We start from the raw sequence: 287664 nt of genomic DNA on the forward strand, positions 1-287664 counted from the left end.
GGACAGAAAATATGAATTTTTTAAAAAGTAGCCAGATGTGGTAGTGCACACTCAGCCTGTATAGAGAAAGCTTGCCTCAAAAAACTAAAATGAAACAGCCAGGTGTGGTGGCTCACACCTGTAATCCTAGCTACTCAAGAAGCTGAGATCTGAGGATCACAGTTCAAACCCAGCTTGGGCATGAAAGTCCCCTGAGACTAATCTCCAGTTAACCACCAAGAAACCGGAAGTGGCGCTGTGGCTCAAAGTGTACTAGCCTTGAGTTGAAGTGCACAGGGACAGTGCCTATACCCTGAGTTCAAGCCCCATGACATCCTCCCCCCCCCCCCCCCCGCAAAAAAAAAGGCAACAAACAAAAACAACCCAAGGTTTGGGTATATAGCTTAGAAGCAGAGTACTTGGCCTGTATGTGCAAAGGTCTAGGATCAGTCTGCAACCACACACACAACTACACATACACTGAGCATAATTTTCTTGTTCCAGCCAGCCAAAGAAAAGGCTATATATAATGTGACTTTGTATTAGTCATGCATTATAAATTGGCATTGTTTATTTGAATAAAGCTGTGTTATTTTTGGCTAAGAACATAACTTTATCATCATATCAGCTGAAATTAGATACATATGTAGTTTGATAAGTATGAGTCACAAGTAGATACATTAAGGTAAAGAATCTCATTTTAGAATTGTTCTAAAAATATACAGTATCTGAATCAAATGTGTCTCATGAACTAAGCATTGCTGAAGGCATGTTTTATTTTCATGGATATCCATAAATTTAATTATCCATTCACTTTAGTATATATACTCATTATGGAAAAAGGTCATGATAATCTTTGAATTATTAGACAGTTTAGCTTGGGTCTTGTTTAAGACTCTGAATTTCATTGAAGTCCCAATTAAGTTAAAATTTCTAATTTTCAAAATACTGTCATTGGAATTACCCCTGTGGAAGGCTAACCCAGTTTTTAAGTGATAATATTTATGTTTCATGAGGGGGAAAAGTGAAAACAAACCAAAAATATACAAGACATTTTTCTTAAAACAAGTTATTAAGCTAAGCCAAAGTATAGGATTACCTGTTAATTTATAGGCTCAAATAACTCAGTTTTGAAGGCCACCTTATTTGAGTTAAAGATAATAAAATACATTTGTTTCTATGATAACTAGTTAGACATGAAGCTTTGTAAGGGAATAAATGAATTTTATTGAAAATTCAGCTTGGAGAAACTTAGCATTTATAACTGCTGTTCTGTTCCTGAGAGTTTCTTTTGTAACAACCTTCAGTCCTTTGGTGGTAGAATACATGACTTTAGGAAATCTTGTTGAGATGAAGCAGATGTTGGGCTTTCTGCTTGGAGCGTGGGGCTCCTTTTGGTGTTCCAGCCCCTGTCACCTGCTTGACCGTCACTGCATGCCAGTAGTTGTAGAGCAGCTCCCTGCACAGTGCTGGTCACCCTTCAGCTTCCTCACTGCCTTTCTCCTTCCTCACCAGCTATGTCTAGGAGCAGCAGGTGGTGCTTGTTTCTTGTAGACACTTGCATGAAGAAGCCTTGCTTTCTAGAATATGCTAATAGAGATACTGGGGGTGGGAGTAGGGAGGGAAGGAACAATTTTTAAGTGTGTTTATCTTGAAAATTTGCTATTATCTAATATTACCTGATATTTTGAGGTCATCATGTTGCTGTTTTTAAGGGGAATCTATTGCATTCTCAAAATTGAGATTTTTAAAGTAGGCTTGAATTTTTAAAAACATACTTTTTTATTAAAGAACTTATTAACATTGATTTTTACATCATATTTCAAATGATATGTTTACCAAACAAGTATCCAAGAAGGGAATCTCCATATACAATCACAGTCACTTAGTAAAAGCATATTTTTAAGAATTGAAGTTTTTCTTCTAGAAAATGATTCTGTTACTGATATTTGTTTAGGAATGAGTCATTAAATCTTAAAAAATGACCTTCTGACCTTTATAGTCAAGAAATAATACATAATGGGATTTTAAGATAAACAATGCATCTTGAGTTACATAATTATTCATCATTTGTTACCTGCTGTGAGAGAGGGAAAGTAAGAGTAGTAGTTTCTTTCTTGCAGAACTTATGTGTTAGCTTCCTACCTCCAGCTCTGCTATTTTAAATACTCTGTGTGTTCTTGTTCTTACACTACAATTTAGACATTTGCCAAGAATGACATACATGCTAGGCTATGCAATATTTTTTTAATGACTTTCATATAACTTTTTATTTTTTCTGCCTTTTAGATGATAACTGGGTTAGGAAAACCTATCTGAAAGGGCTAAGGAACATAACTTACTTACATAGTTTCTTCTACCCTTACCCAAACCCAAAGCTATACTCTGTGGAGAAGACTCCAACATTGTAAAACTGAATCTCTCATTACATCTATCACATTGCTCTCACCTAATTTACATTTTACATTTGGTATTCTCTGAGATACATACTCTCCAATCCTTAATCTGTGTTGTTTGCTGTTTTTCCACTGTCCACTCCAGTAGATAGCAGAAAAACCTGTTGACCAAAGTTTAGCTTATTGTCTTGTCACAGTAATGGAAAAACCCATCTTAATAGGGAGTTAGGATATTTGGATGCTGTGGGAGTCTGGTCTTTGAGGCAGACTTTGCACTATGGGAACTACTGGGTATTATCTTGGGTATTGATTAATTCCCTTAGGAGCCCTAAGACAGCAGCTGTTGTAATGTTGAATATACACATTGGATTTATATATGCATCATCCTTCCCCCCAAAAGTTCAGGTATGGTTTATAGGACTGTTGACTCTCAGTTCTTTTGAAGATTTGGTTAGGATTCCCCTCTCAAATCATTGTGGAATGGTGCTCTTTGTGGCATAATTATTTCTTCTAGGAAAATTGATCTTTGTAAGCATTTTATCTAATGAAGTCCATTTTGCTAAACCTTTTTTTCTTATGAAATTATATTTCATGTAACTTTCTAATTTATTTGCATAGAAATGTGAAGTTGGTTTTTTTTTAACTTTTTTGAATCTACAAATGGTAATACAAGGAAGTTACAGTTTAACTTGTCCATATTTGTATACAGTGCATCTTGGAAAATAGTTTCTTATGGGCATTAAGTTTTCTCTGTTTCATATGCTATTTCCTTCCTGTCATTTCTTATTTTGAGATTTGTGTTTACATTAAGTTATGTAGCTGTGTCTGTCACCTTTCTGTCACTGACCAAAAACAGAGATAACAGAGGAGGAAGCATTTATGTGGGCTCTTGGTGGCCAGAGAACAAAAGGAAAAGGAGGGGAAGAGGTAACTTTTGGGGCAAGTCTCCTGAAACCTAACTCCTCCAATGTTGTCTCACCCTGTAAAGTTTACACCACCTTATACCTATGATACTGTCAGATGAGGAATCTGCCCATTGAGAGGGCAGAGCTGTGGTGATCTGATTATCTTCCAAAAGCCTCCCCACTAGACTTGGATGCATCTGGGATTGGTCGTTCACCTCATGAACCTTTGTGCTACATTGCAAATTTTAACATTGGTAATTTGTCTGCAAATGGTTTTTGATTTGTTATATTTTTTTTTCTTTCATTGGTTCCTGCCTGTTAATTATTTCCTTGGGCTTTCTTTGGTTTACGTTTCACTTTTCTAGATTTTAAGTTAGAAATTTAATTTATTCATTTTAGTTGATTGTGTAAGTTCCCTCCCTCCCTCCCTCCCTCCTTCCTTCCCTCCCTCCCTCCTTCCTTCCCTCCCTCCCTCCCTCCCTCTCTCCTTCCTTCCTTCCATCCTTCCTTTCTTTTTGTCAGTTTTGGGCTTGGGTGCTGTATGCCTAAGCTCTTCTGGTCAGAGCTCTACTACTTTGAGCCACAACACCACTTCAGGGTTTCTGGTAGTTAATTGGAGATAAGAATCTCATGACTTTAGTGCTCAGGGGGCTGGCTTTGAAGGTGATCCTCAGATCTCAGCCTCCTGAATAGTTTTGAGTGTGTGGTTTTTGCACAGTATATTTAGGTCCTGCTTTGAATTAAGTAAAAATTATTTTCCTTTCATAGATAAATTAAACATATTTCTTGATATAACCGGAAAGTTCAGTTACATCTTTATTTTATGTAATTATTGTTTGATACAATAAATCTATTTTAATATATGTTTTCTTTGCTATTTTAAAAAATTATTTAGGAAGCATTGTGTTTTGTTCTGTTAATTACCTTTTTTTGTTGTTGTTGGTTATGGGACTTGAACTCTGGGCCTGGGTGTTGTCCCTGAGTGCTTCAGCTCAAGGCTACCACCCTACCCCTTGAGCCACACCACCACTTTCCATTTTCTGGTGGTTAATTAGAGAAAAGAGTCTCCCAGACTTTAGTACCCTGGCTGGCTTTGACCATGATCCTCAGATGTCAGCCTCCTAAGTAGCTAGGATTACATGCCTGAACTTTTTGTTTTTGAGGTACTAGGATTTGAGTTTCAGACCTGTGTTCTTGGCTTGCTTGTCACACAGGTGCTCTACCACTTGAGTCATACCTCATGCTTTTTGCTGGTTATTTTAGAGATGGAGTTTTGCTAACTTTTTATCTGTCTGGCTGATCTTGAACTAAGATCCTCTATATCTCTGCCTCCCGAGTATCTAGAATTGAAGATGTGAGCCATCAATACCAACTGGTTAATGAGTGTTTATACGCAATAATCTTTCATATTTGTGACACAGATTGTCTGTGAGTCTTTCCCGTCTCCCTTCTAATTCTTATTCCTAGTTTTTTTTTTGTTTGTACTTTGTCTGAACATTTAGGGGTGTGTGTGTGTGTGTGTGTGTGTGTGTGTGTGTGTGTGTGTGTGTGTGCGCGCGTGCGTGCGCGCGTGTGTGCATGTATGTGCGTGGTGTTTCTAGGCTTGCTGGCTTTGGGACTACTATTCTCATATCTCAGCCTCTTGAGTAGTTAAGTTTATAGGTATGGGCCATCAGCACCCAGACAGAACATATAGTTTTGCTTTTTTTTTCTTTCTTTCTCTTTTTTTTTTGGGGGGGGGGGGTCAGTTGAGACCTAGTCACATGACCCCTGGAAGCACTTCTGAACTGGTTAGAGGAGAAAACAAAGAACTCCTAGTGTGGGAAGGATGCATGTTTCTGCTAGCTCAAAGATACATCATTTCACTAATCTTTTCTTCTGTCTAATCTCCTGGTCTCTACCAGTGTATGAGCCCGCATGCGCGTGCGCGCGCGCGCGCGCGCACGCGCGCGCGCAGACACACACACACACACACACACACACACACACACACTCACACACTAATTTTAAAAATTTGAGGTTCTAGTTACCAAAGCTTATAAATTGTATATGTTTAGGATATTAGTAGTGGTAGTGACCTTTATTCTTTGGTCCTTTGGTTTTTCTTACCTTTTGTATATTCTAGCTTTTAAAAAACCCTTGACTGGATATATGAATCTGTAATAGTAACCTTAACTGGGTATAGTAAAAAATCTATGGTAGTAAGTTAATTTATAAAAAGAATTAGTACCTTTTTGTATAAATCAGAAGAAATATGAAATATGACCCTTGGGTTCCATCCTAGGTCTTTCATGTGACCATTTTCTTCCCTTTTCACATGTGATTCTTGGTTACATTTTCAGAGACTATTGAACCTCATTGGTCCTGTCCAGCATCGTCACGTACCTGTCTTCTGTTTATATTAAAGAGACAGCAGAGTTTTCTTTAGTTTCTATTATTTCAACAAATCTCTAACTGTAACGTGAATGAATTTTTAAATTTTTATTTAAGTTTTTGGCATCAGTACTGGGCCACAAACGCATAGCCTTGTTCTCTTGCTTAGCTTTTGCTCTCAAAGTTGGTGATTTACCACTTGAGCTAAGCCTCCACTTCTGGCTTTTTTGCTGGTTAATGGAGGTAAGAGTGTCTTGGATTTTTTTTTTTTTTCTTTTGCCTGCACTCCCTTCAAATGAAAACCTCAGATTTCAACCTTCTGAGTAAGCAGGATTACAGGCAGGAGTGCTTGGCTTATTTTTTATATTTTAACAGCTATACTTCTCACATCTGAAGCTCAGTTTTAATTATATTACTATCATGGAGTTATTTGATATTAAAATCTGTTTCAATTATTACAGACATCACAGCGATATTCTTCAGTTGATGAACAAGCAAAGCTTCATAAAACTTTGTCTCAAGGAGAGATTACAAAATTGGCAGTGAGACAGAAGACTTCTGATTCAGATATAAGGTATGAAGTATGCATAGAATTAATGGGGGTAACAGCTTTGCTTGAAAATGCGCTGAAATTCATATCATTGTTGCACTGTTCACAATAGCCAAGCTATGAGATCATCCCAGATGCCCCACTACAGATGAATGGATACAAAAAATGTAGTATGGGGCCGGGAGTTTGTCCTAGTGGTAGAGTGCTTGCCTAGCATGCATGAAGACCTGGGTTCGATTCCTTGGTGCCACATACTTAGAAAAAGCCAGAAGTGGTGCTGAGGCTCAAGTGGTAGAGCTCTAGCCTTGAGAAAAATCCAAGGACAGTGCTCAGGCCCTGAGCTTAAACTCAAGACTGGCAAAAAAAAAAAAAAATGTAGTACATGTATACAATGGAATTCTACATAGCCAACAGACAAGGTAAAATAATGGCATTTGCTGGGAAGTGAATGAAAGTAGAGCAAATCATGTTGAGCGAGATAAGTCAAGAGCACAGGAAAAAAAGGTACATGCATGGGCTCCTTGATATATGGATATTAGATCCAAATAGTACAAGAGTGATGACTCAATATTCAGGTACCCAAGGTCATTCACATGGTCTTAGAGATGCAAATATAACTACATAGGCATAAAAATCTATGTGGGGGGGCCAGGAGTTTGGCCTAGTGATAGAGTGCTTGTCTGGCATGCAGGAAGATGCAGGTTCGAGTTCTTGGTACCACATACATAGAAAAAAAGCCAGGAGTGGTGCTAAGGCTCAAGTGGCAGAGCTCTATCTTTGAGAAAGTCCAAGGACAGTGCTCAGGCCCTGAGCTCAAGCCCAGGACTGGCAAGAAAAAAAAAAAAAAAAAAAATATATATATATATATATATATATATATATATATAATGTTACATATCAATATGTATGATATACAAACTCTCAGCTTAATTTTTTTTTTTTTTTTTTTTTTTTGCCAGTCCTGGGCTTGAGCTCAGGGCCTGAGCACTGTCCTTGGACTTTCTCAAGGCTAGAGCTCTACCACTTGAGCCTCAGCACCACTTCCGGCTTTTTTCTATGTATGTGGTACCGAGGAATCAAACCCGGGTCTTCATGCATGCCAGGCAAGCACTTTAACCACTAGGCCAAACTCCCAGCCCCTCTCAGCTTAATTTTAATTATGTTCTAAAATTTATGTTCCAGTGTTTGCATATAGAGGTTCCCTTCTTGAATACTTGTTAAACATGATACTTGTAAAAAGTCAGTGTTAATAAAATCTTTTTTAAAAAAAATGGGCTGAACTTAAATACTGAATCTTGTAATTAAGTTCATTTCCTGATTTATCAAGACATAGTTACCAGTTATACACACAGAGATAGACACAGATAACTCAAGGTATATACAGCAAACTGTATTACCCTCTGAATATGTCAAGATGATTTCCAGGACCTTTCTGAGTCATATGACTTGTGATCCTTTGTTGCGAAAGAAGAGCAGTTATACCAGATGAGAGTAAAACATGTTTGAGTGTTGTAGAGAAAGACTTTCAGAAAATAATTCTGCTTTTTAAGAGATCTTGTGGTAATGATTATTTTTTAAATGCATATCCTTTGATGTACTATATAAGTACTTTCAGAGAAAGACTTTCAGAAAATTTTGTTGTTTCATGATTTTGTGCTGGTACTGGGGCTTGAACTCACTAATGTCAAAACAATAAAAGGAAATATTTTAAATAATTATAGGTATGTAATCCTATAAGGACATGCTCATCTTTAAAGACTAGAAATTAATGACAGAAAGGTATGGTTCTTAGAATGGATAATAGTTAAATCTTTTAAAACACTTCTTTCTTTGTTAGGTGTTAAATCCAAGATACATGAGAGATAAGAAGGCTGAGGGTTTGGGATCCTCTCTTTCCACTGCTTTGTACTTTTGTTTTAGCAAACCATTTAACTTCTTTGGTTTCTTTTTTTTCCTTTCTGTATTCAAGATGAGGAACTGGCTCAATAGGAGAGTACTTGCCTCGCATGCAGGAGGTCAGGGGTTGAATCCATAGTCCTGAAAAAAAAAGAGGAATTACCTTCTTGGTGAGGGATTAAATGTAGAACTGAAAGCTAACTATGATTAAATTTAAATGTGATGGTTAAATAGATCACTGTGCATGAAGAGTATACAAATCTTAAGATAATAAGGATTGCTGGGACATGCTGCTTTTATCTTTTTTTTGTTTGTTTTTAAAGACCTCAGAGAGCTAAGATGAGATTCTGGGCCAAAGGAAAACAAGGAGAGAAAAAGACTACTAGAGTAAAACCTGCCACCCAGTCAGAGGCTTCAGCACTCTTTGTCAGCTCAGAAGTAATTCCAGCTCATCAGTTCACAGATGGTAAAAATAGACTAAGGGCGGAACTTGTCTTTGTCATTTCTGTTTACTCTTTTGAAAGTTGGCTATTTTTTTTTTAGCACTTATAATCATAATACTGTTGGACTTTTTTTGGTCAGACATGGGGTTTGAACTCTGGGCTTGGGTCTTGTGTCTGAGCTTTAGCTCAATGCTAACACTCTGCCACTTGAGCCACAGAGCCACTTCATGGTTAATTGGAGATAGGAATCTCACAGACTTTAAAAGCGCCCGTGCTGGTGTTGCACTGCAAACCTCAGATCTCAGCCTCCTGAGTAGCTAGGATTATAGGCCTGAGCCACTAGCACCCGGCACTGTTGGACTTTTTAATGAGATCAGACCAAGATTGGTAAAAGCTTCCTTAGTAATTAATAAGTAATGCTACATTGTAACTTTATGCTCCTAAAATTCCTTGGCATAATATAATAGAGCATCAACCCCTTCAAGAGTGATTGTGAATCTTAAGACAACTTTAGAACTGTGAAAAATAGCCATCATTGATTTAAATAATATGTATTATTAGTAATAATTCAGAACATCAAGTCATATTTCAGCACTTTGTATATGCAGTACTGTGTGCTAATTGTATTAGTATGGATTAACTCATTTTATCCTGACAAGTTTTTCTTGGATCAGTATCATTATTCTAATTTATATATAAGAATACTGTGGGGCCAGGAGTTTGGCCTATTAGGAGAACGCTTGCGTAGCATGCACGAAGACCCGGGTTTGATTCCTCAGTACCATATACATAGAAAAATCCAGAAGTGGTTCAGGAGTGTGGCCTAGTAGTATAGTCCTTGCCTAGCATGCATGAAGTTCTGGGTTCCATTCTCCAGTACCACATACACAGAAAAAGCCGGAAGTGGTGGTGCTGTGGCTCAAGCATTAGAGCGCTTGCCTTGAGAAAGCCCAAGAACAGTGCTCAGGTCCTGAGTTCAAGCCCCAGGACTGGCAAAAAAAAAAAAAAAGGCAGAAGTAGTGCTGTGGCTCAAATGGTAGAGTGCTAGCATTGAGCAAAAGAAATTCAGGAATAGTGCTCAGGCCCTGAGTTCAAGGCCCAGGACTGGCAACAACAAAAACAAAAAACAACCTCAAGCAAAAGTAAGCCTGATGTTACCTAACACCTTGACATGTTTCCAGCTGTCACCAGATATTACCACTGATAGTCATGTTGCAGCCCATAATGGAAAAAAATAGTAATTTTCGAACTCCACTGCTCCTTGGACTTATATTGGTTGATAATTGTTAAAACACACAGCACAGCTACACTTCTCTCCCCTCCACATGTTAGGAATCATTAAAAAGTGGTTATTCTTGGGCCGGGAGTTTGGCCTAGTGGTAGAGTGTTTGCCTAGCATGCACGAAGACCCAGATTTGATTCCTCGGTACCACATACATAGAAAAAGCCAGAAATGGTGCTGTGGCTCAATTGGCAGAGAGCTAGCCTTGAGGTAAATGCCCAAGGACAGTGCTCAGGCCCTGAGTTCAAGCCCCAGAACTGGCAAAAAAAAAAAAAAAAAAAAGAAAGAAAGAATGTTTAATCGATTTTCTTGAACAGTTAAGAAGACATAAATGTCACTTTGCTTTTCCCATAATTGCATGTTTACTAAAAGAACTTAAGCACATGGACATGATTGATTTTTTTTTTAGTAGCTACATTCTTTGGATACTCTGTCTTGAATTGTAGAATTAGCTCAGCATCATCCAACACCACCTCTGAGTCCAGAACTGCCTGCTAGTTGCCGGAAGGAATTCAAAGAGAACAAAGAGCCATCCCCAAAGGCAAAGCGCAAGCGCGGTGTGAAGATAAGCAGTGTGGCTGTGGATTCTGTGCACTGGCAAAATGACTCCATCCAAATTATAGCAAGTGCCAGTGATTTAAAAAGCATGGATGAATTTCTTCTGAAAAAGGTACACTTTGCCTGCTGAGCTATATCTCTGAGCAGCTTTGAATATAGAATGTTTGCCCATAATGGGATATACCTTTCTAGAGATGATAGTGGCATGTGCTTCAGAAACCTAGATGGTTTGTTCTCTTTCAGAAAGTTGAGGTGATAGGATGTGCATTTGTCAGACTAGATATGCAAGATTTTTTTTTTTTCTTGCTAGCTCTGGGACTTGAACTCAGGGCCTGAGCATTTTCCTTGGGCATTCTCAAGGCTAGAGCTCTACCATTTGAGCATCAGCATCACTTCCGGCTTTTTCTATGTATGTGGTACCAAGGAATCAAACCCGAGCCTTTGTGCATGCTAGGCAAGCACTCTACCAATAGGCCATGTTCCCTGCCTAGATGGACAAGATTTAACATTTATTAGGCTTTACTGTTGACTTAATTTTCTTATAATTATCCCATTACATTTCATAAACTTGTCTTTGCATGCTTGTAGTTGTTTTTCTAGCAATAGAATTGTAGAATCATACAGTGTTAGGCCATGTAAGTCATTGAGGAGTGATAATGTCAGCTGGCTTATACTTCAGAACAGTTAATGGCACAACACTTTTATTCTATCACATTTGCCTCCCTCAAATTAGTTGATTATGACCATTTCTTTTTATGATCCCCAGATGAATGACTTAGATAATGAGGACAGCAAAAAGGATACACTAGTGGATGTTGTGTTTAAAAAAGCCCTAAAAGAATTTCGACAGAATATCTTCAGCTTTTATTCATCTGCATTGGCGGTAAGTTAGACCATGTTGGGAAACACTGTAGTTCAGCATATGAATAATCTGATAATGTTCTTGAAGATAATGCAGGAGCCATATACAGTGAGAAAATTTCCCAGTTTCCTGATTTTGTTCTATAGGTAATTACGGAAAAATATATTGAGATCTCAGATCTCAGATTAATAATGTCCCTAAATTTCCTTGGAGTCTCCCCCCGCCCCATTTATTTTTCTTATCTTAAGATGGTGGAATATTCTAGGTGTGATTTTTGTTTTGCCCACTATAGTATTTGACTTCTAAAAATCCTTTCAGCTACAAATATGGAAAGCATTGTACATTCTTTCCCCATGGACTTAAGCACTATATGGTTACTGATTTCTGTGTATCAATGTGTATCATTTTCAAACTTATTCTATACTTTTGCATGACAGTTGTCATATTTTCAAAAATTTATTTTTGATGCTATAGTATACAGTAGTACTTTGGTGTATTAAATCAGTATTTTTAAACTGTCCCATCCTTTTTTTTTTTTTTTTTGCCAGTCCTGGGGCTTTAACTCAGAGCCTAGGCACTGTCCTTGGATACTTTTTGCTCAAGGCTAGTGCTCTGCCACCATTTTAGCTACAGTGCCACTTCCGGCATTTTCTGTGTATGTGGTTCTGGGGAATCAAACCCAAGACTCTACCACTAGGCCTGACATATACGATTTTTTATTTATTTATTTATTTTTTTGCCCGGCGTGGGCTTGAGCTCAGGGCCTGAGCATTGTCCTTGGATTTTCTCAAGGCAAGAACTTTACCACTTGAGCCTCAGCACCACTTCTGGCTTTTTTCTATGAATGTGGTACCGAGGAATCAAACCCGGGTCTTTGTGCATGCTAGGCAAGCACTCTACCACTAGGCCTGACTCTCAGCCCTATCATATACTTTTTATAAAATAATAACTTATAACTGGGTCTTTTCTTTTACTTAGCACATAGTCTTTAATTCATAATGAAAAGAAGTCAGGAAAATTTTATAGGTTCTATTCTTTTTTTGCCAGTAATGGAGCTTGAACTCACTGTCCTTGAGAAAGGTCAAGGACAGTGCTCTACCAGTAAGCCAAGTGCCAGCCTTTTATTGTACTTTTTACACTTTCTTCAGCATAACAGATTTTTAGTGTAACAGGAAATGTAATAAGCTTATACTTGTACTTCCTAGTTTGGAAATCAGGGATGTTGTATGCTTTAGTGCACTGAATCACAGAAGAAAAGAAAATATGCTTAGTAGTGGTTTTCCAACGCTGTATCCAAAAAGTCCAATCTCTAAATATGATGAGAGCAAAATAAAATTTAAGTATATATATTTTTAGTCACTTAGAATCTCTTCTTTAGCTGGGCATGGTGGCTCACACCTGTAATCCTAGCTACTCTGGAGGCTGAGATCTGAGGATGGCGGTTCAAAGCCAGTCCAGGCAGTAAAGTTGTGAGACTCTTATCTCCACTTAACCACCAGAAAACCGGAAGTGGCACTGTGGTTCAAGGGCTAGGGTGGTAGCCTTAAGCTGAAGAGCTCAGGGACAATGCGCAAGCCCAGAGTTCAATCCCCATGACTGACAAAAAAAAGAAAAAAGAAAAATCGGGGCCGGGAGTTTGGCCTAGTGGTTGAGTACTTGCCTAGCATGCACGAAGACCCAGGACTAACAAAAAAAAAAAAAAAAAAATCAAATCTCTTCTTTATAATGCTTCTAGATTTCATTTAAATAAAAAAGGAGTTCCATTTAGATTTGTTTGCAATATGCATGTTACTGTTCTTTAGAAAATTAGACAAAAGTCTATGTAAAAAAATTTTTTTTTTTTTTTGCCAGTCCTGGGCTTGAGCTCAGGGCCTGAGCACTGTCCTTGGACTTTCTCAAGGCTAGAGCTCTACCACTTGAGCCTCAGCACCACTTCCGGCTTTTTGTATGTATGTGGTACCAAGGAATTGAACCCGGGTTTTCGTGCATGCTAGACAAGCACTTTAACCACTAGGCCAAACTCCCGGCCCCGTAAAAATTCTTTTAATTTCTGAATAGAACTGCCTAAGAAAGGCTCATTTATGAAATTAGTAATTCAAAGAGTGCATACAATCTTTAGAAGTAAATAAAATTCTAATTCCAGTTCTCAGGACATGCCCACTTACTGCATTGTTTAAGCTGTTATGTCTTTAATGCTGCTGAGGTTTTATTCTGCTTTCATTCCATACTGCTGTGACCTCCTGGACATGTTCCTTATGAAAAAGGTCAAGGCCTTGACCTTTATTGTAACAGTTACCAAAGTTTTATCACCTAGAATCATTTCATAAAACCTTACGATTCTTCTTTTATTTCTTATTAGATGGATGATGGGAAAAGCATACGATACAAAGACCTCTATGCCCTCTTTGAGCAGATTCTGGAAAAGACCATGAGGCTTGAGCAGCGTGATTGGAGTGAATCTCCAGTGAGAGTTTGGGTCAACACTTTTAAGGTGTTTTTAGATGAATACATGAATGAATTCAAGACTGCAGATAGCACAACCACGAAGGTACATATGATATGTCTTATTTCTAAAGGGATTTTTTCATGAGCTCTCTATGAGAGTCTGTTTAGGACATCTTGTGTTTAAGAAAAACATTTCAGAAAACTTGTGCATCTGGAGACAGGAGTTTGGCCTAGAGATAGAATGAATGTTTGCCTAGCATGCACCATGACCTGGGTTCGATTTCTCAGTACCACATACTTAGAAAAGCTGTGGTGCTGTGGCTCAAGTGGTAGAGCTTTAGCCTTGAGAAAGCCCAAGGACAGTGCTCAGGCCCTGAGTTCAGTCCCCAGGACTGGCAAAAACAAAAAACAAACAAAAAACAAAACCAAACTTATGCATTTAGCATTACTTAGCATCCTCCACACTCTATTCTTTGTAGTAAATTTGTCAGACATTCATACCTCTGCAATGAGTTTAAAATGACTGTTAATACATATTGTTGGGCCCTCAAGATTGTATTCTCAGTTTTAATAGAGATCAATCAGTACCCTTGTTCCTTTTTGGATAAATAATGGTTAAAAGATGTTAGTCATCTCCGGGTGCAGTGGCTCATGCCTGCAATCCTAGCTACTCAGGAGGCTAAGATCTGAGGATCTCAGTTCAGAGTCAGCCTGGACACTAAAGTCCATGAGACTCTGATCTCTAACCTCCAAAAAACCCGGAAGTGGTGCTGTGGCTCAAGTGGTAGGATATTAGCCTTGAGCTGAAGAGCTCAGGGACAACACCTAGGCCCAGAATTCAAGCCCCATGATCGACAAGAAAGTGGGTCATTATTTGATCTGATTGCCTTTATGTTAGGACCATAAATTCTAATTCCCCTTGAGTGAGTTTGTAAGAAAAGCTATACTTCAGGAAGTATAACAACTTTGTTGTTGATAACAACTTTGATTTTTCCAAGTGCCTTTGAGCTAGAGTCATGCTGTTTGATATTTAATTCTGGCTTTATAGTTCTACCAAACAAATGATTACTAAGAGATCCTTGTTTCAACTTGGTCAAGTCCCCAGTCGGTGAACAGTGAGGCTTCTGCTCACACCAGGAGGATTTTGTGTGGATTTGTTTTCAGATATTCTAGTTTATACGAATGCAGGTTTACAGCCATCTTAAATCATTTTCTAAGAAGAAATAAATCCTTGACAATTTGTTATACATCTGTCTAAGTCTTTATTTTATATGGTTGATGATTCTTTCTGGGTTTAAAGGGGGAGGTTTAGATTGTTCTGTACTGTGGTTGGAAAAGAGCTTTTCTATTTTCCAAATGCTGCTTTTGTGTTTAGTTCTATCATAAAACTGGTATACAGTTTTCTAGAGCTATTTAGTTAATAAAATAATGGTGTGGCTTCTTGACAGAACTGAGGTTTAGAACAACCAGCAGTATATTCTGCCATTCTGTGTTTCTCAGTAGTACTGCACAGTTCTTGAGGAATATTTATTACTTATGAACAAATAGCTCTTGACATTTGCAATGAAGTGAAATGTTACATTAATCTTTATCTCAGTTTCTGTATTTCTTCCTGTCTCCTGCCAGGTGGCAAAAACAGAAAGAAAGAAAAGAAGGAAAAAAGAAACAGATTTAGTAAGTTAACATTTTTTATATTGTTTTTTAAGAAGTAATATAAAGGGAGAACCATAGTAGCTTAAGGCATATATATCTGTAGACACTTTTGTTGTTGTTGTTGTTGATTGTGGGGCTTGAGCTCTGGGCCTGGGCGCTATCCCTGAGCTCTTCAGCTCTTCAAGGCTACTGTGAGCCACAGTGCCACTTCCAGTTTTTTTGGTGGTTAGTTGGAGATGAGTCTCATGGACTTTAGTGTCCAGGCTGGCTTTGAACCTTTATCTTCAGATCTCAGCCTACTGAGTAGCTAGGATTACAGGCATGAGTCACTGTGCTGTGCTGTAGACACATTTTAACAATAGGTTTATAAGATATGTAGAGGAGCCACATGTAAGTAGCTCACACCTGTAATCCTAGCTACTCAGGTGGCTAAGATCTGAGGATCATAGTTCAAAGCCTGTCTGGGCAGGAAACTCCATGAGACTCCTATCTCCCCCAGAAACCTGAAAGTACTGTTGTGGCTCAAAGTGGTAGAGTGAAAAGCTCAGAGACAGTGCCCAGGCCCTGAGTTCAAGCCTCCTGACCAAAAAAAAAAAAAAAAAAGAGGAAAGATATGTAGAGGATACTCCACAAATTTTTACAGAAATTTTGAATGATATGCTCTGAATTCAGCGACAAGACTTTTCATTGTTGCCTTCCTAAAATGGCAGAAAATGTTTTCTCATAATGATGCAACTATGATCTTTTTTTCAGATAGGTCTACTGTTCTATATAGTTTTTCTGAATAGTTCATGAAAATGCGATCATATAATATGTAGAATATTTCTGACGTTCATCCATGCTATTATTAGTTAGCCTTTTCTTAATGCTGATGATGTCAGATTCAAACCCTGGCACTTACATAAGGAAATATTCTACCACTCAGCTATACTCCTAGCCACATGCCTATAATCCCAGCTTCTCAAGAAACTCATGTCCAGATGGGGGGAGGATTTGTAGTTTGAAGCCAGTCCTGACAAAAAGTTAGAGTTTCCACCTTAATCAGAAAATTCATGGTTGAGAGCCCCTGTCTTTGCAGGTACATGTTTCCAACTGACTTGCATTCTGCAATAGTTAAGGACAGAGGAGAATGGAGAATATGGTATCTTTTGTTAAGCCAGACATTAAATCGATTTTCAGAAAAATGTTGAATATTGTCCTTTTTGTCACTAGTGTTTTGGCTTTAGTTGTCATTCATCTGGATATGGTGGAATGTGATTGTAGTTCCAGTACTCACAATGCTAAAGAAGGTGGATCATAAGTTTTTGGCCAGCCTCGGCCACACACTTTAAGACCTTGTCTCAAAAATGCACAAATCTGTCCTGGTTCTGGTGGCTCATACCTATAATCCCAGCTAGGCAGAAGGCTGAGATCTGAGGCTGTCTGTTCAAGACCAGTCTGAACAGATAAATCTGAGAAACTATCTCCAGCTAACCAGCAAAAAGCTGGATGTGGAATATGACTCAAGTGGTAGAGTGTCAGCTGTGATCAGAAAAGTGAAGGGAAAGCACAAAGGTCCTACGTTCAAGCCCCAGTAATGCCCCCCTCCCAAAAAAAAGACCAACTATTTTATATCTCAGAGGATAATTGTCCTCCTAGAATAGTGAAATTTCTTTTGCTTAACCATATTAGGGCATAATTTACTATATTGCCTTTATAAACCTTTAAATTTTTTTAATGCAGGTAGAAGAACACAATGGCCACATCTTTAAGGCCACCCAATATAGCATTCCTACATACTGTGAATACTGTTCTTCCTTAATATGGATTATGGACCGAGCCTCTGTTTGCAAATGTAAGTGTTCTTCTGTTATCTTTAACAAGAAAGAGTAAATTCATGCTGCTTGATTCTTGCCTACTTCCAGAATCTACTCTTCTTTACCTCATCTTCCCTATCACAACTTTCATTATCCTATAGTCTTCTTCATAGTAATCTGAGCATTCAGAGATAGTAAATACTTGTTCAGTATTCTAAAATACTGTCCAATAGTTTCCTTTACTTCTGGGGGTCTTTGACAGCAATGCATTCTTTACTCATAGAAATGATATTTAATAGGTGTAGCTGGCATTTTAGCAGGTTGTTGAGCACTGAACATTCATTTGTCAATCAAACCACATAGATAAATATCATGTTGGCATTTGGAGATGAGGGTAAGTACACGTGATTTTGAAAGAGAAAGCTTCTCATTGATATTGACTGGAAATATTTGGGCATGTTATTTCAACTTCATTCCCCCCACAGAACAGTTTAAACTCCTTTTTAGTTGCTAGGAGCACAAGTTTATGTGACATGATAGTAGTCTTAGATCTAAAGAAAAATCTTGTATCGGAAATGAAGTTGTACACTTGAAAAAAGTTGTCATTGACTTGCAGACTATAAAGCTTCCTTCTTAACCTGTTTTTCAGTATGTAAGTATGCCTGTCACAAGAAGTGCTGTCTGAAAACCACAGCCAAGTGCTCCAAAAAGGTGAGAAGCTCTCACTCAAAGAACCTCAGGTCAGCTGGGTATGGTGGCTCATGCCTTTAATCCTAGATACTCTAGAGGCTGAGATCTGAGGATCAAGGTTCAAAGCCAGCCTGCCACAAAAGGATCTGAGACTCTTATCTCCAATTAATCTCTAGAAAATAGGAAGTGGGGCTTGGCTTAAGGGTAGGGTGGTAGTTCCATAAAATCCCTTAACTGTTGTTTGCATTGCTGAAGTTAGTGTTAAAAATGTAGTAAAAGCATATACAACTGAGGCTGGGAGTTTGGCCTAGTGGTAGAGTGCTTACCTAGCATGCATGAAGACCAGGGTTTGATTCCTTGGTGCCACATACATAGAAAAAGCTGGAAGTGGTGCTGTGGCTCAAGTGGTAGAGCTCTGTCCAAGGACAGTGCTCAGGCCCTGAGTTCAAGCCCCACGACTGGAGAAAGAAGGAAGGAAGGAAGGAAAGAAAGAAAAAGAGAGAGAGAGAAAGAAAGATTGATTTTGAAGAAAAAGGATACAGCATAGAAAGGTAGTATGGATATACATATATATTAAGCCATGAGGCATAATAGTGAAAGGCTCATTTCATTGTTTGTCTGTTAAAGAGGTACAGAAACTAACCATTTAATAAACCTCTGGTAGTGTAGTTTTAATACTTGATAGGAAAAAATTCAGTAAGGATGAAAATTACATGGTTCATATTGAGCCCTGCATCCTTTAATTGCTGAGTATACAATTGAACATGGGCCCATCTGTGTAATCTTTGCCTTTGGTTATAAAATCAGTTTTTAGTTCACTTTGTGTGAAGTTTCATCTTTGAAACACCAAAACATCCTTAGGCTTCAGGAATTACTTGAAAACCCTAAATCCTGTACAAGTGAGTAGATTACTGGTTTTACTCCATCTGAATTAACTAGCACATAGCTGGGCTTAGCTCACATGTTAGAACACCTGCAATGCATAAACAAGAGTGTAAGGCACTGAGTTCAAGTCCCAGAATCAGCTTACAAAAAAGTAAAATTTCTTATGATGCCCACACAAAGTTCATCTTTGCTTGAAGAGGTTTTTGAGGAAAGAAAAATAATAAGCCCATGATTATTTTCTACTCATTTTCTTTGTTTGGATGCCTGGATTGAAAAAAAGCATCTCAGTTACTCTTATTTAACTATAATTTCCTTTTCCTCCCAATTTTAATAATAGTTTTTTTAAAGAGTTGGTTAAGCATGTTTTTAAAGATGTTTGAATACATTTAGAAACAAGCATTATATTCTGTTTAGTATGATCCAGAGCTGTCTTCTCGACAATTTGGGGTTGAGCTGTCCCGTCTGACTAGTGAGGACCGAACTGTTCCTTTAGTAGTGGAAAAGCTTATAAACTACATTGAAATGCATGGACTTTATACAGAAGGTATTTACCGAAAATCTGGTTCTACTAATAAAATCAAGGAGCTTCGACATGGTCTAGATACAGGTAAGACACTGCCTTCCAAATATGACCAGATATTGTATTTGAGAATGTCATTTTAGACTCTTAAATTACATATTGATTGTTACTTAGAGCCAGAAGAATACAGTTCTTTCTGTGGTCTTTTTGTGTCTTTCTAGAGAAAGACTTTAGATATTTAATTTGTTTAATACATACTGAATGTATCACTTGTATAAGACATTTGGTACTGAAAGCTAATATATATATTATATATACGTATATATAATATATATATTGTGTGTGTGTGTGTGTGTGTGTGTGTGTGTGTGTGTGTGTGTGTTGGGGGTGGTAATCCTGGGGCTTGAACTCAGGGCCTGAGCACTGTTCTTGGGCTCGTAAGGATAGTGCTCTACCATTTGAGCCACAGCACCATTCCAGCTTTTTTTTTATGTGTGTGGTACCAAGGAATTGAACCTGGGTCTTAGTGCATGCTAGGCAACACTCTACCACTAGGGCAAACTCCTGCCTCCCTCTTTCTCTTTTTTTTTGTCGGTTGTGGGACTTGAACTCTGGGCCTGAGTGCTTGTCTGTCCTTGAGCTCTTCAGCTCAAGGCTATTGAACCCACCCCTTGAACCACAGTGCCACTTCCAGTTTTCTGGTTGTTAATTGGAGATAAGAGTCTCATGGACTTATGGACTTTTGTGTCTGGGCTGGTTTTGAAATGTGATTCCCCAGATCTCAGCCTCCTGAGTAGCTAGGATTACAGGTGTGAGCCACCATGTCTGGCTTTTTATCACAATAAATACTTTTATGAAACCAATAGATCTTATAATTTGTGAAGAAGAAAATTTAAGTCCAGAGAAATGTAATAATGGACTGCTATTGCTGTGCCCAGTTAAATTATTTTATAAGTTTCACAACAGTCCTATGAAAAGAACCTGGAGCTTAGAGAAGATCTTGTCTAACTACTCATCCCCAATAGGTGACAAGTCAGAATTTGTACTGTAACCTTGAGTCCATAATCTAAGGTGGTTAAAAGTTAATTATTTGAATCTTTTTTTTGTACATGTTGACCTTTTCTGTGTTTTCTCAAATAGATGCTGAAAGTGTGAATCTAGATGACTATAATATACATGTCATTGCAAGTGTATTCAAACAGTGGCTACGTGATTTGCCCAATCCACTCATGACTTTTGAACTTTATGAAGAATTTCTTAGAGCTATGGGTAAGCAAGGTTTCATGGGTTTCTTGAGAAGGAAATGCCATCTTTAGCATCCATTACTAGACCACCCTCTAGTCATTCGGCCCTTATAAACCCTGAGATAAATTCTTGACACTCAATATAAAACAGCCAGTATACTGTCACTTATTTATATGTTGACTTTATTTTGTTTTGAGAGAGAGTGTAACTGAGTAGCCAAGGCAAATGTTGACTTTTTTTTTTTTTTTTACAGTACCGGTATTTGAACTCAGGGCCTTGTGCTTACTGGGCAGGTCCTCTACCACTTGAGCTGTACCTTCAGCCCATTTTTGTTTTCATTGTTTTTCCAATAGGGAAATAGGCCAGCGTGGGTTGTGGTCTTCGTACTTACATTTCCCACATAGCTTGGACGACAGGTTCATGCCATTGCAGCTATCTTTTTTTGTGGGTTGAGATGGGGGTCTTGCCCCTCCACATCTTAATGCCCCAAGAAACTAGGGTTTTAGACCTGAGCCTGGGTCACTAGGACCAGCTTCAGATGTTGACTGCTTATGGGCTGAAAAGGTAGTATTCTAAAAGTTTTATTTGTTGCCTCTTACAAAGAAATCGAAAGACAAAGGTTAAAAAGCAGATGAGAAGGAGATTTAAGGATAAGCTGACAGTTGTTTTAGTTGGGAATCTAGGTGGGAACTGTGTAAAGCTGGCTGTCTGCCAGCTTTGGTGTTTGGTTTCTCATTGCTCCAAGTGTGTAAAACATTGGTGAAGGCCTGCCTAGAAGTTTTTAGGACCTTAGATTTCTAAACTCATGTGGCAGTTGACTAATTTTAAGGAGAAATCAATCTGCTACATAGTTGGAAAACAAGAGCATCTCTGTTCTCTGCTGCAATTAAAACCCAGGACACACCTTGTGAGTACAAGGAGCCAAGTGGTGACCTACTATTTACCAGATACCACAGCCTCTCCTAGATTCTGTACCCAGCCCTCCTCCTAGGAGGGAGGATGAGACAAAATAGTACCAACAAGAGGGCATTTGGTCTTGATTGTACTCTTACTTTTTGTAGGCCTTCAAGAGAGGAAGGAAACAATTCGTGGTGTGTACTCTGTAATTGACCAGCTCTCCAGAACTCATCTCAATACACTGGAGCGCCTCATTTTTCATCTAGTTAGGTAACTTCAAGACTTCTTCAAAAGAAGAAGTTTACTTGGTAAAAAGTTGGTACCTTATCTGGAGCACTGGCCTAGCATGCATCAGGCCTTGGGTTTAATCCCTAGAACTGTGCCCAAAAGGCCCTCCAAAACCTCCAGCTAAGATGGACTGCCTAGCAGCTGCTTCTCTGATCTCTGAGTAGCAGCTCCATCCTCCCAGAGAGGCACTGTGTGGCTTAGTCTCACACATCTGCCCTAATTTGGCAGTTAGGCATCTGTTTACATAACCTGATTTGTGGTAGGGAGGTTAACATAGACTAAAGGGATATAGACTCCTCCTGGTATAGACATGTCAGTGACAAAAGCTCAGAAGGAAGGTGTGTGTGTGTGTGTGTAAATGTCAGCGACAAAAGCTCAAAAGGAAGCGTGTGTGTGTGTGTGTGTGTGTGTGCGCGCGCGCGCCAGTCCAGGGGCTTGAATCTAGGGACTGGACACTGTATCTGAGGCTCAAATGGTAGAGCAGGAGCTTCTGGCTTTTTTAATAGTTTATTGGAGATGAGTCCTACAAATTTCCTGTTCAGGCTGGCTTTGAACTGCAATTCTCAGATCTTAGCTTCCTGAGGATTACAGGGGAAGCTCTCCTTCAGTGCGTGAAACATAGTGGAAGTACCTTTCCCAGAGGCTGGGGAACGGCTTTGGAGAAAGTCTCGTTGTCATCTTTTTTTTTTTTTTTTTTTTTTTGCCGGTCCTGGGTTTGAGCTCAGGGCCTGAGCACTGTCCTTGGACTTTCTCAAGGCTAGAGCTCTACCACTTGAGCCTCAGCATCACTTCCGGCTTTTTTCTATGTATGTGGTACCGAGGAATCGAACCCGGGTCTTCATGCATGCTAGGCAAGCACTTTAACCACTAGGCCAAACTCCCGGCCCCTCTCATTGTCATCTTTACACTGATACAGTGCCTAGTGTCATTTCTCTCATCTCTTCTATTTGCTTTTCCCTTTTTCACTTGTTCTTGTTTTATTCTGTTACTTAGGATCGCTCTACAGGAAGACACTAACCGAATGTCTGCTAATGCTCTGGCTATTGTATTTGCCCCCTGCATTCTCCGCTGTCCTGACACCACTGACCCACTACAAAGTGTCCAAGACATCAGCAAGACTACCACGTAAGCCCCTCAGACCATGTGATTTTAATTAATATCTCATGAGAATAGTTGAAAGCATTGTGCTTCAGTGATCTACTGAACACCAAAGAACATTTTGCTTTCTACAGGAATCATTCCATTTATGCAAACTTCAGCAGGTTTGGGGAAAAGAGGGAGATGTAACTTGCTAATCTTTTGTTAAATGGCTAATGAGAGAAAAGGTCTACCATGTAAGGGCTGATGTCATCAGGACCATAGGGACTTGAGCTGGTATAGTCACTTATCCACACATCATGCAACAAGTGGTATCCTAAGCTCAGGTGTGCTTAAAAAGATTGTTAGACATTGCTGGATACTATTATGCTAAGGATGTTTTAAATTCATTTAAGCGGATCATTAGTTTTAAAGGAAGGGTCTTTGGGTTTTTAAGGTAGGGTCTCACTGTATAGTGTAGACTGGCCTCAAACTTGTCATCCTCCTGCCTCCTAAATGCTGGGATTTCAGGTAGCACACCATGACCAGTCGAGTCATATATCCCATTTTATCAACTTAATGTGATCTTACAATTCTGAATCCCTTTAATTGAAATATTTGGGGATGACCTTTTTTCTTTTTGTAATGTCCCTAAGCTCATCGGAGGGGTGTCGATTTTCCATCCTCCAACCTCTTCAACAGTTGAAAAATAGTCTATGGATGCCACAGCTGGTTTATTTTTTTCTCTTAACACTTCTTTTTTTTTTTTTCCTTTGCCAGTCCTGGGCTTAATCTCAGGGCCTGAGCACTGTCCTTGGACTTTCTCAAGGCTAGAGCTCTACCACCTGTGCCCCTACACCACTTCTGGCTTTTTTCTATGTATGTGGTACCGAGGAATCGAACCCAGGTCTTCATGCATGCTAGGCAAGCACTTTAACCACTAGGCCAAATTCCCGGCCCCTGCTTTTAACACTTTTATCTTTTTTCTTGTTTTAGCTGTGTGGAGCTGATTGTTGTGGAACAAATGAATAAATATAAAGCTCGCCTCAAGGACATCAGTAGCCTGGAATTTGCTGAGAATAAGGCAAAGACCAGACTTTCACTGATTCGTAGATCAATGGTAAGATGCACAGCATGGAATCATAGGGCAAAATGGGAGCTTTCCTGAGATTTTTAAGTGTGTAATGTAACTGAGGATTATTCTCAAAATCTTTTTCAGAAGGTACAAATTAGGGTGCTGTGGATACCTGATATTTGATATATTAGTCATTTTAGTTATATGTACTGAATATATATATGATTAACAGTGCAGGATTTTTTTAAGTATTTGGATGAGATGTTGATGGTAATAATCGGCCCTGTTTGCTCTTCCTGTCCTTTCTATGAAACTTAATCTTATGCTAACTTTTGTCTCTACTTCTTTTCTTCATCTGTTCCTACCTTCAACCATGTCATTTTGGGTGGCCCTACCAATATTCCTGGGAATAGAGAATTTAATCATTTGTGACTGAGTTTGAATTAAAACATTTAATTCTAAAGAAAGAGATAAACCCAACATGAATCCATTATAATCTGTAGGACCTGTATCTAAATGTTAATATTGCTTGTTTGTCACCCAACACAAACTGTAGTGGTAAGTACTCATTTGAAGTACTCTGAAAATCTCAGAGGAAGCAGACTTCCTTCCCCATTGTTACCCCCCTTTTTTAGGGGCCACACAGGGTTTCCTTCACATCCGCATAGTTTGTTCTTAGACAAGCACTGATGTAACCCTGGCTCTTTCTTCCTTTACTGTTTCAGCTGCCTTGCACAGAATAAGTGCTGCACCAAGTCTGTTGGCCAAGTTAGTGAAAGATCTTCTTTAAAACACCAAACATAAACATATTATTATAGGCTAGTGTCTAAATCTTTTCCCCAGAAATTGAATACAGTGTTTGCTTAAAAGTAAAATTTGGGCCTGGAGGTATAGCTAGCTGTCAGTTGTTGAGTGCTTGCCTCCCAAGTGTAAGACCCTGGGTTCCATCGCTGGTACCACAGAAGTGAAAAATAAAAGTGAGACTTTTCATGATATTTCAGGAGTTCAGTGCTGACTTGCTTAATTTAGTAACATCTAGACAAAAAAAAAGGACAAGCCATTCACCAAAGCTTCCTCTCAAAGTAAATGGGCAAGCTGTGCTTTCTGGCCAGTGCAAAGAACATGGATATAATGCTGTCCACTGAAAGACCAGACCTTCTCTTTTGATGGGGAAATGACGTGTACTTTCTAACCTGCTTTCCTTTTCATGTCCTTCCTAATCCAGAAACCTGTACTAATTGCAGTTAGATTTATGAGCATTACCCGCAGTTCAGTCTCGGTATGTATTGATATTACAATGTGTTGCAGCCACTGTACATGATTGTCTCATTCATCCAGAGTGTTCTGCTCTGTCTGTCACTCATGCCTGTCCACCCTCCATGTTCAACCTGAGTTCAGGTCCAGCTCTGACCAACCTTCATTGCTTTTCTCTTAGTCTCTTTCTTTAGCTTCTTCATTTTACTTCCTCCGTTGTGTGTAGTTGAACATTGTTTATCTAAAATATACTATTTTTCCAACCTTCAGATATTTCTTCTTTTGAGTTCTTCTTGAATCATTAAAAGGGAAAAGTTGAAAACATTGAGGTATCAAGTTCTTTGCTCTGACCTGTGTTCCTAGAAATCTCCTTTACTTTGTGACTTGAAATACTTGTTTATATTCTTAGCATTCTTGACATCAACATAGAAATGCAAGGTTCTTTTCTGCTTATTTGTCAGACAAAATAAGAGTGAACAAAGACAAGATGGGTTCTAGACTCAAGGGCCATATTACAAAGAGTTCACAGCAAGCTGCCTCCTCGGTGCCACTCTTTCATTCCATTGTTACATCAGACTCATTGAGGTATGAATACACATCAGCTTCGATTTCTATCTGGTAATCATCTCTCAAGCTTCCCTTTCTACCTGGACTTCATCTCCTTATGGCATGTTTTTACTACATCCTAACTTGCACGCGTGCTGCCTCATTCTAGTATTTAAGTCGTAAATGCTTAGTTTGCTTCCATTATAATTTCACAGGTTTAAACAGTGTTCTTCTTCCTTCTTCCAGGATAGGTTAGACTTTAATCTGGGGCTTAAAAATTGAGTAGGGAGGTAGTTTCTGTTGGCCTCACTGTTCTGCCTTCCTTTTTTGACCTTCTCTAACCTTGGTGCTGAGACTGGGCAGAGCGATGGGGAAGCATTCGGCATGCCCTCCTTGGTGAGGTGGCAGTCCCAGCTCATAATCAGTGACCTCAGTGACCTCAGTGATGAGGCTTCCCTGATGGCTCCCCCCTCCAGCATATCTGTAGATACTGCAAGTCCTTTTCCAGTTCGCTCTGCCAGTGGCTCACTTTTTACAGCATTTCTGTGGAGTCAGCGAGTACCTTTCCAGTTCACTCCTTTGATGGCTCACTTCTGTGGCTAGTCCCTTTTTAGTTTGAGCTATGTCTTGTAGCTGAACCCTGACTGATGGCAGTGACACCCTGTGGAAAACTGTTAAAACTCCCAGAGCAGTTACAAATTATCAAAAATTGTAGTTTGCTTTGATATTTGTTTGAAATCTTGAGATTTTGACTATAGATAAGTGTAGTCATTTGTTTAGCTTGGAGTATTTTTTCATACAAATTCAAAGAAGGCACAGCACATGCCCGTGTCTAAATAATTAGACTTTGGAAGTTATTCTAGGGATTGTTTCATGAATAAAGTAGCTAATTCATTCAGCTGGTAAGTCAGGCAGTTGTATGATTAACTCTCACCATACACAGAAATGTTTTTGTGTCTTATAATGTTTTTGTAAAACCTAGTGAACTTGGCATTTTAAACTCTGAATACATGGTGGGAAGGAATGTGATAACTGCTAGTATAGTTTGGTACCATTGCCTTGATTAATGAAGTGGTACCAACAGAGGTTTTTATACCCACAAGTGCTTTAAATAATTAGTACAAATGTTAGTAAGTGGAAAAGGCAAACGTTAGTGTAGTATCATTATAAAATAGTGTTCTATCACAGCCTTTGAAATGGTCTTGGCGACATGCCTATTAGAACCTGTGAATAAACTTGTAGAAAATTGTCTACCATACACACAATGCTGCTAGCTTACTGCACTATTACAGGAATGTTTGCAGAAGATGCCTGCAAACATGTACTGGTTATTAAAGTCCCTACCCTCATTACCTGGTGAATCATAACTACAGACATTAGAATATGATTTTGGACCAGCCTAGATGCATAATTGTAATGTTATTCAAATGAACCAGTCTTCCAGAAAAAAACAAGAGGGAAAGGACCTCCCGTTATAGGAAAGCATACTTGTCAGGAAGTTGTCTGTTAATCAGTTCAACAGTAGTCTTTCACCTTGAGGTAAAATTTGTTAGGAAACCAGTGAAATTTGTGCCTTGAGCTAGTTCTGTGGAATTCTGTCTAAATGATATCTAGTTCCTTTCACCATGTGGGCCTCTCCCCAGGGCTATTGAGCCCTAGAAGAAAACGAGGCAAAACTCCACACATTGTCTTTTATTCCCCAGCTTCAATCCATAAACAGTCCTCAACTACATATACGTTCGTTCTTTCTTTTCTTTTCCTTCCTTCCTTCCTTCCTTCCTTCCTTCCTTCCTTCCTTCCTTCCTTCCTTCCTTCCTTCCTTCCTTCCTTCCTTTCTTCCTTCCTTTCTTTCTTTCTTTCTTTCTTTGTTTCCTTTTTTTGTGGGTCATGGGGCTAGAACTCGGTCTGGGCTATCCCTGAGCTCTTAGCTCAAGGCTACCGCCTACCTTTGAGCCAAGCCCCACTTTCCATTTTCTAGAGGTTAGTTGGAGATAAGAGTCTCAGGTCCTTTTGTGCCCAGCTGGCTTTAAACCTTGATCCTCAGATCTCAGCCTCCTGAGTTAGCAAGGATTACAGGCATGAGCCACTGTGCCAGCTTACTTTCTTTCTTTTTTTTTTTTTTTGGCCAGTCCTGGGCTTGGGCTCAGGGCCTGAGCACTGTCCTTGGACTTTCTCAAGGCTAGAGCTCTACCACTTGAGCCTCAGCACCATTTCCAGCTTTTTTTGTATGTATGTGGTACCAAGGAATCGAACCCGGGTCTTCGTGCATGCTAGGCAAGCACTTTAACCACTAGGCCAAACTCCTGGCCCCCAGCTTACTTTCTTTAACCTTCATAAAGTGTCATGTCTCCCTCGTGAGGACTGCATCTGTCTTTTTCTGCACATCCATCAGGTTGGTTAAAGGGGTGCCAACCATTCTGCTGCATCATCGTCAGGCTTTCTAACTTTGATTCTCTACTGAATTCCTGTGACCATCTGTCATGCTTTGCCATTTCTTTTTGTATCCGTTTCCCATTGGGAGCTTTATAGCATTTTCAAAAGTTGCTAAGACTTTCCTCAGTAGGCTTTAATCATTCTAGCATATCTTCTATTCATCTGTATTCTTACCACCTTAAGCCTTAAAAAACACAAAAAAAGTTAGGATGCTTCCAACAGGGAGTCTCCATCAGATCCCTCACATTAAAGCACCTGTCTCCCACACTAGCCTTGCAGAATTCAGGTCTAAAGCTAAGGAAGGTTCTTACCCTGCAGCCTAGGTGGGCCTTAAACTCGTGCCTCAGCCCTCTGAGTGCTGAGATTACAGATCTGTACTACCATGCCTGGCTCTTAGGAATTTTATGTATGTCTAAATATAAACTCAGTACACGCTCTAAGAAAATTATAGACAGACTTCCTTAGACTACTTTAGACCAAGGATGACTCATCTTTTGAGTTGGTGACTGAAAGCATATCCCCAAAGGAAGAAGGGAGAAAGGATGTGATAGTTCTGTGTACCAAATAAATACATACTGTGGGTTGAATCTTAAGGGGTGAGCTGAACTAATTTATTGGAGAAATAATCTGCTGACACAAAGTCCCACAAGGTTTAATTTGGGGGGGTGGGATAATACAGCTCTTAATTGCTAAAAACATGGATATGTAACTGGACAGAAGAAAGACCTAAGGTCAAACCTAGGGCTCTTTTGTACATAAACCAAAACATATTCAGAGAATTTGAATGAAAATAAACATGTATATCAAGAAGTTAGAAATATGGGTCAAGTCAGGCACAATGATAAATACTTGTACTTCTAGCTACTTGGGAGGCAGACTAGTATAGTAGATTGTTAGCTAAGAAAAAAATGTCAGCCAGGTGCTGGCGGCTCATGCCTGTAATCCTAGCTACTCAGGAGGCTAAGATCTGAGGATTGTGATTCGAAGCCAGCCAGGTCAGAAAGTCTGTGAGACTCTGGTTTCTAGTTAGTCACAGAAAAAGCCTGAAGTGGAGCTGTGGCTCACAAGTGGTAGATCCCTAGCCATGAGTCAAAGGATCTCCTGGACAGCACCCAGGCCCGAGTTAAAGCTTCAGGGCCAGCAAAAAAAGAAAAGAAAAAAGGTCAAAGATTCAAAGTCACAAAAAAGGAAGAAATGAAACAGCAGGGAAAGTTAGGAATCATAGGAGAGACTAAGTTAGCTATTGTATAACAGAGTACCCAACATTTAATGACGTAAAAGTTTAAGTGGGGCTGTAGAATTTGCTTTCAAGATGGCCTGTTCACATGCTGATGGCAGGATGCCTTGCTTCCGCGCCACACGGGCCCCTCCCTATGGTAAACCAGCCTCCAAATGTTGCAGCTTTTCTCAGAGCATGTGATCAGGGGGGAGAAAGCCGTGAAACTCTCCATTATTCCCTGCCTCAAAAGTCACACACTGTCATGTGAACAATACCACACAGGTCATCTCGATCTGTGTGAGGGGACACAAGGACACGAGTGCCAGGAAGTGAGCGTAACCGGGAGGCAGCTTAGAGAGTGCTGTGCAACCTGAAGTGCCTTGAGAAATGGGAAAATTAATTTTCCAAAATTGCTTCCAGAAGAGAATATAAATGGACCAATTACTAGAAAAGAGATTGGGAAGTGAACTAACAGCTTCCTTCTGTGAAAACCCACGATCCTCGTTATTGTTCAGGGAAGAACAATAAAGGATGACTGCATGTTTAATATAGACATTGAATCTACAGAGGCAGAACTATAAATAGGTGCAGAGAGCTGATTGTGAAGTCATAAAGTACATAAATGCAGAACTCCCTCATGGCTGGACATTAATCTGAAAATCTAAAGTTAAAATGCCAGCAAACAGAAGTCTGTAGAAAGACTTTACTGATGTGTTTTAAGCTGGGAATTGGAGGGTTGTTGCACCTGGGATGTTTATTACCACTGCACTCCCTGTTAGTTGTCATTATAGCTATAGAGCTTTGATATATAAGTACTTGTTCACTTTTTTTTTTTTTTTTGCCTGTCCTGGGCTTGAGCTCAGGGCCTGAGCCCTGTCCTTGGACTTTCTCAAGGCTAGAGCTCTACCACTTGAGCCTCAGCATCACTTCCGGCTTTTTTCTATGTATGTGGTACCGAGGAATTGAACCCGGGTCTTTGTGCATGCTAGGCAAGCACTCTACCACTAGACCAAACTCCCGGCCCCATTCACTTTTTTTTTTTCTGTTGGTCATGGGACTTGAACTCTGGGCCTGGGTGTTGTAGTGCCTGGGCTGGCTTTGGACCGATGTCCTCAGATCACAGCCTCCTGAGTAGCTAAGTTTATAGGCGTGAGACACTGTGACTGGCTCACTTTCACTTTTTTTTTGTTTTTCCAGTTGTGGGCTTGAGCTCAGGGCCTGAGCACTGTCCTTGGACTTTCTCAAGGCTAGAACTCTACCACGTGAGCCTCAGCACCACTTCTGGCTTTTTGCTATGTATGTGGTACGGAGAAATTGAACCCGGGTCTTTGTGCATGCTAGGCAAGCACTCTACCACTAGGCCAAACTCCCAGCCCTCACTTTCACTTTTTATAAAGAGTCTTATAGGATTACACCTGATCTAGCATTGTGGGTGTTGTTTTCTGATTAAAAGCAGGAAAAAGTAAGAATACACTCTATCTAGCTTTTATTTGACATTGTCCATGAGACTCTTACCTCCAAGGACAGCACTCAGGCCCTGAGTTCAAGACCTGGGACTGGCAAGAATAAAAAAAAAAAAAGAGCATATATTCGGTTAGGAGGATTATTGGCCGTTTTCATCTGTAAACATATCCTGATGACTTCACTCCCTCTATCACAGTCTCTCATCTTACTCTCCCAGCTTAAAACAGTCTCAACACGTTTGTTGTATTTTTCATACATGTAAATAAACCACGTGAACCATACCCAGTGAAAATATTTTGTGTGTGTGCGTTTGTGCTCATGTTCTGTATGTGTTTTGTGAGATTGTATTGAATATATAATTGCTTTCTAGAGAACTGACGTACTTAATAATGCTGATTTTCCCACTGATAAACATCTCTTTCCAGTCACGTAGGTCATCAAAGTGTTTTATAGTTTTGAGACCCTGCATAACTTTGAGTTACCACGAGAAGTTTTACACTTAATCACCCATACATTTGAGCTGAAGATCTGATACTTCACTATTCCATGCTTTTTATTTTGTCCTTCCTCAGTGTGTTCCTTTCTTCTGGCCTTTTCTTTGGCAACTATTGTGCACTCCATTTTCCTATGTTAGACGTTTTCCCTTTTCATGTTCTTTAGCAGTTAAACTAAAAGTCACTGCAACTGCATCCTGAGTGTGGAACTTAACCAAGTCTGTTAATTGCTACATCTAATAAGTCGTTTTCCCAGATGTGCCAAGGTTTGGCATTGGGTGGCATGTGACTTAATTGGGCTGTGGCTGTGTGCTGTGCTTGTCTATGTTCACAGTCCCATGTCACCATTCTCTGTGCAGTCAGTATTAGTTTTAGACTTGCATATTTGCTTTTTTCACTTCTTTTATTTCTCCTTTCAACCCTTTTCTCATGGAGTCATTCTCTCTCTGCCCTCTTAAGTATGTTCTCTAGCACACTGTCTTGGAGCCTTTATTCTAGAAGGTTGTTTTAGCTAAGAATAGAATTTAAAGTTGAGCTGAAGGGGGGAGAGAGACGGTGTGTGTGTGTGTGTGTGTGTGTGTGTGTGTGTCTGTCTGTCTGTGTCTGTCTGTCTGTCTGTCTGTCTGTCTGTCTGTCTGTCTGTGTCTGTGTCTGTGTTTCAATACCGGCCTAAAAAGCACAAGACCAATAATTCAAATCCCAGTACCATCAAAATAATAACAGAGTTGTAGGTTATACAGAGAAGAATGCAGTCACTTTTCCCTTTCATCTACTTGAAAATGTCATCCTATTTCTATTGAGCTTTGACTCTAATAGGTGCTTTTTGTTTGTGGGTCCTTTGTTTTTTTCAGAGTGCTTTTGAATTTTCTCTTACGTTGGGGTTTCAGCAGCTGTGTCTTATGATAGGCTTCTTAAACTTAAACTAGACATTAATTCCTTTTAGAAATGTGCTACTGTATGTCTCATCAGTGTCTCCTTCCCTCACCCAGTGTTCCATTTAGACTGTGTCTTTATTTTGTTGTGTTTACACTTTTACTTTTTATGAATTTTGCCAATTGTTTGTTCCCAATCTGTCTGGATTTTTCTTCTGAACTGTGAGTTCAAGTATGTCTTCATGTCTTTTTCAGCATGGTTGTCATAAGTGTCTGACAGCACAATATCATAATATCTGGAGTCACTGTGGGGTTTTGTTTTCTGGTTGCCTTTTGGTTTTTGGATTTTTTTTTTAGTTCTCATGTACATTGGAGGCTTGGGATAGTTCTTTCCGCCAAAGAATGATTTCATTTTCTGACAGCTCCTGAGGCACTAACAACACTGCAGTGAATTTAGCTTTAGGAATCCCAGTTTTCTAGACTAGTCAGATGACTTAAGCCAGGCAGCAGTGTCTATAAAAGCTATGAGAATTTTAGTTATCCTTCAACCTAGAGTATAAATCTTGGGATCTCAGAGTTAGACATTAAGATGTCATCATACTTCTTCACCCCAGAGGTTGGCAAAATTTTAAGGACCAGAGAGTACATATTTTAGTCTTTGTAGGCCATAGAATCAGTGCTGTACAGAAGCAGCCATAGACAGGCAAGTTCATGCTGTCTGTATTCCATTGCAGTAGGGGAGTTTGGACTCAGGGCCTCACACTTGCTTGGCTTGTTTGCTCACTTGAGACATGCCTCCAACCCTGCTTATCTGCTAGCTATTTTGGAGATGGAGTCTACTGGACTTTTCTGCCCAAGCTGGCCTCAAATTCCAATACTCTGGATCTTATCCTCTGGAGTAATTAGGATTACAGGCATGAGGGATAATATTACAACTGCTAATAAAGTTTCATGTATAAAAATACACACAAGGCTAGATTCAGCTGATGGACCGTAGTTCCTCAGCTCCAGCTTTAGTCTGTCAGAAGCTCTGCTCTTCCAAGGTGCAGAGGAGCTAAGTGCTAGGCAAGCCCCTCCTGGTTCACCTGAGTTGTTTTCTTAGCTCTGGTCTCTAGGATAGAAACATGGTAAGAAAAATCTCTCCCTAGCACTTTGTGATAGGGCTTTTTGTTTTCTTTTTTTACAATGTTGAAGTTCAGGACATGGTGCGGTAGTTGTCCCAGAAGTTTATGTTAGGCGGTTAAAGTAACGGTGCGCTTGCCGTCAGAACGTCCTCCATGCTGCTCACGGCTGAGTGGGGTGCCCACTTGCTGCCGGTGGCTATCAAGCACTTGAGATGTGGCCGGTAAACTGCTGATCATAACCTGACATCCTAACTAGCTTTAAGGAGCCGTTGGCGGCTATTCAGATGGAGTAGATGTAGCTTGTTCTCACACGGCCACAGTGGCTGCCCATCAGTGCTCCTGGAAGGAGTCTTCACTAGCTGTGCTGGATGTAACTCTCCCTCGGTCTCCCAGGTCCTGTCACTCCCGTCGTTCCAAACCTGTGACCGAGGTACTGCGTCACTGTCGGTGGATGACAGAAGACTGAGGCCTCTGCCCATTTACTGTCTCACATGACTCATTCTCTGCAGGGCAAAGGGCGGATCCGCCGTGGAAACTACCCCAGTCCATCCTCGCCTGTGCTAGTCCGGTTGCCTCCCATGTCGGATGTCCCAGAGGAGACCTTGACGAGCGAGGCGACCATGGAGACCGATGTCAATGTCACGGAGCAGCAGCAGGCCGCTATGCAGCAGGAGGAGAGAGTGCTGACGGAGCAGATAGAGAGCCTCCAGAAAGAGAAGTGAGTGTCGGGCAAGGAGAGATTGTCAGCATCTCCTCAGTGTCAGGCACTGTGTGAGGTGATCCGGGGAGATAGAGGTGGCAGGGACAAGTACGACATGAAAGTGATCATCTTGGAAGGAAGTGCCACCAGCTGAGCCACAGGGTCATTGCTGGGGAGGGGCAGGGGGAAGGGAAAAGGAGGGCAGTGCTCACAGACACCTCAGTGCAGGACCAGCACCAGTAAGACTTGATGAATAAGGAAGAACTTCCAGGCTAAAACAAAGCCCTTTTCCAGAATGGGCCTTACTCACAATCCCTTGCAGAGCAGTTATCACCTAGAGATCAGTGTGGCTGTGCCCAGCACTAGGATACTGGGTGTCAGATCAGCAATGAATGAGAATCTTTGTCCTCTCTCCTGTCCTTTGGGACCTGTGACATTGTGGTTCTCCCTCAAGTGGGTGTGGATAGTTACTAGTGGACACTGCTGAGTGTGAAGGGATCTTTGTTCATGAAGCTCAGGCTCAGGTCTGAAAGCTCATGAGGGAATATGGGACTGGTGAGTTATTCTACAATTGAAGCTAGCTAAACACAGCAGATCTGCTAAGGCAGAGGTGGGGTGTAAACCAGCTAGTGGTCTGAAAGTGAGGTAAAAGTGATCTGTAAACAGGACTTAGCTCTACCCTGGCAAGCATGGTGTTGGGAGATATTGAAGGATTTATAGGAAAGACCTTAGCAGAAAAAGGAGAATGCATGTGCGAAGACTCCGAGACAGTTCTGCCTGTCACAGCGAGCTCCTTGAGACTGCCCTTAGAGAGATAGTCTGTGGATCTCAATCCAAGTAGAGCAGAAGTGAGGCTGACGGGTCTCACATGGAGGGGACTTAACTAAGAGAAGAGGAGGATTGAGTGGATAAGGAAGTATGGGTAAAGAGCCAAGTTTTGGGTTCGAGCTAGCTTATTTCAGTAATGACTAGCTGCAGGATCTGCTCATTATGGCAATTTCTGCTTAAAATTTCTTATATTGCAAAAAATGTTATAGGCATAAAGGAACTTTGGGTTAGGGCTTTCAAGGGAGTTGTTGAAAGATACTAATTGAAACAGATTAAAGTGTTAGGATATGGTGAGAAAAACAAGATTAGTGACTCCAGGGCAGGCATAGCCAAGAAAGAGGAATAGAAAGCTCTACAGATAGAGATGAGTAAGCCATAGAGACCGGGGAAGGCAGGCGCTTTCTTTCCCGCTAGTCCTGATTCTTGGAAAATAGATCATCTATTTAATCTCTTTTGTTTTTTGGATAGGGAAACTGAGATCCAGAGTACTTTGTACATTGTGATACATTAAGCAGTTTAGACCTTAAACTCCTGATTGTGGTCCAGAGCTCATTCTACCAATATCACATCTTCTGCATCTCCCCTCCTCGTAGATTTGCTGTCTGTCGTCTTGTCCTTTAGTTCATGTGGTTTTAGTGGTCACTATGGCTTTGGCTCCTGTAAGTCCTTGTGACCGCCCTGGAAGGGACAGTAAGAAATGGGAATATCTTTGTGACTGTGATTCTTCACTTTCCGAAAGGACTTTCTCCCTGTTGCCTTCCATGCGAGTCCCCTCTCTTGCTGATGGTCTATTGACTGTATCCTCCAGGGAAGAGCTAACATTTGAGATGCTCATACTGGAGCCCCGAGCCTCTGATGATGAAACCCTAGAGTCTGAGGCCTCCATTGGAACTGCTGATAGCTCGGAGAACCTAAACGTGGAATGTGAAGGTGGCATCTCTGAGAGATCGGGTAAGTGATCCTGGTAGGCCAAAGCTGCCAGACCTGTTCAGCAGAGAAGGAATGACAATGCCTAGGCTGAGCTAAGCTAGGTGTCCTCACTTGCCTGACACGAGGCGACAGGGGCCTGAGTCTCTAGTCTTTGTGGAACTCCACATCAGACAAGTGTAAGGTGGTAGATGATTTCATGTTTTCTCTTCTTTACCAAGGGAAACACCATCAGTCCAAGACATGCCCATTTCCTAAAGGTGGGAGACAACTCATTGCATATTCTGACAGTTCAAAATGACAGTTACTGTTGTAGGACTTTGCTGGCCACATAGTCTCCCTCCAGTCTTCCTTGGGTGTTAAATGCAGAACTGGACAAACTGTTCTTTGAGTCAGTGGCCAAGCACAGGATAGCCGAGCCTGCACCTCCAATCTTAGCCTCCTCAAGTTTTGCTGGGCAACAGTGGTACCTCCATTACACGATGCTGTGTCAGAGGGAGTGTCACATTCCACTGTGGTTTTTGTTTCTGTATTAGAGAGAAGCTTAGTTCCAAGCTCCCAGAAGGCCATGGGCAAGTCTCGAAGACAGCTGAGAAAGCAGCAGGACTCCCTGGAGTTGGTGGGCTCCTCCACCTCTGCTGGTCCACCCAGCACTGCATCGTCTCATGGCACCCGAAAACGATTCCAGATTTATTCTAAGTCTCCATTCTACCGAGCAGCCTCAGCTGGTGAGGAGGGACCCCTGGGCCAGACCAAACCTCTGGAAGACAGGCCCCAGTTTATCAGCAGAGGAACATTCAACCCTGAAAAGGGCAAACAAAAACTAAAGAATGTGAAAAGCTCACCCCAGAAAACCAAAGAGAACCCAGAGGGGACAGTCCTTCCTGGTCGAAGGAAGAATATGGATCCAGACTCCAGTTCAGCCCAGCAGCTCACCCTCGGTGGCAGTAATGAGTTTATGGTCTGAGCTGACACACGTGTGTCCCTTATGGACTTACAAAAAAAACAAATACATCTCGTCCCGGAGCCTCTTCTGTCCTATCGCAGCAGTGGCCCTGTTTCCTCAGCACAGGGCTAGGACCTGTGTGCTGACCTCCCTGGCCTCCCGCAGAAGAGGAAAGGCCGCCTCGAAGCCTGCTGGGGTGGTGCCAGCTGTGCCTTGGCTGCTCTGATTGAATGAAGAGTTCACTAAACCAGGCCCCTTCTGGGGGCCCTGGGCGCTTTGAGGGTTTTGTGAGCAGTGGTTGCCTGTCTCCCAGCCCCCTTCCCTCCCTGGAGGAGGTGCTGGACGGGAGGGGCGGAGCCCTGGGGTCCTGAGGAAGCGTAACCACGAAAGCTAAAACTTTTGGGGTTATTTTACCATAGTTAGGAGCTGGTGTACTATACAGTCTTTTTTCCAAGGATTTATACAGATAAAGCCCTTTATTTTAAAATTTTTGAAGAGCACTCCACGTTGTATTCTGGGGAAAGTAAAACACGCTGCTTCCATGAAGCCGTTGGAGCCTGTCTTCAGTGCCTGGTAATGCCATGGAGAAGAGATGGCTGGTACTAGCTATGATCAGCTCTGGGGTAGCTCCTGGTTAGGTTCTGCCAAATCCATCCCACGAGCGCATGTTTCAGTAGCCACGTTGTCCACTATCCCTGATCCTAGTGTCAGCTCCTAGTTCTGTTGTCTGTGTTTTAATAGCACAGAGAGTTCAGGGGTCCCTACGTGGTTGTGTGAACTCAACCAACAGGCCACTGCAGAGATACCACACCACTCCAGAACAATCCACGCCACACTGCATGAATAAGTGTTACAGAAAGCTGCCAAGTGTTTTTTTTTTGTTTGTTTTTTTTTTGTTTTGTTTTTAGTATGACCCATCTAACTTTTTATCTTTTCCTCAAACCATCAGTATTAAATAGATGAAAAAAATTGAGGACTACTTGAAGCTATTTGTTAATAGACTGGTTACTGAAGTTTACTGTAAATATGTATATACAGAATGCCTATTCTAACCTGTGCTTCCCTCCTTCCCATGGAGTTTCTTCATGCAGATCGGGGGCCACTGGACAGGGGTAGACGTGACCACATTCTTCATCCCCCGTGGTCTCATATACCCATTACTGGAAGCCTCCTAGCATTTGTGGGATTAGAAATCGGTTTTTGCTATTTATAATGTATATAAAACAAAACATCCTTTCTTGAGATAAGTATGTGAAAATGTTTACTTTTAAAGTTACTAAAAACATCTTTTCTAACCATCACACGCACTGTTCTGAAGAAGAGGCTTTACCACCTGTAACCAGAAGTTTGGTGGTTCTCTCATTGCTTTGGAGCTCTATGTGAAGGTGGAGTGCCTCCTCCCACTGCCCCACGTCAGACCCATGTGTCATCCCACTGGAGTCATCCTGCTGGAGCCGGATATGGAGGAGTCTGCCCTGTCCTGGTTTAGGCTGAGAAGGGAGCCAGGCTGAGGAAGCTCTGAGAAGCTGTATAGTGACGGAAGTCAGTGAGTCTGCCTCCTTGTGCATGCTGTCCCGAGGAGTGGCAGCAGTAGCAGGCATTCAGGATGGCCCAGGTGGGGCGCTGCTTCCACTCCATCATGCACTGTGTGTCCGGTGTGCCAGGGAGGGCAGCGTGCTGCCTGCTAGGTGTATCTGCCACCACCGCCTGCTCAAGAGGTTAGAGGCCTTAGAAACTGAAGACACCCTCAATGAAAATTTCCCTTTGTCCAGACTTCGTCCAGATCGGGGAACAACACATCCTGACACATGGTCCCATCCAAGTCTTTGTGCTGGTTTTTGTTGTGTCTTTCAGTTTGGGGACTTGGGAAGATACATTTGGAACAGTTAAGGATTTGCTACGTACATAGGTCACTTTCTACAAGCTAGGTGATTGGATGTTAAGAGCCTTTATAATTTTTCTCAGGGACCTAAAACCTGAATTTGGATAAAATTAAATAAATGATTGTCTTGGTTGCTAGATTCGTGGATTCCTAGTCAGTTAACATGTCAGGATGGGGTGGGGAGGGTCCCCACGATTGTAAGAGTCTCTGAAAGTGTTCTCAGGCCCACAGGCCTGGCTGGGCCTGACACAGAGATGAAGCCACAGAACTGTTGGTTCAAATGCTCTGCTTCCATCTCTTCCTGTGAGCACAGTGACCACCACCATGCTTGCTCACGGTCCAGGCCTCCCTTCCTGCCCTTCAGCTTTGCCCTTCCTACTACTACTTTGCTCTTGGTCTCAGAAATCTCTACCCAGCTGCCTGGGGCCACACAGTTGAAGCCTGGGCTCCAGTTGGTCCTGTAGTCCTGTCATATAACTCCCAGTGCCCAGCAGAGCCAGGTTTTCTCTTCTCTGTATCTCTGTGACTAGATGCATGTCATGGGAATGTAATAAGGCAGAGAAATAAAATTTCATTCTCCATCTCAGATTGAGGCAGAATATCAGCAAATACAGGCTGGATTCAGGGACACAATGTAACATTTTGTACCTCCTGCCATTTACATTATTGGCTACTATGGGCGTTTTACATTGTTGTTATACAAATGACGTACAGAGGGATTACAGTTATGTAAGTCAGGTAAAGAGTACATTTTGTTTTGGATGATGCCACCCTAGGTTTCTTAAATCACAAAGAGAGGTGTGACCTTTCCTTTGTGAGCCTCAGAGAGGAGACACTGAGGGGGCAGGATACCAGAGCCCCCAGTTCTCATGCTTTGGAAACCTGCTTTCATGTTGCTAGGGGAAGTGGTCAAGGTCAGGGACAAGATCACAGAGTGCAGAGGGGGCCCACCTCATTGCCTGTGGGCTGTATGCTTCATTGCACTGAACAGATGTACGTACCTTTTACAAGCACTTTGCTGAAGGACAAGGGATCCACAGGATGTGTTCAAAGCTGAGTCTTCATTTTAAAGGGACATTCCTAATGGCTTCTTAATCCACTTTCTTTTCCCCCTTGGTGTAGAGCTAGACATGGAGTCTGTGTTTTGTACTGGGGAGTTTGTGCTGCACACACATACATGATGACGCCTCGAGCACCATGTTGGCCTTGCTCTCTGCGGAGGCCCTGGAAGGGTGCCTCTAGAATACTTGTGACCCATTTCCTCTGGCTCCAATGCCACATTGGATCTGGTGTTAAGGGGTTAAAGGCAAAATGATGGTTGTGGAGATTGGTTTGTTTTAGGTCTTGTTCATGTTTTGGTTCAGACCTTTCACAGAGGCCCTACCAGTGAGACTGTCAGCTTGTCTTCTGTCTGTCCGTCCATCAGCCCTTATAATGCCTATTTGTCAGCTTTCTTAGGTCATATAAAAGGTGCACTTCTTGAACCAAGCATTTGTATTTATGATGGGAAAGATGTGGGCTACAGATTAGTATTGTTATTTTAATGGATATAAAGTATTTATAAGTATGCTGAGTGTAAATTTTGAAAAGCCTGTATTATACAAGGACGTATCCCGTGAATTATAATACCATTTTACTGTTTGATAGGATAATTCTTTAAGAGGGAACTACTTACATTCCTGATGCAATCAAGAGGCACTTTGTAATTTCGGGGGGGGGGGCATCTGTATAAAGTGCAGTTGTGTCACTCAGAATATGCACTATACAGCCAGCCACACAAGAAAGAGCAGCTTGATGAACAAATTGCCCCACGGCTCATTAAAGAACGCTTCCAGCTCTATGTGTTTGTTGTTGTTGTTGTTTTGTTTGTTTTGTTAGTTTTTTACCATCCTGGCTCTAACCCTTAACTTTCAACCCAAAGAACAACATTGATTTTTTTGTTATACAGATGAGTTTAAAGGCAAGAACCCGGACCCAAATTGAGAGAGCACAGAAGTCGTAGTTACTAGCACTCAAGCTGAATTCAAATGAAGGTGAGGTTTGCTGTGTTGGTTTTTCTGTAGTGAGTGCCAACTTGCGATGGAGGCAGTGTGGTAGAGGATCAAGATGTCTGCACTTGATCCCCACGAAGAAAATCATAAATACCATGTCAACAAGCCTTGAACCTGAAGGGTAGATGCACAGGAAAAGCAGAAAGGAATTGAATGAGATCAGTATGGTAAGCTGTCAAACTACAAAGGTGAATGAGAGGAAGAAAATTAAAAAGTGACAAGCTTATCCTAATCTTTCAATGATACCTTGAGTGTAAATGGATTAATTTCCGTATTTAAAAGATACATAGTGTCTGAGGGCTATGAGTTTGGCCTAGTAGTAGAGTGCTTGCCTAGCATGCACGAAGTCCTGGGTTCAATTCCTCAGTACCACCAGAAAAATAAAGGATTGTTGAGTATATTTTGAAAAAAAGCATATGCTAATAAATTGGAAAACTCAGAAGAAATACAACCTATTTCTGCATACGTAAAAAATACTAAAACATAAACCAAGTGCATATGCATGTGTTTGTATAACTTTATATTTTTTCATCTTTTTTAATTGTATAATTTCTAAAATCTGAAGACCAATAATCAATGATATTGAGTGAGTAAAAAAAAAAAATGTTTGCCAGTAAAGAAAAGCCAAGGACAGTTGAATTTTACCAAACCATTGCTAGTACCCAAACCTGACAAGGAAAGTCCAGCATGTTCCTGATAAACATGCATGCAAAAATCCTAAAAAATACCAGCAAATCAAACTCAACAGCACATTTTTTTAAAAATCACATGTCAGAATCCAGTTGATTTCATTCCAGGAGTCTAAGTAGGTTTCAACATATGAATTAACAAAAAAAGAATAGGTCATGCCAACACAATGAGAGTTAACACCAAAAGTATTTGATAAATTCCATATCCCTTTATTATAAAAGCCTGAACAAATGATGCAGAGAAAGATCGCAACTCAACACAATAAAGGTTATATATAGCAGTTCTACAGCCAGTGTCATGGAATGGGGAGAAAGTATTTCAGAACAAGAAATGAGATGGAAGTGAGTTCTCACATAGCTCTTAATCACTACAGTACTAGAAGTGTTGGCCAGGATAGTTGGGCAGAAGAAATAAAACTCAACTAGGCAAAGAAGATGTAAATTCCCCAATTATGAAGGGTATTTCTTTTATTTTCCCCTTTCCTCCCCCCCATCCCATCTGGGATATTTCTATTCATAGAAAAACTTCACACGAAAAAAGGCTATTGAGCTGGGAATGGTGGCTCACATCTGTAATCCTCGCTACTCAGGAGGCTGAGATCTGAGGATTTGTGGTTCAAAGCCAGCCCAGGTACTAAAGAACCTGAGACTCTTACCTCCAGTTAACCACTAGAAAATGAGAAGTGGGGCTGTGGCTCCTGGGATAGGGTGCTGAAGAGCTCAGGGACAGCGCCCAGGCAGAGTTCAAGCCCCATGAACAACAACAAAAGTTATTGGAACTGAAAAGTTAATTTGGCAAAGTATCAGGATACAAGAACATTTTCCATCATGAAAGCCATCCCATTTTCACTACCTATGAAACAGTTAAAAAATATTTCATGTGAACGTAATATGAATCATCTGGGATATCAGAAAAGGAAGACATCAAGATGAAAATTACAAAACACTTGAAGAAAGCAATACATACCAAAACCGCCCATGGATCAAAAGAACATTGTTAAAATGTCCATACTACCCAAATCAATCTTCTGAGTCAAAATACCATAGCCATTTATTTTTCTTAGTCCTGGGGCTTGAACTCGGGGCTTGGGCACTGCCTTTGGACTCTACCACTTGAGCCACAGGACCACTTCTATCTTTTTCTGTGTATGTGGTGCCAAGGAATCAAACCCAGGACTTCATGCATGCTAGGCAAGCACTTTATCACTAGGCCAACTCCTGGCCTACCATTGCCATTCTTCACAAAACCAGGAGAGACAATCCTAAATTTGGATTTATCTTTCTAATCTCTGGGACTTTCTAGTCTCCTGGACTTTTCTGCCAAGGCTCACTTCAAATCTCCATCCTTAGATCTCAGCATCCTGAGTTGCTGGGATTACAGCCATGAGCACCAACTCTTGACTTCTACTAGTTTTTGAACATGTCACAGAGCAGCTTCTCCATGGGCGTATTCCCGATGGTCTTTCGGAAGAAGAGGAGCTCGACGCGCTCAGAGGTGATAAACCTCAATGATGGGAGCAGGAGGAGCAATTTCCCAAACCTGAGCAGGAGAGATGAAGTCCATTTGACTCACAGCCAGCTCTGGGCACAGAGTCTTCCCAGGACAAGTCAGAGGAGGAGGGAGGGGGAAAGGAGGAGCCTAAGGCCTGCGGGGGGCGGGGGGGGAGAGGAAATTCAGGGAGGACCTAGACCAGTACTGTGGTGTTGCAGTAGCTACTCAAGAAGCTGAGATCTGAGGATCAAAGTTCAAAGCCAGCTAGGCCAGAAAGGTCTGTGAGACTTACCTCCAATTGATCAGCAAAAAAAAAAAGGGGGAGCTGTGACTCAAGAAGCTAAGAGAGGCCCTGAGTTCAAGCCCCAGGACTGGCAAATGCATACATGCATACATGCATACACATATAGGTATGTATGTACATATACACATACACACAACCACTTGCTAAAGCAGAATCGCAGGGAGGGGAGGAGGGAAAAGCGGTGGGGGGGGGGGGTTCTATCTAGCCCTGTATGCGATTCCCTCTTCCCAAAGGCTCCAGGGCCCCCCTCGGCCTTCCCCCTTTGGTGAGACTTCAAGGCCCCCAACAAGCAGATGCCAGGGTGCCTTTCCAGCATAATCTACCACCTTGGTCTGAACTTTGGAAACCAGGATCCTGTATCAGAGAGTTCTGCTGGCCTCTGCTGGCCTCTCTTCCTGTGTGCATGAGGTTTTCTCTTCTTGCCGACTCTGCCCTTCTTCCCAGTTCTTATTGAGTCTCTGGCTCCTTCAGATCCAAGCTGCACCCCTACCCCCACCCCAGCACAGTGCTGGGGCACCCAGGGAAGGCAGCAGCTCTGTGCTTTGGGCCCTTCCTCTGGAGCTTGGCCCTGGGCCTGGCTCAGAGCTTCTGGACAGGTGCTGGGTGAATAGAACCCCTCATCTTGTCTGGGAGCTCAGGGGTGGGAGGTGGAAGGGTGGAGGGGGCCTCTGTCACCTCACGGGCTGGCTGGGGTGACACGCCTTGCTGTGCTGGCTCAGCATCACCTGGGACTGGTCCTGCAAGGCCTCCACCTGCTCTGGATCCTTCAGGCCTCGGGTCTCTGCAGAAAGGCGGCCATGAGCACGCTGCCTCCCCACAGAGGAGCCCAGGATGGACCCTGGGGGACGGAGTGGCCTCTGCTTTGACATCTGCACCCTGGGGCAGTTGCAGGGAGGGGCAGAGGGAAGTCCTGGAATTCCCTTACTGCTCCCCTTTCTGGAAGGTTCCATGGGAGACTCAGTACCTGGTTTCTGGAAGGTTCCATGAGAGACTGTACCTGGCTTGAAGAGGACCAGGGCCTTCATGCAGGCAAACTCTGTGGGGTCCACAGCCAGGGCCCGGAAGCGGGCGATGGTCTCTTGCAGGAACCGCATCTCCGCACCCGCCAATGCCAGCCCGCTCTGAGAGCCACTGGCCCCAGGGACCTCGGGTGGGGCCAGCAGCGGGCAGCTGTCCAGGGGCAGGGACCACTGAATGGCCCCCAGGAGGAAGAGCTCGCTCCACGCCTCTTCCAGCAGGATCACCTGTCCTCCACGAGGGACAGGTGTCAGGGGTGGGCGTGTGTCACGGGGAGCACAAGCTCTGCCCACCCAGGCTCTGCCATCTGCCACCATCGGGCTCCAGATGCCCTGTCAGCTCGATCCTGGGCATGCAGGAAGGTGGAGAGGCCTCGGGTAGTGGGCAGTGGACTGTGCCCGAGCCCCAAGCCTGCCTGAGCCCCTCCAGAGCAGCCTAGAGCTCCCCTGCCTGGCATTCAGCCCCGAGGTCCCCCTGGCCTCCGCTCTGAGGGGACCTGGCCTGGATTTAGTCTTGGGGCCGCCAAGGAGGACCCAGGAAAACACAGACAGGCTGCCTATCTCCTGCCACCCCCCTTCCACACACACACACACGCCAAGTCCCCATCTCGGCTGGGTGGGCCCCGCTGTCCTCTGGCCACCCTGGGTTTACCTGGTCGCGGAAGGGCAGATGCGAAAACACCGGCAGACTCTTGGCCCACTTGACAGCCATGAAGAGCAGGCGAGCGGAGGCCTCGTGCATGCCGCCCAGGCCGCAGGGGGAGGAGTGGAGCTCGGGGTCGTGGGTGGTGACGTCGATGTTCTCCTCAGCTAGGGAGGAGGAGGTGACGGTGGCCCCGTGCCCGGGGGCTCCCTCCCCCCACCTCGGGACCCTCCCAGCCCCGCACTTGCCATCCTCGGGCTCCAGCTTGGCGCAGGTCTCCGCGGTGACCAGGCCGGCCAGGAAGCGCTGGCCCCGCGGGCTGGGCCCCGACAGGGTCGGGGAGTCCTCCGGAGGCCCGGGCCGGGGGTCAGCGCCGTCCAGGGCCTGGGCCAGGCTGCGCGGCTGGCGCTCGTTCTGCACGGCTGGGGAGGGCAGGGGGAGGGGGTGAGGGTGGGGTGGAGGGGGAGGGCGTGGCGAGGGCACCGCCCGCTCTCCCCGCCCCCTCGCCCCGCCCCTGCTCACCGTCCTGGTTCATGCCCGCCTGCAGGCACTTCTTCAGCCGGCAGGCCTGGCACTGGTTGCGGTGGGCCTTGTCCACCGGGCACATGCCCGCCCCCACCTGACACCTGCAGGATGGGCAGATCCCGGCTCAGGGCCCGCCCCGCCTGACACCGCGGGGAGGGGGGAGGGGGAGGGGGTCTGGGATCAGGGCCCGCCCCCGCCTGACACCCGCGGGGATAGGGGGATCCACCTGTACACGAGCCTCCGCCGCACACTCCTCTTGAAGAAGCCGCTGCAGCCATTGCAAGCATAGATGCCGTAGTGCTTCCCGCTGCTGCTGTCCCCGCACACGCGGCACTGGAGCAGGGGCCCGGCGCCTGGGGGCGGGGCGGGGCGGGCGGGGCCATAGTGGGTAGGCGTGGCAACGGCGCGGGGCGGGGCATGATGGGCGGGCGGGCGGGGCCCAGCCGAGGCGAGGAGGTGGCGCGGGAGGATGGTGGGCGTGGCAACGGCGAGGGGCGGGGCCTTGATGTGGCAGCGTGGCTATGAAGGGGCGTGGCGTGTGTGGGCGTGGCTCTGTGACGTCGTCACGAAGTGGGCGGGGCAATGGCGTCCCCTTCTCCGCTCTTGTACTTACCGCACCCCTCCTGTCACTCTGTCACTCTGGGGACTCTGGACTCGCCCTGCGTCCACCTCCCCAACCCGCCCCTCCCCGTGAGGGTCTCAGGCCCTCTCCGCTGCCCGCCCAGCCTCCAGGGCACTGCCCCTGTTTCCATCCGCACCTTCCCCCCAAACCCCGTCCTCAGCCCTCAGGTCGGCTCTGCTCTCCACCGCGAGGGGGGCCCAGCTCAGCCCCTGGGCCAAGGCTAAGAGGTTCCCCTCTTGCTCCCTGCCAGCTCTGCTGTGTGTCCTTTCTCCAGGGCACAAACCCATTTCCAGGGCCAGCCACACCTTCCCTCTCCCCCCCAGACCCCACCCCAGGGCCGGCCACACCTGCCCTCCTCCCCTCCAGAACCCCCTCCGGCTGGTCACTCCTGCCCATCTCCCCCTCCCACCTTCCCAGAGCCAGTATTGCCAGCCTCTCCAGCTCTCTCGTGCCATACCTGCCGGGTCCTCCTCTAGGCTCCAGTTCCCCGGGGACTCCTTCCTGGAGCCCTGCGCCGCGGTGGCTGCGGTGGAGCTCATGGCTGCTGGCCTGGTTGTGCACGTGGGAGGCTGCTGATTGCTGCCTCGGTTTACCTCGGTCTTTCTCCTCTCTGCCTCTCCTCTGAGTCTGGAGCTTCTGGACCCCCTGCAGTCTCAGCCTCTGCTCCCCATCCGTTATAATCCTATTAATCTTTACTGTCTCCCAGGATGGATCAGCGAGCCACACCTTCCCAGGCCCCAGCCCTGCTGTCCCCACCAAGCTTCTGGGCCCCCCAGGCCCCAGGCCCAGTGCCCTCAGCGGCTGGTCACGCAATCTCCCCTTCCCCCCGTTGTGGTTCCCTCCCCCAGGACTTCAGTGTGCGTGAGGAGTAACATATGTTTGCACGTGCATGCACATTCGTCCTTACACATAGGAAGTCCATCTTGAGTCCTGTGCTGCCCTCACCCCATCTCTTCATACAGGACCCCATGGGAGAGCTGGCAGATGCCTGTGGGGTGGCGTCCAGTGTGGAGGTCCAGGCTAGCCTCCTGCCACCAGAGGGCCTTCTTCTCTGCCAGAGAGTCTTCTCCAGGCCCAGGCCCGAGGGCAGGGCCAGAGTCCCTCAAGTTCTGTGAACTCCTCTGGGCAGGTGCTCAGAACAAAGTAGCTGTGAAGTGGATGATTAAAATCCATGCTGGCTCCTCCTGGGGCTTAGCCAGGATAGGAGGAAGAGAGGGCGCTGACCCATCCTCAGCAGGCAGGGCCTTCCAGCTTGGAAGGCACGTGAAGTTTCTGGAAGGATCATGGCGTTGAGGGGTTAACCCTTGCTGTGACAGAGAAGCACTGCGGGGTTTGGAAAAGTCAGCTGTGGGCTTTGTGGACACTTTCTGGAGCCTCCAAGGTGGAGCCCCAGAGTCGAGGCCTCTGTCCCTCCTGTTTCTTGGGGTCTCCAGGAGCTGCCAAAGCCAAGGGCACCTTGAAGAAGGAGGTGAAGCTCTGTCCTTGTTCCCAGCTCATGAGTCCAAAGCGTACCCCAGGATCCAGCGGACAGCTTGGGGACAGTGGACACAGAGCCACAGAGGGAAACTGAGGCATTTTTCTCTGAGATCCTAGCAAGTGCTTCTGTTCTTCCTGGCCCCGTTGTCTTCCTGTCTAGCCACAGGCAGCTGCTTGTCCAGTAATGGTGGGGATGGAGGCTGACAAAGTGCCTTTGGCCTCCAAATGTCAGCTCTATTTCCTTTGGCTTGAGCAGCTGGAGGGCAGCGCTGGGGACCGTGTGGGGACGGCGTGGGGAGGGAGGTAATGTGAGCTGTGTGGGCAGAGGGGCGTGGAGGGAACATCAAGATTTTCCTAGAGGAAAGGGGTTCAGCTCCAAGAGCAGCTACAGAGAGACCAGAGGACAGGGAGGGGGTGAAGCCAAAGGTGGGTATGAGTCACACCTGGTGGGAATGGAATGGAAGACCTCACTCCAGGTCCTCCCCCGCACCCCGTCCCTTCCCCTGAAGATGGAAGTTTCTAGAAGTAGGCAAGACTTGAGCTTGGCTGAGGATTTATTCCACTGGAAGTCTCAAACCTGCATTTCCTCCTGTTCTGTAGAGGCTCTGGATCACAGGACGACTGCAAAACCCATCTCACTGATCTGACCCAACCCCTCAGGTGCCCAGCCCTGGGGAGGAGCCAGAGCCTCGCAGAGCTTGAGGGTTGGGGTTGGGGGGAGGGTGTCCCCCTCAATCTGTGATTGCCAGCTGCTGGGGCAGACACCAAAGGATTATTCAGCTCAAAGCCTCAAATGTGCTGACAAAGCCACCAGAGGCCACCTTGCCACTAGTACAGTTATCCCCCTAGGGGACAGGTCAGCAACTTCTCCTGGGGGGCCTCCGGGGTGGGGGTGGGACAAGAAGGTGATTGCTGATACAGGCTGGCCTCCTTCTAAGTGCCCCACAGAACAAGCCTCCCCCTAGGCCTAGGGAAGCCCTAGGGTCTGGAAAGGCCCTGTCATCAAGCTAGCTGGCCCTGCACTTCAGTTTGGGACAAGTCCTGTTCTCAGCACTGGGTCCCTTGCTAGATCTGCACTCAATCCCCCTCCAGTCACCTCTTCTGCTTTAGTTGTTTTTTCAAATAGTGCGGCGCCCGGCACCCCTGACCAGCAGGGAAGAACGGACACCACACGAGGATCCTTCTCGATCACGCTTTATTAATGAAGAGCAACTCGTTTGAAGGGAAGGCTTGAAGCAGAGGGGCGCGGGGCAGGGAAGTGCAGCTGCTTATATACAATCAAAGAACGCGGGACTTTTTCCATTGGCTGCTGTGCCGCTAAGGTCTTTTTAAAACTCGGGATTGGTCAGGCCTCTGACGTCATACGCGCAGACGTCATACGCGCAGACGCAGCGGAGCGAGCAAAGGCTCTGCACTCACACACCCACTAAGGGGAACTAAGAAATTTGTATACAATGAGCGAGGCAGGGGACAGGCGCCGTCTTGGCTGCTCCGGCTCCCCACATCTCCCCCTTTCTGTTTTAACGCAGCAGGCCAACATACCTGTTGTGAAGAGAGTAGAGGTGCTGTCCTCCAAAGTAAAACTTGAGGTCCTACTCTAGAGGAGTGACCCAGGCGACCAACCCTGGATCCCTCCCCTCCAGGTCCTCTTTTCCCTTTGTGGAGATGGGCTAGGGGCGCAGACCCATATGCTGACGCACATGCTCTCCCTGACCTGTTAGGGTCAGGAGTGGTACTTTGTCCATCATTTCACAACTCTTGGCTGCCTATACTCCTATTCCTCGTGCAATAGACTAAGGTCTCGAGGGTGCAAAGGCAGTACAGGGCAGTTTTAGTTGGCCTTTAAAGCTGCAAGCCAAATTTTGGGGGAGTGTCCGTGCTCCAAGGCAGTGAGTGCATGAACAAGCATTGCTCTCTCTCTCTTATTGCGAGACCTCATTCAGCAGAGCAACCAAAGGCTAAAGACACAAAACCCAAAACAAACTGCAACAAACATTCACAGGAACTGGAACAAATGTAGGCAACGGCTCCAGCATTGACTCAATTTACACTCTATGGCAGAACAATTTAAAATAATCAGAGCGACCCAATTTTTGAGAAACCAGCCTAACACAGAAGGACAGATTTTTTTTTTGACAGGGTAAGGCATAGGGAACCTTGCAGTCCTAGGGAAGTTGCAAGGAAGAATTGGTGGCACAAAGGGGAAAATGGAAGAAGCATTAGTCACAGGCATTGGTAATGGAAAGGTCTTCATCACTGCCCACATCGTCCTTTCTTTGTTGCTTTTTCCCTTCTGTCTCTTCATCCAAAGTCGTGGCAGCAGAAGAATTATTAACAGGATTATTCCCAGGATTTTGTTTCGCATCATCCTCTTTAGGCGTTTGATTTTCCTCCAATATCCTTACGAGGCGCTGCGGTACCCAATGGGGGGATTCCTGTCCCTGTGGAAAAACACAAACAGCTCCCCTGGATCTCTGAATTACAGGATCCGGTCCATACCATTTGTTATCGATAACATTTTTCCACATTACTTTTTGTGTGGGTGGTATTGCCATTTTTCCAGCATGCCGATCAGCAGCTGATTGTCCATTGTCATCCACTGTTACATAATTTAAGGTAAACAGTGCAATGGCCAGCCTTTCTCTGGGGGAGGCATCTCGGCCTATTCCCTCCTTTTGTTTAAATAAAAGTTGTTTAAGTGTTCTATTGGCGCGTTCCACAATTCCCTGACCCTGGGGATTGTAAGGAAGGCCAGTAGAATGAACTACCTGCATTTGAGTGCAAAAAGAGCGAAATCCGGCAGAGGCATAAGCAGGGCCATTATCTGTTTTCAATTTTAATGGTTTTCCCCATGCTGCCCATGCTTCCAAGCAATGAACTTTAACATTGGACACCCTTTCCCCTGTAAGGGCCGTGGCATGCAATATGCCAGAGAAAGTGTCCACAGAAACATGAACATATTTTGTCCTGCCAAACTCAGGCACATGAGTAACATCCATTTGCCATAAGGCATTAGAGCAAAGGCCTCTAGGATTAACTCCAATTATGAAAGAGGGATGATATACTACACAAGATTGACAAGCTTTAACAATTTCTCTAGCCTGTTGGCGTGAAATGGAAAACTTATAACGAAGGGTTTTTGCAGAAACATGATAAAGTTGATGAAAATCTCGTGCTAATTGAACAGAATTATGGGAAAGGCCCACCAGGGCTCTGGCAGTCAAATCCACTAAGGCATTTGCCTCTGACATGGGACCAGGCAAGCCAGTATGTGCCCGAATATGACCAATGAAAAAAGGATTTTTCCTTTGTAAAATTAAACTCTGAAGTTGGGATAATATATTTGAAACTGTACTGCTACCTTTTATGGAGGCTGCGACTTCCAGGGATGCCACTGCATTAACTACATATTGTGAATCAGAATATAGGTTAAAAGGCTCAGAAAATTTCCTGAATACTTCTAAGACTGTTAGACATTCAACTACTTGTGGAGTTTCTGGTTGAAAATTTAAAGTTACTGGCTCTTTTCCTTGAACTACATAGGCACCTCGGCCTGTTTTTGACCCATCTGTAAATATAATTAGGGCATTACTCAGAGGCAGTTTTTTTGTAACTTTGGGGAAATACACCCAATCTTCACGCACAAAATTCAGCAGTGGATGTTTGGGATAATGATTGTCAATTATATTTGGAAAGGAGCACACCAAAACTGCCCACCAGTCAACAGAGGCAGCCAATACTTGTACTTGTTGCCGGGTATAAGGAATAATTAATTTGTCAGGAAATTTTGCAAAGTGAGTCAAACACGCCTTGCAACCTGTAAGAGCTAATAAAGCAACTAATTCTGGAAAATACTGAATAGTTTTTAAGCCATAAGAATTTCCATGCAACCATAACAATGGGCCTTCTTGCCATAATACTCCTGTAGGATAATTTTTTGTTTTAAATATGCACAATAAGATTGGCGCTGATGGATTTACACGCAAGAGTTGTGCATTTTCTATGGCCTGTTCAAGACGCTGAATGGAACTCTTAGCCTGAACAGTCAATTTTCTAGGTGAAGTAACATCCGGATCTCCCTCCAATAAGGAAAAGAGGGGCAACAATTCAGAGCGAGGGACATTAAGAAAATTTCGGACCCAATTTACGTCCCCCATTAATTTTTGAAAATCATGAAGGGTATGCAAATGCTTCGTTTTTAATACCACCTTTTGAGGTGTCACAGCTATGGGAGAAATTATGGAACCTAAAAACTGAACCTTTTCTGAAAATTGCACCTTTAATCTCCACTTGCCTGAGACCTTTTTAATAACAAAAATAGGGGTATTCCATGGAGAAACAGAAGGCTCCACATGTCCAAACCTTAGTTGTTCCTGTACCAATTGAGTTATAGCCTCCAATTTTTCTTGGGACAGGGGCCACTGAGGCACCCACACCGCTTTATTTGTTAACCAGGGTATGGGTGTTGGACTGGCAGAGGCTAAACTTTCAGTGACCCCCAAGAAAAACCCAAACCTTGCTTATCTCTATTGACTACTGGCTCCACAGGGGCATGCCGGCCCTGTAAATATTTTCCTAACCCACCAGTAGGGACAAAGCCCTGATTTTTCAATATAGTCTGTGCCGTTGAAGAATAATCAGTAGTTAGAATTAAACCCATTTGCTGTTGGATATCCCGGCCCCACAAATTAACTGGGACCTGGAGGACAAACGGCTGAAATTTTCCTTTTTGACCCTCCTTTGTGGACCAGGTCAAGTTTCGGCACCAGTTGCGGCGCCCGGCACCCCTGACCAGCAGGGAAGAACGGACACCACACGAGGATCCTTCTCGATCACGCTTTATTAATGAAGAGCAACTCGTTTGAAGGGAAGGCTTGAAGCAGAGGGGCGCGGGGCAGGGAAGTGCAGCTGCTTATATACAATCAAAGAACGCGGGACTTTTTCCATTGGCTGCTGTGCTGCTAAGGTCTTTTTAAAACCCGGGATTGGTCAGGCCTCTGACGTCATACGCGCAGACGTCATACGCGCAGACGCAGCGGAGCGAGCAAAGGCTCTGCACTCACACACCCACTAAGGGGAACTAAGAAATTTGTATACAATGAGCGAGGCAGGGGACAGGCGCCGTCTTGGCTGCTCCGGCTCCCCACAAAATAGGGCCTGTTTTTGCCCAGGTTGGCTTCAGAGTGCTATCCTCTGCCTCCCTGTGCCTCCCCTGCAGCTGGGATTACAGGTGTGCACTGCCACACAGGGGATTTCTCTAAAGTGCTGGATTGTCTCCACTGTGGTGCTCAGTGCAGGGGAGCCTGTCCCATGGTGAATTCAATGGGAATGTAATCACACAGCTGCCCCTGCAGCGATTTTTAGCAAAGCACCTGTCTGCAAGCAGCTGCCTAAATTGCATTTTTCCTGCAGTGGGCACTGGCAGCCTCCCCGCAATAGGAAACCAAGTACAAAACAGCGGCTCCAGCTTGCCTCCACGCCCCAGATTTCTGGCTGGAGATCACAGGATACCTTTCTCCTTGGCTGGATGGACTGAATCAATGGCTGCTTTTTCTAGAGCAAAGAAGACAGATACCAGGAGGAATGTTCTCAACAAAAAGCCTCTTTCTTCTCTTTGAGATAACATTTAGAAATGATCAGATGTTGTGCCCAGTCCTGGACTCGGTGGACTCTCCTCTAAAGGCCTGAGCCATCCCACAGGGCCGGCAGACACCAAGTAACCCGTCCTGGGCCACTCTTCATTTGTAGAATGTGAGAAGGCTGGCAAAGGATCAGGATGGTTCCTGGGTTCCTCCACCCCCACCTCTTCCTCCTCCACCTCCTCCTACACCTCCTCCTCCTCTGCCTTCCAAGAGAAGGCTTTCTCAATACCCACGATTGCCAGCGGAGTGTGCTAAAGACACCACAGCAGAATACTCACCACAAGCCACTAAGCCAGTGGCCCATGACTGTAATTCTAAGTACCCTGGAGGCTGATATTTGGGGATGATTCAAGGCCAGCCAGTTCAAGAGACCCTTTTCTCCAGTTAACCAGCAAAAATCTAGGTGTGGAGGTATGGCTCAAGTGGTAGAGCACCAACCTTGAGAAAAATAAGCAAGAATAAGAGGCCCTGAGTTCAAGCCCCAGGAGCAGCACAAACCACCACCAAATTCTCAATGCAAGCTGGAATTTTCCTGTTTGGGAGCAGCTACCGCAAGGCCTCTCCGCCCCTGATAGCTGGAACCTGGTAGAGTCTCTCTTCTCTGGATGGCAGCTGAATCCGCGGGGGGTAAAACCACCACCAACAGGGAATCACACACTTGCAATTCCCAGCATGTCCACCAGAGGGTGGCACCATGCCACCCGAATATCTAGACTCCATTTCCCACTTGCAGCACTCATGCGGGATCTGAACTCGCCTGGGGCACGTTATCATCCCACGCTGGCAACTCCACACAGAGGATCCAAATGCTTAGAGATGACATCTAGCAAAGTGACTAATATGAGAACCGAAGTGAAGCTCATCTCAAGCCATGACCATGCCTGCTGTGGGTAGCCTTGGTTCAGGTGTGTGTGTGTGTGTGTGTGTGTGTGTGTGTGTGTGTGTGTGTGCGTGCACACCTGTGCATGTGCATGCCCTGTGCTCCCTGGCCCTCCACCATCTGAAAATGTGCCTCCCCAAAGCACCGGGGCCCAGAGGAGGGAAAGAGGGAGCATGTTCCTGATCTCCACCCATTTATTGGGGAGTTACTGGCATGAGCCACTGCTCCTGGCCCCAGGTCCTCATTGTTGACAATGGAGCCACCTGGGGGAACAGATCTGCTTTGTGAACGCCCAGCCTTGCCTGGGGGAGGCTCGAACACCTGGAGGGCTGAACAGATCTAGAAAATATTGCAAAAATAGTTTTCCTCCTCCTATTCCCTATAACTTTTTTTTTGGGGGGGGTCAGTCATGGGGTTTGAACGCTAGGCCTGGGGGCTGTCCCTGAGCTCTTCAGCTCAAGGCTATCACCCTACCCCTTGAGCCACAGTGCCACTTCCGGTTTTCTGGTGGTTCATTGGAGATAAGAGTCACGGACGTTAGTGCCCCGGCTGGTCTTGAACCTCAATCCTCAGATCTCAGCCTCCTGAGTAGCTAGGATGACAGGTGTGAGCCCCACACCCTGTTATACCTGTAACGTTTCACCTTCGTGCAGACAACACAGCAGACTGAACGCCATGGGGACCAGAGAGCACACATACAGGTGAACGAAGCAGATTTATTGCATTTTTACAATAAAAATAAATTAGTCATACACAAAAATAGTTGTCATTTTTACTGAAAACAGATCGTATTTACCCACAATCCACCTCACCTCCCCACCTTTATGAAATAATTTAACGCTACCAAGGAGGAGACATGGAGGCTGCCAGGCCGGGCCAGGCCGGGCCAGTGGTGTTGGTAGAGGGAATACACTGCCCTGTCCTCTCAGCCCTCCCGATGCATCCAGCTGGCCTGTGCCCACTACCAGCTGGGACAAGGGGGAGGAGGAAGAAGAGGATGGAGAGGGTTTGGAGGAGGAAGCTGGTGGCAGGGCCTTGTCCACAGGTGTGGGGACGAGGGAGCCAACAGGATGAGGCCATACAAGATTTAAGACAGGAAGGGTGGCCCTGAGAGGAGAGGCGTGGGTTCGAATCCACCATCAACCTGCCAGGGAGCAGACCTAGCACAGAACCCTCCCTGCCCCCTCCACAAACAAACCAGTAAGTCAGAACAAAGCAAATCCTCGGTCAGGCTGGCGGGTTGGAGGGGGCTGTGGCCAATTTAAGTGCAGTGAGGCCTGGGGCTCAGTGTCGGGAAGGTTCCACCTTCTTGTGGTCACTTTGGTCCCTCAGGGTCCATCTCTCAACCCATGAAGGGTGGGTAGAGGAGGAGGAAGTCTAGACCCTGGGAAAGACAGGGAGACACGGGTGCCGTGTGGGGTACAGTGGCTTCCCGGGCTCCCCCGAGCTGCTTTCAGGAAGAGAAACGTTATGTGGGCCCTGTGGCTCCCCTGTCTCCTGGGACGGCTCTCTTGAGGACGGGCTTTGGTGAGCTCTGCACTGGCCAACTGGCCTTGGCTCTGTCAGGAGGGAAAGCGGAAACATGCCTAAAGTACCAGGAGCAGAGAACTGTGGACTTGATCTGGTGCCAGCCGTTTCCTCCGTCCACCTTCCCCCTGTCGTGGTCCAGGCCTCCGTGTCCGTGTCCGTATCCGTGGAGGACGGGTAACGCTCCATCTTTGTCCTGAGCCCCTGCCCCAGGGAGCCATGTTCAGTGCCATGCACACAGCACCCTGGCCACGCGGGACGCTCTAGAAAGCCGGGGTGGTGGCTTTGTCGGTGCCAGGCCTGTGGTTTCCTGAGGGCTGTGGTACGGCCCTGCCTGCCAGGCCGCGTTCTCTGCGCCCGGGGGAGCCAGCCCGGCGGGCCACGCGGGTGCAGGAAGCACAGCAGGCGCCCTGGTAGTACTGGTAGATGCACAGCCGAGCCTGCACCACCACGTTGCAGTTGAAGTACTTGTCCTGGCAGCTGGCGTCTGCAGGGAGGAGATGGAGAAGATCCTCAGGCCTGTGTGTGTGTGTGTGTGTGTGTGTGTGTGTGTGTGTGTGTGTGTGCGCGTGTGTGCTCCATCCTGGCCCAGAGCCATTCAAATGGGGAGGGGGTGACTCAGGGAAGGGAGAAGCCCACCCCACTGCCCATCTCCTGCAGGTAACAGACCTCTCTCCCCCTCCCCCACCACCCCAAGCTGGGCTTGAACTCGGGGCCTCCCATTCTCCCTTAGCTTGTCAATCACAGCTGGTGCTCTACTACTTGAGCCACACAGCTCCACTTCTGGCTTTTTTGCTGGTTATTTTGAGATGAGGAGCTCACAAATTTGTCTGCTTGTACTGGTTTTGAACCTCTATCCTCTGACCTCAGCCTCCTGAGGATGCTCTCTCCCTCTCTCACTCTCACTCTCTCTCTCTCTCTCTCTTTCCCTTCCATCCTCCCTCCCTTCCTCTCTAGTTCGGGGCTTGAACTCTGGGCCTGGGTGCTGTCCTTGAGCTCCTTGTTCAAGGCTGGCACTCTATCACTCTGAGCCACAGCGCCACTTCCTGTTTCCTGGTGGTTCATTGGAGATAACGGTGCCACAGACTTTCCTGCTCTGATTGGCTTTGAACTGCGATCCTCTGATCTCAGCCTCCTGTGTAGCTAGGATGGCAGGCTTGAGCTACCAGTACCTGGCTTCCCAATCTTCTTTCCTATCATAAGCGAAGTTTTTCTAAGTAGTTTTGTTGATCAGTCTTGCCAAATTGCCCCAGATTCTCTCTCTGAACTCAGGCTGACTGCGTCTGCTCCTTGTAGAATGTTGCATGTTGTTACTTGTTTTTTCTGCCATGTTGTGTTTTTGGCTGAGCCAGTGACCACATGATTACCTCAGGAGTATGGACATTCCATCACACGTGGGCCTGGGGCCTGGCATTCAAGTCCCCGCTGGCAACTGCTTTTCCTATTTCCTGACTATTTCCTAAATTAGGTACATTTTTGCAATAATGATTCATGAAACCCTGTATACATCATAGAGCTAAATCTTTGTTGTTTGCTGGGCTGCAAAACAGCCTCTCCAGTTCTGTGGCTTTTCTTCTCCCTTTGTTTAGGGTGGTGTTTGTAGGCAGAAATTACATATTCTAGTGTAATGGATCTTGTAACATCTCCCTTTGTAGTCAGAATTTTTGTGTTTCATTTAAGAAATTCTTCCTTACTTGGAAAAAAATCTCTTGTCATCTGTTTTATAAGTTTTTGTCATATTTGTTTCTTAGAGGTAGTGGAGATTGAACTCAGGCTTCAAGCTTAATAAGCACTCTACTGCTTGAGCCGGACATCCAGTCCTTTGGCTTTTGGTTTGTTTGTTTCACCTAGGGTCTCATGCTTTTGCCTCGCCAACTCTGGACCATAGTCCTCCTACTCCTTCCTGCTTTTTAAGTTTTGTTTAGTTAAGTTATTACGTTTATTTAAGTTTTATTACACATACGTGCCACCATGGCGTTTGCGGTGACAGTACAATTTTGAGCCCTATCAAAGGAAATCAAATATTCTATTTTGTTAATTGTATCATTTACCCTTTAACTGAATTTTATATAACTGGTGGCTAACCACTTTCCCCTCCCCTTGAAAAGATATCACAGACAAATGTCAATAACCTATAGTGGCAGAAAAAGAAGAAGAAGAAGAAAAAAAAACCCTCTCATAGCCTATCGTATTACTTGGCAACCTTTGGCAGGCGGGCGGCCTTCAGCAGGTGTGAACGGGTTATGATAGTTTGCTCCCCGTTTTGATCATGGATCTCAAGGACCTGGAAAGTTCTACAGTCTGTAATGAATCCTGACCACACGCCAGGGACAAGCAGGCAACTTTGTGTACACGCGGGTTTGCACACCCCTGGGGTGTCACCCAGCAGCTCTCAGCTCCACTCACCCACTTCTGGCAGGCAGTCCTGAGGGTTACAAGACTCCCGCTCTTCCGGCTTCAGGTGGGGGTCGCAGAGGTCACTGAGGGTCATGTCATCTGACAGACAGCGGACTTCCCGGACCCGGAAGCCACCCTGGCAGGTCTTGGAACACTGGAGACACCGAGGGAAGAGGTTAGATGGGGGGGGTGGAGAGGTGCTGGCTATCTCAACTCTCTCCAAGGAGGAGGCAGAGCTGCGGCCAGAAGGGCCACACCGCCATCAACAGCTCCCACTCTCCAGGGCGGCCCCGTCCCATCTCCACTGCCCCTCGTGCTGGGAAGGGAACCAAGATTCTTTCTTCCATCTCCAGCCAAGCATCCTTCAATTCCTACCATGACACCACGACCCCTAAAATGAACTCTAGGCCTGGGCGCTGTCCCTGAGCTCTTGGGTTCAAGGCTAGCACTCTACCATTTGAACGAGAATCTGCCGGGGCTGGCTTTGAACCCCGATCCTCTGATCTTAGCCTCCTGAGTAGCTAGGATGACAGGCGTGAGCCACCCGCGCCTGGCTTTCTCATGAATTTTTGAATCACATTTTTTTCCCCCATCAGTCAATCCAGATGCCGAGACTCAACTGTCACCTAAGCCACGCCCCCAGCCCTGAGACCTGTCACTGTCACACAACTGAGACAGCGCTCCTCTTAGGGGAGCTACTTCCTGAGGACTTCCTACCACACAGAAGCCAAGATTGGCAGTGACTTCCTGGGGTCGACTGCTATCGGGGGTGTGGGCTGCCCTGTGTGCCACGCATGTGGCCTTGGTGTCTGTGGACTGCCAGTGCAGGGGAGGCAGGTGTAGTGTGGCCCTGTCCCGTGGGGCCCGGTGGGTGGGTGGCAGCAGAGGTGCTATGGGAGGCCCTCTGGCGGGGACTCACCACGCTCCACTCCGTGCTGAACCAGGTGGCCCCGCAGGGCTGGCGGCGGCAGGGCTGCTGTCTTGGGGGTGGCTCCAGGGACGAGCACGCGTGGGGATCCAGCACCACAAAGGCGTCCTCATCCTTCCGCACGCAGATCACCTCTCTCTGCTGCACCCCGCTGCCACACTCCACGGAGCACTGGGGTTAGTGATGGGCGGGGACAGATGGGGACAAGGCTGCTGTCACCCCTGGAGGGGGGGAGGAGGGACCTGACCTCGTGCCCTGGGGAGATACTGCAGTGGATCCTGGGCTTTCTGCTCCCTCCACGGGCACCTAGCTCAAGCCACCAAGAGGGTCTATACCATCTCTTTTGTGACCCCCTCACCCCCAGATGACAACCCCCCTAGTCTGCTCTCCCGGCCTCCCCTTCCCTTGGGGTGCTAAGTGGATGGGATTGAGTCCCCGGCCCCCACTCACCTGACTCCAGCTGCCCGCAAACCACTCCACCTTGCCTGTGCAGGGCCCGTGGTCACACGGCGTGGATTCCGCTGGTCGGTTGTTGCCACAGCCTTCCAGAGGCAGGCTGCTCACGTGGCTGGTCATGCAGAGCACAGAGCGCGTGCGTACCCCAGCCCCGCACTCGGCGGAGCACTGTGGGACAGGAAGGGCGAGTGAGAGGCCCGCCATCAATGTCAAGTACAAATGCTGTGTGTGTGTTGGCGGGGGCGGGGGGGGGGGGGGCTTGAACCCAAGGTCCAGGAACTTCCCACTCAAGGCTGACCTGCTGTCTAGCTTTTAAAAATCACCTCCCAAAGCCAGGCACCGGTGGCTCACACCTGTTATCCTAGCTACTCATGAGGCTGAGATCTGAGGATCACGGTTCAAAGCCAGCCTGGGCAGTAAAGTCCGTGACACTCTTATCTCCAAGGAACCAGCAGAAAACCAGAAGTGGTGCTATAGCTCAAAGGTAGGGTGGGTTGCCTTGAGCTGAAGAGCTCAGGGTCAACCCCCAGGTCCAGAGTTCAAGCCCCAGGACTAATTAAAAAAAAAGAATCACCATCAGGGGCTGGGAATTTGGCCTAGTGGTAGAGTGCTTGCCTAGCAAGCCCAAAGACCCGGGTTCGATTCCTCAGTACCATATACATAGAAAAAAGCCAGAAGTGGTGCTGTGACTCAAGTGGTAGAGCTCTAGCCTTGAGAAAACCCAAGGACAGTGCTCAAGCCCAAGCCTAGGACTGGCTAAACAATAACAACAAAAATCACCATCAAATAAAATGTGGGGGCCTTTGTCCTAGTCATCTTTGGTTAGTTCAGTCCACAGGCTGACGCCCGGGAGTGCCAGGGCACAGAGGGCGAACACTACCCCCTACAGGCTGACTTGTGCTGTTTGCATCCTCATTGGACGCTGGAGACGTCCTGCCTTTGTTCTTCTCATTACCATAATCATCTACACATGCACCCCTGCTAACACAGCTGCCATCTCAGCTTATGCAGGAAGTACAAACAGGCGGCTCACAGTTCCTCAAGGAAAGGCAGATCCAGTGGGTTTGAAGAAAGCACCAAGGCCCACCACTGACTTTGTGTCTGGCTGGGAGGGATGGCGGGCCCTGAGCTCCTGAGGCGACTGGGCCATCCCCCAGGGAAGACTGTGATGGCTGGAAGGCAGGGGCCTGGTAAGGCCTTGGCTGGTCTGTGGAGACCCAGGGGCAGGGGGACACTCACCCTCTCGCTCCACTCGGTGAGGAACCAGCTCCTGGCGCAGGGGCCCGCGTCGCAGTTCTCCACATCGCCTGGCCTCACCTTCATGTTGCACTCCTCATCATCCACCACGTCTCCGAGGTTGCTCACACACCTCACCACGCGTGTCCTCTGCCCTACCCCACAGGGCACGGAGCACTAGGGCGCGCACACACACACACACACACACACTCCCTTCAGTGCCAGGTGGGGTCTGTCTGGAGGCCTGGGGCCCCACAGCACCCCCTCCCCACACATCCCGCCCGGGGGCCCGGGGCGGGAGGAGCGGGAGGAGTGGGGGCCCACCGAGCTCCAGTCGGTCTGGATCTGCCATTCGCTGCAGATCTTGAGCTGGCAGGTGCTGGTGGTCTCGGGCTTCTCCAGGTGCTGGCAGCGGTAGGGCTGCACGGTGAGGCTGTGGTTGGCGTACACCTGGCGACACAGCACCTGGCGGTGCTGCAGGCCCAGGCCACAGGTCTTGCTGCACTCTGACCACTCGCCAATGTCCCAGCTGGCCAGGCACCGGGGCGAGAGTGACAGAGCCTCAGTAAGCAGGGGTGGTGCGTGACGGGCTGCTGAACCCCCTTCTCCCCTGCCTGCCCGCTCCCACTCTCCAAAGAGCCAGCTGGCTGGTTGAGCAGGTACCAGCTCCCATGCCTGCTGGGAACAGGTGGCTTACCAAGCAGCCTGCCCGCCCTCCTACCCTCCCTTTCCTCCTTCTGTCCTCCCTCTGTTCAGTCCTCTCTCCTTTCCTCCTTTGTCCCCTCCCCTCTCCTCTCTTCCTCTCCCCTGTTCTTCTCTCTCCCCCCCCCGCACCCCTCCCCCCGCAGTCTGTTCAAAGATCTGGACAGGTGTAGAAACCGGCTGGTGGCGGCCACGAGGGTCTGGTGTCCATGCAGCCGGAGGCAGCTCCTTACAAGGCGGGGCAGGGGGAGAGGTTGCAGGGCTCCTCGCCCGGGCTGGGCTTCATGCTTGAGTCGCAGTAGCTCTCAGGAGCTTCTTCGTGGGTGCTTCTGTGCACACAGCGGAACACAGGGTGCTGGGACCCTGCAGGGACAGGGGAAGCCATGAAGCCTGGCCAGGGAGGCCGCGAGGGGAAGCCCTGAACCCTGGAAAACCGGAGTACACCAGCTGCCCCCTCCAGTCTTGCATCAGGGCACTGGCAAGAACACCCCCCCCACACACACCGCGCCATCATCCCACAGCTGGGGTCTCTTGGGGACAGGCTTTGGACATGCGCAGAACATGTTTCATAAAGGCGGGTTCTTTAGGGGTTTAAGAGGACAAAAGTGGTCACCAGATGAGATCACAGAGGCCTGGCCTTCCCCTGGAAGTGGGGGTGGGGAGGGGTCCAGCTGAATCTTCTGGGTAGACATGTGCCTGTCCCAGTGGCTAAACTGAAATAAAAATGCCTGCCCAGAAAACTGGCCTGCTATGCCAGGTGTGACGAGGGGATAAGGCTGAGGACAGAAGATTCCAGAACAGCCAGAGAAGCTGCCTTCCCCTCGCCCTTTCTTTTTTTGCCAGTCCTGGGCTTGAGCTCAGGGCCTGAGCACTGTCCTTGGACTTTCTCAAGGCTAGAGCTCTACCACTTGAGCCTCAGCACCACTTCCGACTTTTTTCTATGTATGTGGTACCAAGGAATCGAACCCGGGTTCTTCGTGCATGCTAGGCAAGCCCTCTACCACTAGGGCAAACTCCTGCCCCCTGCCTTCCCTTTTGTAACAGACATTATACCTCCTCTGTCACACTCAGTGGTATTTTGGTCATCTGAGAATAGCGTCTACAAGGCAGGCTTAATTCCTGCTCACTCTGGACACCTCAGTACCTAGCAAAGCTGGGTATTTTACACAAGTCTGTTGAATGAATATGTATCAGAGGTTTAGTACTTTGCCCAAAACAATAACTACATCAAGTTTTTGTATTACACAAACAGTCTGGCTTCCTTGGCTTAATAAGGATTGAACTATATTTTGGATATAAATCCAATTGAGTGGAATTTCTCACTTCTGCCTCCTGTTCTCCAGTGCCCCCTGCTGGCAGCACTTGGACTGACCTAATTTATTTTAAATCTGGTATGGAAAGGAAGATTTGGAGCTGAACAAAACTGAACTGCCTAAAACATTTTTGGCTTTTTAGTTTTACATCGGCACTGCTTTTGACTGAAGAGATAATTTGGCTCCATGGGCACGTTCTTCTTAAATAATGGTTTTGCCTCCTATAGGTATATGGAAGTGCCGCTGTGGCTCATAGTGCTACAGCACTTCCAGTTTTCTGGATGCCCTCTGTGGAGCCCCAGGGACCCCACCAAGTGTCCCCCAGGAAGCAAGCCATAGGCCCCCCAGACACTCCAGGGCAGCCACTGCCACCTGGAATCACCTTTCCCACAGGTGGCCGAGCACTCGGTGACCCCCAGCTGCTTCCAGTTGTAATTCCGGCTCTGCCTTGGCACGCTGTCCCGATGCCTGGCGGGAAAGGGCAGCGCCGACTCGGAGGGGAATGCATCTGGTGCCGCACCCCGCATGACCCCCTTCTCCTCGTCCCCCTCTTCCTCTTCTCCATCTTCCTGGCTCCTCCCCTCCATCTCCGGCAGGCCAGGGAAAGGTTCCCCTAGGATGCCAGGACACACAGAAGCATGTTGAGTGGAAAGGGGAAATGGCATCACCCCAAGAGGTCATTTCCACCGCGTCAGTGTTCAGTGTTTAACATAATAACCAGTTACGTCATTAAGGAGACAGAAACAGTAAGAGCTGGGAGTGGCGGGTGGTTCATGCCTGGAAATCCTCCTAGCTGCTTCAGAGGCTGAGCAGGGGAGGCTTTGACTGAGAGGCCTGGCCAGGCATACGCAATGGTGCAGTGAGATCTTTTTCAGGCATAAAGCAGCAGAGTGTCTGAGCCACTAGGTGAGAGGAAATTTCTAGAGCAACGTTAGGAAATCAGGTACTGAGTGAGAGGTGGAGGGTGGAGGCAGGAGGAGGAGGAGGAGGAGGAGGAGATGAGAGGCTTAAAGGAGAGGTGACTCAGTGGGTGGAGGTAGAAGAGGGTTTTACCTGGTCTCCTGGGAGGTGGTGCCCGTGGGCTGAGGGCATTGGTGCTCAAGATCACATACTCGTAGTGCACGCCCGGGTTGGGCTGTTGGTGTATCATCTAGAACACACAAGTCCGAGTGGTCTGTGGCGCATGCACAAGAGCCATCTTGCACATCCTTGGCATCTGGGTCCAAGGAGCCCTGCGCATGCTCGGGGTGAAGAGTTTGGGGCTGTAATTCCGGTGACGGCCTCACCCCCCAGAGTCTACTGCTCCTTAAAACACGGTGCCCCCTCTCATAAATCTCCATCTCCACTTGGCCACTTCCATTTAGTACATTCTGTGTGTGTGTGTGTGTGTGTGTCCCTGTCCTGGGCGCTGTCCCTGAGTCTTGTGGCTCAAGGCTGACCACTTGAACCACAGCTCCACTTCTGGCTTTTTGGGGTGGGTTAAGTGGAGGATCCCTACAGGGAGCCCATGTGAATACTCGAGGGTGAGACAGCCCTGCAGACCAGCCTCCCCCCACCCCCAGCAGGACAGGCCGGGAGCCTCAGAGTCCTTCAGAGTCCTGGCTTCCTGGCTGGGCTCAGGTCTGCTTCAGGGCCTCCTCCCTGGCTCTCTGGGCCCCACCTGCTTTCATGCATGGGAAACAGGAGGAGCACAAAGACACAGAGTTGGGGACACAGAGACAAGAAAATCCAAGTCTTCTCAGATCACAGGGCAGTGAGCCTGGAGAAGTCAGACTGAATAGTGTCTGGAGCAGTGGCAGCTAAGTGACCAAGGCCACTTGGCTTAGCCTGCCATGGTTCTCTTCCTGTCCGCCCTTGCCCCGAGACCACAAGAAATACTCCTGTGTTAACCAATCAAGTGGCCAGACAAAAAACCTAAACCAACAATAAAAAACCCAACCAAGGGCCAGGAGTTTGGCCTAGTGGTAGAGTGCTTGCCTAGCATGCAAGAAGACCTGGTGCCACATATATAGAAAAAGCTGGAAGTGGTACTGTGGTTCAAATGGTGGAGCTCTAGCATTGAGAAAGCCCAAGGACAGTGCTCAGGTCCTGAGTTAAAGCCTCCCCCCCCAGAAAAAAACACCAACCAACCAACAACAAAACAGCAAACAAGAGCCCCCCCCAAACAAAACAAAACACTCTTTCTAAAAACAAAACAAAGCAAAACAAAAAACAAAAACAAATTAACTCCAACAAGGGTTCCTGAGGAGGAAAGGCACAAGAAGGGCTGTGAAGCTGGAAAAAAAAAATGACTGCAAAGAAAGTGGCTCATGTTTTCATAGTCTGATCACTGCAAGTGTCACATGACCTGCCAGCACGCGCACACATGGGCATGTACACACGTGGAATTGAACCTGGGTCTTCATGCATGCTAGGCAAGCACTCTACCACTAGGCCACATTCCCATCCCAGAGCTCATTCATTTTAGCCACACACCATAGTAAGCTTGTTCGTTTGTTTTTCTGATCATTTCTGTATTTCCTGATCTTTTCAGAAGACTGGGCTCCAGTGGTTTCTTTTCTTTTTTCTTTTTTTGAAAAGGACCCTCCTCTCTAATTCTGGGCAACTTCATATTTTGAACTTAAGTCAATCACAGTTTTGCTTCCTGTGAGGCGGGGAAGTTCTGAGATGTGGCTTGACATTGTTACTCTGAGCTTTACTGACTCATCTGGAATCTTCTGGAACCCCAGTCCTCCATTTGCCTTCATGGAGTTTGAAGAGGGTGGGGAGCTGTAACTGGCATTCGGATTTGCTTCCTCTTGCCATAAAAAGGACACAAGACAAGGGGACTGGTGGTTCACGCCTGTAATCCTAACTACTCAGGGGACTGAGGAATCTGAGGATAGTGGTTCAAAGCCAGCCCAGGCAGAAAAGTCCAGGAGACTCTGATCTCCAATGAACCACCAGAAACTGGAAGTAGAGCTGTGGCTCAAAGTAGTAGAGTGCTAGCCTTGGGCAAAAGAGCTCATAGACAGCACCCAGGCCCTGAGTTCAAGCCTCATGACCAAGAAAATAGGAAAAACAAACAACAGCCCAGCAACGAAAATGTGGGACTGATTAGCACAAACCGCCATGTGCCCGGAGGAAATCTAGTTCATGAACTTGAGGCCAGGTCTTTCAGAGTCAGGAAACTGAGATAAAAATAAGCATCTGGGCTGGGGGCCTGGAATTTGGCCTAGTGGTAGAGTGTTTGCCTAGCATGCACGAAGACCCGATTCATAGCAAAAAAGCTAGAAGTGGTGCTGTGGCTCTAATAGAGTACTAGCCTTGAGAAAGCCCAAGGACAGTGTTCAGGCCCTGAGTTCAAGGCCCAGGAATGGCAAAAAAAAAAAAAAAAAAAAACCAAAAAAAAAAAAACCAAACCAAAAAAACAAGTTTGGCCTAGTGGTTAAAGTGCTTGCCTTGCATGCATGAAGACCCGGGTTCGATTCCTCGGTACCACATATAGAAAAAAGCCGGAAGTGGTGCTGAGGCTCAAGTGATAGAGCTCTAGCCTTGAGAAAGTCCAAGGACAGTGCTCAGGCCCTGAGCTCAAGCCCAGGACTGGAAATAAAAAACAAAAAACAAAAAACAAAACCATCTGGTAGCATTAATGGCTTGTGGGTAGCTTGAGAGGTGAATAAGAAGTGTCAAGAAGTGTCAAGCATGAAACCAAGTGTGGAGGTGGCAGCCCAGACAGGATCTGTGTGAAAGGCTGTGCAGAGCTCCGGCAACAACTTCCTTCTTATTGTCTCTTCCTCCTCGGAAACACCAAGCCGGGCTTCCGAGAACAGTCCAGAAAGATCCCAACTCACGCACGTCTGGGATCTGATCCCAGCTCGCTCGCTCTCTCTCTCTCTCTCTCTCTCTCTCTCTCTCTCTCTCTCTCTCTCTCTCTCTCTCTCTCTCTCTCTCTCTCTCTCACACACACACACACACACACACACACATTCAGGATCTCATCAGAGTGGATCTCAACTCACATAGACATCCAGGATCTCATTGGTGGGACCTTCGGCCAGAAAGGACTCCCCGGCTGTGCTGGAGATCTCGTTTGGCCGCTTGTAGGTGAACATGGTTCCTCCGCCCTCATAGCGCCCGGGCCGGTCAATAGCCCAGTTCCCATTGATGATAGAGCGGCCTGAGCGGCTCCGCAGGGCTGGAGAGGGAAGAGAGGGAGCCCTGGGTTAGTCCAGGTGTGCTGCAGGCCTGGGTCGGTCCAGGTGTGCTGCAGGCCTGGGTCGGTCCAGGTGTGCTGCAGGCCTGGGTCGGTCCAGGTGTGCTGCAGGCCTGGGTCGGTCCAGGTGTGCTGCAGGCCGCTTCCACCTCAGGGAGCTGTCTCCCCTGTAACTGGCTGTTTATCCAACATGGAGCCAGGCCCCTGGGTCACAGTGACCCCATTTTTTTTTTTGATCAGGAGTACACCCCTGAGCTCCTCCAGCCCTGTCTAGTCTCTGTGGGTGTGGACAGACATGGCAGTCATGACAAGGGGCTGCTGGGAGAAAGAGCAACCAGAGGGGAGGCCAGGCGTAGCCGGGGAAATGAATCCACATTTCCTGGCGGGACTAAAGCTGCCTTGTGTCATGTCATCTGCTGACAGGCTGCGTGTGGCCCACGAAGGGGCTCAGATATCTATCTATCTATCTATCTATCTATCTATCTATCTATCTTTTTTTCTTTCTGGTCGGCAGTAGGGCTTAAACTCAGGGTCTGTTGCTGTCATTTGGCTTTTTCTCTCAAGGCTCATATTCTAGTCCTCGAATCTCCACTTCTAGCTTTTTGGTAGTTAGTGAGAGATAAGAGTCTCTCACTTGACTCTTCTGCCTGGGCTGGCTTCTAACATCAATCCTCAGATCCTAGCCTCCTGAATAGCTAGAATTACAGACATGAGCCACAATGCCCGGCTAAGAACTAGATCATAAAGGCTCTAAGAATATGTCCTATACAACACTCTAGTTATTCCCAAACATTGCAAAGTATCATGTGGGAAGAGAGCATGAAATTGGTCTTCTTTGAAAGGCATTTGTTTGGAAAAAATGCTGCATTCTCCAAGCAAAATGTTAGCTAGCTTGGTTAGAAGTTAATTGCAGTATTTATTGCTTAAAGCCAGCCCGGAATTTTGGCTTGAATTCTTACAGGGTTATGACTTAGGGGGGTAGGGTGGGGGTGGAAATTACCTATTCAACTCCGGGCCAGTAAGCTAAATGTTGATCTGATAATTGCTTGTTTTGAAAGAGCCCAAGAGATAAGGAAAAAGGGGGGGGGGGCAAACAAACAAAACAAAACAAAACACTGTGGTTTTCCCAACCCAGGAACATTATTGTGGACATAAAGATGCAGGAATGCTTGTTACTGAGATCACAACTGAAGGAAGAAGCGATTGGCTTTCCAATTAATACTGCCTTTGTTCTTTTGACATCTCTAATATTTACATGCTGGTTTAATTAAGATACTGGTAGGGTGAAGTCCAGTGCAAGCAGAGGAACCATGCATTTTGTATGTGGACTTTGGCTTTACCACCCTGACCTTGTGTTTAAAAGCCAGTGTTAACCCTGGCCCTACCCCAGCCTCCAGACTGACCAGCCTCAGTCCCTGTGGGTCTCTGGACATGGTGGCAGGTTTCTTTTTTTGTCGGTTGTGGGACTTGAACTCTGGGCCTGGGCAGTTTCTGAGCTCTTCAGCTCAAGGCTACTGTCCTACCTCTTGAGCCACAGTGTCACTTCTGGTTTTCTGGTGATTAATTGGAGATAAGAGTCTCTCCGGCTTTGTAGTGCCCAGGCTGGCTTCAAACCTCAGTCCTCAGATCTCAGCCTCCTCAGTAGCTAGAATTACAGTTGTAAACCACTGTGCCTGGCCTTTTTTCTTTTTTCTTTTTTTTAAAGCTGTCTCCTCCTCGATCTCCTTGATACATTGGCTTTCCCCAGGGTTTGGGTCAGGCCTTTGTTTTATCTTCCAACACACAATAACCATTGAGTTTTCAATGTCCACCTCAGGAGACCCCTTCAGGCCATCCATCCTTAGCCAATGACTGGAATTCCACTGTCCAGACCGCCCTCCATGGAAACTCCCATTTCCCCCCAATCTCATGGCTACTTCTCTCTCCCATACCTCTCCAGCACCCAACCCTAGAAAAGGAAAAGAAAAAACAACCTTGACTCAATCCTTGACTCACCCTCTTGCCCTCCCATCTTCCCACCCTCCCATCCTCCCTCCTTCCCTTCCTCCCTCCCATTCTTCCTCCCTCCCATCCTCCCCAGTCTTCGCATGCTAGGCAAGCACTCTGTCACTAGGCCAAACTCCTGGCCCTGTACTTTGTTTTTGAGGTAGGGTTTCACCATCTTTGCCCTGGCCTGGCCTTAAACTAGAGATCTTCCTACTTCTACCTCCCAAATGGCTGGGATTATAGGTATGTTCTGGCAGAAAAAAAACCAGTAACTTCTTAAACTTGCCATTATTTAATGCAAAGTTTTATAAAGCTTAGGAAACTTTGTGTTGAACATCGGCTGAAATGTGTCTCTTGCTGGAGAGGGAGAAACTGAAGGCGCCCCAGGAATTAGAACTCTCTCCACCAAGCCCAGCAACCAGAGGGTCCTCAGGTCTGGGTCCCACAGCTGGCCTGGGTACTGAGCCTCACAAGGGGCAACACCAATTTCCGTTTCCCTCTTCTGTGCGTCTATTCCCCTTTACCCCATCCACTCCTCAGTGTGAGGTGATCTCGGGAAAGGATTAAATTGTGTGGGCTCCTTCCACACTTTGGTTCACCGTGATCTTCCTCTAGGTTCACGTTGGTTTTATCGAGCATTTCCCTCGGGATGTGTATGGCTTTTAGTTTGAGCTAACCACTCATCCATTTTTGTCCCCGGTGTTTGTACTTCTTGGGTCCATGTCTGACATTGACTCAAGGCCAGTGTTAAGGAGCTTCTCTCCCCCACCTATGTTTTCTTCTAGGAATTTTGTGGTTTCACGTCTCCCGTGTCGGTTTTGAGTTCACTTTGCGTTGACTCTTGTGTATGGTAGAAGATAAGGCTCCCATTTCATTCTTTCCCCCTCGCCTGTGAATATTTGACTCTGTTATTCTTTAAGAAGGGAGACAATAATAGACACTAAAGGCTTATGAACACCATTAAATACTGAAATAAAATATTTGCACAAGCCTTGCTCTGAAAGGTGGAGAGAAATAATGGACCCCAGGACATAATCTGAGATGTGAGGCATTTGTATTCCTCAGCTATGAACATTTCAAAATAGCTAACTTTTCTGTTTCCCAAAGAACATATTTCCTAACTGGGGCTTGGCTTAACGCTTGTACAAGAGTCTGTCATTACCAGCGCCGTCTTGAATCCTGTGAGACTGGCTCTGAACGTAAGGAACTGGCAACACGGAGACTACAGACTTCTAGAACATTCTATGCGCACTCATGCTCTAAAGCATTTGTAGTTTTGTGCTCTTGGTCCTACCTTTGTTCTCAACTAAGGAGCTTCATAGCAGTGCTCAAAGGATAACTTTCGACAACTTTCTGAGGAATCCTTCCACCCCTTTCCTCTTCTGCCCTTCTAGGCAGGGCTTGCTCTTCTCTCTGTTTCCAGCTTGGCCCTCATTCCACTGGGTTCCAAATGGCTGCTTGCCCTCTGCCCCCCTCTGCTCTGCCAGCTCTGCAGGTAACACGTGCACACACAACACATGGTACTGTCCCTGAGATAATTTTGCTCTAGGGGTGGCTAGCTCCCTATCACTTTGAGCCTCAGCCTCACTTCCTGTTTGTGGTGGGTCACTGGAGATAAGAATCTTATAGACTTGCCTGCCTGCACTGACTTTAAGCCATGATCCTCAAATCGCAGCCTCTTGAGTAGCTAGGATTACAGGTGTGAGGCAGCGGTGCCTGGTCACAGGTAGTTAATTCTTGAAGTCAGCCTCATGATTGAGGGCTTTCCTGGCTGCTAGGTGCATTCCCTAGCTCTGGGCAGATGCTTCAGGATATTTTCTTTTTTTTTTAATTTGCCAGATAGAAGGTGCATTAATTCACATACATTGATACCCTTTCACATGTCTTGGTCCCCATTACCCTCCCCCCCCTACCCATCTTGGTTTTCCCCCCTTCCCTATCAAATTTCAAATAACCAAATACAAATAAATTCAATATATCAGATAACAAAGTGAGATACTGTAACAATATGAGATACCCAAGGGACAGCAAAGGAGATGAGAGACAACATAGTATATTAAGGACAACAATCATTCATTATATGGCTTTTGTTTCAATATCCTGGAGGTCCTTTCAATTAGCTTCATACTATATGGCCTTATGTATCAAGACTTTGCTCTATTGCAGATCTCTGCTAGTAGAGCCCAAGGTTTCTACTGATCATGACGAATGAGGGAAACCATTGAGCCTAAGTTCCTTTGAGTCTGGCTTACGTCACTTAATATGATTTTTTCTAAGTCTTTCCATTTCCTAACAAATGGGGTGATGTCATTCTTTCTGACAGCAGCATAGAATTCCATTGTGTACAAATACCACAACTTGTTGATCCACTCATCAACTGAGGGACATCTAGGTTGGTTCCATATCTTTGCTATGGTGAATAGTGGTGCAATGAACATTGTTGTGCTGGTGGATTTAGTATGCCCTTGTTTCTGGATGGTTGGGTAAATGCCAAGTAGTGGAATTGCTGGGTCATAGGGGAGCTCTATGGTTAGCCTTTTGAGGCACTGCTACACTGCTTTCCATAGTGGTTGAATGAGTTTGCACTCCCACCAACAGTGTAGTAGTGATCTTCAGGGTATTTTCTATGGTCTGTCGTGGTCCTGGGTCCTTAGAACTCTGGATCCTAATATTTACACTATTTTTCTTAGGACCTTGTAATTGTGAGTTATTTTCTTTTTCACGTTCACTTGTTTGGGCACACATTTCTTACTTGGTTAAAACTGAAATAATACAGTATTATTCCTTCCCGTTGTCTGTGAGGCTACAATTATTTTAATATAAAAAAATTAGTTCCACTCTACAGAAAATGGGATGTGTGTGTGGAAATGAAGTTGCTAGGCAACTTGCTGAACAAATTGGAGGAACATGTTTCATTCTTGGAAAGTTCCACTGTGCTAAAAGAAAATGTCACGACCCCAGTTCATAGTCAAGGACGCCAAGCCTTTATTAAAAGCCATCCGAGACCTCAGAGGCGACTGGTGAAAAGTCACACACATCCAAACCTATACGTTCACAGATTCCACTAAATTCCATAGCCCAAATCTACGTTAAATTATAAAGAAAAAAAAAGCGGGCAGAGAAGACACTTAAACATTTGGAGTTTGCATTTCAAGGTCAAGGTCACTAGAAAGGGCAGCCTTTGGTCACTGGGGACCAAGGGCAATCATGGACAGGTCTGGTGTAACTGACCTTCATCCCAAATGGAGTCTCCACTCTCTCCTCACTGATACACGGGTTTGTTCCAGGGCCTCCTGCCTCTGGCTCAGGGTCTCAGGGTCTTTGTGGCTGGAGGATTAAGGAGATGGACCAGCGGAGGCTCAGATCAGGAGCACACAGGATCAGGTGCACGCTCAGGAAAGGTCCAAGCCAGGATTCCCACCCCAACTCCCCCCTAGGTGGAAGATTCTGTGGTGAGGATGTTTGGTATGGAGGAGGGAGGCCTCCCAGAAGCGTCATGCATGCATCCGCCGGGGTCACCTCTCTCTGTCCTGGGGTAGACCTTGTGGGCCTGACCTTACCCTGGGCTTTCCCGATGCATTGTGGGTAAAGACCTAGGTAGTGAAGGAAACATTAAGTAGCCACAACTCGCCACTTGGGACTTCTCATCCTCACGCTCAGAGCCCCCCTGAGCTCGGGCTGGCCATTCCCTCCCCACTCAGGCTCCTGCCATGTTGATCGAGCCCTGCCTGCCTGCTTCCATCTTCACTCGCCTAGGTCAGAACCTGGCGGGACATGGCTGAGATGTGAAGCCTCAAGCATAGAGCAAAGAGACACAGAGAATTAGAAGACAGGACTGGCCAGAGGAGAGTCCCAGAGTCACCTGAGCATCCCACTTCCATGCTCTAGAATAGTGAATAGCTCCCATCTCACCCACCCAGTCCACTCTTGATTGATTACAAGGCATTCTCCCAGCTCAGAAAGGGCAGCGGGCTTAGCTCAGTCTCCTCTTTAAGTCTGTATTTCTGGGAATATAGAAATGGCTCATGTTTTTCCATCTGCCTCTGCTTTAACCTATTACATGGAATAAATCCTCGCCCAAACCTTGATGTCTCATTGCATGCAGATCTCAGGTTCCTGTGACTATTTGTGGAAAGAGGGGTGCAGAAGGAGCCCCTCGCCCCCTCCTTCCCACCCAATGACAGAAATGTCAAAGTAAATGACTTACAAGGAGGGAAGAAAAAGAAATGTCAGGGTAGTTATTCCAAGATGTTAGCATTTCACTCTCAAAAGTAATGTTTAAAAAAGGTTTTGGGGAGCTCACGGTGGGGGTGGAGGGAGGGGGAGAAAGAATCCTAAAGTTTTTAAAACAGGTAACTTAATAGGAGTGTGTTATTATTAATTATAAAGGTTTTAATTTCCTCTCCCCCCTTCATTATTTCTGCTAATAAGCTTGTTATCTGGGCTCGGACCGATTGTAAAAGTTTGGGAAAGGGTTTTTATGACCTGGAACAACGGTTTTACACGTCCGTGATTTGGTTTTCAGTTTATGAATCAGACACCATGTGGAATCCCTTTACAAATGAAGACACAGCCAGACGTCAGTGACTCATGCCCCTAACCCTAGCTACTCAGGAGGCTGACATCTGGAGGATGGTGGTTTGAGGTCAGTGTTGGCCTTGTATTGTTTTTTTTTTGTGGGGGGGGGAGATGCTCTCCCACTTGAGCCATACCTCCAACCCATTTTTTGCTGGCTATTTTGGAGATGGAGTCTCAGGGGCTTTTCTGTAAAGCTGGCTTCGAACCTTGATCCTCATTTATAGCTCAGCCTCAGTGTACCTCGGCTGAGTGGCTTTCACACAGCGCACAGACACATTGCTGGCCGATGGGCTCTTTTCCACCTTGAATATGACAGAAAGCCTCCAAAACCCACCTGGTACATAGACATTCTAACCATATCATGAGAAAAATGTGAACTGGAGGGCTGGGTGCCAGGAGCCATGCCCAGCAGTACAGCATACTCTATCTACAGCTGTTGTAGCTCAGTACTGGGGGCAGCACAGAAAGGATCGGAGCTGTAGGATAGACTTGACCTAAGCTAAGCACGAAGAACCAGCACTCACCAAACACTCCATTGTGAAGTAAGCGAAATCATTCAGTTAATTAGGGCGGGAATGTGGCTGGGTGTCAAGCAGAGTCTACCTTCTGGTAGACTTGGATCAAATCCACCCCCTGCCCTGATATGGCTCTTTCTTGTCCTCCTTTATTTATTTACTTATTTATTTTTGCCAGTCCTGGGGTTTGAACTCAGAGTCTGGGCATTGTCCTTGAGTTTTCTCCAGGCTAGCGCTCTACTACTTGAGCCACAGCACCACTTCCAACTTTTTCTGTGTATGTGGTAACCAAGGAATCAAACCAGAGCAGAGCTTCATGCATGCTGGACAAGCACTCTACAACTAGGCCACGCTCCTGGCCCCCACGTTTGTGAATTTTGAGATAGGATCTCAATTTTTGTTCAGTCCAACTGGCACCCAACCCTTCTCGTACACATAAATACTTCAATCCTAATCTCTGTCTCCCTCTTCTCTCACCGCTCTGGCCCTGTTCATTTGCTCTCAGTCACCTCAACTTAGGACATCACACTGTTCAAACATTCCAACTTTTTACCCCATCTAGAAAGCTGCTCAACCAATAAAGTTTGCAAATTATAAAGAAACCACAGTACTTCTTGAGTTGGGCGTTGCTATTATTCTTGTTTAACTTTCATAGGCTTAAAAGTAACCCCATCGCTGGTTTATTTTTTAAAAGCATACAGAGCTTCAAAAATTACTGCCAAGCCTGCAACTCTCAGACGATGTAACTTGCTGACGGGTGCTGGATATCCAGAATTATCCATCTGGGCTCGATATGTTTTTATGTTGGATTTCTTACCTTATTTAATGATGTTAGTAAAGTGAACTGGCTAAAAGATGCCAAACATTGATATTTCAGCTAAAATAATTTTACAATATCTCAGTAAGAAAGAAGCCAGGAAGATAAACTGCCAATCATTTTAGTAACATTAGATTGAACTTTTCCCCTCAAATAACAGGATTGTGGAGAGAGGGGGAAAAAAAACCCATTAGATTACAAAAGGAGAATTCATAGTTTCTAACAACAGATTTTGGGGTTCTAAAGTCTCACCCTTCTTATGAAAAAAGGATTTTGCAACCCACCAAATGATCTAAATTTGAAAGCATTTGACTCATGTCCGACACCGAGAATGGCTGCACATTCCGATAGTTCACGCTTACAAGCCTCTGAGACAAGGAAATGTGCCGTCTCCGAAACACCTGCTCCCTCTAGGCCCCAAGTCCTCTCGGGGCTCAGAGCACTCAGCAGTATGGGGAGATGCAGGCGTGACAGTGTCCCCAGTGCCCAAGAAGGACTCCAGCTCACAGCTGGAAAGGCCAGCAATCTAAGACCAGCAGCCTAGGTCTGGATGGCTGAGACTCAGCTACATTGAATTTGAACCATCATTCACCCATAAGCCATGCCCTCTGGTGTACCTGGCTCCTTCTATTGCCTTTGGATTTCTCTCTCTCTTTTTTTTCTTTGTTGTGACAGTTCTAGGCCCTGTCCCTCTGCCTTTTTGATCAAGGTTGGCTCTCTACCACTTGAGTCACAGCTCCACTTCTGGCTTTTTTTTGGGGGGGGGTGTTCATTGGATAAGAGTCCCAAGGACTTCCCTGCCTGGTCTGGCTCTGAACCTGGACCCCCAGGATCTCAGCCTCCTGAGTAGCTAGGCTGACAGGGGTGAAATACTGGTACCTGGGTAGGTATTGAGTTTTAAATATCAATTTTCAGGCATAGCTGTGACTCAAGTGTTAGAAGACTAGCCTAGCATGTGAGGCCCTGAGCTCAAACTCCAGTACTGCCAAAGAATTAGAAAAAATAATAATAAAAGGAGAATGATATCAATTAAAGAACCCAACTTCTTGAACCTTCCTCCGCCATTCCTGTCCATTCTCCCTCTGCCTCCTCACATCTCTTTACGGGGAGAGGGGGCAGTTTTACCTCATGAAGAGTGGACACTGGAAAACTGTTTACAGATTGGGACCAGTGACTGCCAGGGAAAATTCAGTGAGATGACACAAAGCTAACTTGAGGCAGTGTCTGAACACAGCCCGGTCCCACGATACCCAGAAGGCCACAAGGCAGGCTGCTCGTGGAACCGTGAGCTCATGAAGTAGAAAAGGAAGGTGGAAACACTTGGGCTTTTGCGATGAAAAAGAACATGCAAACGCCTTGTGGAGAAACTCAGCTTCCTTGCTGTCTCCTGGATTTGCCAGACGAATGATAACCATTTTCTGCTTTAGTTTGCATTGTCTGCCATCCCTTCCTGTCCTAACCCATAAACCCAAGTGCAATTAGAATGAGCAGTATCTGCCCAGGAAGGAGGGAAGAGCTGTAGAATGTGGAGGTCCTGGCAGCCTGGTCTTCTAGCCCTGATAGCCAGAGATGCAGGCAGTGGTCTCTCACCAGGGCCATTGGTTGCAGCATAGCCAATGGCAGAGAAGGGAACTTGGACCCACCCCCACCCACCTTGTAACATCTTTGCAACTAGATTGTTTGCTTCCCACTCCAGTCCCACCTCCTCCTCCTTGCTGAGTAAGCATGGCAACTTGCATCCTCTCTGAGCCTGTTCTGTATTTATAAAGCAGGGCTGGAAAGAGCTCCTAACATCCTAGGCTAGCATGGATTTTTAGATATGGAAAATATTATGATCATTTTCTAGAGCCAGGCATCTATGGCTCACACCTGTAAATCCTAGCTACGCAGGAGACTGAGATCTGAGAATCAAGATTCAGAGCCAGCCTGGGAGGAAAAAAAATCTGTGGGACTCTTCTTTCCAGCTAGCCAGCAGAAAGGCAGGATATGGAGGTAAGCCTCAAGTGGTAGAGCACCAAGTGGGAGCAGAAAAAGCCAAGTGAGAGTGTGAGGCCTTAGTTCAAGGCTCAGAATCACACTCATATAAACACACACACACACACACACACACACACACACACCCCAAAACAAAACATTGCCTGGCATATACTTCATATTAGATGAGTCACTACCAAAAGTGGATACTGTTTATTAATAGCTTTAAGAAATGGTTCCCTTGTGTCATTTCTTTAACCAGTTTGTACACACGCATAAATTAAACACTGGCCAAAATGTCATGTTTTTAATAACTGCCTTTCAGTGAATGGAATGCAAATAGTCTGGAAATCCAGAAGAAATATTAACCAAGATTTCCCTTTGCAGGAAGATGAGGTAAAAACAGCCTCTCAGGAAGAGGAGAAAAGAGAGAGAAAGCAGTCAAGAATCCAATACAGATCCTACAAAGTGAAGAAGAGTGAAGGGGCAGGCTGGGAGGGATGACTGATCAATATATACTGGATATTGTCTTCATAAACTGCTTTGGTAAAGGGCAACTCCTTTGAACAGTTACTTAAAGAGTAAAAGAAAGACTTTCAGTATTGATGAATGTATGCCTGGAGTGACTGCAGAAGGTTCTAGAAGGTTCTAGAGTGTTCGAATGCCACTGGTACAAATGTTCAAGAGCACCTGACTGCCACGAATGCGAAGGTCACAATGCCAGACGGCTGAAGTGGAAAGGAGGCAGAATGGATTCTGCTCTCGATTTCTAGGGAGTGACAGCATGGAGGGACTGCACCTGTCACCTATGCCTTGTCCCTCAGACCTCCTGGCTCCACCCAGAGCCCCTCCCAGCTGAGCCACACCCGGGCTGACATCCATCAACTTCATAACCGAGGCATTTACAGGAGCAGCAGTGGCTGCTTGAAATGCATAGATAGTAAGAATTTAGTTGTTCTTAGGATTAAAAAAATATTTATTTATTTATTTATTTCTGTTGGTTGTGGGGCTTGAACTCAGGGCCTGGCTGCTGTCCCTGAGCTCTTCAGCTCAAGGCTACTGCTTTACTCCTTGAGCCACAGCCCCACTTCCAGTTTTCTGGTGATTCATTGGAGGTATGAGTCTCATGGACTTTTGTGCCTGGGCTGGCTTTGAACCGGGATCCTCAGATCTCAGCCTCCTGAGTAGCTAGGATGACAGGCGTGAGCCACTGGCGCCAGGCATATATTTTTTTAACTTTCTCCAAGTTTGAAGTCACGGGGCAGGCCAGGTAGCACTTGGTTCCCCAATTCATCGTACATGTCCCAAGTCCCGTTCTCCCCTTCCCCCGCCCAGCTTTTACAGCCCTGGAAGATTCCACCACTGCCAGTGACAGACGGTTTCTCAAGGAAGTCGGCCTCACTTACCCAGGTAGTTGTTACTTTTGTGCATCTCGGTGACATTGATTTTCGTGGCTCCCTGGGGAATCTCCACCACACGGTGGTAGCCCAGGCTGGTGAGGGCATGGTTGAACACGCCGGAGACCACCTGGCAGCCTGTGTTGTCACCCCCGCAGACGCCGCACTTGTCCACGACTTTGTGGGAGCCCAGGTAATCATCACAGCCGACGCTCTGCAGGGGGACAGAAAAGGTGCTTTTGGCACAGTCTGGGGACAGAAAAGGCACCTGTGCCACACAGATCGGGAGCACTTAGGATAGGAGAGGAGTGAGTAGGGACAACCACAGATTGAACGCGACAGAGGTGGGGAAGAGAAGTTTTGCAAATGCCCATTGGATTCTGGGAAAGAGGGAGGGAGGGCTGCTGGCTCCCCCCCACCCCCCAATGCACAGTGAATCGCCCCCTCTGAGTTGGGTCCTGTGTCTTAGGAAATCAAACCAAATGGGCTAAGCTTGGATCTGTGGCTCCACAGAGTCAGGCACCAAGGCTTTTGCTTGGTTGCTGCCAAAGCACCTGCTGGAAGCACAAAGGCACAGCTTCTAAATAACAGAAGGGGCTGGCAGTCAGGCTTGTTCCAGGGGCTCTGCTGTTTATCCTGCCTCCCCCCAAGGAATCACCTTCCCCCTGCCCTTTTTTTCCCTTTATCTTCCTTCTACCCCCACCACACTCTGATTCCAGTAAGGAGAATTCACTTGCGCATTTATCTACAATCCAGCTTCAGAACAGACAGGGAATGATGGCTGTCCATTTCTGGGGCTGTCCCTCCTGCCCGCATGCTGGTGGGAGACATGGGGTCAACAGTATGATGAAATATCAGGGTGACAGAATTTTTTTTCACAGGGTGGTGGCAATACAGAAGGATGCCTGAAATCAGAATGATATTCTAAAACTTGAGACATGTGCTTGCCAACTCCCAGACTGGTCTGGATTTTTAGACCACACCTCAGACCACATGGCTAGCAGACCCTGGATCCAGGCCACTGTGGGTCTGTCCATATGGGGCCTGCAGGTCAAATCCTTGCATTTGATTAACATCCCTCTTCAGTCACGGCACTTGTGCAATATTGCGTCCATATTCGCAAGCCACGCCCACAAATGGTCTCTGGCAGTGAAAGAACAGCATCTCAACGTGTCACTCTCCATCCAATCAGCCCTTCAAAATAACATGCTAGCTATGTATTGCTCCTCCCACATGTATTTCTTGCCCTCTCCTCTTCCCTGGGCACATATTGTTATTTTTAAAAGCAGGAAAAAAAGGCAAATGTGTCTGGTGTGAGATCCACACACCTCTGTCCTGAGTTCTCCAAGGCTAGGAATCAAGGGATTGGTTCCAGCACAGCATTTTCAAGTCTAAGCCCCACAGCAACCTTCTAACTGACTTCAGAAGATGCCTGTGGGTATGGGTGTCTCTGATGGGGAAGGTGTACAGAAAAGTCAGCCATGTTGTCTATTGTTCCTGCTCTTCCTCCGCCAGCTGACCCAATCCCCTCCTCACATTCCAACCTCTGGTCCATCCCTGTTAACCATGGCACAATTGGCACCATACTGAACTCATTATGTTTAAGAAGAAATAAAGACATGCACGAAGCCACATGGTTGTTGTTGATTTTCTTTTTTGCCTGTCCTGGGGTTTGAACTCAGGGTCTGGGTACTGTCTTTGGTCTTTCTCAAGGCTAGAGCTCTACCATTTGAGCCACAGCACCACTTCTGGCTTTTTTTTTTTATGTATATGATACCAAGGAATCGAACCCAGGGCTTCCTGGATGCTAGACAAGCACTTTACCACTAGGCCATGCTCCTGGCCCCATGGCTTTTCATTCTGGAGCTGAAACACAGGGCCTTGTACACGCTAGACAAGGGCTCTGTGAGTTGAGCTATGTCCTAGCCCTCCCGTTGATTTCATTTGCGAGATTAGGGTGTTCCACGAACATTTCCCAGGCTAGCCTCCAACACTCCATCCTCCTGCTGCTGTCTCCTGAGCAGTTGCGATTAGGATTTCAGTATACACTCTCAAAGCCTGGCTTTATACTTCTCTGCCTGGGCTTTGAATCTCAATCCTCTGACCTCAGCCTCCTGAGCAGCTAGGATTACCACAGTGAGCCATGACCCCCTTTCCCCCCGCCCCGGGCCTGGCTGCTGCATTTCTCTATTTAAAGCAGCGGTGGTCTCTCTGTGTCATGGACATGCACTCCTATGTCACTTGGTGGGAACCTCTTGGAATAATGGGGAGAGCAGGGAGCCAGGCAGCCTGGCTGCAGTCCTGGCTCAGTCCCTGCCTTGTTGCCCACTGCTGGATGGCTCCCTGAAAACAGTTCCATGACACTCCAGATCTGCCAGTGCACAATGTGTTCGATTCTCAGTGTCTGGAGCACCTGGGGCCTGAGGGGGACTCACTACCCCAGACGCCATCCATTGGCACAGACACCAGTCATGCTTGGCTTCTTGTAAGTGTTGGAATTTAGACACATCAACAAGCTCTGGAAAACACCAGCTCTTTGTGGCCTGGTCTTCACCGATCTGATTCTGTCTGGCAGCTATTTTTGTGAGTGTGTGTGTGTGTGTGTGTGTGTGCGCGCGCGCGTGCGCCAATACTGAGGCATGAGCTCACAACCTGGGTGCTGTCCTTTAGCTTTTTTTTTTTCTCTCTCAAGGCTGGTGCTCTACCATTTAAGCTATAGCATCACTTTTACTTGTTGATGGTTAACTGGAGATAAGAGTCTCATGGATTTTTTCTGTCCGGGCTGGCTTCTGTCCTCAGATCTCAGCCTCTGGTGTAGCTGGGAATTCTAGGTGTGAACCACTGGGGCCTGCCTGGAGTCCATTCCTTCTTTTTGATTTGGTCATTTGTGGGCTTGAACTCAGGGTCTCGACGCTATCCCTGGGCCTTCTTGTGCTCAAGGCTAGCGCTCTACCACTTGAGCCACAGTGCCCCTGCCAGTTTTTGAGTGGTTAATTGGAGATAAGAGTCTCATTGGGACTTTTTTGCCTGCGCTGGCTTCAAACCTCAATCCTTAGATCTCAGCCTCCTGAGTAGCTAGATTACTGGCTACTAGCGGTGTAAACCACTGCACCTGGCATTTGTTTTTTTTTTTTTTGCAACCTGTCTTAGGAACATTTTACATGTTACCAGCCATCACAGGAGAAATTGTTTCTGAATTACCTCCAATTGTGTGTCAAGACTAACCCAGGTGAAATTTCCTGAGGGAAATGAGCAATCCGATGACATATTGGTGGGTGAATTTCAGTGGGAGAAGGCCTCTGTCCATCAAGGCAGCGGAGGCTGGCTGGTGCCGGGAGTTCAGATGGTGGAGGGTGCGAGGTCCTAATGGGAAGCAGATGTTTTGTTGTGGGCTCATCACAGGGTTACCGCAGCACGGTTGGAACGTGAAAACCATTGCAAGCGGACACCAATTTATGTATAGCTGAGCAATTTCACATGGAGGCCCAAACTTTCACTGATGACAGTTCTGTTGAAAGCACATTCTGCCCATGATAGATCTCCTTGTTCTGTTACAGTTAGGAATTCAGATCAAGACCATGCTTCTCGGGAAACAATTTAGTAATATGTACTGCTCCCAGGACCGGGGTCTTCTAGGAATACATGTAAAGGAAATGCTAAGAACACTAATCACCAATCACCAATAGAACACCAGAAACCGTGCACTGGTGGCTTAGGCCTGTCATCTTAGCTACTCAGGAGGCTGAGATCTGAGGATTGTGGTTAAAAGCCAGGCAGGAAAGTCCATGAGACTCTTATCTCCAATTAGACACATTCTCCTCTGTGTGTTTATTATCTCTGGTGGCTTTGGATGACAACAGTGGAGTCGACAAAGCAGGAAACATTTATATCTGGTCCTTTACTGAAAAAAAAAAAGTTCTAAAGACAGAAACAATAAAAAATCACTCCAGTATAGTTTACAAATGTGGAGAGGACACAGAATTCCATGAGACTGAGACAGAAGCTCAGGGAGGTATACCTCAGTTTACCCTGTTATCACCCACCCTATGCCATCCTCACCTCCTCTGCCCTGTCCCATGTTGACTCTTAGAATATAGAGCAAAACAAAACAAAACAAAACAAAACCAAAAAACAAAAAACCTGTCAGCTTCTACTGAGACATGCTCCAACTGTTTTTCCCCCCCTTTTTCTTGGAAGCAAAGTGGGTACCTCACACAGGAATGCAGAACTCGACTCACTAAAGTGAGAGAAGTACAACTGTCTGGCTGAAAGAATGTCTGTTTGGGGGGTCTAGGGGACCAGGGGACCCCTCTCCTTTCTGCCCTTTCCTCCTGGCCTGCCCTGTGGCTTGCCTCTCCTGGAGGCAGTCCTGTGCATTGTGGGATGGGGGAAGTTACCTTGGTAACCTCCCACCCAGAAGGCTAAACAATGTCCCCTGTGGGTACGGGTGACATAGCCCCAGAAAGCTCAAAGACACCTATAATTCATCAGAAGTACAAAAGCCATATCTATAGACATGGTTAAACCAACGGGCAAATAAAACTTCATTATCTAATTACACATGGTTTCGGGGCTGGCAGCATGGGCTCAAAGTAGAATGCCCACTGTGAGCAAGGAAGCTGAGTTGTGAGGCCCTGAGTTCAAGTCCTGGTACTGGCCAAACCAATCCAATCCAATCCAACAAGAAATAGTTGCTCAGAACTACCATCAAACTAACCAGTAAGCTAGGTTAGGTGGTAAAAAGTGCACAGTGCCTGGTACACAGTAGGCACTTTGATTTGCTGACCAGAACCTCCAAGGCTGGAGAAATTAAGAGGTTGTGGTGGGATTGAATTGGGTTTGGAGTTGCGTTGTTGCTTGAGGACCCTGGTGGATGCCATTTGGGTTCGGGAGGACAGAACTGAAAACAAACAAAAACCCTGAAGTTGGATGTGGTGACTCACGCCTGAAATCCTAGCTATTCAGGAGACCGAGGTCTGAGGGTCGAGGTTCAAAGTCAGTCCAGGCACTAAAGTCCATGAGACTCTTATCTCCAATTAACTACCAGAAAACCGGAAGTGGTGCTGTGGCTCAAGGGTAGGGTGGTAGCTTTGAGCTGAAGAGCTCAGGGACAGTGCCCAGGCCTAGAGTTCAAGACCCATGACCAACAAAACAAAAACAAAACAAAAAACATAACAAAACCCTGATGTGTTGAGTCCTGCCATGCTTCAGGTGTGGACATTTGCTTCATGGAGATGCAATTAAACTAGAACCAGAATTCAGTGGGGAGAAAAGAAACAGCAACAGCCAAATCTGAACTCTTTCATCTGATTTCTTTCTTCCTTTTTGTTAGTTTTCTGTGGTTCTTTCTTCCTTTTTTGAGGGTTTCTGGTGATTTATTGGAGATCAGATTCTCCTCTCCTCTTTCTCTTACAGCCCTGTTCCCACGTGAGGCTTTCTTTACCAGAAGAACAGGAGAGAGAAAGGCTGTGCAGATATTTGGATGAGCTGCTAGGCTGTGAGATGGGGGGTGTTGGGATGAGCAGAAAGAGAAAACGACATGGGGTCTGCAAACTACTCCTATTCATGTTTATTCAAAGAGATCTCCTGCCTACCATTTGGGACGCATATTCAAAAACTCAAGAGTTGTCAACCAAAATGGAATCCAGAAATAAGGTGAACATCAAGGCAGTTATACTGGTTTCCAGATTTCCTATTTGGCACAGCTAAACACTAGACGCTCATAAATGCCTGCATTAATAGCGAAATGGTAATGATCTAATAAAAAATTAGCTCAACAAGACACAAAACACATCAGTGGCATTGACAGTTTTGTTTTATGCACTGGCCTTACCCACACCACTGGAGAAAGTGGACTGTTTCTGCTAAGACACGGGGACTGGAAGGGAGAGATGATTTAGCATGCACTTTTTAAGTGCTTTATTGCCTCTCAACCCCCAGAAGTCTCCCTAAACCCCAGGTGATACTATTCTTTTTTTGTTGTTGTTGGTCATGGGGCTTGAACTCAGGGCCTGGGCACTGTCCCTGAGCTTTTCTGCTCAAGGCTAGCATCCTGCCACTTTGAGCCACAGCATCACTTCCAGTGTTCACTGGAGATAAGAGTCTCTTGAAGTTTCCTGCCTGGGCTGGAAAAGAACCTCGATCTTCAGATCTCAGCATCCTGAGTAGCTAGGATTATTGGTGTAAGCCATACACCTGGCTATTCTTCATTTTACATACAAGAAAACTCACAGGGAGGTGAGGAAAAATAATCCAGGATTAGCATGGTATGGAACACAAATGTAGTCCGGGCCTCTCACCCTCATAACCTGAACTCTGCATGCCAACATTCAGTCCAGCTACAGAACCTGCCAGGCACCCTCTGTCTTGACTTTCTAAGCCATTTCCGTGGATTTTGCTGGTTCATTGGTGACAAAAATCCCTCAGATTTTCTTGCCTGAGCTGGCTTTGAACTGGGATTCTAAGATCTCAGCCTCCTGAGTAGCGAAGATGACAGGTGTGGACCACGGGTGCCTGGAGAATTAACCAGTAAGCAACGAGGACAACCAGATCTGGCAGGGAGTCACAACTGCACCAAGCTCTACAGTGAAGATCTTATGCTTTGTTTAGTAATAAGCTAATAGCACATGTTCAAAATATTTAAACTCTAACATCACCATCTGCCCAGTCACAGTGAAATCTCTTGTGCCTGCATTTCCTTCCAGAATGAACTTGCTATGGCGCCAACTGGTCTTCCATTTCATTTACAGAATATGTTGTTTGAAGAAGAATGGAGAAATGAGAGCCGGCCCTCTCGGTCCTCCCCCCCTCCCCACGGAATGTCATGGTTTAGGCATTTTGGTTCTGCATTGCAAATGGGGCATTTTAATAAGAAAAATGACATTCTATGAACTGAAGTGGAGATGAACCGAGGGGTGGGTTAGAGTGGACACAGAATATACTTCAGTTGGCATTGGTTGAATATGCCTGGGATGATTCTATCACTCATTTATCTTAATCCTTGTAACCCCAGCTACCTAGGAGCTGAGATCTGAGGGTCACAGATCAGAGCTGACTTGGGCAGAAAATTCCATGAAACTTTTCAATTAACCAGTAAAAAAGCCAGATGTGGAGATGTAGCTCAAGCTGTAGAGAGAGTGAAAAATCCAGGTGAGGATGTGAGGCCCTGAGTTCAAGCCTTTGTGTTGGTACCAAAATAAACCAGCTAACTAAAGAAATCCTCAGCCAGAGTCATGTGAGATGTGTCATCACACACACACACGCACACACACACACACACACACACACACACACACACACACACACACACACACACATTTAAGGTACCACCCCAGGACCCCTGCTCCAACAGGCCAGGAGGTGAGATTTTTTTTTTTTGTATTATCTTTAGCATCACACACTGACTTAAAAAAAATGCTTCTAGTTGGGTATCAGTGGCTTACACCTGTAATCCTAGCTACTAAGGAGGCTGAGATCTGAGGATCGAGGTTTGAAGCCAGTACAGGCAGAAAAAGGTTTTGAGATTCTAGTTTGCAAAAAAACTACTCAGAAAAAGCTGGAAATGTCATTGTGGCTCAAATGGTAGAGAGTTAGCTTTGAGCACAAACAGGCTCAAGGACAGCACCCAGGCCCTGAGTTCCAGCCCCAGCACTGACCAAAGAAAATAAATAGAAAGTCCTGCTTCTGGAAATAATTAGTACTTGCTACCACGCAATCTTTACATAGTAAGTTTTCTGATTTGCTTGTTAATTAACCAGGTGAAACCTGGTCATGTTCTCTAACCAACTAGTGTGAGAAAGAGAAGAGAAAAAAAATCCCAATTTTTGGCCGGGAGTTTGGCCTAGTGGTTAAAGTGCTTGCCTAGCATGTATGAAGACCCGGGTTCGATTCCTCAGTACCACATACATAGAAAAAAGCTGGAAGTGGTGCTGAGGCTCAAGTGGTAGAGCTCTAGCCTTGAAAAAGTCCAAGGACAGTGCTCAGGCCCTGAGCTCAAGCCCAGGACTGGGGAAAAAAAAAATCCCAATTTTTTTGCCCTGCTAGCAGAGAATAGCTGTAAATTGATTCCTGTTTTTTTTTTTTTTTCCTTTCAGAGTGAACCAGTGTGCTATCTTCAAAACCATCATCTCACATGATTACTTTTCCGGGGTAGCTTTTAATTTTCTAGAGTGCCTCGAGTAAAGTGTGTGTGTGTGTGTGTGTGTGTGTGTGTGTGTGTGTGGTCCCATCCAATCAGTCTCCCGCTTGGCAGCAAATGTTGATGGTTTTCATGAAAGGCTTCTTTTGTCCCTTTTCAAAAACATTTGTCTGAGAAGCTTTTCATTGGAAACCTGAAGGTCAAGGTAAGTGCCATAGAGACCCAAAGGGTCTCTTGGCTTTTCTCCCAGGTTCAAATTATCTCCTGGACAAATGAACTTCCATATTCCCTGCTGTCAATTACTGCAAGTGACAGCTCCCAGGGCTTCAAGCCTGGCCCTTCATTAGTGTACCCAACACAAATGTGACCAAAGCCTATCTGTGGAAGAGTCATCCAGTGTTGTGAGCACTGGGCCATCTTAATGGGCCGGGGCTTTTGTATGCAGACAATGGGAAGGAGCAGCAGCTGAGCTCAGAGCCATTAGGGCAGTTCATCTGTACTGCTGCCAAGAGGCTCTTGATAAGGAAAGAGAGGTAAACACGGGCGCCGTGCCATTGCCCGATGGCCAGGTGTCTGCAGAACACTTCTGTTGAGCCTCCTCCAGGAACTCCACCCTGGCATGGTGGTGCACCCCATTTTCCAAGACCCTTTCCCCTCAACCTCTGAGGCCAGTGCAGCCCTCTCCCCTGGACCTCTGCTCCTCCTGCCCTTCAGGTCATTTTGCCTCCAATCCAGACCCTGGGCCAGCCAAGACAAGATCCCTCAAACAAAGAGCGGGTGCATGGGGGGGAAGTGGAGTGGAGCTCTGGAGGGGGGCGCAGGAAATGTGGGGCGGCGGGGGGCTCTGTTAAAATGACTGCCTTACACAAAGTCTACCATTTAGGGGATTGGTGGCACGCACAGGTTCACAGGGGACCCAAAAGCATTCTGGCTTTCACCCCCCTCATTCCTTGAATGAGCCCCTGCCCTTCTGGAGAAAGTTCCACACCGAAGTGGTTGGTGTGTTCTTCTGATGGGTAGAAATAAACTTGGCCCTCACTGAGCCCTTAGATGGGAGCAATTAACTGCACCACCATCGCTGACAACACTTGCTGGGAAAACAAAAGCTACATATTGAAAGCATGACAGACAAAAATGTGCAACTCATTTTGGTTCAATTGTCCACACATAAACTGTGGACAGGGATATTTGCCCAGCCGACATTTTGAGTGACTTGAAAACACACACAGACATTTAAACCCCAGCCCAGAGCCCAGTCTGCCCTGTCCTCGCAAAGCCTGATGGGAAGTCACCAGGGCTTCCATAGGGCCAGGGCAGCAGCTTCCAGCCAGATAGTTTTCTGATTTCTATACTCAGCATCACATGACCCTAGAAAAACCTGGAGAGAGATGAGCAAGGTGGCAGAGAAAGACAGATACTTCTGGCCACAGACAGAGAGGATAGGGGCCGGATTCAACATTTCCAGTTTTTAAAAATTGTCCCAAAGAACAGACTTTAGGATTTCTTGATCCACTGCAGTAGTGGCAGAAGAAAGTGGGTTATTACAAGTCTCCACATCAACACTGACAAAATTGCTCTTTACTCGCAGGTAAGGGGGTCCGGGGGTATAGATGGACTTTCTGCATCCCCACACCATAGCCTGCCTGCCTCCCGCCCAGCCCATCTCTGCCTCTGCTTCCTTCTCCAAGGCCTCTGGCCAACTGGTCTACTTTCCTATGCTAAAATCTCCTCCCAAGGCCTCCCCAGCCCACCTCTACCACCTAGGAAAAGAGCATGAGTCTTTTTTTTCTCCCTCAAAGGGTTCAATTTACTACCAAGGAAAACCAAGAGAAAAACCCAGGCCTCTGCAAGGCCTTCCTTTCCCACTTCTTTATTCACCCCCTCCTCGTCTGTTCAAGCCATCCTCCTTGTAAGGCTTTCTCAACCCTGTATATACTATGGCATTTTTGAGGGGACCATTTTTCTCCTAGTCATGGCGTTTGAACTCAGGGCCTCATGCTTCTAGCTAGGTACTCTACTATGTGGGCCAATACAAACAGCCCTGCTTGTATCTTTATTTTTTTCTGACACAGTCTTGCACTTATATCCAGGAGAGCCCTCCTAATTACGATTCTAACGGAGCTATGACAACAGGAATGTGTTATTGTGCCCCTCTTTTACTGGTTGAGCAGGGTCGTGGAAACTCTACCCAGGGCGCCTGAGAAACGTGTGCAGGGATTTCTCCAATGTATGATTGATAGGTTCTGGTATCTTGTGGGCAGAGGCTCCTGGGTGACCCTGAATGCCCTTGCAAATATCTGCAGCACAGACTGACTTTCCAGAGTGCCAGGTGTCATGGGAAGGGGCTGCATGTACCATGGGGCATCTCTAGAGGGCACCCAGGCCAGGAGATGTCTTGTGGGGCCAAGGCCATCAGTTTTGTGAGGCACAGTGGTAGCTACAGGGATGTGTATGTGAGATGCCCATACATTATCAGAGCGGAGACCCCTCCCCAGTCTTGGGGATCCCCAGCAGTCATGTGAGGCACACATACACCTCTTCCATAACAGAAAGAGACAGTGAGACAGAGAGACAGATGGACAGAGAGACAGAGAGAGAGACAGGGAGAGAGTTCTCAAGGGAAGCATGGCAGGAAATAAGATCCTTAAAATTGGGGGTAAAATATAAACAAATGTTTTGGCTGGTTGCAAAGCATAGCGCATTTTCAGAATGTGCTGAGACATGCTCGGGTGGCTCAAATTAGAGATCAAAGGCGGTGTCGTGAGACAGCTGGGAGCTCTATGCCAATCTGCCAGGCCCCCTGTTCCTCTGCACTTAGCTGCTCTGAGTCCACGCCCCCCACCACGCCAAGCTCGCATCTGCTTCCTAACATGGGCTCTTGAGGCTCAAGCACTGATTAAAGGAGAGATTTTCTTTGCGTTCTTTCCAGTCTATTTTCTCTCGTACTGGGGGGAGCGTCACGGTGTAGTTAGATAGCAAGACCAAGATAGTGAGCCAGCTCCCAAACACACATTTGAGGCCTGGAAACATGGAAAATCTCAAGCAATTGCAATTTGGGGCAGGAAGAGGAAAGCTGGCCAAGGAGGCCCCCCTTGGAGCACGCAGAGGGGTCTGGCCCATATGGGCCTGTGGGGGCAAAAGAACCCCTGGGGTCCCAGAACCAAGCAATCACTGCTTGGGTTCTGCTCAGCTTGTGGGCACAGTGCCAGAGGAAGGAAGCTCACTGAGCTAAGCCTGCAGCCCAGGCCTGGCCACTCACCCCTGGAGCTGGGCTGACGTCACCGGCTCAGGCCTGACTCAGAGACCTGGGTCTGTGGCTCACCCCGGTCACCCTAGCTACTCGGGAGGCTGAGATCTGAGGATCTCAGTTCAAAGCCAGCCCAGGCAGGAAAGTTGTCTCTCTCTCTCTCTCTTGAGATGGTGAAGAAGCTCAAGTGGTAGAATACCATCCGTGAGCAAAAGAAAGCAATGTGGGAGTGTAAGGGGCCTGAGTGTAAGGGCATGTCTATGTATGCACATGTGTACGTGTGTACACACACACACACACACACGCATATACATACCTGTAAACAGTGCAGCTTTGCTGTGGGGTACAAGCGGTGCTTATAGTGAAGCTAGGTGTGGGTACAGTGTGGGGGCAGGTGCCCACAGGTGTGGAATGTGGGGTGCAGTGGGAGTGGCAGTGGAATCACAAGTCATCAACAGGGCCAGAAAAAATGGGGGTTCAGGTATCGTCCTGTGATGTTACTGCTTTTGGAGCTGAGCCTCTCCTAGAAGATGCTACAGGCATGAGAGGAGGGAGAATTAAGGCTGGGGGGGGGGCGGTGGCTGGCAGGTGCCTGGAGAGGCTGCTTTTGCTGGGAGCTGGGCTAGGGGAGCACGGAGAGCTAGTGCAGGGGGAGCACCGAGAAGCCAGGGTTGAGGGAGCCACTGCTCCGTGGCCAGTTCAGCACACTCGAGTTCAAGCCTCTGGAACTGCCATTCCCCCACCACACTGCTTATTCATGGCTGGCCTGGCTGGTGACAGATGGGCACAGAGCATTTCAGGAGTGTGGGCCAGGAAGGCCGAAAGCAGACACATCACGACGCTCGTGACAGCTGTTTTGGTTTAGACTCCCGTGCCAGATCGTACGCATGCTCTGTTTATCTTCGCAGTTCACACATCTAGAAGTTTCCAGCTCACTGCCGGCGCTCACCACCACTGCCCACGGTTCTATCACCACCAGCCCGACTCTCATTTCTCAGCCAGGGCCTTGGCAGGTCAGTCAGCCACTGAGGGGCCCAGCTGGGGCTCTCCCCTACCATAGCAGCTGTTTCTCATGCGGGTAAACTGGGATCCCCCACCCCACTCCACATTTATGGGTAGTCAGTGACTCCTGAGTGGTGACCTTTGTGAAGGTCAAGTCTCAGTTTTCAAAGTGAACAGATCCTGGAGGCCCAGAGGGGCAGTGGCCCTGGGGAGCTCATGACAAAGGGAGGGAGGGCCTCAGCCCGCTCCCTCCCCTGGACCTTCCCAAATGGATTACCTTCTAGCAAGAGATACGTGTGCATCAGAATACCTGGACACGTACCCTGGCCCCCAAAGCTCTACTAGTTGAGCTACAGTGCCATTTCTGGCTTTTTGCTAGTTAATTGGTGATAAAAGTCTTGCAGACTTTCCTGCCCAACGCAGGCACCTGTCTGGCTCTCTTGTTGTCTCTCTGTCACAGGAATCCCTGATTAGGCTTTTAACACTTTGATAAAGATAAACAAGCAAACAAACAAACAAAACTTTGGGTCTTTAAAAGGCTATGCACGGGCCGGGAGTTTGGCCTAGTGGTAGAGTGCTTGCCTAGCATGCACGAAGACCGGGGTTCGATTCCTCGGTACCACATACATAGGAAAAAAAAAAAAAAAAGCGCCAGAAGTGGTAGAGCTGTAGCCTTGAGAAAGTCCAAAGACAGTGTTCAGGCCCTGAGCTCAAGGCCAGGACTGGCAAAAAGAAAAAAAAAAAAGGGCTATGCACAGGGCACATGGCTGAGGAAAGTTAACAGTGGGTGATTCTCTCTTCTCCCTTCTAACCATTCCTAATATTCCTCTTTTAGAGCAAAGGGTTCAGCACGGTTAAAAGGTCGAGATCCTACAGCTAGCAATCATAGCAGAAGAATTGCTTTGCTAGATCTTAGTTTATCTCATCTGCAAAATGTCTTCAGCCACAACTAAATCATAGGTAACTTTCCACTGGAGAATCAGGGAGGGCTTCTTGAAGGGGGCGTACCACGATGTAGAAACAGGCCAAGCTGAATTAAATGCAGTGTAAAGAGAGTATTAGCGCTGGATGAAGCTTGGCTATCAGAGCATCATGTGGTCTGGCTGCTTTCCCTCTGCCTCTTACCAGGCAAATGCTCAGCCGGCTCCATTCCTCACGCACACGTCCCAGTTCATTGTACTGCCTCCCCTTCCACTTTTCTTCACCTCCCCTTCCACTTTTCCGCCTTTCCAAGACAGGAGTCCCAACGTTCTCGAGTTTCCTCTGGTTTCACCACTGAGTTGAACAATTTCCCCTGACGTGCACTTTATCAGAACTTTCCAGAAAGGCTGCTATTCTGGGCTCCCCATCCGTCCTTAAGTGCTTAGCACATTATTAAAGTCAACAGAAGAATCGCAGTAAAACAGAGAGAGATGGCTTTAAAACAAAAGGGGGGAAGACAGAGAAAAAGGCAAATGGAGAACATGTTAGTAGAAAAAAAAAACGTGAATCTCACCCCTAAATAACACATGAGGAGGCCATCTGCTGATCTGGATGAGGGCGGGAGTCACTGCTTTCCGGATTTGTGGATTGTGGGAGGGTTTTTGTTGTTATTATTTATTTATTTATTTACTGTAAGTAATTTTCTGAGTAATGTATAAGACTCAATTAGTCACCAGTTCACAGGCCCTTAGGAAGAAGAAGGAGGAGGAGGAGGAGGAGGAGGAGGAGGAGGAGGAGGAGGAGGAGAAGGAGGAGGAGGAGGAGGAGGAGGAAGAGGAGGAGGAGGAGGAGGAGGAGGAGGAGAAGAAGAAGAAGAAGAAGAAGAAGAAGAAGAAGAAGAAGAAGAAAAAGAAAAGAAGAGAAGAAGCCTTCTAGCAGAAAAGTTTTAATCAAGCTTGACAGAAACTATATAACATCTTTAATAGATAATTGCCATTACCCAAAATAGGACTAAACTCATAAATTGCATGATTTCAGCAACGATGAAGCAATAAAACGTTAATAGAAATAGCATTTTGATGAATTCCTTCAGACTCACAAATTCATGGCACATGTGATAAAGTGAGATTTCTACTGTCAATTAGGGAAACTCAAAAATCAAATCCAGCTTTCCTATAAGGGCTTAAGGATAATAATTCCCAGATCTGGGCATGGGGAATTATTTCTAAGCAGCTTCTCTCTAAGTTCAACTCCACCACACCTCTGGGAATCATTTGTGGTATAGTCAGACTCGAAATCATGGTTATGGTCCGGTGAGACTGACTTCAGGTAATGTGCCATGGTCAACAAGAAAGTCTGGGAAATGATGCATCAATCAGTTTACCTGTACTGATTAGCAGAGCCAGACTCCAGTGGCTCATGCTTGGAATCCTAGCTACTTTAGAAGGCAAAGATCCGAGGATCAGAGTTTGAAGCCAGCCCAGACAGAAAAGTCTGAGTCCCTTCTCTCTAACAGACCAGCAAAAAGTCAGCTGTGAAAGTGTGGCTCAAATGGTAGAGTGCCAGCTTTGAGGAAGCAAAGCAAGAGCTGAAGGATTTAGTTCAAGCCTTAGTACAAACAATAAGCAAATAAATAAAATAACCAATGGCTTCTTATTTTTGTATATCAGCACTGCCAGGCCAACTCTCCACTAGATGAGGAAGCACAGGCCATTTCCCCCCCCCCCAAATTTATTTGAACACTCACCACATGACATCCTCACTAATACAGAATTAATCACGGAAACTGACACATACAATAATGCTGCGTTATTCCCATAGAACATCTCCTGTTTCTTCCCCAACTGTTTGATAGTTAACAAAGGAACAAAACAACTAATCCGATCACTACCTTATAATCCACAGATGGTAGTGTTTTTGTGGGTGGCACAGAAGATTGGAGATACTGGATGCTCTTTCCAGGCATGGACGGCAGAGCAGCAGAGTTTGGATCTGGGGCTGGGTTTGCCTGGCCCCACAGTCCAGTTGCTTCCTGCATACCTCACCTCAGAACTTTCAACCTTTGCTTCTCACTGGCTTCTAGGGCAGCCTATGCTTTTCTCAAGAGTGGCCTGTGGCTTTGTGCAGTGGCTCACAGCTGGAGTCCTTTCTACTCAGGAGTTGGGAGGCAAGAGGATCGCAACTTAGAGGCAAACCTGGGCAAAACATCAACAATATCTCCATCTCAAGCAATACGTTGGGTGTGATGGTACACGCCTGCCAGTGGGGAGGCAGCGGGAAGGAGGGCTGGGGGCCAAGGGAGCCTTGATGAAAACATCAAGACCCTATCTGAAAAACAGCTACAGAAAATAGTGAGCTCAAGGGATAGAACTCAGGCATAGCAAGTACAGGACCCTGAGTTCAAATCCCAGCACTATCTGAAACACAAGAGCTGCATATAATTCCAATTGCCAACACCTCTGATAAAGACAGTTGAACAGACAAGAGCAGCACAGAAGTAATACTTAAATTTAAAAAAAACACATTTAAATATCTTCAAACTTAGGTCAGGATTCCTCATCAGATGTTTGAGTTATTTGGAGAAAAACAGGTCTTCCATCCACAGTCTTGCCCGAAATGTCTGGGACCGAGAATGGTTTGGATTTGGGGCTTTTCCCATAGATTTGGGGACTCTCTGCATGTGTGTGTGTGTGTGTGTGTGTGTGTGTGTGTGTGTGTGTGTGTGTGTGTGTGTAAATGAGGAAGCCAGGGGATAGAGCCCAATAGTTGTCATGAGAGTTGTTCACTTAGGACATTATGTTGACGTTAGGGATGTCTCCATCTTTGGATCATTCCACTGAGTTTTGGGGTCCAGGGATGTGCTTCCATCTTTTCCTATTTAATCAAGTGTGGTGGCACCTGTCTGTAATCCCAGTACTCGGGAGGCTGAAGGAAGGTTGTGAATTCGAGCCAGCCTGTGTTGGATTATAGAGCGAGACTCTGCCCCTGCTCTGGAAGCTGGCCCGCTTGCTTCTTTGGTGTGGTGCACTTTGCCAGAAAATCCTCCATGTTGGCATTTGGCTATTAACTCGCTGTCTCTAGAGAATAATTCTGCCTCCACCAGCACCAGGCGGAGAGAGGTTTCATGGTGATTTTCTACAAAAGAACCATTTCCACTGCTTCCTGGCTCTCCATCTTTCTGTGAGCGGCCCCACACTCTGAGTCAGGGTGGAGGCGGCCAGTGAGGACGGCTGTCATTCCGAGGTGTGTGATGATGGTTGGGGCTGTGTGAATTGTCAGCTCCTGCCTGCCGGAGAAGGAACTGCTGAATGGCTCCATTGAGGAAGAAAAGATCAACAGAAACGAAGCAACGGCAGACTCAACTAGAAAACTGTTTTCATAATTCGATTTGGTTTCATGTACCCTTGCTCCCCAAATGTTAGCAATTTAGCTTCCAGAGCTGTTCGTGTGATTAAACAGGCACTAAACCTGGCAGAGGCACGGCTCAGCAAAACTCCTGGGCCAAGAGCCCATTTTATGGACACTGTGTTACCTCCGTGGCTCGAGGCAGTGGTTCCAGATCCCTACGGGCCCAGAGGCAATAACCCCTGCATTTTTTAAGACCAGTTTTACGCCACACCTGCATATCAATTCCCTTATTTGACTTGAGCCTCTTAACCAAAGCCAAATGTTTGGCTACACACTTGATTTCTAGGACTCAACTGATTATTTTAAGACAGCACCTGTAAGACTCAGTGGGTCCCATAAAAGTTCTTTTTTGTCCCCCCCTTAAGTAATGTTAATTGAGTCCTGGGAAAGTTTGAACAAATGTAAATTCCAAGAAGAAGGGACAATAGAAGGAAAGAAAGAAGAAAGAAAAAGGTACAGGCAACAAGAAACTGCAGTGAATATAGAAGTTAAATTTCAGTGACAGTGGAAAACTTCCCAAACTAGTGTCATTTAAGGAAAATAAAACCCAATGATGGTTTAATTTCACGGGTTACCTATTAAGTTTATTCCTGGCTCGCATCTGATTTCATTTAAAAGATAGACAATTGCAATTCAGTGTTCTGGAAATGACCAGAGGAGGGGAATTTGGTGAGCTGAGTTCACTATGTATCCCCAGAGAATCCCCAGTTTCTCCATGATAACCCAGAATAATGACACAGATCCACTCTCTAAGTTACAAATTATTATTTGTAAACTAATTAGAAGTTATTATGGCTTGGCAACCTCCCGGTGATGGGTAGGGAGGGGAACTCTGGTTGTTTAGAGTTCTCTCCCTGGGAGCCTGGGCTACTAAGACACAGTGTGAACCAGCCTGGGAAGGGCTGGAATCCTGGCTCCAGGGAGCTTCCTCCAGTGACCCTGATTCATGATGAGGGGGAGAATCAAGGGTGAGTGGAGATGATGGCCTCTGGTCCACAGCTCTGAGCTCATGAGGAAGCCATCGCTAGAACAGTTATAGGAAAGGACGTTCCTTGCATCTGGACACAGCAGTGCTATGTTCTAGGAATTTCTTATGGATGGAAGGCCCCATTTCTGCTGAAAATCACACATCACAGGCCTCACTTTGTTCCCCCACTTTTGGGGGGGGATGGGAGGGGGGACAAAGCCTTTGGCAGCCCATTCTCCATGTTGTCCTTCTGTCTCTCTTGGGCGCTTGCTCTCTTACTGAGTACTCTCTGGTCTGGCTAGCTCCCCTGGTGCACAGTCCCCTTCTGCATTGTGCAGCCCCAAGTCTGAATTCAGGGTCTAATCCTTGGTCCCCCATGGAGTCATACCTCCCTCCCTCTCTCCTTCCTTCCCTTCTTCCCTTCTCTCTTCTTTCTTCCTTTCTTCGCAATGGTTGTTTTTAAGGAAGTCACGATTCTTCCCTACGGTCCCAGGTCACTCATCCTGTAGAAGTTGTTGAGATGGCAGGCATATGCTACCATACCCAGGTCCTTCCTTTTCTGCCTGGGCTACCATGGCTGCACAACTCAACATGAGGTGGTCAGAGCAACCCATCAAGAGAAGTCTGCTCAGTACCCTGAGCCTAGCAACCAAATCTACAATCGATGTGGCTCTGTCAATTTTTGCGTGGCACCAGCGCTTCTGAACTGAGGGGAGGGCCACACCTGGGTGTTTCCAGATGTGTTTCGGAGTTTAAGACCATCCTTGAATAAGTCTGTCTTAGATTTTTTTTTTTTTAAAAAGCTACCATCAATGTTCACTATCTGTACTTCCTTTGTGGGCCTTTGTCTACCTCTTATTTTATTAATTTACTCATCTACTCACCTATATTTTACTTTTAATCTTTCATCTCTTCAAGTCACTGACTCCAGGGCCCTGTTGCCCTTTTCCCAAAGTGGAGATTCTGTACTTCATGAAACTCTCATTTCCATGTTTGAATACAAGGGAATGTGAACAAGCTGGAGTCCAGTCGCGGGGAGCCAAGGGCTTGCCTTTGCAAAACCCCGACCTCTAAGTGGGTTTGTGTAGAAGGCGGAGAGAATGCCAGCTTCTCTGGGGCTCTTGATTTGGAAGTAGGATGGCGGGGAGGGTGGCAGAGAACGAAGGCAGCCCCAGCCCTGCCAGGACCCTTGTGTGTGACTGCTGCTGGCTGTAAGAACTTGGGGAGTTAGAGGGACCCCACCTTTGGCCTTAGACTGGAATCTGGGGTGGTGGTGGGTCCAGCTACACTTGGGAGGTGACTTTCCTCTCCCTTGTCACTGCTTTAAGAGGAGGAGGAGGGGGGCCCCATGTGTCCTCATACTGGGGCGCCCGTGTTCAAGCATAATGTATTCATCTCCACCCCAAATTTCATTTTCCTTTTGGAACATTGTACGGGGACCGCGACCAACATCAAACCTCTCATTTTGTTCTTGGGCTTGAAGTCATGTCTCCCCAAAACGAAGCATTTCTGGATTTAATTAAGTGTTTTCCGAAGCTCTGGTTCACAGATTGCAAGATTCCAGGCTTTTCTTTCCTGTGAGACGCTGCTTTGTAAGGTAGGAACCACATTTTACCCCCTTTCTCCTCAAAACTCCCCTTCGGGGCTGAGCCCACACCAAAACAAGACCAAACAAAGAAACCTCTAATGCAGGCTTACAACATCAGACCTCCATGGCTAGGACAAAAATGCCTGAACCAAGCAACTTAAGGTGTGTTTTTGGCTAAAAGTTTTGGGAGACTTTAGTTATGGGGAGGCCGGCTCCACTGGGCTGGAGGCGAGGCAGAAAGAAATGGAGGCCATAATGGATGGTATAGGGGAGCAGAGTGTGTCAGCCTGGCACGACGAGGGCATAATGACCCCTCCCCCAACATCACAGTCACCAGCAATGTCCTAGTCACTTCCAAATGCTGTCTTTCCTCTCCTCTGATTGTCCCGTGAGCTGGGCCTAGCCTTGTGTCCTTAAGACAAGACACTACATTTCTTGGGGATGCACATTGTCCTATCACCGTCCTGGGCTCCCCATTTTTTTGTTGTTTGTGGGCCTTGAACTTGAGTTGTGGGTGCTATTCTGAGTTCTTTTGCTCAAAGCTGGCATGCTACTGCTTTGAGCCACATTGCCACTTCTGGTTTGCTGGTGGTTCATTGGCGATAAACGTCTCATGGCCTTTCCTGCCCTGGCTGGCTTTGAACCGTGAGCCACAGATCTCAAGCCTCTTGGGTTGCTAGGATGACAGACACGAGCCACTCACACTGGGCTTGGCCCATGTTTTCTGATCAACATGTTTCTAGGGGGTGCTGTCCCCAAAGCTTTTTTTCCCCCCTTAGTGTACTCTAAAACTCACACCACCATCTTCCAGCCCTGCCTGTGTTTTCTCCTTTGTAGTGTGTTCGGATCCCCCAGCACACCCCCTCCCCCGATTTTGAAGACCACCCTATTTATGAGTGTAGGGGGTGAAACAGGCAGATTCTGGGAGGTCCTGGGAGCTCTCCAGCTGCCTCTTGGAGTCTGTGGCCTTCACATTGCTCTTGCCCTGTCCCAGAAGTCTAAGCGACAGACAAGGAAGGGAAAACAAATTCTCACACCATGCAAAGTGCCTACCCCCAGCTCAGCCGGGCGCCAGCGACAGAAAACAACATGGCTTTGTGGTCTCTGCCCGGGCCACCGCAAGAAGCCATTTAGATGGAGTTTCTTGGAGAAATTTCCTTTGTCTTTTGCTTCTCAGAAGGACCAAGGGAAAGAAAACATAACAACCACAACAGAAATCCCCAAGTGGTGACAGCATATTTGTTCTAGCTAATTTTGAGATAAGGTCATGCTTTTTTTCTTTTTTTGGTCTGGGCCAGCCTAGATTGCAATCCTCTATTTAAGCGGTCTATGTGGCTGAAATGACAGGCACATGACATTGATGCTTAGCTTTTCTTTTCTTTTTCCCTTTTCCTGTTGAGATGTGGTCACAAGAACTTTTTCCTCAGGCTGGCTTTGGACAGCGATCCTCAGGTTGCAGCTTCCTGAGTAGCTAGGATGATAGACTACGCCCACTGCCACTGGCTCACTTCTCTATTCTTATAAGCTCATTTCTGTCTGCTTCTCCAGTCATTCTTCAATTGTTTCCCTGCAATGACCTGAAGCGGAGGGAAACATAAAAGCCTTTTAGGTTTGACTTGAAACATTTCCAGTTGAATGAGATTTTAGCCAAGGCTCTTGACTCAGCAGACTTGTGTTTATTCTGGATTTTTCTTGGTCACACACACACACACACACACACACACACACACACACACACACACACACACACACAGGAGACCTTGTACACGCGTACGGAGGGTGTCCCAACAAGAAAGGGAGACTTGCGATATTTTTCCGGAGAGTCTTCTGCTGTTGCAACCAAAACTTCCGTCTCAGACAAGGCTTGAGGCAACCAGAGGTGACATTTTCAGTAGCTATATTTTTCCACATTTGTTTTTTACGATTCACAAATTTAGAGCCGTTGGAGATGACAGCTTCTTTAGAATTCATTTGGTCTTGGAAACTTCCTTAACAGACTTGGCACTTTTATTGGCCTCAACGTTATTTGACCAAAGCCTTGGCGCAATTAGAGTCATTTATAAAGTCATGGGGTGGGGACTGGGGAGGGACATGGCAGCCTTGGTTGCTGGTGGAAGCAGGGTGGAGCTGCTGGGGAAGGAAACACTCTGCCCATCCAGCCATCCAGGGCTTTCTTTTCCTCTGGTTGGTTTTGCAAATGGCGGAACTTTCGTGGGAACAAAGGCACAGGGTCACCCCACTGGGACTCTGATTGTCGTCTTTCAGATGATGGAGGTTTGCTCTGCAGTGCAATGGGTCTGGGTGTCTGGTGACACTGAGGATTGGACTCTGGGCCTCATACCTGTGAGACAGGCACCCTATCACTTGCAACCTGGGACTGTGTCAACTCTGCAGGCCTTTCTCATCCTTGACTCCCCAACCCTGTTGAACCCCAAAGCTGATGTCTGTCCCCCCGAAGATGCTGATGATGACCTGAGTGCTGTCTCCCCACAGCTACTGTGGAAAAAGTCTCCTTTCTCTGCCCCCCAACCTTGACCAGGAGCTTCCCATACTGGGGTACACTGTGGGGTACACACTGGTGCTTTATGCTGCTGGTGTCTCCGGATCTCCAGGCACGTAACGTGGCCCACAATGGAGGCAGCATTTATTCCTGACTGCACGCGGTGAGTGTAAAATGCTTCTCAGCAGGTTTTACCTGAAGAATGGGAGGACGGCTGGCCTGGGAGTGTGTGCATACCTGAGATGTGGCCGGGACCCCATGTCCAGGGCCCTTGTACCTTGAGCTCCTCCACTGCATCTCTGGGCCTTACAGATTGGCCGAGGTCTAGCCAGAAGAGCAAGGCGCCTGCACCCCCTGAGCCTCAAGTTCAGGAGCAGAGGTATGCCTGACAGGAAGCGGGTTGTGTGCACAAATCAGGACACAAGCAGACGTACCTCTAACTTGAATGAGTAAAAGAAAGGCGCATCCAATCCATCCATCAACACGACCCCGTGCTAACAAGGAACTCTACCACTTGAGCCTCAGCACCACTTCTGGCTTTTTGCTATGTGTGTGGTACCGAGGAATTAAACCTGGGTCTTCGTGCGTGCTAGGCAAGCACTCTACCACTAGGCCAAACTCCCAGCCCTGGGAGGGGGTCTTAAACCAGGTTATTCATAAGGTGACACATACCTTGGTCACTCTCAAAAAAATTTATAGTCCAGTGCCAGTGGCTCACGCCTGGAATCCTAGCTATTCAGGAGGCTGAGATCTGAGGATCATGGTTCACACCAGCCTGGGCAGGAAAGGCCATAGGACATCTACCTCCAGTTAATCACCACAAAGCCAGAGTAATAGAGTTGTGTATGGCTTAAGTGGTGGAGCAGCAGCCACAAACAAACAAACAAACAACAAACAAAAAGGCGAAAGGACAGAACCCTGACCCTGAGTTTAAACCCACTAGTGAAACACACAAACTTTTTTTTTTCTTTCCTTTCCTTTCCTTTCCTTTCCTTTTTGTGGGACTGGGGATTGAACCCAGGGACTTGAGCATGCTAAGCAGGTGCTCTGCCATGGCTCTGGCCCTTTTGCTTCTACTCCGCTTGTAAGATAGGATCTTAGAACTTGTTATGTTCAAGCTGGCCTGTGGATTGAGATTCTCATGTCAGCACTGCCAGAGAGCTAGGATTACAGGTGGGCATCATCAGTTTAGGCTTAAGAAAACAGTTTTTATGAGAGACATAATGAACTTTATGTACTAGGCTATCTCTTTTCTTAAAAGTCTAGTGAACTAAAAGCTGCTTGCTGTGTCAAAAATGAGGTGGGAGCTGAATTTAGGACTGTTCAGTTAGCATTCTGCCAAACTCTGTTCTCAGCCTGGGGATAATGTGATAGGATTCTTTCAGGAGAGTATCTAGAATAATATGGCTTTCTGGAATGCTGCATTATGCAGCTGAAAAGGACAAAGAATGAACTGGTTTATTGTTCAAGGTGTAGTTCTCTAGAGGAGTTGGATTCCCTCACTGGAAACTTCATTATGCAAATACTGTCCTTGGCATGGACATATGATGAATGCAATTATCCACTAGCAGAATACTACAGGTTCTCCAGGGCACAGGAAACAAACCCAGCAGGCCTATCGGATCCTGCCTCAACATACCTTTATGACCAGTTACCTGAGTTCCTGGTTGTATCAGGGAACTCCAATGCAAAGTGCAGGGGCTGGGGATGGAGGAGGGCAGAGGGGATGGGGAGAGGGGATGCCACATAACTAACCCTTACCCCTCTTCCAACTTTAATCTCATTCTGGCCTTTACAATGAATCCTCTAAGACATGTATACTCCATGTCATGTCTCAGTCCTTCAGTTAACTTCATAAAGCTCAGAAGATCTCTATCTAGCCAGTATATATATATATATACATATATACACATACACATATATACATATATATACATATACACATATGTGTACATATATAACTTTCTCACATATGTTATAGATTATGAAATATATATACGATGGACTGGGAGTGTAGCCTAGCAGTAGAGTGCTTGTTTAGCATGCACCAAGCCCTGGGTTCAATTCCTTGGTACCACATACACAGAAAAAGCCAGAAGTGGTGCTGTGGCTCAAAAGGTAGAGCGCTAGCCTTGAGAAAGCCCAAGGACAGTGTCCAGGCCCTGAGCTCAAGCCCCAGGATTGGGAAAAAATGCACATACAATGTAGCAAGCCTTTGAAACCCTTCAAAATATATATTGGTTTCGAAGACTCCACCTGTGCCCTCTAGGCTGGGAGGAAGGAGACAAGAAGCCCTGAGAAAAGCCCATGACACAAAACACCGGCAGGAACTGGAGATACTTGATGCTATAATTTAGAAATAATCTCAATAATGGCTTATCCCACCCCCAAACAAGATGAAAAGTCCAATATTGTTGGAACGACGAGAAAAGAAGCAACTTCAAAGAAAAAGAAGAAAAAACCCTTCTCTAGCAAAGAATTCGGCCCAAAAGAATACAGCAAAATCTAGTTAAATATTTGGGTTTAGGAAATCCTTCCTCTCTGCCTCACCCAGCCCGGATCTCAGCCCCACATCTGTGGCTTCCGTGCTTTGTGGCTGTTGTTTTCTTCCCCCCACCACCTCATGCCACGACTCTTACCACCAGCATTCCACACCCGGAAAGCCGAGTCATCAGGGTCCACACTGCCACTCTGCCACCTCCCACCACTCCTGCAGGCCTCACTTTCCCCCACAAAACATTCATCACACCTTCATACAGGAAGCTGGCAGGGCTCAAAGCCCCTGCCCAGAAGAGGAAAGCAGCAATGTGCTTTCACCATCAATAGAAAATGGTTTCAATCCAAGATCAGATGGGAATCAGAGAGCAACTCACCAACTTAGAACCAAAGCCGCCTTCATGTGATGCTTCCAACGACCTGGACACCTACAGGGGTGAGACACCCCTCCCTCCCTGCCCCCTGAACTCTGGGCCAACCTCTCTGTGCTTTCTGTAAGACAGGCACCCAGTGCACTGACTGGAAGTGCCATGGTGGCTCAAGTGGAACAGCGCTAGCCTTGAGCAAAAGCAGCTCAGGAACAATGCCCAGGCCCCAAGTTCAAGGCCCAGGACTGGAAAAAGAAAAAGACCGAGCCTTTCTGTGAAGTTTGAAACTCACGAATACCATGAATGTTTGCTATTCCATCAACATGCCAGAGGTGCTTAATAATTGCTGAGTGAGTACAGAAAGGGATGGATTGCTGGCGCAGTCAGCGGGCATCTGCCAAGGCCAGGGTCTTGTGGGTGGCAGCTTCTCCTGACTGTGGGCCTTTCCGGCCTCTGGGATCATTTATATACATATACATATATGTACCAGGCACTGGCTGAGTCCACGTGGCAGGCCAGGGACAGAGGGAAACTCAAAGGCATCAATGCAGCGCAGTTTAGCATTCAGTTTCAAAATGAAATCACAGCTAGCTTGGAGGAAATCTATCAGAGTTCATACGGACATTTATTATAGGCTACAATCCTTCAGATTCGTAACTGGTCGCTGCCCTGACAGGGGTGTGTGAATGGAGACCATTGTAGGCGGGGAATTAGATCATCCAATTCCCTAAGGAATAATTCATGTATACCTTGGGTTGGAGGAAATATTTTTACATTGAAGCAGTAATGGTGCATAACTTATTTTACAGGTGCCATTTTTGGGGAGGTGGGGGAAGGGAAAGGAGAGATCTATTGACTAGAACAAAACTAGGCAATTCATAGAACAGAGATGGAAGGTTTGAAGGCCTTGAGGTCCACAGGCTGACTGGCTCTTGAAGCAAAATACTTGCCCAAAAGCCACTTTCTACTTTTTTTTTTCTTGGTTAAAAATAAAGGTTGAGGCGTCCTTTTTAAAAAAATCAATGCAAGTTTCTCTACATCTCTTTCTCACCGGTTTTCTGTTCTCACTGCTGAGGGTACAGCGCCCCAGGTCAGGGTTCCCTCAACTGCATCGTTCAGATTTCACAAGACTGTGTACCTACTGTGTGCCCATGCACCTACTATGTGCCGGGCCTTGAGCTGGCCATCAACCTCGCTCACAATCTTTGTCTGGGAGGCTCAAGTTCTCATCTATTACCTGTCCCTAGAAATCCTCCATTCGCCATGGCTCCCACAGATGCCACCATTGGAATTCCAGGGCTGTAGTCTCTGAGCCTGGCTGCCGTGGTCTGTGACCTTCGCCACAGTGCCAGGTCTTCAGGATGAAGGTCCCCCCACCTCGGTGGGGGGGGGCATCAAAGGCCGCTCAGAATATGTCCCTGAACACAGCCTTACCCAGCGCCCTTCTCCACCCTTTCCTGCCATCCTTCTGTCAATTCAACTAGTACAAAACATTGGGTTCCTGGGAGCCCTCTCCCCTAAAAAGACATACCTTCCAAACTGCAGAGGCCAAGTCAGCGCAGGGACCCTGAGATCACACAGAACACAACTTCCAATGAGCCACTGTGTCCCTGCTCCTGGCCTGGACACCTGAGATACTGAGAATCCAGCGTACTGTGGACACGACACTAACATGAGCAGAGTGAAGCTTGATGGTGTGGGATTCTGTTTTCTTTACCTTGTTTTTCTAACTTGTTCTATGTAGTTCTGTATCTCTTTCTCTCAACCAGGATAAGAACTCACTCTTATAAAAAAGGCAAACAGGCATCTTAGAGGGGAGAGATTAGGACTGGTAAATACAAGAAGCTGGAAAATAATCCATTTTTTTTCTTAAGACACTGAAACAAAGAAAATGTAATGTATAAAAATAAGCTACCAGGGGCCAGGAGTTTGGCCTAGTGGTTAAAGTGCTTGTCTAGCATGCACGAAGATCTGGGTTCGATTCCCCGGTACCACATACATAGAAAAAAGCCAGAAGTGGTGCTGAGGCTCAAGTGGTAGAGCTCTAGCCTTGAGAAAGTCCAAGGACAGTGCTCAGGCCCTGAGCTCAAGCCCAGGACTGGCAAAAAAAAAAAAAGTTAAAAAAAAAAGCCACCAGGGAAGTTTCTAGAAGCTTGGGTAGCTATGGAGACAGCTGACTCTCTCCCTGTTATGGAAGAAGACAGATGGCCACACAGAGGTTCAGTGTCTTAGAGTAGAGAAAGATCTTGAATCAAGGAAGAGCAGTCTGTAGACCACATTCCAAAATCCCTACCAATTTTTTTGTGTGTGCTAGTCCTTGAACTCAGAGCCTGGGTGCTGTCTCTGAGCTTGTTTTGTTCCTGGCTGGTACTCTACCACTTGAACCACAGTTCTGCTTCTGGCTTTCTGTAGTTCCTTGGAGATCAGAGTCTCATAGACTTTCCTGCCTGAGCTGGCTATTTGAACTAGGATCCTCAGATCTCAGCCTCCGGAGTAGCTGGGATTATAGGAGTGAGCTACCAGCTCCTCTATAAATTCTTGCACAAACTTCAGAGGTCAGGATGGGTTAATGGTCAGTGGTGTAAGGATGATTTGAAATGTCAGAACCACACGTTGTGCCTGCCTCTGCCTGCATTATGAGGGGATGGGAAGGAGATGCAGCCCCTGACCAGAATCCATGACACAAACCACACCAGACAGGTCTGAGGAATCAGGATGAGTGGCACTGAGGTAACGGCCCCTCACAGAGGACCACGGTGGAGACACATCTGACCATAGAAGGGTGAGAAAACACTGGGGCTGGAATCTGTTGGCTGATCCTGAATTCAGGAAATGTACAGATGGCCATTCTGACCACATAATCCACAAAGCAGGTATTTTTACTCGCAGCTATTTCAAAACAAGTTAGCATTCTTTATTTGATTAAATCCCTGTAAAGGGAAAACATGTACCACACCCACATTATGAAGTGTTATAGAATAACCATGCCTGAAGGGTGCTGAGATTCAGTACTGAATTTCAGTTGGGAGTCTAAAATAAAGTAAAATTAAACAGCTCACTCATTATTGTCATTAAGAACGAGGTATGATCACAGCAAGTTATTCTTCCTCAACTCATTTTAATTCCCAGGTTTCTGGGGACTAAACTCAGGGGCCATGTGCCCTTCAAGTGTCCTTTCAGCTCCTTGGCTTGCCAACCCCTCTATGTCTCCCTCCGCCCCGCCCCATACCTCCTGGGAAAGCAAGGAATTGAATCTTTTATGTGGCCACAAAGGGCTACTTCTATCTCTCCTTGTCACCCCGCGTTCTGAGCATGTCAGAAGCCAGCGTGTCCAGATGAACCCTTTGCATTTCTTTCATTGCTAATAAATCACCGAAGTGTCACCACTCCCCTATATTTATGTCCTGTGCTCTCTGAGGTTCATTCAAGGCCCGGGAAAGTCCGCCTGTGACTCCTGGGACACCAGCTGCGAGGCTCGGCTGCGGCTGTGGGAGGACAGCAGAAAGCAGCGCTAAGTGGCCTCCCGGTCTTTCCAGCTCTCCTCTGCGTTCTGGGTCATGGGCATTTTCTTCTGCATTTTGCTAAGTGCTAACTGTGAGCTGGGCTGCTGCATTTCTGATAAACACGAGTAGCCGGGTCTAACATGGGCGTTCCCATGGAATCAGATCAACAGGAGTCTAAGTCCTGCCTCTGTTCTTGCCACGGCTGTGGCATGGCGCCACAGCATGGTACTACCACCATGGCATGGCGTGACACCACAGCATGACATATCACCACAGCGTGACATGATGTCCCAGTGTGGCGTGTACAGAATAGCCATCTCTGGTTCTTACCCACTAGAGTCTCTTTTTTTCTGGAGACGCCTCTCTGAGCTAGCCAATCCACAGCTTTATCCTCATGGGTTTGGGAATGAGAGCCAGCTGCTGGAATTTACTGGAACTGCAGGGCCTTTTTGATTTGGTAAAATGTTCCTTAAGTGATGGCACACTATCAGTAGTAATATTAACGATGAATCCCTTTCTTCAGATCGGATTCTCTCTCTTTTTTTTTTTTTGCCAGTCCTGGGCTTGAGCTCAGGGCCTGAGCACTGTCCTTGGACTTTCTCAAGGCTAGAGCTCTACCACTTGAGCCTCAGCACCACTTCTGGCTTTTTTCTCTGGATGTAGTACCAAGGAATCGAACCTGGATCTTCATGCATGCTAGGCAAGCACCCTACCACTAGGCCAAACTCCCGGCCCCAGATGGGATTCTTAAGATTCCAAGGCACTGTTCCAGACAGAGTCACGTACCTGACTCTACCCTGAGTCACACAATAAATACATCACCATGTTTGTATCTGAAAATTCCATGCTCCAGAGCACATGTGGGTTTGGGGAAGAAACAGAAGCATGGGCAGACTTTAACAGCTGTCTGTACCATCTCTCAGCTAAAAAAGTTCAAGACACCTGTCCCCTCCTTCCACTGGCAAACTCCTGCTTTACTCTACTTGCCCTGGACTAAATGTCCTCTTTTCTGTGAAGTGTCCCTGCCCCAGGAGATGCAGCCACGAGGTTGCCCACACGCCAGTCCACACACCTGTGGGATGTTCTTTCTGGGACCCCTCTGCTGTGTCCTGTGATGGGGGTCTCACTGCTGCAATGTCCACTGAGAGCAGAGGAGGCCTTAAGTAGTGGCCTAAGCACGGGTCAGCTATGACTCATCACCAACTGTCATCACTGATGAATTAATCATCAAAATGCTTTATAACTAGAGAGTGCCCTCTGTTGACAACTCTGAAGCATTTGCAGCACATCTTACACATTTCCCTTCTTCCCTTCCCTTTTCCCTTTGTGCCCGTACTGGGGCTTGAACACAGGACCTTGTGCTCTCACTTGGTTACTTTGCTCAAGGCTGGTGCTCTACCAATTGGACCATATCTTGTTGGTTAGTCGGAGACAAGAGTCTCCCAGATTTTTCTGCTCTGGCTGGCTTTGTACCATGATCCACAAACCTCAGCTTGCTGAGTAGGTAGGATGATAGGCGTGAGCCTGACCTGAGAGTGATTTTTACATAGTTCAAATTCCAACTTTCTTTTTTTTCTTTTTCTTTGCTGAGAAAAGCCACCGATTCCCAACCTTATTCTTCATGGATTAGAAGGTTGGTCACTCCATAGGGTTCTAAAGCCTGGTCTTGCTCATTTTCCTTCTTAAGTAGCCTAGATAGGGTCTCATCTTCCTCTCTTCATAGAGTCTTTGCCACAAACCCACTTGGCTAAGGAATCTAGAGGCGTGTTTTGGAGTCTGAAACCATAAACATCCCCATTTTCAGGATCCCTTACTCCTCTTTCTGTTCTCATCGATGCTCCTTCATCCCACATCCTGGCCAGCTCTTCAACACCCATCTTATTCCTCGTCTTTCTCTTCCTGAAAAACTCTTGATTTCAAAACAGCCCTCCCATTTTCAAGACAATGAGATGATGATTTTGGAAGTGACTTAATCTAGCAAAGCAAAAACGAGGTACACCAGTACTGAGATTCAAGCACAGGCCTGTGGGTCTCAAGGCCCCTTGGGGGGTTCTCTCTATGAAAACCCGGGGGGGGGGGCGGTTCACAATTGACATTTGTAGTTTGGAGCTCCATATCAAATTAGGGCGATCTGAATGCTGGAACCTATTTGGGGAATCATTTCATTTTCATGAGTTCTAGAAGAGTCTATGAAATTTAAGAAGATACTCAGATAGGAGAGAGGCATGGTATAATTACACGGAACAATGCACAGATTTTGCACACATCCGCATTTCTAATGCAAATGCAAGAGTATCTTTATAAGCATCCATGGCACACTGACAACAACTGGGCCGCAAAACTGCCTCAGTCCCGCGTGTGAGCTGAAATGACATTGTATCCATCTTGCAAGCATTATCCTCAACTATGCACGCTCAGTGCTCTAGCCAAGAGGGGGAAATTACCATTGTCTCACTATTTCCTTACCTTTCCCAACTTCATCCTTTTCTCACTCTTTTGTTTGCTCCCCAGGCTTGGAAGGCCTTTCTGTAAAGTACAAGTCTAAGCTGAGCACTGCAACCTTTAGCTGAAGAGGTCAGGGACAGTACCCAGACCCAGAGTTCAACACCCAAGACTGACAAAGAAAAAAAAAAAGATTGCTTAAAAAATAGGCCAGGAGGGGCCGGGAGTTTGGCCTAGTGGTAGAGTGCTTGCCTAGCATGCACAAAGACCCGGGTTCAATTCCTCAGTACTACATACATAGATAAAAGCTAGCAGTGGTTCTATGGCTCAAGTGGTAGAGCTCTGGCCTTGAGCTGAAGAGCTCAGGGACAGTTCAAGGCCCAGGACTGGGGTTGGGGAGTGAGAATGGAATATCAAGTCTATGGAACTTCTAAAAAGTCTTTGAATCCCATCTCTGATGCCATTTCTTCCATATAGTTGGTTCTGGGCCCATAAAAGGGTATAATGCATGTGTGTGAGTAACTTCTGTCTTAGTCCTTGCTAATACTCCTCAACAGTGCATCAGGGCCCCCCAATAGTGGTAGGTGACATCGTATGAATTCTACAACACTGGGTACACAACCTAGGACACGAGGCAAACCTGTTGCATTTAACTGGATTGAGGATTATTTTGCTTTGAAGGAAGTCAGGGCTATAAAAAATGGATAAAGATGGGCCAGGAGTTTGGCCTAGTGGTAGAGTGCTTGCCTAGCATGCACGAAGACCTGGGTTCAATTCCCCAGTACCAAATACATAGAAAAAAGCTGGAAGTGGTGCTGAGGCTCAAGTGACAGATCTCTAGCCTTGAGAAAGTCCAAAGGACAGTGCTCAGGCCCTGAGTTCAAACACTGGGACTGACCAAAAAAAAAAAAATAAATAAATAAAAGGATAAAGGGGCAACTACCACCATGTCCTAACACAAACCACTTTACCCTCTACATCAATTACTCATTTTTTTTTCTCTTAAATATGCTGGGTTGAAATCTCAGCATTCCTCCTGTCTATTCCTATTAACTTTCTAAGCCAAAGTCAATAAATTTCTATGACTTGCTGAATCAGCAAACAAAGTCTGCAAGTTAAAAAAATATATATATATATATGTCTTAAAGGAGAAATGCCTAATTGGGTATGCATGCCAATAGCACACGATAATAAAGCAGGAAAGAAAACAACACTGTAGCATTTGTGTTTGGACACAATAATACTTGTATTTGCCAAACAGGTGACTTCCTATTAATGTATCCAGAAGTTCCCTGGAAAGTGATTTTCTCAGTAAGTGCAAAGAAAACTTTGAGCCACTCATCCTGTGCTCATGGCCACCAGTCACTCTTCTCGTGGCACCTGTGCAAAGGGGAAGAGTGGTGGGAGGGCCTGGGGCTTGCACTTTGCGTGTGCACATGGCATCACAACTCCAAAACAAGCTTCACTGGCCTTATCTTGTGTCTCTATACCACAACCACAGAGGCCTAGAAAAATGACTTCTCACTGAAGCAGAAGAATCATGATGGCAGACCCAGGAAAGAGCCTTCTCATACCAAGTGGCGGGAGACATACACACATAACATTTATAAAAGAAGAAAGGGTGTGATCGATCAGCCGATTAAAAAAAAGAAGAACCCATGAGGAATTTTCCAGATGCTAGAAATGGTGTTGGCAAAGGAACCACAATGAAGAAACCACCCGGGACCGATGAATGCAAAGATGGAAAAGCTGGAAACGCAGGAGTCACTGGGGCGGTGAGTGGGAGGGTCAGGACGCAGGACGTGACGGGGGTAGCCCTACCCCAGGCCAGCAAAGGGACTGGGGAAAGATTCCAACACGTCTCCCTCAAATATGGATCAGTGGAGCAGGTGAGAATGAGCAATGACAGGAAAGATCAAAGAATTCCATCTGTCATCGATTTGTTAATGCAAACAGGTCCCTCTGTCCCCCAGAACTCTTCTCAACACACAAGAGAAGGACGGCAGCGAGGAGGAATGGAGGAATGGATAAAGGAAATGTGGCCATGTACATGGGATAGCATTTGGCCATAAAAAGAAAGGATGAATGAACTCTGTCGTTCTGGGAATGGCTGGGAATTGCAGGACATGACTTTAGGTGAGATAAGTCAGGCACAAAGGACAGAGCTCTTTTTTGAGCTCATGAAAGGACAGAGTAGAACAGCGGCTGAGAAGGGTGGAGGGAGGGAGGTGGAGGATGAAAGAAAGGAGTCAGGGAAGAGATGCAGAAAAGACAGCTGACGGACATAGGGGTACCCTTGGTTAGAAGGAATAACTTCCTTTCCTACTGAAAACCAACCCAAAATAGGGCCTGGTGTGATGGTACACACCTGTTACCCCAACTACTCGAAGACAGAGACTGTAGTTCAAGGGTTGTCCAGGCAAAAAGCGAGTGAAACGCCGTCTTACAGATGGAGTGGGACCCAAGCTATGAAAGGGACAAAGGGAAGGGGGGGGGGGTCTCCATCCCAGAACATAGGGCAAAAAGCACACTTAGAGGCCTGGTTCAAGTAGAAGAGCGCCAGGGATGTGGTTTGGGTAGAAGAGTGCTAGGGATTTGTTGGAATTCTTTCAAGGGAGAGTGACTGAGAGGCTGAACATGTGTACATACACGTGTGGAAATGTCACCAGGAACCCACCCCCTACCTTGTACAATGAAAATATGGTAATAAAAACAATCTCAGCCCAAGGTGAAAAACCAAACTCTCCCAAGCACCCTCTTATCCTATACCCACAGCCATGTCCTCATGACGTAGACAATTAAACCTAGCAGATTTCTAACTACTGCTTCCTACCCAGGTCTCCTACAGGCAGGAATATTCAAGTTCAGGACCAAGTTCAGGACAGAAGGTACCACCTCTATCTCCCACCCCTCCCCTGAGCCCCCATGCTCACAAGCCTCTTACAGGAGGCATTCACTCCCAAAGCCTTCGTGGTAGCTGCCTTGACCTTGAGAAGGTCAAACATGCTCTAGTAACCTCAGTGTTCACCAGAGGGACAAAAGCAGCATGGCCAGCGGCCTGTACCAGGTCACTCTGTGTTTGCAGACAGGCATGGGGGCCCCATAGGGCTTTCTCTTCCCCACACCTGCTCTCCACCTGCTGCCCCCCCCTCCCGTGGTCTGGAAGGGCCTCAGGCTCTATTCCCTCTGCAGCCGTAGGTGAACCATTCCCCACCCCTTCCTCTGCACAACAGTTTTAGGAATGTCCCAAGGGAAGACAATTAAAACATGCACACACACTCGCACACGCATGCACACACTCATGCACGCACACATACACACACAATCCGACTGGCAGGCAGAGAAGAAACCTGTAGAAATCTAAGGATGATGTTTATAGGTAAGTTCTGTAAGGAACGGAGCAAGACACGAAAGGAGAATCTTATCAATAAATATGCCACACTCGTCCAAACTCTGTGTCACGGACATTCTTCTCAGGGGGCGTGGGGGCTGCAAGGAAACCGGGGGAACCATTAACTCTTCCAGAAGCATTGGGGCTGTGTGAGTTCGATCCAGCACACAGACAGCACTGACTTCTGGACACACAATCTGGAGGGACTCCCCCCTCATCCCCAGGGTGTTGTGGGCAGGTAACGGAGTTAATAAGAGTAATTGGCATGTGGGTTGAGGGCTGCTGTGATCTGGCAGCCCCAGGGCTCTCCAAGCCCGTGTCTGCCGACAGCCGTGATGGTGGAAATATTTTCCATATGAGTTTTTCCCGCTCACCTGCCTAAGAGCTCCGGGCTGAGTTAGGCTGGTCCATTTGTCATTTTGTCTTTGTAGTGAAAAAAAAAATCACAGGGAAGTTGTTAACTGCAAACAGAGGGTCCCCAGTCTTGACAACTCCCCCCCACTCTCCAATCCAGCACAGTCCACAGGCTCAGAAATCGGTGTAGCACAGGACTCAAGTAATAAGCAGGCAGAAAGACTCCAAAAAATGATCCGATGCTGCCTGGCTGGAAGCTCTGCAACCCACTGGAGGCAGCGATGCCCATAGCCCGGGCTAGGGGGCTAAGGGGTGATCCCACTCTCTGCCAAGACGGAAGGTTAAGGGCATGAGGCTTCCCAGCCGCCTTGGTCCTGTCAGACAAGGCTAACAAAAGCCAAAGGATGAAAAGCAGTCCTGTAGCCTTTTACAAAGAAGGGGTTGCATGGCATCCCTCCCTCCCAGGTTCTGCCTCCATCACCAATGGGCTTCTGGATATCCAGACACCGTGCCAGGAAACACCTGGACTGAGCCGACAAGCTCACACCTGGCCGCACATGTCTCCCTGTCCTGGTCTCCCTAGACATCCCCGGTCCTCCACATCTAAGATAGAAATGGAAGCACAAGTTCATCCAGGCAGCCAAAGAGACAGATGAGGCACAGGACAGTGGGGAGCGGGCTCTGATGTGGGGTGGAGGTTGCCTCTCCGTGGGGAGCCTCCTTCCCTGCCGCCTCTGCACCAGGCCCCACTGGAATCCGACTGGAATCTTCTGCAGGAGAAACCTGCAATGCCCAGGGTGGCAATCGTGTAGACGGTTGTGGAGAACTTCGTGTGTGTCTACATATATTTTGTATTTATATACATATACTATAGATTTAAAAAAGATTAAATATATATATATGCATATAATATACTACATTAAAATATCACCTGTTTACTACAATATCAAATATGTTGAACATATATATTTATATATTACCATCTATCATGCCTATATTTTAAAAGGCCAGTCCCACCTTTAAAAAGCAATTTAAAGCACTCTTGTTTACACACCGTTAACAACCCGTTCCCCGGTCTCCCTCTTGGTAGATAGAGGAGGAAATTCAATGCTGATCAACACAGAACTTCTGACGAGATATTTTATTTGGCTTACCTCTCCCCCAGGCCTCGCTACCACTGCTGTTTGGACGTGCAGCACTGTTAATATCAGGTAGCTGACAAGCATTATTACCCGAGGTTTGCCGCCACCCTCGCCGAGGACTCGGCCTGCCAAGCGCTAACAGCTAGCAGCTGTGATCCGGCCTCGGGATCCCAGTCGGGAGTTTTTCGGGGCCCCGCACTGCTCGGATTCCCGGGGCGCTCGGCTGCCTCACTGGACTCCAGGCGTTCTGGTGCTTCCAGCTCAGCCTCTGCTCTGAGGAAACGGGAAAGCTGATCCCCTCATGTAATAACTTCTCCCGGTGGGGGGAGGGGACGGGCCAGCTGGGAGCTGGGGGGGGGGGTGGCTGCCTTTAACAGAAAACAGAAAGGGGAGGGGCAGCCAGATCAGTGTTAGCTCTGCATCTGGTCTCATTCATGAAAGAGCTCCAAGGTAAGAAAGGGACTCACTGGCAGGGGTCAGCCTGGCCTAGTTAGCGGAGGCCAGCAGGAGGCAGAGTTGTAGAGGGAGTGGATCTTCAAGTCTGAGGTCTAGGGCTGCCAACCTGTGTATCCTGGGACAGGTTGCTAGTTCTTCCCAGGATGTGGTCCAGGGAGGGCTGGGGGCACTGGGTGGGGGATGGGGGAGACTTCAACTCCCTCTCTGCTCTGATTGGCTGGCACTGCATCATCAAGCATGGCCTTGAAGGGAAAAGAAGTCCCCAGGCTGGGGTTGTCTGTACAATGGGATTTCGAGGCTGCTGTGCCGAAGCAAATGGCTTGAGGCATTGTTCCTGGTGCTGTGAGGACTGGAGTCCCAGGTGTGAGGTGGTTCTTGCAGGATGCATGGGAATGCAGTTTCTCCCAGCAGGAAATCTGAGCTTCGTGTGGGTGGGCTCAGAACAGCCATCAACATGGGGCTTGAGGAGACAGAGATTGAGTGCAGGGAAAAGTTCAGAATATGGGCTTGTCCCAACTCCCCAGGTCCTGTCCATCCACTTGACATAGCTTCAGTGACTCAACAGCAGGATTGTGGAGCAAAATGGGTTGAAAACACATCAGATGGATGGGTGGGTGGGTGGATGGATGAGTGACTGAATGGATGGATGGATGGATGGATGGTTGAGTGGGTGGGTGGATGGATGGATGGATGAGTGACTGGATGGATGGATGGGTGGATGGATGGATGGATGGGCAGATGGATGGGTAAATGGGTGGATGGATGGATGGATGGGTAAATACATGTATGTATGTATGTATGGGTTATCCATGAGACTAGCTGGATACACAGATGGCCTGGCCTAGGGCAGTGAGTACTTTCTCTTCAGTTTGACATAAGCAGCAGTACTTCTCGAATGACCATGTGGATAAGGTAGCCTTGGAATGCCCTGATTCCTACAGCTAATCAAGATCTTCAGATCTCAGGCCCTGAACAGGAAGGATTATAAGCTTGAACCACTGGCACCTGGCTAGTTCTGAAATCCTCCCCCCCCCTCTCTCTCTTCCAGGGACTTTTTTTTTTGATCAAGGCTCGTTTGCTACCAACTTGGGCCATAACCCCACATCCAGCTTTTTTATGGGTGATTGGAGATGAGTCTCATGAGCCTTGTTGCCTGGGGTTGGTTTTGAACTGTAATCCTCAGATCTCAGCCTCCTGAGTAGCTAGGTTTACGGGAATGAGCCACCAGCACCCAGTAACTTCTAAAGTCCTGAACAGACATGGTGTTAAACTGAAAACCGCCACTTCTTCCAGCCCCTGGCCACCTCCGGCCTACTTCCCGTCTATGATTTTTGCCTTTTTTCGACTTCCCACATGTGGGCTGGTACACAATTTGTTCTTTTCAAGCTTCATATTTTCATGGTTCAGTGGGCTGCAGCATGTATCAGAAGTTATTCCTTTGAACGCATTCCATAAACTTCCTTCCTAATAAACACATTGTACAAACACGCCACATCTGTGTGCTGCTCGTTCGGTGGCTGTGTGTGTGTGACTCGTTCCCCCAGGCTGTGTACCTTTATCAGTCAGGGTTCATCAAGAGGCGGACCTGACCCCTCTTTCCCATTTATTGCAGAACTCCATGTTTATATATTCTCCGGCTTCTTATAATCTTCTGATGGTTCTCCATTATGGATGAAGTCCAAATTCCTTAATAGAGCTACTGCTTGCAATCCAGTGTCCTTGTTTGTTTATTTTGTTGGTCTTAGGGCTTGAACTCTGGGCCCGGGCACTGTCTCTGAGCTCTTCAGCTGAAAGCTAGAGCTCTACCACTTTGAGCACACTTCCAATTTTTCTTCTGGTTAATTGGAGATAAGGGTCTCATAGACTTTCATGCCCAGACTGGCTTCGAACTGTAATCCTCATATCTCAGCCTCTTGAATAGCTAGGATTACGGGTGTGAGCCACAGGTGCCTGGTTCGTTTCTTATCAAAACTCTCAAGCTCCCGTTGTGAACCAAGGGGCTGCAGGAGCCAGGAAGAGGAATGCTGCATTTCTAGCCATTTCTCTCCATGAAAGATAAGGAGGAAATTTCTGTGGCTCTGGTTTGGGCTCAAAGCTGGTGGCGTGGCTTCTGTGTACAGGAGGGCAGCGCATCATCCAAATGTCTCTGCAAGCAAGGAACGAGGGGGCAGGTTGCCTGGGTCGGAGTCAAAGCAGGAAGGTGCTCGCTCAAAGCACACAGCGGGTTCATTCTAATGTCAGAGCGCCAGAGCACCCCGGAGAATTAATTCTGAGGCTACCACAGAGCTGTGCTTGCACTGACCATACCCTTCATTTCAGAAATTGGTTTGAAGGCAGGACTTCTCAAAATGTGCTCCCTGGAGAACTTGTTAAGGATGCAAACCACTCAGGCTCCATCTTCTGCTTACTGAAGCAGAAACTCCCAGTTCTGGAGCCCATTGATTAGTGCTCTAAGCAATCATGCTATGGCCTATTATGCACATCTGTGCCAGGCAGTTCCCTGTGTGGTGAAACCTTAATTCAACATGTAAGCTTAAGGCAGTAATATATATATATATATATACATATATATATATATGGTATGTATAGATCTTTCTTTTACAAAATGTGATATTAAAACATAGCCTGAAGCTTCAATTCGTAAATCAGCAGCCAGCCTGACCAAGAAGCAAACAGGTAAGTCAATCACCTAAGTAAACACGTAAAAGGATTTGGTGTGCAGATCAAGGAGCCAATTCAGATTGGCAAGGGGAGGGTGGAGAAAGGCTGGGATGTGGCCAACCACTGGGAAAAATTAAATCAGTTCCCTAATTCACCCACCATATGCCAAAGTAAACATCAAGGAGACTAAAGGTTATTATGCAAAGGACCCAGAGTACCAAAGCAGTATAAGAAAATAGATCAACATTTCCATGAACGGCAAAGGATCTGGCTGGATGCAGAGACCCAGTGAAGGCAGACATTACAGAGGAAGGAGATATACTTCTGTGGATATTTTTTTTTTCAAATCCAGCAAGCCAAATGGACCATACCATGAACTTAATAGTCAAATCCCCAGTGGAGAATGGAGAATGTATTTCACGGATTCATTCATGCACAACGTTCCAGACCATCCCGGAACCTGGAACTGTGATCAGCTGAAGTCGCTGCAGTGCCAGTCTTCCTGGAGATTGCTGCTTGATGCAAACGCCGCCACAAACCAACTCCAGCATGCACATGTGAGGGTGTGGTGTGCAAAGCGAGTATGGGTAAGGAGAGAGGAGTCTTGTCCTCATTAGGAGATAGCTCTCCTGACCCGAGGGGGAGCAGGTGTGGCTGAATACAGCCTTAGAGCCCAGCTTGGTTGAAGACAAAAGCAGAGACAAGAAATGATTTTTTTTTTTTGTCCTTGTCCTAATAAGATTCCATTGAAAGGGCAGGGGCGCAGTCATGGGATGAGATTTGCATCTTGCAAAGGCCACTAGGAGAAAGGGTGGGGAAACCCCAGGGGAGGAAGCAGAGAGACGTTGTAGAGACTCAGCTGACTCAAGCAGGAGGGTGGAAATGCAGCAAATCTGAGCAGGGAGAAAAGGCCCGTGTCCTCTGCACAGTTTGTCAAAGTCAAGCTCTCCTGCTAGCTCTGCAGCTGTCAGGGAGTCTTCAGACAAGGATGGGAAGGATGGGGGGCAGCCAGGAGGGGGCTAGCCAGGCAGGAAGGCCGCAATGTGGCTCCAGAACTCCCACAGGTATGCATGTGAGCAACTGGGCTGTGATGTCATGAGACCTGATTTGACTTTGGACCTCCAGAAGTGTATGGTGATAAATTTGTGTTGCTTGAAGCCACTGAGTGAGAGTCAGTTTGTTAAGGCATCGGGCACAAACTTATATACCTAAACATAAGTATTGACAACTTTAACACCCATGACAGAGGTCAGGCACTGGTGGCTCACACTGAATGTAATCCTTGCTATTCAAGAGGCTGAGATCTGAGGATCTAGGTTTGAAACCTGCTCAGGCAGGAAAGGTGTTGAGATTCTTATCTCCAGCTATCCAGCAAAACGTTAGACTTGGAGGCATGGTTCAAGTGGTAGAGTGCCAACCTTGAGCCAAACAACCAAGTGAGGATGTGAGGCTTTGTGTTCCAGCTCCAGCCTGAGTTCAAGCCCCACAACCTAGTGGAAGAGAACTCAAGGTAATTTCATCTCTCAACTGAAGTGATGGTTACTGAGGTTTGGTGACAAAGGCATCAATGACAAAGGGAGAAATGAGGGGACTGAAGACCCCTGTGCTGGTAATAATGCTTTGAGGGGTGTGTAAAGCTAACCCAGAGGAGAGACAAGGAAGGGAAATCATGTCTCCCAAGGGCTTGTATGCAGGAAACACAAGCAATTCCCGCATATTAATAATTGCGTGACAGCTCAATGAAAAAGTGGGCAAACTCGATAGATAATTCTTCTAAACAAACTTGTGTTTTGTTTTTAATTTAATTTGAATCTTATTCAGGCGATGACTGTCTCCTTGGTAACCTACTCAGCCTGAAGGCACCAACAGCCCCATCTAGAGGTGATTTGCTCAAACTGCAGATACCTGGTCCCAGACACCCAGGGAAGAATGAATGCTCAGCAAGAGCTGCTCAGAGTTATTTAGGACACACGGACGGTTGGGGGCTGATGACCTCAGGAGGAGCATTTTCTCCGCGTGAAAGGAGGGCTTCAAAGGTCCCACCATTAGGGTGGAGAAAATATGTCCAGGGAGTTAATGTTAAGGACCCAAACCAGGTCTTTGGTTTTCTTCCAAGTTGTCTCAATCATCTAGCCTCTACCATGAATTAAATGTTAAAGGTAGCTGAGTTTCTGGTTAGAATGGAATGGAGCTGATTACTAAGCAGAAAAGAAAGAAGGAAAGAAAGAAACAAAGAAAGAAAGAAGAAAGAAAGATGGTTTCATCCATATTAATGGATCTGTTAAATATTTCTCATCATTAAAAAAAGATAGCACTGGATACTCTAGAAGAAGAGTTTGAAAAAAATGTGTCTAATAAATCCTACATCACATAATCCTGCCTCTGAGGGCTGGCTGGTGTTAGGGGTTGAGTCTTGGGATTTCTGGCAGATGTCACCGGCCTGGGTCACATCTCTCTCCCTGTCCTGGCTCCCTCTAGGTCAAGAACAACTCTACACTGAACTTTTCTCATTCCTGCTCATTCCAGCACAGTGCTCTTCAGAGTTCAAGGGTCAGGCCCCAAGTTCTTCACCTTTCATTTGGCCATTGAAAACCATCTAAGATGACTTGGATCTTAAATGCATCCAGAAGGCCCATATGATAAAGGTTCATCCACTGGTCTATGGAGCTACTGGAAGGTGGTGTGACCTCTAAGACCTACTAGACCCAGCGGGAGGAAGTTAGGCCATTGGGGGTGTGGCCTTGAGAGGGATACTGGAGACCCCACCCCTTCCTGTGTCTTTTTGTTTCCTAGCCACCTTGGGTAGAGAGGCTCCAGCTGAGATATTCTGCCTCACCACGGGCCTCAAAACCACAAATGCCAATCTAATCACCTTCATAAGGCCCTAATTCATAATACTCCTGCACCCAAGATGACATTTCAATGTAAATCTGAGGGACACCTGGACCACCATCTTTTTTATATGTGCCTCTTACCTTGTGGTGAGGGGCCCCATCTTGTACTTCATTCTGTGCCACACCCAGGCTCTCTGACGAACACTGCCTGTGAATCTATTCCAGGGAGATGCCAAAATAAACTTTCCCTTCAGATCAAAGCCTGGCAGAATACCCGCGGTCCCCTGCTCTCAGTAACGAGTCACCAACTCTACAGACTCGCCTTACTGATGGAAATGAGTCAAATAAAAGACATAGCATCTGTATGAGTGATGCATTAGGCTCCTTTTCACATGGGCAGTCCTTCACTCAGCCCATAAACATGCCCAGAGAGTCAATGCCAGCCTTCCAACAGAGCCTGGAGGAGACTCTTTCAGGAACAAAGAAAAGCAAACACAACTTTGCAAAAAAAAAAAGGAGCCCTTAAGGAAACCTAAGAACTGCACAATAAAGCTGCCTTTCTGTCCACTGGATAGAGCGATGCCTCCTAACAAGACAGAAAAGATCCCGCTTGTGCTAGCCACGGGTGATTTAAGAGAGGAAACACTCAGGGGCTGAAGAGGCCTTGGCGGGGATCTGGGAAGCTGGCTCCAGGCTCCTTGCTCTCTGGGAACTTGTCACACTTTGTGGCCTACAATGAGTCAGAACAAAATGAAGCCTCATGGTGGTGTCATCCTAGCCTAAGAGAGAAAAGTCAGTATAACACTCAAAATACTGGATAATGTATCCAGGAACCCAGAATGGAACTGGACAGCATGTGTTTATTTCCTGGTTTCCACTGATCCAGGGGATGAAATTTCTTAGATCAATGATTGATACCCACACTTTGCCCTGCTGGGCCCCAGGTCCACAGAGACTAGGCAGGGGTAGATTTAGAGGTACATATTTTCAGTGTGTGTCGGGGGGGGGGTGAGAGTAAATCAGAAAACACAACAAGCAATCTTCAAGTGCTTGCATACATTTAATCTTGGCCTTCTTTCTCTGTTTCAGAGTATCTGACTGACACTCTCAAACTCTTCAATTTGGAATAATGAAGTCACAGAGCCCTTGAGCTGAAGAACCTGTGCAATCTACATTTTTCTCATTGCTATTGAGAGAGAAGAAGAAGTAGAAGTAGAAGTAGAAGAAGAAGAAGAAGAAGAAGAAGAAGAAGAAGAAGAAGAAGAGGAAGAAGAAGAGGAGGAGGAGGAGGAGGCAACAGCAGCAATCTTTTCTGTCAAATCCATGTGTCTCTATCTTGCATCCATTTCCTCTTTTGTGTTCGTACTTTCTGGAGTTATTTTGCTTGTTGACTTCAGACTGTAACTTTTCACCAGAGGATTCATTTCTGTGTGTCTCATTTCAACACTGGAGGGTCCTCCTGTGTTTCTGATTCTATTTGTGGGTTTTTTTTTTTTTACCAGTCTTGGGGTCTGAACTGAGGCCCTAGGCACTGTCCTTGGGCTTTCACAAGGCTAGAACATTACCACTTGAGCCACAGCCCCACTTCTGGCTTTTTCTGTGTATGTGGTATCGAGGAATTGAACCCAGGGCTTCGTGCATGCTAGGCAAGCACTCTACCACTAGGCCACGCTCCTGGCCCCTCCCTCCAGGTTTAGTTTTGCTCAAGGCTGGCACTCTACCACTTGAGCCACAGCTCTACCTCTGTCCTTTTGCTCCTTCACTGGAGATAGTCTTATGGACTTTCCTGCCCAGGCTGGCTTCAAACCTTCATCTTCAGTTACTCAGCCTCCTGAGTAACTGGGATTACAGGTCCTGACTGTAGGTGGCAGATCCTTCATCAAAGAAAACCCCAAGCTCTTGGCCACCACCCTGCGGGCCACTGCTGGTCAGGCATCAAGAAGGGCTCCCCGTTAAGGACTATGTGGAAGGCAGCTTGGATTTGGTTCTAAGTGTGGACAGCTGGGCCCCACCCAAGGAAAGCAACCCGCACAGCCACTTCCCGCAAACCCAAGGTGACCTGGGGAAATCCAGGCGCCAAGGCATAATTCATGACTTCCATCACAAGGATGCATGATCGGGAGCCAGCGGCAGCGGTGCCACTGTTTGAGGTTTGGCTTTTTTGTTTTTCTTATTGCAAAGGCCTGACACCCTGCATTTACCAGCCTGACCCTCGGGAGTGGGGACTTGAACTAGCTGAGGATTCATATGAATCCTCAGAGGGCCAGGTAGACCCTGGGAGTCTTCATCCCAGAGAAGGGGACAGGGCTGAGGCAGAGCGAGGTTGGCATTTACTCATGGTGCTACAGCAAGAGTCAATAAATAGCCAGCCCTGAAATCTGGGTGCTCTAGGTTGTGGTCTCTCCCCCCACCTCCCACAGGGCACTGTCCCTGAGTTTTGTGCTTAAGGCTAGTCACAGCTCTACTTCGTGGTTCGCTGGAGATAGGTATCTCATAGACTTTCCTGTACTGGATGGCTTTGAACCAGGATCCTCCAGATTTCAGTCTCCCAAGAAGCTAGGATAACAGGTGTTGAGCCAGGGATTGGTGAATTATATACTTTTCATAGATAGATTGAAGATGGCATGTGAATTGTGTCTGAATAAAGCCATTATAGGACAGTGAATGGGGAGGGGTGTGTGTGTGCAAACAGGTAGGATCAAAGCTCAAATGCCAAGGACGGTTCAGTAAGTTCCTGGACTTGCAACTCCCCAGCTATGTTTTTGTGGTGGAAGTATTTATTTGATGAAGGGAACTTACATAACACTATTTGTCTGTGCTGTCTAATTTAGTACCGCTAGCCGCAGCTGGTCATTCTTAATTTAAGTTCATCCAAACGACCTAAAATGGACTAGTAACTCATCACCACTTGGCATTATCCATCTTTCCAGGGTTTGACAGCCGTCTGTGGCCCCAGTGACAGATAGGTGACAGATGTGACAGTTGGTTCAGTCATTTCCCACCAGGCCCTTCTGCTAGCTATAAAACCGAGAATTAAAAGGATGTTCCCAAAGTTGGGCCCCAGTGGCTCACGGTTGTGATCCCAGCTACTGAATGAGGCTGAGATCCAAGGATCATGGTTGGAAACCCAAACCTGAGCAGGAAAGTTCTTGAGACTCTTATTTCTAACCAACTACCAAAAGGTAGATATGGAGCTGTGGCACAAGTGGTAGAGCACCAGCTAAGAGTGAAAAAGCTCAGGGACAGTGCCCGGTCTCTGAGTTCAAGTCCCAGTACTGGAATGAATTCAAGTACTTTTATGGCTAAATCTGTGTTCGGCCCACACAAGGAAGTAGCACCCAATAAAGCCACACAGGCTCAGTGGTTTGGTCCTGCAGGCATATTTTGGATGTTTTCTCTGTTTAAAGAAGAAACACAAAGAAAGGAGGGAAAGAATTCCAGCATTATTTTTATAATACCGGTGGAAAAATAAATGGCTGCTTAATGTTCTGAGTGGGAAGATGAGGCCCCCGGGGAACGGGAGGAGAGATAGATCAATATTTACCACTAGTTCTTTGCCGATGGTAAATATTAGCTTAAACCCAGGCTTCCTCTGGCTGACGCGCTTTCTGCTCATACCCATACCTGTCTTTTGCTCTTGGAGAGAATATTACTGAGTGGGGCACATTTGAACCACGTCCATTATGGATGTTTTCTGGTCGTCTGTGGGAATTAGTAAAGGCAGGGGTGACAGAAACACTCCATGGGAGGACAGGGCCTGATGCCTGCCCTATAACAGGCCCCAGGAGTAATGCCACAGGGTGGGGTGAGAGAAATTATGAGTCGATTGCTAGAATAGTTGAGAAAACCTGGGAGTTGAACTGGAGGCTTTGTTTCACCTAGTTGCACTATTTTTTCTTTTCTTTTCTTTTTAAATTTGCTAGTCCTGGGGCTTGAACTTTTTGTTTGTTTGTTTTCATTTGCCCAGTCCTGGGCACTGTCCCTGAGCTGCTTTTGCTCAAGGCTAGCATTCTGCCATTTGGGCCACAGTGCCACTTTTGGCTTTTTCTGTGTATGTGGTACTGAGGAATCGAACCCAGGGCTTCATGCATGCTAGGCAAGCACTCTACCACTAGGCCACATTCCTAGCCTTTGCATGAATTCTGTGCAAGAAGTCATAGCTGGTGGTCACAGGGCCACTCTAAACAGAAAATGGGGAACGCGTTCACCCCCAAAAATCACACTATGAGGGCTGGGGTAGAGTTCAGTACTTCATTCCGATTGAGTGGCTGCACCTCTGATTTCTTAGCTGTAAAGATTACAATGAAAACCAATCTCCAAAGAAGTGAGAGGAAGAATTTTTTTTTTTTTAGAGGAAGGGAGGGGATCCTCTCCCCAAAAGTAAATTATTCTGTAGCACAGGTAGGTATTCAGACTGAAAACTTCCTGCTGTACGTTGAAATATTTGAGGGCATCGCCCTTCCTGGGATGTACTTTATAAAGTCACGGAATTAAATATCTGGGGCCATTGCTCAAGGGAGATGGGGTGAGTATTCAAGACAGATTTTCTTATCAATGTCACCGCTAAGCCCCAAGAGCTAAAGTAACTTATCTTAAGCCACAGCATGTCAGGAACAGGCCAGGTGTGCTGACATCCAGTTTGCTTGGGCAAAACAATTACAATAGTGCAGACTATGACAAGAAATAGAAACGACACGAAGATTTGTGCGATTATTTTTCTTCCAGTTGCTTACATGATTTATGGAAGGCACAAAGAATTATAGTGACAAAATGAAGCAAAAGCCCAAACAAAAGCAAGGAGACGAAGAGAGAAAAATGGCTTTTCCAATGTTTGAGCTCCATGTAAATGACTCCCAACACAAGCTTAAATATTTGCAACGAATGGACTTTTTTTTTCCTGGAAAAAATCAAAATGAAGTTTGTGTTGTTCAATTAATATCCTGGCCCTTGAAAGAAAAAAAAAAACACAGTAATTTCACCATCTGCTGGGGTGAGAATCTATCCATTTTAGAGAGAGGGGGGGGCACTGTATGGGTACTGCTACAAGGTTCACAACCTCTAACTTGGCTCAGTACCCAGCACTGGTTAAGAAGGCCAACCCAGCTGCCATTCTGCCCTCTCTCTCTTCCTCTTGGCTCTCCCTCTCCACTTGTCCTGCTTCCCCCATAGGGAGAAGCTAGGTTCCAGGACCTCTGCACCTCCACAATCCCTCTGTACCCCTGAGACTGGAGAAATTCAGGTGGAAACAAAGAGGGGCTGGAAGCATGGCTCAATATAAGAGCGCCTGCTGAGCATGCACGGGGCCTGAGCTCAAACTCCATCCCCACCATCCCCTGAAGAGAGATCTGATTTCCCAAAATCTCACACTGCAAGTGCGAGCTCAGGAATTATATGGGCACCCACTCACTGGGCGAAGGCCTCCCCTGGGGCAGAGACCAGCCTCCACCCAGACAGAGAAGGCCCAGGGAAGTTTCCAAAGGGAAGAGAATGTTCTCTGTGGCGGCTGGGGTAAGAGACAGTTCTAGGAAGCATAAACAAGCACCCCTCCCTCCAAATAAACAAACAAAACGCCATCTTGCCAGCCTCAGATTAAAAAAAAAAGCAACAACAACAAAAAAAAACGATTAAGAGTTTCTCAAATTTCTTTGTTGTTTGTTCCTCAACACAAAACCTAAGGCTGGATCTCCTGGCTTTACAAAACAACCCCAAACAAACTAAAAAACCAAGCCCAACTTCCAGTCTTTTTCATTAGGCCACGGCCAAGTAAACCCTGAATTTTCCAAATTATGGGGCTTCACTTTTACAAGATCAGATAACTGTATTGTTTGGCCGTCTGTTGAGATTTGTCTTACCTATTTGAAACTTTTTTCCAATTCTGGTTCTATTTCTACACAAACCAGAGCCACTTAAATTTCTTCTACTTCTGCGAAAATTTCTTCTAAAGCTGAAGATTTGCTTCCCTGCCCCCTTTAATGCTTTTGCCTTTCCATTTTCCATTTGCTATTTAAATCACAACGTTTGCCCCTGTTTGATTTGGCTGCCTCCATTTCCCTCTCATTTTGGCCTTTTTCTGTCTTTGGTTTTACATCTCAGCTCTTTGGTTTGCTATCCTGAGTCCTAAGAAAACCTTTTTTTTTTTTTTTAAACCCAAACTCAGGGTGTTGTGCTCATATTTGGCTTTTTCATTCACGGCTGGCACCCCATCACTTCCAGTCTTTTACTGGTTAATTGGAGATAAGAGTCACCTGATTTTTTTTTCTGCCTGGGCTAGCCTCACATCTTCTCAACCTGGGTTAGTCTCAACCTCTGTAGTGAGGGTTACATGCGTGCGTACCAGCGCCCAATACACACATACATGCATCCCACATGCAAACATGCACAGCACACATATATTTACAGGAGCCATGACAGGCTAGCCAGGCTGGGAAGTGACCTCTCTGGACTGCAGGACTTAGAGCTCCACTCCTCCCGTCACCAAGAGAGGGAAGTGAAGGCATTCAGGGACTTGCTCAAACACAAAGGACAGCTTATGCTGACAGTGTGGAAAGCCTTCATCTTCTTTCTCTCCTTTCCTCCATGATCCTCAAAGACCATGTCTCATCCCTACAATCCTAACTCACGGAGGAACTAACTCTATGTCTGCAGGACAAGTACCCAGACAGAGCAGTGCACGGCTGTCACTTGAGCTAGGATATCACAGCAGAGAGACCCCCACTCTCTGGGTTCAGGCAGCCTTTCCTCCCCTGAGAAAGATAAGACTGGTCCTGCTCTGCCTGGAACTAGGCCAGGTAGACTTGGTCCATGCAGAAGCCAGGTACTCGATGGGGCGTGGCCTAGAGGGGGGTGGTGATGTAGGGGCGTGGCCTAACAAGTTATGATGTGGCTCCCATAGAGGCAGTTGTGAGTGGGCGTGGCTCCAGTGAGGGTGTGGCTCTGGAGAGGGTGTGGCTCCTATGGGGGGCGTGGCTTCCGTGATAAAGCACTTATTTGCCCAGGAAGGGCAAGGCCCTGAGTTCAGTGTTCATTATAGCCAAAGCCCAGGTCATGAATCTTTGGTTCTGAGTTCTGGGATGATGGGAGATGGTTCCAAGCCACCTCAGGAAGGAAAATCCAGGATATTCTTATCTCTAGCCAGCCAAAAGCTGGCAGTGGGGCTGTGGCTCAAGTGGGAAAGTGCTAGCCTACCGCAAAAGCTCAGGGACAGAGCCCACCCCGTTCCTCTCTGTAACTCTGGCAGCTTTGACCACGGGGCCATTCCAGGACAACAGGCGCTAATGAAAGCCCTGTTCGCACAAAGGTTCTGGAATTTTATGAAAATATTTCTCTAGGAGATCAGTATCTTGGATTAGTTTTGCTTTATTTCTAAAATCAATCAATGTCAAAGGCCTCATTGTCAGCTTTACATTTAAACATATTCCACATTCCTGGGCGGATCTTAAACACAGTTAACTAAGCTTGTTTCCTTTGTATGCATTTCTTCTGTGTTAGTAGGAAATTATGTAACCGGGATACACCTGGGCCAAAGGAGATGGGAGGGAGAAGCAAATGGCCCTGGGGTCCTGTGTTCCCAGGTGTCCACTGTTCAAAAGACACAAGTTAACCCAGGGGATCCTGGGATAGTCTATCAATGTGCCCGTCTCCAGTCACCTCAACACTCCAAGCCCCAAGAAGAGGATCACCAGCTCAGTATCACACAAATGCACACCCCCCCCCACACACACAGGCACACACGCACACCTACACACAGCACTGATTTCTTTTTTTCCAGTCCTGGGGCTTAAACTCAGGGACTGGGTACTGTCCCTGAGAGTTTTTGTTCAAGGTTGGCACTCTACCACCTGAGGCACCGCTCCACTTCCAGCTCTTTAGTGATTAGTTGGAGATAAGACTTTCACGGAAAGCCGACACCAGTGGCTCGTGCATCTTTCAGTGGCTGAAATCTGAGGCTCTTCCCTAAAGAATTCTGAGAAGACTGCATGTGCACAAGCAAAAGAATGATGTTTGGCTCTTATATTATGCTATCTACAGAAATGAACTGAAGAGGAATTAAATATCTAACAATGAGATAGGACAAAAATAACAAAAAGCAACAACAACAACAAAAAAAAACAACTGAAAAGAGCTAGCGATGTAGTTCAGTGATAAAGCCTTTACTTAGCATGTGCAAGACTATGGGTTCAATTCCCAACATTGTAAGTAATAGCAGTAGCATGCCAAGAATTAAGGCAGGAGGAGCTGCCCATTACCTTGCCTAGAAGGAAAACATATGGGAAATTTACTACGTGGCATGTATCCTGTCTATGGCCTGTTTCATAGAAGACTGGTGGAGAAAGCAGGACCGCCTGGGTGGCCAGAGCTGGAAGTTCAAGACCTCCTCTTGGGCCTTGAAGCAGGAATCAGACACAGAGAAGGTGCTAGGGGCCAGGGAGGGGGTGGGGGAGGGGGAGGATGAGTTAAGCACAGTAGCAAGAGGAGGGAGAAGCAATTCTGGGGCCCAGAGTGGCTGCCACGACACCAGTGGGACATTGAAACGGTGGATCTGGGAACCAGAGTGGGACAACGCCAAGCTGCAGCATGAGGAGCTGGCCTGTCATTCATTCTGTGCAAATAAATACAAGTGCGGAGCTTGGCGGCTATATTGCCCAGGTTGTCTTGTAACCTGGAGGCTGGGCCCAGGGTTCCCAGGAAATGGAGATGCAAGGGGTAGAGATGGGGTGTCTGGGTCTGTGGTGAGGCCTCACCACAGGCTCCATCATCATGGGAGGAAAGAAGGGAGTATTTCAAATGGACCAGAAATAAGAGGCCGGGGTTGGGGGGGGGAGGGAGAAGGAGAAAACCATGGGATTTTTATTTTTAAAAAAAATTAAAAGTAAAAGAAGCAAGTAGAGAAACAATATAACATTGTTCCCTAACTACAAACAGCAAGATGTCAGGAATACCCCCCAACACACACACACACACACACACACAAGGACTACCAGGGTGAAAAAATGTGAAATATTCCAAAATACACTGCAGGCATTTGGACACTGCAGGGAGGTTTTGTGGGTCTCAACTTGCAGGGGACCCTAAAATGTTGCCCTTTCTAATTAGGGAGGGAAATAATCAGCTTTCTCAAGAAGGATGAATTATTCCCCTGGAAAGCATGATAAATGACGCCGGTGGATTAGTCCTTCCCGTTTAGAATGCAGCACCCAGCTTAGCATTGGATGACATAAAGCCAACCGAGTAGCAATTACTGTTTGTTTGTTTGTTTGTTTGTTTTAAAACTCAGTTGTTCCATTCCAGTAGTATTAGATTTCTCTATCACCAGCCCAAGGGGACTCCATGTCACCCCAGCAAAGACAAGCAAGTCAGTCAGCGAGTCATCTGACCTCTGCTTATCAAGATTCACATGTGAGGTGTGGCCAGGCAGGGGTGTGGCTCAGGTGGTAGGGCGCCTACCCAGGTAAGCACAAGGCCTTGAGTTCAAATCCCAATGTAGTCGAATAACAATGACGACAAAAGGAAAATCCACTCTCTTTGGAACTTGCACCCAAACACATGAAATTTTTACTTTGAAAATCTCCCTGGCACCAACCAGTGGACAGTTTGCGAAGTGATTTAATTCTCATCTGCAGAGCCTGGAAACCACTCCTCTCTATCCAACCCCACCATGAACAGAGCTGCGATTGCCCAAGCATGCTGGCCCATCCTTCAGCGCCAGCCCCACTCATTTTTATTTATTTATTTTTTTTGGTCAGGGGGCTTGAACTCAGGGCCTGGGCGCTGTCTCTGAGCTCTTTTACTCAAGGTTAGCACTCTACCACTTTGAGCCTCAGCATCAGCTCCAGTTTTCTGGTAGTTCACTGCAGATAATAGTCTCAGGGAGCTGGCAGGAGGTAGGAAGGAGAAGAGCGCGATGGGGTAACAGGATCAAAAAGTACCTTGTATTTTCGCTATGAAAATAGCCCAGTGAAGTTCCTTGTACTACAGTGGTTCTATCCATATAACACTAATAAAAATGATTAGGAACACAACCTTTAGGAGAAATCGCTAAGTCCACTGGTTATAGGCACAGACAGATCATCTTTTGCTGATCAGTGGAATTGAAACCAGCCATGATGGATGGACTTGAGTGGCAGGGTTTCTGTGGAGACCAGCAAGGCCAGCTGTTTCTAGGAGGGTCCATATCCCAAGATTAAACTGGATCTCTGAGGCAAGAGGCAACAGAGCACTGGGTGCCCGGTGCCTCACGCCTGTCACCCTAGCTACTCAGGAAGCTGAGATCTGAGGACTGCGGTTCAAAGCCAGCCCATGCAGAAAAGTCTGTGAGACTCTTACCTCTAATTAACCAGAAGTAGATGTGTGGCTCAAATTGTAGAGTACCAGCTTTGAATGGAAAAAAACTCAAGGACAGTGCCCAGGCCTTGAGTTCAAGCCCCAGTACACAACACACCACACACACACACACACACACACACACACACACACAGAAGTACAATATTTCATTTGTGTATGATTTCTTCATGTCTATCCTCTCTCCCTCTCTCCCTCCCTCCCTGCCTCCTTTCCTATTCTCTCTCCTCTCTTCCTGTTTTGTTTTTTTTTTTTTAAGGTGACAGTACTGGGATTTGAACTTGAGGTCTCAGACTTGCTAGGCAGGTGAACACTGCGTGAATTGCATCATCAGCCCCTTTCTGCTTTCACTATTTTTCAGGTAGCGTCTTGTGCTTTTGCCCAGGACTTGCTTGAATAGCCGTCCTCCCATTTCTACCTCCCATGGAGCTGAGATTTCAGGCGTGAGGCACCCTAATTGCTTAATTGCCTAACGCAATTGAGCTCCTGGCATGTCTGTTGTCCTCAGATTGCGTGGCTCATCTTGTTCGATTTTGCGGGCATTGGTGGCCCTGAACCGTTTTCTCCCAGGTGATTTTTCTAAAAAGGGAATGGAACTTGTAGAACTGGGTTCTCCTTGCAGTGTTCGGTGGTGGTGGGTGGTTGCAGGGACTCCTGGTGAGTGGGGGCAGAGCCCACTCTGGGGGCCTGACCCCTGCACCCTGTGATAGACCTTTGGTGCCTGGGTATACACTGAGGGCAGGGCTGGAGGCACACAGGGCTGGGGCAGGCAGGAGGCGGCTTCTTCACAGCCTCTAAAACAGCCCAGCGGTTCTACCTGATGCAGACAGAAACAAGGCTGGGGTGAAACAACCAGCAGAATTCAACTTGAATTCCTTAAGTCCCTCCATTGTCTCTTCTGTTTCTGCTTTCTGAAAAGCCATCAATTGCACCCCCCAGTACCCCTTCTCCCCCCAAAAGCCCTGGGCAAAGGCTGGTCAGCTGAATCAATACTTGGGGAAGTGTGGGGCCCATTTATTGGGGAGCCCCAGGACTCTTTCTTCCCCACACCTCATTAGAAGACATAAATCACCTCCCAGACTCTGGAGAAGGTGCCAGAAAAATACGCTGATTCACAAAACGTTTTCCTATCTAGGTTATTTTATTCCTCCTGTTTCTGAGATTCTAAATCACATAGAACCCCAATCCCTGGATTTTTTTTAAAAAAATAACCAGCTGTGAAACTTCACCAGCACAGACATAAAATCCAAGAGGGAAATAATTCATCTCAGGGTCTCCTCACCTGGGGATACCCCCATCTGGTAGGGTTTTTTTTTTTGAATGGTCAGCAAAGCCCGCTGTTGTTCCTGGGCTGGAACATATATTCTCAGACAAGGATCAAATTCAGATGGACCGGAAGCATATAGAACAGACGAGAACTCTCCTACCATTCAGATGGAGGCTGTTAAGGTATTTCAGTAAAAATGGCCTTCTGCTCCTGTTTTCCAAAGGCAAGAAAATACGTGGGTATAGAAGAATTAGAAAACAACAAGAAGAAGAAGCAAGGATTTTCTCAGTGAGGACCACTTGAATTTTTCTTTTCTAAACTTCTTGGAGGGAGGTAGGCAAATTCTCTTCAATGTGCACATGCTTAATTTTGAAATCAAGGAAAATTAAAAAACAAACAAACAAGTTGGAAACAACCAGTTGGTACTTGAATGGGGGTGGTGGTGGTGAATACAACCGCAAGCCCACAGCCCAGCCTTGGTGTGGAAACGAGACAGAGGTAAGAACAAGCAAAAACTGCTGGCGCCATCTCCCAATGCTGGCATCTTGAGGAACACAGAAGGCAAATATCCCCTGCCCCACGAGTGAGCCGGTGGCAGGCAGTGCGTGGCAGCTACCAGCTTCAGGTGCTGAATGGCTGAAACTTATAATGCCTGGGGTTGGTGGCTTTTACAGATGTGAAATACAACAACAACAAAAGAAGAAGAAGAAACTAGAAGGAAGACAATGACCGTCAATGTGCAAAGAAAAAGTCAGCCAGGTGCTGGTGGTCATATTTATAATCCCAGATATGCAGGAGCCTGAGATCTGAGGATGGCGGTTTAAAGACGGCCAGGATAGAAAATGGCTTCTCGTGGGCTTTCAACTAACCAGCAAGAAGCCAGAAGTGAAGCCGGGGCGCAAGTGGCAGAGTATCAGCCTTGAGAAAGAAAAACGAAAAGAAAAGAAAAGCTCAGGGACAGGGAGCACCCAGGGGTTCTGAGTTCAAGCCCCAGGACTGGCACAAAACTAAAGACAAGAGGAAGAAGAGGAGGAGGAGGAGGAGGAGGAGGGGGAAGAAAAGAAGAAGAAGAGGAGGAGGAGGAGGAGGAGGAGGGGGAGGAGGAGGAGGAGGAGGACAAGAAGAAGAAGAACTTCCACCATCTTCTTTATTTTTGCTTTCATTCTTAAAATAGGAACTCAGGGGATATTGCGCTCCCCTGTGCTGTGCCAGGGGACATTTCTAGAAGACGAAGCTCAGCCAACTGAGAGATTTCTGGAAACCATGGGGTGCAAGAATCCTTCACGCCTAGGATGGGGCCACAGCCACGTACTGGACCAGCCGTTAGGGAAGGAGAAGCCGAGGAAAGGAATTCATTTAAAAAATCACAGCAGGTATTAGAGAGCTGGAATAACATACTCACAGAAAAATAAATAGAATTAAAAGCTTTTTGGAAGAAGGTTCCTCAGCTCCCGGCTCACTCAATTAGGAAGCGGTAAATACTCAAAGTAAGGTATTCTGGAAAGAGGGGACTACACAAAAAAATCTAAACAAACTCCAAGAACTATAAAAGACAACGTGGCGAAAATCAAGGCAAATATATCTGAAAAGCCTAGCTGGGTGGATCATTTAAAAAAAAAATGTAATTTTTACCTAAACTGACTCCAGAGGGGAAAACCTAAACAGATCAAGGAGGAGGAGAACAAAAAAGAAAGAAAAAAAAGAAAAGAAGGAAGGAAAGCTGCTAAGGAGCCCATCTCTAAGAGAAGACTGGATCCAGCTGGTTTTGTGTAGCATTTCCGCCCAGCTTTCTCAGGACAGGATATCCTAAAGACATGCCAACTCTCCAGAACATGGACAGAGGAACAAGTCTCCTAGACCTCCTGGTGTGAACAGCAAGGAGAACGAGAAACCATCTCTTGTGAACACACGCACGCACGCACGCACGCACGCACGCACGTGGAAACAACCGAGTACTAAAAAAGAACAACCAGTTCACCTGGCTTCAGTGTAGTCTTGTCAGTAAATTGTCAGTTAAATGTCTTCCCCACAGACACAACTTTGAGGAGTCTTGCTGAGTTAAATCACTACCCTTATTTTCCTCAATGAAAAACCCTTCTCCCACGATGAAACCAACACATGCAGGATTGGAAAATGGAAAGAAGGGCCTGGCGCTGGTGGCCCACGCCTGTCATCCTCACAACTCAGGAGGCCGAGATCTGAGGATCAAGGTTCAAACCTAGCCCTGGCAGGAAAGCTTGTGAGATTCTTACATCCAATTAACCATCAGAAAGCCCAAGGCCAGGGCCCAGGCCCTGAATTCCAGCCCTAGGACTGGGGTTTTTTGTTTGTTTTTTTAAATGTATAACTCCAATAACAAAGACAAGAGACAGCCTGCGTGTCCAAGCTCACTACCACCAGGGACCCCCCCACACACCCCCCGGCCTGCAGCAGAGCCCCATTGCGTTGATAAATGGAGACCACATTTTCAGAGGGGCCTGGATACAGAGACAGTGAGGGATGTGGAGATTTTTCTAGAAGTCTGGACAGATGTGGAAAGATCTGCCTGTGAAAAGCTTGCTCAGGCCCCACGGAGGACTTTCCCACAGTGTCCGAGCACCATCTCGTGGCTTGTTGAGGTAACTGCAGGCTGCTGAGCCCATGCGAGCTGGCAGGAATGCCTTCAGGGGCTGGGGACAGGACTGCTTCCAGCAAAGGAGGCATCCGTGGTGTCCTTTTATTTACTTTTATTGTATTTTATTTTTTACTCTGTGAGTATTGAGGCTTGAATTCAGGGCTTTGTGCTTGCTGGGCTGGCACTCTACCACCTGAGCCATACCTCCACCCTGACTTCTTGTTGGATATTTTGGAGATACCAAGTCCCAGGGACTTTCCTGCTTTTAGTAGCTTTGAACCACTACTCTAGAACTCAGCTTCCTGCGTAGCTGGGAGTCAAGGGCTCCCAGCTGCTTTTCTCTGAATTATAGGCTGAACTCCGACTGGGCACAAATCCCTCAGGGACAGTGCTCAGGCCCTGAGTTCAAGTCCCAGGAGCAGCATGTGTGCACAGACACACACACAGACACACACAGACACAGACACACACACACACACACACACACACTCTATGTTGCAGTCTGTCATAAAAGACAGACTGATATTTATCAGGGAGGTTAGTTGTACCAAGAACCTAAAAGCAACAAGAGGAAGCAATAAGCCAGTGCTACACTGCCCCAAACCCTGCCAGGGCCTTCAATCTCATTCACCACCCCCTCCCCAGACTCATAGCCACCTCTGGCCACTACCTCAGGTGAGGCTGGGCGCACCCCTGCACCGTTCCGGCCACTGACACCAGCCCAATCATTGCTCAAGACGCTTGCACACCAGTCACGCCCAGAGCTTCCCATGTGGAAGAATCTGACTTCACCATCATGGAATTTTATACAGTGACACAAACCGCCCCAGGAACTGTGGTCAAGGGTGCCTGCTTACACCTGGCTTGGAAAGACCTGGGGGGAGGGGGCCTGAGCTGTGGACTCACTCAGGGCTGGAAAGTGGCTTGTTTCAGGTCTGCACACAACTGGATGCTGTGGGCAGCGCTGGCGTGTCCTAAGAGTGGCTCAGACCGCTTGGTCAGACCTCCCTGGGTCCTGCCTGCGATTCTGAAGCCTCTCACCTGCTTTGGGTCTGTTTAGTCTAGCGGGAGCCTGGAATTAAACAATAATTGATATCAGTTTCTACAAGTGGCCTCTTCCGTAACATGGCTGTAATTTCAGCTTGCAACACTAGGTGTCAGTCCTAGCCAGTTCTAGACAAACCTTCCTCAGCCTCCTTCCTAGGAGAGAACCGTGACCAAGTTACCAGTCTCACATAGACCTTTTTCTTTTCTTTCTTTTTTGGAGGAATATGTATGGTTGTACTGGGGATTGAACCTAGAGCCTCACACCTGCTGAGCAGGTACTCTACCACTTGAGCCACACCTCCATCCACGACTTGAAGTAGGATTATTTCATCTATAAAGGCAGAAATGCAACAAGAAAACATGGAGTTCCAAATAGGATGGTGGGGAGCTGCCCTCCCTGGCTGTTCTGGGGTATTGGGGTATTGGATGTCCACACAGAGACAGAAGAAAATCCAGAAGTTACCCCTTCCTCCTCCCCCCGCTTACCTCTGAAGGTCACACCTAACGCACAGGACACTGAGCTCAGCTTCTAAACACTCCCAAACCAAAGGGTGCTGCTTGATCAGAGTCTCCCATGAGACACACACATATACTTGCACACACATGCATGCACGTGCACCCATACAGCTACATGCACACACAATGCACACATGCAGACACATGCATGCACGCTCACACAAGGGAGTTCTGTCTAGTCCAGTTTCGACACACAGGCTGGGAGTTGAAAATCAAACCTTTGGACCCATGATCTATTCTGATCCCCGGGCCCAGCTGTCTCCCGGCCAGGAGATGATGTTTGGAGAGACGCAGGTCCAGAATATTCTTAGCCACAGTGGTGACTAACACTTTTTTTTTTCCTCAGGAGAGTGTGAAGATGAAATGTAAGCAAAGCAACTGGGAAAAGCAGCCCATTTCACATCGTTAGGCGATGGGTAGGGAGGGCAGGGGAAATTGCTGTGATCCCTAGAAAATTCAACGTGAAGACAGCCATCAAATGGCTGGCAGAAATTCTCACAGCAGCGGCCTTGCTTCCCTTCCCTGCAAAGGGCAACAGGTGCAAGAATCCTTAGGCTGTGCTTTGCCATAAATGTCTTAATTACTACGACTGCTACTATACTGCTACTATAACTACTATGTCATTGGACCTGAACTCAGGGCCTAGATATGGTCCCTGAGCTTTTCAGCTCAAGGCTAGTGCTCTATCATTTGAACCAAAGCTCCATTTCAGGTTTTCCGCCTGGGCTGGCTTTGAACAGTGATCCTCAGATCTCACCCTCTTAAATAGCAAGGATACAAGCTTGAGTCACCTGTGCCCAGCTGTCGTCGTCGTCGTCATCATCATCATCATCATCATTTTGCTGTGAAAGCTTTACCTGGCCTACTTTAGTTGTGCCTCAGGAACTCTTGTCCTGCTTGTGGCTTCTGCCATTCTCATCTTTGAAGCTGCAGATTTGTCCGGCAAGCAAGTAGAAGCACAACGGAAGTCTTGCACACCGGTGGGTTTTGCTGAGCATGTGCACAGACAGGTTTGAAGTCTCTGAGTGCCTCAGCTGCAGACTAGGGGCAAGACTGCCTACCTAACCCACGCTGGGTGTTTTCTTTCTCTTTCAAAATGTGAGTAAGTAGCGGTGTGTGTGTGTGTGTGTGTGTGTGTGTGTGTGTGTCCATGTACAGACACACAGTAGTGCAGTTGAACAGAATCCCCAAGTGCACATGTGCACACAGGATCACAGTGCACTTCCGAACACACCGGGCTCAGTTAGGACAATTATGATGACTCGGTTACAACAATGGCATAACTGAAGGAACATAGAGTACAATCAAATCCACACATGGATACCATGAATTGAGGCACTGGAAGAAGAAAACACAAGATTTGCCGAACGCCATTAAGAAGCTGAGATCTTCATTCACGGAGACCACAAAGCCCCAGAACCTTGAGGGGAGAGGTGCTGATAAACCATGTGCCAAACGACCCTCATGTGAACCACGCAGCGATTTCTATGTGGCCCTCCACACATCACGGGTTCATGGACAGAGCCAGCAATGCCCAATCCACAGCCCCACTGCCCACTGGCCACCAGCGCCGCCCTGCTGGAAGGTCTGCATTAGTCCCCAAAGAACGTGTGGTGTGACCAGCACTTGAGCCCCCAAAACCCAAGGCACAGAGCTGACAATGGCCACGTCTCAACCCACTTCTCCTGCAGCCACAGAAGCCACAGATTTGACACTTCATGGCTGTCTAAGCCTCCATTGTACGTGTGTGTTGTATGTTGTGTGTGTGAGATGTGTGTGTATCATATTTTCTCCATCCACACAGTAGGTGTTGGGCATCTTAGTTGCTCCCAGAGTTCAGCTGTTCGAGCGGGGCCATAGCAACCCCAGATGGGCCTCCATGCCAGGCCCCGCTGGCTTACCTTGCACTGTCCCGACACGCAGATGTCCGCGCTGTCCTGGCCGCACGGGGTGCCGTCGATGACCTTCTCTGCCTGCCGGACGTAGAATCGGTAGCCGGCGGCCTGGCAGTTGAGCTCGCACTTGCGGCTGCCTTTTCCTGCGAGGAAAGGAAGATGCCGTGTCACTCCTCAGCAAGACCAGAGATCAAATCCCCACAATGTATCCACAAACCGTTTCCACTGACATACACGCCTGAGTGGATCTCCGTATGTCGCCATGATACAGACACAGCCATTCGAGTGTCAGGAAGTGTCCCCATCTGCTGTCCTCCCCCCAGCTCTTCCTCATCTCCACCATCATGAATCGACTTGTCTCTACTGCATCACCAGTCTGGGTGTTTTAGAATCACACTCTCCTCCAGGATGTACAAGACGGACCATGTTATTGCAGTGTGGGCCTCCCGTGGCTGGTGGTTTAGGGATGAGATTATACACTGATTTTCTGGCAGAGGCTCAAAGCTGAAAGCTGAGGGAATATCAGAATGTAATTCTGTTGTTGTTGGTGTTGCTTTTTTGTGTGCTCTCCTGGGGCTTGAACTCAGGGCCTGATCACTATCCCTGAGCTTTTGCACTCAAGGCTAATGATCTACCACTTGAACCATAGCTCTGCTTCTGTTTTGGGGGGTTCTTTTTGATGGTTCATTCGAGATAAGAGTCTCGTGGACTTTTCTGTCCAGTCTAGCTTTGAACCTCAGGTCTCAGCTTCCTGAGCAGCTAGAATTCCAGCCCCCGGCTTGGATGTTTCCTCTTTAAAGGACTTCCCCCCAGACACTATTTTCCAGGACAATAGTATGATAAGGTTTTGCTTTGAAGTATGCAGATTCTGCTCTGGAAACAAAAGAAAACAAAAACACTAAAAAAAAAAAAAAAAGCTATGTAAAAAAAAAAAAAGTAGAGGGGCCAGACTCATGCATAGCTTTAAAAGAAAAAGAACACCCCATTAGAAAAAGAGCACCCCATTAGAAAAGCTACAGTGCAAACACACACCACTCATCAACAGCCTAAGTCCAGCCCTCCCACACTCAAAACTCTGCAACCTAAGCTTCACACAACCTCACAGCGCGGGAGTCTTGCTTAACTCTCTTAAAAGGCTTACTGTGTGCTGCTGGCTCTCATCTGTAGTCTTAACGACTAAGGAGGCTGAGCTCTGAGGATTGTGGTTCAAAGTTGGCCTAGGCAGGAAAGTCGATGAGACTCTTATCTCTAATGAACCACCAGAAAACTGGAAGTGGTGCTGTGGCTCAAGCCTTAGCCTTGAGTAAAAGAGCTCAGGGACAGTGCGCAGGCCCTGAGTTCAAGCTCCATGATCAATGAACAAAAACTTAGGTTGAAAAGATCACCGGCTTACACTTAAACTTGGTTCTAACCATGGGCAATCATGACTTAGTGCGTCTCCAACTTTCCTGATTTAGTCAGTCAATTCCCCAGGGTGGGTGTGGTGGGGGGGAGGCTGGGAATCTGCATTCTCAAGCAGTCTCACTTTTTCCAGGGAGATCTGGAGACAAGACAGCAGTAGCAGTGTGTGGTGTGTACACAGTGCCTGAGCATAAGGCTCCACACCCTTCATGGCTTAGCCAAACTCTGGCCCATGTTCTTCATGTCCTCCCTCCCCTCCCCCCCAAGGCAAATTTCCTGTTTCTCTCCTATCCCAGTAAATCTAAAGCTGGAAAAAGTGACTGAAAACAAATGTCGTTACGGAAAAAAAAAAAAAACAACAACAACACGATGCCATTGACAACTTTCGAAGCTAAGTTAGGACATGTACGGATACATCTTAAAATGTTATTATTGAATAAAATATCAAGTAGGAGTTTGAGTGTGCTCCTTAGGAGAAAGTTTGGCCAAGAAGATGTCCTTGTGGCTGGAAGAATGGCACGGGGTGAGTGTGTGTCACACAACACGAAGCCCTTCCTACAGAGGTGTGACCTGGCATGGCCTCTGCCTGCCAACGTGCCTCACACCTGTAACCCCTGCCATGCAGGAAGCTGAGATCTAAGGATCATGGTTTGAAGCCAGCCTGGACATGAGACTCTTTCTTATCCCTTATGAGCCACAGGAAAGCCAGAAATGGAGTTGTGGCTCAAGTGGTAGAGAGTCGACCTTGAGCGGAAAAGCTCTGGGAAGGTGTCTAGTATTGGAATACATACAAGGAAGAAGAGGAGGAGGAGGAGGAGGAGGAAGACAAACCCCCCCATTATCTTCATCATCATTTGGAGTGGAGACCAGACGGGGAGAGGCTGGATGTGCATAGGATTTAGGAATTATATGTGGATGTGTGCCTGAACACACGTGTTTATAAGCATGTGCCATGTGCTTATGGATATATATATGTATGTGTGTGTACATATGAATTGGGTATGTTTTCACATGTATGCCAGAACAATCACCAGCAGTTCTGAAACTCTGTACCTGGCAGCCTGGGACTTCGATCCCCCCTCACACCTGAAGTGTGTGGGACTCGGTAGCTTGGTATTCTCCTGAAGCCATTCAAGGTGACAGAGACACCCCTGTACCCCCAGGATACCTCTCATGCCTCAGTGCTGGGTGAGCAACCCATGTAAAAGACGCAGCTCCCAGCCTTCTACAGGGGCCCAGGACTCGTGTTCCTCTGGGAGTGACTTCACTTCCCCTCACCGCTGGGGCCCTGGCTTTGCTCCCTGCTATGCAGGCAAGACACGATCTACCGATCTACCGCCCAGTCTGGGAGAAAAAGCTGGGGTGGGGGTGGAGGGCACCCCTGCAGAACTCACTAGCCTGGGCAGGCAGCCTCCCGCTCCCCATTGACGGGATGAATACAACCCTAATCCCCTGGGAAGCCCGACTTTCAGTCCTCTCTAGGACTTTAAAAGATGTCACTCCATCTCAATCACCAGCTGCAGGCTCCTTTTGCGCGCGCGCGCGCGCGCGCGTGTGTGTGTGTGTGTGTGTGTGTGTGTGTGTGTGTGTGTGTGTGTGTGTGTGTATTCTCCCCAGAGACAAATAAGACTCTGGATAACTGGGAAACCAAAGTTTTCTTGTGGTGGCATAAAAAGGGGGGGGGGTCAAGGACTTCCTGGCTCCTTCTCAAAGGCAGGAGGGGCGGAGAGGGCGTGGTAGTAGGGCCACACCAGAGCCTGACATGTGCTGGCTGCACCAGAACTGAATTGGAAACCTCAGGGAGAGATAGGGTGGTATGGTATTGGGGGCCAGGGGCGGATGGGCACAGGGGAAGGGAAACATGAAGAGTGGAGAATGGGGGGTAGATTCCAATCACCCCAGGGTTCACTCAGTCCCGAAGCCTCTGCCAGCATTTCCACTCCTTAGCCTGGGCCTGGGTCATACTGTAGGACTCTCCACATGCAGGCAAAGCTGCGGGCTACACCTTCAACAAACCACCTGGCAGTTCCAGAATCTGTGGTCTGGGGTAAGGGTGGGAGATTTCTGCATAGTCTTTATCTGGAGTCTCTGAGACAACCTGTCTCATTTCCATTTTTTTTTTCTGTGCTAATAATACTGGGGGCTTGAACTCAGCCTGGGTGCTGTCTCTGAGTTGTTTTGTTTTGTTTTGTTTTGGGCTCAAGGCTGGTGTTCTACCACCTGAGCCAAGTCCTAAGCTATAAGTCTGATTTTACTGGTTTGATTTTTGCCATTAAGGCAGTGATTTATGTACAACAAGGTACAGGGAGTTTGGTTTATGGTCAAGTTTTTTTGGTGCTGGTCCTGAGACTTGAACTTAGAGCTTGTGCACTGTCCCTGAGCTTTCCCCCCCCCCCCTCAAGGCTTGTGCTCTGTCTACCACTTGAGCCACAGATCCACTTCTGACTTTCTAGTGGTTCACTGGAGATAAGAGTCTCTCAAGTTTTCCTGCTGGGGTTGGTTTTGAACCATGATCCTCAGATCTCAGCCCCCCTGAACAGTTAGGACAATAGGCGTGAGCCCCTGGTGCCTGGCTTGAGTGCAGTTTTGATTTGTCACCCAAGGACATGTGCAAACCCCCAAAGCAGCTAATTCCTGATGGCCACATGACAGATGCCTCTGCCTCCCCCAGGATAGATTAAATAACTCGAGGTATGAGGGAGAAAACAGAAGATCAAAAGACAAGTCCAGAAATCCCAGGCTGGCGGCTGCAAGGGGTCCTGACCTGAGGCTCTCACCGCGGCTTGAACCTAGAGGAATCTAACAGAAAAATTCTGAGAATCTCCAGGATACTTCTTCTAAACTGAGGGGCGGGGAGGGGGCAGAGGAGACTACAATGAGCATCTAACTCAGACAGGGCCTTCTACAACCAACAGGAAGACTTCTTGTGTGAAGTGACAGACCGTCCACCCGCTGACCTTCCACCAACTCCCAGAATTGACCCAAGCATTACAAATCTGAAAGAGTCAACCTCCATCTCCTTGAGGTGGATTTGAATGAGTTTTGAGTTCTTTGGTTTATAATCATTAGGAAGAAAATGGGGAAAGAAAAACAAACTAGATAGATGACAGACAGATATAGATGAAGACCTAGACATATACAGGTGTATATATAGATGTCTGTCTGTCTCTATCATCTGTCTGTCTGTCTTTATACACATATGCACAACTATTATCTCTTTAACCTCAGGCTGTGCTTTCCTTAACTAATCACAATGGATGCTTTTCTACCATTTGGTTCAGAGCCAGACAACCAGCACGCCATGGCATCCAGGGCGGATGTGAGGATGTTTCTCTAACACGCGAGATCACCCAGACAACACTGACTGTCATAAAAATCCTTTTCCACAGCCCCTGTCCAGCTGTCATTGTTGTTGTTGTTGTTTTCATTATGCAAATGAGTTATGCAGAGCCTAGCTTTTCTCTATTGAAACCACTTGGCAAAAGTTTTGCCCAGGGCCTCAGGGAATGGACAATACATTATTTTTTTTTTTTTAAAAAAAATCCCAGAAAACAAAACCCCAAGTGATTGTGACCACACAGCTCCAACAAGGAGACAGAACAGCACCAGCTCTGAGTGTAAGGCCTGGGCATCTCATACTAAGTTGTCTTTTTGCAAGAGTTCCTGACTCACTCTTTGCGGGGCCTCTCTGGCCTCTGCTCTAGAGGGGTGGGGTCAGGAGGTGGCAGCCACCTGCCCATAGGTCATATCTGCATTTGCCGAATATCCAAATGTCTGCATTAAAGACAGAGAACGTTAACTTTCTTTTCCTGTAAGTTGACATCAAACAGATACACGCAGCAGCAGTTTACGGAAAGACCTTTCTGTTCCTTTCCTCGCTTACCCACCTTGCCTATTTCTTCCCAATGTGGGGGCCTGAGGCAGGTCCCCAAGCCTGTCCCTGGACCTGAAGGCAGTCTGGCTAGGGGTAGGGGTATGACCTGAGCCCTTCACGGTTTGGATTCTCTTATTTGGCAAACTGTTCAATAATTGCCTCCTTCGTCTCTGATTTCTTTTTCCCCTGTCATGGTGCTTGAACCCAGGGCCTAGGCACTATCTCTGAGCTCTTTTGCTTAAGGCTAGCACTCTACCACCTTGAGCCATCGTGACATTTCCGGTTTTCTGGTGGTTCGTTAGAGATAAGTCTCGGGGACTTTTCTGCCTCTGTTTAAAGCCAGATCCTCAGATCTCAGCCTCCTGGGTAGTTTAGGGTTACAGGGCAGCCCACGATTCAGCTCCCCAGCAAGGGAGAGAGCCGGTCAAAAGTGGCACGACCAAAAGTACAACCTTGCTCCTGATCATCTGTCAGGGTTCTAAGCTATTCTCTCCACCATTATTTTGCCATCACCTTGGGTTCCTGGAAAGACAGGTCCAGCGGGCAACAGCTTTATAACAAAGGCCTCCAACAAGGAACTGCAGAGCCTTACAGGATGGTTCTCCCCTCACAGGGGGCAACGACCCCTCATCACCAAGCTGAAGTCGTCTCTTGGGAGCTGGGGAGATCCCCTCAAAGAGCAACTTCTCCAGAACCCAAGAACCAGATGTGGAGTGATGACCATAGAAACACACTTGTGACCGGGACTCCTAAATTCTGTACATCTTTGTCCACCCCCTGCCCCCAATTCTTCCTAATGCTCCTGACTACACCCCAAAGATGCCCTGTAAGCTCTTTTCTGGGCTCTCCCGATAACCTCGCCTATCACTTTAGCCTCCTACCCGATCTCTTCTCTTGCCTGAGGCCAGGATCCAGGTTGAGGAGCTGAGCTGACCTTTTGGAAACATCCTATCATCTTTGATGATCTGGGAAGCTGTGACCCGAGAGGCTGTGCTTTCTAAGACAAAACAGCACCCAGCTTCGGGAAGAGATGAAGAGATTTGGGAACGTTTATTCTCCGAGGAAGAAGAAGAGAGGCATGGTTGCAGTCGCTCTTTTCTGGACCATCACATTTTATAAGTCTGAGCCTGCCGACCCTCCCTGATAGCCGGATTCCCTGCACACACCACCACACCTCCACGGCCACACACGGGTCCTTCAGTAACCAATGACTTCAGTAAAACCGGGGACACAGGTCCGTGTTGTGTTTGTGAGCTTTGATTCTACTTCATTTTTCTAAGGACAAGTATTCCGTAATATCTCCTCCTACTGCCCAGATGATTCCATTTTCTTCTGTTCTAGTCCATCCATCCTACTCCTGTTTATTCTATTTCATTCTGTTCTATTCCTTTCTACTCTTACTCATTCTACTCTATAAACACAGGGTGTTCATTTTTCCTTTTTTTTTTTTTTTGGACCAGTCCTGGGGCTTGAACTTAGGGCCTGAGCACTGTCCTTGAGCTCTAGCACAAGTCACAGCGCCATTTCTGTTTTTTTTCTATGTATGTGGTAACCAAGGAATCGAATCCAGGGCTTCGTGCATGCTAGGCAAACACTCTACTGCTAGGCCAAATTCCTGGCTCTTCTCCCCAATTTTTTAGGTTCCTTTTTTTACCCAAAGACCACTAGCACACACATGTACACAGACACAAACACACAATCCACATGCACATATCCACATTTCATCAGCTTTCTGAGAGAGAATGTGTGTATCTCAGGGAAAATGGCAAAAGGAATAAAATAAGCGTTCAGCAACCTTGTGTTCTAAATGAAGGTGACCCGTGGAACTTACTCTACCCCATTCTGAAGTTCTGGTGTCAGTGGTTTATTGGTTCTATTTTCTTGGGTTTGCTTTGTGTCATAAGATGTACATAGTTCAAAACAGAAAGGGCAGCTGGGTGCTGGTGGCTCACGTCTTTCATCCTAGCTACTGGGGAGGTTGAGATCCCGGGACTGTGATTCCAAGCCAGCTCAGGGAAGGAAAGTCTATGAAACTCTTAGCTCTGATAAACCACCAAAAAGCTGGAAGTACAGCTGAGGCACAAGTGTTAGAGTGCTAGTCTTGAACAAAAAAAAAGTTCAAGTTAAAGGACAACGCCCAGGCCCTCAGTTCAAATCCCAGCAGATGGGACCACTGAGACTCCCGGTGACCTGTGACTTGGAGAAGATTTATGGTATGGCTGAAGTCATTTCAAAGCTTTGCTTATTAAAGTCCTATGTGATATCTAAATCCTGCATTTTTGTTGCTGTTGTTTTGGGTCCGAAACAGGGACTTGAAGATGGTATTTGATATCTTTCCTCATTGGCTGGCGCTCTACCACTTGAGCCATACCTCCAACCCCAAGTCCTGCCAAATCCCCAAGCTCAGAGAGAGCAATGGACAATTACAGCACAAGATACCCCCATAGCAAGCCCCACTGCACTCAGGAAAGAGTTCCAGCCAGAGCTGTAATGAAATTACAGCTGGGCCATAATGAAATTCTCCACGGGGACGTTCGTGGAAGTGTTTCACACGAGAAGGGAACAAATTGCATGCACGATGGCTCAGGGGCCCTCTGCCTGGTTGGTGGGGGGGTGGGGTGGGCTGCTGAGCAGGAGGCAAGGCTGTATTTGGGCCTTCATGTAGAGATGGTGGCATCCAGGCCACCCTCCTCCAATGTGAACAGGCATGTGGGACATTCTGTGGGAGCCGTCAACCCCGAGATCGTCTCAGTTCCAGAGACGTTGATATTGGTAATAAGCCGTGTGGCTCAGAATCAGATGCCCAGCTTTAAGTACACACCCTTAATCCGAGCACTCACTTCTGTGATGAGAAAGAACACTGCAACGGTGCTCTTTTGTTGGTGTTTGGGTAGCCAGGCTAGGATTTGAACTAAGAGCTCTGTACTTGCCAGGCAGGTGCTCTACTGCTTGAGCCATGCCCCCGGGCTCTGGCTTTGGGTGGTTGCTGTGTCAGGAGGCAGCCCGTGGCTGCAGGGACTTGTCAGCACCTTGGGAGGGGAGGCAAAGCTGTGTCCTCAAGGGTTCAAACCCAAGGCCCTACCTCCATTACTCCCTCCCCCTGTCCTCCTCCTTGTCGATCCCTCCTCCCGTCTTCCTTCTTTCTTCCTCTTTTCCTCCTTTATTTCTTCTGTTCCTCCCATCTTCCTGAATTCCCCATCCAGACAGAACACTGAACCCTCTCTCCCCCCTTTTCCTCTCCCTCCTTCACCACTCCCATGCTAGAGATCAGAACTTTGGGATATTTTCAGTGAGTGCCTGTAGTCAGACTCAAGGACCAAACCAAGTTGAGCTTAAAATAATGCTTAATGGTCCTTGACTCAGTTTTGGCATCAAAATTCACCTTTTTTGGGGGGGGAGTGCTTTGCAATTTATATAATTATAGGACTAGAACTCTACCACACTGAGCTAGGCAAGGAGAAACACCATAAATGCTGGAATAAAAAATATAGATGGAGATTTAATCATCATGTGACTCTTGTTTTTTACACTGACGGCCTGTCAGCACTTCCTTAAACCCATTTGCATGATGTTAAAGTTAATGGAGTGGAAACCCAGGCTCCTGCGGACTGCAAGCAACCTTCCTGCCCTCCCCACCTCCTGCCCGACACCAGTGGCCACAGGTTGGTGAACACCAGGCCTCTGAAGACATCAGCTGAATGCAGATGCCCAGGCCCACCTAGGCCTTCTGGACCCAAGCGTGCAATACTACATTTCCTGATGCTTTAAACCACGCATCTGAGTTTGAGAAGCGTGGTCTGAGGGACAGTGGGCGTTGGGATGCTGGAAAGAAGCCTGGCCTGGAAGCTCATACCTGTCCTCTGAACTACTCAGGAGGCTGGAATCTGAGGATCATGATTTGAAGACAGCTCAGGCAAGAGAAGTTGGTGAGACTCTGATCTCTAATGAACCACCAAAAGAAGAAGAAGAAGAAGAAGAAGAAGAAGAAGAAGAAGAAGAAGAAGAAGAAGAAGAAGAAGAAGAAGAGGAGGAGGAGGAGGAGGAGGAGGAGGAGGAGGAGGAGGAGGAAGAGGAGGAGGAGGAGGAGGAGGAGGAGGAGGAGGAAGGAAGGAGAAGCTCAAAGACAGTGGTTCCCAGACCCTAAATTCAGGCCCCAGGACTGGCACAATTTAAAAAAAAAAATAGGAGGAAAAAAAGAAGGGTGTGTCATGAAATTTTCTGCCCAGGCTGGCCTGGAACCACGACCCTCCCATTTCAGCTGGGATGAGAGGTACGAGCAAGGGGTATCATCAGGCTATGAGCTCCTTCTTTATCCATCTTGTGTGTCCACCAAGCGTTCCCATGGCAACCCATCCACACCCCTGCCCAGAGTTTGAAATTCCAACAGCTGTGCTATTTTTAAACTCCAAAAAGGAAAATGGAATTTTATGGAGATCAAAGAGAGCCTCTCCCTCTCCCTCTCTCTGAGTCTCTGCCTCCCTATCTCCATCCATCCCTCCCTCCCTTCATCCTCCCCTCTCTTCCTCCCATCCTCCCCTCCCTCCCCCTTTCTTCTACTAGATGCTGTGACAGTGACCTTCACCTACTGGCCACAAGTTAACTGTGGATGGTGGTCCTGGAGTCACTTTTATTTGCTTCTTGGCTTTCAACTAGATTCCTTGAATTTTTTATATTGGACTTGTGCTATTTTAGAAAAGAACATGGGGCATTAAGGTCATTATTCGAAAGGAAATATATACCTAAAAATCCCCTAAGTAGAAATAAACAAGGGAGGAAAGGAGGCGAGCAGGGAGGGAGGAGCCACAGAAGGGAGCCATTGCCCACTCATCTTCAGGCCCTTCCACTCCACTGCACAAGTGAACCCTCAGGGAATGTCATGGGAGTCTCTAGAAGCACAGGAAAGCCCAACACTTGCTAGGAGTGGATGGCTCACACACCTGTCATCCTAGCTACTCAGGAGGCTGAGTTCAGCAAGGTCCATGGTGAGACTCTTATCTCTAATAAACCAACAGTCAGAAGTGGGGCTGCGGCTCAAGTGGTAGAGCGCCAGCCAGGAGTGAAAAAGTCAAATGAGAAGGTAAGGCCCCGAGTCTAGGCAATCCTGGGCTCCTGGGAAATGCATGTGAAAAAGAACTAAAGCTAAAGAGGGCTGGGGCTGGAGCTGCCCGGGAGAGACCCTGAGTTCAAATCTCAGTGCTGACAAATACTTCTGATAATAGTGATAATAATGTGCTTTTAGTCCAAAGGGTCGGGATGATGGGAGCAGGTGAAACCTTTTGGATGGGGGCATGGCCTGGGAGAGGTCCTCTGTGGAAGCCTCACCAGGCCAATGTGTCCAGGTCCAGTTGGGGCCCTGTGAGCTGGGGCTCTGTCCCCACAGTCAGGCACCTTTCCTTTGCTTCTGGATCCTCACTTCCCCAGGGGGTCGGTGTTCCTGGCCTCCATATGGGACCTCTGCCCATGGCCCGGCCCTGGCCTGGCCCAGCAGCCATAGCCACGTCCACCTTCCTGTCCTGGTGGAACTTGGGGAGTGACTTAGCCTCAACTGCAGTGAGGGGACAGCCAGGGCAGCTCCTGGGCCTTTCTCCCTCCTGCCCTCCTCTCCACCTGTTGGTCCTGAGGTCTTAGCAAATAAGCACAGGCCTAAAGCAAAAACATCCTCAACAAACCAGCAAACACTTTGCCCTCCCCAATCCCGTCACTTCTAGTCAGTCATGTCCATTGTTCTCTGAGCAGAGTATGGACGCCTGGCTTGTGTGGACAGGTTAGACCTGTTTGGGTGGGGTGCTCGGAGACCCCCACCTATGACATTCTGTCAAGAGGCAAGTCCACTCAGGGCTTCAGACACTGTACTCAAGTTACCAAATAAAGCAAGTAATGTGAATCCAAAAAGTATTTTGAGGACCCTGAAGCCAGTGGCCCAGGCCTGTCATGAGACTCAGAGATAATGCCCTGGCCCTGAGTTCTAGACCCAGTATTGATGCACATACACACAAATACTCTGAGAAGTAGAGGTGACGAATTGTGGGCTTTGAAAGCACACCTTGTTACATGTAATGTGCTGCTGAATGCCTGTAAATCCCAACTACTTGGGAGGCAGAAGTAGGAGGATGGCTGATGGAGGCCAGCCTAGGCCAAAGTTAGCGGCACTCTGCCTGATAAAGAGGAGAGGGAAAGAGAGAAGAGTGGAGAGGAGAGAAGGGGGGAGAGAGAAACAAGGAGGGAGGGAGATACAGAGGAAGAGAGAATGGGAAGAAGAGAGGAAGAAAGAGGGAGGAAGAAAAGGAATAGAGAGAAGGAAGAAGAGAGAAAGGAGGTGAAGGGGGAGGATGGGGAGAGAGAGGGAAAGAGAATGGGAAGGAAAGAGGAAGACAGGTAGGCAGAGAGAGGGAAATAGAGAGAGGGGAGAGAGAAGGAAAGAGATACAAGGCAGAGAGAGGGAGGGGAAGGAAGGAGGGGGAGGGAGGGTCTTCCATGTATCTGTGACCACCATCGCTGTCTAATGAATCACAGGCTTAGACTGTGAACCAGGTAGCTTCTCTTCAGATGAGACTTCTGTTTTCCATGCCAGGCCATGGGGCAGAGGCTCAGGGGTCTGCCCCACCAGGTCCCTACAACCCACTCTGGGTTGTCCTCTAGCATGGGGCAATTTCTGATGGAAGACCGGGTGCAGTATCTGCTTGGGGCTTTACCTTGGTGGGGTTGCTCTCTGAGAGGGAATTCCACAGGGAACTCCCTGCAGCTGTGGCCTAGCCCGCCATCTCTGACCTCTTGTTAAAAAAACAACAAAACAATAACAACCATGACCAGCAGCCAGAAACACAACTGGGAAGATAAAACAGCTGCTGGGTTCTCAGCTGCCTGCCAGATCGGCCACGTCCTCAAATGTGAGGCCTGCACTCATTGCCTTTCACCAAGAGTGCAGGCCAGGCTTCGTAGTGCCCGCCCAGCCTTCGCCTGCTCCTGTGACAGGCATCAACAATCAATCACCCAACCCTTTTCCTGTGCATCTCAAATCAGTGTCAGGATTCCTCTGAAAAAAGGTTTTTGCCTTTTGAGCCATGCCTCCAGCCGGCGGCTGGTGCTATGTATTTCAGATAGGATCTCATGCCAGCTTCATCCCTGGAAACATGGTCTGCTCATCTCTACCTGCCAAGTCTCTGGGACTACAAGCATGTGCTACCATGCCTGATCTGGTTTTGTGCCTTTTATTTTCTTAAAAAAAAAAAAAAGTCAAATTCCCTGAGAGTCCTAGAGGATGAAGATTCCACAAAACACAACAAGCTGTGGATTTCTTTTCCGTGGTGGAAGGGAGGGTACAGGCTCCCTCCCTTCTTTGGATTACCATCTCCAAATCCTTGCTGATAAGCAAAGAGCCGTCAACCCAAAGAGAAGACACGCAGGAGTTGACCAATCTCCAGTGTGTGCCAGGCTCTGGGCATCTCGTGTTGTCTTGTTCTGTATTTCAGAGATGAGTTGCACTCCAGAAGAGCCGCCTGCCAAGAACGAGCTCACCAGCCCCGACCTCAGCTCCTCCATTAATTCCTCTGAAGTCAGCCCATCTGTTCCCATCTGTCTTGTGGCTGCAACCGCTTTCTTTTTCTTTCAAAAAGAAGCGGGCAGAAGCGTGTGTGCCTCGCTGTGCTCCAGATGGACAGAGGGTCTCTGGAAGGGGTTTTCTCTCTCTCTCTCCCCCTGCATCTGCTGAGAGTTCTGGATGATGTCCAGGGCTGGTCCAGAAAGCTGGAGGGAGGGCAGCTGCCTGGCTCCTAGCTGGCTGGACCCTGCACACTGGGTGACATCCAGCCTCACACTTGGCCCCTCCAACGCCGGGGTCATCTGGCCCTTGAGGATTTTCCCTGGATCCTGGGGGGTCAGTTTGGTACCCACTCCCTGTAGAGCCTGAGAGAACAAGGAACAACAATGCCCAAGGAAGTGGCTGTACCAGTAAGTGCTCCCAATCTTCTTGGTGGCCTGTAAATAAGCCCAGGATAGAAGTCCTGGAAAAGCCTTAGCCTCGCCTCCTCTGACCCCTGACCTTTCATGTAGTAAAGGAATCCAGGAATCCCAGCTACTCAAAGGGGCTGAGATTAGACAAATCTTCAATTAGCCAACAACAACAAAAAGCTGGAAGTGGAGATGTGGCTCAGGTGGTAGAGTGTTAAGCTCCAGTTGTTAAATCTGCTGTTTCCTGGGTACATGGTACCCACTGTCCTCTGCAGTGCCAGTTCCCTGCTAAGACAGCCTCATTCAATGGCCCCACATCTCTGGCCACAAAGAAAATGCAAATTGTAACTACGTTGGACATCTCCTCACCACAGGAAGGCAGGCTGCCATCAAGAGTGCAGACCAGAAGCTGGGCGTGGTGGCTCACACCTGTCATCCTAGCTACTCAGGAGGCTGAGGATTGAAGCTCAAAGCCAGCCTCAGCAGGAAAGTCCATAAGACTCTTACCTCCAATTAATCACCAGAAAACAGGAATCAGCGCTGTGGCTCTAAGGGTTCAGGAACAACACCCAGGTCCAGAGTTCAAGTCCCATGACCAAAAAGAAAGAAAAACAAGGAGTGCAAACCATAACAGATGCTGGCGGGAATGTGGGGGGCAAAGGGACCCCAACACACTCCCACAGAGCCACCACAGAGGACAGTCTGGAGATTCCTCAAAAACCTACACATAGACCTTCCCTACACACCAGCCATGCCACTCCCGGTCTACCCAGAGTGTCACACGTCAGGATTCCATAAAGACACTTGTGTGTTCACGACCATTGCTGTTCACCATAGCCAAGCCATAGAACCAGGCGAGGGGGCCCTCAAATGTGTCCTCTCTCTCTCTCTCTCTCTCTCTCTCTCTCTCTCTCTCTCTCTCTCTCGCACACACACACACACACACACACACACACACACACACACACACACACACACAGTGGAATTTTATACTTTAGAAGTAATTCAGGCTCAGAGACAAAGGATGCATGCTCCCGCTCATACATGGAAGCTAGATCTCCATTATAAACATATATGTGAACATGCACGGGGCCTGCGCGCACACACACAAGCATATTGACTAAATAAAGTGTGGTATGCATGAGGGGAGAGGGGTTCTGATGTGTAAGGCCTTTGAACAACGAGCTTACAGTGCACATGTGGGGGGCAGACGAATGGAGAGAGGAGGGTGTGTTTAGCACACCCAGGTGACAGGGGGGAGGGGGAAGGGATGGGGGGGAGTGGGGAAGGACAGGGGAGAGCAATGGAGGCATCACATGGATCAAGATGCCTTGTGCTCGTAACCTGATGTTAAAACCCCTCTGGACAACTACTTAAAGATGATACGAATACTTTTTTAAAAATGGCCTTTTCTGAGCTCTCATTAGTTCAACCCTTGTCGCCACACCTGGCTGAGGCCACGTCCTAGGTGGCCTGGGTTCCACATACTTGGCAGGACAGAACAGTGGATAATCACATTATCTGAGGATGGGGAGGGAGGAGGGGAAAAGAGGGAAGAGGGAGGGAGGGAAAGAGGGAGGGAGGGAAGCTGTCTGCTTGGGTGTCTGCAGGTGCTGGCTGGACGATCACAGGGAGAAGGTCCAAGTGTCTTCCATGACAGGCCCCGACCTCTTGGTTCCCCCACCACCCAAGTCTTGTGAGAACAGCAACGTCCCACGTCCTGGAATTCTCCCTGCCATCTCTGCCCTTTTGCACTGCTCCAGCTGCCAGCAGCCACCCCAATCCATGTCTTTCCTGTCCAAATCTGAAGCTGCCAGGACGGCCAGGCTCCCGGCCAGGGAGAGGCCAGGCTTCTTGTCCCCCAGATGTGCAGAGACAGCAGCTGGGAACTGCCATTCTGAACTTCCGGGAGGGGAACAAGGGGGTTTCAGGCTGGCTGAGCCCTCCACCCCACCCCGGAACACAGGCCTGACATGCAGGCTCCCAGCCCCTGCCAGCCTGGCACAGAGGGGACGGTCACTGAGGTGACACCAGGGCCATCTGGCCACATCAGGCAGAGTGCACAAAGTCCCTCTGCTCTCTGCCACCGTGGCCCTTCTCCCTGAGTCCCTCCACCAGGGGAAGGCTGGAGTGTGGGGAGCCCCCGTGGAAATCTGAGTGAGGGGACACTGGACCCTAGGCTCTGGGAACTCAGGGCCACACAGCATGTGGGCCCTCTCTCTGTATTTGCTAAAGTGGGGAAAGGGGGAGCTCACGACCTCTGCCTAACACAAGGTCAGCACAATGATGTCCACAGCCCAGAAGGATGAGGCAGACCTGGATTCCACCTCTGGGTTGCCATATTATTTGCATGCATAGCGCCCACCAGGAGAATCCAAACACCCCATCTCGCTCTCCCAGCCTTTGGGCTGGCTGAAGAAACCTCTAAGAAAAGTTTGCATTAAGGAAGCAGCAAAGGATGCTTCTCCGAGACAGGGATTTCTCCACAAAAACCTCCTTGAAGGTCATCTGGAGGTCAGATCACTTTTTTCCCTTCCAATTTGAACTTTCTCTGGGCTGAGGCCTCCCACGGTCTTTCTTTCAAGAGTCTGGGAGACTCCAGCCACTGTTTGACTCACCCTCGGCTCCAGCTTATTTTCCCCTCCCTGGATGATAAATACAACCTGTCAGGAAAGCTGGGAATATTTTTAGCTGCTAACCGATTTTTATCTAAATTTTACTTTGGGCCAGGGCGTGCTACCAAACACATGATCCCATAGAGAGGGGCCCCATGGAGGCTCTGCGTTAGGTTTGGATGAGGGAGAGAGTCTGGGCCTCGGAGCTGGAGATGTGGAGGGAGTCTCCTCATTTGGCAGATGGGGAAACTGAGGTTCCTCAAGTTGAAGTAGCTTAACTGTGAAGCTTGGTCTGTCTTGCTTGGCCCATGAAACTTTAGGGCCCCGTGAACCTGACGAATGACTCCAGTGGGATCGGTGAAAGGCCAGGACTTTATTTTAATTAACTGATGGATCTATTTTTATTAAAGTACTTGTACAATGGTGTTTCGATTCTGAAAGTCTAATGTCACGCCTGCCATCCTCCTCCTCCGTCTTTCCCTCCCTAGCCCTACCCTCCAGGTGTGTAGTTCAAGTTTTACAGGCTATACACTGAAGATACTGACTGTTTGCTCACGCCTCCTTCCTTCATTTGTGTGCCCTCCTTTCACTCTCCTCATCCACAGAACATGTTTCTATTTTATTATGCTTTCTATTTTATGATTATTTCCTAGGGGGCCAGTATTGGGATTTGAACTCAGGGAGAGCCTCGAAAATTCATTGAGCTTTTGTACTCAAGGCTAGCACGCTACCAGCTTAGCCACAGTTCTACTTCCAGGTGTTGGGGGGTTGGCTGGAGACCAAGAGTCTCATGGACTTTTCTGCTCTGGGGCTGGCTTTGAACTGTAATCCTCAGATTTCAGCCTCCTGAGTTGCTAGGATGACAATACCACCGGTACCTCACGTTATTTTATAAATCATAACATGGAAAGTGTTATCTCATTCTGCTCATATTTTCCTGAACCTTGAACTCTAGGTAGCAGAGACGATTGTGTGGGTCCACATAATATTTAATAAGCCATGGAAAGTGGCTTCTTCCCCTCCTCTTACTCTCCCTCCCTCCCTCTCTCTCAGGTTTAGGGTCTTAAGAAAATGACCCAAACAACAGAGTGAGGGTAGAGCATAATCAAATCATCTCCAGAGCCTGACCTGGCACCTACTGTGAAATGCAGCCTGGGAAACAGGTACTGAACAGTGGACAGAGTAGAAGTGATTGGGAGAAAGGCTCTCCACAGAGGGTTTTATTGCATGATTGAGGATGCGTGACAAATAAAACAGGCCAGGCGCCAGTGACTCACGCCTATAATCCTAGCTACCTTGGAGGCTAAGATTGGGTCGGGGGAGGGGGGTGTGGAGCCATCTAAGACGCCAGCCTGGAAAGAGAAGACCCCATTTCCACTCATTAGCTGGACGCAGCAGTGCACTGCATGCATGAGAGGCTGAGGGTGGCAGGATTGAAGCTCTGGGTCAGAAAAGTCTACCAGACTCCACCTCAAGGGTGAGAAACAAGATCGGTCACTTGTCATGCCACCTAGTTGGCAGACCACAGTCCAGGTGCAGGTAGAGACAGGCCTTATCTCAAAAAAAATAGACAGTGAAAAGCAGGGTCTGGAGGTGTGTCTCAGTGGTAGAGTTGCCTGCCTGGGTAGCAAAGGTTAGGCTCTGAGTTCAAACTTGAATACCACAAGAAGAAAATAGAGATTCTCTAAAAAGCAGAAGACACATGAGAGCACAGTTGATTAACAAGAGGAGGTCTCACAGATTCAGGGCAGCCAGCCCAAGAACCTGGATCAGAGGCCCCCCCCAAAAAAAAGGACCCATAGCCAATCACAAGGCAGAAAGTGTCTCCTTCCTTACCTGGCAAAGGTGACCAGAGCACAGGTGTGTCTGCTCAGAAATGAGCTTAATTAATTCAGGGCATGGAATTAATTTCTGCATTCTAAGGCACCGTTGGTAGCAGGTATCTCAGATCCCACAGTTCCTAGTACACTTATTTTTCACTAAATATGTAAACTGAGAGCTCATTATTTGTATATATTAGAAGACATATGGTATAGAGAGTGGGTGAAGAAACAGAATGAGAAAGCAGGATTTATAAAATAAAAAAAATCAATATACCATTGTATTTACTACACACCTGTTGTACATTCAGCATTGTGCATATTTGCGATGTTTATTGCATCACTGAGGCTGGCATTTGTGGTAATTCATAATGCAAGAATTCACACAGCATATCCTTGTGAGTTGAAAATTCGACTAGGAATTCTAACACGTGGAAACACACAATTTTAGCCAGGAAGAAATCGCAAAGATTTTTCAAGACTAGTAAGTTGGCCTCAATGCCTACAATCTCAGGAGGCTGAGATCTGAGGATCGTGGTTCAAAGCTAGCCTGGGCAGGAAGTTTCATGAAACTCTGATCTCCAATGAGCCACCAAAAAGCCAGAAGTGGAGCAGTGGCTCAAGCGGCAGAATGCTAGCCTTAAATGGAAAGGCTCAGGCCTAGGCCCTGAGTTAAAGCCTTAGAACCAGTACCAAACAACAGCAACAACAAAACAGTAAAGGTGTTCAGGTCTGTTCCGTGAACTAAATTTCCCTACTCTTTCTGCTCCTTTCTTTCTAGATGGTTCTGATACCTACATAGGCTCTAGCCAATCTGAGTCCTCAAATGGCCATCTGAAGTCTTGGCCTTCCAAACTCAGCCTCTGGAGTCTCCTTTCCCCATGGAGCCATCTTTCCTAGCAGAGGAGTCAGGACCAACAAACCAGAATGAGAGGGGCTTCTCTTCTCTCATCAACCTCTTGCAGGCTAAATTCCATGCTATGTGCAAGCCAAGGGGTTTTGTCAGAAACCGTTCATTATTTAAGTGAATTTGAATGGTCTCCAAGCTCGGTTCAACTTCATTTGACTCAGTGAAAAAATAATAATAATGTGAGTTATCATTCTATTCTTTTTAGTTTTAGTGCTCTTTTGTTATGAATATTTGCAACTGTTGACTCTGGCTTTTATTTACTTTCCTGGATTTTGGGGATTGTATGAAAGTGAAAAAAAAATTGCCTCTATTAAATTGTGTGTAGGAATTTAAGATTCTTTTAAATTGTGTTCACATTAGCCTGTTTGTTATTTTTAACAGGTCTTTAGTTGTTTCAGCTTTTTTTTTTTTTTTTTTTGCCAGTCCTGGGCTTGAGCTCAGGGCCTGAGCACTGTCCTTGGACTTTCTCAAGGCTAGAGCTCTACCACTTGAGCCTCAGCACCACTTCCGGCTTTTTTCTACGTATGTGGTACCGAGGAATCGAACCCGGGTCTTCATGCATGCTAGGCAAGCACTTTAACCACTAGGCCAAACTCCCGGCCTGTTTCAGCTGTTTTTTTCCAGTTAAATCATATAACTAAAAAAGAATTACCTTCTGATGTTGGAGTAGCCCAGGGATGCACTTACAATGTTACGTTTACGCCCATGTTCTTGCATTGATGACTGCTTTTAATTCTTTAACAACTTATGTATTCTAATCTGTCCTTGAATATGATCTTAAAATGTGTCAGGGAGGGGAAAATATCCACTTTTTAAAATTTTGTGTCAGCACTTGGGTTTGAAGTCAGGGGCCTGGACGCTGTCCCTTAGTTTTTTTTTGTTTTATTTATTTTTTTCTTCTTTCAAATCTAGCGCTCTACCGCATGAGTCACATCTCCACTTCTAGCTTTTTGATAAAGCGTTTCATGAACTTTCCTGCCCAGGCTGGCTTCAAACTGTAATCCTCAGATCTCAGCCTCTTGAGTAGTTTGAGATTACTGGCGTGAGCCACTGGCTCCCGGATCTACTTCCACTTGGGGATAAGTATTTAGACTGCACTTCCTCACATCTGCTGCAATCAGGTGAAGCTGTGATTTGCCTGAATCCCAGCCAGTACAATATGGACACTAGCATGGTTTATCACCCCTAGACGTTCTCAATTAGCCCCCAACCCCACGCCAGGAAGCCAAGCATAGTGGGTCATACCAGCTACTCAGGTCAGAGGCAGAAAGATAATGAGAAGAGAGTGAGTTCAAGGCTGTCCTGGGCCAAGTGAACAAGATGTTATCTCAAAAATACAGTGCACACATATACACACACACACACACACACACATCCACACACACACACATACACACATACACATCCACACCCACACATACACACCCACATACACACACATACACACACACACACACACACACACACACAGCTTAGTGGTCAAGCACTTGCTTAGCATGCACGAGGCCTGGGTTCAAGTCCTCAGCACCATAATAAGTCAGAAACCTCCCACAAAAGTCTATAGGCGACCCCCACCCCCACCCCACAGTTCTGTGATGGGGGGATTCAATGGAGGTCTCCCCTGTGCCACCAGTCCTGTGGGTATCTGCCTCCTCCTCGCCCCTTCTCTGTCACCTTGTCCTGCAATAGTGTTGATATGCCTTGCGCTCTGACCACCTGCTGAGAACTAAATTCCAAGGTTGGGCAGTCACCATTCTAGTGTCACATTTAACTTCTCTGAGGAAAAGTGCCCTCCTCCTCCTCCTCTCCTGTTTAATTTGCCTTCTTTGGGGTCTCTGCTGCTTTAACACAGAATTAAATTCGAGCTGATGTAATAACAGGAATCATGGGACACTGTGGCGAAGGCAGTTACACAATGTTCCAGGCAGATTTCAAGACTTAGTTGATGACTACTTTCTCTCCCAGTCCCACGGTCCAAGTGACTTGTTAAATTTATGTTGGTTTCCTAAAATGAAATTATGCTAAATAGATAATGAAGCAGGCAAAGCCAGGCGCCAGTGGCTTATGCCTGTAATCCTAGATACTCAAGAGGCTGGGATCTGAGGATCATGATTCAAAGCCAGCAGAGCAGGAAAGTCCATGAGACTCTTTTTAATTACTATTTTTTTTTTAAAGCCAGAAGTGGAGCTGTGGCTCAAGTGATAGAGCCTTGAGCAAACAGAAGCTCAGGGATAGCACCCAGGCCCTGAGTTCAAGCTCCAGGACTGGCACAAAAAGAAAAGAAAGAGAGAGGGGGGGAAGGAAGGAAGGAAGGAAAGAAGGAAGGAAGGACAGAAGGAAAGAAGGAGAGGCAGACAATGTGTTCAGAGTAGAAACAAGTAGGGGGTAAGAGGCCGGGTGGCATCTGTACCAGGTACAATCTTCCTGAAAATTTCTAGGGGTGAATAGAGGGTAGATTTGTGCAGCACAAAGTTTCCATGTGGTGAGCCGTCAATGTTGGACTGGCACTTGGGAGCACAGGGCTAGAGAGCTTGGGCAGGGAAGGCAGGCCCTGGGGTGTTCTCAGTGTTGACCACAGCCTCCTGTCATGGATTCCAGCTCCTTCAGAAACAAACCCATGCACACAGCTCCCAGTGGTGCCAAAAGAAGTCCATCTGAAGATGCCCCTCCCACTAACAAACAATCCTGGGACCTGGGCGCCTACATGCAATGGACTGAAGTCTGAATACTTCCTCGCACCCTTGGCAAATATTGATTCGAGACGGATCAAAGACTCAGAAGGTGTAAAAGCTATAACTCTAAAAATCTTACAAGGAAATGAGTCAGAGTCTTCAGGTCCTAGGTTATGCAATGGTGGGTTGGTGCAGATACCAGGGCTGGAACTCAAGGGTCTGAGCTCCCACTTGGCTTTTTCACTCAAGGCTGGTGCTCTACCACTTGAGCCACACACCTCTGCTCCTGGCTTTTTTTTTTCCCCTGTGGGTTGGAGGCAAGAGTCTCACAAACTTTCCTGCTTGGCTTGGCTTTGAACTGAGAGCCTCAGATCTCAGCTCCCTGAGTAGTTCGGATGGCAGGTGTGAACTTACCGGAACCTGGGGACCAAAGGCCCTTAATTAAGACATCAGACACAAAGAGGTGAAAAGGGCATGTAGATAAATAGAAATCCATTAACATTCAAAAGTTGGGGGTTTTGAAGGACATCACCATGAAAGCAAAAAGAGCCCCAGAATGGAGCCAATACTTGCAAAGGGTCTCTCTGATAAGTCACCACAAGGTATAAAGAATGATTGCAGCTGACTAAGAAAGACAAACAACCCAGTGATTAAATGGGCCGAGGATTAGGGTGAGTATTTTCCCCAAGGAGACATACCAGAGGTCAGAAAGCCCATGATGCTCTTCCACCGTTAGACAAGAAAGTAAAATGAAGTCGAACACAAGGAGACATTTATTCCTTATTGGGATAGAGCATAACAAAAAATGTTGCCAAGGATGAGGAGAGATGAGAGCCCTTATACAGAGCTGCTGGAAATGCAAAGTAATATGTCTGTCCTGGAGGATCCCCCCCCTCTCTGAATAGGCTAGAGATAGTTACCACGAGTCAGTAATCCACTTCCAGTATTTACTCAGGAAAACTGAAAACACACAGAAATCTGTATGGGAATGTCTACACCGCACCCTTGCTTAAAATAAAATAAACAGAACAAGCCAAACAGCCAGAAACCACACAGGAGGCCTCTGTCCCTCTCTAAGATGGAATATTATTTGGCAGTCAAAACAACCTAGGAACTGATACACGAAACAAGGGAAAGTGAATGGGCTAGTGGAGATGACCGCGTATTATGCCATTATAGGACACTTCCAGAATAGGAAAATTCACCAGGGAAAGTGGATAAGAGGGTTGGGGAACAGGTTTCTCCATGGGTGTGTGTGGGGGTGGGGGGCGAATGGTGATATTCTGGAATTAGGTTGTGGTGGTAGTTGCACAATCATATAACTATATGGAGGGGGAAAAAACCATCCCACCAAATTGCATGCTGTAAAGAGGCTTTAATGTAATAAACGCCATGTGAGGTGAGCGAGACATTGACTCTCCTTTCAATACAAGGGCGGCTGGGGCATAGCACACCTATTGCTGGATTCGAATGTAATCATTCTAAGAGCAAAGCAACTTGCAAAAATATTCCACACTTTCGGGAGCAGGGAGGGACTCAGGATCCTTAACTACTGCTTATTCCTGAGGAAGACTTGTTGAGGACTGGCTGCTGGCACATAAACTCCAAGCTCCCACCCCACCCAGTGTCTCATGGGCTTTCCTCCGTGAGCTGGCTTCAAACTGTGATCCTCAGATCTCAGCCTGGCTGGGACAGCAGACATGAGCTGCCCTCTCTGGGTGGTTTCGGATTCCTGGCTCCCATGAGCAAATGCAGAACATCAGCTTGGACGTGGCAGAACGTCTTTCAACATGGGGAGAAAGCAGAAGAGTGGGTGGGGGTGGAACCGACAGCCTGTCTTCCTCCCTCCCCCTGGGGTGGGGGAGCCCCTCTTTCCAGCCTGGAAATATCCTCTGTGGGAGGGGGAGGTTTTGAAAAGCCACCTGAGCCACATCAAAATCCAGGGGTTTATCTCAACAGAACACGGCAGGGGTTCCTGGAAGATGGGAGAACGTCCTCTGGGGACATTCTGCTGGGATTGTTCCTCTGCTGGGACTGACATGGGCTGGAATTTAGTCAAAAAGATGAACACGTCAGCTGGTGACTGACCACGTGGCTGCCTTTCTCCTGTGAGCTCTTGAGACACGGGGTGCCTTATCCCACAACAGCAGCATGGACAGGGAGCAAGGTCAGAGGAGAAGATCGGGGTGAGGTATGGAAGAGAGAGATGTTCAAGGAGCGTCACGTGTGCGGTGACGTCATTACAGCCCCTCTGCCGTGGAGGGGGGAATTATCTTTTTATTGGAAATATGGATCTGAATGGCATCTGGATCCATTTTAGGAAGAATATTGATATACTTGACAACAACGTGGTTCATAACCTGGGGATGGTCAATGAGCTTTCACAGCCCAACTGGCCTCCAGTATCGCATAGTGAGATGGGCAAACATGCCTTTTACCTGCATTGGTTTTGGAGACTGTGTGACTGTGTGTGTGTATGTGTACCCCACTGCTGGGATCTGAACTCAGGGCCTGGGTGCTGTTCCCTAGCTTTTTTACCCTCAAGGTTGGTGCGTTCCCACTTGAGCCACAGCTCCACGTCTAGCTGCTTGCTGGTTCATGGATTTACTCGTCTGGGCTGGCTTCATGTCACAATCCTCAGATCTCAGTCTCCTAAGTAGCCAGAATTACAGATATGCACTGCCAATACCCAGCTTGATTATTTTTTCTTTTCTTTTCTGGCATTTAGGTCTTTATTTCTCCTTATAAACAAACAACACCTCTCACTCTAATCTTGAATAAATTATAGGTACTTAGGAGAAAATAATCTTTGTCCTGCATCAAAAGCCCAGACTATTTCAAGCTCTATCCATGTTTTCCCTCCCCTTTAGCAACTTTGGGGCCCTAAAAAGTCACAAAACACATATCTCTGGGTGATGGAGAAGAATCTGAGTACAAAGAGATGCGTCTCTGTGATTTCAGGAGCTGGAGTCAGGGCAATATTTATCAAAGGCACTTTGATGTTCTGTAGGAATTTGCCAGCACATTTAGCTTATTATTTTGCTTTTAACATTTTGCTTTTCTTCATCTGAAACTTAATCGAGTTCTTGTAAGCTGCTCTCATGCCAGAAATCATATACAGAATTTAAACCAGTCAAAGCACATAAAAAAGAACATGTCAAACCCCCAAGAATTTTTTAGCATAGTTTTTTTGTTGTTGCTATTTTGTGCCAATACTGGGACTTGAACTCACGGATTGGGCACTGTTCCTTAGCAACATTTCGTTCAAGGCTGGTGCTCTACAACCTGAGCCACAGTTCCATTTCAACTTTTCACTGGTTCACTGGAGAAAAGCATCATGACAGTCTTTCCTACCGAGGCTGGCTCTGAACTGCAGTCTCAGATCCCAGCCTCCTGAGTAGCTAGGCCTGAGCCAGGCCTACCTGCTCACTGTCCATTTTAATTCTCATCTTCCTAACTTCATGGAAAATCGTAGGAGGGGTGCGTCAAGACACGAGAAGGGTCAAGGCCTAGACTCTGCATTCCTGTGTTTGCAAGAAGGCAAGTGCAGAGAAACTTCTGTGGATTCAGCCCAGAAACCCCAGGACAACAATGCAGAGTCTTAGGTCCGCATACAAAAATCCCAGGGCCCCTCTTATTCCCCTGTGGTAAAACCTAACTGAAGAGAGAAAAGAAAAAGAAAAAAAAATCAGGATGCTTCACACTTCCTTTCAAGGAGGGCTTTCACAAACTGCTGGCATTCTCCCACCAAGGGTTTTCTGAAGGTCCTGATGCTTATATCCACAGCCACCAAATCCTCCTGAGGATTGTGGCGGGGTGGGGGTGGGGGAGGCCTTGTCCTCTTTGGCTGCAAGCCCTCCCCCTCAGAGTGGAAGCGCCCAGAAACACAAGGAGCCATTGCCCCAGAGGCTCCCCCTGCCACATCCTGCACAGAACAAATATTCAAAAAATACTCAGCATGCACAGCCCTCAGCTGACTCCACCAAGCAACCGAGTATTTTGCAAATAAACACTACACAATGACCCACGCTTGCAAGCCTCAAAATATGGTAAAAACATTTAGAACAGTTCCATAAACAGTCTTCCTCTCCTGCCCCCTGTGAACTCGTCTCCTCAGAGTTTCTGGTTCTATCTCCATGCCACAAAGCATGGGAGACTCAGATCACAGACTCTCGAGCAGGTGCAGAGGCTAGGAACAGTACCGGTGTTTCTCTCCAGGTCAGAGGTCAAGTGAGGGATAAGAGCAGGGGCCTGGAAAGCCATAGAATGGGCAAAAGGAAGAGCGTGCTGGGCTAGCCAGTGAATTCCAGCACAGAAAAGCCTATCCACCTGAGGCGGCTTCAGAACCTTGTCATGTTCTGCTCATTCACTGCCAGTGAAAATGGAGAAGCCAGCAAACTCCCTGATAGGGCTGAGGTCACAGAAGCATTTTGGAAATATGCTCAAAGGTCACAGAGGGAGCTGGAATTGAATCTGCCTTGATGGAAAGGGACCAGAACAGTGACGGGCCAAATGACAACTTCAATTGTGTCCCCCATCAGGCGGGACAGGCCTGGGGCAGCATAGACCCTCAAGGGCGGGGGAGGGTGGAAAGAGATGCAGCCGCGCTGGTCTCTCGTCCCCCTCATGTTCATGCTGACTAGACTTGGAATGGGGATCCAGCCACACGGTCCTGCCTCTTCAGCCGTCCATGAAGACCAGCACAGGCTGGCCCCAGCACTGGAGAGAAAAGAATAAAACTCCAGACTGGGGAGAGCTACCTGGGGAAGGGGTGGGAACGAATAAAGCCTCATCAGAGTAAAAACAAACAACGGTGGAATCACAGTGGTAGCTCTGATCCTCCATGTGGTTGAAATCCTGGGCCCAGAGCAAACAACCCTGTGCCTTGCCTGGATACTAAAGCTGTAGGGTGGCTGGTTGATCCTGGAAGAATGAAGTTGGATCACTCAGATTTCCAAAGTTCAACTTTACTTAGGTACTAGCAGTGAAGAAATTGCAGTATTATCAAAGGGCTGGATTATATAGACCTGTGGAATAGAATTAGGAGTCTAGCTGGGAACCAGTGGCTCACGCCTGCCATCCTAGCTACTCAGGAAGCTGAGATCGAAGGATCACAGTTCGAAGCCAGCTCAGGCAGAAAAGTCCATGAGACTCTTATCTCTGATTTACCACACAGAAAAGATGAAAGTGGAGCTGTGGCTCAGGTGGTAGAGTGCCAGCCTTGAGTGAGAACGCTCTTGAAAAAACATGAAGTGCCAACTGTGTGCCTGACAGGGAACAGCCCAGCCAGAGGAAGTAGTGCCAGCTAGGCTCCATTCCTAGTGATATTTCCCTCGAATCACCCCTACCTACTCCATGATGTCACTGGCACTCTATCAATTTTGCAGAAAAAGGATTCTGGGGTCTGAAGCACCCTCAGAGAACCCGCTCCAGAGCAGCTCCAGGGAGACAGCCTCATGGAGCAGGAAGCTTCCAGATGCACTGAAAACCCGACCCTTGGTTTGACAGCACTTTTACAACATGACAGCGCATAAAAACCTGTGATAAATTTTTATGTCTACGAAGCCAGAGACAGAGAGAGCCCAGTCTGTGCGTGCAGACGGCAGTGCAGAGCAGGCGCTACACAGAATTAAACAAGGAGCGCAGCGACCACCTGGAGCCCGGCTCAGAGCAACTATGTCTCTGATCCCAAGCTGACATCAAGAAAAGATGTAGAGGATGTGCGTTTTGCCCTTAAAGGCGAAAATGAAGAGGGACAATTATCCCAGGAAGGGTTCCAAGGTCCTCACATACAAACTCCATCCACTAACCGCCTCTATCCCCCCCGGGGGGTGGCTTGTCACCATGGAGATTTCTAGACCCCATTCCAGATTTCTAGGAGCCAGCCAGGTCCCAGAAATGGCTCCCCAGGGGACATGGCCATTTTGGGGAATACAGTTTGGATATTTCCTTTAAAAATATAATAACAGCCAGGCGCTGGTGGATCACACATGTAACCCTAGCTACTCAGGAGGCTGAATCTGGAGATCACGGTTCAAAGCTATCTTGGGCATTATCTGCAACGAACCATCAGAAAACAGGACATGGTACTGTGCTCAAAGTGTTACAGTGCTAGTCTTGAGCTGGAGTATATATTAAATATAATATATATATATAATGTAAACACAGTTCTCCCATGAATCAGGGTTTCTGTTTCTGGGTAGGCTCCTGGGAGAAACGCAAACAGCATATCCTCATCTACATGGGGAGTGATAGTCTCAGTAATATTCACTGGGCACTAAGCCCATCAACTGACTCACAGACAGCCAACAGGTGGTCAATCTCTACGCAACAGAATAGTATTGAGCCAGAAAAAAAAATGAATGAATGAATGGATTATCTTTACTACATGGCATTCTGGGCCATTAATGAGCAATGAGGAATGATCACAGACACAACATCCCATGTAGATTGCCCAACTATCAAAATAAAGCATCGAGAAGGGGCAACATTATAGACAGAGAAAAAACAATCGCTTACCGCGCAGGGTCTGGTTGAGACCAGGGATTAACAAGACATGAGGGATGGTTTTGATGCTGTGGAATTGTAATAGCAGCTGCAGAAAGTATTCCTAAAAAATCAACTTGTGCTCTCAAACTAGGTGAGCTTTGTGATATGCAAAAATGAGTTGGCTTTATAAGTCCTCCAGGGTACGATACTCTAAGAGATGGGGGAGGACGTATCTGACTCTGGGAAAACTCAAGCCCAGAGAGGTAACTGACTCATGGGGTGGGGGGTGGGGGGGAGGAAGGGAAGGGGTGCCACAGATCTCACACTCCAGCTGACTCAGCCCCCCTCTTCCATTCTCTCCATCTAGCAGGAAACTGGCCTGTTTTGCTTGATTGCTCTGGGAAGGGGCTCAGGAAGCAGCTGAGGGGGCAGTGAAGGGATCAGAGGCTCCGAGTCAGGGCTCCTGGGTTCTGATGTGACCCTGGGCTGGTCACAGTCTCATCACGTTCATCTGCACACACAGCAGATGACTTCGCACGCCAGCACTATGGCAGAGCTGTGAGGAAGACACTGAGTAATCCAGGTGGGGAGATGGGGAGATGATTCTAGATGATTCCATCCTGCCTGAGGTGAAACCACGGATGTCCAGCTCAATCTGGTTATCTATAGACAAGGCCCCTCCTCCTCCATGCTTCTCACCCACCCAGCCTGCTCCTGGCCTTAGCCAGGTCCAAGTTGCCTTGACTCATAAAACTCTAAAAAAGGCACAAACAAGACTATGTGTTTAAAAAAAAAACAGATTTGAGACCCACAGAGAACAATATCTATTTAAAAAAAATAATAACAGCCTTCCAAGAGGCCACCGATCACCACATACTGGATGGGTGTGGTGTTATTATAAGGCCTAGCGGATTTACAACATCCTGCAATGTATCACAGCAGAAAATCATTGCCAAGGGAAAGAAATCTGTCTCCTATCTAAGAGGAATGTTTGGTCATTGTTTGGGCCTTTGGATAAACTCAATGCTGTCATACATTTCAGGTCAAGCATTTACATTACAAACTAACCTCGAAGCTGTCACGTGAATCCAGACCCACTGGGGTGAAAAGAATGAGCCGAGCTGCTTGCTGCTACCCCTGCCAGAAAGGAGTTTGGAGAGATGTGGGGGCAGGGGGTTGTCAGGATGCAGAAAAGTTATGGCAAGGCACTGTCCAGGGAGGAGAAACATAGACAGTGAACAGAACCTTCCCACCTGAGGGTCTCTGAGACCCCAGCTCTCCTCTGGCCAGTGTCAGAGAATAAAGAAAACACAGAGCCCCTGTCCACTGGGGCACATAGAGGCTTTATTAGACCCAAGAGAAATCTGGTATCTCTGAGGAGCTTCTGTGTGTCACTTCTGGTCAGATCCTGGTGGCCCAGAAGACAGAGGATCCAGAAGCTAGAGGCTGATGACAGCAGAACAGGTTGGGTCTAGGAGGAGCTAGCTGAAGGAAGAGGTTTCCATGCAGAGAGGTTATTTGGCCAAGACTTGATGAAAATGCAAAATTATTGTTAGTGGTGCTTTGGTCATGGGACCTGAACTCAGAGATCTATCCCTGAGCTTTCTTGATCAAAGCTGGTGCTCTACTACTTGAGACACAGAGCCACTTCTGGGCCTTTTGGCAATTAACTGGACATAAGACTCTCACAGAAGGGCTGGCTTCAAAATCTTGATCCTAAAGATCTTAGTCTCCTGAGTAGTTAGTGTTAAAGATGTGAGGCACCAGCTTAACAAGGTCATTTTCAAACAGCAGCAAAGGACACACAAGTAGAAGGTAGATGGGAAAAGGGTTTAAAAAATACAAATAGCTGGGCACCAATGGCTATAAGCCTAGCTACTCAGGAGGCTGAGATCTGAGGATTGCAGTTCAAAGCCAACCCCCCCACACAAAAAAATCTGTGAGACTTTTGTCTCTAATGAACCACTAGAAAACTGGAAGTGTCACTGTGGTTCAAAGTGGTAGAGTGCTAGCCTTGAGTGAGAAAGCTCAGAGATAATGCTCAGCCCTAAGTTCAAGCTCCATAACCAACAAAAGAAAGAAAAATAAGAGGGCCGGGAGTTTGGCCTAGTGGTTAAAGTGCTTGCCTAGCATGCATGAAGACCCAGGTTCGATTCCTCGGTACCACATACATAGAAAAAAGTCGGAAGTGGTGCTGAGGCTCAAGTGGTAGAGCCCTAGCCTTGAGAAAGTCCAAGGACAGTGCTCAGGCCCTGAGCTCAAGCCCAGGACTGGCAAAAAAAAAAAAAAAATAAAGAAAAATAAGAAAGAGAAAAAAAAGAAAGAAAGAAAGGCAGGTAGGCAGGCAGGCAAAGAGGAGAATAGACACCGAAAACAAGAATGGAAAACACAGGGTGGCACCTGTGCCACAAATGTCCAAGGATCATGGTGGCCTCGGTGGCCCATCCTGGGTCTGCCACTGGAAGTGACTGGTGTTTTTACGCATAGGCCCCGCAGGGAGAGCTCAGACTTGCTCTTCTGCTTAAGCACATCCACTTCCTTTCCTTCCAGAATCCTAGCAGAGGGTCAGGAACCATGAGGATGAAATTAGAAAGGAAGGCTGCGTTCCCCGATGAGATGCCTGGGAACTCGTGGGGACACAGGTAGGGTGTGAAGGAGTCGTCATGGAAACCAGGGATACAGGGCCAGCGTGTGCAGCCAGACCACTGCATCCTGACCCTTCACTCCCAGTGGAGTGGTGGGGGGGGAGGTGCTGTAGATACAGGAAGCTCTGACCAGGAGAGAGGTGGCAAGGATTCACAGGATCCCAGCCATCTGTCCACCTCCCCAGGCAGGAGATCAGAGAACTCTCTTCTGGACAAAGTCCACGGTGTCAGAAGACTTTTTCCAACAGAAAAAGTACAGCTTAAGATCTGTTCTCTATGAGCAAAGCTCCGCAGCCAGCTCCCCCACCCAGGCACGTAGAACTTTCCATTTGGCTCCTGGCATCTCATCGTCAAGTATCCTTGCAAAAGGTTGAAAGATATTTTGTGGTTGGGGGGGGGAAGCCTCTGACATGAAATACAGAGTCAAAATTAACAGAAAAAAATATTTTGCAGGTGGAGAGAAAGGCAATTAAAAAGCAACTTAAAAAATCCCAATGGCACTCTTAGAGATTAAGTTTAGATAATGCAGCCATAAAAGAAGCACAGGAGGCCACATGGAAGAAATGACCAGAAACAAGGAAAGATTTCTGTGTAATAATTACATAATCACAAAAATGAAGAGTTCAGTGGAACATGGCATTACACACCTGCAATTCCAGCCACTCAGAAGAGGGAGGCAGGAAGATTGTGAGTTCAGGGCCAGATCTGTCAGCTTTTTTTTTTTTTTCAAACCCATAGGTTAGCGTCGTGGCTCAAGTGGTAAAATGTTTGCCTGCCTTGAATGCACAAGGCTCTCTACTTCCACTCTCCAGTCCTCGAAATGTGAAGAGTTGAATAGAAAAATCTAGAAGACAGTCAAATTCCCTAGAAAGCAGAGCCAGAAATGGATACATTGGCAAGTAGAAGAAGAAAGGCGTGGAAATTTAAGTTCCCCCAAATAACAAACAGGGTAAAAAAAAAACACAGAGAGAGGGAAATTATCTAAGAAATAGTCAAAGGAAGCATCCCATGTAAATTTCTAGCTTGAAAAGTCTTGTTGAAAGGCATGTGCAGGATACTTGTTCGGTGTGAAGGTTTGAAAATTCACCCAACTGGGGAGTGAAAAGACCCTAAGCTCATCAAGAGGCAAGACTCAAGCTGTACATAGAACAACCAGAATCAGAAAGGGGGTATCCTTCCCTGGTTGGAAGCAATACAGCAGAAAAGCCTGTGCTTCCTGCTGAGCATCACCCACTCCTCCATCCCAGGAGGGTAGATTGTGCTAGTAATCTTTTCCTGCCTTGGCTCTTGAACTGACACACCAGCTCTGGCTGGATCTGGAGACTGTAGGCTTCAAGGCACTAACTGTGACCTCTCTGGTCCTCACGTCTTGTACTGGGGCTAGGAGAACTCCAAAAGCCTCGAGTGTGCAGATCTGGGGATCCTGCAGCTCCCATCATCATGAGAACCAATGTCTGGTAATTCTTTGCATATCCCTGGTATATTGGTTCTGTTTCTCTGGAGAACACTGACAAATGCAGATATATGGAAAGAAGTCCCAGGGACTCGTTATTTTCAGTCATATGATGTCCCCATGGCTTGTTACCTTACAAGAAGCCGAAAAGGAACATCCAAACTGGATAATCCATGTGGTCTAGAAACATGGAGGCTGTGCCAGGAGAAATAGCTCGGAAGTAGAAGGCAGCTGTCTCAGGGAGGACTGGGGTGTGTGCGTGGTGGGGGGGGGAGAGACAGAATTGAGGAAATCCTGGTTTTCATTATAAGCCTTTCAGAACTATTGGGTATTTAAAATTATATGCATGTGTTCATAAAGAGAAGCTAATTTAAGAAAGGAGAGAGAAAGGAAACCAGATTTTCAAGATGGATAAATTACACCATTAGACATTCAAGCAAGTTTCTGACAGGAGCTGGCAGAGGACTCGAACTTACCGCCTGCAGTACACAGTGACAAGGTGATTTATGTGTACCCAGCAGCCAGGTCTGTGTGGAGTGCTTTATAGGTTTTAAGTACAATACGAAAGTAACTCGTCGATGTGGTCTGACCAAGATGGATCCTTATATAAAAGCATTCCTTAAATTTACTACTAGTGAATGATCTCTTTCTTTCTTCATCAAATGTGAATGAAGGGAATTACATCCTGCTTAGCCTCCTCTTGCAAGTGCTGATGGCATTGTAAATGATGCTTGCCTGGTATGCGTGAAGGCCCCGGGTTCAAGCCCCAGGACTGCAAAATGGTAAGTAAATACATAAGATCAGTCTCAGTCCTAAGTGCTATGGTGTGAACCACAGTGCCTGGCATAAAGGTGGTTTCTTTATGTGAAAATCTCAATGCAAGGGGCTGGGAATTCCTGGAGGGTCCTGGCATTTCTTTGAGGAAAACTAGAATCCAGAACCAGACCAAGAACTGTCAGCAGGCTTGCTGTCCAGGCAAGTTTCAGTAGGGCATAATGAGCACACCTGTAATGCCAGCACTCTGGAGGCTGAGACAAGACAACTGTGCGTTAGAGGTCAGGAACAAGAAAGAGGAAAGAAGAAAATAACTATCATGTAGCACACGACACCATATTAAGTGGAAGACAGTGAATTTGCAGGGGAAAATGGCTTCTCTATATCCCAGAACAACTTTTACAGTTTAGCTGCTGTCCTTAGGCTGGTTACTCTCTGTTTTCCTTTCCAGGGTAATTCTCTGCCTCTGTTTCCCCCATTACACGTCATACCTTGGCTTCCCACTGGCTGAGTCCTGCAGAAGAGGGAGGTGAAGAGGGAAATTGGGTCCATATTTTGCCTCTGTCCCTCTGGGGCCTGGCAGGCCATTGTGCAGCTTCAGGCCTCGGAAAGTCAGGGAATTCATCAGATGATCTGTAGTTGGCTTCTGGGTACTAGCATCCTGTTTTCAGATCACTGATCTTGAAAGAGAATAGCCATTCATATTTGCCAAGTCAAACGGGCCTGGATTCCGAGCCAGGAACTCCTAGGGGCTGTCACCATGCTTTCTGTCCAAAAGGATCAAGATGGCGTGCTCAGAAGTTTCCCCTCTGTCATTATCTCCTTTACGCAGAGTGTTTGCTGTGGAGTGACTCAAGCTACCTCTAGATCATGGGCTTTGTACACAAGCCATGTACCTCTACCCAAGCAGGGGAAGGAAAGAATCCAACTCTGAAAACCTTGTCCTAGGTGGATTGGAGGTTGCACCAGCCCTCAGCCACAGAAACCATTCATGCTTCTGTAGAAGGGTGACAAATTCCTCTACATGTCAACAGGTGTCACATTTTATCAATCCACCAAAACCAACACGAGCCCCAGCCTATGATGATAACCCATCACCACGAGGCCTTGGCTCCTGGCATCAGGGGTTCATTCAAATCTCAAGATAATTTTCAACACGGTTCTCTTTGCCTCCTCAAAGGCTACGTTAAAAGTCAACTGGGAGCTGGGTGCAGTGGCTCACGCCTGTAATCCCAGCTACTCAGGAGGTTGAAATCTGAGGATCACAGTTCAAAGCCAGACCAGGCATGGAAGTCCCTGAGGCTCTTATCTCCAATTAACCACCAGGAAACTGGAAGTGGCACTGTGGCTTAAATGTAAAAGGCTCAGCACCTAGGCACTCAGTTCAAGCCCCATGACTGACAAAAATAAGAAAATAAATACTAAATAAAATAAAACATCTAGGGGCTGGGAGTTTGGCCTAGTGGTTAAAGTGCTTGCCTAGCATGCACAAAGACCCGGGTTCGATTCCTTGGTACCACATACATACAAAAAAGCCGGAAGTGGTGCTGAGGCTCAAGTGGTAGAGCTCTAGCCTTGAGAAAGTCCAAGGACAGTGCTCAGGCCCTGAGCCAAAGCCCAGGACTGGCAAAAATAAATAAATAAATAAATAAATAAATAAATAAATAAATAAATAAATAAATAAAACATCTAAATTTAAAAACGTCCACATGTATTACCTGAATATTTCTGTTACCCCTTATGCTTATTATAGATAGAGCCATGAGGAAAAGTCTTGATCTGTGGGTTTTTATAAGAACACTGTAGAATAATAAGCAGAATATTTTCAGTTTTTCTTGGATGCTAGGGTAGTTTTCCTAAATATTAAATATTAACTCAAGTATTCAGTAAAATGATGAACTTTCTTCCATTTCCTTTTGTAAATATGAGCCATGACCCTGCTGTGTTCAACAACTCATAGATTACTTGGGCAAGTTTCTTTTCCTTTCTGACAGCTTCATTTTCTCCAGAATATTTTCTAGCTGTTCAGTTTTTAGGATTTATTTGAAACTCTGACATTAAGTCCTGTCTTATCCCAACAGGAATAGATCCCACCTATAAGAACGTGGATTGTTTTGTTAGAGACTAGAAGCTTGAAGTAAAAATGATCCAAAAATGTGGAAGTTATAGATTCAAAATAATCCAAAACCAAGCCAGCCAGGGAGCACCTGCCTGTACTCTCAGCACCCGGGAGGCAGGGACAAGGTGACAGCAAGTTCAAGACCAACCTGAGCTATGTAGTGCCATCTTGTCTCAAAAAAAACCAAGGGTATCCAGGTACCTGAGGCCCACACCTGTAATCCCAGCTACTGAGGAGGCTGAGATCTGAGGATCATGGTTCAAAGCTATGCAGGACAGAAAAGCCCTAGAGATTGTTTAATCACCAAAGAGCTACAAGTGGAGCTGTGGCTCATTTGGTAGAGTGTAGAGTGCCAGGCTTGAGCATAAAAACTCAGTGACAGTGAACTCAGGCCCTGAGTTCAAGCCCTAGAACTACACACACACACACACACACACACACACACACACACACACACACCAATCAAGCCCCTCCCATGTATGCAAGTTGAGTTTTCAAATGTAATATAAATTAAGTTTTTACAAAATACAGTCTATGCCGACTTCCTACACATCAAGCCCCGTGTTTGCTGAAGGACTTTTCCAGGGTGCACAGGTGGTAAATATTTAATAAGAAGGGGGGAATGGCTGTGCAGTCAGAATGGTCATTCAATAATTTATCTGTTTTGTGAATTTGGATTTACAGCCGACGTTTGACATTCCAGAGGCATACACCCGGAACCTTCTCAAATTCCCGGATACACACACACACACACACACACACACACACACACACACACACACACACACACAAACCTGTTTATAGAGGCTCCCAGATTTCTCTGGAATCGCATTTCCACGAAGAGCCGACTACGTTTCCTGTCCTGAGCCAGACACGCAACGCCTCAGCAGAGCTTGGAGTTTTTGTCACTGGCAGCTTACTTCATTCTCACTGGATCAGCACAGCTCACGGACACAAAGCTATTTCCCCATTAGTTTATAAAGGGCCCTTGCACTGTACAAATGAGGTGAGAACAACCATCCACAAAGCTTGGAGACGGTTTCTGACCTTGTTATCTTAAAACGCCAACTCTTAGAGTTCCTGCCTCAGCCAGAGAATGGCTGCGGGCCCATAGAGAAGTCTACAGGGCTGGTCAGGAAACCCACCGACGCCTCAGGTCTGCACACTTTTATTAAGTCAGCTTGGACAGGGCCATGGGACACATTCATGGAGCCATCGACATTCTGTGGCTCATCCCCTTGGTACTCAGTCTCTGCTGTGTTTGCAACCCTCTCCCCCCCAACACAAAACCAAACAAAATGGACATGGGGAGAGAATGGCAAAGAGTGAGTGACAGGAAGGCAGATGGGAAGGGGAGAATCAATTCGGAAAACAGAGGAAAGAAACAAAGTAAGGATGAAAACAGAATGTGGCAGGAAAGGAAGAGCCCGCGTGAACTTATTATGTATGCAACAGGTACTCTGCAAGAGCACATGCATTTCAGAACATACTTAAAATACATCGCCGCCTGCAACAGCAATTATGGATGTATTTATTCCGGAGAGGTCAGGCGGCATTTTTGCTTGCCAGATTAACTTTCCTGCCGCTCGGCTGGGATCGAGTTACTCCTATAAACTGAAGCCCGATTTCCACAGCCTCCACTTGAGGCCCTCTAGGACCTGGAGCCAAACTTTCCGGTGGACCACACCCGACACGTCTCCCTGTGATACACCTTCACGTGAGCCAGTCCCTGACGCCTCACACAGCCTGCTGGGCCACCTCGCACCATGCTTACCCATTGCCCTCTACACAGAATGCCCACCTCCATCTGCGCATGCTCAGTTCCCCAGACGAGGTGACCTTGTGCCCAGCAGGCACTCTGGGATTCTAACATTTGCACAGCCTCCCTGTGGAACCTACCTTGCAGGAGAAAGGAAACTTCATTTACGTGATGAGAAAGTAGGGGATAAGGATGATAAGCCTCTGTCCCTGGTTCTTCTGCTCCCCCTCCCACCCCAAGGTGACCTCTTGTTCCGGACCACAGGATTCTAACAGGTGTCACCCATCCACAAGGGTGGACGAGCCAGCTGCTAACACTGTTTATTCATACAATCTCCATGGCTGGCTTGGACAACCACAGCCTCCGGGTGGAGGCCCGGGCTGCACCCAAAGCTGATGGGTTGATGGGTACCTGCCGGGCCCCTCAGCTGACAATATCTATGTGGCTGCTGGCTGAAGGCCAAAGCTACTGCACGGGGCTGGCTGCTGCCTAACCTCCAGTGCAGTGGAGGTACATCTGACAGGCGTTCCTTTCTCCAGGGAATGGATCACCAGGTAAGAGTCTGCTCCTCCATCCCCGTGCCTTTCTCATGACAGGCAGGCCTCACGTGCTAAGCAGACAGCGTCTCCTCAGCACGCCAAGCCCAGGGCCTCGTCCTGCATACATAGGTCCCGTTTTCACTGGATTGCCCTATGGAACATCTGCAGTTTGCCTCTGCATGACTTTACTTGAAAGCTGCTTGCTGGGATGAGTGCACACTTCCAGCCAGCCTCCTGGACAAAACTCAAGTCAGTCAGCCCAATAAATGATGGTTCATATGATAATGATTTTAAAGCAATATACGTATCTAGGAATCCAATAGCTGTGAACGCCACCAGTGAGCTGTTGTTGACTGCTGGGCTCGTTAAGTTTGTGGCAAGGGGGGTCTGCCTGGCCTTTGCCATTCTCTGCCTTCCCTGCCTGCTCCAGTCTCTCCCAAAGGAATCACTTCACCCTTATGGAAGCTCCTGCTGTCCTAAGCCTGGCCTCAAGTCGAAGTTTCAAAGAAAAAGGTCAGTGGTTCAAGGGTGGCTCACCCCTGTCATCCTAACTGCTCCTCAGGAGGCTGAGATCTGAGGATTACAGTTCAAAGCCAGCCTGGGCAGGAAAGTCTGTGAATGTGTTCTCTCCAATTAACTACCAAAAAGCCAGAAGTAGCACTGTGGATCAAGGGAAGAGTGCCAGCCTTGAGCAAAAGTAGCTAAGGGTCAGCGTCCAGGCCATGAGTTCAAGCTCCAGTAGTGGTGTACATGCACACACACACATACAGAGGAAATTCAAAAATGCCTCTCAGGTTCAATGGAAAGCCCTTACTCCTTGGCAATATACATCATAATTAGTAGTGGTAGAGAAACACGGATTCTTAGAAAGACTCAATCACTAATCATGTGAGTTAATTAAATGGACCTCAGAAAGCTGCTGGCGAAACCTACGTTTGTAGCTTAGAGGTTTGCAGCTTAGAGATGTCAGGACATGGAGTGTGACGGAGTACTGACTACAGGCAAGGGCTGTGGCAACTGGGGTAAGAGGCACAATACAAAGTATACACCATATATACACCAGGTACATGCCAGGTACACACCAGGCATTTTGATGTGGGAGTTGTAATCTTGCAGGCAGACAGGAAAGGTAGTAATAAGAATGGAAGGAAAGGTGAGCATAGGAGACAGTGCAGGTTTTAAGCCTGACCTTGGCTTAGCTCTTCCACCCCTAGGTACACAGCCCAGGAAAGAAACCCTCACTTAAGGGTTACCCAAAGAACAGGAGAATGAAGGGTGGCCCTGACTGTGAGAATATCCTGCCTTCTCTGCCTTCTCTTGAAGAATTCATCGGCTACAAGCAGTTTGCCTTGCATTTCCATCTTCATTGTGGATATGTCTGACCACGCACAGTGACATATGTTCATCAGATTGCAAGCCCCTCCCCCACGCCATTACTGCATTTTAAAGATCAGAAGCAAAAGGCAGGCATTTAGAATGAGGCCTAAAACAATGTGAACACTTACAAACACATCCCTGTCCAATAAAGAACACAGGTTTATCTCAAAATGTCAAGCCTTTAGCAGGGCTAATTGCTCCCTAGTAACCATGATGGGAGTAACTGCATGTGAGAGAGGCAGAAGCAGCACACGTGTGTGACTCTCTTTTGTGCACCCAGGTGAGGCATCACCAATCAACCTCCCCCCTCAACATGCCACGATCCCACCACACATCAAAGACATCACCAATCGACCCCCCAACCACACACCAAAGACATCACCAATCAACCCCCCAACATGCACCAAAGACATCACCAATCAACACCCCCACCACACATAGGCCCCAATCCCAACACACAGCAAAGTCACGCCCAGCAAATGCTGGCACGGGTGAGGAAACCTGCTTGTTATGCCTCATGTTCTAGATGCCAAGGCGAGCAGCCAACGAGATAAACAAACAGTGCATTCCAAACCACGGGAATTAAGTGAAGAAAAGAGAAATGTTCCTAGGCTGATGTAAAGAGGGCTCCAGAGGAAAAGCTGATTGCTTTCAAGCATCTCAGGGGTGAACTTGTACAGTTAGCTCTACGTGGCTCCAGAGCTCAGCAGGCTGTAAATCACCAGGTAAGCTTCAGTCACTGGCAATTGAGGCCAGGTGACGGGAGGAGCTGAGTCCCGGCTCTTCTCTTCTTCCTCTTCAGCAGGATCTACAGCAGACTTTCCCTTCCATCTTAGAAGCAAGCCTGAGCGCCTGATGGGCTCCTGTGGGTGATCCCACTGAGAAGGGTAACAGGGGGACCAACAAGTATCGTAGCTGTTTAATAACTTTGGGGGGGGGGGAAGGTCATTGTTAAATATGCAAATGAAGGGCTGAATTTACTAAGTAAATATGCATAGCGCCTTCTGAAAACCCTCCAGCCTAAACTGGTGGCTCATGCCTGTAATACTAGTTACTCAAGAGGCTGAGATCTGAGGATCAAGGTTCAACACCGGCCCAGATAGAAAAGTTTCTGAGACTCTTATCTCCAATTAGCAAAATGACAGAAGTAGACCTGTGGTTCAAGAAGTAGAGCCGTGGTTCAAGTAGGAAAGCAACAGCCTCGAGAGGTAAAAGCTCAGGGACAGTGCTCCAAAAACAAAACAACAATACAAAAACCTTCTGAGTGTTGGCCAGATACAGGCTTCTGAACATCTGCGCAAAACACAACTGCAAGCCCCAACCACTCCTTCAACAAGTCCCTACCAACTTCTGACCTGGTGACCTCCGTTCAGAGGGCTGGAAAAATGCTCGGAGAGATTAAGACAAGGTCCCAGGATGTCCCCAAAACATCTTGGTACTCTTCACATAGAAACCCACTTGTTTGTTGTTAGAGGAAATGAGTCAGCCATGGCCCCTCAGGCTAAAGAATAATGTCAGGCAGGCAGCTCCCAGATTCTGCTGCTTCATTCTGTGACCTGGAAGGCGATCAGACCTCTTCAGCCTCAGTTTCCCCATCTGTGGAATGGGTGTGCTGAGGGCTATGACATCGTTACTAGCCCCATTCCAGGACTATGCCAGGCAGTCTCTGCAGAGCTGAGTTCTTAGAAGAGAGAAACAGCAGCACGGGGCCTTGTCAGTTAATACTTTGCAAGGGAATTAAGTGCTACGCTTGGTTTCACATCCTTCAGATTATACCTATGCTACACTAATCTGCTTATTAGATGTTGAAATACACCCCGAGGCTTGTCTTTACTAATTATCTAGAATGACACTGCTTCACGTGCCAGGAAAGAAACGGCTTTTTTACAAGAATTGTTTACACCTTTCAGAACAGCCTGGAGCGAGGGGCCATTTTTTCCCTCCATCTTTTCCTTTCCCATATCCTAAATTTCTTAGTGAAAGAGACTTAGGTGTGTCAAAACTGCCTGTCCCACCCTGGATTCACCTTCTTTTCAAATAGAGAAGGAAAATGTTGGTGCAAGCAGAAGCATTGTTCACTGCAGCCCTGCTGTATTGGAGGAGGAGGAGGAGGAGGAGGAGGAGGAGGAGGAGGAGGAGGAGGAGGAGGAGGAGAAGGAGGAGGAGGAGGAGGGGGAGGAAGAACATTGCCAATGCTTCATTTCTCCTCCTGTCACATGACACAGAGGCTCAGCTTGCAAATCCACGGATAGATCTCTGGGCACATGACATCCCATTGTGTGCGTCCTGCTCTTGTTCTGATCACCTCTGAGGGTGTCTGCAGCTCCTGCACACAAGGGCAAAATAACAGATGACTGGCCAGGTGGGCACCCTGCTTTGACAATGGGGCCATTTGCTGTGCACTCTTCCTTCATTACTGCATGTCTTCCGCTATATCTAGTCAGCCACCACTGAGCGGGGGGGGGGGGGGGGGGGGGCAGCCACCCTGGCTGGGGCAGACAGGGGCTGAGGACCAGCCAGCTCAGGGTCTAGGCTCCAGGGCTTTGAGAAACCTAGTAAGGCTTTCCACTTTCCTTTGCAGCAGCCACAAAACAGGTGATGCTTATTCCTGTCCACTTGGGTGTCCCCAGCATCCGCAGTCTTGGTTCTTCACCAAGCTGGCTTCTCCATACTTCCTGCTGGCTTTCTAGAGAGCCCGGAAAGTCTTCCAATAAGATCCTTTTGTAGGGGGCCTGGAGCATAGCCTAGCGGGAGAGTGCTTGCCAGCATGCATAAAGCCCTGAGTTCAATTCCTCACTACCACAGACTCAGAAAAAGCTGGAAGTGGTGCTGTGGCTCAAGTGGCAGAGTGCTAGCCTTGAGCAAAAAGTGTCTAAGAACAGTGCCCAGGCCCTGAGTTCAAACCCCAGGACTGGCAAAAAAAAAAAGATCCTTTGTATTTAAAGAACCCAAACTGGTATCTGTAGCTGAAAGAAAGAAAGGAAGAAAGAAAGAGCAATAGCTGTGCAGTAACCAGGCCTGCCTAGCCTACGTCCTCAAATTCTGGAATTACCTGACGGTTCCTAGGTTCAGCAAAGTCCTGATGTTCTAAATCAGACATTCACACACACACACCATTCATATAGATACGTACACTTACTCTACATATATTTATACATGAACATTATGCATATGCATAGTATTCCATATATAGAAGATTCCATATGTAGAATAATTCCATGTATGGAATATTATAGGATCAGATGGAATAATTCCATAATAGGATATATATGTGTATATAATATATATATATATATATATATATGGACTATTACTCAGCCATAAAGAAAAAATAAAATTGGGTCATCTGCAGTAAAGTGTCATGTTGAGTGAGGTTGAGACGAGCTGCCTTTGCTCATTTGTGATGTGTAGACCTAAACTTATGAGGAGGGAGGTCATAGTTACAGAAGCAGTATGTGAATGTGAAACAGGAAATGTCTAGGTGGAGATAAGTGGGGGTGGGATAGAGAGGGGATACTGAGAGGTGAAGAAGATCGAAGGAACAGATGATCAATCTATTTTTATCAGCTATCATCTATCTAGCAATCTATTCTATCTCTATTGTCTGTGTGTCCGTCTACCTCTATTAGCCATTTATCTCTACCATCTGTCAATCAACCAGGACAGCACAATGAAACTCAATGAGATGTGGAGAGGAAGAGAGCGGCGGTGAATTCACTCCTAGGGCACTGTAGGACGCAGGGAGGTTAGCTAACATAAAGGCTGATATGCTCTCTAATTCTTCTGCCTCTATTGACAAGGCTGAGGGTTCGTGCTGCAGAAGCACAGAACTGGCATGACAGATCCACCATGCCAGGAACTTCCCAGACCTCTCGGTCCCAGCTTCCTGCTGGTATTCGACTGCCTCAGGCCTCCACAATGGCCCAAAGATGGGATCACTCCTCACTGAGGGCCTTTCTCAAAGATGCTGCTCCCTTCAAGCGGCTTTATCCTCAGACACACGCCCAGAGCAGACCGGGCCCCCTCCACTGCAGAGCACCACAATACACTGGCACAATTTTATTGTATTATTACTAATTTTGGTTAACATATATTTTGTTAACAGTGATGCCTAATTCCTAAATCCAACATCATCAGAGCTGTGGATGTGAGAGGAGGCAGTTCATACAAGTTTTGGCACAGCCGAGGTCTCAGACCTCTCCCAGCACTCAAAGATTCCCCAAGACTCACAGGGTCTACTGCACAACTCTCCCCAGCATTGCACTCTGACTATGGGAATCTTCCCACAAAACCCACCCATTCTTGACCACAGGATCCCTGTCTGAGCCAGTTTGGGGTGAGACAGTACTGGGAAATGACAGCCCGAACACTGTTCCTGGGGGGTGGAGGGGCACCCAGAACCAGAGGCGCATCTCCGGAGGCCTTCTCTGAGGACAGGAAATGTAACCAGGCCTAAGGAGAGCCATCTGCTGACATCAATGTGTTTATCGGAGTGTGTGGCACGGGCCTGAGCGAGTGCAGCTGTTTTCCTAAGCAGACACAAGCGAATAGCAAGCAGACATGCAAACAAAGCCAGGAGCCCCACGCAGACTCCAGCTGCAAAGCACAAACAACTCCCAAACAGACAGATGGATGGACAGACGGATAGAGCTAATGGTGGCCTCTGTTTCTCCCGGATTAGCCTGGGGATGCACTTAAGAAGAAGAAGAAAGTCAAGAAAACAGTCTTAGCAAAAGACAACTGTTTAAACAAAGTCAAAATAATCCTACTCAGGCAACCCCAGGCTCTTTCTCTTCTTCTAGGCATGTCAGAAAGATCACTCTTTGCAAATATTTGAAGCGTGATGGATATTGTAGTCACACATTACAGGAGGCAGTTGATGCACCTACGCCAGCTCTGCACTTTCTATCCTTTTGGAAAAATACCAGAACTAGGCTTACTGAAAATCACTTCTGCAGAAGAAGCTGGTTTTCTGTCTCCCAGCCCTTCCCTCAACCTCTGTCTCCATGTGGGAAGGGACAGGCCCACTCCAGGGCTGACGGATCTAATCACGTGCTCCCTAAACTTTAAGCCCAGGAGGAGAATTTGATCCACATGAAGCTTTGTCATTTCCCAGAGGTCAAAGCCATTTCCTGGGACTGGACCACAGTGACAAATCCCCCACAATCTCATCAGCAACGGAGATTTATTCTCTCACAATCCTAGGGGCCAAAAACTAGAAGGCAGATGGTGGCAGGGCCACCTGCCTCAGAGTCTTTGCTGGCAATTCTGGGCGCTGGCTCCCACCCACCCTCTGTTTCTCAGGGGTGCCCGCCCCTAGTCTGTCTTCACACAGTGCACTCTTGTCTCTTCTCCTCTCGTTTTCTTAGGACAGCAGTCATAGCAGGTTAGGACTCACCTAGCCAGCTCTTTATTTTAGCAGTACCTGAGTTTAAACTCTGTGCCTGTGTTTGCTAGGCAGATTGTCTATTAGCTGAATTTCGTCTTCAACCTTCCCTTCCCTTCCCCCTTTTTTCCCCTTTTCATCTCACATTTGCATAGCAGGCCTCAAACCAGATCTGCTACCTAGGTCTCCCTTTCAGCTGGTATTATGGGATGTATACCACCAGGCATAGCTCACTGGTTGAGATGGAGTCACTTAGTTTTTTTACCCAGGCTGACCTTGAACTGTGATCTTCCTGATTTCTACCATTAGAGGAGCTGGAATGATATCTCATCTGGTCTTGACCTTTTCTCTTGCATTTTGATTAGGTGTTCAAAGACTTACTTTGCCAAGAAAGTCACATTCACAGGTAATGGAAGTTGAGAATTTAATGTTCTCTTTTCAGAAAACCTGAGTAAGCCCAAAGCAGCTCCATGCTGTGAACACCTGCTTGCCTGACTGGCAGGTAGGAAGAGCCAGGCAGAAAGATGGGTCCTGCTAGGCACTGGTGGCTCACACCTGTCTGTAATTCTTGCTACGCAGGAGGCTGAGATCTGAGGATCGTGGTTTGAAGCCAGACCGAGCAGAAATCTTTATCTGCAATTAATCAGCAAAAAGCCGGAGGTGGAGCTGAAGCTCAAGTGGTAGAATGCTAGTTTGGGGGGAAAAAAAAACCCAACAACTTAGAGACAGTGCCTAGGCTCTGAGTTCAAGCCCCAGGAAATGAAAGAAGAGAAAAGAAAAAAGGGAAGAAAGGAGGGAGGGAGGGAGGAGAGGAAGAAAGGAAGGAAGGACCCCTAATGCTGGTACTTGTATGTGGATTGTAGCCAAATCAGAATCCTGGCCACCTTTTGTGTTGCTTGGTAACTGGCCAACAAAATCCCTTTTTAAAACATGTATAGTTTAAGTTTCTGTCATTTACAACCAAAGCATTTGACATACCCAGCAGCACTGTGTAAGATGAATTCAAATAGCATTATGAAATATGAATTCATATACTGGGTGATTTATTTGAAGAAAAAAATAGCCAGGAGTTAACTGCTAACACACACACACACACACACACACACACACACACACACACACACACACACACACGTCCTGGGGCTTGAACTTAGGGCCTGGGTGCAATCCCTGAGCACCCTGGCTCAAGGCTAGCGCTACCACTTGAGCCACATCTCCACTTCCAAGTGCATTTTTGATGGTTGTTAGAGATAAAAGTATCATGGGCTTTCCTGCCCAGGCTGGATTTGAATCATGACTGTGCCTCTGAGATTCCAGCCTCCTGTGCAGACACATAAACTTATGACCTGCTCTACTTTTATCCATTCTTGAAAATTTCCCAGAAACCAAGTGAAGTCAAATGTCTAAGCAGTGAAACCCTCCTGGGTCTGATGCTTAAAGTCAAGCACACAAGAGGGAGCAGAGAAAAGCCCTGGAGAAAGCCATGCGGGTCTCTGATGGCAGGGTTGCCAGGCAGAGCAGACCCGCCCACAGTGCTTGGGAAGAAAGTGCTCTCAGTGCTCCCAGACGAGTGCCCCATTGAACTAATCATGAATAAATCTTGTCCACAGCTCGAGACCACACACAAGAATTCAGGTCTGACAAAATGACAGGGTCACGGCATGTGGTGGAAGGTTCTAGCTCCTGATCTCCAAAGCACAGTCATCTGTGCAGACAACACGGGCCAGCGTGCCCTGCCCCTGCTCAAACCTCCTCTTCCAACCCAGCCCTGTTCTGTGCCACAGCCCCCGCCCATCAATGATGCCTCATAGTTGGTCAGGTGTGGTCTGACCATGGCTCAAGGGTCAGACTTCCTCCTCCATGGATGCCCAGCAAGAACCAACTGGAACGTAAGAACCGATCAGAACACTACAGAGGAGATGGACAAACAGCAAGTATTTCCCCAGACAAGGCTGGGTCCCTCTTACCTTCGGCAAATGGCTCCCACTCGTAAAACCTGCCCATGAACGGCTTGTTGTTGTAAGATGAGCACTGTACTTCCCGGATACTCCGGCTGTTCGCGGGACATTCCTAAAATGGGGGGCAAAAGATACCATTAGTGCCCTGCCCCCACAGCCTCAGGGACCCCATCCCCCAAAATCCAATGCCAGCCTTCCTTTACCCTATCCACGGCTTCTGAAAACTCATTTATTATTTTAACGTGAATTATTATGATCGCTGAGTGAGTAATACACTCCCAGGTTTGTTTGTGTACGTCGTAATTCTTCTTTTTTGATGGCAGTATGGGGGATTGAACTCAGGGCCTGGGCAACTGTCCTTTAGCTCTATGGCTCAAGGTTGGCACTCTAGTACTCAAGCCACAGTTCTACTTCCAGATTTGTTTTTTTTTGGCTGGTTCATTGGAGATTAAGAGTTGCATGGACTTTTCTGGCAGGGCTGACTTGGAACCATGATCCTCAGATCTCAGCCTCAAGATTAGCTAGGGTTATAGGCCGGTGCTTGGCCTATAGATGATAATCTGAAATCCATTGGTACTGGGAAGACTGGAGCATTGGAGCTGGGCATTGGTTGCCATGATCCCCTCTGTGCAGGCCCCAAGAGAATCACATCACATATCTACCGTGCATCTCATCCTCCCGGCCACTGGTGAGGTAAATATAATGTTTTTCAGATTTTTTACAGATGAGCCAATTGAGGGAGGGAGGAGTCTCCAAGCCAGCCAGGGGCAGAGCCCAGACTTGAATCCAAGCAATCCTCTCCCACCATCCTCCCATCGTTTCTTAACTCTAGTCTATACTCTAGCCATCCTTGCAAGCAGAGGCTCTGGCCCTGAGCCTGCACAGACCTTGCTGGAAATGCAAACTCTGGCTCTCCTCGCCAAGATTCCATCCCCTGAGCCTGGGACAGGATCCAGGAATCTGTGTTTTCTCGAGATCACCCAGGTGGCCACTCAAAGAGAACACGTGGCTCCTCCTGTCCCACTTCTTCTAATTGATACATGATAAACAGGGCAGAGTGAGACAGAGAAAGAAAGAAGTGTGAAAAGCAAAGCCTGGGGTCTGGAGATCGCCTCGTGGCTACAGAAGGGTTTGTCTTTGCAATACCTCACTGGACCATGTTCAGATTGGGGTGGGGGTTGCTTATTAGATTTAGAGGGAGGGAGGGGGGCTCTGGAACATGGGGGTAAAAGCACTTCCTCCACTGATTATATAAAATAACATTTATCTAAATGATCTCCAGGAAACGGAAACAAAAGGGTTAGGGTTTCCTTTTTCTTTGTAGCTGTTTATGTTTTCTTTTCTTTTTGTCTTGTTTGTTCATTTATCTGTCCTTGGGAGTTGGGGGGAGGCACAGAATTGGAGGGTGTCACAGGGTGAACAAATGCAGCTATGGTCTTCACTGGACACTACGTGGACAACGAACTGTAGAACTTGTGGGTGGGGGATGGAAGAAACAAAACGGAGGGAGGGAAGGGGTGGCATTGTCTGTAAAGAAATGTATTCATCGGCCCAGAGTGTGGTCCAGTGGTAGAGGGCTTGCCTAGCATGCACCAAGACCCGGGTTCGATTCCTCGGTACCACTCACATAGAAAAAAAGCTGGAAGTAGCACTGTGGCTCAAGTGGTAGAGCTCTAGCTTTGAGAAAGCCCAGGGACAGTGCTCAGGCCCTAAGTTCAAGCCTCAGGACTGGCAAAAAAAAATATTCATTATCTGATTTATGTAACTATAGCCCCTCTGTACATCAATAACAATTTTTACAATTTAATTTTTTAAGTACTTCGTCTAAGACTCTCCCACTGGCTGCAAAGGTCAAGCAGAAGGGCCTGTGCCTAAAAGTTAATTAAAACAAACAAACAAACAAACAAACAAACCCTAAGCAAACGCCAGCATCTCATTTATGCCAAATGCCCTCTTCTCTTTCCTTCCCTCTTTATGGTCTCCTTGGTTTTGCAACTGAAGGGATGTGGTAGACCATGGGAGAAAGAGCTCAACATCACGAAAGAATCCATTCCCTTGTAACAACGAATGTGAGAAAGAGGACGGTGCCGGCCATTTCCACAGCTAAACGGCTGGCTTTCCCCACACGCAAAGCACTTTCTTGAAATGCTTCACCGGGTCCTTTAGAACAACCCTGAGGACAAGTCTTCCGTGTGTTATAGCCCGAGTACTCTCACTCAAGTCTTTGGGTTGAATGATTAGTCACGGTTCGCAGAAATAAAGACTGCTTTGTACAAATTAATAACCCCTCAAGCTGGCCTGGGGAAGAGCAAGCTTATAAACAGTCCGGGCATCCAGAGGAATTATTACCATCACAAATTAAGTCATTCCTATGGACTCCATGACAGGAAATATATTCTTAATGAGGAAATTGAAGCTAATCTTGTAGCAGCTGTCCTGTTACCCAGGAATGGAATATTAAAGCAGATTATACTATTAATGAAAAGCGTAGCGGCTCGGAAGTGTAACCCATTAGCCTTCTCGCAGCTCCGTTTCCTTGTTCACCGTCACTAGCTATGAAATCTTTCACAAGAATTAGCGAACCTCTCTGTCTCTGTGTGTCTGTCTCTCTCTCTGCAACTACAAAATAAAGAGGGCTATGAACTTACAAGACGATGGAGGGTGTCTGTCTTCCTGTGGGATTTTTTTAAAATAAAAGTTCCATGCTATTGAAATACATGGTGACTCCGTTAACCAATTGTGATGGAAATAAAATCCTACCTGCACGATTACAGCTCTACAGATGCCTTAATTAGTGTATTGCTGTGTGTGCCAGCCAGAAGGCTCCAACCAAGGTGTCATCAAACACCCAGGCTGTGCCCATTCCTCTTTGAAGATGAGATCACTCGGGCTTCATCTTTAGGTGATTTTCCTGGCACTACTGTTTAGCCAAACTGTACTGGACCCCCAGACCCACGAGCACAGATTTCTTTTTTTGCCAGTACAGAGGTTTGAACTCGTATACTGCTTAAGTTTTTCCCCTCAAAGCTCGTGCTCAACCATTTGAGCCACGCCACTACTTCTAACTCTTAACTGGTTAATTGGACATAAGAGTCTCATTTTCTTTCTGGGGCTGGCTTCAAACTGCAATCCTCAGATCTCAGACGCCTGAGTAGCTGAGCCACCAGAGCTCAGCTTCAATATTCTTTATAGATGTCATGAAGAACGTGGAGGTTGTTTGTTACATAGCCATAGCTAACTGATACACCTGGTAATAAATGTAAAGGTTTCCAAAGTAATTTCAGTGATAGTAGAGTGTTTGGGAAAAAGGTAGAGGGAAGAGAAGAAGGAAAGACAGCTACCAGAGGCCATTAATCTCACTGTACTTTCACTGAGCCATCTCGGATAAGCAAAAGCTAAGCAAGAGAACTGTGTGCAAAAGCAGTCTGGGAACTTTGTACTCACATTGGTATTGCACAGCTTGTACTGACGATGGGCCCCGATGCAGGAGATGGTGGTAGGCCGCAGAGACTGGGGGAAGCTTGGAGCTGCTTCAGGAGCCCCTGCTCCATGGTGGCTGCTGGATCCTGGAACGTGGAAGAGACTGGAAGCTGCCAAGAAGCCCTGGTCATGCATGGATGGCGGCTGGAAGATGGTGGCTTGGGAGGCCTTCAATGCAGAGCGAGGACCACTGTGATTGTGGTCCAGTGGCTGTTGCTGAGGGAGCCAGTGGGCTGCTGGACTGTGGCCGGGCCCGGGCAAGGGTGTCCCCTGGGTCTCTGAAGGCTGGACGTCGGGCCTTTGTCTCCGGAGCCTCTGCGGCCCGTGGCCTGCGTCTGTCTGCAGTGGTAAGATGTAAGGTGCCTTTCCATACCCGTAGGTACCAGGCCCGATGGGGCCTCGCCCCCTGGTCCTGGGAAAACAACACAGGGGTCAGCTGGCCCATGGGGGGAACTCAGGGGAGGGGTGGCAAGGGGGGAGTTGGGTGTCTGGGTAGATTATAGGGATCCCCAAAAAGTTCTTGGAGAAGTATAAAGACATTACTCTTCTTCCAGCCCCATGATGCATTTTCCTGATGATATTATTTGATTTCTCACAGACCTGGAAGGTTCCCCCCCGCCCCCCCGAAACAGGAGCCAGGCTGGGCAATGAGGCGGACACGGTCCTGGGCCGGGCAATCCTGCCCTTCAGATCTCCGCCTCCTGGGTAGCTGGGATCACAAGTGTGAGCCACCAGTGCCCAGCTACTCAGTTATTTTTGAGGTAACCCACTCTATGCCCAATTCGTGGGGAGCCTTTAGATGTTGCCCAGACCTGTCACCTTCCGAACGCTTAGAAAAATCATGCCAACAAATGCTCAGAATTGTCCTACCACTGGCTCTTCAGAGGCAAAATGCTCTGATGCCAGGCATTTCCCATTGCCAGGCTATCAGGAGACCCACACCAACGGTGCCAGGGCAGAGCCATGTTCCTCGTGACCTCAGCCTTACAACCGAAAGCAAACTAGATCAGGGTTGATGAGAGATCAAAGTGGGGTTACAGAACAACTACGGGGTGATTGAAGTGAGGCGATAACCTCACAAAAACTGGTTCTTCGGGAATTCTAAGATGAAGGGGAGCTCATGTGTCTGGGGAAGGGTTTAAAAACCAAGGTCACTGGTTTGTCAGTGGCATAGGTTCCAACACCTTATAGAAAAACACAGCTGAGGGCTGGTGGCTCTCACCTGTAATCCCAGCTACTTGTTAGGCTGAGATCTGAGGACGATGGTTGGAAGCCAGCCGGGGCAGAAAAGTCTACGAGACTGTTACCTTCAAGTAATCAGCAAGAAACCAGAAATAGAGACATAGCTCAAGTGGTAGAGTGCTAGCCTTGAGCAAGAAAAGCCAACTGAGAGTGTGAGGCCTAGCGTTCAAATCCTAGTACTGGTTCTCATGTACACACACACACACACACACACACACACACACGCAAGTTATTTGACTCTTACTTATTTGTAAAATGACCAAATTGGACTAAATGACTGCCCAGGTTGTTCCAACTCTGAAATTATATGCTTTCCTAATAATTAATTCTACATTTATATACAATTGGAAGCATGCCCAGGAGTTTCTACAGGATGGCCCGTTAAAATAAGTACATTAAAATGGCAATTGAGGTAGAACATTGCTTTCTGCCCCATGAGGAAACTCTTGCCTCACACCACATAACCCCGAATAGAAATTTAACAGAGAGCCACTAATTATTAACATCTTTATCACCAGTGGCACTTCCATTTTTAGCTGATATGGTTATGAATTAAAATGAGGCTTCAGTGTTTATTTTGCCTTGAGGTTTTTCCCAGTTAATTTTGGCAATATTTGAGACTCAGTTAATGGTAGGGGCTTTAACAGATGCAATGGAAGAGTTAGTTCTGGGGCCAGGAGTTTGGCCTAGTGGTAGAGTGCTTGCCTAGCATGCACGAAGCCCTGGGTTCAATTCCTCAGTACCACATACACAGAAAAAGCCAGAAGTGGTGCTGTGGCTCAAGTGGTAGAGCACTAGTCTTGAGAAAGCCCAAGGACAGTGCCTAGGCCCTGAGTTCAAACTCCAGGAGTGGCCAACAACAACAAAAAAAGAGAGTCCTAAAAAGAAGACTACATATAATAAATATATATGTGTATATATATTCATATATATATACATGTATATGTTAATAACTTGGATGTGATAGGATTTTTTTTCCTTGTGGCCAGCCAGGTAAAATGAATGACCTCACACAAAGTCAAAGGAAGGCATTTCTGCAGTGGAGGTTAAGATCTGCTAAGCCTCCCCACAATTCTAGTCTCAAAGAAAGAACTGGGTGGAGATGGAGTCCCACCCTTTGGAGTACACTCAATGTCTGCAATGTTATGGATGATCTGGTTCACTGTGACCTTGCAGAACAACTTATTTCTTAAACATCACAACTCTAACAGCCTTTGCCTCAAACCTCAAACCTGAGAACAGCCAGCCAGCCCTGAGGAGGGGGAGGGGGGCAGGGGCTGAATAAATATACTGTATTTACAAACACACTGGGTAAATTCATTAGGTCCAGCCTAATGGAGGGGGGGTCAGTGGGGGTGGGGTGGGGGTGGGGCAGCACAGCCTCCAGGACTGATACTGAGCCTAAATCAACCCCAGGCTGTAGGTTAGAAGAGCATGAGAGGAGCCATATGGAGAACAGAAGCTGCTTCTCCTTAAGAAGCAGAAACCCATGAGGGTCTCAGCTCAAGCCCTCTACCTCCATGGCCAGGCCCACAGGAAACCGAGTGGGTGGGACCTGGGACTCAGCTACACCCTCAGCAAGTGCCACCTGTCCCCCTGGCCCAGAGGAAGTCACTCAGTGCCTCGGGGTTATTACCAGGTCCTTGGAGCCATGACTGCCTACGCGGGAATCCTCAGCTCTCAGCCTCCTGACTAGCTAGCGTTACAGGCGTGAGCCACAGGAGCTTGGATTTATGCCTCTTGACGGGTGATCTATAATTTACAGGGACAAGGTGACAACGAGCGTGGGTGGATGGTGCCAGGGATACAGGTGGACCGGTGGACAGTGGTGGGGACACGGGTGGACGGGTGGATGGTGGCAGGGACGCAGGTGGACAGGTGGACAGTGGTGGGGACACGGGTGGACGGGTGGCAGGGAAGCAGGTGGATGGGTAGATAGTGGTAGGAACGCAGGTGGACAGGTGAACTGGACTCTGGTGGACGGGTGAACGGTGGCAGGGATGCAGGTGGACGGGTGGACGGTGGCGGGGACGCGGGTGGACGGGTGGATGGTGGCGGGGACGCGGGTGGACGGGTGGACGGGACTCTGGTGGACGGGTGGACGCGGGCACGGCCCCTACCTTCTCTCGGCGGGCCGGGGGCGGCCGGGGCGGGCGCGGTGCGCTCGGGGCGCCGCGGCGGGGCTCCGGAGCAGCGGCACCGAGGCGCGCACGGCCGACACCACGCGGCCGGCGAAGGCGCGGGGCGCGGGCTGCGGTGGCGCGCGGGCCTGGGGCAGGCAGGGCCGGGTCTGCGCCATGGCGCCGCCGCCACAGCTGCGGGAGCAGGCGGACCAGGGGCCCCAGGAACCCCAGGAGCCCGCCAGGCCGTCGTCGTGGTCCTCGGGGGGCCGCTGCGGAACCTGCAAGAGACAGGGGTGCGTTAGGGGCTGGCAGGGCCCAGAACCTACCATCCATCCATCCATCCATCCATCCATCCATCCATCCATCCATCCATATATTAGCGTGTCTTTTCTCTACAGAGCCACCCTGAAATGTGTTTGGTGGCTCTTTCTGTGTCTCCACGATCTCTCAGCCTTGTCGGGGACAGAGGTCACAAAAGGGGAGAAGCAGATGCCAGGGAGAAGGCAGTGACGTGGTCATGAGCCAAGGACACTGGCTCATGTCACCCCATACCAGGGGGGAGGCCAGGAGGGAATTTCCCCCAGGGATTTCAGAAAGAAAAGGCCGGTGACACCTGTATTTCAAACAACTGGCCTGCAGAATTGTGCGAGCCAGTTGTTTCGTTGGGGTTTTACATCCTTCGGTTCTATGGTCATCCAATGGTAACGACATGCTTGGAATCCTGGGTAGAGAAAGGAGGGACACTGGTGCTGGCCAAGCACGGGCAGTGGCGATGGGGGTCACCCCACTGTCGAGATGGCCCAAGGGCCACGCTTGCCAGAGTCCTCTGTCCCCTGCCAGCTACCCTGAGATGTGGGCTTTAGCCTATGGGAAGATGCTGAGGCCCAGAGATATGGTATCAAGTGCCAGGGTCTCAGGCTGCTAGTATTTCAATGTTTGGAGCTATAAAATTTCTAAATCTAGGATCAACTGGCTCTGTGTTAGTGACAAACCCAAACCCACAGAAGAAATCATGGTAAGACAAAACCAAAACAAAAACAAAGGAATCAGGTGCTGGTGTTCACGCCTGTAATCCTAAGTACATGGGAAGCTGAGATCTGAGGATCATGGTTCAAACCCAGCCCTGGCAGGAAAGTCTGTGAGACTCTTATCTCCAATAAACCTCTTTAGGAGAGAGGCAAATAGAAGTATAGTCGAGTAACTTAGGGTTTAATGAGTCAACAAAACGACAAAAATCACAAAGAATACCAGGCAGAAATAGCGTTGTAATACAATATTTAGTGCCAATGCCAAACACAAAGCTGAACTACATCATGATTGTTAGTAGAAAGATTCTGAAGGGCTGAAAGGACTCCGGATGGGGACATGGAAAAATGAAGAATAATTGGATCTGTTGCTGAAGCTGAGACCAGGAAAAGTTTTCTTGTCATTGAAAAAAATGTCAGTCATGGTTACAATATTGTTTGCTCCATACACACAAACAAACAGATTAAAGGGAGAAAGATTCAGAGCAGATTGTGGGAGGTGGAGAGGCAGGAAACAAACCCAGCGCCGACAGCAATACTACTCACAGAAAGTTCTAGAAGTTCCTGTCACCGCCAGCAAGCCCCATAACACAGCACCAAGTGTTTCCGACATATTAGGTTTCGGCACTAATGTGAAATCATGTACAATTTCACTGGCTTCTAATTCTTCTTTCTATGAAATTAAACCTGCCATCTGTTCTTCATAGAAAACAAAATAAAATGAGCTACAGGCAAAAAAAAAAAAGTCTGACATTCTGAAGTCTGGTTCTGGGAGGGACTGGAAAAAAAATGGAAGTCTGGTGACAGCCACAGACCCAAGCCAACACACCTAAGACAAAGGTTACAAAAATACATCTTGGTGTTTGAATCCAGAAACTATGTCTCTGGAAACCCAGAGCCATGGAAAGCAGGAGTAGAGGCCTGCACTACACAGCCAGGCACGGAAGGAGCCAGGAGGATATCTCTCCACAGACCCTCTCCTGCCAGGCCACTCGTCAAACAAGGCCACCGCCTGGGACACATCCCACTCCTAAAGGACCCTGATCTAACCTCTCCGAGTTGATCTCAACGCCAGCAGTTACGAAATGGACGCAAAGACTGGAACAAGGCACACTGGGTCACAACCAGTAGCTCTCAATCTCAGAACCCCTCGGGATCCCTGGGGGCTCCAGATGCACTCTGGGAAAGAGTCATGTGACTGCAGTTGCACTAAAACCCAAACACAGGAAGAGCAGGTAGTGGAGGCCGAGGAGAGAAGACAAAATGTGAAACACCCAGGTGAGCTGAAGCCTGAATGGTGGGCAAAGACACCCTACCGAGCAGGTGTGTGTTGGGGTACACTGCGAATCAGAGCCCCCATCCCAGGCCGTGCCCTCTCAGATGGGAAACCCTGTAGTCGAGGGGCCTCATCCATGCCAGGAGGTTCAGTCTTCATTCTGCACCGGAGAGCCCCACAGACACCTGTGTCTCCCCACTTCTAGTCCCACGTGTGTGTCTCCACGTATGATCCACTGAATGACTTCTCCAAAGCACTGAGAAGCCTTGTTTCTCAGCTCCTACACAAAATTCAGTGAGAAAGAACCAACCAGTGGGTTGTCCAGGGAGATGCAGCTTGGATTGCCTGGGTACCCACCGATGAGGCTGAAAAAATGGAGGTGCTAAACATTGAACTCCTTCACCAGGCTTTGGGTCTCCCATCTCCAGCTGCCACTTCTTTTACTCCCCATCTTCCAGCCACAGCATTCCATTATCCTCCTACTCTCTGCCCACGGACACAGCCCTTTCACGAGTGCCATCCATGGAGAGGCAGCCTGTCCTTCAAACTGGACTGCGCCTGCGGGCCTGCCCACGCTGGGCAGGCTACACGGGAGATGGGCTTTTGATGGATGAGACATAGCAAGCAGAAAGTGTAGAAAATAGGAGGCGAGTGCCAGGTACCAGTTGCTCATGCCTGTAATCCCAGCTACTCAAGAGGCTGAGATCTGAAGATCCTGGTTCAAAGCCAGCCTAGGTAGGAAAATCCATGAGACTCTTACCTCCAATAAACTGTGAAAAAGCTGAAAGTGGAGCTGGGGTTCAAGTGGTAGAACGAGGGGGGAGGAAGGAGCGGAGAGAGAGAAAACAAAAACAAAAATAAAAACTCAGAGATAGTAGCCAGGTCCTGAGTTCAAGTCCCAGAACTGGCACCAAAATAAACAAATAACATTAATTAATTAAAACGAGACAAGGGAAGGACAGATGAGTAGGGAAATTCTAGTCCCACAGCTGCTCTTACTCATCTTGTGATTTGTAGCCAGTCAGTCTGTGGCTCTGAATCTCAGTTTCCACCTCAGCAAATGAGCTATCTGGACTCAATAGGACCCAAGGTCCCTTCCAGGGCTAACAGGCTTGGGTTTTTCCTGGAAGATGGCTCAGCCCCCTTACTGATTTGCTTCAAGTACCGCAAGAGCAGCAGAAGAAATCTCATGGTGGGGAGACTCAGGGCAGAAGTCCTTGGTGGATTTGCTGCAAAGGAGAATTGGATGCATTTCCACAAGATTCAAAGGCAGGACCCAGCCAAAAGAAAAACAATAGTAACAACAATGATGCAAGGTATCCGAATAAGATCTGCATAATGAGAAGTACTCCCCATTTCTGGAGCTGACCTGGCTCTTCTATCCCCAGTCATGGTGAGGGGATCGCCCCCCTCCCCCGCCACCTTTTAGTAGGTAGTGCAGTGTGCGCCCAGGTACCGACCCAGCCTGTATTTGCTGCAGTTACTCGGGAAACAGAAGCCGGTATCTGTACGAGCTGTCTGGCCATGTGCTTTCGCAGGGAGGCCAAGTCCATTTGGCTTCATGTTCTCAATGGCAGCTGTCCAGTTGCCATGCAAGCCAACCAGGCCAGCCAGTCAAAAGAGCCAGTGAGCTGCAAAGAACTCTAAGGCTGCTTTGGGAAAAGCCACCTTCCAGTGGAAGTTCTGCCTTGTGACTCCACCATTTGCAACCAGGTTGTTAATTCTGCATTCTCCAGGATTCCCTCCAGAGAGCTGCAGGCACCCCTAAGAAGAGGAAAGAATAGCAAGGCACCGATGGTCCTGCCTGTACCCCCAGCTACTCAGGAGACTGAGACCTAAAGATTGTGGTTCAAAGCCAGCCCAGGCAGCAAAAATCTCTGAAACTCATGAACTACCAAAAAACTCGGAAGTGGAGCTATGATCCAAGGGGTAGAGCATTAGCCTTGAGGAAAAAAAACAAAAACCCTCAGCACCCAAGCCTTGAGTTCAAGTACTAAGACTGGCAGAAGAAAGAAGGGGAGGGGAGAGGTGGGAGAGGGAGAAAGAAAGTGTAGAGTGGATCACCAAGTAAGTGTTCAATTAATGTCCATCGGTGAGCAAGGGTACAAACAGACTGAGCCAGAACCCACCTCAGCCTTACCCGTGGTCCACCTATGTGGCCAGAGAAGTTATTTTCTTGACCCTCAGCCCTGCTGTGTCACTCTTGCTTACCGATGACTCTGCGTTCTTACTCCCCAAAGGGTAAAAACCAAACCTACTTACAAGCACCATTGGTCTCAACCTGTCACTCTATGGCCTCAACCTCTTTTCCAACGTCAGCTCCACCACCCTCTGTCTCATAACACACCCTCCTTGCCTTCCCCCCTCTTCATCTCAGTTCAAAGGCGCGCTCTCTCCTCCTCCTCCTCGTCCCCTCCCCACTCCACGAACAACCCTTTCCATCCATGTCAGGCGATCTCTCCATTCCCCAGGGTCATGGAACACAACCTTACCCCACCAGGGCTCACTTCCTGCACTGCAATTATCTTTGTGTGCAGCTGTGAGCTCCCGAGGGCAGGGAGGACTATGACTTGTTTTATCTTTGTGTTCCCAACACGCTCTCTAAAAGCATCTCATCTGCCACCTGGCAGGCCCCGAGGAGACACCAGATGAATGGGGGCATGCACGCACGCATACATGGATGGATGAATAGGTAGATGATGGACAGAACGAGGAACGGATGGACAGACGGACCGATGGATGAATGGGTGGATGGCAACGCCAGTGAGCATTCCCTTGATCCTTTGTCCGGGTGCCTGTGAGTGAGTGTTCTCTGCTTCCAGTCTCCATAGCAGCTGCGCCATGGCGCCCCAGCCACCTGAGTGGTGGCTTGGCGATGTCACTCCTTGTTCCGTGAGCCTGAATGGCAAGGCATGGCTGATCCTAAGGGCCGTCTACCGTTTTCTCAAAACAATCCACTAATAGTTCGATCCCCACCCATCCCCTGTGTGCTGAAACTTTCCCTCCCCTGGACTTCCGGGATACCACTCTGCTCTGATTCTCCCTACACTCTTGCCATCCTGCTGGCTTATCTCCCCTCTCTCAGCCTCAAGTGTTGAGGTTCCCTTCGTGGCCTCTTGGACTCTTTTTATCCGAATCTGGGATAGCACAGAAGATTTGCAGCAATTTTTATAGCAGAGGCACCCCTGTATGTGGGTATCCCCAAATCCCAAACACCAGACCACACTCCTGACAACCAACTAGATGCACCACACAAACCCTGCTAGTGCAACCTCAGACACATGGTCCACACTGCCCAGGGCTTGTCCAAGACCTGGAGATTAAGTATTATTATTATAATTATTATTATAATTATAATTATTATTATTATTATTACCTGATTACATTTTAAGTGTGTAGGAGAGAGTTAAGTGTTTCCCTAATGGAAAGTAGTTTTAAACATTGTTTCAGAATTGGAATAGGCAGTTATATTGTGAAATCAAGTATTATATTCTGCTGAACCTTTAAATAAAATAGTAGACTTCAAGGCAACTAAGCCATAGGGGGCAGAGACTGCCTCTGGTACACACACACACACACACACACACAGGATGTATGTGTGCACACTCTTCCTGGACAGCATTTAGTCAAAAGTCATTGGAAACCCCCTTATTGTCCAAGCTATCACCCCAAGTGCCAGCACTAAGACACTCTAGCCAGAGGGACTGTTGTGGCGATTACTCCTGTAATCCCAGCAAGGCAGGAGACAGGGGGAGGAGGCTCAGACTCTGAAATGGGTCTGGGGAAACAACAGAGATCCTATCTGTAAGGCAAATGGAAGCAAAAAGGGCTGGGGGTGCAGGTCTTGGTGTAGAGTTGCTTCCTAACAAGCAGGAAACCCTGAGTTCAGACCTCAGTACCACCAAAAATGGTAATAACAACAACTAAGATGATGATTGATGATGATGATGATGATGATGATGATGATGATGATGATTGATGGGACAGGAAAGCAGGCCATAAAGGGCCTTTTGAACAATTAGAAAAGCAAGGTTTCGTTAAGGAATCTGGGTAAGGCAGCTGTGCCTGCAGATTACATTGCAGGCTGGGACTCAGGGAGGCAGCAAAGTTCCCGTCCCAGGGCAGCACAGAACACAGCGCGTTTGTCTTTCTGGGGCGGCTTAGGTGTGGTTGCTGGAAGTTATTTCCATGGTAGGAACCCCAAGACGCAGGCTGTGAGCAGCAGCAGTCTAGCAGGGAGCCCCCAGCGCTGGGTCTGGAAGGAGCCCAGAGCCCCTGGTAGTGGCTGGGGCTTGGGCGGGACCTCCTCCCTGCTGCATGGCCTGCTCCTCCTGCCCACCCTGAGGCCCTCTGGACAATGCAGGGTTGGACCCAGAGCTCCACACACGTTTCAGGCTCTCTGGCTGTCAACCAAGGAATCCCACTTACAGCCCATGAAGCAAAAGAAAAATCTGTGCAAAAACAAACAGGCGAAGAAATGAGATCTATGGCTTGCAGCAGAGCTGGGAGCAGTGGACGAAAAGCTGGGGCTGGGGTCCCTGGAGAGGAAATATCACTGCATTAGAAACCACAGCCATTTCCACCCGCCTGCCATTACAGGCAGACCTGGGGCCACCAGTCCTGGGCGGGGAACGGGAGGCAGCTCTGCCCCTGGGGCTTCAATATGAAAGCCCACATTTATGCACCAACAGTCATTTAACCCCCATTGAGCCTGTGTGTGCTGGTCCTGGGGCTTGAACTCAGGGCCTGGGAGATGCCCCTGAATTGTTTTGTTTTTCACTCAGGGCTATTGTTCCACCCACTTGAGCCACAGTTTTACTTCTGGCTTTTTGGTGGTTCGTTGGAAAAAGAGTCTCATGGGCTTTCCTATCCAGGCTGGCTTTGAACCATGATCCTCAGATAACAGCCTCTTGAGCACCTAGGATTACAGGCATGACCAGCAGAGCCCAGCTGGGATGTGGTTTTAAGGATTTAAGTGGAAGCAGCCTCAAGTTGGAGCTGCTTTCTGATTGACAGAAGTCCTGGTTTGAAAAGGCTGAGTGACTAAAGACAATACTTGGTCACTTCTGACTCGTGACTCTCTCTCCATCTCCTCCTTTCCTTGCTTGTTCACAATCATGTGAGAAGTCCTCTCTTCCAGTACAGAGCCTCTACTTCTGTTTCAAGTCCAAGCTGTCATTACGCTTGCAATTCCACCAGGCATCAGCCAATGGGGAGCCACCAGGCATGGCCCCAGATAAAGCGGCTCCCGGAATCATAGCCACCCCTACACCATCATGCTGTAACTTGGATCAAATGAGAAGGATCTGATAGGATCCACTGGAGGTTCCAAAATCTAGGGTCACCCAGACAGGTGGATAAGAGCCCCGGGGGTCCAGCAGCTCCTTCTTAGTGGAGGCTGGGGTGACCTTGGGGCCAGGCCTGAAGAGAAGCATGTACTGAGACCGAGCTTCAGTTTCTACTCAGCGCTTCCTCCCGTAGGGGACTAGATCTCTATCCCAAGTCCCGCTGGTGGAAAGATCTAGAAAGGACTGCTACGGTCACACCACTTGTGTCCAGGATTCTCTCGCTGTGCATGTCCCTGCATGGGACGGGTAACCATTGTGCCTGTTAAAGTGGGGCTCAGGGCTTGGGGTCTGAGGATGGTCCCCAAAACTGCCCCATCACTACCTCATGCCAGGCAGCAGGGCAGAGGTCATGTGAAGGGCAGATGCCGACTTCCAAGCTACTCCAGAAGACCCTGGCCAGGGGCCCATTTTGGGGTGTAGTGCAAAACTCCTCAGAATCCCGGCTGGGCCCCAGCTCCTGATGGAAAGCAGATCTGGGGTGCGCTCCGCCTCCAGGAACCCCGCCTCTGCATTCCATGCTGTGGGCCGTTTCTAGGCAGGTTGGGCCGGGGAGGTCCCGAGGCTCATTTCTCTTTTCAACCTGCCTGGGGGGGGGGGGAGGGCAGGGGCAGCCAAGTCTCCATTTGACTCAAACTCTAAAAACAGAGCTGGATGAAGAAAAATAATCCAGGGAAAGGCTGGAAAACTCATCTAACCAGCTGTTACAGCTGAGCCGAGGGCGGTTGTGGCCTCCAGGCAGGACAGCCCCTCTGCAAGGAAGGGGCCAGGCCTCAACCCCTTATCCTCAAGGCTCAGGATGGTGGGGAGCTGCCCCATTGCCTCAGGACGGGGGCTGCTGTCGCAGGTAATAAGAAATCTCCACGGTCGATGGTGACTTGAGGGACCGGTCACCTCCTCCAAGAAGCTTGCTCAGAACTTGGAGCAAAATCAAGGACATAGGCGTTTTCCCCAAAGGGTTTATGATACTTAAATACCTGAAAGGGAGCAGGCACCTGGTCTATGTGAACATCACAAAAGGGCTGCAAAGCCCAAGCCATCACCTCCAAAACACATCTGGAACTCAGATGGTTTAGAAAGGTCAGGAAGGCCCCAGCAGCAGTGGCTCCACCCCTGTAATCCCAGCCACTCCAAGAGTCTGAGGTCTGAGGATCTCGGTTCAAAGCTAGCTCAGGTAGGAAAGTCCATGCGACTCTGATTTGATTAACCACCAAAAAGCAGGACGTGGAGCAGTGGCTCGAGTGGAAGAGTACTTACTAGCCTTGAGCAAAACAGCTAAGGGACAACATCCAGGTCCCTTAATTTCAGAGGAAGGGAAGATGAGAGGGAAAGAAAGAGAGAAAAGGAGGGAGATGAGAGGGAGGGAGGGAAGGGAAGCACAAAGAGTGGAGTATTTTATGTCACCAAGGATTCTGGCAAAAAATGGAGAAGAGGAAAAGAAGGAGCCAGAAGCAAACCCAGGGGCTGACAGGGAGCTGCACTGCAGGAGGGGTAAAAGGCCGTGCTATTATGAAGGTGAGTGAGGCACATCTGGAAACCTCTGGGTGCCGCTGCAGGGAGTTTACCCTGTGCTTACTGGGCAGCTTCTTGTGGCTGGTACACATAACAGCAACCAAGTCCAGCACTTACTAGCAGGGACTCAGAGCCGAGAAGGAGCCAGAGCTCGTGTTCCGCTATTCTCAAAGTTCCTAACCATCTCCAAATCTGTCTCCATGGAGACGAACAGGAAGGACGGTGCTGGGCACGCACCCAGCACTTAACAGATGCTTGCAGCCAGGGAGAAGAGCAAGGATTTAGTAACAGGACCCGAAAAGACACAAAAGGAGGTGAGACAAGAAGTTGCAGTGTCCCGGGGGGGGGGGGGGTGGCTCAAGCCTGTTATCCTGGCTCCTCAAGGACCATGAGACCTGAGGATCACAATTCAAAGCCAACCCAAGCAGGAAATTCTACGAGACACCTATCTCCAATGAACCACCAAAAATGCCGGAAGTAGAGCAGTGCCTCCAACAGTACAGCACCCATCTTGAGCAAGAAAAGCTAATAAATAAGAGTATGAGGCCCTGAGTTCAAATCCCACTGTCAGCACAAAGAAAAACAACAACAAGGAGGCATCAGGCTTGCCGACCAGTGTCTAAATTGCTGTTGTTGTTTTTCTTTGTGCTGACGGTAGGATTTGAATTCACAACCATTGACCTTCTGGGGTTCCCAAACTCCCAGCACCACCCAGCTGCATGGTAGCTGTGTCTCTCCCCCATCTGGCCCCTCAGACCAACATATGAGCCCACCACATCCCCAGTGCCTGTGTGCAATAACTGAAGAACACACAGGAGTACACCCAGTCCCCCCCCCATCCTCCTCTTGTAGCCCCAGCTTGCATGTGAAGAGGCAAGAACAGGACAGTTCTCCAGGCTCAAAGACTCTGCATAACTTATTTGCGCTCTGGCATTTTATGACCTTCCTCTTCTCTGAGTGCTTTTCTACAGATGCATTATCCAAAGCACAGAATGAAAGCAAGTCCCTATAGTGTCAGCCACAGGAAGACTAGGTCAAAGAGAAATGGGTCATCCGTAGTGAATGGTCACAGCCTGGCAGAATCAATGCCACATACCCCTGGCTGATGCACTTGGCACGGTGATAACAAACTCAATTTTAGTAAGGGCTTTTCTACTGCCCAAGTTCTTTACATTTGATCTCTAGAAGTCCTAGGTGACAGAGAACTAAAGATATTAAATGTAACTTGCAGATTGTTTTGGTTTTAGTGATCCTAAGGTCTCTCGCTTGCTAGAAGGCACTCTATATCTTGAGTTATGCCACCAGCCCTTTTCGCTTTAAGTTTTTTTGTTTTTCAGATAGGTTCTCAAAATTTTGCTCTGGATGGGCCTCCTATCACCATCTTCCTATGCCAATCAGAAGGTGGGCTCGTAGAAGTGTGCCACTACTCCTAGCTTTATTTTTGAGAAGGTATCTCATTAGATGGCCCAGCTTAGCCTTTAACTCAAGATCTTTCAGTCTTAGCTCTCTCGGAGTGGGTGCTACCATACCTGGTTGAATGAACAATTCTTAGCTTTTTTATGTTTTTATTGGTTGTAGGGCTTGAACTCAAGGCCTGGATGCTGTCCCTAAGCTCTTTTTGCTCAAGGATAGCTCTTTAGTGCTTTGAGCCATAACGCCACTTCCAGTTTTTGAGTGGTTAATTGGAGATAAGAGTCTCATGGGGATTTTTCTGCCTGGGCTGGCTTCACACACCATGGTTCTCAGATCTTAGCCTCCTGAGTAGCTAGGATTACAGGCATGAGTCATCAGAGGCTGGCTGCATTAACAGCTTTGGAGCTATGAGTCTTAGAGAAATTTAGATTGTAGGAAACCTATCCCTACCAGATAAAGCTCGTAGCCTAAGGAATTAGCTCCACGATTTGAATGTACTCTGAAAGGTTGTTTTACATCCCAGGGAGTCATGTCAACTAAGAAAAGAGCAAACATTCAGCATGGGAAGACTCAAGAAATAGGAAACCATTGTGGTTTCCTAGCTATTCCGGCGGCTGAAATCTGAGGGTGGAGATCAAAAAGTCCCTGAGACTCTTACCTCCTATTAACCATCAAAAAACTAGAAGTAGAGCTGTGGTCCAAGGCGTAGAATGCCAGTCAGTTGTGAACAAAAGAAAAAAAAAGCATGAGACACTGGGTTCACACACATACACACATTTGCATGCACACGTGCACACCAGAACATAATACCAGGAAGTTGAAACACGTTTTGTCAAAGGGGAGGTCAAGGAGAATGGAGACAAATGGAGAGAGGAAGGGTGGGTAAAGGCACTCACAAGATTCAAATGTACACATGTGAAAATGGAAGGGAAGCTGAGAGGTTGGGTGAGATGGGGGAGGGTGACAGAAAGAGTGACAGTGATCGAGATGACATTGATTCATAAACTGACATAGTACAAGGTAAGGCATAAAGACACTGTGGTACAGGAAGAATACACTTGCCAAACAGTCTCACTAACAACCAGAATAGCACCTTTCAGTGAAGAGAGGCATGACCTCTAACATGGGCTCAAGGACAGTGGCCTGGAGGTTGCACCATAATTCATATTTTCTTCTAAAGACTAAGTAATCAATTTCCCTGTCTGTCAAAACATTTATTTTCCCCTGTAATCTGGTCTAGAAATGTAACATAGTGGGAGAATTTAAAAGTTATTTAAAAGCACCTTTTTATAGTTTGGGTTTTATGTGTGTAAGTGTGGGAAGGAACGGAAATCTTGGGGAAAAAAAAATTAGAGCACATAAAAGACTTTTTTTTTTTCTGAACCATTTAGGATCCCAGAGTCACTTTGTTAGGATCAAAACACACAAAAATATCTGCTGTGCATAACTTAGCTTGTTTGTGGTAAGATGACATTTGAGATATGGGTATTACAGTTTGTTCAGACAATAACACATTTATAAAGTATTTATTTTTAAATACTGTTATTAATGGAACTATGAACTTCCAAAGGAAAAAAATTATACTAATAAATGTGGATGAAAAAAGGAAATATGTAGAAAAGCAAAGTTGGTTGTTTTTTTGTTTTTTTGTTTTTCCCTCTGAACTTGGATGTAAATAAAGACAAGAGAGGCTGGAGTTTGGCGTCGTGGTAGAGTGCTTGCCTAGTATGCACAAAGCCCTGGGTTTGATTCCTGGGTACCATATACACAGGAAAGGCCGGAAGTGGTGCTGTGACTCAAGAGATAAATCACTGCCCCTGAGAAAACTCAAGGACGACCCTGAGTTCAAGCCTCAGGACTGGCAAAAAAAAAAAAAAATAATCAAGACAGCTGGACGCCAGCGGCATATGCCTATAATCCTAGCTATTCAGGAGGCTGAGATCTGAGGATCGCTGTTTGAAGCTAGCCAGGGCAGAAAAATCCCCGTGATACTCTTATCTCCATGTAACCACCCAAAAAGCAGAAGAGGCACTGTGGCTTGAGTGGTAGAGTGCTAGCCTTGAGTACAAAGGGGCTCAGGGACGGCGCCTAGACCCTGAGTTCAAGCCCCACAACTGACACACCGAAAAAATCAGAACAAAGGAATGAACGCTAATGCTGGGTTGATGCATGGGCAAGTGATGGGTAAGTGTAATTTTAAAAAGGTGATATGGCAGCCTCAGTTTCCCCAGTACTTCAGCCCAGGTCCACTTTCTCTGACAGCCCATACCATCTTCTCAAACAGAATCTGTGGCCCAACATTTCTTTTTAAATAAATGTTATTTTTCATATCTTTCTTTATTCTGTCATAGTCCTTGACTTGAAGCCTGCTTTGTCTGATTCTAATTAGCTACTAGAGACATCCCAGCTTTCTTATGATTGGTGTTTGCTTGGTAGATGCTGTTTCTCTATCACACACACGGACACACACACACACGCACACACACACATCTGGCTCTGTGTCCAAGCTCTGCTGTCTCAAACTCCTGGACTCAAGGGATCCTCCAGAGTGGTGCTAGGATCATTTAGTATTTCATTCCTTGATCTAGAACTTTCCTACAAGAAAACAAACCCTTCCACAGTTCAGAGATAGAGAAACTGAAAAGGCAAAAGTAGAGCCACCATCCTAAGAAGGGCAGACCTGCTAGGAAGTGACAGGCAAGACTGCCATGACAGCAAGTGTGGGCCACCACACTGGACATCCTCATCTTCCTCGCATCAGGTTAGCAGCAAGATGGCCAAGACCAACGCTCCTCCACAGAAGAGACCAGGAGACAGATTCTACCAGCCTGGGACCCAGAGGAGGGAAGCAGGGAGGGGGGCAGACCTGGCACAGTCTAGGAGGTTGAGAGCATGGCTCTGTCACCTTCTCACAGGAAAAAGCAGGCTCAGAGGCCTGCAACAGAAGAGCTAAGACTCCACACCCCCAGAACTCCCACACTGGAAGCCTGGACATGCGCATTCTGCACTGCCACCAGAGCTTTGCAAGCATCACATCCTAAGTCTACTGTTCTGTCTCCATAGACGTAAACGTGGTTCTTCCACCACTGCACAGGAATCCCAGAGGCTGAGCACAGCGTGGGTTTAGTTGACATGTTTCCCTTGATGAGGCTTTTTTTTTTTCTTAAACCTTCTTCATTTCTCTGAAGAAGAAATACTCACGTTGCAGAAGCAGCATTAGAAATAGGCTTTGACAAACACCAGCAGGAGGAGAGCCTTTCAACTCCACAAAGCTCTGGGGCTGGGCCTGCTCTTGAAGCCCCTCTCCTACTGGCCTCCCCCTCTCCCACCTGGCCTCCCCCCTTTCCAGCCCAGTCTCTCCCTCTCCCACCCAGCATCTCCCTTCTTCCTTTCCTCCCAGACTTCCTCTTGTCTTCCTCCTGCTTATTGGAATTAAAGCATGTTGGACATACAGTGTACAAAGAATCTCACTGTCTGACTGGCTGGCATTCTACCATTTGAGCCACAGCTCCACTTCCAGTGCTCTGCTAGCTAACTGGAGATGACAGTCTCACAGACGTTCTTGTCCACGCTGGCTTTGAACCATGATCCTCAGATCTCAGCCTCCTGAGTAGCTGAAATTACAGGTGTGAGCCACTGGTGCCTGTCTTAGAAACTTTTCCATTATGAATCGAAGCTTTTGGCCCCTCTATCCAAGAAGGAAAATCTCTGTGGGCCTCGCCTTACCTTTCTGTGTTCAATGGAGGGCTGTGGGCAGACGAACTGGCATGCAAGCAGCAGGAGGGCACCCAGGGCCCTGGGAAGGAGAAACAGAAGCACACAGGCTGTGAGTTTCCTTGCAGAGAGGCCTCACAACCTCTGGGTGAAGGGGGAGGGGGAGGAGGGATAACCTGGAGAAGGTAGAGGTAGCCTGGCTGGGACACAGCCCTGGCACAGGGCAGGGATCGAATCTAGGCTTGGCCACCTCAGTCTTTCTAAACCTGAGACAACCACAGATGCTGGCTCGGGCCATACCTCACCCTAAGTGTGGGTGTCACCTCCGCAGAGGAGGAAAGAGAGCTTCTAAGACCCCCGTGGTACCCCCACATCACAGTCTAGGCCTGTCTTGGGGCTGTTCTGTCTGTCCCCTCGTCCTCTGAGGTCTCATGTCGCTGTGGGTGGAACCGCTGCTGCAAAGTGGAGTTTTATGTGATGGTGATGCTATCGTGTCCAGCCCGCAGACCCACAGACCTGTGTGAAGTACTGAGTCCCTGGTTTGCCCCCTAACAGATCTTAACTAACACGGTAAGGGTGTATCAATACAACTGTCCCCAAACACACACACAGCCCACTTTTGAACTTTTTGTATGGAGCAGTGTCAGGATTTGAACTCAGAGCTTTGAACTTGCAGGCAGGCGCTCTATTCCCAGAGCCACGTCTCCAGCTCTTTTCTGCTTTACTATTTATTTACTGGATGGAGGTATAGTGCCATTTCCCCCGGGTCAGCCTCTAATCACGTCCCTTCTACTTAGGATTCACTCACAGCTGGGACTATAGACAGGAGCCACCACACCCATGTAGTAGAACCATCCTCACTGTCTGGTCCATTCTTGGGACTAGTAAGGACCAAGAGAATAAAAGGATAGAATAGAATGAGCAAAGGGAGGGGGGGGATAAAGAAAAAGGACTAAGAGAGAGGACTAAAGAAAAGAGATGCAAAGGGAGGCTGTGACCAGAATATGTTGTGAAGTGTTTTCCAGAATTCCCCACTGGAAACATAGACAAGCTGGAAAAAGGGAGGTAGTTCTCACGGGAAGATTGCTTCAAATTGGAGCCATTGGTTCTAATCCCCAGAAACTCCATCTGGGCTGTCAGGAGGGGAAGCTGGCAGTGATTGCCAACTCATCCTGGAACAGAATGTACCAGCAAATCCTACCATCAAATTCCAAGCGCTGTGGACAGGAGCCTGGTACAGGAGCCTGGTACGGGGCTGTGCCAGGCGTAGAAAAAAATCAATGCTGTCTGCATGCCTGTCACTGTTTTATAGGTGAACTTTTGCCAGGGCTGCCATCCAGAAAACAGTTTCCTTTCCTCCCCGCCTCTGCCCACCTCTCAGACAGCTCTGCCAGGGTTCTCCAGAGAGCCTCTTCCTTCACTGGAGGTTCTGTGTTCAAATCCTGCTGTTCACACTCCCCAACCTGTAGGCACCAAGGCTCATGCCCTGTAGTTACCTGATTCCCAGTTGGGTTCACAAATCCACAGGGAGAGCACAGAACGAAAGGCACCTCGTGGTTTACCCAAAAACAAAGTCGAGTGTTCTGGAAAGAGTCAGTAAAGGCAGGAAGCCAAGAGAAAAAAAGAGAGAGAGAGAGAGAGAAGGGGAAAAAAAACCCCTTCTGGGAAATGAGGTGTGGATGAGACAACTGCGAATGATTAGGGGCAAAAATAATAAAATTAAATAAAATAGATCTAGAATGATCTGTGCTTGCATTGCTTTGCAATTCCCAGCCTACTCCACAGGACCCTGAGTGAAAAACCTCAGATCGTGACCGGGAGTGTGGTTTGAACATCACTTAGTCCCAGCTTCAGGCTCCTAAGAGTCCTTGGCCCTGCACCAAATGCTTTAAGTTCCATCTCAGGCCTGGCAGCAGGCGCCTGGCCCGCACTCACCACTGACCTCTGCCCCTGGCTGTGCAGGTCAGCAAAGGGAAAACATCTGCTTTGTTTCCTGCACATAAAAGGCAACCTTTAAATCAGACACCGGTGGCTCAGGCCTATAATCCCAGCTAGTCAGGAGGCTGAGATCTGAGGATCATAGTTCAAAGCCAGCCTAGGGGAAGGAAAGTCCCTGAGACTTTATCTCCAACAAACCATCAAAAAGCCAGAAGTGGCACTGTGGCTCAAGTGGTAGAGTGTAGGCGCTCACAACTGGCACACACAAAAAAAGTAAGTTTTAATTCATGCACTCAGTGTGCAACAGGAATAGTTTAGCATCAGCTAGTAAATTTTGCTGCTTTGCTGCATTAATGATGCAGGGAAATCAAGTACCTCCACCCAGGCCCCACCCCCCTCTTTCCTTCCCCCTCCTCCTCTCCCTTCCTATCTTCTGATCACTGGCAAAGGGACACTGACTGACTGCAAAACCCTGCCCTGGGGAAACAACTGGTCCCCTGCTTTCAGTAATGGCATTCAGGTGTCCCTCACACATGCAAAATTATTTTCTTGTCCTTTCTCGCCTCCCTGTTGTCTCTGGGGACTTTTTCCATGGCTGAGAGCAATCACCCTTCCTCTCTCTCTCTCTCTCTCTCTCTCTCTCTCTCTCTCTCTCTCTCTCTCTCTCTCTCTTTCTCCCTCTCTCTCTCTCTCTCTCTCTCTCTCTCTCTCTCTCTCGCTCTCTCTCTCGCTCTCTCTCGCTCTCTCTCGCTCTCTCGCTCTCTCGCTCTCTCGTTCTCTCTCTCTCTCTCGCTCTCATTTCCTCATTCTCTTGTGGTTGCATTTGCAAGCAGAATGGCTGGCAGGCCTTAAGCTAATAATATTTTACAGAGGAATATATCGAGGAAAGGAAAAACCTTACATTTTCAAAGACTGGAAGCAGACCTAAGGCCATCAACTCAAAATGATCCAGAACTCTCCTTCCTGAGACCCTATAAACATCACCACCTCACCCTGTAATCACGCTAATTATGTCTGTATTTCTTCAAAAACTACTGTTCAAAATAAAAATTGCCAAGTCGATTTACTTTCCCGCTGCGCTCCCTGGCTCTTCGGTTTGCAGGAGTTGTGTTTCCATCTGCGTTTCCTTGGAAACAGACACTATGTCTGCCCCCACGCAAATCTCCAAAGCTGAGTGGTAAGTAAAGACCACGAGGCAGTGGCTCTAGGCGTGCAGGCCAGTCCAAGGGCCTGGGGTCACTCACTGCTCTGCCTCTTCTGGTCAGTCACTGCATGCAAACATACCACTCAGTCCATGAAGAAAGAAGATGATGTAGACAAACACAAAGACTTCCATTACCTTTAGCTCTATGCATGGCCTGTCTAACAAATGTTTTCGTTTACCCTTTGGTCATTCTCAGTGTGTGTGTGTGTGTGTGTGTGTGTGTGTGTGTGTGTGTGTGCGTGCGCACACATTGGTGCTAGGATTTGAACTCAGGGCCTGGGCACTGTCCCTTAACTTCTTTGCTCAAGGACTACTTTTCCTGACACTCATTTATAGCAATCTGGATTCTCTATTGGGGGTGGGGGAGTTCAGGGAGGGAGAGAGGGAGGGCAAGAGAGAGAGAGAGAGAGATCTGCAGCTTTTTCAATTACTCTCCATGCACCTGGTCACTTTGATGAATATTTAAAATCCCTTACACACACAGACACACACACACACACACACACACACACACACAGTGCTTCTCATCTAACAATTCAAAGTCCTCTCAGTCTTAAAGTAATCATGGCCTTTCCTCACCAACTATTTTGCAAAGCATTTAAATGAAAGACGCGGTGATTTTGTTTCTGTGTCTCGGGTTGAAGCGTAGTCCCGTGGGCCTGGGAAGAGAGGTAAAAAGCTCGTGTGCCCCTGGCCAGTCTTCCAGGGAGCCATCCCAGCCCGTCACCTACCCTGACTGGTTTCTTTCTGAAATGACAGCAGGAGTCCTGGCAAAGTAGCCCAAGCCAGTGGCCTTGTTCCCACAATTGCTTTGGCAGGATCCAGTGCTGAAGTCCTGTCAAGATTCCAGAGCGTGGCATGGTGTGCCAGCTCACGCCTGTAATCCAGGTACTCTGGTGATGGAGATGGGGAAGACTGAGGTTTGAGGCCAGCCTAGGCAAGAAGCTGACAAGGCCCTCATCTCAACTAATGCGCTGGGTGTGGTGACAGACATCTGTGGTCCCAGCTACATGACATTCCAAATTGGGCCCCAGGCAAAAACAGACCCTGCCTAAATTATAACTAAAGCAAAAAAAAAGGGGGGGCTGGGGATGTGGCTCAAGTGGTAGAACCTAGTAAATACAAGGCCCTGACTTTGAACACCAGTTTCAGGAAGGAAAGATGAGCTTCACTTACCCAAGGGAGCCCATGACACAGGGGACCATGGCAGTACAGGCTAGGATGAGACCGGGGCTTGTCACGGCCGTTTCCAGGGATCCACACCCCAAAGCCGAAGTCAACGCCTACAGAACAGAACCGTGTTGTGCTTTTAGCATCAGTGGCTTCAGGAGGTCCTAGAACCCCAACCAGGCCAGTGAACCCAGAAGTGAGCCCAGAGAAGATATCAAAACAAAAACTCACTGCCCGAGTCGTGGCTCTCAGAACCTCCCAGCTGAAAGGGATTGAGCGTGAACCTGAGGTGACAAGTTTCCAGAACATTCCAGAACATTCTGCCCGTGCCTGACCCACAGAAGAAGGCCAATAAATTGCTTTCAGGCAGATGACATCAGATACCAGACTGATGGTGGGGCTGGCACGGGGCAAGCCAGCACATGGAAGTCCAGTATGGCTGGCTCAGGGTGCTAGATTACAGAAAGTTACTTCTCACACATGAATCTTTCTACCTCAACACCACTGTGTGAGCGGGAAGACTGCCAAGGGCTGAGGGGCAGGGAGGGGTAGCCAGGCCAGCCCAGTGCTTTTCCTAGGATGGGAAAAAACAAAAAGTTCTAAACTTCACAGCAGTGATGGCACAGGTCTGTGAGGAGACTGAAATTCAGTGAATCCATTTCCTGCTGAGTGAGTGAAATGTGTGATTCGTGACATCACCTCAACAAAGCGGCTTTAAAAATATAGTGCCTAAGGGCCAAGCACCGGTGGTTCATGCCTGTAAACCCAGCTATTTCTCAGGAGGCTGAGATCTGAGGATCGCAGTTCAAAACCAGCCTGGGCAGGAAAGTCCACCAGTTTTATCTTCAATTAACCACCAAAAAGCCTGAAGCAGAGCTGTGGCTCAAGGGGTAGAACACTAGCCTAGAGAAAAAAAAAAACAAAAAAAAAAAACTCAGGTACAGCACGCAGGCCCTGACTTCAAGCACACACACATGCACACACACACTATTTTGAATCCCAAACAAGAACACAAGGTCCATAGTAAGTTTAACCCCAATACAGTCACAAAAATAAACAACACACAAATTGAAAGGCAGGTCAGCTTCAGTGAGCTGGTACCATTACACTGGGCAGATCTACTTTCTGTTACAGTACATGCACCCTGGGGATGGGAGGGGGATCTTTTCTTCTCTCCACTGGGAAGCTCAGAGAGGCCAGGCAAGTCACCTGCCCTGGCCCCAGTCACAACCTACGGAGCCTATACATCTCATGGATGGGACAGAAAGGGAGCCACAAAGGGTCTAATGTCCCCAGGATGCCAATGTGTCCTGAACTGTGACACAGCTCCACTGCCTACTGTACCCAGACCCACCTGTGATTCTTTCCAGTCCCCTTTGTGATCTGACCACAGCTCCTGAAAGACTCCAGCTGATCCAGCCAGCCCCTCCCCTCCAGTTGCAGCCACAGAGACACAACTTCAGTCCCTGATTCCACCTGTACCCCCTCTTTCTCTCCCTTGCAGTCTCCCCACCCAGATAAACAAAAGCACCCAGTGCCTGGGGACAGGAAGTGACTCAGTGGGAAAGAATGGAGGCCACAGGGTTGAGTAGGAGGTGGCTCTAGTCCCCAAACCCACACCCATCATGGGAGCACAGGCACATTCTCAGCTCCGAGCTCTGACACAGTGAAACTGTGACAGCTGCCCTGGGGGTCTGGGACCCCGACATTGGGCCCAAGTGCTACCCTGTCCAACTCTGCCAATATCTCAGCATGCCCTTCTACTACTGCTGCCATTTATGGGAATCTCTCAAGGCCCTGGCTACAGAAGAACGAATACTGCCTGGAATAATGGTCTAAAGGCAAAGGCAGAAAATTTGGGCTCGTCTTTCCAGGGACCTTGCTTCTGTGAACAGGTTTTCCAGAGCAGCAGGGAACAGAGAAAGAGTTAACCATAAACATTCATCAGTAACAGCATGGGCAAACATGGCAGCCAGCCACGAAGACACAGGGCTAGACACTTGCAAGAGAAAGGATTGTGTTACCCTCTCTGTAAATAGACACCATCTACATGTGTTCCTACCACTGGATAGAAGCTTCTAAAGGCAAGGAATTGATTTAGTCACCTTCATAAATGCTCTGGCTTACACACTGCTAGGGACAGGACCAGACATGCAATATGGAATGGATGGATGGATGGATGGATGGATGGGAGAATGGATGAAAGGATGGATGAGAGAATGAATGAAAAGATGGATGGATGGATGGATGGGAGAATGGATGAAAGGATGGATGAGAGAATGAATGAAAAGATGGATGGATGGATGGATGGATGGATGGATGGATAGATGGATGAGAGAATGAATGAAAAGATGGATAGTTAGGAAAGAGGAAGGGAGGGAAGAATGAACAGACAAATGGATGGAGTACACGCGTGAACAGCATGTATTTCTATGGATGTACCTCTTAGAAGCAGGCGCCGCCTAGTTTCTCTCTAGCACAGGGAAAGTTCACAGACCCCCTCCTGGAACCCGATGAAGAACTGATGGGCCCCCATGGGGGGGGGTCTGACCCTCCTGAGTTCCCCCTATGATGACCACAAACCCCCACAACCCCCTTCAGGAGATCCTGCCACATGCCATAGGGTATTCAAGAAAGCTGACCTTGGAGCCCAGACCTGGCCAGTGTCCAGTGGCTTCTAACTAGACTGCTAGAGGAATCTTTCCCCCAAGGTGCCCCCTGGTAGGTGGTCCTTGCTCCTGGATTCCTCAGGGGGCATCCTTTTCCCCTGTCCCATTCAGCCTCACCCATGAAGCCCCCATGCAGAGACTGGCTATTTTGCCCCAAGCCAGGGGCCACACGGAACCAGAGGCAGGGAAGACTACTGGATGGGTTCCACTCACTGGCTACAAATAAGCAAACATAGCACTGGGGGTTTTGCGACTCATGAACGCCAAGTTCTTCCTTCGCTGGAGATGCACAGAGGACTTCCTTCAAACTGTGTCCTCCTGGTCCCTAACCTGGCCATAATGACATTTGTTTTCCACTGGGTGGGGGGGGAACCCAGCCATTTCTCAAGTAACTAAGGGAAATATTTAAGGACAGAGATCAGAAAGGCGACATGTGTAAAACAAAATGAGCCATTCATTTCTGCTTCTGTCCAGTCTGCCTCTTCCATTTTGGGAGACGAGGCTAGTTCTGAGGCTTGAACTCAAAGACTTAGTTCTGTTCCTGAGCAGTTTTTGTTGTTGTTGCTCTACCACTTGATCCACAACTCCACTTCCAGCTTTTTGGTGGTTCATTGGAGATAGGAGTCTCATGGACTTTCCAGCCAACACTCCACTGCCTGGGCGGACCCTGAACCATGATTTTCAGATCTCAGGCTCCAGAGTAGCTGGGATTGCAGGTGTGAGCCACAGGCTCTGGGCTGCACTGGGCTTTTTAACCGCAGCCCCAGTCCCTTTGTCATGGTGCCTGCTAAGGTTGAGCACTGCCCCTTCTCGCCACGATGCGATGGTATAGAGGCACACAGAGCATCCAGACCACATGGAGGGGCCAGACTACAGAGAGCGTCCAGACCACAAAGAAAGTCCAGACTACAGAGAGCGTCCAGACCACAGAAAGAGTCCAGACCACAGGGAGCGTCTGGACCATTACAGAGCCTCTAGGACCACAATGAGAGTCTCAACAGCCCAGAGTCTGGATCACTCAGGATGTCTGGATTCCGCAGTGTCTGGACTGCACAGAAGGTCTGGACTGTCCAGACTGCAGTCTGGACCACACGTACACGGCCCAGCGACGAAGACCTGAACACCACAATGGCACGGCAGGAGCAAACACTGCGTCCAACTTCTACCCCTCAGGGAGGTTCACAGAGAATGGACACACCAAAGGAACCGATCTGGCACTGCCACACGAGGCGCAGGCAGAGCCAGGCCACCCAGGAAATGGCACAGCTGTGTGGTCAGAGCATGAGAACCTCAGCAACACACCCCAGGCCAGCCACAAGCTGCTGAGCCATCCGTGCAAGCACCCATGAACCTGAGGTCATTCCCTCCCCTCTCCCCTTCCACCTCGACGTGATCTGACCTGAGAAGCGAGGAAGAAACGGAAGAAGGACGGGAGAGGGTCTGCAGCCAACGGTGCTTCATGCTGTTTCCGGTTCCCATTCACCCCACATGTGTGTTCCCCTGGGGTCAGCTCCCGCTTTGGACACGACCCACCCAGAGCAGAAGGCCCAAAGCAGCGACAGATGGGAAATAGATAAACAGGAGCAAACCACCAACCTGGGGAAGAGGAGAAAACCAGCAGATCCCTCACCGAAGAAGGAAGTAGAAAGGAATCCCTGACAGGAGAGCAGAATTTGTCCCTCTGCTTAAGACTGGGAGATGAAGTGTTGGTGCCCCTGCCCCTCACTCTGCAGAATAAAACCCTCCGCTGGCCCAGGCTTCTGCTACTAGAAAGTGACCTGGGCCTGGGTACCCAGATGCTGGCACTGCGTTTCGTTCTGTGAAAGGTGTTAATGCTAGTGATTCCCACCACAGCTGTGCCCCCTGGGGGCCTCAGAACCAGCAACAGCCTCCCCCCAGTCTCTGGAGGGGGGCTTAGAGGAAGCAAGAAGGGCAAAGCTGGGAATCTTCACCCCACCCCCTGGAGAGACCACCCTTGGCTCCTGAGTTAACAGCCTTGGGTGTAGGACATGCTGGCAGAGAGCTCAGCAGGTGCAGATGAACTAGGGCCAGCCTTCCAGCTGGCCTGGAGGAGGGGGGCACGTGCAGGGTCAGAGGGCAACTGCAGGTCACCCAGGATTCAAGGCATGTAGGGTCAAGAGTCAAAGGAGTGAGATCAATCAAAGAGTGGGGATCCACACACAAAGCAAGGCTTAGACCCTGGGGAAGAGGAAAAGGAGGAGGAGGAGGAGGAGGAGCTGTGGGGGTCACACAGTGCCTCATCTTCCTCCCATCCACCCAGACAGGCAAGGAGAATGACGGTGAAGACCCCGAGGCACTTCTGGAAGTGTCTAACATTCTCATGTCTCTCCCCAGAGGAAGACACAGCCTGCTTGGACCCAGGCTTGAACTCGAAGAGGGGGGTTCAGGCACCTTGCATACACTACCAGTCTGGGGGTGAGGCCACTCCGCTACGGAGGGGACAGCCAGCCTGTCCAGCAGCACACATCTGACAGGGAAGGGTCCTGCCTCTACTGGTCACCTGCTGACCCGAGGTTACGTGACTGAAGATTTCCCAGAGCAACTCGGTAGCCCGGCTTCCCGGGACCACCATCCACTTGGTCAGTGTCCTGAGAAATGAATCTCCTCTCGCCAGCCTGGACCTCCGAGAGAATGGTCCCAGGGACCAGGCAGGGTTCTCCTTGCCCCCAGCGATCACACCCTGTTCCCTGGCAGAAATCAAAGGCTCCCCCATCCTCTTTCATCCGTGCCCTCCCCCTGCTCCCCTTCTCCCCCATGCTGCAGTCCACAGGGTGGAGGTCTCATTTCCTCTTGTCTTTCTAGCTTTAATCCCCTGCCTGAGCCGGGCCCATTCCTAGCCCACCTGAGCCCCCGCCCAGACCTGCCCTTCATTTCCCCTGGCAGGAGATGAGATGAGATGCCCATTAATCACTCAGCACTTCGCTCCGCCCTGCTGGCCAGGGCTCGGGGCAGTGGGCCAAGTGACCAGCAGCATGGGGCAAGCCACGTGCTGCCTACTGGGTGGGCTGTGAGCCTTCCCATGCCACCCTTCCGGACCAAGATGCAGGCCAGGAGGGCACAAGTCCAGAGCGGGGCTCAGGAAACACCGCCCCTGAAGAGCCCTGGGAGAAGATGGTTCTGGAAAAAGAACAAGAGATCCCGAGTGCCACCCTGGTAGGAAGACTGAGGAAAAGTGCCACTCACCCGTGGCCTGCTTTCCCCACGTCAGAGATCTGTAGCTGGGACCGGAAGAGAGAGGCGGGGGGGGGGGGGGCGGCGGGCAGGGGATGCGGCGGCATCCTTACAGGCTGGGTGAGTTCATGCAGTGGGTTTGAATACAGGGTACTGACACTCGGCCCCGCAGGCACAAACCCCCTGATCTGAGGGAGTCAGAGACCAGACACATATTCCTGTAAGCACAGCTATCTACCAGAGCAGATGAGGAATCAGACATGGGGCTGATTGTAAAAGCCCTGAACACCTCAGGCAGCCAAGGCTAACCCCCAGTTACACAGGGGGAAACTGAGGAAGACCAGATAAGTGAGACCCTACCAATGGCCACATCTCATTTAGCCTTAAGGGGGAGGGGGAGCCCCAGGCCACATCTCAAACCCTAGCTCCTGCCTTGTAAACCAACACACTCCCTGATCTTTCTTCTCTGCAACCAGCTTGGGGCTCACAGTGGTATACTGCACAGGAACCCCTGGCACACAGCATGATAGAGCCCTTGGCACACAGTGATAGAACCCCATACACACAGCGCTAGAGCCCCTGGCACACAGCAATGATAGAGCCCCTTTCACCCAGCAGAGGCGAATGGACAGGAAGTGAGCACTGAGCAGCCACTGGGGATTCCCTTTCACAGGGGGAGAGGGGCGAAGCTGGTGAGATCAGAATTTCAGGAATATTAATCTGTCCGCATAAAGAAGGTGGCTCAACATGACCGCAGCCACTTGTGGTGGGGATTCAAGAGAGGAGGAGGCTAAAGGTGGGGCAGGAAAATCACTGCTCCAGATTGCTGAGGAATGTGAGGGGGGTTTTGGTGATGGAGGAGCAATAGAACGAATGAACGTAGTGGACGGGAGAGGAGCTTGGCGAGCACTGGAACATGGAGACTCCCGGAATCCCCTATGGAGAAGAGGGGGAAGGGCAGCGCCAGGCTCTCAGGGCCTCTCTGCAATCACAGCGAGCATAACGCCAGCAGTCATAAGCCAGGAGACTGAAGAGCTGAGACAGCCCGGGTGTCCTGTGGAGGGACAGACGTGGACAGCAGACTCCACGCCCTGCCCAACCTGAGCAGTGGGCACAACCTGCCGGAAGCCCCTGCTCTGCCATGCAGAGGCTTCCAGGAAAGGCCCAGGGCTCCCTCCCTTCCCGGCCTCGAAATCATCATCTCAGGGCTGAGATTCGGGCTTGTAAAGGAATTCAGTGATGGTGCCAACCAGAGTCTCTGGGGACTGTGTAACTGTGCGCGTGTGTGTGTGCCTGTGAGTGCGTGTGCGCGCGTGTGTGTGAGTGCATGTGTGTGTGTGTGTGCGCATGTGTGCGTGTGTGTGCGTGTGTGCGTGTTTGTGTGCACACGTGTGTGTGCGTGTGAGTGTGTGTACACGTGTGTGTATGTGTGTGCGCGTGTGAGTGTGTGTATGTGTGTGCACGTGTGTGCGTGCGCGCGTGTGTGTGCACGTGTGTGCAAATGTGTGTGAGTGCGTGTGCGCGCGCGTGAGTGCGTGTGTGTGCGTGTGTGCACGTGTATGTGCGCGCGTGTGCGCGTGCGTGCAGGGCCTGGGGCTTGGACTCAGGGCCTGGGTGCCATGGCTGAGCTTTGCCCCTCCAGGCTGGCGCTCTACCTCCTGAGCCACAGCTCCACTCCTGGCTTTTTGGTGGTTCATGGGAGACAGGAGTTTCATGGCCTCTCCTGCCAGGCTGGGAGGAGCCGGGATCCTCCGATCTCAGCCCTGGGAGGCCGGGCAGGACCCCGCCTGGGGGAGGCGGGCAGGCAGGCTCCACCGCAGGCCGCGGGTTCAAGCCTGTGCACCCTGCCCGGCAGGAGGGCTGGGAACCCCCGCCCGGCGGGCACCCGGTCCCTAAGGCTCCCACTGCAGGGGGTCGAGGCCCCTCCGACGCCAGTGGGAGGGACAGGGTCCCAGGGTGGGGGGGGTCGAGGAGGGGGAGGAGTCTCGGGGGTCAGGGGAGGGTCTGGGGGTGGGGGCGGGTCCCGGGGTCAGGAGGAGGGGGAGGGTCCCGGGGATCAGGAGGAGGGGGAGGGTCCTGGAGTGAGGAGGAGGGGGAGGGTCCCGGGCCGGGGGAGGGGGCGGGTCCCGGGGTGAGGAGGAGGGGGAGGGTCCCGGGCCGGGGGAGGGGGAGGTTCCCGGGCCAGGGGAGGGGGCGGGTCCCGGGGTGAGGAGGAGGGGGAGGGTCCCGGGCCGGGGGAGGGGGAGGGGGCGGGTCCCGGGGTGAGGAGGAGGGGGAGGGTCCCGGGCCGGGGGAGGGGGAGGGGGCGGGTCCCGGGTCGCGGGACTCCAGGGGTCGGGGGCTCAGGGACGCGGGACCCGGGCCGGGTCTCCGATGACCTCGCCGCCCAGAAGTAGAAGCTGCGGACCCGGGGCCGCGTGGAGGAGGCGGGCGTGGGGAGGGAGGAGGGGGGAGGGGGAGGGAGGCGGGAGGGCGCCCTGCCCCGGCCCCCGCCCGCGCCCCGGCCCCGCGCTCACCTGGCGCCCGCGTCCCGCCGACCCCGCCCGGCCCCGAGTCGCCGCATGGACGGCGCAGGCGCCCGGGCTCCGCCGCGCCGGGTCTGCGCCGGGTCCGCGCCGGGTCCGCGTCGGGCTGCCCGGCCACGGCTACGGCCGGCACCGAGCGCGCGAGCGGGTCCGCTCGGGTCCCTGCAGCTCCGCGGTCTCCGCGTCCTCCGCGTCCTCCTCCCGCCACTCGGGTCCCCCGTCCCCGTCCCGCCCCGCTCCCGCTCTCCCTCCCCGCCCCGGCCGCCCGCGGCCACCGCGCCGCGCCAGCGCCCCCCGGCGGGCACCGCGGGCCCCACAGGCGCCCCACAAACTCCTACAGCCACACACGGTCCTGCGTGCTCACAGTCACACCACACAGTCACACACACACACAGTCACACACACACAGTCACACCACACAGTCACACCACACAGTCACACACACACAGTCACACCACACAGTCACACACACACAGTCACACCACACAGTCACACACACACAGTCACACCACACAGTCTCACACACACAGTCACACACACAGTCACACCACACAGTCACACACACACAGTCACACCACACACAGTCACACCACACAGTCACACCACACAGTCACACACACAGTCACACACACAGTCACACCACACAGTCACACCACACAGTCACACACACACAGTCACACCACACAGTCACACCACACAGTCACACCACACAGTCACACACACACAGTCACACCACACAGTCACACACACACAGTCACACCACACACAGTCTCACACACACAGTCACACACACAGTCACACCACACAGTCACACCACACAGTCACACACACACAGTCACACCACACAGTCACACACACACAGTCACACCACACACAGTCTCACACACAGTCACACCACACAGTCACACACACACAGTCACACCACACAGTCACACACACACAGTCACACCACACACAGTCTCACACACACAGTCACACACACAGTCACACCACACAGTCACACACACACAGTCACACCACACACAGTCACACCACACAGTCACACACACAGTCACACACACAGTCACACACACAGTCACACACACACTCACACACACAGTCACACACACACAGTCACACGACACAGTCACACCACACAGTCACACACACACAGTCACACCACACAGTCACACCACACAGTCACACACACACAGTCACACCACACACAGTCTCACACACAGTCACACCACACAGTCACACACACACAGTCACACCACACAGTCACATACACACAGTCACACCACACACAGTCTCACACACACAGTCACACACACAGTCACACCACACAGTCACACACACACAGTCACACCACACAGTCACACCACACAGTCACACACACACAGTCACACCACACACAGTCTCACACACAGTCACACCACACAGTCACACACACACAGTCACACCACACAGTCACACACACACAGTCACACCACACACAGTCTCACACACACAGTCACACACACAGTCACACCACACAGTCACACACACACAGTCACACCACACACAGTCACACCACACAGTCACACCACACAGTCACACACACAGTCACACACACAGTCACACGACACACTCACACACACAGTCACACACACACAGTCACACGACACAGTCACACCACACAGTCACACACACACAGTCACACCACACACACACTCACACACAGTCACACCACACAGTCACACACACACAGTCACACCACACACAGTCTCACACACACAGTCACACACACAGTCACACCACACAGTCACACACACACAGTCACACCACACAGTCACACCACACAGTCACACACACAGTCACACACACAGTCACACACACAGTCACACGACACACTCACACACACAGTCACACACACACAGTCACACGACACAGTCACACGACACAGTCACACCACACAGTCACACACACACAGTCACACCACACAGTCACACCACACAGTCACACCACACAGTCACACACACACAGTCACACCACACACAGTCTCACACACAGTCACACCACACAGTCACACACACACAGTCACACCACACAGTCACATACACACAGTCACACCACACACAGTCTCACACACACAGTCACACACACAGTCACACCACACAGTCACACACACACAGTCACACCACACAGTCACACCACACAGTCACACACACACAGTCACACCACACAGTCACACACACACAGTCACACCACACACAGTCTCACACACAGTCACACCACACAGTCACACACACACAGTCACACCACACAGTCACACACACACAGTCACACCACACACAGTCTCACACACACAGTCACACACACAGTCACACCACACAGTCACACACACACAGTCACACCACACACAGTCACACCACACAGTCACACCACACAGTCACACACACAGTCACACACACAGTCACACGACACACTCACACACACAGTCACACACACACAGTCACACGACACAGTCACACCACACAGTCACACACACACAGTCACACCACACACACACTCACACACAGTCACACCACACAGTCACACACACAGTCACACCACACAGTCACACACACACACAGTCACACCACACAGTCACACCACAGTCACACACACAGTCACACCACACACAGTCTCACACACAGTCACACACACACAGTCACACCACACACAGTCTCACACACAGTCACACCACACAGTCACACACACACAGTCACACCACACAGTCACACACACAGTCACACCACACAGTCACACACACACACAGTCACACCACACAGTCACACCACACAGTCACACACACAGTCACACACACACAGTCACACCACACAGTCACACCACACAGTCACACCACACACAGTCTCACACACAGTCACACCACACAGTCACACACACACAGTCACACCACACACAGTCTCACACACACAGTCACACACACAGTCACACACACAGTCACACACACAGTCACACCACACACAGTCACACCACACAGTCACACCACACAGTCACAAAACAGTCACACCACACAGTCACACACACAGTCACACCACACACAGTCTCACACACACAGTCACACCACACAGTCACACACATACACAGTCACACACACAGTCACACCACACACAGTCACACCACACAGTCACACAAACACAGTCACACACAGTCACACCACACAGTCACACACACACACAGTCACACACACACACAGTCACACCACACAGTCACACACACACACAGTCACACACACACACAGTCACACCACACACAGTCACACCACACAGTCACACCACACAGTCAGTCACACACAGTCTCACACACACAGTCACACCACACACAGTCACACACACACACAATCACATACACACACAGTCACACCACACACAGCCACACACAGTCACACACACACAGTCACACACACACAGTCACACACACAGTCACACACACACAGTCACACCACACAGTCACACACACAGTCACACACACAGTCACACACACAGTCACACACACACAGTCACACACACACAGTCACACACACACAGTCTCACACACACAGTCACACCACACAGTCACACCACAGTCACACACACAGTCACACACACAGTCACACACACAGTCACACACACACAGTCACACGACACAGTCACACCACACAGTCACACACACAGTCACACACACACAGTCACACGACACACTCACACACACAGTCACACACACACAGTCACACGACACAGTCACACCACACAGTCACACACACAGTCACACCACACACAGTCTCATACACAGTCACACCACACAGTCACACACACACACAGTCACACACACAGTCACACCACACAGTCACACACACAGTCACACCACACACAGTCTCACACACAGTCACACCACACAGTCACACACACACAGTCACACCACACAGTCACACACACAGTCACACCACACAGTCACACACACACAGTCACACGACACAGTCACACCACACAGTCACACACACACAGTCACACACACAGTCACACGACACAGTCACACACACAGTCACACACACACAGTCACACCACACAGTCACACCACACAGTCACACACACACAGTCACACCACACACAGTCTCACACACAGTCACACCACACAGTCACACACACACAGTCACACCACACACAGTCTCACACACACAGTCACACACACAGTCACACCACACAGTCACACACAGTCACACCACACACAGTCACACCACACAGTCACACACACAGTCACACCACACAGTCACACACACAGTCACAAAACAGTCACACCACACAGTCACACCACACAGTCACACCACAGTCACACACATACACAGTCACACACACAGTCACACCACACACAGTCACACCACACAGTCACACAAACACAGTCACACACAGTCACACACACACAGTCACACCACACAGTCTCACACACACAGTCACACCACACAGTCACACACACACACAGTCACACACACAGTCACACCACACACAGTCACACCACACAGTCACACCACACAGTCAGTCACTCACAGTCTCACACACACAGTCACACCACACACAGTCACACACACACAATCACATACACACACAGTCACACCACACACAGCCACACACAGTCACACACACACAGTCACACACACACAGTCACACACACACAGTCTCACACACACAGTCACCCACACACAGTCACACCACACAGTCACACACACACACAGTCACACCACACACAGTCACACACACAGTCACACCACACAGTCACACACACACAGTCACACCACACAGTCACACACACACAGTCACACTACACAGTCACACCACACAGTCACACCACACAGTCACACCACACACAGTCACACCACACAGTCACACCACACATAGTCACACACACACAGTCACACACACACAGTCACACCACACAGTCACACCACACAGTCACACACAGTCACACACACACACAGTCACACACACACAGTCACACACACACAGTCACACCACACAGTCACACACAGACAGTCACACACACAGTCACACACACACAGTCACACCACACACACAGACACACACAGACACACACACAGTCACACACACACAGTCACACCACACACAGTCACACACACACAGTCACACACACAATCACACACACACAGTCACACCACACAGTCACACACATACAGTCACACCACACAGTCACACACACAGTCACACACACACAGTCACACACACACAGTCACACACTGTCACACCACACACAGTCACACACAGTCACACACACAGTCACACACACACAGTCACACCACACACAGTCACACCACACAGTCACACACACACAGTCACACACAGTCACACCACACAGTCACACCACACAGTCACACCACCCACACAGTCACACATACAATCACACACACACACAGTCACACACAGTCACACCATACAGTCACATCACAGTCACACACACAGTCACACACAGTCACACCACGCACAGGTCACACACAGTCACACCACACACACAGTCATACACACACAGTCACACACACAGTCACATATGGTAATGCGTGCACAAAGTCACACCACACACAGTCACACACACAGTCACACCACACACAGTCATACACACAGAGTCACACCACACAGTCATACACACATAGTCACACACACACACAAAGTCACACCACGCACAGTCACACACACAGTCATACACACACACAGTCACACCACACACACAGTCACACCACAGTCATACACACAGTCGTACACATACAGTCATACACACAGTCTTACACACACAGTCACACACACAGCCACACCACACACAGTCATACACACACATAGCCACAGAGTCATACCCACACACAGTCACACCACACACTGTCATACACATAGTCGTATACACACACAGTCATACATACAGCCACACACAGAGAGTCACCACACACAGTCATGGCATGCGCAGTCACAGGCACACACAGTCACACCACACAGTCATGCATTACACAGTTGCACGACACTCAGCTATACATGTATGCAGTCACAGGCGTGCACACACACAGTCATACACACACAGAGTCACAGGCACACACAGCCATACATGCACACAGACACACAATACATGCACACAACCTCTTTCCCCTGCTTGTTGCCTGAACCAATTTTGCTTCTTGCTCTAGGACTGTTGACCTACAACCTGAGTCCCCGCGTCTGCTCCCAGCTGGCCCTCACTTGACCTGGAAACCCACAACTTACCTGTGGCCGGAATGGATGCTCCTAGATGAAATTCCCACACAGGGTCCTGGAGTCCTTGGCACATTTCAGCTCATCTCATTGTCCATCCAACAGCATTTACGCATGCCCAGAGAGAACAATGGGGAGAGACAGCCTCTGATGATCCTGGCACAGGCCTGGTGGAGGTTCAGGACAAATGGCTTCTAGGCTCTAGGCTTCCAGCTGTCCAGGGCGTGGAGCACAGGAGAAAGGAAGTTGGGTGGTGGGGCAGGGATGTTTGGGGCCCACTGGGCAGAGCCTCAGCAGGACCAACAACCATCAGACAACCACACAGGCACAGGCCTGAGGGCACACCAGAAGCCGCAGAGCTGCAGGGCCCAGAGACCCTACCCCCCACCCCACCGTCCCCGGATGCTTTGGGAATGGCCTGCACACAGGGCCCTGATGACACACCGAGAAGCACTTTGTTCTTGGCTTAGAAAGTTGAACTATGCAGAGCCTTTCAAGGTCAAATCCTTTTAAGGTCACTAATGCACCTGGCCATTTTTAGGGAGCAGAGGAAGCCTCTGAGGCAGTTTAACGAAGGACTGACAGAATCAGATTTGTGTTTTCCCAAACAGAAACAGAGACACAGAGAGAGTAATACCGAGAGACAGTGACCAAATAAAACAGTAGTATAAAAACCAGATTCCTTGGGTGTGTTGGCAGAGCTGGAGGAGTAGCAAGGGAGGGCGATATTGGTCAAGATGCATTGTACTCGTAAACTGACATGTTCCATTGAAACACCTTGGTACAACTAAAGATTATAAATTCTGAATTCTGGGCTGGGAATGTGGCTTAGTGGGAAAGGGCTTGCTTCGCATGAATGAAGCACTGGGTTCGATTCCTCGGTACCACATACACAGAAGTGGTGCTGTGGCTCAAGTGGTAGAATGTTAGCCTGGGGCACAGAGAGGCTCAGGGACAATGACCAGGCCCTGAGTTCATGTCCCAGGACTGACAGAATAAAAGAAAAAAGCTTATTTGTGTGTCTCAGTGTCCCGAGATGAGCCCCACCGTCTTCTCGGGAGCCTCGCCTTGGAATAAAGTAGATTTCAAATAAAACAGAAGTCAGATAACTTCACGGTACTAGTAGAGAAATGGGCATTTTCTCCCTCCAGTTGGGCCAGCCACCTAAATTCACTTGAAATACAATGATGCATCTCTACAGGCAAAACAAAGACACCGAAGAGAAGAGGAGACGCTGGCCCATTAGGCAGCTTCAGGACCACAAAGGAAGGAAGCTTTGCAATGGGAAGCATCAGTTCACAGAGCACCCAGCACCCAGCACACCTGAAGACACACATGCCCGGCAACACAACCCAACAGTTCAAATCCCCAAACCTCAGTGGAGGTGTGGCTCACGTGGTACAGCACCAGTCTGGAATACAAATGAACGAACAAACAAAAAGCCAAGCAAGAGTGCAGGGGTAGTGAGTTCAAGCAAACACACACACTCAATTTCAGAAACCTAAATGGAAATAAAGTCAATGCTGAGGACTTCAGAAGTAGTATAAATAGACAGGAAATCACCTACATAAATACAGACCACTGTCAATCAACTGACAGCTGACGGTGTACAGGCCACACCCCCACAGCAGGCTCCCCAGGCCTGTCAAGTGGACAATGGAGAGGGGTTCTGACACAAAAGAACACCCCCCAGCGAGGGGGTCGGGGGTGGGGGTGGGGGGGCAGAGCTGCAGGCAGGCCTCGGCTTTCCTTACCGTTACCACACTGGACTCCTGGAGGTGACCCTGTGGCCAGGGACAGAACAAACTTGATCCCTGGAGAGTTGCTTAAACAAGTTTGACCTGCTTAGATCTGAATTGAAGGCAGATAGGTAGGTTGCTGGTTTCCAAACACAAAGTCCACTGTTTTTCTTTCTGTCAAAGAGTATATGTCTATAAAACACATGCAGCTAGATGCCAGTGAAGTACCTTTGCCATCCTAGCTACTCAGGAGACGAAGAGCAGAGGACTGCGGTTCAAAGCCAGTCTCGGCAGAAAACTCTGAGGGACTCTTATCTCTAATTAATTACAGAAAATTGCTAGAAGTGGTGCTGTAGCTCAAGTAAAGCACTAGCCTTGAGCAAGAGAAGAGCAGGGATAGTGTCCAAGGTCTGAGTTCAGGCTTCAGGATCAGAAAAATAAATACACACAATATATGATGTATATTGTACTGTATATTTTGTTATAGACATTGTATATTTATATGTTACATATATGTTATATATTATATATATTTATATCTCACATTTTGCATATTTTATGTGTTATATATGTTATATATTATAGTATATATTAGATTTCATACTTATGGTTTTATAATATGTATGTAAAATATGCATTATATAGTCCATATTATATACTTATATATTACATGCATCATATTATGTGACTATATATTATGCATTGCATTATTTATTTCTGTTACATATTTTATAATACATCTGTGAAATATATTATTTATAACATATAGGGGGGGAGGGTAATGGGTACCAAGACATGTGAAAGGGTATCAATGTATGTGAATTAATGCACCTTCTATCTGGCAAATATCATGTAACCCTTTTACTAATTACCATAAAAAAAGTAAACTAAAAAAAATATATACTATGATGTAATATATTAAATATATGTTATGACATTAAGTATATAATACTGTATATTATATAGTATATAATATTATAGTACATAGTATATAATATGTAATATTATATTAAGTAATTATTAAAGTATGTATTATGTATCTAATATAATATATAAGGCACACATTCTTTCATAATATATGTTATATGTAAATAGTACATTTGTATATATGTCTGTGCATGATATATGTGCACATACACATGGGTGTATATATATTATGTATGTATATCTAAGTATATAACATGTGTATTATACATATATAAATGCATATTCATGTAAAATAAGTGTTATATATTTCTAGTGTGGTTTGTAGGAGTGATCTTCCCAATCCATTTTTGCTGTGAATTCCTCTATCATGGTCTCCTCACTCAGCCTCCACCTCTTTCCTCCTGGCCCTGGGGTAAATGATTGTTATAAACTGTATGAATCCGCTCCGTGGCGCCTGAGCCCAGTTTCAAGCTGCCTCTAAGACAGGAAGTGTGTGGCTGTGCCCGTGTGCATGGCCGGTTTAGGTCACAGTGTCTGGGAGTCAGCTCGTGAGAGGATGTGCACTATTTTGTTTTGTTTTGTTGTGAGAGAAGATCTCACTAAACTGTCCAGGCTGGCCTTGAACTTGCAATCCTTCCACCTGGACTTCCTGAAGGCCTGGATTATATCCCTTTGAAAATGTATTCGTGGTGGCTCTGATCTCATGAGTTACTTTTGTTCTTCCTGACAGTGCCAGGCAAGAACTCTCCTGATCCGTAATTCCCGCTCTCTTAACTTTCGGGGTGGAGGGCTGGTACTGGGGCTTGCACTTGCACTTGTTAGGAACGTGCTCTACTTCTGAGCTGCTCTCCAGCCCGGTGGGATGCTGGTTTATTTTTGAGGTCGGGTTTCTCTCTTCCTGCCTGGGCACCAACAATCCTCTCCCCCCCAACACACACACAAGTTTTCTGTCCCAACTGTTTACAGCCTCCCATGAAGCTAGGATTGCAGGCATGAATCACTGGCGTTCTCCTTGCTTTACGTGTTTCTAGGATTGGATCTGGTTTTAGGCATCCTAGACCACAATCCCCCTATTTGCATAGCCCTTGCAGCTGGAATTAGAGGGGTGCACTACCACGGCCAGCTCCCATCCTCCATCTGAAGATGACACATCTGTGGATTTATGACCAGCTATGGATAGAGAATCTGCTGAACACATGCCCTTCATTCCCTGAGTTTACACTGCGTTATATTCCAAATAATAGAGGATTTCAAATGCACATGAGGGCATGCAAATAGTGTACCACAGTACCCAAGGGACGTGGGTACATGTGGACTTTTATCTCCTAAGAGGATCCTGGGATGGATCTCCCACAAACAGAGGGACAACTGTGTCTGTCCCTCCCTCCCCTTCTCTTCCCTCCGCTCCATACCTGTTACCCATTCCCATCGCTTAGAATTCCTTTGCTTTGAAGATAACCCCAGGATTTTCATCTCCTTTTCCCAGTCCACCATTCTCACATGGACACGGACACCACAACAGGCACTTAACCATCCATCATCCATTCTTGTTCCTGGTCACCTAGCACCCTCTCACACTGGTAATCCTAGCTTACTTGAGAGGCTAAAACTGGGAAGATCCAGGTTCGAAGCCAGGGGAGGCATACCCACCTGACCCCTTTTCTCAACCAATAGCTAGACACAGTGGCTTCAGTCTTATCCCCTAAGTTATATGGAAGACTGAGATGGTGAGGATCTCAGTTCAAGGCCGACTTAGGCAAAAAAAAGTCCACCAGGCTCCATTTCAGCAGAGGGAAGCTTGGCATGGTAGCGGGTGTGTGTGATCTCACCAATGAAAGCTGGAAGGTTTAAGTGGTCTCATGGCTGACATCCATGCCTAGGAGGGAAGCAAACCTATATCTCAGAAGTAACTGTCCCCCCCCCCAAAAAAAAACCACAAAATAAGCCTGGCGCCTGCAGCTCACTCCTGTAATTCTGCCCACTCAAGAGGCTGAGATCTGGGGATCTTGATTTGAAGCCAGTGGGGTAGGAAAGTTTGAGACTTTTTTTTGCCAGTCTTGGGCTTGAGCTCAGGGCCTGAGCACTGTCCTTGGACTTTCAAGGCTAGAGCTCTACCACTTGAGCCTCAGCACCATTTCTGGCTTTTTTTCTATGTATGTGGTACTGATGAATCGAATCGGGGTCTTCATGCATGCTAGGCAAGCACTTTAACCACTAGGCCAAACTCCCAGCCCTGAAAGTTTGAGACTCTTATCTCCAATTGGACAGCAAAAAAAAAATGGAAGTGGAGTTGTGGCCCAAGTGGTAGAGCACCAACCTTGAGCCAAAGCAAAACAACAAAAAAAGCTAAGGGACAGTGCCTAGGTCTTGAGTTTGAGCCCCAGTACAAGCACAAAATGAGAGAAAAAGAGTGCTGGAGATGTGGCTTAGCTGGTAGAATGCTTGCCTGGTCCTGAGCTCAACCTCAGTGCCACCAAACAAAGAAAAGAAGAGTTGATGGAACCAGTGTTTATTGAACCCAGTTCCATCATTAAAGAAAGACAGGAAGGGTGAGTTCAGGAGCTGAAGAGCAAGAAGGTGGCATGGGCAGCTGTGCCAGGGTTTTTCTGGAAGGCATCTGGAATTGCTCCCAAGATTCCTTTCCCAGGTGTGTCAGGTGTGTGGCTCTTTAGCACATGCTGGCTGCGCAGCCAGGACAGCCATTATTGCACAACACCATGCCATGCCAGGCCATGCTTCATGCCCCCATGCCATTGGCTGGAGGTGCCATGCTTCATGCCCCCATGGCATTGGCTGGAGGTGCCGCTGCGGCTAGAAAGCAAGAGGGGTAAATAACGCAGTGGACTTCAGAAAGCAGCAAGTCAGACTGTGAGGCAGACTACCTGCCATGGGGGAACCCAGGGCCCAAACCCCTTGTGAATTCTGCAGGGGCTCTGAAGCTTCTCCTTGAGGCTGTTTTGGTTTCATCCTCCCTTGGAGAGAACTGGGGCCCACCCAGAGCAGGTTCTGATCCAAAACTGACTGGTGCCCACAGAGGGAGACCAAGGGCAGCTTCACAGCCGTGGGAGACTCATCTGCCACTCTTTGATTGTGAAAAACGAGCCTGGGGCACTGCCAAAGGGAAATAAAGGACATGTATTGGAATAAAGTCAGAAGAGAACAAGGAATGTGGGGGGCTTGCAAATACAATGTCCTGAGTTTGAGGAGGAAGAGGAAGAGGAAGAGGAGGAGGAGGAGGAGGAGGAGGAGGAGGAGGAGGAGGAGGTTGGGCCCCCACTAGAAACCATGTTCCCTGCTGAAAAAGACTTCAGTATCTTCATAACCATGCCGTTCTCTTTCTCTCAGCCACAGTTATCTACAAATGTGACATAGCTGACTCTACCTGGCCAGTGTCCACTGTTGAGAAATGGAGGCACTCAAGGATCTGGCAATGAGCCTGTGAAAAGCTACAGGGCCCCAGAGAGTAAAGACTGGGAGCTGTTAATGCTCACAAGGGTATTCTGCAAACAAAATGGATTTGGGGCTTTTGTGATCTGCCCAGGGCAAGCGGGGGTCAAAGGCATTGGTGGAGGATGGCTGGAGGAGGGGTTTGCCGCCCCCCCCCGAAATCATATCTCACCTTAAGCAATGGAGCCAGTGGCTAAAATAGGGGAGCCCCAAGTTCAAACCCCATGCCAGCAGAGAAAAACAAAGATTTTGATTTCTAATTGTTTTTCAAATTTCACTCATTTTTATATTATCAGATGACTTTGACATTTGAAATATTTTCATATTCACTTGGCTCATTCATAAATGTTGCTTTGTACTGTGTTTTATTATGTTTATTGTTGTATAGTTAGTATTGTATATTATATATTGATTGTTTTGTGTTTATTATATATATTTGCTTGCTGATTGAATTCCATTGTAGCTAGAGAAGGTACTGCTGAGTTGGAATGTTTTTAATTTAGGGAGGTTTGTTTAATATCTCAGAATTTCATATTCCCTGTACACTCAGAAAGAATGTGCATTGCACTGTTGGGTGGAGCAGATTATAAATATAAATATACAAATGCTTTGATTTACAGTGTTTATTGTGCATTTCAAATCTTTTTTTGCTCTTACATTTCCACTCTTGCTATCCATTATTGAGAGAGATGTTGGAACCACTGACTCTTCTTGAAATTTTGCCTATTTTCCCTTCTGTAGATCTGTCCGTTTTGGGCTTTGTGTATTTTCATCCACTGTTATTTGGGGCCAAAGCGTTGCTCTGAGGTGAGGTGACGGTCTGTTCATGAAATGTCTCTCCTTGTCCTAGCTGATCTGAATCGGATGAAATCTGTTCGGCCTGGTGTTAGAATAGGTATGTCTGCCTTCTATCAATGTAGAATTTTCCATTCTTTTTGGCTTTAAGCCATGTCATCTTTAAATTCTAAGTGGATCGGTGTCGGCAGAACAGATAGATGCTTATGTGGTTTTGTCTTAGGCTTGCCTACTTCTTTCCTACCTCATCTGAGCCCTTTTTATCCATTTTTCTATGAGTGATTGATTACTCTTACAACTCTACTTTTGCCTTTTCTTTGAGGTCTTATTATTTTTAGTTCAAAAATAGTAGTTATTTTAGGGATTATGGTAAACAGCTCTAAATAGCAAGTTGACATGTAAAAATCTGGGCGCACTGGCAAGTACCTGTCATTCTAGAAATGGCAGGAAGTGTAAACTGGGGGGTCTACAGTCCAGGATATCCTGACCTTAAAAATAACCAGAACAAAGAGGGCTGGGGGCCTGACTCAAAATGTAGAGCACCTTTACAGCAGGGGCAAAGCCCTGAGTTCAACACTCCCCTCCCTCCCCACACACTCTCTACTTTCTTGAATCAGATTGCAGTGTGTTTCTCAAGACCTTCATTATCGTCTTCCCCTCCCTCTGGAGGCCTTTTTTTTTGTTTGTTTGTTTTGTTTTTTGCCAGTCCTGGGCTTGAGCTCAGGGCCTGAGCACTGTCCTTAGACTTTCTCAAGGCTAGAGCTCTACCACTTGAGCCTCAGCACCACTTCCGGCTTTTTTCTATGTATGTGGTACCAAGGAATTGAACCCGGGTCTTCGTGCATGCTAGGCAAGCACTTTAACCACTAGGCCAAACTCCCGGCCCTGGAGGCCTTTTTATATATGTATCTTTTCTTACCTCTCTACCATAAAACTTCAATAGTGCTGGGTCCTGGTGGCTCATGCCTATAAGCTTAGCTTACTTAGGAGGCTGAGATCTGAGAAATGAGGTATAAAGCCAGCCCAGGAGGAAAGTCTATGAGACTCTTATGTCCAAGTATATATATGTAGCTAGTAAGGTGGCTTAGTGGTAGAGTGCTTGCCTAGCATGCACGAAGCCCTGGGTTTGATTCCTCAGTACCACATAAACAGAAAAAGCTAAGGGTGGTACTGTGGCTCAAGTGGTAGAGTGATAGCCTTGAACAAAAGCAGCTCAGGACAGTGCCCAGGCCCTGAGTTCAAGCCCCAGGTCTGGCACACACACACACACGACATAGACACAGATACACAGACACACACAGACACACACACACACACACACACACACACACACACACACACCACTACTTTAACACCGTAGATAAATTGTAGATCTCAGAGGGCCTTAGAATATATTACTATTTAAGATTATTTTCCCTTCCATCTTCCAAAGCCAACTGATTTCCACCCCTCCACTCCCCGGGGTTGGAGAACTGAATGGAGCCTGGCACTGTGCCCCCAGTGATGAAGACATGGGCTGTGCTGCAGACAGTCAGGCTACAGTACAGCAGACTGACAGGCCGCTTGACAGAGAATGGGGTGTTGGTCTGTCTTAGTGAGGGCTGAACAATGCACATGCTGCCTCCCAGAACAAACCCGATCACTCCAAGACTTCCGACACATTGCATTAAAATAGTCATGCGTAATAGTCTCTCATTATTGCAAAACTTGGTATGCATCTGCTGCTATTTCTCTTTTGCAACTTTGCATTTTGTTGACATCATCATCTTTTATCTCAGCCAGGCAGATTTCAGAATGTTTCTCCCCCGTAATGTAAAGATGATCTAATTGTACGCTAGTTCACATCCATCCTTAAAGAATTTTAAAAGTTCTTGTCAAGGACTCTGAAGAAGCAAGGGGCTGTTACCTCTCACCTATCTATTTAGAAGGCGCAAAGTTCAAGACCAGTGTCAGCAGAAAAGATCAACTTGGAATTTAAATTTAGGATGAGTTTATTCTGTTTCATCCTTTAAATTCACCATGGCTGGTTTATACTTAGATACGGGAGGGCTTTTCCCAGTATGGCTTAGTGGTGACTCTGGGCTTGGGTGCTGTCCCTGAGCTCTTCAGCTCTACCCCTTGAGCCACAGCACCACTTCCAGTTTTCTGGTGGCTAATTGGAGATGAGTCTCATGGACTTTAGTGCCCACACTGGCTTTGAACCGTGATCCTCAGATCTCAGCCTCCTGAGTAGCTAGGACGACAGGCGTGAGCCACTGCACCCAGACTCCATACTACATTTTTATTTCTACTTCCCAGGAGGAGTAAGAGGCTCTCAAGGAAAACTTCATGGTTTTGGATGCAGGATTTAGGGGCTGATCCATTTCGGGTCTCATTGTGGTACTCTGTTAACTTCCGGGTTAGCATGATGCCATTTTTAAGGCGAGGAACCCTTTTCTTTGCTACTTACTGTGTCTCAGGAAGGGATGCCTTTTGTTTTGCCTTGGGGACCAGGGATGGACCAAAGGAGCTTGTGTTCTACCACAGAGCTTTTGTAAAATCACACTTTCCCAAAAGGCTCCGCCAGTGTAGTCTGGTACCTTTTATTTATTCTTTGGGAAGGATTTGGAGTCCTGAGTGTTTTGTTAAAAGAAGGTCCTCCATGGTTGGCATCGTGTGTTGTCAGGCCTGGGCCTGGGTCCAATCTTCTTTTCTCCTCTTTCGCACATCTGGATAACCTCTGTTTGTGGAAGACCCTGGCTAAGTACTGAGTGTTGCCTCTTCCCCCACAGAATTCATATGGTGAAACCCTGACCCCCAAAGTGAAGGTCTAGAAGATGGGCTTTGGGCAGGATGTTCTGGTTATGAATGGCTTCCTTGGCCTGGAGTTGGTGCCCATGGAAGAGAGACCCTAGAAAAGCCAGGTGTAGTGACTCACGACTGTAATTCCAGCTACTCAGGATGCTGAGATCTGAGGATCCTGGATCATGGCAGGTCTAGGAGACTCTTATGGCCAATTAACCACCAAAAAGCTGGAAGTGGAGCTGTGGCTCAAGTGGGAGAGTACTAGCCATGAGCAAGAAAAGTTCAGGGACAGTGCCCAGGCTCTTCATTCAAACCCCAGGACCGGCACAAAGACAGACAGACAGACAGACAGACAGACAGACAGACAGACAGCACCTGGAGAACCTTGAGAAGTGTTTGGCCCATAAGAACAGCACAGGAAGAAGTTGCCAGCTCTGAAAGCTCAGGGTCATCAGATTTTGGCATTTAAAACAATGCCCATTTGTTAAAAATCTATTAACAAGAAAAGTATTTTTTTATTACAACCATATATTTGGACTGATTTTATTTTCTTTCTGGCCCTTCATAGACTTGATTTGCCCCCAGCATCTATAATAAAACAAAACTATTTTGTGCTTGCCCGATTACAGCTCAGTCATTGGCCTCCTTTTGAAATTAGCCCTCCCATTTCAAAAGGACAAGATTATTCCTTTCTGGCAACAACATGGTAGTCCAGACTCCCTGCGATTGGATTTTTCTTCCTCATCATAGGAAACTTTGTCCTTTGCAGGACCACAGTGCTGGCTTCTTTCTTACTGTGATAGAGTTTAGCAGTAGGCCTGGGAGGAGACAAGAGGGACTCTTGCCAAGACTGTGTGCTCTTTGTGGTGGAAAATGTGACTTTAAAAGATAAATCAGGCCAGGTGTTGGTACTTATGCCTATAATCCTACTCAGGAGGCTGAGATCTGAGAGTCAAAGTTCAAAGCCAGTCTTGGAAGTCTCTTATCTCTAATTAATCAGGAAAAAAATGGTGGGTGGTGTACCTCAAGTGGCAGAGCATGGAACCTTGAGGGGAAAAGGGAAAAGCTTAGGGACACATCACTCAGGCTGGGAGTTCAAGCCCCTGGACCACTGCATGGCTCCCGGATGGGAGGAGATAAGCTGGGTAGAACCATTCTATTTTCCTTGCCCTGCATCCTTGCCTAAGGCATCTTAGTATCTAACTTGCAGCCCTGGGCCCAGAATGCCAAAGTAGGGAGCAGCACTAAAGACAAACAGGAGTGGGAGGGGTCACAGATCCCAAAATGTTCATGACAGAAAGACAAGAAACTAGAGCCACTCAGCCACAAAGGGGCAGAGAGAAAGGCACTGATCAGAGGGAGGTCTCGGGCTAGTCCAGAATTTGCCATGGGAAAGCACCACCAAAGGGCCTGGCTAGAGGGCACAGAACCTCAGGACCTTTTGAGATTCTAGCCAGTGTCAGCAGTGACCACCAACCACATCACCAAGTATATCTTGAGTTATTCCGCTTTCACATCTCTTTTGCTGAGGCCCCAGACATCAGGCAACAGAGATGTGTGCACCAGTCCTAGAACTAGCAAGAGCTCAGGAGGGCACCGGCTTTCTACAGCCTGCAAGTCACGTGATGCTTGAGGAATGTTTCAGCGAAGAAAGACAAACTAGAACAGCCAAGAAAGAGCAGTGGAAGACAGGACTATCCAAAGGCAGAAAACAAAAACCCCACCAGAAAGATGTCTCTGTAAATAAACACAGTTCTGGAAAAAAAAAAAAAAAAAAAAAAAAAAAAAAAAAAAACCAATCCAGGACACAAAGAGACACATGATTTAAGACGTATGCTCAGAAAACAAACACAGCTCTTGGAAAAGTAGGAACTGAAATCTCAATGTGAGAACTCAAGTTATTTGTAGTAATTACCTCCCTGAGTTTAAAAAAAAAAATAATCCTCAACAGCTTCATCAAAAGTAGAAAACCAAGCCAGGCACTGGTGGCTCACATCTGTAATCCTAACTACACAGGAGGTTGAGAGCTGAGGATCATGGTTCAAAGCCAACCTGGGCTTTTTAAAACTTGGTTTTGGTGGTCCAGGACTCATAGTGACCGCATGACACAGTGACAAAAGGATGTCACATTTCAATGAAACTTTAATGAAGAGAATGATATTTTCAGGCTTTGCAAATCTAAGGGATTCTCCAACAAAAAAATCAACACTAAAACATTTCTAAGGCTATACAATACATACAAGGGTAGAAAAGAGTGATCCCAGACACCAGTCCTGGAGTGCTGTGGCTCAAGTGATAGAGCACTGGCCTTGAGGGGGGGAAAAAGCTCAGGGACAGCACCAAAGTCCTGAGTTCAAGTCACAGAACTGACATTAAAAAAAAAAAAAAAAGAATGGACATACCAGCCCTGAGTTAGATTATGGAAGGAAGAGTTGAACCAACATACATGCTTACACATTTGCACACATATGCACTTACTCCACTGTCCACGTACACGCATACACACACACAGGTGCTTTAAAGCCAGAGGTAGCTATGGAAAGCAGACTGTGATGTGAGGCATTTGCTGGGGCTTCTGTGTGTTGAAGTAGGTCAAGCTAAATGGAGAGGAGTCAAGTCTCTTGAGTGCCGGGCTCGGCGGGCTGCAATCAGGAACCAATTTCTTCTTACGTATTCTCTCCAGAGCTGCAGATCTTGTTAGCTCTTCCCATAAGAACTCGAGGTACTGGCAGGAAGAGCCACATGCTATGAGCCAAGAAAGCATCAAGGAAAGTAGAAAAACAGGGGCGAAGACGACAATTATTCCATCATCACTGGCTAACCACAGAAACTGTGATCAAGTTTCTACCTTGGCACAAATCTCTTGGCAACAGTAACCATGCCAGCTCCAGCTGACCCAATAAAAGCAGGTTAGCCACACTGACCCTTTGTCCTTACAAACTTAAAATTAATATCTTCCTGAACACTCTTTTCTTTATTGTTTTGTATTTTGCATTTCCTACCTAGCCAGATTCCCTGTCCTTTCTTTTTACCCCTCTTTCCTCCATCCCCCCTCATTCCTTCCTCTTCCTTCTTTCCCTCTCTCCTTCCTTCCTTTCTTGTCCTCCATGAATATTAATCAACCTAGAAGCTGTGAGAATACAACTCGAGGTTTTCCCCAAAGATGAGATAGCCTTGACATGTTTTGATTTGCCTACAAACCATTCACAACAAGCATGGAATCAAGCCCTGCAAAGATGTGAGCGAATTGTCACTGTAATCTCTTTCTGAATAAGCTCGATAACCACCAGAGAAATTATAAAGACAAAACCCAAACAAGTACTAGACAGCCGACAGGTACCACTGAGACCCAGTGATGGTGAGCCAATGGCCTCAGAGCCGGAAGCACCCCCAGTGACCGCCATCTAGGATGCTTCCTAACCTTGAGGAACCAGAACTGGGGAATAGCTGGTGGAATGGGGCAGGGAGAGGGTAGACAAGAGGGAACTGGGGTGTCCAGGGAAGAGAGAATGGAGAATGTCTCCAGGCCTCAAGCTGAAGGGGGCTAGACCGGCCTACAGACTCCAGCGGTAGTGCTGGCGCCTTATCTTCCTCACAGTTCCAGAAAGACTGGGGAGGGTGAGACAGGAAGGAGACACAGAAGGCTGGGCAGATGGTTCACTGACCTGCAAGGCCCTGAGGAAGCAAGAGCCCTGCACATGGGAGGTGGAGGCTGCGTGCTTCCATCTTCCCTGCTTTTCTTCCAATGCCGCCCTGAAGCTGGGCTCAGACACACACAAGGTTGGCACCTGGGGAGGCCGCTTCCCACCAGCCTGGCAGAAACCACCGTGTGCCAACCTGGTCTGGCTCAGGATCACCAGCCATGCTGGCGGGGCTTGTCCTGTCCTAGGGCAGGGACCCTACAGCCAACCTGTATCCAAAGGATCAGGGAGGGGAGGCATGAGGGGAGGAATGAGGGAAGGGCACCACTGGGTGGCGCCAATGTGCCAGCCCCGTCAGGTTTCAGCACGGGAAGCCATTCTTCGAGACTCATGGCTCCTGGCCACATAGGGGCTGGTGAAAGAGCTGTATGCCAGCTTGCAGTGACTTCTGGACCACACGGACATTGCTGGAGGCGGTGACTCCGGGGCCTGTGCGGGGCCTGAGGACGGAGCCGCTCGCCCACGAGGGACAGGCTCAGGATAAACATCACATTGCCAACTGGGCTTTTTTTTTTTTTTTAAACTAATGTATTCAGTTTATTCTTCACTCATTAAAAAAAAACAAAACAAAACAAAACAAAACATACGCTTAGCTTTGCAATCATAAAATAAAAAGGCCTTAATAAGTGAGGCATCGGCTAGACGAGGAGGAGGTAGCTCGGGCGGGAACCTAGCAAGCGCTGCCGCCCAGGCCCGCAGCTGGGCGCCCTCGGGGCAGGACTGGAGGGCCTGCTGCGTGGCTGTGGCCACCCCCTGTCCACGGTGCGGTGCCCAGCCTCAGGTCCTGCTCCCGGCCTTTCCCCGAGGGAAAGCAGACACCTCCGCTCGGTGCCCTCACTTCTTGGTTGAACACGGGCGGCCTCCACGTGGCAGCCTTGGCGAGCAGCCGGGCCGGCGGGCGGCCGTGGCGTGGCTACTTCTGGTCGGCGATGTGCTGCAGGCAGAGCTGCATGTAGGAGTTCTTGTTGCGGATCTCCAGCACAGCGTCCCGAACCAGCTCAATGAACATCTGGGGCCACAGCCTCTGCAGGGCCTCAGTCTTCATGTTGATGTCCGTGGCTTCCTTCACCAGGTCCTCCACGTACATCTGGCAGAATCTCTTTTTATCCTTGATCTCCTGTTCCAAAGGAGAGCGTGCCTTAGCGGCCATTTCACCATCCCAAGGCAATGCAGTAAGAGGCTGGCCAGAGAAACCTGGAACCGTTCTCACGCCGTTCTTACGGCACTTTACTGCCCTGTCCACTGCGCCTCTCCTGCCTGACCATCGGTCTCTGAGGCCCCTCGGCTCAGGAGAACCGGTGCCCTGTGGCTCCTGGCTATGGTGCCACCCTTTCTCACAGGTGTGGGTTAGCACTGTGAATGTTCACAGCCAGATTCTACCCTGTGGCACAGGACAGCAAATCTCAGAGCAGCAGCACACCAACATCGGGCTAGACCACAGCACAAGGCTGGAGCAGAGGGTACCCAGGCCAGACCACTAGCCCCATGGAACAGGGGCTCGGTGGGCCGGCCTGTATCCCCAGCTATACCCATACCCCAAGCGTCCCCAGCTTCTCCTGTACCCTCAGCTTCTCCAGGCCCCCAGCTTCTCCTGTACCCCCAGCTTCTCCTGTACCCCCAGCTTCTCCATGCCCCCAGCTTCTCCTGTACCCCCAGCTTCTCCTGTACCCCCAGCTTCTCCATGCCCCCAGCTTCTCCATGCCCCCAGCTTCTCCTGTACCCCCAGCTTCTCCTGCACCCCCAGCTTCTCCTGCACCCCCAACTTCTCCTGTACCCCCAGCTTCTCCTGTACCCCCAGCTTCTCCTGTACCCCCAGCTTCTCCATGTCCCCAGCTTCTCCTGTACCCCCAGCTTCTCCTGTACCCCCAGCTTCTCCTGTACCCCCAGCTTCTCCATGCCCCCAGCTTCTCCTGTACCCCCAGCTTCTCCATGCCCCCAGCTTCTCCATGCCCCCAGCTTCTCCATGCCCCCAGCTTCTCCTGTACCCCCAGCTTCTCCTGTACCCCCAGCTTCTCCAGGCCCCCAGCTTCTCCATGCCCCAGCTTCTCTGCACCTCTAGCTTCTCCGTGTAGAACTCCCTGGTGGTGTAGTTGAGTGTGGCACGGTTTGTGTTTTCCCCCATGAGTCTCTTGCTTTCGCTGTTCTCTTCTGGGAGCACGCATGGCTTCTTCCCCTTGGTATCCAGCAGGTAACGGAAGTGCTTTCTCCTGGACAGAAGGGGGCCCATCCGGGTCAGTACGCGGTCAAGGCCGGAAGCCTCCCACAGTGGAACATGGCAGCTGGCCCAAAGGACACAGCACATATGGCCTTCCTTCTTCCTCAAAGCCGGCAGTCCAGGACAGGTATTGTCTAGCTTTTGTCTCCCACTCATTCATGTCCACTCCACACTCCAGTCATACTGAAATACTTGCAATTCCCCGTGTCCTGGCCCCGAGGCCCAAGCCCCTCCACTCTGAGGCCCTGGTCTACCTGGCTCCCATGCCCGGCCCCAGCACCTGAAGCATCCACACAGGCCGGGCTGAGCCCGGGTGGGAGTGTGAGATGCTGACCTAAGGGCACCTGTCATCCAGAGAACCCAACACCCACTGACTGACCTGGCATCGCCCAGGATGGAGATGAGGCGGTACTGTGGCAACTCAGAAGATGCCACGTGTGCCAGGATCCCAAAGAGCCGCTCAGCCATCACCATGTCATTCTGTGTCACCTGAGGAGACAGGTGGTCAAGGAAGGCAAGGGGGGGGGTTCCAACCAGCATTGCACCCTGGATGTGGGGACACCACTGTCCTCCCAGAACCCAGCTACTGGGGTGTGACCCAGAAGACAGGCAGCGCACCCCAGAGCTGTGTGTGAACGTCTGTTGGGGCTGTGTGGACAGCCAGCACCATGTCACTCTCTGTTCCATGGGGACACTACACTCACCATCCACCCACACTCTGGCCACAGGACACGCTGTCCACCCACACTCAGGCTGCAGGAGGCACCACCTACCCAGCATTTCTTCCCATGACCAACTAATAGACACAGTGCATCCGCAGGCTCACTCCTGAGTGAAGTCCAGCGTGGAGGGCACACCTGTAATCTCAGCACTTGGGAAGGCTGAGGCAGGAGGATCTTGAGTTTGGGAGGTGTTTTTGGCTGTCATGACGCGCATCGAGTGCCAAGGCCCAGGGAAGTCACTTAAATCTGATGATATGCAGTGGGACCATGCAATAGAGGTCCAGAAATGCTGTCACAGCTGAATGGTGGACCTTTAGAAGCTCAAACCTTTTTCTCTTTGACAGTACAGGCTTCATGCTTGTAGGGCAGGCACTCTGCCATATGAACTACACTTCCGGCCTATTTTGCTTTTATTTTATTTATTTATTTATTTATTTATTTATTTTGCCAGTCCTGGGCTTGAGCTCAGGGCCTGAGCACTGTCCTTGGACTTTCTCAAGGCTTAGAGCTCTACCACTTGAGCCTCAGCACCACTGCTGGCTTTTTTTGTATGTATGTGGTACCAAGGAATCGAACCCGGGTCTTCGTGCATGCTAGGCAAGCACTTTAACCACTAGGCCAAACTCCCGGCCCCTATTTTGCTTTTATTATAGTTCTGACAGGGTCTCAATTTTTGCCTGGGCCCTGGACTGTAATCCTCCTATCTGAGGCTTCCTGTGTAGCTTGTTGAGATGGGGCCGTGTTAACGATTTTCCAGGATTGCTTTCAAACCAGGATCCCCCTCCTTCTGCCTCCTAAGCAGCTGGAATTGCAGGCATGTACTGCCACACCCAGGCCCCTAGATTCATTCTCAAGGTTCACTGGAACACGAGGCACGGTTCATGAACACCTCTGGCAGCTATTTGGTCAAATGCAGCCCCTAGTGGCCAGTGCCTGCCACTGCTCCATCTTTTCTCCTGGTAGAATTCTGCCTCAGGAACTAGCATCTCTTACACAGATGAGTAGATGTACTTCATTACTTCAGGGTAGCAAATGCCCCTGAAAAGACTATGCTAATATTTCAACCAGAACAAATCACACTGGCTCTTTCTGACCCTTTTCTATTATTATTATTGATATATGGTTTTTTTTGCAGGTCCTGGGGCTTGAACTCAGGGTCTAGGCACTGTCCTTGAGCTTCTTTTGCTCAAGGCTAACATTCTACGGCTTGAGCCACAGAGCCACTTCTGGCTTTTATTTGAAGTGTGATCTTCCGATCTGAGCTTCTTGAGTAGCTATGATTACAGGCCTGAGACACTGGCACCTGGTTCCCTTTTCTACTTTCTGTAACTGCACTATTCTTTCTTTGCAAAATTCTCTTCAGCCAGGTAAACAAGGATTTGGGCTAACAGGCTCACTGTTTGGCATTAAACAGATAAAAGATGGGCAGGGGGAGGGGAAGAGGAGGGCACTTATCTGGACCTTGAGTTTTCCTCTTCCTTTATTGAGATTGAGTAATTACATAATCATTCTTATGTGCATACTATGTGGTCATCATTGTGATTTACAAAGATTATGACAAAAAATACAAAGGCCTGCCCTTGAAGTTTTTGTGGCTTTGTTTTGGGGTAGTATTTCTTTTTTGCCAATCCTGGGGCTTGAACTCAGGACCTAAGCACTGTCCTTGGGCTTTCTCAACTGTCCTTGAATTTTAATCAAGATCTTTTTAAAGGAAGTTTCTCAGAAGTGTTTTCGTGTATACTTGAGATTTCAAATCATTTGTTCTGGAATTTAGTTTTCACCTACCTCTGTCCCGTTGATTTTCTGCATACCAAAATGGCTCAGGCGGAATAGCACGTAGTATTTCCAGAGGGTAAAATTGACCACAGGGTTGCCCTGCGGGTCAATGGTCAGCTGGTCGATGCGCCGAAGCTGGGCCAGAGCATTAAACTGCTGCAACATTACCAGATTGGTTTCCTTGAACTTCAGGTGCTGTGGGGAGGGAACCCAGAGCAGATGAGATTGCTTGGTGCAGCCTCTTAAGAGCACTAAGTCCCCTCTCCTGAAGATCTGTGAGCCTCGGGCCTCTGTCGAGCTCCTGACAGTGGGCTCAGCCTTCAATGCAGCCAAGACCTTGTTGGCGGCAATGGCTGACCAGGCCCTGCCGCGTTCTGCACAATTTGGAGGAATTTAGGCTCTTCGGTGACTCTATAAGCCTGGAAATGAAACCTCCGGAATGTTGTGGCATTCCGTGCTCCAGGGCAGACCCAGTTTGAATCCTCACTCCTAGAATCTTGCCATCGTCTCACACTGCATAGGCTAGCTGGATTTGTTACAGCAAAGTCAAACCACCAAAGCAAACTGTGTCTGCTTCTACCTGGTTTCTTCAGAGAGACTCAAGTAGAAAAAAAAATACCATAGAAAGGGAAACACTTCACTAACAAAGAAAGATGACCACAACAACGCAAGAGAGACCTCGTCACATGTATCCAAGTTCTGAGCTGGCTCTTGGTGGCTCACGCCTGTCATCCCAGACACTTAGCAGGCTGAGATCTGAGGATCAGGGTTTGATGTCAGTCCGGGCAGAAAAGTCTCTAAGACTTTAACTGGGTAACAAGTTGAATTGGAGATGGGGTTCAAGTGGCAGGGTGCCAGCTTTGAGAAAGAAGCCAAATGCAAGCAAGAGGCCCTGAGTTCAAGCCCCAGTACCAGCATGCACACACACACACACACACACACACACACACACACACACACACACACACACACAACCAGTTTCTGCAAATGCATATTAATAAAACAGCACTGTGACTGGTGAAGGCAAACTTCCCAAAGTAATTTTAATGAGCACTAAAATTCTTTTCATCGTGATTAGGGTCTGCTATGAATCCTACCGTCAATGGCCACCCCCACCCCCTGGCTACAGCATAGGGCTGGGATTCTGCTGGGGTCTCCAAGAGAAAAACCTCTATAAAAGCCTCTGAGCCTCAGCCCGGATCTTAGCATGTGAGGACCGTAACTTCCCACATTCACACAAAACTGCAAGGGGGCATGTATGACTGCTAGTTTACATCCCAGCTCCAGAACATCCACAGAGAAGCTTGATCCCCCACCAGACAGACGTTACGTCACTATGGCAGACGAAGGGGATCCACAGGACAGGGGACCGTCCTGCAGCGAGGCTTACCAGGGGGTTGGGGAACTTGGCCTTCAGTTTGGGCAGCACCTGAACGATCTCATCGAATTCGATGAAGGTAAAGGAGATGGTGGTGACAGCTCCCACTGTCTGCAGGCTCCAGTTCCGGTCCAGTGACTCCAGGGCGCCTGAGCCGTACAGGGACAGTGTGTCTCCATCTATCTCAACCAGGTGTGTGTCTGCAACGGACAGGCCCTGCAGCACACTGCTGAGTCCCGAGTCCACGGACCTGGAGAGCCAGGGGAGTTTCCTGAGTGATGAAGTAACACTAGACAGGCGGGCTGTCCATCTCCAGAGCACCTTACACTAATTTTCCAGACTGTCTTGAAGTGTTGCATGACTCAACTCAGACTTCGATGACAAGTAGAGACAGTACAAACAACTCAGAGGAAAAAAATTATAAAAACTGAGTTGTGATGAAGACTTAGCCAAGGTCACCCCCCCACCGACTTTATGACGTAAATCCAACTGTGATAAAAAGCCACGCCAAGAAATGCTGGAATGGAGGCAAACTTTGGGGAGGAGAGTAACAAGTGCATGCGTGGAGGCCACGTGCACACAGAGGCCCGCCTACCCCGTGTCCTCAGGAAGGACAGAGATGAGGCCACCGCTGCCGCTGCCGCCGCCACCCCCGTCCAGCGGGATCTGGCAGGGATCCTGGGGTGGGGAGTCCGACCCCCTCGTGTCCTGGCTGGCAATGCGCTGCTGCTGCAGGCCCCACTTCCTGGCGACGTTGTGAATCGTCAACCTTTTCTTCTCCTGGAAGAGGCAGGAAGAACAGGATGCAAATGTTGAGAACATTTGAGGCGCATATTGTTTACACCATCTTCTAATGTTTTTTAAAAAGATTCTTACAAGCTGCTATGTGTGCATTCAAGTATCTTAGTAAGGACCTACTGTCCCAAAGGAAAAAAATTATACATGAATAGTTACTTCTTATTAAAAATGATTTACCACCCTCTCAAGAGTGAGCATTTACTACCTGACGTGTTAATTTCACAGAGCTTTATATGCTTCTATCTTTAAGCAGAACAGTGAGTCCTATTCTAATTGTTCTGATCCATAATGACAACAACTATAGTGGGAAAATCTTGGGGTGGTGGGTGGGAAACAGGGAGCCATCTGTGTTTCAGGTTCCATGACATAAACTGCCGGGCCTTCAAATGAAGCACAGACACTACCCCGACCTCTGAAAGAAACTGTGTGAGGATGAAGGGTTGCTTGATCCTTAGCTCCATTCTAGAATAGAAATTAATTCTGACCTCCAGTGATGTGTCAGGGCAGTGTACCCCAAGCTTGAAGGGGTCTCACCTGACCCACAGGGCTGCACGCCTCACCTCATCCCTAGGTGGGGATCAAGTCCTGGCAGGCCTGACTAGAATGGTAATAGGAATGGAAAAGATAGAACAAAAGGTTTAAAAAAACAATATCCAAATGACACTGGTGACTCACGCCTGTCCTCCCAGCTACTCAGGAGGCTGAGATCTCAGGACCATGGTTTGAAGCCAGCCAGGGCAAGAACGTCCATGAGACTCCATCTCAAATTAACCAGCAAAATTGGTGGATTGGAGGTGTGGCTTGGATTTTCCCATGGAGAATCAGCTGGGTGGAATATGAGCTCTGGTGTGTATTTTATCATATATATCCTAAGTACAGGTGTATTTCCACACAGCAACTATCTGTAATTACATACTTGTGTGATAGAAATGAAAGAGATGGACCTGGTTCCAGGTCATCCTAGCTATTAATTGTAGTTGAAGGCCAGCCTGGGCAGAGAAGTTCCAATTAAGAAGCAAAATGGCAGGCCGGAGACATGACTCAAGTGGAAAGTGTGCCAGCTATGAATTAAGAATGCCAGGTGAGTGTATAAGGCTCTCAGTTCAAGCCTCAGGACTGGTATAAAAATAAGAAAGAGACCAGCATCCTGGGAGACTGGCTGGTGGCTTAGTGCAGGGGAGTATGCAAGCATACTTCAATGGGGGAGTGTGCACATACAGTGCCGGGAGTGCACTCACACTCGGTGGAGGAGAGCATGCGCACACACTTAGAGCAGGGAAGGTGTACACACATGCCCCAGAGCCCCAGGAACTACCTTCAGCAAGGACTGTTTATGGCTCTCACGCTTCTTCTCCTCTTCTTTCTTGGCCACAACAGACGCCATGCGCCTTTCTTCTTCCTACAAAAAGGTTTAGGAGGATTACAAAGGGCCGCCATCTGGGTCTCTGGTGACTTGGCCTGGGCATCACCATCTACCTGACAGGCAGCGAGGTCTTGGCCTTTCTTCTCCTAACTCTCACCAACCTCTCCTCTCTTCTCAACGCTGAGCAGCTGCGCACAGCAGGCAGCAAACAGAGTGAAAGGCCAGCCAGTTTGTTTAATTTTTCTTGGCACAAAATTTTCCTTGTAATTTTGTCAATCATACTTCAATTAAACTGGGGTTCATAAAACTTTAAAAACCAGTCATACCCTGGTGTGTTAATTCAAACCAGACAATTACCATGTATTACTCTATCAGGATGTATTCCAAACCAAGTTTCTTCTCTAAAGAAGAAACTCATGTTTTTGTTTTTTTTTTTTAAATTGGTGTTCTGGGGTTTGAACTCACAGCCTCCTCCTTGTGAGGCAGGTGCTCTACTATGAGAACCACCCTACACCTATTTTTGCATTCTTTTTGGAATAGGGCCTCAAATACATGCATGAGCAGCTCGGGTAGCAATCGTTCTATTTGTACTTCCAGCAAAGCTGGAATGATAAACTAGTGCCATCGTGCCTGGCTTTTCACTGATTGCTGCCCTCAAACTGTGATCCTTCTCATTTGTGCTTCCAGAGGTGGCTAGGATTACAGCTGAGAGTCACCATGCCCACTGAGAAATGTCAAATAGTAGAGTAAATTATAACCATCAAACTCTACATTCCTGACTCAAAAAGTTGCAGGTACTGAAAAGGATGTCATAAACTCGAGAAAAACAAGTTCTTTTTAACATATACTCCTGAAAATATCTTTATAGAAAATTGGGGGGGGGGGGTAACCCATTAGAGTTAAGTAACCAAGTGGAACTCTTAAAAATGAGAACGACAGGGAATGCAACGACATTCACTAGAGGGCGCTCAATCCAAGATCACGCTGCAGAACTGCAAACCAGGGAGCTGTGCTTTCACAGCCCTCGCCCACTAGGACCGGCAGCCAGCTCCAGCACACGTTGAGCATACATACAATATACATATATGTACTAGATACACACATATGTACTAGAATCGTAAGGAATCTGGTCCACTGCATAGGCTACTGGAGACAAAGTTTAAAGAATTTCATTAAAAAAATCACATAAACATAAGCTATCTCAGAGTGAAAAGAGGAGGCAGCAAGCAGTTACTAGAAGGTTCTTGTAACTCCTCAACATGTCCTGTCACAACTGGAGACAAAGACCAGAACTGCAGCTGTGTCCTGCTAGAAATGGAAGTTTTTGCTTTTTCATTTAGGAAAATTTCATTAGAGGAAAATTTACCTCTAAAGAGATGAGGAAGGCGGAATTAAGAGTTTAGTTATTATCTGCTGTAGAATTCAGTCATTATAAAAGGAATCAAATTCAATGTGACATTTGGTGCACTTGAGTTGCCTTTTACAATAAGGAAAATAAATATTCTTAAAATCTGTAAGTTACAAGGATAGGTTTTAAATTAGAAATTTAGTTACTGTTTTCTGGCATCACAAAGGTGGCCTGCTCACTCTAATTGTTTTGTTCAATAAATGCTGAACCATAAAGTGTAATCTATTGGGGTAGGAACATTTACCCAGAAGCACCTTCCCACGGGCAGGGCCAGCCCCTTTGCCTGTGGATGCGCTGGCAGGCTGCTTGTTCCCATGGCACTGGAGCTCAAGCTGTCCACATACTTCCTAGGTGATTTCATAAGATTTTCTAAAAGAACTCCAACTTATACTAGAGGCAGTGGGCTCTAAAAGGAAACCTAAACCTTGGAAAATTGGATTTGCAACAAGCCAATTTAAATATGGAGTGTCTTAAGCAATTTTTAGACCTGATACCTAGACTATTCCAGTTATTATAGAATTGCTAAATTCAGACATAAAAGCCCTAATTGTGAAGATAAGCTATAAATCTGTTGGTAAGAAGAAAAAAAAAAACCTGTAGAATTCTGGCACCTTCATGAGTCCAATTCTGGGACCAAAGCCATGTTTCCCAATATAGTACATGGAAGGGAGGGGAGGGGAAGGGAAAGGAGGGGAGAGGTGGGGGAGGGGTCAATCTGGTATCAGAAATGCTGTCTTTCTCCTTCCTTTATATCCAATTCAGAAGGAACTTCAAGTTAATTAAGCAGTGCAATGATTTCATACACTTAATAACCTAGATTATACTTTGTAGCAGACTATGGCTCTACCACAGTGCACATATCACATGGAAGAATTCTATTCCAAAATAAATAATAGCCTACTATGGGCAACCATTTCTTATGCAGCATTTTGAGTTAACTGGCAATGTGCTTTTAACACTGAACTTCTGAACAGATGTATATAAGGAGCCATTGTTCTCCTTCGATAGACAGAATATCAAAGCACACTTAAACACCAGGGGCCTTGTGTTCTAGAAAAGACTGCCAGTACTTTTGGGGAACCTAGTTGCCTCATTTTGCTAGCTCAGGAATGTCTGGGTCACACACGGGGCAAGGTGGGGTGCGGAGGTCTCACGGCGGCGAGAGCACCTTCATCCCCTGCTGGGCTCCTGATTTCTTCAGCAAGGGAGGAGCATTTCCACAGTCTGGGTGGCCAGGGATTCCCGAGGTGGAATGTGTCAGCCACAAACAGGTTCCGTGACCCGAGGAACTTCAGAGGGGAGGCGAGGAGGAGAAGCATGCCTTGACCAGCACGAACTAGTCCTATGTGCCGCGGCATGAGTGGTTTTGTCAGCAGTGATCTGTTGCCTATCTTGGAGGGCTAAGACTAAAACAAGTTCATGCAAAGAAAGTGGACGGTGGGTTGGGGTGCAAACTCAAACACTGGTTCTTTCTCAGCATGGAGGGACCTCTGTGGCCTGGTCCCCCCGTGGGGCTCAGGGTCTCTGTCAACATGTCTTTGCATCTTCTCTAGAAATGCCCCAGGCTGCCCTGCTCCCAAATCTGACCACAGGAGTTGCAGGACCCCTTTCTTCATAGAGGAGCTGCGTTGAAGGCATTCTAACATTGGACCAGCTCAGCACAGCTGCTCAAGTGGAGCTCGTCACTTCGAGCAGCGCCTCTGGGCTGTGACCAGAGTCTACACAGCTAGGGTTCTACCACTCCGAGCTACAGCACGACTGCGATCCTCAGATCTCAGCCTCCTGAGTACCTAGGATTACAGGCCTGAGCCACCAGCACCTGGCTGTCTCTCTTTTAGCTTATTAGATTCTTGTTTTTCTAGGAAAGTGATACACATTCTTTCTGCCAAGAGCCATAGAGTCAATGCTTAGCTTTTGTGGGTCACATGGTCTCTTTTGCTTTTTTAAAAATAATGCTACAAATTTCTGTTTAAAACCCCATTGATAGCCTGACAGCTACTTAAACGGGTGTCAGGTGGACGTGTCCTGTGAGTGGAGGCTGCCATGCCAGCCCTGCACTACTGAACAGCAGGAAACCCACACTGCACTCGGCTTACTCAAAGTGACAACATAATGCCACTGTCTGGCTTAAATTCTGAGACTTCTCTGGGTCTCTGAATCATGGAACCATTACACCTCTTGTGTCCGTTCTCTGCTATGGCCCTGTAACAGGCACAAGGATGCCCATTGGAAAACACCAGTCAGGAAGTGATTTGTTTTTAGTGAATGCACAGTGCCTCCTAGTGGCCAGTTCATGAAGTGCACACACCAAAGGAGGCAAGAGCTCAAGTGCTGAGTATATTCCATTTGTCCCCTGTGTGGTGAGGATGGGCTCGTCACATCACAGTTCTGGCTCTCTGCTAGCTTACACCATGCCCAGATACAACTTCCGTAGTTCACACAATGATCTGAGGTCTGGCCAAATAAACCAGTCTACTGTCTGCCAGTGTCTATAAGTAATCTTTTATTAGAAGAAAGCATGGTTATTTATCTATAAATGGCTCACAGATGCTACAGCCCCCATGCACTTGGGTCCCCTGCACATAAACCTCGCTGCCTGCTGCCTGGGACAGGCCTGGGTTCAACCCTGCCAGGCTTCATGTTCATCTCACGCTGTGTAGACAAAACCACCTTATGCCTAAGATACATAAACTGGTCCAGTGACAGATAGCATGGCCTTGTCCACACTCCACGCTCAGCACAACCGACCTTCACCCTGCTCACCACCCCACACTCCCCACATTACCCTCAGCTGCTACCCAAATAGGATTTTAAATAGGCTAACTACATTACCCATCATGTACCCAAGATTTAAAAACAAATGTCTAACCTCCTTCTGATACAAAATGCCCGAAGCCTCACCTGTCAGAGCTCCTGCCTCCATGGCTTCCCTGGTGCTCCGCTCTCTCCATCCGTCTGTCCTCTGTCTGCTCCATACTCAAGTATTTGAATTTCAGAATTTATTCTATTTCTCTGGTAATTTGGGGCTTACCTTGCTCTGAGTTACTTTTGCTTTGTGTGCATGCACGAGCATGTATGTGTGTGCATGCATGAGTGCATGTGTGTGGTGTGTGTGTGCATGGGTGTACCACAACACACAGGATTTCCACGGTGTCCTGGCAGTCGGACACCTGGTTCTCCGGTGAGTGCATGCTCATGGTAGCAGCAGAGGCTGGAGAGGCTTCGAGGTTCCCAGGAGGGGAAGGAGCTTCCCCGGAGCCTCTGGGCAGAAGAAGCCTCACAGTCCGCTCACTAATAGCTCGGTTCAAACACATCCCTGCCATTTAGTAGCCATTTGCAAACATCATGTAAGTTCAAAGAAGAGTGTGTGACTTCACAAGTTGTGTGGGACCCATCAGACACTTCCCAGCCTCCCCAGCTGAGCCCCAGCGGGAACCCCACCCCCTCTTTCCTCTTCCACCCGGGGCTTGTTTTTATCACCAGTGACCCAGTGGCAAAATTCAATGGAAGGTCAGCTTTGCAAAGCAGGGCGGGGACAGTACAGAGCACACGTGTTGTCAGAAGCAGTGGAGGCTGGGGACATGGGACATCTATGTGGGTCTGAGGACGAAGAATGAGTTCTAAGGCTGAAGGGGAAGCTGCCTTCCCTGTCTCCGAAATGCCATCCTCCTGTTTCCTGGGCAAGTTTCTATCCCCAGGCACCACACACCACACAGAGAAGCAGCAGCCAAAATACCGAAGGGGAGGAGATGTACACAGAGCCAACCCACAACCATGTTCCTTCCTATCCACCATGTCACTCAACCACGTTCTTAACCATCCATGATCTGTAATTCATCCACGTGTCTGACTACCCACTGAATTCGTGCACAGTACTGAAGACCCCACACCACACACACACACACACACACACGAGTCACGCAGAGAGTGGCCTCGGGCTTCCGGGCGCCCAGCAGGCCATGCTTACCGTAACCCTCTTCATGTCGAGCTGGCGCAGCTGCATCATGTTCTGAAGGATCGTATGTTTGTACCATGACTCCTGGGCTATGGGGTTGCCATCAAAAGTGATGTCGGAGAGCGAAGTGGAGTCAGCAAGGCAGGCAACACTGTCAAAGCTGCAGGTGAGGATGAGAGGATTAGAGTCTAGCCCTCACACCCCACGTCCTTACCTCACCAACTTTCTGCACAACAGTTTGAGGAGTTAGCATTCCCAAACTCTCCCTGTGTCAAGGCTGGGGCAGTGACTTGCTATGAACCAGGCTCACGTGCCAATGCCCGCACACATCAGTGGCTACACACACCCTTGCTCAGAAAGCCATTCCTGGGGTGGGGAGAAGGAAGTCACTGGGGATTTGATGTGATCAGAAAGGCATTTAGGGAATAGGTCGTTGTCAAAATGGCACTACAGACTGGACCGTGGTATCAGAGGCAAACAAGGCCCACAGCCCTAGGGGAGTTTGGCGTGGGATGGACAGACATTGCTGATGAAGGAGCAGTTCAAAATATCCAAGTCCCCTCGGGCAAATGCAGCTGCCATGACACGCTGTACAGCTTGTCAAAAATCACTGGACTCTTTATTTACAATGATTGCGCATTATTACATGGAAATCACTTCTGAAAACATCGACTGAGAGAAAAATCGAGATGTTATTAAAACACGTTTGGCGGCTCCCTTTCTCATCTTCTTTGCCTAGAACATTGTCCCTGGTAGCCACTGGCTGGGAGAACTGGTTCCCCGGCTTCCATTACTTCCCTCCAGGTCCCGAAGGGTGGACTTACACATCCCAGCCTTAAGATGAACCTAAGGGAGGTGATGCCAGACTGTGACCGAGGGAGTTACCACAAGCTCTTGGCCTTGTGAGTTGGCCCCACCTGACTCCGCCTAGCACACCACATGTATGCAATGAGGTTATGCTGAATGAATGGAAGAACAGGATGATGCAGTCCCGAGGGAATCCCTGCCAGAAAAATCACCTCATGTGTTTTTTTACACTGGTATTAAAATGATTAATTAGAAGACCATGGTATTCATAAGTCAGGATGATATGTAGACACAGGTAGATGCACACAGAATATATTCAAAAGCATGGATAGCTTCATTACAGATATTCTAATATAATTATTTACTATGCATTTGCAGTATGCAGAGCGGAGAGCATGTGATTGGTTTCTCATTGCTAATTATAATTTTAAAACTAAAGTCATAGTAACCTACAACTCTGTCTCCTCAAGTATTTCTTTTCTTTTTTTTGGCCAGTTCTGGGCTTGAGCTCAGGGTCTGAGCGCTGTCCTTGGACTTTCTCAAGGCTAGAGCTCTACCACTGGAGCCTCAGCACACTCCAAGCTATTTTTTTCTATGTATGTGGTACCGAGGAATCAAATCCGGGTCTTCATGCATGCGAGGCAAGCACTCTACCACTGGGCCAAACTCCCGGCCCTCCTCAAGTATTTCTTTGGGGAATAAAATAGGTCTGATAATGACCAACCAAACTCATCTACTAGTGAATGAGTAGCGCTAGGCAAGGAGTGAAACAATCCCCTCCCAGACTTAAACAGCATGTCCAAGAAACAGAGTCACCCGGAAGCTCATTAGAGCTTCAACCACGGCAAGAAGGCCTAGGGAACAGGCAGCGCAGCCAGTCTTAGCTGGCTTCATCTGGTTCTGGCCTCCCTCGAGCTCCTGCACCAGGTGCCAAGGCTGACACCAGACAGAAGTCTTTATGCTCTGAACGGCTTTAGTAGAGTAACAATAAATCTATTTCTTTGGTCCAGGAGATTCCTCACAAAATTCAGTTTCCATCTGCAAGGCATGTGACCAGTAAACAGCTCAGACAGTACTCTTAAGTACAAATGCAGGCTCATGGAGGCTTAGGTCCTACCTAACCAAAGAAAATCAGTCAGACTGCGTTACACACAGCAAGAATGTGGAAACAGAACAGTGCAGTGGAATACTGGCCTTAAAACGTTTCCTTTTCTCTTTCTGTTTCTCTTCTCTATTTCTCTCTCCCTGTGTTTGTGTATGCATATGAATGTGAGTATGCATATATAGATAATATATATAATATGTAATATTATATATGTGTTAAGACTATTCGAATAACAAAATAGAAAAGCTTTATTCTGAATGCTAACATTTAACTCAAATCTGACTTCTATCTTTTCCCATTTCCTCAGTGGCTCTGCCCAGTTCCACTCCTGCTCCCTATCTGACTGAAGTCCACATCGCAGCAGGAGGAGAATGTGCCAGCCCGTCATATGCTAACTTAATAAAATGAAGAGAAAGAAGTAAAATCCTCATGTTTGTATATGGGTATGCTACATAGATATTAAACAAATCATTCCAAATATCAGTCACATCTCTCCTATTAGAAAGCTGCCACCTGTGAGTTCGGTACTTTAGCAGAAGGACTTTGACTTTGGAAGTCCATATGCTACGAGGCACTCTGAAGTAGTGGAAAGCTCGCTGACTTGTGGCATTGATGCCAGGAGGCTCTCAGGGACTCTTGAGATAATGGAAAGCTCAGCTATTCTGTAGGCATCAGTGAGAATTTTACCAGGAGTCATGCTGGTAAAGCCCTACAGGCAAAATGCACAATGGGACAAATCGATAACTGCCCAAGGACTGAACCACACGCAAGCAGCCATCGGAGGTAACTCAGAAGGTCTATAAGCCAGCATGACTACCACCAGCTCGGGGGACACACACACAGTGCAGGACGCCCTGTGGGCAAGAGGGCGGACTTTCTGTGCTGGACAGTTTCTTCTTTTAAAGAACAAGGAAGGGGATGGTGAAGAGAACGCACCGACGGACTTGGCTGAACCATTCTCCATTCACAGGAACTACAGTTCCTTCCATAAATGGCTGGGGACACCGCCAGAACTGAGAAGTACACGGTGAGAATGTCGTGTGCCAGAAAGTAAAGAAGAACTGAGAGGAAGATGAGAGCATCACACAAGATGTCAGGAGCCGCTTGGCAACTCTGAGACATTTTGAGTCGTGCAATAAATAACAACATCAGAAGATGATCACACTTTGTTCCTGCCTATATGAAACCTGCTGCAGAAAAAGGTATGAGTCTTAAGAGATGAGCGCAGGGCTAGCTGCCGGAAACACTGGTGAGCTGTTACAGCTAGTGCAAAGCCAAACACCAACGCCTCCGTGCTGGAGTGGAAGGCAGCTAGACTCAGGGGGAGCCGTGTGGGCTAGATCTCAACACACTGTCACGGACCTGAGAAAGGGGAGTCTCCGAGGACAGAGTCATGGAGGAGGAAGGTGGAGAGACATGGAGGGAGGATGGAGAGTCCTGGAGGAGGAGGAGGAGGAGGGAGGGTCCTGGAGGAGGAGGGTGGACAGTCAGGGAGGGGAAGCTGAGAAGTCAAGGTGGGAGAAGGAGGATGAGCAGTCCTGCTGGCGGGACGAGGAAGCAGCTCTCCTCTCTTGGTCAGGAAGATGACAGATGGCTGTGTGAGGTGAGACACACTGGACATAGAACACATCTGTGGTTTTCCTCCCTTCTCAGACTCTGTCTGTGCGTGGAGAATCACACAGCGGCACTGGTGGACACAGAAGATGTGAGTGCCTCTCATCCCGCAACATCCTGCGTGCAGCCACACCCTGTGCTCCTGTCTAGAGGCCGGCCACACCCACCACGAGTGGACTGTCCTCCAGCAGGCCATTAATAGACGTCCCACCACACCCGCCACTTGTGGACTGTCACCACACCTGCCACTAGCCCTGCCCGCTATGAGCGCCCACACTGGAGCTGTGCAGGTGATGTGAGATTTGGAACTTTCTGCGCTTCCACTGATGGGATGCAAATGGCCCACGAACAGCCCAGTAAATCCGCGAGGGCCTAGAAGGTTCTGCGGTCAGCTGGGATGTATTCACTTGCCAGATGCTGTTCTCCAAGGGGAGCCCTAGCAGGGGCCCTGCGTTGCTGTTTCTGTCCTCCCTGGCTTGTGCTGCCTCTGGGCAGCTGGGATTCATCCTGGCAACTCTGTTTTGCCAGCACATGGTAGGGTGACAGCAGTTAGCTGAGATACTGGTGTCTTGAGGGTTTCTGAAACATTTCAAAGCTTCCACCCTCCATGTCCTCACCAGTCCACTTCCTGACCACGTGTGCCAACAAGGCAGAGCGGAAAAATCTGCCTTGCCGGAAACAGCAGGGGAGGGCGTTGTCTCCGCCTGGCCGGAAACCCCACGGGCAGGCGCTGGCCCCGCCAGCCTGGGACTGGGCAGTAGTGGTCAGTCGAGAACAAGTGCCCAGAAACTGCTGACTCACCCCGGCCTCCTCTGCCTGGGAAATCAAGTCATAAGTACTAAGTCCTGTTCATCTCAACAGCAAGCTCACTGAAGTTTAATGTAATGGAGAACAGGAAAAGACTACCAGAAAATTAAATGTTTCTACGTAGAGGAGAAAGGAGAGAAAATGAAAGGCGAATCCTCTGAAACTCTGCCTCCTGCCGGCTCTGACTGATACAGAAGCCTGGGTATCACACCAGGAGCCACCAGGGGAAAAGCGGAGACCAGGACACACGCAGAGATGGTGCTGGCTTTATCATCAGAAGCACAGATCTAGCTCCGGAAGACTCTTCTAGTCTTAACTTTTTCCCTGAAGAAGAGCCGAGTTCAAACTAAGGACAGAGGGAAGGGGAAGGAGAAGCGAGGGGGGGTGGATAGGGATGGGAAGGAGATAGGAGGAAGGAAAGGGGAGGGGAGGGAAAGGGGGAGGGGAAGAGGGGGAAGAGGAAGAGTGTTTTGCACTGAGAAATGAATTCTCCCACACTGGCACAATTATTACAATATAAAGGATGCTATGCTTTGAAACATCTGGAAAACAACATTTATATGTTCATATAAACCACCTCTAAGAGTATGGATTCTAAGCAGATACCAAGCAAAAGGCAGTCATGGCCTAATTAGCAGGCAGCTCCGTGATAAATGCAGCCTCTCCGAGAAGACAGCTCTGTGAACTGCAGGGAATAATTGATGAGAGAAATTCTCATTCGGCTTACCAGGGCACAGAGTGTCAAGCGAAGGACGGGCCAGCGCAGGCCCCAATGTGATACCAAAGAAGATAACAAAGGTCGTTCTGCACCACTGCCATCGGTTCTGGCGTTGGAGGTAATAACTCCCACAGAGCTCTGTTTTTCCACAAAGAACTTTGGCATAAAGCTCTCTCACCATAAAATCTTTCACGTCAGTAACATTCTCTGAGATGTCCATGCTCAGAGCACGAGCGAGTTATATCCACAGGAGGGGGAGGGGAGGAGAAGGGGGAAAGGAGGCGTCCCCCCACTTACCTACAAATGTTGTTGAAGCTGAGAAACAGGCGCTGGAGGCAGGGCAGGTTATCCACATCTCTCTGGAAGGGAACAAAGCGAAGATGTGTCAGCTAATGGCTGGGAATCCTTTCTTGCTCGGCCACTTCCAGGTCCTGCAGCCTGGTGCAGGCTGCTCTCTATGGGCCCCAGAGCTCCATCTCCTCTGCAGAGGCTGTGGGAGGAGGGCTCTGCTCCTCTGCAGAGCGCGCTGCAGTGCTCCGGAGGCAGAGCCCGAGGACTGCAGGGCGGCCAGGAGGCGGCGGCCGCTGGCCTCCTCGACATGCTTTTGGGCAAGACGCCAAAATGCTACGTCAGCATTTACTGTAGCGAGCACACATACACACAGAGACCCACGCATGCAAGTACCATCCAACACCTGGGGGAAAGTCACTAGGAAAGGAAGCAGAACTCCAGGGCTGTGTTCCCCACAGGAGTCTCAACCCGGCTGGAATATACCAGCAGCTATAAATGACAACTGCCCTGGCAATACCTGATCACAGCAGGCAACCTCTAATCTCAGTCCCCGCAGAAGTCCTCATAGGAGATGTAGTTGTTATAAAACAAACAAACAATTCAGCAAATGCTGACCCTTGGTAAATACTGCAATGTTTATACCCCAAGGGACTTTAAAGGTAGTTACAAACAGAAGTTACCGGTTTTGGCAAGCAGAGTCTCCTCAAGCAGCAGACTCCACAGAGGAGGCCCAGAGGCCCTCTGGGATATCTAGATTCCTCCCAGCCCACCCCCATCCAAAGTAGCACACCTCTCATAAGAGATAATTATCATTTATATTCATTCCTAAGCACACGAGCTTGAATAATACAAATGTAAGCATAAATGTTTTACATAATATTGTGACCAGTATTTAAAACATTATGAAACTTCTCTCTACTTCCCCTCCCCTTTTAATCCGCCATTTCCAAGACCCCAGGAAGAGATTGGTCAAGTGCATTAAAAGTATAGAGAGGCCTTGCTTTTCCCAGAATGTTGCACTTTTAAAATTTTTTTGAAAGCTTATTTTATATATACATATTATAAATATTATATATGTATATGCATTTGTTTTGCCAGTCCTGGAGCTTCAACTGAGGGCCTGAGCACTGTCCTTGGGTTTTCTCAAGGCTAGAGCTTTTCCACCTGAACCACTGCACCACTTCTGCCTTTTCTATGTATGTGGTAGCGAGGAATTGAACTCAGGGCTTTCATGCCTGCTAGGCAAGCACTCTACCACTAGGCCACACTGCTGGCCCTTATTATACTTTTATAGACTAGGCTAGAACAAATGCCTATGCCTATCAACCTATGGATTAGCATTTTACATTTATAAAAGAAAAAAGTAGCTTATCAAAGAAAGAAAATGTGAGAGCGAAAGGGACAAGGCGGTGCACCTTCTCAACACCATCCACCACCTGCCTGTGACTGGGCAGAACACACCGACGCCCTCCCGGGACGCCCGCCCGGTGAGGAATGGCTCTGCCTTCCATTCACATGACAGTGTCACTCCCAGGCTTTTCACCTGGAAGGCCTAGCCTGCAGCTGTGGGGATTTTTACATCTTTTCCTGGCCAGGCCATAGACCTGGGAAAACAAGATGGTGGCCGGCGGTGGCTGGTAGGTAAGGGACTTTGTATGCTGGTCAAGGTGATGATTCCTTCCAGCCACTCTCTGGCTCTCCCCCAAGTGGAGAGCCCAAAGGGAATGACAATGTCTTTTTTACATCTAGAAATATGAAGATCCAGCCAAACCAAGGAACTGAGAGCAGAGCCCAGTCACCTCCAGTCAAGGAACTGAAAGCAGAGGGTGATCACTTCCAATCAGGGAACTGAGCACAGAGTCCACACCCCCTTCCATCAGAGAATTGAGCATTCCCTCCTAACAGTTCTCTTCCAAAAAACATGTCTCTGTGACCTCCTGTAGTCTTCTTTTGGACCTTGTGGACATATATAATTTTTGCCATGGAACTACAGACTCAAATTACATCAAGCGTTATGATATGTCAGAAAATACTAGTTTAATACAATTGTAAGGTTCTATACTTACCTTCATTTGTAAAATAAAATTCTACCAGACATTTCTATCAAACTTTTAAAATTGTCAACTGTCATTTGTGCTGGGCACAAAATATTAATAACAAAATAAAAACTAAGACCCAGAACTCAGTGACACACAACCCCACAACCAAGTGGGTGGGTGCACAATTATTTTTGTTCCGAATTTAATTTCCAGGAAAAAAAAAACATTTTTAGTTTTTCTAACAATTCTGAGATGTAATTTTATAATGAAAATCTAGTATAACAGATAAAGGGAAAATATTATATTCTTTGTATTAATTGTCTGCATGTAAATAATAGGAAAATGACTTACTAAGACCTTCTGGGAGACAGCTCCTCTAATATGAGGAGCTGTCCTAAGGCATTAGCCCCAAACCACTTAGTGAACAGTGGTTGGACAGCACAGAGTTGCTCCAGAGTAAATAAAACAGTCTGATGCCCACAGACAGGGTGACTGTATGGTACCACTGGAGAGTACTCATTAATTCATGACAGACAGTTCAATTCATGGGGGAAAGGAGCGAAATATCCATCCCAGGGAAGACAAAAGTTCACTGGTATGGCCCAGGACTCATTCCGGAACCAACCTTGTAAGTCCACAATGTTAATGCATTATGACAAATTTATCACCTGGATAAGTCCGTGGGACAGACCACCTTAAAGAAACCTCAGAACTAAGCATGCACCTTTGTCCTGGCGAGCAGGAGCTGGGCTGTGACAAGGCTGGGTGCTCAGTAAGGATACTCAGGCACTCTTCCCAGAGAGCTGGGGGGATTCTGTGAGAATGGCAGTGAGCGTAGAGGCGGAGCTTAGGGATGAAAGCTAATCCTTATGTAAATTCAACACATGCACTCCCCACACTTCATTCCTGGAGTGAATTATCTCACAGGCAGAGAAACCACCTATGTGGCCAGAATGTTAGCATGAGATGATAGAGGATGAATTAAGAAATCAACCTGTAGGGGAAGATCTGTGGACCCTATCAATCTGTTATTTGTCTTTAGCTTATTGCACTTAACAATACTAACAACCCATACTCAAAATAGATCTGCAGAGTTTAAACCATGTTATATATTGTCAAGCTATAACCCTTTTGAAATGGACAAAACTATTTACTGCAGGCTGTGGAGATGATCACAGTTCATTTTGCAAAGGAAATGGGCTGGTTCCAGGCTCCTAAACTTTATAAAAAGTAAGTGACACGGCACCCTCTGGAGCTCCATATCCATGGCTGAGCTATTTCTGGAGCAGTGTCCTTCAGATTACAGGGAGGAAAGTGGGGGCAGCCGGCTCCTGCCATGCCAACGAGGAAAGGGTGACCACAAGAAAGCAGCACTTCTTTCATTCTTGTTATTTATTTATTTTTTTAAATGCAGACTAGCTGGGCACTAGTGGCTCACACTTGTAATCCAAGCTACTCAGGAGGTTGAGATCTGAGGATTGAAGTTTGAAGCCAGCCCAGGCAAGAAACTCTGTGAGGCTCTTATCTCCAAAAAAACTACTCCAAAAAAAAGCCTCAAGTGGTGTGCTACGGCTGGAGTGGTACAGCACTACCTTGAGCACAAAGAGGCTCAGGGACAGTGCCCAGGCCCTGAGTTCAAGCCCTGGGACAGGAGAAAAAAAATACAGAATAAGACTAAGGAAGATTTTAATCTTGACAACTGAAGTAGATTTCCTGGCAAATTACTGAATAAGTTTGAAAAGAAGCAAGAAAAATTGTACTCCTCTTTATACAAAGTTTCACTACATTAATTCCCAAGCAACTACTTGCTAGTTGCAGGCAAGATGTGGAACCCAGAATCCCTGGAGTGCCTCTGCACCCCTAGGAACACTGCTATGCTTTGGGCCCTGATGGCCTCACCGCTGCCTCTGGGATGCACTGTTCACCAGATTCTGTGAGAGAAGGAAAGCCCCAGGATCTTTGCACACACTCTGGAAGGTTTGCTCAGTCCTCCCATCTCCAGTTGTGTGGCTTGACTTGCCAGGTGCTGTGGCACCTCTGCCATATGTGGTTGTTGGCCTCCTAGGGTATTTCATTGTGGCCTACCTCAGAGGCTGAGGAGAAAGTGAAACTCTGTCTCAAAAGATAACCAGAAATACCGGAGCAGGAAATGTGGCTCATTGGTAAGAGAGCCTGCTGAGTGAGCATGAGAACCCCAGTTCAAACCCCAGGATCACCAAAAGAAGAAGAAAAGATTCATTATTAAGTGAAGCCATTGTTAGGGGGTAAAGGATGGGGGTGTGGCTCCTTCAGAACCCCAGGGCCCCTCACAGGGCCTTTTCTCCTGTGGGTGACTTGTCTCCTCAATACTCTTCTCTCTAATCCTGTCCCCATTGCAGAACAGGAAAGGAGTCAGTGCTCATTTCCCCCTGGCTGATTTACCTGGCAAAGACACTTTTATTTCTAAATGTATCTGTATCCTTTAAAATGGAAAACACCTTATTATTTCCCAAATCAACATAGGACAAAACTTAGTAACTTTACGTCCAACTGAAGTTCAGGAAAAACTTGAACCACCTTGGGTCTCACTTTGCCTGAAGCACCACGGTAGCAGGGACCCACACGCAGCGTGTACTCACCACATAAGTAATTTGGTTGTGTCGAAGGTTTAGTTCAGTTAGGGAATCCAGACCATTAAGATTATCAACATGGCTTAAATGGTTCCGGGCAAGGTTTAAAACTCTTAAATCACACAGGTGATTTACATTTTCAATTTTAGTAATCTGTGAAAAAAAAAAAGGAGAGGAGGGGATTCGCATATCTCATACATGAATGTTATTAAAACCTTAAAAATAAACTATTCAGTTATTAGATTAGTGACAAGTTGGTACACAAAGACCTTTAGAATTGATTTCTGATTTCCTAGATTATAGAAATATGAAGCCATCTGACCTGTGAAGTGACGAAAGGGTCCTGTTTTACAACTGGACTGCAGCTGGAGTAGTATTCATGAAAGAATCAGTGAGTGTATTTTTCTCAACAGCTCCAACATGGCTGGGTGCTATGAGGGCTACACTCAACCTAACAAACGAAACTTCCAGCTTCCTTGTAAGTTTAAGAATGGAAACATGAATATATTTATTGCAAATTCATTTCTTTCCAGGTCATTTCAGAATGTTTTTATTGGTGAATTAAATTATACACAGGAAAGGGGTCTCATCGCTCATCTTCCCCTCCCCCACTTCTCTTGATCCTTATCCCAAATGTGGTCTCCCCCCATGTTTACAATTGTTCTAAGGTTTTTAATCTAAGCGAAATGTAAAATGTAAAATGAAGTTACACTGTATAAAAGAAAAGAAAAAAGATTTTTAAGTACTTGCAAATGACAGAACAATAAGATGTGGAGTAAACCACTGTTAAATAGGTGATAGGATAGGAGGCAGTTATGTCACCAACCCCTCCCTTTGTCTCCTCTCCTCTCTTTCCCATTCCTCTCCACCCCTCCCCACCCCCCTCTTCCTCCTCTCCTTTCCCTTCCTTCCTCCTCCTTTTTTAGTGTGACAAGACGCACTAAAAAAACTCATGAGGGAGCATGAACACGGAATCAACAGCAGCAGGCATCTCTGATGACAAAGCAGGGGATGGAAGGAGAAACCCCTAAGTTCTTAAGACAGGGATGCATCATGTGAATTTAAAAATAAGTTCTTAAAAAAAACTAAAATTCTCATGAATATTCCCAAGTTTTTACTGGATCTTACATAAGTAGGTGTAATTCTTTAAAAGTTTGACGTAAATATGATTATTAAAACATAAGGCTCGGCACAATGGCTCATGTCCATAATACTGGCTCCTGGGGAGGCTATAGAATGGAAAGTTTATGGCTCTAGACAAGCCTGGATAATAGGTTAGGTAAACCTATCTCATCTAATAAGCCAGGCATGATGGTAGATGTCTTCTGTCCCAGCTATGCAGGATGTAAGGATAGATTAGCCAGGCAAAAACAAGACATCTAAAACATCTGAAGAAGAAGACCTGAGGCATGGCTCAAACTGTAGAGCACCTATCTAGCAAGCATAAAGCCCTAAGTTCAAGTCCCAGTACCACAAGTAGAAAAATTATACCAATCCCAGTATCACAGAAATCATACCAATTCTCTATGTATTTTTTGTGGGGGAAGGGTCATGGGGCTTGAACTCTGCCTAGGCACTGTCCCTGAGCTCTTCAGCTCAAGGCTACCACCCTACCCTTGCGCCAAGCCCCACTTCCCATTTTCTAGAGGTTAACTGGAGATAAGAGTCTCAGGTCCTTTTGTGCTCAGGGCTGACTTTGAACCTTGACCCTCAGACTCAGCCTCTTAAGTAACTAGGATTACAGGCATGAGCCACCCCGCCTGGCTTCTCCAGGTATTTTTTTTTTAAGATTTTATTAACATTGATTTTTTTTACATCATATTTCAAATGTCAAGTTTAACAAGTGAATATTCAAGAATGGAACCTCTATATATAATCACTGGCACATAAATTTACAAACAAAATTAAAATTAAGCTGAGAGTTTGTATGTCATTCTAGCTATTTTTTCCAAATGAGAGAGAAAAGTCTGAATATTTCTCCTCTCTGAGAAGGCTCTTTGTATTTATACTCTCTTAATAAAGAGAGAAACAAGAGAAAAAGAAGGAAGGAAGGAAGGGAGAAGCAAGAGTGCTTTCTAATACCTGATTTCCATGAAGGTCCAAGACATCTAAGAGTTTCAGATTCTCCAGATTTGAGATTCTTTTGATTCTGCAAGGCAGCACAAGGGGAACAAACGTGAGTGGAAACAGGATATACCCAATCTGTCAGCAAACTGAAACTGCTTGTCATTGAGTTCGTTTCTCCCTCTTATTCTCTGTGTGTAACAGTTGTGTCAAGACACTTATTACACAGTAACACATTCCCCTTGAGGTGATTTTACATTTAAGGCATCGTGCCACTAGGGGAAGGAGAATTTCAACAGCCCACATTGAGAGAAAAGTAATTCTATTTCTAATCTTTTCTTTTTTCTTTATTTTTTATGCTAGTCCTGGGCTTGAACTCAGGACTTTGGGGTCTGTCCCTGAGCTTTTTGCTCAAGGTTAACACTCTACTACTTGAGCCACATCTCCACTTTAGGTTTTTTGGTGATAAATGTCTCACAGACTTTCTTTCCTTAGACTGGCTTTGAACCATGAACCCCCAATCACAGCCTCCTGAGTAACTAAGATTACAGGTGTAAACACTGGCACCCTGCTAGCAATTCTACTTTTCAGAAGTATTAGTCCAAGGTCAAGGCAGTTCTCCTGAGTAGAAACAGCACCTGACTCAGCCCTCAGGGCCCTAAGCCCATTCCCAGCCCCAGGGACAAGCTCACATCTGGCCTGGGACTTCTCTCTGGCTCCAGTAGTCCTCTAGGACATCCTGGCCAAGAAGGAAGCACTACATCCTGTGCTCCTCTACCATGCCATGGTGCCAGGAAGGGACTGGAGGAGACGTGAACCCACGCGGGCCTCAGTCTCCCCTCCTCTCACACTTCTTCCTCCAGAAAAGCCCAGGTCACAGAAAGTGGGGACTCAGCGGTTGCTCACCCTCAGCCCTGACACACAGGACGGAAGGCATCGATTGTGAGGCGCATCGGAACCCCACATCCAGGTGCAAGAAGCTGTTCTAGAAGAACAGAACACTGAGGAGAACCCTGGAGTAGCTCAGTGTGCAGTGGCGAGGAGCAGCAAGGAAAGAGATCTCCGGGAAAGAGCAGAATCCCAAACGGCTGAGAGTGGATACAGCTCATGCAGACTGTACAGAGTGAAAATCAGACACGCATTTGAGAACCACACATCAGAGTCCACTGACTAGCTCTGCCACCGAGCTCTGGAAGGCCTGGGAGATGCGCTGACGTTGGGCTGAGTGGGAAGAGACTTGAAGGGGAAACTGAGGGAAAAGCAAAGAAAGGGGTGGCACTGTCCAAAAAGAAATGTACTCATTAACTGACTTACAACCCCTCTGTACAACACTATAATAAGAACAATAAAATTATGTATTTCTAAAAAAAAAAAAAAAAAAAGAGCTATGGCTCAAATGGCAGAGAGCTAGTCTTGAGCACAAAAAAGCTCAGAAACAGTGCTCAGGCCCTAAGTTCAAGCCCCAGGATCAGTTGGGAGTTTCTGCCTATCCCTGCTCTACTGAATACTGAATATTTGTGCTGCTTTGACTTTTGCCTGCAGTCCTAGCTACTCTGGAGGCTGAGATTTGAGGGTCACGACTCAAAAGCCAGCCCAGGCAGGAAACACTCATCTCCAATAAACCACTGGGGAAAAAACGTTTAAAGTGGCTGTAGGTCCAGCCGTAGAGCAAAAGAAACTCAGGGACAGCGCCCAGGCCCTAAGTTCAAGCTCCAGAACCCGCCAAAATAAAATGAGAAAGAAAATGAGAAAGAAAAGGTCTACTTGAGGAAGCAAGTGCAAAGGGGTAGATTTCCCAGTGTTGCTTTACGATGCAACAGAGAGGGCCTAGTTCTTCACAGCTCTAGTCTCACCTTCCTGGGAACTGGACATTTCAATGTTTTCTTTTTTATAAAATCGGTGTGTGGGGCTTGAATTCAGGGCCTGAGCTGTCCCTAAGCTCTTTTGCTCAAGGCTAGCACTCTACCACTTTGAGCCACAGTGCCACTTTTGGTTTCCTGGTGATCTGCTACAGAGAAGAACCTCACAGACTTCCTGCCTGGGCTGGCTTTGAACCATGAACCTCGGATCTCAGCCTCCTGAGTAGCTGGAATTCCAGGCATGAGCCACCACCAGCACTTGGCTTAAATGTTCTCTTTGTATTCCAAATGGAGATCTGAATTCACCCTCTCCCTGTCCACCCTGTCCTGTTCCTTCCTGAAATGCTGCCTTAGCTCTTTATTTTCCTGGCATGAGAGATTAGACTACTACACGAAAATCTCCAAGTGAGGTACAGAAGGTAACCCAGGATTATGCCTTGGATCCTTGGCATTAACGCTTCTTTGAGCAGCTGCTTAGGTCAGAGGAAGCACACAAGGGTCAAAAACTGAGTAGCCCTGAACAATAAATAAGTGGCTTGTGCATCCTAGAATGAACAACCAGACAAGAACTCCCACATCCCAGAATGAACAACTAAACAGCAAGCACACCCACATCCTGAGAATGAGACCCAGGCTGGGAGGATAGGCACATGTTGGCAACCACAGCAGGGTGAGACACCATCAAGAGCCAACGTGCCTGCCCTGCCCTTGAGAGTGCCTGCAGCTCTTGAGGCTTGCTAGGAGATCCAGGCCCCTCGTAGTCACCAGTCCACAGAAGAGCTACCCACTCTCCCTGGAAACCTGAGTATTCTCATCTGCTTTTCTTCCTGATGGGAAGCACAGCCTGAAAGTTCAATGCCTTAAAAAGTCAAATTCTTAGAAAAAAAATTAAAAGGCCATTCAATAAACTCAAAAGGAAAGTCCTCACTAAACTGAAGAAAGGAGTCTGGAAGCATGCAACTGCATGACATCAGTTTATACACTGTGTGTGGCAAGAACACACACAAGGAACGGCACTTAACCATCACCTCGCCGGACACCAAGACAACGATGGGCAGTGAAATGCACAGCCTGCAGCAAATCCACACCCAGAAAACCTGATGGTGAGGCTGGGACCCCCCATGCACCTGTTCTGAACCTCACAGAACACCTGCTCTGCATCTGCACATCGCTGGCTCGGGGCCCATCCTACGTCTGCAAACGGCTGGGCCCCGTCCTACACGAGGCACCAGACCCGGGAGGCTGCCCCGCCCACCCTACCTGTTCTTCCCCAAGAGGAGGACGCGGAGGGACCGCAGCGTGGACAGCCCGCTGATCTCCTCGATCTGGTTGTCATATAGGTCCAGGAAGATGAGTCGGTGCAGGTTGGAAATATTCTGGATGCGAGTGATAAAGTTGTGCTGGAAGTTGAGCAAGCGCAGGTGTTCTTCCCCGTCGATGATTGGGCACACAGTCAGCTTCTGCCTGGAAAACAACGTGGACATCAGCAGGAAGGATGCAGCAGGCTGCCTCCTCCTCCAGATGCCATAACCATGCCCTGTGCCAGCGGGCTGGTGACAGACACTGCCAGCACCCCGGTGCCCTGGGACCTGTAGTTAGTTGTGAGTCATCCACTGAGAGGCCCACAGACTCGGAGGAGGGTAATTATTACATCCAAGCTTTCACTGTATTAACAAGTCTCCCACACCAAGTACTTGCATGAAGCTGACCTGGCACCAGGGAAACGTCAAATGTCTGAGGTGGAGGCCAAGATGGCCAAGAGAACAACACAGACCAGAGGTCAGCCTCTGGTACGTTGCTCATGGAAAAGTTGGCCAGGCAGCAAAGTCACTGGAGCAGACACCACATGCAAGTCCTGCAAGCTCTGTGAAGTGTTCACTAGGGCAGGAAAGGAAGCCATGCACAGGTCTTACTAGGCTTTGAACTTGGGGCTTTGAGCTTACTTGGCTTTGCTTGCTCTGTTGGTGCTATTCCATTTAAATCATGCCCCTAGCACTGCTTTTTGTTATTTGGGGATTTCGTTTTTTTGATTTTTACTTTTTGTTGGTTGTGGTAGGACTTGCACTCAGGGCCTGGGCAATGTCTGTGAGCTCTTTTTGCTCAAGGCTAGTGCTCTACCATTTTGAGCCACAGTGCCACTTCTGGTTTTCTGGTGTTTCATTAGAGATAAGAGCCTCTCAGACTTTCCTACTTGTTGCTGGCCTTGAACTGAAATCCTCATATCTCAGTCTCCTGAGTAGCTAGGATCACAGGTGTGAGCCACCGCGCCCGGCTTAAAGCTTTCATCTTGTTAAGATGATTATTTCAGATACTATCTTACAATAATGCAAAGCTCACTAACACCACTGTGTGTTAGAATTGCTATGATACTTAGCCAGGTGTCAGTGGCTCAGGCCTATAATTCTAGCTACTCAGGAGGCTGAGATCTGAGGATCGCAGTTTGAAGCCAGCCCAGGCAGGAAAGACTCTCATCTCAAGGAAGGGGCAGAGAGCTAGGGGAGGACGGGGTGAGTCTTGTGCAATGTCTGGATATTCTCTTAGATAAAAGAAAGCAAAGGAAGGTTCCTCACCTTTCCAGGGTCAGCCTGTCTGAGTAAAGAATTTTCTCTTCGGTAGAACGCTGGAGAATAGGGAAGGATGGCATTGATGAGCTCACCAAATTAATATGATCACCTAATGAAAATGACACACAAATGAGGTGGTTAGGACAAATCTCTGACTTTGGAACTTAAGTCACCTATTTGGAAAGCTTTGGCAGCTACAACTATCTTTTCTAGAAAGCTCCCAAAGCTTTCCGTATTTGGAGCTACCAGCTTCCTCCTCAGGCCTAAGCTATGGCCTAAGCTATGGGCGGGGTGTGTGTGTGCCACTCCTCCCTCGCCGTGGGCTCCAATCCAGCCCTCTCATGTCTGAGGCCTCGTTACCGGATACATCGGGGCCTGCGCTATGGCATCCCTGCCGGACTCGGTACTTTGAAGGTGTCTGAAAGGAAGAATCTCCAAAGGCGGACAGGGAGCTGGCACCGCTCTTCATGTCCAGACCACACAGCTCTGTCAGGTTTGTTGTGGACGGGAGGCAGGATGATTTATTACGAGGTGAAGGACTTACAGCTCTTCCGTCTCCTTCAAAACACCAAAGAATGTATCACAAGCTCCACAGCATGACTGTGCTTCAGGACACAGAAGGCAACATGGGGGCCCCCCAGCTGCCCGATGGCCACTGCCCCATCCACCACCTTGCACGATGCCACAGTGGACACGGGAAAGCCACCAGGACTCCTGCCACACGCTGTTCCCCTACAGAGTGCGTCAAAGATGCAGAATTCAGAATAGTCTGTCTGCACAGCGTGTTTGTTTATCACTTCACGAAAATGCCTAAGGATGGGATGGGGAAGCGAATATTAACGTATATTCTAGAAGGGTCTAGGAGAAATGATGGGGGTTCTAAAAAAGAGGGGATAGTGGAGTGGTGGGTCAAAGGAGAGAGAATTCAGAGGACTCGGAATTTCCCTCCAGGGAGAGAAGTACTAGGAACAAGCCCGGGGCCCCCACGGAGCTGAGCTGCTCAAATCAAGCCCCTATGGGGCCGAGGAGCGCAGGCTCTTTGGGGGCCCTGCAGACGTACGCTAACCGCTCACAGTCAAGCCACACACAGATCCCATTAAAAAGCTCCAGGGCAATGGGCTTGAGGGTCTGCCGAAATCTCATATCTAGCTGCTTGCTTTTCAGTACTGGACATTGAACCAGGGCCTTGCAGATGCTAAGCAGGCGTTCCACCACTGGAGCTACACTCTCAGTCCTTTTTCTTGTGTTTTGACTTTTCATTTGGGTTTTTTTTTTTTTTTTGAGACAGTATCTCACTACCTTTTCCTAGTCTGGCCTCAAACGCATGATCCTCCTGCCTCTGCCTCCAAGTGGCTGGAAATACAAGCAGGCACCGCCACACCTGGCTACAGGTAGCTTCTTGAACAAAACAGTAAGTGTTCATATTCCATTTTTCTAAATAATACCAAGTTCCAGAATAATGACATATTCACCAATAAACGAATCTTACCATCTGCTTGCAGGATATTCAACCAAGCAGGATTTAGTAAATGTATTTAGAATCAAAACCAGATGGTTAAAAACAAACAAAAAGCAAACTAAGCTGAGTGTTGTGGCTCATGCCTGTAATCCTAGCTTTTCAGGAGATTGAGAAATGAGGACTGTGATTTGAAGCCAGCAGGAGCAAAAAGTACAAATGTTTCATCTCCAATTAATCACCTGATTATCTGACTAGAGCAGCTCAAGCAGTAGAGTGCCACCCTTGACAAGGAAATCTAATGATTAATTGTAATTTAAGGACCAATTGATTAAAGACAGCCATCAGAGAAAGACAGCAAAGGACAACAATCTCCATTTCTCTTGTTAATTAGTTAAGTGTATTTATATTGTTAAGACTTCAGGCCAATCCTCAATTTAATAAGCAGTCTTAAACTCTGTAAGACTTGGATTACAGAAGCAAAATTCAATTAATGAATTTCATTTACGCTTAGTGAATAAAGGAACTGTGTTCTCCTACCATTCAGTCTAGCATGTATGAGTCATCTCGATGATGAGCTTGATGTCTCTCACACCCTACAGTAAGCAACTGGGGAGAAAGACCCAAGCTGCCTCCTTCAGGTCCTCTGTCTGCTTGGGAACAGGGGAACCTCAATGAGAACATCGTTTGCATACGTCACTTAGTCAATGAGAGCATCCCATTTGCATAGGTTGTATGGGTCTATGTGAGCTGTCATGTACCACACCTGTAAATGGATGCTTAAAATGTCCATTAACTGGACTGTGTCCTCTGTGGATGTCCATTTCTTATAGCACGTTTGGATGTACTGTGCCCTCTTCTTCCTGAATCCCTGAGCTCTTAAGAGACAAAGTCACTCTATGTTCCTTAGTATTGATAGGATCTCAGTTCAATCAGTAGGCAATCAGCAGATAAATTACTTTTTTAGTTTACTAAGGCTTAAATGAAAATTCTATTTTTGTGTGTTATTTCAATTAAGAAAGAAAGTAAGAAATTCTTGGGTTTCTTTTTTTGTGTGGAACGCTGAATGAAGTCAGCCATACATGTTACAATGGTCTACAATTATCAGGAATGTCCACCGTACTGTGTGTGAGGTACACAGCAGACAGGGGCATGAGTGGGTAGATGTGGTGAAGGGGGGACAGACAGGTAGGAAGGGATGGACTGAGAGTGATGGACAGAGGGGTGGATGGGCAGATGGACGGAGGGACATCTGCAGGTCTGTGGAGCACATGACTACACTTTGCTGGCTGACTTGAGGTTTTCCAGTGACTCACAGGGATTTGAGGAGCCACACACAGCTCCTCATCACACAGCGTGTTAAATGAGAGTCCCTGGGATATCTGGCTCTTAAGAAATGCCCCAAAGAGATCACATACTGAGGTTTACACTAACTCGGCTTATAGAACAATCAAGTATATTTTTAATTTAATGTATTATGTTCGTTTGTGCTGACAGATTATGGGTTTGATTCATCTTGAAAACAAGAAATGAACTGAAATGAAGAATAATAAAATGTTAGAGCACTGTTGATTAGAGAATAGTCCCAAGCTTTTCCTGATGATACCATGTATAATATACCCTGCTCACAGCAGTTGAGTAGAAGAGTCAGTGGAGAGTTACAGGCTGAGAAGTCTGGTCTGACCCTTAGGGGTGGCCCAGAGGATATGACCAGGGACAAGCTTATAATTTGCCAACTCAGCACCAGGCCACAGACAAGCACTCTAAACCAAATCTTCTAAGAAAACCACCCAGGCCCATTTTTTTTTCTACTGTGTGGGTTATTATTGATAAGACTTCATCTCTCAGAGTTACACCGCCACAATGTTCCCTCATTAGCAAATATCTAGTAATATTCTCTCACTTTAGCAGATTGGCCTCTCCAGCCAACCAGACAACTGTACCCCAACTGCTCAAGAAAAGCTTGGGAGAAGCTGTTAAGTTTGATTCATAAGTTAGGGAAGACAATTTAAGTTGGTTAACAAATGCAGAAGAGGTCAGGGTCACAGTGGCTAAAGCCTGTAATCCTAGCTGCTCAGGTGGCTGGAAGCTTAAGATCGAGGTTTGAGGCCAGACTGAGCATAAAGTCTATGAGATGCTAATCTCCAATTAACCAGCAAAAAGCCAGAAGTGAGGGGGTGACTCAAAGGTTAGAGCAGTAGCCCTGAACAAAAAGCCCAGGGGCAGTGGCCAGGCCCTGAATTCGAGCCCCAGGACAGACACAATAGATTTACCATGCAAACATAAAAACTCTCCAGGCTCACAACTACAGTGTGGCACAAGCATGTGGCGTGAGCTTGAGTGGAGCATGAGGACGGGCCCAGGGCACCCACTCTGCAAATGTGTATGGGATCAATCACAGACACCTCATGCACTGGGGAGCGAAAGCTGCACCATGGTAGAGACCAGCAACTGGACTAGACAAGAGTGGAGGACACAGGAAAGCAAAAACGCCAGATACGAAAGGCCCAGGAATACTGAGGAACAGGTGGAGGGACGATGAAATAGCCTCATGTCCAGGCACTTACGCAGTTATCTGATCAGCCTTCTCCCACAGACACCCCGCAAACGTGCAGGGGAGAAAGCACCCTGTGATCCCAGGGAACCTGGGTTGGGGTGGGGTGGGGAGGCAGAGAGGTACAGTCCTTGATTTAAACAACTACCTAGCCAATGTGGTAAGCAATAAACCGCTTTCTTCTGGCCTTCAATTTATTGAGATATAATAGGAAAACATTATTAAGCAACGCATCTCCTTTGGAGTACAGGGATGAACCCTATGCCCTGCTCATCAACAATACCTTGCCTGCTTGAGTAGTTTCTTTCCAGGTCATGTTGTAAGAGCCTACCCGGAAATGGTGGTGTTTCTCTGTTAATCTTGAATTCAACCTGAAAAACATTATTTAAAAAAAAACCACAGGGAGAAGAAATACAGTTAATGAATGAAAATGATTTAGAATCAACACACAGCTGGGCACCAGTGGTTCCTGACATCCTAGCTACTCGGGAGGCTGAGATCTAAGGATCATGGTTCAAAGCCAGCCTGTGTAGGAAAGCCCATGAGACTCTTATCTCCAAAGCCAGAAGTGGAGCTGTGGCTCAGGTGGTAGAACATTAGCCTTGAGCAAAGAAAGTTCAGGGATAGCATCCAGGACTGGCACGTACACACACACAGTCACAATAACTGACATCAAGTAAAAGATGCCCCACAAGGGCCTGCTACTGAGTGACCCACCCATGGGACGTGTCCCAGCAGGAAGAGCCACAGGGACACACGCACGTTTGTGGCATGCAGGGGTTGGGATGTGGGCGAGGAGAACAGGAAACTTCATGGATGTGGGGTACTTTCTGGAGAGAGACAGTGGCCATACAATGTCTGCCCTCCTCCTGAAGGGGACACCTTAAAAAGGTCTCAAGGGGGCACCTGATGAATATTTTACCCTCCGTAACATCAGGCAGATCCTGAGATGAGAGGGAAGCGCACTCCAAGCCAAGGACCTCAGTCTCGGCACACCCCACCGCAGGACAGTGTGATGAGGCACGCAGTGGGAACCAAGGATGCTGGGTAGCAGGGATTCACTGCGCTACTCACTACAATTCACTTTAAAGCCTACTGATGACATAGTAAAATCCTTCTGTGGATCTCGAATACGTTTCTGGAAGTGCTGAGAAAAGCAAAATGAACTTATCCTCCTCTGACTGCAAGTGTGCACAGTTGACAAATACCCTTGTAGGCTGGCAGTGCCACTTGCTCCCTCCCAGACTCGCTGGGGCGGGTCCTGCCATCAACCTTGGATATACAGGAGTGAACCTTTGTCCAAGTTTGGCCACTGCTAAAGTGACTGGTTTGGAAATGATCTAACAAGACACAAGATTTCTAGGAACATCCTAACAGTGCAACAGGATTTTCCCAGCAAAAACCCACTAGGAAAACTAGAAGGAAGTCACACCCCATTAGAGTAAGAACATTTCCAATGACTAGGGCTCGATCCGAGATAGCCAGACAGCCCTTTTCTAAGTGACCCACTCACATGGTGTAATCAACTGCAGCCTGCTGAAGTAATAGAACCTCCATCCATCCACCTTTATGTCCATTCATCAATCCATCCTCATATCCACCTATTCATCCACCCTCACTGTCCATCCATCTACACTCATGGTCACCCATCCACTGCCATGTCCATCCATCATCATTATCCATTCATCCATCTCCAGTCCATCCATTCTAATTGTCCATCCCTTTACCCTCATGTTTATCCATGCCTCTCCTGTCCATCCATCTTCCTCATGTGCATCCCCTGTCCTCATGTCAATCCATCCCCCCTTATGTCCATCCATCCATCCCCATGTTCATCCATTCACACTCTCCCACGCTATTGGTAAACTTGGAGCTTTACGTTAGTAGAGAAGAATCTGTAGCCTTTCCTGCCTGGGGTGGCTTCATAACCACCATCTTCAGATCTCAGCTTCCTGAGTAGCTAAGATTACAACCATGAACCAAGGGTGTCCCACTTCTACTGACCAACTTTTTAGGAAACAACTGACATGTGATGGCTGGACAATGGAGTCCACCTCGGTGACAGGAGAAAACACAGTGTCTGAGACCCAGTGTGAGAGGTGGGTGAGCATGTCTCACTGATGGGGTAAAACAGGCCTGAAAGGAAATTGCATTCTTTCAAACACCAAATAAAAAGCCAGAAATTCTACAAATGCCAGGAACAGCACCTGCAAATCGCATAGGTTAAAAACATGGATCTTATAGCTGGGCACTGGTAACACAAGCCTGTAATCCTAGCTACTTAGGAGGCTAAGATTTTAGGTTCACAGTTCAGAGCCAGCCTAGGCAGGAAATTCTATGAGACTCTTACCTTCAATTAAGCACCAGAAAACTGGAAGTGGCACTGTAGCTCCCTAGCCTTGAGTGAAAGAGCCTAGGAACAGTGCCCAGGCCCTGAGTTCAAACTCCATGACCGACAATAAATAAAAGGATCTCACATTCCAACATTATGAAACCAATCTATTCAACCTTAAACTTAACAGTCCTCTGTCTCTCCTGATTGTAAGTGGAATGTGTAGTTTGGCCCTTTCACTCCTAGGTGACATCAGTAGTGAGACATACTTACCCACTGCTAACAAAGAGAATGTTTCCAATGAAACTATGAAATGCCATCAATTGAAAGACCTTCGCTTCAGAAATGCTTAAACGTTGAAAAAAAATAGCTCTTACAATCAATGAAATGACATTGTGATTTCAAGAGGGCTAATGCAGGCTTGACAGTGGCAGAAAAGAATCTGTTTTGTATTGGAAACCAAAATAGAGACGCTTTATGTTTCTAGGTTAGACTCTACACTTTAAATCGTGCTACTATCTGTGCATAACAATGTATCTCCACTTTAAACATCAGTTTGGTGAAATCTTACTTTGTTCTTTTCAGGAAGGGAAGATGTCTGAATAACCAGATGAAGCCCACAATTCACCTAACATGTAAAAAAAAAATCAAATTGTAAAATGTGTTCTTATATACCAACATCACCTCCTTCCCCCAAGAAGAAGATACAGTTATAAAAATCAGAATACTACCAAAAAAAAAAAAAAGAGAGAGAGAGAGAAGGAAACAATGTCCTCGTTTTGTGCAGGGTTAAATCAATCGTGGCTTGCAGATGGGCTCAAATCGATCGGATCGCAGCTGAGCATCAAAGCGTGGCATTGGTCATCCGCTCCCCATGTATCCGGGATCAACAGAACCCTCCAATGCCTCGGGCCAAGCGGGCGCGAGTCCCTAATGATAACAGAGTCCTTTCCCGGTTTAATAAAGATAAGGGGCTGGAGCGACGCCAGCGACCCCGGCCGGCGGCCTCGCCTCGTCCCGCGATCCGGGGCCCCCGCCCCCCGCGCCCCCGCCGCGCCCGGACCCCCCCCGGCCTCCGGCAGACCACGGCCCGGGAAGAGCCGTCCCCGGGCCGCCGGCGCCCGCCGGGCCCCACCTACGTTGTTGGCAGCCCGGCCGGAGGCGGAGCGGTACCTCCCGGGAATCATGGCGGGCCCAGTGAGGGATGCTCGACCCACGGTGGAGGCGAAACCACCACGGAGACGCAGACGCGCCGGAGGGGGCCCGTCTCCCGGGCAACCGGCTCCCGGTCACCATGGAAACCGCCGTTTCCGGTCTGGTCCTCCTTGCCCTCCCGTCTCTTCCTCCGGTCCCCAGCGCTCCCAACCGCCGACCCGACCCTTACGTCGTCGGGTCGTACGTGTGATGGGGGACGGGAGGGAGCCGGTGGGACCCCCTTCATGCCTCGATTTACCTCCTCAACTTCGTGAAAACAGAGACAACCAAGCGGGGAACGGCGGGGGAGGGGGGGGGGAGGACGGCGCACGGTGGTCGCTATGACAACCGCCACTTCCGGTCCCCCGCTCTTTCAGCTCCCCCCAGCTCCACGGCGGCCCGCGCGACGTTGGGTCCCGCCAGGGTCCTCGTGCCCGGAAGGCAGAAGCACGGGGCTTGGCCCTCGGGGTTCCCGGCTGCCTGCGCTTGCGTTCCGTTTGCTTTGAGCGAGACCTCAGCTCTTGGGGTGCCTGACCCAGTCCACGAACTCCCGGGGTGTGTGTGTGGGGGGATGATCAGGGGCCAGAGTCGTCCACGGTGCCCCCGGGAGGGGTACGGCCTCCTGAACACGGGAAGGAGTACAAAGCCACCCGTGGGGAACAGGCCTGGAGGCCCGGCCCCGGCGTGAGGAAGGGAAGCCGGTGACCTGCCACCCTAGCTGCTCAGGAGGCGGACCTGACGAGCGCAGTTCAAAGCCAGCCCGGGGCAGAAAAGTGCATGCGCCTCTAATCCCCAATAAACTACTCAGGAAGAGTCAGGGCTGGGGCACAAAGAGGACTCAGGGACAGCTCCCAAGTCCTTAGTGTGAGCCCCAGGGCTGGCAAAAATAAATTAAAAAAAAATGATAGGGGAGAGGAGGTAGCGATGAAAGATGAGGCTCCTGATGCACAATATTGTCCCACTTCTAAGGTCAACCATTTGGGGCCTTTAGTTGCTTTTGGAAACTGCCCTACATTCGGCCCAGGGCTGGCCTCAAACCTTTCTCCTCCTACCAGAGCCTCCTGCAAACCACCACACCCAGCCTTCATTGAGATGGGTTTTTTTTTTTTTGTCCCTACTTTACTTTCTCATTCTTTTGTAATCCCCTTTCCCTGTTTCATTGTTGGAGTAGGTTTGGGCTTGTCAGCTTCTCCTGGCATCTGTAGAGGTTGGAATTCCCTGACTGCTTGCTTTTCTTCTAACCACTATCGTCCAATTCACATTATCCAGCATAGCTGAGGTGATGGGCCTATGCCACCTGTTGAGATGGAATTAATAAGAAACCCTCTTCTGATGGATTCTGGAGCCACCTTCATTGGTCTCATTTTTTGGCTTAAATCCTCCCTGTATGCTCAGACACTAGGTGGGGTTGCTGAGCCACAGTACCTATAAACAGCTCAGCAGCCAAATGACAATTTTGGAACTGAAGAGAACTTGGGGGCTGAGCTAGTCCTTGTTTGTTTGGCAACTGAGAGCAAGAACTAATTTGAAGTAATCTCCGGTTGTCTCCACAACCAACCCAGCCTTTCCAGGCCCCTGCTTCCTAGTGATTGGGTACAAAAGCTGGATGCATTTCCAAGGCTAGCTTAGCAGATTTCTCCAGAATCATTTCATCATGCTCACAAGATCTTGTAAGCTCCCTGGAGGCAGAAGCAAGCTTTTCATTGGGAAGGTCTGCGTTCCATGTCTGGCATTCAGTGGACACTCAGCTAATATTTGTGAATTAAATGATGATAAGGCTCAAGCATGTTTTGAAAGCATCTAGAGGCAGCAAATCTTCCCAGTGACCTCTGAAGGGAAGTTGCTCCTAACACAGATTTGCACCCTTTGTGTACGGGTGGATTTCTCTCGAACTTCCCTGAAGATGTCAGGAGTAGAAGGAACTTGGGAAACATCACCTACTCAAAATGCTTCCAGTGAAATAAACCACCAAACAAGTTGGAGACAGAGGTATGGCTCAAGTAGAGCACTAGCTTTGAGTGGAACAGTAAAAGGACAGTGCCCTGGCCCTGGGTTCAAGTCCTAGTACCAACACACAGGCCCATATTTTCTTCCCCTCCCCCTAAGAGATAATGTGTCTCTCACTTCGTGACTTTGGATTGGCCAATGGAACACCAACAAAGGTACCACACACTAAGACTTCACAAGGGCCTGGGCCATAGAATCATCATGGAAACGACCTCACACCAGTCTGCAGAAGATAAGAAGCCGCGTGGAGCTGGACATAGTCTCTCAAGCTCCTTAGGAGACAGATGTTGGGGAATTGAAATTTGAGGCCAGAGGAATTACCCTGCCAACCCATGAGATTGTGGGTTTGGACCCTCTAAATGGCAGGGACATTTGTTACACAGCAAACACTACCTGATACACATTCCCTTGGCACGGAACACCCATAATTGTTTTCCTGCTCCCTCCTCACCAAAGCCTTCACCTGCTACAATAAAGCTCCAGCTAATCATTCTGACTCCAGTAAAGGTACTGGAGTGAAGGGATCGCAGAGTGGAATTGCTGATGTAAAAGTGGCTCAACTGAAGGTGTGGGCTGAAGGAACCTTAGCTTGAGAATCTTTAAAAGTTAAGTCCAGGGCTGGGACTGTGGCTTAGTGGCAGAATGCTTGCCTAGCATGCATGAAGCCCTGGGTTCCATTCCTTAGTACCACATAAACAGAAAAGGCTTGAAATGGTGCTGTGGCTCAAGTGGTAGAGCGCTAGCCTTGAGCAAAAGTACTCAGTGCTCAGTCCCTAAATTCAAGCCCCACATCAAAAATAAAAAATCCTTGGACTAATTCTAGCCTTTTTGTTGTTGTTGTCGTTGGTGGTGGTGGTGAGACTTGAACTCTAGGCCTAGGCATTGTCCTTGAGCTCTTCAGCTCAAGGCTACCACCCTACCCCTTGAGCTACAGTGCCAATTCTGGTTTCTAGTGGTTAATCAGAAATAAGAATCTCACAGACTTTCTAGTACCCAGGCTGGCTTTGCATTGTGATCCTCAGATCTCAGCCTTCTGAGTAGCAAGGATAACCGGCGTGAGCCACCGCTCCAGGTTTTCCAGTCTTTTTTTTTCAATTATAATTTGACTCCCAGTGGAGAAGAGATTTCCATGATGCCTTTAAGAGATGCAAATGCTCTCTTCGCTTATAACACTCCACCCCCCTAAGGCCAAGACCACTTCCCTTGAATCTGGACAGCCACAGAAACATGGAAAGCAGTCTGGGAGCATTTAGTTCTTTCCCTAAACATGGCAAAGCACAGCTGGGCTTGTGGCGATGCAGCAATATTTTGATGACAGCGTGTGGGCAGTTCTGCAGCCGCCCCGCCCATGACTCATCCATCCCAATCTATTAATGTCTATAAACCACTGGGGGAAACCACACTTCCCGGCTTGTGTTCTTCATTGCCAGAGTCAGTGCAGGAAAAGAATCTTGCATAGATGCTTTCCAAATGTTAAACTGCTCTTGGATTTTGTACCAACCTGAAATAGCCAAAGCTTCAGTTTCTGAAAGCTCTAGTGTCCAAAATGGAAAGGGCTGGAGTGTAAGAATCAAATAGCTTTTCCACGAAATAATTACCTTTCCTTTAATGGTATTTTCCTGCGAGTAAAAACCCTAGAGCCCTCAGATGTGGGGGCCAATGAGATAAATCCCAGATGGATGGATTCCTAAGTCATCTGTGAATTCATGGCACCATTGCAAGGAAGGGAACCCCACTCTAACTGCTGAGGGCAAAGGAGACTTGGAACTAACCAGTAGTTAGGCCTCAGGATTCTGTATGTCCAGACCTTCTCTGTCTTGCTTTGTAGGGAGGGGTTGAGGCTGTGTGAGTGCCCGTGAGGACCAGCTGCCTGGTTACTGAGCCTGTCCTGTGCCTCTGCCATGGACACAGCCCTAATTCTACATGTGCGTGTATGTCCACAGCCCCTAGCTGTGCAGGATAGGAGTTACACCTGTTGTGTGTGAACTTTCACACGGCATGGGGGCTCCTCTAATGGGTTCTGACTTGCGGGTTAGGCACTGATTATATTCCTCAGTCCTCCCTTGCTGCCCCCCCCCCACTTCCTAGGAGGCTCCCCTTTCGCTTGCTTGCTTTCTTTTTCTCTTTGGTCATAGGGCTTGAACTCTAGGCCTGGGAGCTGATCCTGAGCTCTTCAGCTCAAAGCAACCTCCCTATCCCTTGAGCCACAGCCCCACTTCCCATTTTCTAGTGGTTAATTGGAGATGAGAGTCTCACAGTCTTTAGTGTCTGGGATTGCTCTGCACTGTGATCTTCAGACCTCAGCCTTCTGAGTAGCTAGGATTACAGGTATGAGCCACCACACCCGGCGCTTTTTAAATTTTTGTTTTGCTATTCAAGTTAACATACGTTTGTAAAATGAGATTCTGTGTGATATTTCCATACCTGTGTACCCTCACCTTCTTAAACATCTTTCCTCCTTGTCTGCCATGTCCCCAGTGCTCCATCTGGTCTCTTTCTCAAACAGCATCTGATGGCTTTTATTACTCTATCTATCGTCTGTATCTACTATCTATAATCTATAATCCATCATCTAGATCTGTCATCTATCTATAATCTCTATCATCTCTATCATCTATGTATATCCATTTCCTATTTTTATCACCTGTCATTTATATCTTACCTGTCATCTAATTATATTTATCAATCATCCATCTACTCATATATGATATATATAATATATGAATATATCCATGCAGGTGACATATATTCATATAGTTTCACATCTTCCTGTATCATTACATATATTCACACATGGGATATACATGATGTATATGCTACATATGTTGTATACATTGTGTATATATATATATATATATACACACACACACACACACACATGCACATTCTGCTTTGTCCTCTCTCCCTTGGCATCTTCCTTTTTTTTAATTTAATTTTATTTTTTTATTGTAATTAGTAAAAGGGTTACATGATATTTGCCAGATAGAAGGTGCATTAAAACTCCCTTTTTTCTTTCACAGCATCGTTGTCTTTTTTGTTCATTTGTTTTGTTTCCCCTGGCTCCCACAGTGAGAGACAACATGCAACACTTGTCCTGGAGAGACATCCAGTCTCTATCTCACTTACCAACGTGGTCTTTGGTTCATCCATTTTCAGTTGATCTCACTTAACGTGACGTTCTCCAGCTGCATCTGTTTTCTTTTCCCCACTTAGCAAATGACATAATCTCATTTGTCCCAATGGCTGAGCAAATGGCACAGCACCTTTGCTTCATCCATTCACCTGCTTGGGGGAGGGGCATGTGGTTTGACTCCACACTTTGGCTGTTGTGAATACCACTGCTGTCACTACCGGCCTGCCGCTGTCTCTGTGCTGACTCCATTCTTCCATAGATCGGATGGTGTTCTCTTCTACTTCAGATCATTGAGGAACTCCTTACTGACTTCTGTAGTGACCTGATTCATAACCCAGCAGCAATGAGTAAGAGTTCCCCCAACTCTTATCCCCCCGGCTCCTCTCACACTCCTTGTCAGCCTCTGTTCTGTCTGAGGTGAGGTGGACATCTCTGAGCGGTTTTGATTTGCCTTTCATGGATGGTTAAGACTGTCGGTTGATTGGCTGTTTAGATTTTCTCCTTTGAAAAAAGCAGCTATTCAGCTCCTTTGCCCCTTTATCGACTGGGCTGTTATTGTGGTGTTTAAATTTAGGGGTAGTTATTCTAGACATTGATCCTCTTTAGGATCTTCTGGGGATCGGAGCGGATGATGAGTTTTAACCCCTCCTGTGCACGCCGAGAGTCGAAGACCATCCATCAGAAGCACCAGCAAGTCTTCTCCACCCCATTGCCCTTGTCTTTCCACTCCCAGCCTTAATACCACTTCCAGCCCTGCTCACTGCTGGGGGTGGGGGCAGCAGAGGGCAGTGTGGTGTCACGGTAAGGTGAGCGTGGCAAGTTCTGCCTGACTCCCTGCCAAACACAGGCCGTAGCACCTGGTCACTGTCAGATCTTACGTTTCTAGGTGGAAATCATACTCCATCCCTTCGCCCAGATGTGAACCCAAAAGGAAGTTTGGAGCGAAGTCACCCCGGATGTTTCATGGTTATGCAAGGAGGCAGAACAGAACATGCTTTCCTCTGTGAATGAAAACACAGTGATGGGTTTTCTGCAGCAGCTGTGGCTGGGAGATTGCGACATGACATGGGACACCACCCCTCCCCTTTACCCAAAGGCAAAGGACAATAGAAGCACAGAGAAAGAAAACATAATGCTCTCATAGCTAATACTGCGCAGTGGAAGGCTGGGACATCTGGGGTGTGTCAGCATCGAAGTGACAGGGTAGCACTGAAGTGTCTCGTGTGGAATCCGTTCCTTCCCAATGGCTCCAGGGAATTTAGCAGCATTCAGCAAGGCTTCAGATTGTGCAAGATGAAGAGAAACCACAGAGCAAATATTCTTTCCAGACGGGCACTGATGGTTCACATTTGTCACCCTAGCTACTCAGGGGGCTGAGATCTGCGGATTGCGGTTCAAGGCCCAGCCGGAGAAGGAAAGTCTGTGAGACTCTTTTTTTTTTTTTTTTTTGAGATTCTTATCTCCAATGAACCACCAGAAAACCAGAAGTTGCGCTGTGGCTCACAGTGGTAGAGTGCTAACCTTGAACTAAAAGAGCCCAGGGACAGCGCCCAGGCCCTGAGTTCAAGCCCCATGACTGGCTACATAGATCAAAAATTTAAAAAGTATAAATTCTTTCCAGTGTCCTTCAAACAACATGGCTGTCATGATGGCTATCTTCAGCTGGATTTTGGAGACCATTCAAGCCATGGTTCCATTTCCTCTCCAGAAGGATCTTTGTGGTATAGGGGTAGATATGATGGTGTGCCACATAAGTGTAAATCTTCATGCCCTGCTAACTCCCGGTCCTACAACCTTTAGCAGGTGCACTGGCTAGCGATAATGGCTGACATGATGGGACAGAAATATGCCAGGAAATGAGCCAGGCACACTTATGGCATTAGTCAGGGAGCAGGGAGGGCAGGCATGTGTTCTCACTTCTTCTTCCAGTTTGACATCTTCTGGAGAGTAGTCAAAGCCAAAGATGTGACTTAAGGACTTGTGTAAGGAAACCGCAGGACTCAGACAATGGAAACAAGCCCCACCTCCTCCCCTCCCCCAGCACGCCTCCCAGCCTCTCTCTATTTCTCTCCCTCTCCGTGGTGTTGGGGGTTGAGCCAGGGCCATATGTGTGCCAGGAAAGCAAGTAAGTGCTCTGCTACTGGACTACCCTCAGCCCTTCTTCCTTCCTCACCTGATATCCCATCCACTGCAGGGTACACCTCAGGGGACTTCTGTGTCTCTCAGGGCCTGTGGGTTATAAGCCACATTGACAGGCACCAAGGGATTGCCACAAAGGGGATGACAAATGAGGAAAAACCCAGACTCAGGGGTTACAAACTTTCCACGTACTAATGCCTGCCTTTCTCTATCCTAGCCACACAGACACTGCCCAGGTTATCTGTGGGCATTCCCTTCTCACCTGCGTCCACATGGTAAGCATGTGTGTTCACATGTGATCATGTGTTCATGTTGAACACATGCCTGTCTCTGAGCACTACTGACACTTCCCTGGGTACAATTGTTGATTGTCAGACTCCACAGGGAACTGATGAGGGCTGCCCAGGACAAAAGCTGAGTGATCTGTGTTCCCTTGATGTGTTTACTCATTCTGTGGACTCCTGAAACCCCGCTCTCCCACTCAAACAGCATTCAGTTTCACTGAGCTCCCTAGATGTATGGCTACAGGGTAGAAACAAAGGGTGGGCCTGGCCTCACATATCAGTCAGACACTTCCCTGCCACTTCTCCTTTCTGACACTGGAGGCTTTGTGAACGTCAGGCTTGCAGTGCCTGGCTCTTGCTGCCTGCCATGGGGTGACTTCTTCTGAGAGAAGCTTTGGTCTTTCCTTTACAAATTGTGTGTGTGTGTGTGTGTGTGTGTGTGTGTGTGTGTGTGTGTGTGTTCGAGGCTTCACAATCTCTCTTGGCTTTTCACTCAAGGCTGGTGCCACAGCTCTGCATCCAACTTTTTGTTGATTATTTGGAGATGAGAGTCTCATAGGTTTTGAACCCTGGTCCTCAGATCTCTGCCTCCTCTGTACCTAGGATTACAGTCAGGACCACTGGCATCTGTTTTTTTTTTTTTTTAACAGATTCCCGGTGTGATCACTGGATCCCCCAAGAGGTCAGACTCATCCCTGACCCACAGAGGCCAGTCTGAGTCTTCCTGGGACCCACAGCTTTTGTCTGTGTTTCTTTTGTATCTTAAAAGTTGGTGCATCTGGGAATCTATCTTTGATTTAATAGCTCAGGAGAATTCTGGGCTTGAATGGGGGGTGGAGAGGAGAAGAACAGAAAGAGGAAAGGAGGGAGAGATAAAGGAAGGAAGGAGAGAAGGAAGGGAGGAAGGAAAGAAAGCAAGGAGGGAGGGAGGGAGTGAAGGGAGGGAAAAAGGAAGGGGAAGAGTGGGGAAGCAGGGAAAGGCTCCCGGTGGCTCCAGGCCCCCTGGCACTAGTACTCCGTGCTACCCTCCCTGCAGTGGCCCTGCTTCCTGAGCCCACGAACCACCCTTGGGCATCCCGGGCTGGGCGTTGGGAGCGCGGGGAGGTGGCATCGTGGCTCGGGCTCCGGACAAGCAGCTCAGGGAAGCCATCGGTTTGTGTCCGAGCGTGTCGGGTGCTTCTTCCCGGGCTGCCCCCGGACCGTGGCGCGGTCACTGCGCAGCCTGGGCCGGAGGCGCTTTGCTGATGCTTCCTTGCCTAGAGGACGCCGGCCTGGGGTCTGGGTCCCCACGGCGGCATGGCCTGGGGAGGGCAAGGCGGGGGGGCTGAAGGTGGGCATCCTGGAGCGGAGGGGGCCCAGACGGACTGCATGAGCCAGGCTTCATTCCAGGATGGCACCGCATTCATCTCAGGATGGCCCTGCAGGCGGCCGGCCCAGGCCACAGCCCAGGCGGGGCCACGCCCACTGGGGCGGGGCCACGCGGAGGGGCGGGGCCACTCAAGGGTGGGGCCAACCAGGGAGGAGCCGACAGCGCCAGCGGAGACAGGGCCGCAGGGGGCGTGGCTATGCGGGGGGCGGAGCCAGAGCGCGACTCGCGCTCGCGCCGCCCCCGCGCGCCCTGCAGTCGCCGCTGCCGCCGTCGCCGCCCCGCTGGCCGGGCCTGGCGGCTCGGGTCCCGGGCGGTGCCGCAGTCCCCTCGTGCCCGCGAGCCATGGCCCAGCCTGGCGCGGAGGCGCTGTCCGGGCCCGAGACGCCGGTGCAGATCCGCGTCGCTATCCAGGAGGCTGAGGACGAGGACGAGGATCTGGGGGCGGAGCTGCGCGGCGCGGGCGGCCGGGCCCGGTACCTGAGTCCGGGCTGGGGCAGCGCTGGAGAGGAGGAGCCTGGCCGCGGGCACAGGTGCGGGCGGGGTACGACCACCGCGGGGCGAGGCCGGGGCCTGCGACTCCATCCCGAGTCCATCCCCAAACCTGTCCCTGACCCCAGCCCTGACCCCAGCCCCGATCCCATCCCCGGACCCCATCCCCGACCCCATCCCCGATCCCATCCCCGGACCTCAGCCCCGACCCCAGCCCCGACCCCAGCCCCGACCCCATCCCCGGACCCCATCCCCGACCCCATCCCCGGACCCCAGCCCCGGACCCCAGCCCCGGACCCCATCCCCGACCCCATCCCTGGACCCCAGCCCCGGACCCCAGCCCCGACCCCATCCCCGACCCCATCCCCGGACCCCATCCCCGACCCCATCCCCGGACCCCATCCCCGGACCCCAGCCCCGACCCCATCCCCGGACCCCATCCCCGACCCCATCCCCGGACCCCATCCCCGGACCCCAGCCCCGGACCCCATCCCCGGACCCCATCCCCTATCCCATCCCCGGACCCCATCCCCGACCCCATCCCCGATCCCATCCCCGGACCCCATCCCCGATCCCATCCACGATCCCATCCACTATCCCATCCCCGACCCCATCCCCGGACCCCATCCTCGGACCCCAGCCCCGACCCCAGCCCCGGACCCCAGCCCCGGACCCCATCCCCGACCCCAGCCCCGGACCCCAGCCCCGACCCCATCCCCGGACCCCATCCCCGACCCCATCCCTGATCCAATCCCCAAGCTTCAGCCCCATCCCCGATCCCCATCCCCGGACTCCATCCCTGATCCAATCCCCCGAGCTCCAGCCCCATCCCCGATCCTGCCCACAGAGCCCTGATCCTACTTAGAATCCTCGTGGGGTTCCCGGACCATACTAGGACGACAGCCCCCCCCCATTCACTCCCTGCACAGACACCTGGACCTTGCAGGTGGGGCTTTTGGGGTGGCTGGTGATGGACGGGGCTCTGGTCCCTGTAGAGATGTCCTGGCTGCTTTCCCACCCCACCCCCATGTCGGGAGCCACCAGTTCTCCGCGGAATTTGTGCCTTCACTGTTGCCCTGCCTCTTACTGGGCCTTTGAGAGCGGGATGGTGTCAGCCCTGAGCTTTGTCCCAGCCAGATGCCTTAGGCTGTCCATGGTGTTTTGCTCCCTGGCTCTTCAGGAGCACCTTTCCACTGCCCCATCCTCAACCCAGGCTGTGGGCTGCTGCAGCCACTCCACAGTTAAGAAGGTCGAGACACCTCCTGCAGGGGCCAAGGCCAGCCCCACAGTGCTCCACAGGCCACTGCAGGGGACAAAGGGGAGCTCTGTTGTCAACTGACTATTTGGTTATGCTCTGTCCTGTGTTCCCTAGACACTGAGTGAGGAGGTGATGACAGTTCTCTGGACACTGAGTGAGCAGGTGTTGGACAGTTCCCTGAACACTGAGTGAGCAGGTGTTGGACAGTTCCCTGGATACTGAGTCTGGAGATGATGGAATGTTCCACCATCCAGCAGAGCTTTCCCCATGTCATTAAGATGCTGGAGTATTGTTTTATCTATCTATCTGGTGTCTTGGGCTCCCTGAGGGCTGAATGTCTAGTGCTTCTGAGTACAGGAAGAGTTGGTTCCTGAATATCCCTGGGCTTTCAAGGCCCAGGAGCTGACAGAGTGGGAATCAGAGCCAGGAATAGGAGAAGTTCTGTCCGTGGTTCAAGCCCAACCTAGTCAAGCAGATACCAAGGCTTGAACTTGGCCTGGGCACTGTCCCAGAGCTCTTTTGCTCAAGGATAGTGCTCTACCACTTTGAGCCACAGTGCCATTTACAGTTTTCTGCTGGTTCCTTGGAGTTCATTGGACTTTTCCTTCCTGGGCTGGCTTTGAAAGGCTCCTCAAGTCTCAGCCTGCCGAATAACTGGGATTAAAGTCATGAACCATCACCGGTGCCTGTCGGGTACAATTCTTAGGAATGCCCTTGGTGTTTTACACCCTATGTTGCACACTCAGTGGAGGGGGTGTGATGCCCCAGTTTTACCTCTGAAATCCTCTGGTGCCAGGCCCCTTCCTCATCTCCTCAGTAAGTGGATTCTTGTATCCTCAAAGGCAGAACCCATCAATCCGGGCTGCAGATTTGCTCCCCTTTTATCTGGAATATTCCTACTTATCTCTTTGGTTTTCCTCTAATGCTTTGCTGTTTTGGATACATGAGGGCAGCCATCTTGAACATCTTGCATTTTGGATTGGTCTGGTGATATCTCTCTGGCGTCCTGTAACAACTCCTGTCCATTTTGTACTTCCTGTAGGTAAGAATTGACAGCCAAGGGGTTGATTCAATCAGGATTAAATATTTGGATGAGGACACTTTGTGTCCATGCTCTGGCCTTCCTATGACATTACCTCATTAGTAACACTAAATGTGCCTGCTTGATTGTGGAGATTTCTCTCCCGCATAGGTATGGCTTTCCTTTCACAATTACCGAATAAGCTGTGGGTTCTTCGTGCTTTTAATATGATGTGTTGGTCTGAATATTGATTTGTATGCATTGAATCATCTCATATTCCAGAAATAAATCCTGTTTGATCATGGTGAGTGAGCATCTTGGTTTTTATTTGTTTGTTTATTCATTATTAAATGATGGGATCTCACGGTTGGCTAGACCTCCTGAGCTCAAGTGAGCTTCTTATGTCAGTTTCCCAAGTAGCTGGGAGTATAGCACCGCAGTTGGCTAATAATCCTTCTAGGTGCAGTCTGGTTCAGATTGCTGGCATTTTGCTTTGCTTTTCTATTTCCTTGCTCTTCAGGTATCTGGAAGTTTGAAAAGGCTTGGTATTGTACTTCAAATGTCTGGTAGAATGCAGCAGGTTCTGGGCTTTCCTTTCTTTGATAGGCAGTTTTTGATAGCCAATTCAGTCTCTCTGCTTGTATTGATCCATTTATATTTCCCTGTTTCTTCCTAATTCAGTCTTGGTGTAGGTTGTGTGTTACCTCTCTTTGTATGATTGTTCTCCTATCAATGACTCTTTTGTCTGTGATTCTGAGTCAGTGACATCAATGGGGATTGCAAATTGGAGATTTTCCCCTTTCCTCAGTCTTTGTACTGTATTGGCTAGCATTCTTTTGTGAAAAAGTAAAAGAGAGAGAGAAAGAGAGAGAGAGAGAGAGGGAGAGGGAGAGGGAGAGGGAGAGGGAGAGGGAGAGGGAGAGGGAGAGGGAGAGGGAGAGAGCGCGCATGCACACGCGCAAAAAAGAGCTTTGTCAGGTATGTGCATGGCTAACATTTATAATCCCAGCTACTTGGGGGAGGCAGAGATTTGGAGGACGGTGGTTCAAGGCCAACCCAGGCAAAAAAAAATTCTGGCACCTTATCTCAACTAATGAAAAGGCTGGGTATGGTGGCATGCACTTGCCTTCCCACTTAAGCAGAAGTATAAACTGGAGGATCGCAATCCAGGCTGCACAAGGCATAGCTGAAGACTATTTGAGAAGCCAATGATAGGGGAAAAAGAGATGGAGAAAGAAGTGAGAGAATGGTCATGCGAATACTGTCAACAAGGGTCTGCTCTCGGGCTTGAATGCCATTCCCCTCTCATGGATTTTTGTTTATTCTCCTTTTTGCAGGATTAGTCATGTGTTATTTTAGCTCAAGATCTAGTCCAAGAGTCCCTTCAGGGTGACTTGCGTCTACCCTCAGGGGATGTGTTCATCTCTTGCTTCTGGGTACTCATACCCTGGACTTAATTTATACCAAGGACTTTCCTGCCCAGGCTGACTTTGAACCACGATCCCCAGATCTCAGCCTCCTGAGTAGCTAGGATGACAGACATGAGCCACCGGCACCTGCCTGTGGAGTTCTTTTGTTTATTTATTTACACTGTAAATCTTCATTCCTAATGGCGTTCACCTATTTCCTTACTTGTCTTACAATGTGTCAAAAGGATTCAGAATATCAGCATCATACAAACCCGACTGGACAGAGGCCACTTTCCATTCAGCAATCAGCGATGAAGGCTTCTGTCTCTTTGTGGCGGTTGGGGTCCAGGGCCTGGGTGCTTTTCTTTCTGCTCTGGTTGCTGACATCGAAAGCCCCAATTTCCATAGAATGGTCGGTTTTATGCATGTGGCGCTAAAGGTATAGATGTCTGCTTTCTTCCCCAAGCCATTTTGAGGAGCTGCAGAGCCAGCCACGAGTTGTAGCCTTTTTCCAGGGTGTGTAGAATATTTCCAGAGCCCTTGAGCCAGAGAGGAAGGTCCTGGTCTGATAGATAGGTCAGACCCAGAAGGCCATCTCTGTCGGTGACAGGAGTGTTATTTCCTTGATCTTTCTCCAGGGCCGCTGTGGAGAAACTTCTGGTTTTGCTTGGTTTCTCAGTGTGGGGCATGGAGCCCAGTGCCTTTGTGCATGCCCTGGAAGTGCTATGCCAGTTCCCTCTCATGTGAGGACTCAGGTGCTTATGAGT

At 47.9% G+C, this 287664-nt stretch overlaps 5 protein-coding genes across 10 annotated transcripts in view; 2 read left to right on the plus strand and 3 right to left on the minus strand.

Moving 5' to 3' along the window:
- Positions 1 to 40344, plus strand: part of Myo9a (myosin IXA) — a 121925-nt gene extending 81581 nt beyond the window's left edge. Inside the window, 17 exon segments of the mRNA XM_090321436.1 lie at positions 6115 to 6227; positions 8423 to 8565; positions 10271 to 10494; positions 11149 to 11265; positions 13604 to 13792; positions 15316 to 15363; positions 17065 to 17176; positions 17788 to 17849; positions 19128 to 19320; positions 20374 to 20502; positions 21540 to 21645; positions 22657 to 22788; positions 23737 to 23860; positions 25041 to 25094; positions 33731 to 33939; positions 35558 to 35700; positions 36213 to 40344. Of these exon segments, the coding sequence (XP_090177562.1) occupies positions 6115 to 6227; positions 8423 to 8565; positions 10271 to 10494; positions 11149 to 11265; positions 13604 to 13792; positions 15316 to 15363; positions 17065 to 17176; positions 17788 to 17849; positions 19128 to 19320; positions 20374 to 20502; positions 21540 to 21645; positions 22657 to 22788; positions 23737 to 23860; positions 25041 to 25094; positions 33731 to 33939; positions 35558 to 35700; positions 36213 to 36643 (2529 nt within the window). The 3' untranslated portion in view covers positions 36644 to 40344.
- A 2290-nt stretch (positions 40345 to 42634) lies between these two features.
- Positions 42635 to 46385, minus strand: Nr2e3 (nuclear receptor subfamily 2 group E member 3). Its single transcript, XM_090321429.1, has 8 exons — positions 46304 to 46385; positions 45451 to 45577; positions 45222 to 45325; positions 44948 to 45121; positions 44709 to 44866; positions 44038 to 44284; positions 43716 to 43821; positions 42635 to 42784 (listed from the first exon to the last, which is right to left on the minus strand). The coding sequence occupies exons 1-8, from the start codon at positions 46383 to 46385 to the stop codon at positions 42652 to 42654; spliced, it is 1131 nt and encodes a 376-aa protein (XP_090177555.1). The 3' UTR covers positions 42635 to 42651.
- An 8155-nt stretch (positions 46386 to 54540) lies between these two features.
- Thsd4 (thrombospondin type 1 domain containing 4) lies at positions 54541 to 216555 on the minus strand. Of its 3 annotated transcripts, XM_090321365.1 has the most exons (18): positions 216517 to 216555; positions 208146 to 208252; positions 203840 to 203909; positions 189540 to 189820; positions 186142 to 186589; positions 182707 to 182809; positions 136966 to 137102; positions 77875 to 78079; positions 66405 to 66580; positions 63457 to 63553; positions 62786 to 63016; positions 61324 to 61453; positions 60713 to 60917; positions 60392 to 60565; positions 59147 to 59320; positions 58688 to 58867; positions 57778 to 57922; positions 54541 to 55858 (listed from the first exon to the last, which is right to left on the minus strand). In XM_090321365.1, exons 2-18 carry the CDS (start codon positions 208172 to 208174, stop codon positions 55635 to 55637), a joined length of 3009 nt encoding a protein of 1002 aa, XP_090177491.1. In that variant the 5' UTR covers positions 208175 to 208252; positions 216517 to 216555; the 3' UTR covers positions 54541 to 55634. The 3 variants fall into 3 exon arrangements, with proteins under 3 accessions (XP_090177491.1, XP_090177492.1, XP_090177490.1); XM_090321364.1 differs by lacking the exons at positions 54541 to 55858; positions 57778 to 57922; positions 58688 to 58867; positions 59147 to 59320; positions 216517 to 216555 and adding an exon at positions 213221 to 213271 and having other exon boundaries at positions 60073 to 60565; XM_090321366.1 differs by lacking the exons at positions 136966 to 137102; positions 182707 to 182809; positions 186142 to 186589; ... (2 more) ...; positions 208146 to 208252; positions 216517 to 216555 and adding an exon at positions 113344 to 113539.
- A 20169-nt stretch (positions 216556 to 236724) lies between these two features.
- On the minus strand, positions 236725 to 274070 carry Lrrc49 (leucine rich repeat containing 49). 4 transcript variants are annotated; one of them, XM_090321787.1, is made up of 17 exons: positions 273994 to 274070; positions 273166 to 273222; positions 270546 to 270633; positions 266613 to 266810; positions 266259 to 266361; positions 264949 to 265152; positions 261848 to 261914; positions 259775 to 259918; positions 255124 to 255185; positions 249788 to 249935; positions 244365 to 244448; positions 242847 to 243031; positions 242264 to 242501; positions 240883 to 241068; positions 238755 to 238864; positions 238214 to 238367; positions 236725 to 237277 (listed from the first exon to the last, which is right to left on the minus strand). In XM_090321787.1, the coding sequence occupies exons 1-17, from the start codon at positions 274033 to 274035 to the stop codon at positions 237074 to 237076; spliced, it is 2274 nt and encodes a 757-aa protein (XP_090177913.1). In that variant the 5' UTR covers positions 274036 to 274070; the 3' UTR covers positions 236725 to 237073. The 4 variants fall into 4 exon arrangements, with proteins under 4 accessions (XP_090177913.1, XP_090177915.1, XP_090177914.1 ...); XM_090321789.1 differs by lacking the exon at positions 273994 to 274070 and adding an exon at positions 273734 to 273842; XM_090321788.1 differs by lacking the exons at positions 266613 to 266810; positions 273994 to 274070 and adding an exon at positions 273734 to 273841.
- Positions 274071 to 282992: 8922 nt separating this feature from the next.
- The window catches only part of Larp6 (La ribonucleoprotein 6, translational regulator), a 9742-nt gene continuing 5070 nt past the window's right edge, over positions 282993 to 287664 (plus strand). Inside the window, exon 1 of the mRNA XM_090321501.1 lies at positions 282993 to 283250. Within this exon, the coding sequence (XP_090177627.1) occupies positions 283063 to 283250 (188 nt within the window). The 5' untranslated portion in view covers positions 282993 to 283062. The remainder of the gene's footprint in view (positions 283251 to 287664) is intronic.

The sequence above is a fragment of the Megascapheus bottae genome, chromosome 30 (genome assembly GCF_031878675.1).
Source record: "Megascapheus bottae isolate mThoBot1 chromosome 30, mThoBot2.hap1, whole genome shotgun sequence".
NCBI classification, from domain to species: Eukaryota; Metazoa; Chordata; class Mammalia; order Rodentia; family Geomyidae; genus Megascapheus; species Megascapheus bottae.

What these genes read in the sequence shown, in the direction of transcription:
- Lrrc49 (XM_090321789.1), bottom strand. Translation starts at nt 273,781, where the DNA reads ATGATTCCCGGGAGGTACCGCTCCGCCTCCGGCCGGGCTGCCAACAAC. An exon ending in CCAAGTTCCCCAACCCCCTG is followed by an intron (nt 241,069 to 242,263) that starts GTAAGCCTCGCT and finishes CCCTCCCCACAG; the next exon opens with CACCTGAAGTTCAAGGAAAC. An exon ending in TCCATCCTGGGCGATGCCAG is followed by an intron (nt 238,368 to 238,754) that starts GTCAGTCAGTGG and finishes CCTTCTGTCCAG; the next exon opens with GAGAAAGCACTTCCGTTACC.
- Thsd4 (XM_090321365.1), bottom strand. Translation starts at nt 208,174, where the DNA reads ATGGTCCCCTGTGTCATGGGCTCCCTTGG. An exon ending in ACCACCTCCCAGGAGACCAG is followed by an intron (nt 63,017 to 63,456) that starts GTAAAACCCTCT and finishes CTGGCATCCTAG; the next exon opens with GGGAACCTTTCCCTGGCCTG. An exon ending in CTCTCCCCCTGCCCCGCCTT is followed by an intron (nt 60,918 to 61,323) that starts GTAAGGAGCTGC and finishes GTGCCTGGCCAG; the next exon opens with CTGGGACATTGGCGAGTGGT.
- Nr2e3 (XM_090321429.1), bottom strand. Translation starts at nt 46,385, where the DNA reads ATGAGCTCCACCGCAGCCACCGCGGCGCAGGGCTCCAGGAAGGAGTCC. An exon ending in GGCGGGCATGAACCAGGACG is followed by an intron (nt 45,122 to 45,221) that starts GTGAGCAGGGGC and finishes TGCCCTCCCCAG; the next exon opens with CCGTGCAGAACGAGCGCCAG. An exon ending in CAAGCTGGAGCCCGAGGATG is followed by an intron (nt 44,867 to 44,947) that starts GCAAGTGCGGGG and finishes CCTCCTCCCTAG; the next exon opens with CTGAGGAGAACATCGACGTC.